This window comes from Podarcis tiliguerta (genome assembly GCF_965153285.1).
Source record: "Podarcis tiliguerta genome assembly, chromosome: 3".
Lineage (NCBI taxonomy): Eukaryota > Metazoa > Chordata > Lepidosauria > Squamata > Lacertidae > Podarcis > Podarcis tiliguerta.
The window spans coordinates 100,129,015-100,413,407 of record NC_139536.1 but is presented as its reverse complement, the minus strand read 5'-3'; the positions used below and the strand labels follow the sequence as shown (position 1 = coordinate 100,413,407).

Genomic DNA, 284,393 nt, shown 5'->3' with positions numbered 1-284,393 from the left:
GGAGGACAAAGCTTTTGAGAGTGGGGGGCGACTTACTACAGTGGCCTCCAAAAGTGCTAGTATCACTTCTGCATTCTAAATCTGTAAGGAGAAATGACGTACAGAGACAACACATATTTTGCCGACAGACTTAAATAACCTTTGAGCTGCTCACATGCTATTTATGTGAACATCTGCTTCTTGTTACTGTGGAAGAGAAACTCTTGTTAATATAAACTCGCTTTCTGGCTAATGCAAGTTTTATGTTTGCATTGCAAACTGATTGAAACAAGAGCTGCTCCAAGCAAGTCCCATATGTAAAAAACTGCCCTTTGATTAGTAGAAGCAACGTTCTCAAAGTTAAACGTGACTTCAGCATATGCATCTCTCTTTGCCACTACAAACAAAGCAGTCACTTCTCTAATGACTCAGCAGGTTATCTCACAAGTTACCATCTGTTACTAGTTGTGGATTTTTAACGCTCCCTTCTTCCAGTGAGCCATGCTCCTCGAATCTTTTCTGTAGCAAGAGCTATTTATATTTTGGATCTCCAACGGATCAGGGAAAAAATGCTTTTACCAGGCATTTGATCTTCAGAAAATAAGCAGCTAAATCTTTGCTCCCCATGGAGATGAATATTACCATGTGCACATCAACTTGCTACAGAAGACATAGTGGGAGGGGGGAAGAACTGTTAAAAAGATGTCAACCTTATTTAAATTAGGACTGTTGTGACTTTGGCTGTCTTTGATTACTGTGAATTGCCTCATCAAATTTATCAGGAAAACGCCGAGTGTTCAGGGATGTAACAAAAAGGAGTTAAGATTCCTTAATGGTCTAGAACAGGCATAGGCAAATTTGGCCCTCCAGATGTTTAGGGACTACAACTCCCATCACCCCTAGCTAACAGGACCAGTGGTCAGGGATGATGGGAACTGTAGTCTCAAAACATCTGGAGGGCTGAGTTTGCCTATGCCTGGTCTAGAATCTGCCTCCAACCTAGAAAATCTGCTACCCCTTTAAGTTCCGGGGAAAGACTGAAGGCAGTTCCCATTTGATTTTAGACAAGCCGGTAAATAGCTTTTAGAGAGAGGAAGAGTGGAGCTCCTGCGCCTTTAGTTGTGAAGAAGAAGGCATTTTAGAAAGTTTAGCTTCCTTCCCTCGCTACAACTAAAGATGCAGAAGTCCAGTCTTCTTTTTCATCTGTCCACAGAGAGAGAGCTAGATTGAAAGCAGATGAGACCCATGATAGTTTTATCCTGTTGCCTGATGAGAATCTGAAGTGGAATCAAAATAAAAAAATTCTTTCCAGTAGCACCTTAGAGACCAACTAAGTTTGTCATTGGTATGAGCTTTTGTGTGCATGTACACTTCTTCAGATACATTGAAACAGAAGTCACCAGACCCTTATATATAGTGGGAGGGTGGGGAGGGGTATTACTCAGAAGGGTGGTTGGAATGGGTGATTGGCTGATAGGTGTGGTAAACCTGTTGACTGTTGAGGACTGAAATTGGTCTTACAGGAAAAAGCAAGGGGTGAGATGGCTAAAAATAGCTTTATCATGTATAATGGGAATCCAATGTCTCTATTCAGACCAGGTCGCTCCATGGTTTTAAGTTTGGTAATAAGTTGCAATTCAGCAACTTTAAAAAAAATATATTTTTTTTTATTTTGTTTCGACTACGGCAGACCAACACAGCTACCTACCTGTAACTGAAGTAGAATCGTTAGTTTTCCTGCCTGTTTTAACAGCCTGCTTGCTTCTAATTGGTTCTGTTAGTTTATGTGTAAATAAATCCGATTATAGAAAAAAATATTGTTAGACGAAGGGCTGTAGCTTAGTAGAAGAGCATCCATTTTGCAGTTTCAATCCTTGGCATCTCCAGATAGGGCTGGGAAAGATGTCTGCCGGAAACCCTAGAGAGCCATTGCCAGTCACTGTAGACAATAATTTTTGAATAAAAAAAAATATTTCAGTACAAAGATGGATACTTACATTGAGGAGGAGGAGAACAAATACATACCGAAAACAAGTGTTTTGTTTTGATACTGGTCATTGACCATAATAAAATGACTTGACTTGAAGTGGTTTAAAAAAGTTAACGGGGGGGGGGGGGACACCTAGCTATTATCTGCAATTAATGGAACAGGAATTGGGCAATGAAATACGTGCACAATAGAAAGGATGCTGGAAGGTGCCCTTAGCTGTCAGGGGAGCAGCAACGTACCACCCACTACTGTTTTAGATTAGTCCTAGCAAGCACCTTTCTCCTTGTGAACTTGATTAAGCCCTGCCTCCAGTTTACCCCTCCTAAGCATCAGTTGGTTGCTTGAAGAATGTAGATTCTTAAAGGGCCATTCCTGGTCTGAAGACAGATGCTTCTCCTGGTGCCTGGTCTCCTGTCTGGTAGGCCCCCTGCACTGTTGAGCAGTTGTGGAACTGCGGAACTGCAGGAGACATGATTCCTCAGGGGGAGAGACAGCTGAGGGCCCTCACCATCTCTGTTAGTTTATGTGGGCTCCAGTTTCTGACCACCAGCCTCAGACTCAGGTGAGGAGCTGGGTTCAGGCACATTCTCAACCTCAAATGCTCACCTTCGTCCTCTGGTTTGGAGGCCAGTTTCATGACAATCAGGTATGCAGACCAAAAAGTTTATCCTAATTAGTGATTTTTCTAAGCCCTCCCACTTAGTTCCCATTGCCATTGCTGAGGTCACAGATAAATTACTCCTACTGTAGGCTTATGCCCTTTACTTTGCCAGAGAATTGCTTACCCGCGTCCCCAGGACCGAGAAGAGAATAAAAAAATTCCAGGAAAGTTTCTTCTTTGGAGAAAAGAGTTTTATTGCAAATCTGTGCACAGAGACAGTCAGCAGAATATAGTTTCTGAAATCTGACTGTCCAGCAATACGCATCTGCAAGCCTTCTTATACTTTAGAGTATTTACCCACCTCCCAGACCTCCCCCCAAAACTTCCCCAATCAGCTGGCAAGTTTCCAACTTATTCCTTATATGGCACATCTATATTTGCTGGCTAAGGCTGCTAGCTAAGCACTTCTTCTGCTGGTTAAGCATTTTCTCTGCTCAGTAAGCACCCCCTCCCACCTCCTTGTACACGTGTATTCTTTTGCTAGCTAAGCATTCCCTTCGTATCTCTTCTTATCTTGCATTACTTAAAGCAGAAGCAAAGCAGGAAACATCTTGCTAGTGGTTTTTAGTTGACAGCAGTTTTTGGCTAGGCAGGAAACGACCTTCTGACCTGTAACTAACATCAGCAGTTTCAGATAGCTGGTTAGACAGGAAACGGCCTCCTGACCTGTCTGATTTAGACTTTGCAAATAACTGCATTTTTGGGTTTGAGCTTGTGTAACCATCCTAGCAGAGTGCCGGAATTTACTATGTGTAGATAATATTAATGATTAACCGTTCCCCTCTCCCTTCACTCCCTCCTCTTCTTCTGAACAACCTAATACTTAGGTTCGTTCTGGGGTATGGGCCTATACTCCCTCATCACAGCGATGACTGTGGGTCCTAGCTTCCGTGACAGGAGTCTTTGCATCATTTGCTGCAAGCATTGCAATAAAGCAGATAACAAAAAGAAAAGAGAAAGTCCCTATGGAAATATTAAATGTCCTGGTGAGCTTCCTGGGTTAGTCCTGGCACGGAGTTGGGGACGCTGCCCGCGGGCGCCCCTCCCATCCAATTCTTCAGCTGTGCGTTGAGATATCAGCTTCCGGTGTGATATCAGCAGAGCGGTCGTCTGCCAGGCGTCTGGAGATGGTCAGCCGAAGGGAGTTCTCTGGATCTGGTGTTACTGTCCAATCCGAGATGGCTTTCTTCACTCGAGTATGGTGGACCCACGGGGTGATGCCGGCAACCTTCACAGCAGTAGGAGTAGAGAGTAGCACGGTGTATGGTCCCCTCCAGCAGGGCTGTAGGGGGGCTCGCTGCCAGTCTTTCACCCACACTTCATCACCTGGCTCGAACTGATGGAACGGTTCAGTCAACACACATGGGGTGCGAGCCTGGGTCCACCTGTTGAGATAAGAAAGAACTCGGGAGAGTGACTGTACATAATTATTCAGTTGCACATCTTGGCTAACATACGGATTTAACATTCTAACATATGGGACTGGTCTCCCAAACAGAACTTCAAAAGATGACAAGTGGGTCCGTTTTGACGGAAGACTGCGGACCCTGAGTAATGCCAAGGGCAACATGGCCACCCAATTAGACCCGGTTTCCTGTGTCAGCTTGGACAGCTGATTCTTTAGAGTTCTGTTCATTCTCTCTACTTTTCCAGAACTCTGGGGTCTATAAGCAGTATGCAGCTTCCAGTTGATCTGGAGCGCTTTTGCCAGCCCCTGTAGGACTGCATGAACAAATGCTGGTCCATTATCAGATCCTATGGACCTTGGCAATCCATAGCGAGGGATGATTTCCCTAAGCAGGCACCTGGTTACTTCAAATGCCTTTTCAGTCTTTGTGGGCCATGCTTCGACCCATCCGGTGTAGGTGCACACTGCTACCAGCAGGTAGCGGTGCAGTCCACAACGGGGTAATTCAGTAAAGTCCACGACAAGATCTTCCATAGGTGCCGTTCCACTGTGCTGAATCCCTGGGGGAGCCAGTGGTCCGGCTCTGGGATTATTCTTCTGACACAGCAGGCATTTCCTGGAAATCTGGGCTGCCAGTTGGTAGAGGTGGGCTATATAGAAGCATTTTTCCAGCTGCTTGGTTGTAGCATCGGGTCCTATGTGGGTTGAATCATGGTACCTCTGAATTATTTGCCGCGAAAGAGACTCTGGAATCCATATCCTGTCATCAGGGGTAAGGTACCATCCTTCTTTGGTCAATGTCAGTTCCTGGGCGTCTGCAGTGTCCTTTTCCTGCTTGGTATAAGCTGGCTTGTCAGCGGTGCTTAAAATCTCTTCTGGGACTAGTGCTCCGATAACCGGGATGGGGGCTAGTTCCCGAGCTGCTTCCTTGGCCACTTTGTCTGCCAATCGATTTCCTCTGGCCACTTCCCCTGGTCCAGTTGTGTGTCCATAACAATGGATAACCGCTACCGCTTCAGGCTCCCATACAGCATCCAGAAGGTTCAACAAAGCTTGTGGGTGGGCCACCTGGTTTCCTCTGGAGGTAAGCAAACCTCTCTCTTTCCATAAGGCTCCGTGGGCGTGTAAGGTCAGGAATGCATACTTAGAATCAGTATAGATGTTTATCTTCTGTCCCTTTGCCAGGCTCAGGGCTCTGGTAAGCGCAGTTAGTTCTGCCAGCTGGGCCGATGTTCCAGGCGGGAGTGACTTTGCTTCGACCACCTGGTCGTCCAGGGCTACCACTGCATAGCCTGCTTTTCGCTGCCCAGCCTCGACAAAGCTGCTTCCATCCACAAACCATGAAAGCCAGTGGGGGTCTGCTTTGTCTTTGAGATCAGGCCTGCTGGAATATACTTCGTCCATTACTTCAATGCAGTCGTGCGTCTGCTCCTCACCTTCTCCTACCGGCAACAGGGTAGCTGGGTTGAGGGCGGTGGTGACCTGGAACTTCAAACGTGGGTGCAACAATAACATCTGACACTTCCTCATCTTCGCTTGGGAGAGGAAATAGGTACCCTTCATGTCAAGCAGTGCTGGGACTGCATGCGGAGTCACACAAACAGTGTCTTGGCCAAAAGTAAATTTGTCTGCTTTGTTCAGTAGGGTGGCTACTGCCACAACTGCTCTCATGCACGGCGGTAAGCCTTGTTCTGTAGGCGACAGGCGCTCAGATAGGTATGCCACGGGCTGCTGCCAGCTTCCCAATTTTTGGCATAGCACTCCCTTTGCTGTTCCCTGGTCTTCATCCACAAACAGGGAGAAAGGCTTCTCAGGATTTGGGATACCCAGCGCTGGTGCTTGCTGCAATGCCCTTTTCAGATCCTTGAAGGCCTGCCGTTGCTCCTCTCCCCACACAAAGGGGTCCTTTTCAGTTCCTCTGGTTGACTCGTGCAGAGGCTTGGCAATTGTGCTGAAGTCAGGGATCCATATTCTACAGAATCCTGCCGAGCCCAAGAAACCACGAAGTTCTCTGCGATTCTTTGGCTCTGGAATCTGGATAATGGCTTGCTTCCTTTCTTCTCTAAGGGTCCGTTGCTGATGGGATATATCAAATCCAAGGTAATTTACAGTGGGTAGGCATATTTGGGCCTTCTTCTTAGATACCCGGTATCCTGCTTCAGCCAAGTGATTCAACAAATCCTTGGTGGCTTTCATACACGTGTCCTCGTCTGAGCAGGCCAAAAGAAGGTCATCCACGTACTGTAACAAGACCCTGTGTGGGCTGGTGGGGAAGCTAGACAGGTCCGAGGCCAATGCTACCCCAAAAAGGGTTGGAGAATTCTTGAAACCTTGTGGAAGCCTCGTCCACGTATATTGCACCTTGGTGCCTGTTCCTGGATCCATCCATTGAAATGCAAACAGGGGCTGACTTTCCTCTGCCAGACGGCAGCAGAAGAATGCATCCTTCAAGTCCAGTACCGTGAAATAGCAGGCAGTAGGAGGTATTAAACTCAACAGTGTGTAAGGATTGGGCACATTGGGGTGGAGGGTTTCCACGGCTTGGTTGACCAATCGGAGGTCTTGGACCGGACGATACGAGTTATCTTCCTTCTTCACCGGCAAGAGTGGGGTGTTCCACTGAGATTGACACTGCCTCAGGATGCCATGGCGAAGTAACCGTTCCAAATGTACCCATACTCCTTCTGCAGCTCGCCGGGGGATAGGGTACTGGTTCACAGCCACAGGGTTGGCGAATGGTTTGGGCTTGACTATTATAGGTGGGATGTTTTTTGCCATTCCGGGCGGGTTGCCTTCTGCCCATACACCAGGGTTTACCTTTTGCAGGAGGTCTTCTGGAATAATCCCCTCCTCTTCTTTTACCATCATTAAGCGCCAGTGTTCCCTTAAGGGTACTTCTAAGGAAAGCTCTCCTGTTTGCCCTGTAGTCATTGTCACTTCTCCTGTCGGTTGAAAGGAAATCTGGGCTTGCAATTTTGATAGCAGGTCTCGGCCCAATAATGGGATGGGACACTCTGGTATATATAAAAACTTGTGTTGGACTACTTGGCCACCCAGGCGACAGACAACAGATTGCAGGAATGGGGCTCTTTGTGATTTGCCTGTAGCTCCTATTATGTTAATTGTTTGCTTGGTGGGCTTGGACACTGGTACTGGCAAAACAGAGTGGGCGGCTCCTGTGTCAACCATAAAGGGGATAGTTTGGTTCCCTGTTTGTATTTTGACCATGGGCTCACGGGAACCTAAAGCAGCTGGGCCCGGTCTGTCCTAGTATTCTTCCTCCTCTCTCAGGCTCATCATGCCGGGCTGCCTTTGGGCTGAGGGTACCAGGGAGGTCCCTGTCCACGTCCTCTACCCCTGCTGGCATTTGTCGATGACCAAGGTCTCAGTTCCTGTCCAGGTCCCCTGGGGGTTGGGCCTGGGGCTCGTTCTCCTCGTTCTCTCCCTCCTAAGTGGGCCTGTGGGCATTCTCCTTTCCAGTGCCCTTCCTGCCGGCAGATGGCGCATTGATTCCTCCCCAGGCGGCCTTGCCCTCCTCCCCGGGCACTTCCTCTTTTCTGAGGGATGGGTGCGGTGGCCTGTAATGCCATCAACTTCTTTGCTTGATACTTCTCCTTTTTCTTTTGTTCCTCTTCTTCCCTCTGATTGTAAGTGGTTTGAGCCAGTTCTAACATCCACTCAAGGGTGTGGCCCATGAACCCCTCGTGTTTTTGAATTTTTCGGCGGACATCGGGCGCTGCCTGAGCTACAAAAGCAGCCTTTACAATAAGGGCGTTGGCAGCCTCATCTGGGTCTACAGGAGTATACTGACGGTAGGCTTCCTTCAGGCGTTCCAGGTAAGCCCCTGGGGCCTCTTCATTCCCCTGCACTACCTCTCTGACCTTCACAAAGTTGGTGGGTTTCCTGGCTGCCCTTCTCATACCATTTAATACGTTCTGGCGGTAGGTAGTGAGGGTTTTCTGGCCATCAGCAGTCTGATAATTCCAATTCGGGGTACTATCAGGGTATCCTGTTATAATGTCTGGATCCGGTGTTCCCTGTGCTCTCATGTGTACTCGAGCTTCAACATGGATTCGCCTAGTTTCTTCTGTGGTTAGCAGCGCATCCATCAAATACTGCACATCATCAAAAGTGGGATTATAGGTTTTAAAAATCCCTTCAAACAATTTTATAATTTTAGCTGGATTCTCCTCAAAGGAAGGATTTTGATTTCTCCAATTACAAACATCTGCACTTGAAAAGGGTATATGCTGGACCGTGTAGGTCCGTGGTGCCTCCGCCCCACCAGGCCCTGGAGGTCCCGGTGGGTCATAAACCCTTCGGAGGGGCATTACTCCGACCCCACCCTTTTTCTGTGCCTCATGGGACTTATGGAAGGCTGCCCTGGTTGCTGCTTCTATCCATTCCTTCTGCCATTTCTTCCCTTGTGTTGAGGAGCATCCTGCTGCAGCCAACACGTGGGGGCTAACATCCACTTTTTCCGCATAGGGTTGTACATACTGTTGCAATCTCAAAGACTGATACTGAGTCCACTCTCTTCCCTTCTTTGCTAACTCAACCAATCCCTTTACAAATTCCTCATCATCCTCTTCTTCCTCTTCTGATTCATCAGCCTTGGGGGGTTCAGGCTGGGGGCTAGCTCCTCCCGGTGCTTGGGGACCTGGGCCTGGGGGAATTGCTAGAGGGGCAGTTGGTGGAGCATAGGGTGGTGGCGGTTTGATGATTCCCCCCTCCTCATCTTCTGGGTCTGGTATCACCGGGGGCTTTTCTGCCTTCCCTGCCGGTCGAACTGTACAAATTGTATTTCGTGGGGCGTCGCCTTGGCAGGCTTTCAACCACGGTGGATTCTTTTCTACATTGGTTTTCCAAGTAGAAATGTAAGGGATTTGGTCGGGGTGGACATTCAATATGTTCTGGTATAATGGGCTGATTAGTTGCAAATCAAAGCTTCCTCCTGACGGCCAATTAGTTTGTGCGGGCCAGTCAACTTCACATAATGTCCTCATTCTCTGTTTTCGCAATCTGATTCCCCAATCATCATGCTTTGTGGCCGCTTTCCAGTTCTTTAAAAAACATTCCAGAGGACTACATTGGCTTGCCCCAGACCCCATTTTTTTTTTTTTTTTTTTTTTTTTTTTTTTCTTTTCAGATACTCCGCACCTGACTGGGCTGTAAATTCTTTCACAGTTCACACGATACAGATTGTGGTCTGCACGAGGTCGCCCTGGCAGAAAACGCACAACCCTGCAATCGCTCGGCCAAGGGGAACGCTAGGCCCCGACCCACACTTGACAACAATTCAGTCACTGGAGTATCTGACATGCAACATATAACATACAAATCACACCATTATAATTTCAACATGCAACACACAAAACACACCAATACAACTTCCCCTCTGTTTCCCTTTTACCCAACCTTACTGGCGGCAAACTACTGCAATCGGCCAGTTCTCCCCTCTGTTTCCCTTGTACCCAACCTTACTGGCGGCAAACTACTGCAATCGGCCAGTTCTCCCCTCTGTTTCCCTTGTACCCAACCTTACTGGCGGCCCTCTGCACAACCAGGTGAGGCTTGATCAGACCTCGCCCCCCTTTTCCTTGGGGCCCACGCCCTGTCCCTTGGGCTTACCGTTTTCCGCTGCGGATTCCCTCCTGGCCAGTCCTCTTTCCTCCCTCGACCGAGGTCCCTACTCAGGAGCGGTGTGGCCGGTTTCCCCCACGAATCAGTAGGGTGCGCGCTGAAGCCTGCAAACTCCGGTCCGAGCTGTTCACCTGGTCGAGCCTGGCTCTTCCCGGCCCCCTTGGGGTGGGGCAATTCCCGGCCAATGCACCAAGCTGTAGGCTTATGCCCTTTACTTTGCCAGAGAATTGCTTACCCGCGTCCCCAGGACCGAGAAGAGAATAAAAAAATTCCAGGAAAGTTTCTTCTTTGGAGAAAAGAGTTTTATTGCAAATCTGTGCACAGAGACAGTCAGCAGAATATAGTTTCTGAAATCTGACTGTCCAGCAATACGCATCTGCAAGCCTTCTTATACTTTAGAGTATTTACCCACCTCCCAGACCTCCCCCCAAAACTTCCCCAATCAGCTGGCAAGTTTCCAACTTATTCCTTATATGGCACATCTATATTTGCTGGCTAAGGCTGCTAGCTAAGCACTTCTTCTGCTGGTTAAGCATTTTCTCTGCTCAGTAAGCACCCCCTCCCACCTCCTTGTACACGTGTATTCTTTTGCTAGCTAAGCATTCCCTTCGTATCTCTTCTTATCTTGCATTACTTAAAGCAGAAGCAAAGCAGGAAACATCTTGCTAGTGGTTTTTAGTTGACAGCAGTTTTTGGCTAGGCAGGAAACGACCTTCTGACCTGTAACTAACATCAGCAGTTTCAGATAGCTGGTTAGACAGGAAACGGCCTCCTGACCTGTCTGATTTAGACTTTGCAAATAACTGCATTTTTGGGTTTGAGCTTGTGTAACCATCCTAGCAGAGTGCCGGAATTTACTATGTGTAGATAATATTAATGATTAACCGTTCCCCTCTCCCTTCACTACGGCTCTCTCTTAATTGCATTTATAACCCTATTTTCTTTCCAATAACAACATAAATGCCAATTCTTCAATTACCTTATTGAACCAGTTGCTGTTGTTAACATAATCAAAGTATGATCTGCATAAATCCGAGGCTTAATAAGTATATCCAGTATTTCTGTCACCATGTCTGTTGATACCAAAGGAAAGTTTATACTGTAATAGGAGGTAGGTAGGTGAATAGAAAGCATAGCATAATGTCAATGGAAATGAAATATCTCTCTACACATCTATCAATTTAAGTTCATATAAACCTTTTAAAAATGTTGTTGGCAGAACCCCAGATATTGATTTGAGAGCAGATAAAATACATCTGCCCAGGAAATAGTGCATTTTTAAAAATTGATCTCATTCATCTACAATCCTACATTGACCAGTCTGCAGGAGGAGGACAAATTCTTAATCTGATTATAAATTACATGTGGAGTCTGCAGGCTGTAGCCCTATGCTCATTTACCAGGGAGCAGGCCCCACAGAACTCAATAGGACTTAATTCTGAGTAGACATATATAGGATTGCATTGTAAGGCTGCAGTTCTAAATGCACTAGGGGCAGTAAGCACCACTGAACATGGTGAGAATTGTGTCTGAGGGCACTTTGAGATGACCTGCTTATTGAACATTGATCCAGATTTGTTAGCAGGAAGCTCAGATGTTCTTGGCTATTTAATAAACATTCATTCTGTTTGTGGGGCGGTTAGTGGTCAGCAAACTTTTTCAGCAGAGGGCTGGTCCACTGTCCCTCAGACCTTGTGGGGGGCCGGACTAGATTTTTTGGGGAGAAATGAACGAATTCCTATGCCCCACAAAAAACCCAGAGATGCATTTTAAATAAAAGCACACATTCTGCACATGTAAAAACACCAGGCAGGCCCCACAAATAACCCAGAGATGCATGTTAAATAAAAGGACACATTCTACTCATGTAAAAACACGCTGATTCCCGGACAGTCCGCGGGCTGGATTTAGAAGGCGATTGGGCCAGATCCGGCCCCTGGGCCTTAGTTTGCCTACCCATGGTTAGAGAATATTGCAACCAAGCCAATGTTGTCCCACACTTTCCGGTAATGTCCCCCAGCATTTTCCCCACCACAAAAGTCCAATTTTGGTTTTTTAAATATATATTTTTTTGTTTTCTTTAAGTATTCTTTTTCCAACAATCCGTACCATCACAATATATTCCCTTTGACTCTGCCGAGTCTCGACTTCCCTCCCTCCCTTCAGTTGGTATATTTATCACATTCTTATCACGTATATTATCCTTATATCTCTACTATTTTACATTGAAGGTATTATTACAGGCCTGCTAGTGTCTTTAAGTTTTTATGCTTCTCCTTTAAGTATTCAATGAATTTACTCCAATTGTTCTTGTATGTCTGGTCCTCTTGGTCCCGGATCCTCCCTGTCAATTTGGCAAGTTCCGCAAAATCTGTCATCTTCACCTGCCACTCCTGGATGGTTGGTATATCTTGTATTTTCCATTTTGGGGCTAGTAGGGTTCTTGTGGCGGCTGTGGCATACATAAACAAAAGTCCACAAAAGTCCAATTTTGGGGAAAATTGGGCCCGATATGCAGCATCTCCTAATCCTCTATAATTGTGCACCCTGAATTTGCTGGTATGTAATTGGATCCCACCTGACTATAGCAGAGAAGTGCCCTGAGTAACTATGCACCAGAAATCCAGGAATTCAGTGGGAGTTGGATACATCTAACTTTCTCTGAATGAAGAGTTTACTGGTGTTGAAGCACTTGCTGTTAATGTGGCATTCTCTTTGAAGGCAGGAAAAAAATGTCATTAACTGCACAGTGTTATTCCTTTTGATGTTTTATATGTGCTTTAAAGTAAGTGCCAAGGTTTAGCTTCATATTTGGTTTGCACAAATGGAATAGCAAAAGTTACTGTTAAAGGCTCTCTCACTTTAACAAAAGTGGTACCCCTGCCTCAAATGAAAAGTGAGCAAAAACTTCCTGATTTTTGTGTGTGTGTGACAGTTACATTACTCTAATATTGACAATGTCTATTGTCACAATACTTAAATAAATTTTTAAAAAACTGTCGCAAAGAATCTGGTCTGTTTTTTTATGTGGAACAGCTAAATTCCTTTGACCTATCTTTGTGTGGACAGTGTAAAATTGTATAGCACTGGACTTAGGCTACATCCACACTAATACCTTAATTTTTTAATATTTTTTTTTTTATTTTCTGTTTTACAATTACAAATAAACATTTGACAAACTTTAAAATATCCAATGAATTCCCTTCTTCTCTTTCCATGGTTCATTTTACATATCATACATCCCTCCATATTTTACTATAGCTATTCAAATCAATTTTCCACTTTACATCCATCAAAAATTATTCACTGTTGAATTTATCTGAATGCTGCCAGCGTTTGCAGCTGTGTACAGTTATTTTCCATATATTTAATGAATGTTTTCCAATCTTCTTTAAACACACGTTCTTCTTGGTCTCTTATTCTATACGTTCAATTGGAAAGTACACACTTATACTTTTAAAGCACATTTGAAACACAGTCTTTACCTCAAAGAATTCTGGGCAGTGTAGTTTATAAAGGATTGCTTGGAGTTATTACTCTGTGATGGGTAAACCACAGTGCCCAGAATTCTTTGAAGGAAAGAGAACACTTTGAAATTGCTTTAAATGTATAGGGTGGAATTCCATAGGATCACCCCACTTTTGTGTGGCCCGCATTTTGATAGTACAGTCGTACCTCGGAAGTCGAACGCCTTGCGAGACAAACGTTTTGGCTCCCAAATGCCACAAACCCGGAAGTGTTCCAGTTTGCGAGCCTTCTTTGGAACCCAAACATCCGTCTTGGCTTCTGATTGGCTGCAGGACCTTCCTGCAGCCAATCGGAAGCCGGGCCTTGGTTCTCGAACATTTTGGAAGTCCGTTCGACTTCCGAGGTACGACTGTATTGCATACCAATTAATCCCCCTATGTCTGAGAGCTTATCACATTGTATGGGTGTATCACAGGTGCCATCTATGTGTGGCCGTGGGGGTCCAGGCACCCACAAATTTTCAATGAAGGAGCCCCCCCAAAAAAGTTTGATGTGGCTCCAAATGACTCTGCTGACCATTAATATGTGGCCCTGCAGATGCTTGATCCTTGGATGAAAAGCGTGTCTCCACTCTACAGTGGTACCTCGGGTTAAGTACTTAATTCGTTCTGGAGGTCTGTTCTTAACCTGAAACGGTTCTTAACCTGAAGCACCACTTTAGCTACTGGGGCCTCCCGATGCCACCGCACCGCCAGAGCACAATTTCTGTTCTCATCTTGAAGGAACGTTCTTGACCCGAGGCACTATTTCTGGGTTAGCAGAGTCTGTAACCTGAAGAGTCTGTAACCCGAGGTACCACTGTATAGAGATTAGGCAGCTTTCAGCAATGGCTGGTGCCTGTTGGGACCAGCCAGGGCTTTTCTTCTAGAGAAAAAAGGGTGCTGGTACTACATAGCCTTGAGTACCCACAGAAAAAAAGCACTAGGACCAGTAGGGCAGAAGGCAGTAGCAGTGGCGTAGCGTGGGTTGTCAGCACCCGGGGCAAGGCAAGTAATTTGCGCCCCCCCCCCGCTGCACTGTCCCTCCCCCAGATAGTCCCTCTCTCTCTCTCCGCACCGCACCGCACGCCTGGCACCCTCCCCTCCACAGTTGGCGGCGACCCGGCGGCTCGGATCGGATTCGTACATCCAGCACTGCAGTGAGAGAGAGTGAGTGAGCCAGGTAGGGGCAGAGAGCTGCGAGTGCGAGCGCCCCCCCCCCAGATGTTGCGCCCGGTGCGGCCGGCCCCCCCTGCACCCCCACGCTACGCCACTGGGCAGTAGAGCCCATGCCATCCCCTGGATTGGCTTTAAGTAAGAAAGTGAGGTGGGGGACAGCGGGAAGGCTGAGTTTGGTGGGACAGGGCCCCATATGCCCTAAGGGACTAGCTTTTGCTGGCAACATCTCAAGACCAGTTATTCAACCTTTAGATGACATCTGGAGGCAGCCCTGTATGTGGAAGTTTTTTTGGTTTTTTTAGTGTTTAATGATTTATTATGTTTTTTTATATACGTTGGAAGTTGCCCAGAGTCGCTGGGGGGTCAACCCAGTCAGATGTTGTTGTTATTGTTATTGAATAGGACATCCCTATTTTCATCAGAGAAATGTTGGAAGGTATGGACTCGCCTCCCCTCCTTTTTTTAAAAAAAAAAAATGTAAATGGCCAAGAGACTTGAAAGAGTTTTCTTGAAGAAGAAGAAGAAGAAGAAGAAGAAGAAGAAGAAGAAGAAGAAGGGTTCATGTTTACATTACTCTCTTTCCACCGTGCTTTATGTTCACTGCCCGCATCTGACATCTGTCTCCTCCTCCGCAAATCCTAGTGTTTCTTCTGTGTCTCCAACCCCACCTTTCCGCTCACTTGGGATTCTCCAAGTTCTGCCCTTTGCTTTGGATTCAGCCCTACTGCTTAGAAAGCCCCATTCTTACATATAATTAGCCCATTGCTATGTTGGTTCCATGCTGCCTTGTCAAGGCTTTTAGCTTGTTTTCCTTTCCAGTCATACAAACGGAATAAAAGATTATACAAGGGCTCTGTGCAGTGGTGAAGGTAGGAGGATGAAAATCTCCAGAAGGTATCAGGGTTTACAAAGACTTCTGGTGGGCAGGGAAGTTGGCACACACATACCTTTATTTTTTCTAATCCCAATAGATGTGCTATTTCTCTTACATATGCAGCAGATGGGCTGCAGAGAATCTCTCCTGCAATTGATCTCATTGTGTTGTGCAATCCTAGGCATGTTTTCTTAGAAGTCCCACTGTGTTGTTTTGTTAGGGGAAAACTCCCATTGGGCACTATGGAGCCGGCTTCTAAATAAACCTGGTTTCCCTTCCCATGACTAGATTTAATGGCTTGTTGTCACTCATCTGCTACTGGTCTGTTTCCAGGTACAAGTCAAAGTGCTGGTTGTGACATATAAAGCCCTACATGGTGTAAGTCCACGCTATATGAAAGGCCGTGGTGGAATCTACACACATATAAAAAACACTGTGAAAATGCTTTTTAAAAAATGTTTTGAAAAATACATTGAAATTTGCATAGCTCACTGTCGCCATCTAGTGTCACATTTGTTTGGCTCCTGTGCCACCTCTCCCTTTTCTTACATGGCCCTGAGAAGTTCAGAAGTTTTTGCCTCTGTTTTAGATTAATAGCAGCTACCAGGTTGTTAAAACTGTGGTTAGTGAAAACAAGACAGCTTCAAACCATATACAGTGGTACCTCAGGTTACATAGACTTCAGGTTACAGACTCCGCTAACCCAGAAATAGTGCTTCAGGTTAAGAACTTTGCTTCAGGATGAGAACAGAAATCATGCTCCGGCAGTGCGGCGACAGCGGGAGGCCCCATTAGCTAAAGTGGTGCTTCAGGTTAAGTACAGTTTCAGGTTAAGAACGGACCTCCGGAACGAATTAAGTACTTAACCCGAGGTACCACTGTACTGTATTATAAATCTGACTTGCTTTCTCTAAGCAAATTTGAGGGTTTGGATCCCGGCATTGCAGGGGGTTGGACTGGATCACCCTTGGGGTCACTTCCAACTTTACAATTCTATGATTCTATAATGGCACTCTAAACTGCACTTAATCTAAGTGGAAGCTTTTGATTTTCTCCTCATGGACATGCCAGGGCAGAGGCGATAAGTGCATAAGGCTAGGCGGGGGAGGGGGAGGCTAAAGCTGTTCATGTAATGCTAAATGTAAACGCAGTGAGTGTATTTTATACTGACAGCCCTTAAAAGATGGATCTATTTTGCTTTCTAAGCTTTGCATATCCTCTAATCCTTATATGTGCATACAGCATCTAACGGATTATTTTAAATGCACAGTCCACGGGACAAAAATCTAAAATGCCACAATACTAGCTGAGCTAAATATAAAGGCTCCATTATTTTCTTCCAACATCTAACCAAGGAAGCATTATGAAAATTAAGTGCAACATTAGAGAAAGAGAGAGAGAGAGGACTGCCTTCATTTCCTGTTGCAATTAAGCAGTTTCTGCAGAGATAACAGCAAGTCTATGAATGGACTGTTTCATTCAATCAAGATGTCAATGAAATGTAATGCTTCACCACTGGAACAGAACTGTTAACTTCCTGTCCAGCTGGAAATCAATGAAAGGGAACTACATTAATAGAAGAAACCAAAGGCATAGATTCTGCCATTTATTATTATTAATTGTACTAATACCACTGCTATGCTACAAGGTCAGGTCACATAATCACAGCAACTTGAAATTTACAAACCTCTAGGTCATTTTTCATTGCAAGGTTTTGCCATCAGCATGGCAAGCAAATGACAACAGTATCTGGGTTAGCCACACTTAACATGCAAAACCATGAGACATGTCTGATTTTCTAGAGCCTAAATTAGGGAGCTTTCAGATGGGAGTCTATTGTGGAATCGGTGCCACTCATGCACACAAGTTTTGTACTGTCATAATCAGCAATTTCATATGCATATGAATATATTTCAATCCAGATTTCTACTTTCTACAGAAAATCCAGTAAGCAAAAACAAGCCATTATCCATTTGCTGTCACTGCACCTACATTCCATCAAACTTTGCCCATGGGTGTGGATGAACATTAAGGCTGACAAAATGGGAATGTGCAAAAGCTAATGTGCCTGTTGTGCTCATAGAATCATTGGATCTGTTCAACTTGTTTGCAGTGTGTGACCCTCACCTGAAAGCAGACATGGGGTTCCCACCCCCACCCCCAGATTACAGTGGTACCTCGGGTTAAGAACTTAATTCGTTCTGGACATCTGTTGTTAACCTGAAACTGTTCTTAACCTGAGCACCACTTTAGCTAATGGGGCCTCCCGCTGCTGCTGTGCCAACGGAGCACAATTTCTGTTCTCATCCTGAAGCAAAGTTCTTAACCCAAGGTACTATTTCTGGGTTAGCAGAGTCTGTAACCTGAAGCGTATGGAAGAAGAAGAAGAAGAAGAAGAAGGAGGAGGAGGAGGAGGAGGAGGAGGAGGAGGAGGAGGAGGAGGGGGAGGAGGAGGAGGAGGAGGAGGAGTTTGGATTTGATATCCTGCTTTATCACTACCCTAAGGAGTCTCAAAGCGGCTAACATTCTCCTTTCCCTTCCTCCCCCACAGCAAACACTCTGTGAGGTGAGTGGGGCTGAGAGACTTCAGAGACGTATGACTAGCCCAAATTCACCCAGCAGCTGCATATGGAGGAGCGGGGATGCGAACCCGGTTCACCAGATTGTGAGACTACCGCTCTTAACCACTACACCACACTGGCTCTCAGGTACCACTGTAATGGCATCACAGATGCATGGAATGCTGAGCCAGGCAATCTGACATAAAATGCCTTTGCAAAAAAAATACTTTTGTACTTGCTTATGTGAACCAAGGTAGTAATGAACGTGGAGGGACATATGTGTGCTGATTCTGCTGAAGTGTTAAGCCTCTTAACTGCTGCCTCTGCTGTTGGAGAGGCAACCAGTGGTAGGCAACCTAAGGCTCGTGGGGGGGGGGGCGGATGCGGCCCAATCGCCTTCTCAATCCGGCCCATGGACGGTCTGGGAATCAGTGTGTTTTTACATGAGTAGAATGTGTCCTTTTATTTAAAATGCATCTCTGGGTTATTTGTGGGGCATAGAAATTTGTCCTCCCCCCCTTCAAAATATAGTCCGGCCCACCACATGTCCACCACGGTGGACCGGCCCATGGCTGAAAAAGGTTGCTGACCACGGTTCAGTCGTTGAACAATGACTTTCCTCTTCAGCAGAAGGGAGTCACTGCAGTAAAAATGGCAACCAAAGCTTTGACTTCAGTTCGCACATAATTCTTGGTGCTGTTTTTCTTCAGCTCCAGGCCTACATTTCCAAAAAAGACAAGCAATCTCAAAATCTAAACGTCTTCTTCCAATTCTGTGATGCACTGATGTTGTTCAGGAGCTATCTGAATGGCAGTTTGGAGCATCTTTCTAGGCAGGCAAGTACTCTTAGGCTTTGGATTGATCTCATCTACCCAGGAAGTGCTATAAAATGTCTTCCTGTTTGGACTGGGACCTCCTGACTCTGAATCCCCTTTGCTGCTTACAGCTCAGCCCTGAAGGATGGAGGTTAGTTTGCTGCCAGTAGACTCATGAAGTGTTTTGCCTGCTGATAAGCTACTGATAATCGAGAACATTGTTTCCGAACAGCTTTAGTCATATCTATTGCCTGCAATCTTTATTCCGAAGCACTTGGTTTCCAAGTATTTGTTTATTAATTTCATGCATTCAGGTTTGAAATTAAGGAAAGGATTCTAATAAGCAGATGATGTTTTTCAACATGACATCTGCAGCAAATAAAACCGAGCTCGCTGATCAAATCAACCGCACAGTGATGACAGCATTCCTACTGTGTTGACAGAGCATGTAATTTGTCAATGTAAAGGGAGCAAGAAACATCAAAGGCCAGCAAGATTGGAACAATCTTGGATTGGATCTGATGGTGCTGATTGTGCATACATTGCTGAGCGCATGTTGGAGTCCCACAGGCGTGGCGCTTTCAAGTAAACTTCAACAAACTTTAAATCTAGGGACTAGGGACCAAGGCAAATTTAGCATCACATTCAGCTTCATGTCATGCCTTGAGCGGCTGCATCTTACAAGAACAGAGTACAATAACAGGCAATTAAGCTCTTTGTTGTTGTTTAGTCGTTTAGTCCTAGACAGCATTTTAAAAAGTAGAGACATCACCTTGCCAACAAAGGTCCGTATAGTAAAAGCTATGGTTTTCCCAGTAGTGATGTATGGAAGTGAGAGCTGGACCATAAAGAAGGCCGATCGCCGAAGAATTGACGCTTTTGAATTATGGTGCTGGAGGAAACTCTTGAGAGTCCCATGGACTGCAAGAAGATCAAACCCATCCATTCTTAAGGAGGTCAGCCCTGAGTGTTCACTGGAGGGACAGATCATGAAGCTGAGGCTCCAGTACTTTGGCCACCTCATGAGAAGAGAAGACTCCCTGGAAAAGACCCTGATGTTGGGAAAGATGGAGGGCACAAGGAGAAGGGGACGACAGAGGACGAGATGGTTGGACAGTGTTCTCGAAGCTACAAACATGAATCTGACCAAACTGTGGGTGGCAGTGGAAGACAGGAGTGCCTGGCGTGCTCTGGTCCATGGGGTCACAAAGAGTCAGACACGACTAAATGACTTTGTTGTTGTTGTTTAGTCGTTCAGTCGTGTCCGACTCTTCGTGACCCCATGGACCAGAGCACGCCAGGCACTCCTGTCTTCCACTGCCACCCGCAGTTTGGTCAGATTCATGTTTGTAGCTTCGAGAACACTGTCCAACCATCTCGTCCTCCATCGTCCCCTTCTCCTTGTGCCCTGCATCTTTCCCAACATCAGGGTCTTTTCCAGGGAGTCTTCTCTTCTCATGAGGAGGGCAAAGTATTGGAGCCTCAGCTTCAGGATCTGTCCTTCCTGTGAGCACTCAGGGCTGATTTCCTTAAGGATGGATGGGTTTGATCTTCTTGCAGTCCATGGGACTCTTAAGAGTCTCCTCCAGCACCAGAATTCAAAAGCATCAATTCTTCGGCGATCAGCCTTCTTTATGGTCCAGCTCTCACTTCCATACATCACTACTGGGAACACTATAGCTTTAACTATACGGACCTTTGTCGGCAAGGTGATGTCTCTGCTTTTTAAGATGCTGTCTAGGTTTAAGCTCTAAATCCTGTTAAAAACCAGAATATGGGAAAGCTGCAATACAAATAGACAAGTCTCCATGCCTTTTTCTCTAAAATGCCAGAAAAGGGCAATCTGATTGGTTCAACCATATCAAGTAAGAAAGCGTATGATAGTGTTGGGGGACTTCCTATAACATTTTATTAATATCATTTACATCCCTCTTTCTTCCCTGTTTTATCTGCAAAACAACCCTGTGAGGTAAGTTAAGTAGAGAAACGGTGTGTCCTGATCTCCGGGCCTACCTGGCCACAAGTCAGTATGCCAAGTCCAAGTGCAAAATCCGAAGCAGAAGCAAAAGTCCAAAGGTGAGGAAATGAGGTTCAGGGTCAACCCAAGTAGCCAAGTTCTGCAGTCAAGATACAGTCCCGCTTCAAACCTGAAGCACAGTCCCATGGAGGTCTAGGTGTCTCAACATGAACAGCTGAGTAGATGCAGCACTGTATCTCTGCTGCCCTTTTATACTATATCTGTTGACTGCAGCATCTGGGCGTGATGAGGCATGGGACTCTCACCTGCTCCCAGCCTCCTCCAGCTGAGGAATCACATACCTCCTCCCAGAGCTAGTGAACCCCACCTGGCCAGCTAGGGAGCTGGGCTGTGGGCACTTGCTGTCAAGAGCTCGGCCTACACACGAGTAGGACCCTGGTAGAGACACATGTCCGACTGGCATGTTCCCTCCCTCCTGGTCAATCGTTCAGGAGCTTCAAAAGCTTTCTTCAGCCCGAACATCACAGTGACCGATGCCAACGGACACTGGCACACTTAGGGATCCGCAGAGTATGCGCAGTTGCGTAACAGACCTCAGCAACTCAGCATTTTGGCTAATCTACTTTATTTACATATAAACACACACGGAGCACTGCAACATGGCTCCCTCTCTCTCTAGCATCAGACAGCAAAGAGAAAAAGAACAAAGGACAATAGTCCCACTACATGGAACACAGTAACACAAACATCCTGTCTCTGTCACTTCCCACTCTGTGGAGTCAAAACACACATCGTCATGTGATAGACAAAAATCACATGACTGCAATCATGGAGCAGGAATTCTAACACTTGCTTGCCTCAGCCTCCTGGAGTCCCCCACCCGCTGCTTCCTACGCCTCAGGGCCCACTGTGTACGTGGAGACGGGCCTCCTCTGGCTCTGGTGATGGGGCCTGTTGCTCTGGTTCCTGTGCATTGACCCCACGTTCCCTCATCTTCCTCTATCACCCTCTGAGTACTTCCTACACCAACATCTCCTTCCCCATCCCCAGCTTGTCCTGGTGTTTCCCAGTGCCGGCTATACTCCTCTCCAGGAACTTCTTCCTACTCTTCCTTCTCCCTGTAGTCCTGCCAGTTCATGACACAGTGACTAGCTCAAGGTCATCCAATGAGCTTCGTGGCTGAATGGAGAATTGAACCCAGGCTTCTTAGGCCTTAGTTTGACATGCTAACTACTATACCACACTGGCTCTCTGGAGCGGTGTGTCATCTTGAAAGCCATGCAAAATCTACAGGCAGCCTCAAGGCCAAACTTGCTGAAAAGGAATGTAGTCCTAGCACGTTACGTTTTGCCCATTTCCTGTTGTACGTAGAACCGATAAAGAAGAATGCAGATAAATGTGCCTGTTTTCAGTTCAGGAAAATGTACACAGCTTGTCTCAGAGCGCTGGGTGCTGGATGCAATGAGCAAATCAGACGCAACAAAGCTCAAGGATAAAAAGCTTGTCTCCATTTCTGGTGTCAAGTTCTGTTTCAAGGACAGGCTGTGCTTTTGATTGTACAGTGGTACCTCGGGTTAAGTACTTAATTCGTCCCGGAGGTCCGTTCTTAACCTGAAACTGTTCTTAACCTGAAGCACCACTTTAGCTAATGGGGCCTCCTGCTGCCGCCGCACCGCAGGAACACGATTTCTGTTTTCATCCTCAAGCAAAGTTCTTAACCCGAGGTACTATTTCTGGGCTACCAGAGTCTGTAACCTGAAGCATATGTTACCTGAAGCGTATGTAACCTGAGGTACCACTGTATTGGAGAAGCAAGTAGACAGCATTTTCAACCCCGAAGCACCTCATCTTCCAGAAACATCTAGAACAGGAAGATGTGGGTCGTTACTTAGAGGCCAACCTGGGAGAAAACTCAACCTGGTTTGTCTTCAGTGTAGCCTTCAAATATTTAGCCAGCTTCCAAAGGAGCTATCCATCACCTATAGTCCTGAAATCACACCTAGAGGAGCCAGAAATGGAGATCATTATTCAAAAGCAAAACGTTCCATCATTTTTTTAGCTACATAAGACACGGGTGGCACTGTGGTTTAACCACTGAGCCTCTTGGGCTTGCCGATCAGAAGGTCAGCGGTTCGAATCCCTGCGATGGGGTGAGCTCCCATCACTCTGTCCCAGTTCCTACCAACCTAGCAGTTTGAAAGTATGCCAGTGCAAGTAGATAAACAGGTACTGCTGTGTTGCGAAGGTAACAGAGTTTCCGTGTGCTCTGGTTTTCATCACGTCGTTACATTGCGCCAGAAGTGGTTTAGTCATGCTGGCCACATGACCCAGAAAGCTGTCTATGGACAAACACCAGCTCTCTCATCCTGAAAGCAAAATGAGCGTCGCACCCCATAGTTGCCTTTGACTGGACTTAACCGTCCAGGGGTCCTTTACCTTTTTTAATATATATACCTTTTTCCAATTGTCAGGGAGGGACAACATTCAGCCCTCCATCTTGCAGCCCTGCTGCTGCTACTGAAAGTCTTTTATCTGGCATTAACAAAGGATGTGGCCATATCAAACTCTCCAAGTTTCCATCAAGAATCATCTTCCATATGATAACTGTCTGTGCTTGTTAGGATTCTGCACTGGAGTATTGTTATTTTTTGTGTGTAATGGTCACTGCCCTGAGCACATGCCAATGGAAATCTAAAAAATATCTACCACAAAAGTTATTTTGACTGCTGCAAACTCCATTTTTTCATGTCCCTGGTCATAGAGAGAGGGAAGGAGAACTTTAAGGATACTTACATGGATGTGATGAAGTGTTAACTGCCTCTTTTAAAGCCATCCAAGTTGGAAGCCATCGCTGTTGCTTAGCATTTCTATCTACAATTTCTAAACTACATGTTATCCACTTTTCAACTGCACACTTTTTTCCTAACAGCACATTTTGCATCCTGCTGCACACTAAAACCTTGATAATCTGCCTGATTGTCTCAAAGCGCTAGTAGATATTTTAAGTGGGGACGCACTGAATGTTTGCGTGTAAATATTTTCAGCCCCAAAATGGTAGATTGGACAGGGGGCATCCCCAACTCATTTATTTTGCTGTATACAAAATGTAGATGCTCATTGCTTAATCAACAGCTGCTTCTGGGAGTTGTAGTTTGCTAAGGGTCCTGGTAGTTGTTAAAGGTAAAGGGACCCCTGACCATTAGGTCCAGCCGTGACTGACTCTGGGGTTGCGGCGCTCATCTTGCTTTATTGGCCGAGGGAGCCGGCATACAGCTTCCGGGTCATGTGGCCAGCATGACAAAGCCACTTCTGGCAAACCAGAGCAGTGCACGGAAATGTCATTTACCTTCCCGCCGGAGTGGTACCTATTTATCTACTTGCACTTTGACGTGCTTTTGAACTGCTAGGTTGACAGGAGCAGGGACCGAGCAACATGAGCTCACCCCATTGCGGGGATTTGAACCGCCAACCTTCTGATCGGCAAGTCCTAGGCTCTGTGGTTTAACCCACATAGGAGGCCCCTATTTCCCACACAAAACTACAGTTGCCCACGTTCCCTGTGAAAACAGATTGAATGTGAAACCACTCTGGGAACTGTAGCTCTGGGAGGGAGACTGGGATGCTAACAACTGTCTTGCACCATTAACAAACTACAGCTCCCAGAATTTAAAGTGTTTGAAAAGTGGTACAAAAGCATATTGAATGTATGGTGTGAGTGTGGCCTTTCTTTCTTTCTTTCTTTCTTTCTTTCTTTCTTTCTTTCTTTCTTTCTTTCTTTTCAGATGTCCTTAAAGAAAATGACGACTGCATGTTCAGTGGTGAATGCTTCAAAGATTTTTCTCTCTGCAGAAGATGATCATAGGAAGGAAGCTTCATAAGAAGAAGGAAGCTAATGCTGCTCCCTCCTGACTTTGCGCATCAATATATTTCCATGCATGGTTTTACGCAAGCTAATAATGATGTCGGGTTTCATATCTGTGGTCACTTTTGTGGCCACCACTCCCATCTTTCCACATCCTCATCCTCTTAGAGGGCTCGTTTACCTTGTCATGTGCTTTCCTGTACTTCAGCTCTTGCCCTGCATACACTTTATTTCCACATCATTGCTTCGCTGCTCTCTCTTTCATTCATCTACTTCTGCTTTCTGAATCCAGCAGAGTCTGCTCTCACATGCTCAGCTTTATTTTCAGCAATCCTCCCCCCTCCCCTTCACAAGCACAAGATTTTTTTTTAATGTCTGTTTTTTTAAAAAAATAAAAATAAAATAAATGTTGCAAACTTTTCTGAGAATCCTAATGGGCAGGGAAGCAGGGCATACCCCATTTCCACTAACTAACTAACTAACTAACTAACTAGGTAACTATATGAATAAATAAGAAATCATACGTCTATGATCGTGTTTAGTTTTTGTTTAGATTTTCAATTTAGATCTTATAGGGCTGCCATACATCTGGGATTTCCTAGATGTATCTGGGATTCACCCATTGGAAATAGTGCATCATCAGGAACCATGCTGAGGAGCCACCCCCTCCCCCTGATCCTGAATCTTCCCAGGAGCAGGAGGATAGTATAGACTTGGAACAGTGGTTTGCGGAGAGGCATAGTTCAGAAGGCAGAAGCTGGGAAATACTGGATGGGGAACAGCTAGCAGAAGAAACACTTGAAGAGAGAATGCTGACAGATTCACAGTCTCTGGATAGTATTCACCCCCCCCCTTCCCCCAAAGTCCCGGAGAGCTCAGAAAGTGGCAGAACAGAAAGCGCAGAGGGTACAAGCTCAGATGAAAAGACATAGAAGTGATGTAGATTATTAGGGACGTAAGAGGGTGGAATCCTTAATTGGGAGCACCGCCATTTCTAGGAGAGGTGTTCTTTGTTCTCTTGCTGTGATTATTAATGTTTCTAACTGGTAAGAAGACTCATTTTCCTTCTTATGCTTATCTGCAGCTGGGGGAGAAGAAGCCAATCCCCTGAAGCCTGACACGTATGGGAGGAATTTCCAGAAATCGGTAGAGATTTCCCAGAAAACCCAGGCGTATGGCAACCCATATTGGAAGTGTTGATTTTTTTGGCAAATTGTCTTAAGAATAGCCCAAAAACTTTTGTGTCCCAATTTTCACTTATTGAAATATGGCAGCCCTAGATCTTATAGGTCCTTAGACAGTATTATGCATATGCTTACGACTACAAATGTATGTATTTGTAAGATAAATAGAATCATACCATTCAAGAGGGCCTTGTAGGATGCCTGATCTCTCGCCCCACTGCCACTACCACACCACATCCATGCCAACATTTCTCCAATGAAAATAAAAGGTAAAGGTAAAGGTACCCCTGCCCGTTCGGGCCAGTCTTGCCAGACTCTAGGGTTGTGCGCTCATCTCACTCCGGGAGCCAGCACTGTCTGCAGACACTTCCGGGTCACGTGGCCAGCGTGACAAGCTGCATCTGGCGAGCCAGCACAGCACACGGAACGCCGTTTACCTTCCCGCTGGTAAGTGGTCCCTATTTATCTACTTGCACCCGGGGGTGCTTTCGAACTGCTAGGTTGGCAGGCGCTGGGAGCGAATGACGGGAGTGCACCCCGCCGCGGGGATTCGAACCGCCGACCATGCGATCAGCAAGTCCTAGGCACTGAGGTTTTGCCCACAGCGCCACCCGCAATGAAAATAGGGACATCCTAAGGAAAAGTAGGATATTCCAGGATCAAATCAGAAGCCAGGACAGCTTCTGCAAATCAGGGACTAGCCCTGGAAAACAGGGACACTTGGAGGGTCTGCACACCACGTATCTCCTTTGTCACCCCTGCTTCCTTTGGGGCTGGACCCTTCTCTTGTTTGTGCCTTGGGCCTGAATCACACTCTGTGTCCCGTCTTCATCCAATGCAAAATTGCAGTACATGTACAGGCCCTTAAGAAAGCGTTGAGGCCTGACCTGTGATATTTTTCCAAAGTGTGAGATTGCTAAAAGGGGATTATAACTGCAAGAACTTAGCAGAACCAAGGTTGAAGGGCTGAGCAAGAAAGGAGGAGGAAAAATATAGGCAATCTTTGGAGTTCCTTGCTGATTAGGACACGCTCAAGCCAATGTCTGTTGCTGACACTATACAGGGATGTTCTGAGTCAGGAAGTAGTGATCCTGGTTTCTTTTTTATCCATATGTATGTTCCTTAGTCTTGAGCCCAAACACCCAAGGATAGTACCATGTGGTGCAGGCCCTATTGACTGCAGTGTAAAATGGACCAGTTTCCGCCACCAGCTGAGTTTTGCTTATCATGCGATCTTGGTGAAAACTAGAAAAGCCCAGGGTTTGAGAAGTACCAATTGCCACAGCACAAGTTTGATGATGCAGCAGGAATAGACAACTTTCAGGATGATCCAACAGCGGGTCACTGAATTGGGATTTACACTGCTACGATCCAATCATTATTGGATTGTCCTGTACATTTTTTTGTAATATGCAAGAACTGCTGTCTTCTATGCAGAAACCACCACTGATAGTAGGTATGTGAGCAAGGAGCAAAGCACGCATTGTGTTCATTTGTCCTCACTTTCTCTCCTTTTTTTGGGGGGGGGGTGGGATGTCTGCTGAGGAATTAATGTGTCTGGAAAATCTGCCTTGAAAAAAAAACTGGCAATTTCCTAAGAACGGAACAAAGCATGAAAACATACTTGATAAACGTTGTGACCCAAGGTCATCTCACATCTTAATGGACTCTGTACTATCTACTAAAGGGGTATAGCAAGGTTGTATTTGGGCTTCCGTCATGTTCAGTTTCTAAATAAATGAGAGCACTGAGTTTGTATCATCTCCAACTTCTGAAAGTTGGCCACAAGAATTATTTCTGTTTTACTGTATGCAGACAATACTATACTTCTATCCCAGACAAAATCAAGGTTGAAAAAATGGCTTTGGACTTTCTGAATCTTGTCAAAGAGTTACAAGTGGTGTTCTCTAAATGATACAGATTTCCCCCAAAATGGTATCTGGATAAGAAACTCATCAAACACAAACAATTTTTCCAATATTTGAGCAAAGCGTTTCAGTCCTCTGGAGCATGTTCAGCTCAACAAGAATATGTGGCAGCAAAAGCTGTAATAATATACTGCAAGTATATCATAATACAAGTATATTGGGAGTATATAAAAAGGTGCAGATATGTTTTAAAATAAATGCATTGTGTTATCCCACTAAGTCCTAGTTAGAATAAACCAAATGAAATCAATGGCTTAAGTTAGACACGTGAGTCGTTGATTTCAGTAGGTCTGCCTGGGACTTAGACATAACCCATGAAATATAAAATCAGTGGTACCTAGGGTTACATACGCTTCAGGTTACACACGCTTCAGGTTACAGACTCCGCTAACCCAGAAATAGTGCTTCAGGTTAAGAACTTTGCTTCAGGATGAGAACAGAAATTGGGCAGTGGCAGTGGCACAGCAGCAGCGGGTGGCCCCATTAGCTAAAGTGGTGCTTCAGGTTAAGAACGGATCTCCGGAACGAATCAAGTACTTAGCCCGAGGTACCACTGTATGGAAGTTTCTAAATCAGGGGTCAGCAACCTTTAAGACAAAAAGAGCCACTTGGACCCATTTCCGAAGGAAAAAAAACTGGGAGCCGCAAAACTCGTCATTATAAAAATAACTTTTTTGTCACTTTTTTTTTATTATTTCTTTGTTTGACCCTTCAGAATTACTCCTCCTCATAGAAATAAACATTAAATTAACAAGTTACCTTTTGTGTGTGTGTGTTCTTCACTCCCCTTCAAAACAGTGACCAGCGTACATGCCCCCTTTCAATGCAGTGACCAGCGTACATGCCCCTTACAATGTAGCGGGCGGGAAGGTGACGTCGGGACGGTGCGTGACTAATGCACGCATCGCGCCCATGCGATGTCACAGCCAGTACAGCGCCCGCCACAGTGGGGAGTGTCGGGGCGCACAATGTGCCTCCTCCCCTCGCTAGTATCCGCCCCGGAGCCGCGGCAAAGGTGTAAAAGAGCCACATGCGGCTCCGGAGCCGCAGGTTGCAGACCCCTGTTCTAAATCAAATGAAGACACTGCTATAAGAAAGGTACACAGTCTCCTCTCTGAAGCAGCTGCAAAGTGGAGGAGCTGATCGTTCCCTGGGTCTTAGAATATGAAGACAGTGACATTGTGCACAATATTGCTAGTTTTGGGGCACACCCTTTAAGACTGAACATTCCAGTCAGGATAAGGTTCGCTTGGGGATAGCTATAGTATAGTTAATAGCCATGTTTCAACTTGAATTAAGCGATTGCCAAACAATATGAGCAAACTTTATCACAAAAATGCATTCACAGGACCCAGGGATGTGTAGGTTTGCCCTCAGGGATATCTGTAGACTGGGAATAGGCTTTTAAGAAAAGTCAAACAAAACACTGGGAATCCTGAGTGCAGAGAACGTCATAAAGTGTGTCTCCGGGGGTCTAGTCAAACCACTGGAGAATCACACCACCTGCTGTGGCTGAAGAGACTGGTATCTTGTAACTGCTTCCTCCCACGTTGTTTTTGCTGTGTTAGCAGCACCAAAGTGACCTCTCCAGGGCGCAAGCCTGTGCAGTGTATATGGAGATCCTAGGCTTCCCAGAGGACAAGATCCTCCACTCTCAGCCTCGCCTCGCTGATGTGGTCCAAAGGAAAGCAGAGCAATGCCTTCGCCACCGGATGGGCTGCAGGAGTTGCCAGAAGGAGGTGTACAAGGCACCATCCAACCATCTGAGGGCCTCCACTCCAGAATTCTGTAGGGTTTGCTCCTTACCCTTTTCTTCTCCCAAAGATGTACCACAAGGCAACAGCTATGAATTTTTCCTTGGGGTTTGTTATGTACTGAGTTGAATAGGATCCAAACTGCAGCAGTCTGATTGGTCCTAGAACAGTAGGATCCAAAAGGCAGCGGTCTGATTGGTCCTAGAACAATAGGATTCAGAATGCAGCAGTCTGATTGGTCCTAGAACAATGCAGCAGTATGATTGGTTGGCAGGAACCACCCAATCATGCTCCAGATAGAAGTGAATCCACAACCTGATTGGCTTACAGTAGAATTCCGGAATTAGCCAATCGTGTGCAGCCCATTGTGTAAATTATGTATATAAAGCAGATACTTTGAGGGGACTTTCATTCATTCCTCCTCACCACTATGAGCTGAATAAAGAGCATGAAATCACTTTGCGACTCTGAGTATATTTCAGGGTTTAACTTCCAAAGCCTTTCTCGTAAATGAATATAGCCACAAGGCATGAGAGGTTAGGATCAAGTTTTCCTTCTCCTTGATGAGCTACCATCCCAGGTCCATGAGCCCCACCTGCTCCTCACTTCCCTCTGCAGCACGTGCAGAAACCACCTTCTTGATCTTTGGGCCCACTACTGGTCTATCTACCAGAGCCTGTCTTCAGATACAGGGGAAGTCCTTAACTCATGGAGGGTTTGAGACCCATCTGATTCCCTAACCTGGTTCATAAAATGATATAACAATTACTGGGACGTGGGTGGCACTGTGGTTTAAACCACTGAGCCTCTTGGGCTTGCTGATTGGAAGGTCAGCATTTCGAATCTCCAGAACGGGGTGAGCTCCCATCGCTCTGTCCCAGCTCCTGTCAACCTAGCAGTTTGAAAGCACACCAGTGCAAGTAGATAAATAGGTATTGCTGTTGTGGGAAGGTAAACGGCATTTCCGTGCGCTCTGGTTTCCATCACGGTGTTCCATTGCATCAGAAGCGGTTTAGTCATCCTGGCCACATGACCCGGAAAGCTGTCTGTGGACGAACACTGGCTCCCCCGGACTGAAAGCGAGATGTGCGCTGCAACCCCATAGTCCCCTTTGACTGGACTTAACCGTCCAGAGTCCTTTACCTTTAGCTATAACAATTACCTGGTCATGGCAAAGAACCAACTAGGCCAGTGCGCTCTCTCTCTCTCTCTCTCTCCCTCCCTCCCTCCCCCTGTGGGATCCATAGCACAATCCTATGTATGTCTACTCAGAGGTAAGCCTCATTGAGTTCCAAGTAAATGGGTACAGTGGTACCTCGGGTTACATATGCTTCAGGTTACATATGCTTCAGGTTACAGACTCTGCTAACCCAGAAATATTGCTTCAGGTTAAGAACTTTGCTTCAGGATGAGAACAGAAATTGTGCTCCGGTGGCGCGGCAGCAGCAGGAGACCCCATGAGCTAAAGTGACGCTTCAGGTTAAGAACAGTTTCAGGTTAAGTACGGACCTCTGGAACGAATTAAGTACTTAATCCAAGGTACCACTGTATAGGATTGCAGCCCTAATCAAACACAATATCTGCTGGGTCCAGGGCCTTTTTTCCAGCTGGAACTCCTCTCAGATGCGTACCATGACCATTATAAGAAAACAAGGGAAGCATTCATGGTGAGTTCCGGCAACTCTTTCTAGAAAAGTAGCTCTGCTGCTGACACAGGGTATGTTATGTGCATATGAGAGAGAGAAATCAAGTTCAGTACAGTTGCACCACATTTATGATTATCTTGCATTTTGTCCATGAAGAGGTCCTTTTCTAAGCCACCAAACCACAGGGGAATTTCAAGTGGTGTCAATTCAAGGTAAAACCTGCCAGAGTATTAATCTAGCCTGCGACTGTCTGGAGCCCTCTTCACTTTAGGGAAAACACTGAAGGAAAGGGTTCTAAAGTCAAGAGTGAAGGGAAGGCCTTTTGACAGAATTATTTTATTTGGAACACAATCAAACCCTGAGGCTTTCCCCCTTCCACACAAGTATCACCTTAATGTTTGTTTATCACCTCTTGCCTTTAATGTCTTTTAGTCAAGATGAATTGAGCCTGGGGGGAGTGGCAGCATTTTCTTTTAATGTCTTGCCAGTAAGTCTGAAGTATGTTTTATCAGATTAACATGAAATTTCATACACGGGTGATATTGAATCTCCTGGGCATTGATCCTCCACTCTTTTTTTAATCTTCTTGTGACCTGACAGATGAAATGCATCTCTTATGCAACCAGAAATGTTGTGGGGTTCTGGAAGTGAGACTGGTTGGCCAAGGGAAAATTGATTGCATATATCTCCTTGGCTGCAACATCCAGTGTGGATCTTTGTCCCTCATAAGCTGCTAGCTGATCAAGACCTTAGAGACAACACCAAACTCATTAGCGTCATGAGACAAAAGTTCTTAAGAGCAGAAGCTTTAGGGCAAGGCCTACACCATCATTTCAAGCCCGCTAGCTGTAACCGTTAGCAGTAAACTGCCACGTCACTGTGACTCGTGACTCATCTAGGGTTCCCTATACTGTACAGTAAATGTAACCAGCCATCTCTCTGGGCCTCATTCTGTCTTCAGAGTCTGAGTCAGTCTCAGCTCAGTGTGTGAGTGTCTTGTTGCAGACAGAGCGGCTCTAGGACTTCAGTTCATCAGTAACTAAGATGTGTGCCTCTATGAAGAATCAGATAGCTGCTATGAGCACTCTGTGTATGCTCTTTAACTATGCTGTTTCTGAACAAGTTTATTTTCTTCAGTAAAGTTTTTATTCTGTTTATGAAGAAGACTGCGTTGATTCATTTACCGCTGCGCGACAATTAGGTCACATTTGATTTCCACTGCCCTCGAATCATAGAATCATAGAGTTGGAAGAGACCACAAGGGCCATCAAGTCCAACCCCCTGCCAAGCAGGAAACACCATCAAAGCACTCCTGACATATGGTTGTCAAGCCTCTGCTTAAAGACCTCCAAAGAAGGAGACTCCACCACACTCCCTGGCAGCAAATTCCACTAGAGATTTCCTCCACTTCTACATTCTGACATAACTCCCTCTAGGTCACCGTGTAAAATTGGCACAGCCCAACTGGAAGTTGGTCATTCTTTTAAAGATCAACCAAATATTTTGAAGTGCCATTTCTAGTATTTCTAGCTTTTTTATTATATAATCTACTTGCTTTTCAAAACATAGACTCATAGAATCTAGAGTTGTAAGGGGTCCTGAGGATCATCTAGTCCAACCCCCTGCAATGCAGGAATATGCAGCTGTCCCTTACGGGGATCAAACCTGCTACCTTGGAGCTATCAGCACCACATTGTAACCAGCTGAGCTATCATGCATCTTTCTTGTGATTTTGTGGGATGTGAACCAAATTTGGACACCATGAAAGAAGTCCATAGAACTGCCTCAACATTAGAATGGCTTCTGAAATTTCCCCAACCAAATTTTCTCCCTGGATTTTGAACTCCAAATTATCTGGCCTTGATGCTGAAGTGGAACAGAAGCTTTGGCAATCAATCCATTGCTCAAGTTTTCTTTTATTTTCTAAATTTGTGCAAAGTGTTGACCATTCACATTTCCTCTTCCTATGAATGATACATATGTGCACATTGAGAAACGTATGTATCTATAACACACACACACACACACACACACACACACACACACACACACACACAGTATTATAGTTACATAAGTATCTATTACACACACACACACACACACATTGTTATTTTAAGTACAATATATTATTACATTGTGATTGTATACATTATATACAGTCTATGATTACTCCAATATTATTCTTGTGCAGTGAATTTCTTCTGATGTGTGTGTGTAATTTAGAACTGATAAAATTCTGCAAAAATACATAGCTCACTTTATGTAATTGTATGATCAGTTGTATCAGGAATCTTTTGTTCTTCTGCATGGTTGCTAAACAATGTGCAAGAGTGCATTGGCCTATTGGTAACACCCCCCCCCCAATAAACTTGTTGCAGTCATGGAAAGCTAAAGGGATGGAATAAGGAAAATCATCTTAGCTCCACAGAACATTGTTCTAGATCTTTCTTTTTTAAAGATCTTTCTTTGGGTTCTTATTATAAATTCTGGCTTTGTTTGGTTCTGATATGGTAGTTGACATTTCTCCATAAGAAATCTTGAAGGCTTTTCTTTTGATTTATATGGAGGTGAAGAAAAGTCCTAAACCTGTGTTTTGAAGGCAGAGGACCATGGTGGAATGAAAACCAATCTTTAAGCAGTGTGGGGTCTCTTTATCTGGGAACTGTAGTTCCGTAAGGGTGCTGACATAACATTCTCCTCAGAGAACTACAATTGCAGGAGTTCTCTGAGGCGAGGTATTGACTTTTGAACTTCTCTGAGGACTGTAGCTCTGTGCACATAGCAAAGCATGGTGTAACCTCCAGCCACTCTCTATTATTTGTAGAGAGGGCCTAATCAACATGTACTTTGCCCAGAAAATCCTGTTGGCACCTCATACCACAGAGTGCATCGCGAGAACTGCACGACTCTGAGCTTCCTCATATAAAAACCACCTATTTTTGCACATAGACACTTAACATTTAAGGTAGAAGGCTAGACTAGAACTCTTCCCTGAAATGCTAGACTTCCACATACAGGGAATTTTGACTTGGGAGGTGAGAGCATCGGATCTGTCAGGATCCCACCCTGTCACCTTCTCTTCAGTCGTACATACATACCGTATTTTTTGCTGTTTAAGACTCACTTTTTCCCTCCTAAAAAGTAAGGGGAAATGTGTGTGCGTCTTATGGAGCAAATGCAGGCTGCACAGCTATCCCAGATGCCAGAACAGCAAGAGGGATTGCTGCTTTCGCTGCACAGCGATCCCTCTTGTTGTTCTGGCTTCTGAGATTCAGAATTTTTTTTTTCTTGTTTTCCTCCTCCAAAAACTAGGTTCGTCTTGTGGTCTGGTGCGTTTTATAGAGCGAAAAATATGGGTACATACATACATTCATACATAATTTTAATTGTATGATGCTTTTCCACAGTTCCAGCTATGCTCAAGGCGGCTTACAGCATGGAAAAATACTTAACTGCTACGTAACAAAAGTAGTCATATACAATAAATTAAACATTAAAAAATACAAAACCCAACGGAAGGGTGTTAGCGTGTGCATTTTCCGAAGGTGAAAATTCTTCCTGGCTTAGAGCCAGAAGCAGTGGCAGCAAATCTCCTTGATAAGGAATCCACCACAATTTGAAAATTGCCAATTTGAGAACTTTTCCCCAGACTGGGCGGGTGGGGGGGGGTAATTACCTTTTGAAATTCACTATGTGAACTTTATCTGCAGACATTTGCACTTCAGGAGAAGCAGGTGTTTGGCTGTTGCGATGCACTGATACACCTGGATGCTGCAGGCAGAAATTATCAGCCCCCCCCCCCGTGTTAACCAGAGATGTGCTGATTTCATTTGAAACCTGTACAAGCCTGGTTTATTGCACGCTCTGAGTCCAAACATTTGATGTTTATTTATTAGGTGTGAAATATTTAACATTTCCCCCTTTATCTGTTGTTCTGCTAGACAACTTTATACCTAGCTAATGAAACACAAACTAACAGGGGTTGTTACTGTTTAGTCTCTTGCTATATTTTATGTTCATATTTGCACTTAAATACCCATGTCTCTGTGAGATATTTGACCGATAACACAGCACAAGTGGAGAACTCCTCAAACAAGTTGGAAGCAGCTGTGGTTTGACTATCGTTCTGAGTGATCATTATTTTTCATTTAATTAATCACATGAAATAATTTTACATTTACATCTTTTTATGTGTGAGAGATGCATATCCTTTATGTAATCTACTTGGGATCTATTTATGTAATCCAATGGGATCCTGTCACACATTTTACCTTGACCCCGGGTGAATGCAGATGACATACACGCCAGCATTTCTCCAATGAAAATAGGGACGTCCTATTCCATACCTTCCAACATGTCCCGGTAATTGACCTATCTCTTCCTACCATCTTAAGTATGAAGATTGTTTGCTTTCTAGCCACTTTTACAGATAGCTTATTTCATTTTAGGTTTGGATGCCTAGCGATTTTGGTTATGCTTATAGAAGATGATTCATCGCCTCCTGAAATTGTTTGGGTTATGCATCCTGCTTAAGGTAGGTATTGGGCAGGGATCTTGTAGCTTATTATTGGATTGTGCTTGTAGACATACAGTGTGATCTAGATCTAGATACAGATATTGATAACATGCACACACACATATATACCGGTACATACAGATTTGGGGAACCTCTGCCCATGGGTCAGAAGCCAGCACAGGTTCAAATTTAGTCTTCAGGGCTGTTTTCCCTAAACCTTGCCCACACCTGATGCCACATACGATGTGATAGGCAGAGATGCAGCTGCATTGGCTGCAGAATGAAGCCACCGCCCATCAGCTGATTGGTGGTGTCTTGCTGACCAATGGCCCTTTGAGGCACCATTCTGCACTCTTCATGAGCCCTGAATGGTGCTTTGAAGTCCCAACAAAAAATGCCTGACGTCAATGTGACATCAGGTGATTGACAGGTGGGCAAGCTCGCCCATCGAACAAAGTTAGACCTACTGGCCCAATTGGGTCCCCCACCTCAGTCATATATGTACATATCCACATACTTAAAGAATAAAATAACTTCTCCTCTGCTTTGTCTACCTGAGGAGGTCATCAAAGCAGATTGCAAATAAAGAAAATCATAACAATAAATAAGTAAAGAAACAGAGAGAGAGAGAGAGAGAGAGAGAGAGACTGAAAGACTGAAAGACTGAAACAGGAGGGCAAAACCACAAAATAAAATCAGCAGTGCCACAAAAACCACATTTTACACAAAGCCATTTCCCCCTGCTCTCTCAATTGTGCTCTGGCTTTCTTTCCTTCTGTTGCTCTTTCAAATGCCTTTCATTGTACATCAAGTCAGGGAGACATCATACATCTATGTTGGTCATTGGTTGTATGTTGCTTTGGGTTTCCCTGGACAAGATAATAAGACCAACAAATTCAGTAAATCATCATCATCATCATCATCATCATCACTTTGGCTATGACATGAAAGGCATATATGGAATAGCCAAGAGATCCTGCAAATGAGCTGAGGGGCTGCTACTGTGACCTGGTATTCTTACCATCAGCAAGTCCACTTCCAATGTCTTCTCCGCCTTTCTCTCTGGAGGAAAGAGCCTGGGTATGGGGACAGCCTCTCCTGGTATGCCCCGCAGAGGACCTTAAGGTCCACAAATGACAACACTTTGGAGATCCCAAGTCGCAAGGTGGTTAGATTGGTCTCAGCTAGGGCAAGGGCTTTTTCAGTACTGGCCCCGACTTGGTGGAACGCTCTGTCACAAGAGACTAGGGCCCTGCGGGACTTGACATCTTTCTGCAGGGCCTGCAAGACAGAGCTGTTCCGCCTGGCCTTTGGTTTGGACTCAGTCTGACCCTTATGTTTCCCCTCCCCTTACGGTTTTGATCCATGGGCTACTTTTAAAATGAGGCTGCATTTTAAATTGCATTTTAACCTGTATTTTAAATTGTTTTGTTGTGTCCCCCCCCATTATGTTTTTATTGTAATTTTACTGGTGTTAGCCACCCTGAGCCCGGCTTTGGCCGGGGAGGGAGGGGTATAAATAAAATTTATTATTATTTATTATTATTATTACTATGTCCTCAGGTGCTAGGAACCAAGATATTTTGCCACACATTCCTTTTATTATTGCATTTTAATAGCACATGTTAATTGTAAGCAACTTTGGGAGCCAATCCAGGCAGAAAAATTGTGGCACTTTTTAAAAAACTTTCTTTTTTTGCCCTCCTGAAATCCAGCTCCCCATTTGGGACGATCATCTTGGTACCTCAGATTAGAAAAAAAAAAATGGGCAGGAATCGCATTTCAGTAAAGGCCTAGTAAAAAATATCCCTGCAAGAAAACAACAACAAACACGCTGACACACCAGGGGAAATGTTTCCAGTTACGCTCATTCCTTGCTTTATTACTTTTCTGCTTGAACTGAGGGTTGTTTTTTTTTACCTCTAGGCAGGAGAGCATTAAAAAAAAATAGTACAACACTTCCCCCCTCCCCAAAGTCTGAGGTGGTGCAGTCCATTCTACCACCTCACACTTCTCTTATTCTGTTGCATGTGTAGACTAGTCCAGAATGAGACATTGCATGGTGAGATATCAAGAGATGTACACCTACGTGTGACTCAGCCCTTGGGGTTGGGTTGTTAAGACAGCAACAGTCCAGAGAAAACCGTTTTAAGATTCGTCCGAGCCATTTCCCTCATGCAACCTTGCCATCGTAAGCTTGCAAAATATCTGAAGCCAACTGCTTATCACAAAGATCATACTGTTGTGTTTTAAACCACAATGAAAACCCCTATAGGTAGCCTACAGCGAAGACATCACCACCGTGTTTTCTCCTCCCTGATGCAAACAAAATTCAACAAATGGGCTTTGAAAATTTGCTTGCAAAATTCAGGCCGTTTTGCAATTCTCAGAGACTCATCATGCTCCCATATGTTAGCCAATCCCTTCTGAGTCATAAACCTTGCCTGCACTTATTTGTACTGTGCAATTATGTGCTTTCCCTGCGCATGGTCAGAAGAGGATACAGTCACCCACATGTTAATTACATTTGCATCTCTCGCTTTATTCCTCTGTATCCAGTAATGGCTTTGAATGTCTCGCCTAAGTAAATACCCCTCCCACTAGAATAATGATGCATTTATTTATGCCTGTTGCTATTCCACCCCATCACAAAGGCTGAGGATTACCTGGTCTTGCGCATGGAAGGGTTTTGCATCTTGCCCTGTCATGCATACACCCAAGGCTGGCAAGCTGGCAGCCGAGCCACAGATATACATAATGTTACTCTTTATGGAAAATGCTGATTAAACGGTTCCATAGCAAACACCTTGCTGCTGTGTCTTCCTTATTTAAGTTATACAAGATGGCCGTGCAATTTATTGACACACGCCGGTGACTCCCTCCACAGCTCATAACTTTCCTAATATGAAAGGAAAATGGAATGCATTAGTCAATGCATTATATATGAAGGCCACGAGACAGAGAAGCGGGGAATACTGAGAGGTGCATACAAAGCTAGGACTTGTTGTTTTCCCAGAGCACTTCTCAATTCTAATAGCAGCTTTGGAGCAGGGGTGTGGAGTGACAATTTAGCTAAATAATGTCAGGTAATGCTAAATGCTGATGCCGATGATGATAGTGTTATTCGATATCCTTTTTAATGTTTTCTATGCAATTCTACGGGGCGCGGGTGGTGCTGTGGGTTAAACCACAGAGCCTAGGACTTGCCAATCAGAAGGTCGGCGGTTTGAATCATCACGACGGGGTGAGCTCCCATTGCTCGGTCCCTGCTCCTGCCAACCTAGCAGTTCGAACGCACATCAAAGTGCAAGTAGATAAATAGGTACTGCTCCGGCCGGAAGGTAAATGGCGTTTCCGTGCGCTGCTCTGGTTCGCCAGAAGCGGCTTAGTCATGCTGGCCACATGACCCGGAAGCTGTACGCTGGCTCCCGCGGCCAATAAAGCGAGATGTTGGCCTCCCTGGCTTCCACCCCACCAGTCCTTATGGGCACCAGCCACATGCCCTCCGAGATTTCTCTGATGGAAACAGGGTCATCCTATTCAACAACAACAACAATTTTATTATTTATACCACACCCATCTGACTGGGTGGCCATAGTCACTCTGGGCGGCTTCCAACATATATAAAAACATAATAAAAACTATACAGGGTTGCCTTCAGATGTCTTATCCGCTTGGCTCAGGGGGTCACATAATTCCAAACCCTTCAATATTTCTACAGTGAAAATAAAGGTAAAGGTAAAGGGACCCCTGACCATTAGGTCCAATTGTGGCTGACTTTGGGTTGCGGCACTCATCTCGCTTTATTGGCCGAGGAAGCCGGCGTACAGCTTCTGGGTCAGCATGACCAAGCCGCTTCTGGCGAACCAGAGTAGCGCACGGAAATGCTGTTTACCTTCCCGCTGGAGTGGTACCTACTTATCTACTTGCCCTTTGACGTGCTTCCGAACTGCTAGGTGGGCAGGAGCTGGGACCGAACAACGGAAGCTCACCCCGTCGCAGGGATTCGAACCGCCGACCTTCTGATCGGCAAGTCCTAGGCTCTGTGGTTTAACCCACAGCGCCACCCGCGTCCCACACAGTGAAAATAAGAGCATCCTAAAGAAAAGCGGGACATCCTGGGATGGAAACCAGGAAAGATTCTGTGATTCCAGGACTGTCCCTGGAAAACAGGGGTACCTGAATGCAAAATGGCCACTGCATTTTCCACTAGGACCTCCATTCTCCATTTTAAAGTCCACAATACATGCACATTCCATACAGCTCTGAAAGATCCCTCGTCCCCCACGATGTGTAGCATCGCTTTTCTTCCACATCAGGTGCTCATTTCGTTCCACGACTCTTGTGCTCAGTCTGGAAGGGATATGGCTCCACCTCTGCAGTTTCACAGCCCTCAGGCTCTGTGACTTGTGCCAACTTTCGTTGAGCGGCCTCTCCCAACTCACGGCACCAGAAATTGCTTTCCTTTCTCCATTCTATGCCTCCTCTTTGCTCTTCGTGTTCCCATGCTCAGCATTGTTTGTGTAAAGGTAAACTTTGAGATAAAACACAAAGGACTGCAGATTTACCTTTCAGGGAAGCAGTATCAGCTGTATGAGGCAGCTGGCTCCATCCGCTGACGTTGCCCGCGTGTTCTTATCGATAGAGGAAGGCTGAAAGAAAACACATGTTGAAATACTTATAACCAATTCCCAATATTCTCCTAGGCTGTGTACACACCATGGGCCAGACTCAATTAACCTGAGGTGCTAGCAGAAGCCAACTCAAGTTCTCCAACTAGTGGAATGGGGCTTTACCCCATTCTTCACCCCTCCATGCCTTCTCTAAATCCACTCTGGAGGGCTGGAAGACCCCCCCCCCAAAAAAAAAAACCCCAGCACATGGAGGAGAGTGGAGACCATTCTTTATGGCAAGCAGAAATTCTTGCTCTGATGCAACCTTAGTATTTGTGCAATGTTGAATTCCATCCCATACATTTTAAAAGCACACGACCCCCCCCCCCATAATCTTGCATACTGTCGTTTGTTGAGGCTACTGAGAATTGTCAACTCTGCAAGGGGTGAATTACAGTTTGCAGGACGTGAGTGGCGCTGTGGTCACACTCCATATTTGCCTTTGACTGGACTTAACTGCCCAGGGGTCCTTTACTTTACTTTTACCAGTGTGGTGTAGTGGTTAAGAGTGGTAGACTCGTAATCTGGTGAACCGGGTTCGATTCCCCGCTCCTCCACATGCAGCTGCTGGGTGACCTTGGGCTAGTCACACTTCTCTGAAGTCTCTCAGCTGCACTCACCTCACAGAGTGTTTGTTGTGGGGGAGGAAGGGAAAGGAGAATGTTAGCCGCTTTGAGACTCCTTCGGGTAGTGATAAAGCGGGATATCAAATCCAAACTCTTTTACTTTACAGTTCCCAGGATTCTTTGGAGAAAGCCATATGCTTTGAAATGTGCTTGAAATGTTTGGCATGTACGCATAGTTATGAAGTAAAAAGGAATGGGCCCAACATTCAGGAGAGCTGTCTACTGGGGAGAAACAGAGGGCTGTGGTGGAAACCACAGTGGTGATAAATGGTTTTGTATTCGTTTTGCCCTAGGAAACTCTTTTTCTAAGCCTCATTTTGGCTCTTAACCTACTGGAGGACAAACATAACTCATGTTCCAGTGCCTGATCTAGAAGCCATGCCAATACCACCTCGGTTGTGGTTTCCATCCCATGAGTGATGTTTATACATTACCTCCCCAGCAGTTACTGCCCACGGTGTGCTCCAGTTACACAGATGCAGAAATAAGCCAAACCCTGATATGGCGAGGCCCATTTATCTTGCCTTCCCCCAGCCCTCTGAAATGTGGCAGGATAGCATCATCGACTGTTGGCATGCTGCTGCGAGCCTGGGGAAGGCGGAAGAAAAAGGCAGTGCCTGCAAACTGCTGCAAATGTTAAAATGCTGCTCAGGTGGTCACGGGCCTTCTCACGAGCAAGTGATTTTGTGGTGGCCTGTTGAGCAAGTGACAAGGAAGGAAAGAGCCATAGGGTCCCCCTCCTTTTACCCTGTTTCTGTGGCAAAGGCCTGAGGAAACCTGGAGGGAGATTGGGGTCAGTTATTTGGCAAACTAGAACGCAAATCACAGAATCATAGAATTGCAGAGCTGGAAGGAACCCTGGGGGTCATCTAGTCCAACCCACTGCAATGCAGGAATATGCAGCTGTCCCATATGGGGTTCGAACCTGCAACCTTGCTGTTAACAAGTGAGCTGTCCTCTAACCAACTGAGCTATCCAGGCATTATGCTAGATTCTTGTTTGGAAGTCAAAGAGTACTCAAATGTGCAGAAGGGGAGGCACTCAATCAAGTTCTACTCAGAGTAGACTTATTGATGGGCTGAACTTAATTAAGCTTGTTAATTTAAAAGGGACCACTTTGAGTAAAACTTAGTTGAATGCCACCCAAGGCTCTTTGGTGATCAAAGATCCTCAAAAATTTCTGTGGGAGTGAGCCAATCAACATGTACAAACTGCTGGCTGCTGCAAGAGGCGTTGGATCAGCTCCCTGACTCCCTTAACAGCTCTTTTTAGGTGGAGCAACTCCATGCGTGAGAGAAAGCTGGCCATTGTAGTACTTATCACTAGGGAGAGCTCTGTACCTTGAAGATAACAATGCAGCCATTACAATAAGTTGCAATCCAGATTAATATCGTTGCTGTTACTTTCCATATCGGTATATCTCAAAGCTTGCATTTTTTAAATCCTTATTTACTCTGCTACGATTTAATTCGATGAATAATTAACCGATGGAGTGCCTGGTTACAAGATGTAGAGCTGGTGGACATTTACTTGAAGCACACCCAGACTCTCACTATTTTGTAGGATGGATTTAAACACACACTGGAACTTGAAGTTTGCACAACTAAAGTGAATAATAATAATAATAATAATAATAATCATAATAATTTATTACTTATACCCCACTCATCTGGCCAGGCCTCCCCAGCCACTCTGGGCAGCTTCCAACAGAATATTAAAAACACAATAAAACATCAAACATTAAAAACTTCCCTAATCAGGACTGCCTTCAGATGTCTTCTAAAAATCAGATAGTCGTTTATTTCCTTGACATCTGGTGGGAGGGTGTTCCACAGGGTGGGCGCCACTACCAAGAAGGCCCTCTACCTGGTTCCCTGTAACCTCACTTCTCACAGTGAGGGAACTGCCAGAAGCTGGATTAAGCCCCCTGTTCTCCAGCACAACCCACTTTAAAAACAACAATGGGACTTTTCATGGTTATTGAAAGTGATGAGGAAAGGTATTGAAGCACATGGAATGAACGAATGATTAACAGGTAGACGTATAAGCACCTCAAAAGCCAAGCAGAAGGAATATTCATGGTCATGTAAAGTCCCTGCAAAACATCTAAGTTAAACTCTGCATAAACTTTGTGCAAGCGAATCAGGATGCTCAATAAATAGGTCATCTGGAAGGTGGGTTAGATGGCTTTCAGCTTTACAGATTTATCCATCACTAGTAGCGATTATTGACTAATAACAGAAGACACATTTTTGCATGTAGAGTTCCCAGTTATCAATTCCTGGCATCTCCCTGTAGGGCTGGGAGAGACCCCCTGTCCAAACCCTAGAGAATCACGGCCAGTCAGGGTAGACAATACTGAGCTAGATGAACTAATGGACTTCTAAGGCAACTTCTATGTCCTTGGAATAGCTAGGTGAGGCAATAGCCTGGGTGATGGACCATTAGGAGAACAAAGGAAGGGGATGTATGAGAGATGGCAAATGGATGGGGGCCCCTCCCTCAGGACACAGGCAGAGTTGAGAACAGAGAATTGAGTGATGTGAGCTGGAAGCTGAAAGAAAAGCTTCAGACTGGGAAGCCAGGGAGAGTTAGAACGATGTTTGATTTCTGTTTGAATCCAAGTCTGTGGCTATGGACAAAGCAAAGCACTCTTGGGGTATTAATGCTGTGAACCCCTCTTTTCTGGTCATGCACCACTCCTGGCGCAACGGAACACTGTGATGGAAACCAGAGCGCACGGAAACGCCGTGTACTTTGCTGCCTCAACGGTACCTACTTATCTACTTGCACTGGTGTGCTTTCGAACTGCTAGGTTGGCAGGAGGTGGGACAGAGCAACAGGAGCTCACCCTGTCAGAGGGATTTGAACCACTGACCTCCTGATCAGCAAGCCCAAGAGGCTCAGTGGTTGTATATATGTGTCTCTGTTGTGCCTCATTCTGAAGGAAACACAAACCCTGCCTGGGTAAGTGCCTGGTACCCCAGAAACTTGAACTGCGTGGAGATTGGGGGGCATTCAACAATATCTTCTGTGTATGTTTTCCATCAGAAGGCAGTAAAATGGACATCCTTGCATCATGACAATGAAGACTAGAATCTAATCATGCTGTCAGATGGAAATAAATCATGCATAAGAGGAAAAAAAACCCTTTAAAATGGCATCTGGACAACTGACAGCTGACCGAGATGTAAAGAATATTACTTGTCAAAAGCAAAGATTATCCCATGAATTTAAATAAGTTGCCCTCAGATAACAAAGCAATATCTAGACATCTGTGTCCATTTGTGACATATTCCAAATGAACCATCGGGCATAACAGCTTCAAAATAAACAATGCCATAAAAAATGATTGTGTTAAAAATGAAATTGCAGCCAACTTCATTTCCTAAGCTGCAAATGGTCTGTTCTCTTAGACTGCAACTCAATTTTTACAGGAGGTTGCAGATATATGGACTTATACATCCAATTCAGATCAATAGGTTCTTACTTTGTACCTCTCCAAATGAAAGTAGCACGGAGATTCTCCCCCACCCCACAAAGAAGTGTGAAATGCTAACAGGCCTTGGGCAATATTTCCAAATGGAGCAATTCAAGGCCTGCTAGAGGATACTGAAAGCAGCAACTTAAAAGTCACAACATTCTAGCTTTACTCGCACAGAAGAGGTTGTACTGCATGTAAAGCCAAGTAGCGTGATATACGGAAGATCAGCTGATCTCCCTGGCCGAAAGGTAACCAAAGACAGGGTCAAAGGGGAAACACTGTTTACATTTCGCAGAGGGAAGGTCTGCGTGCATTTTTTATTTCTCACTTCTTCGGGAGATTAGTGCGGTACTTAACTGCATTTTTGGAGGAAAAGGTAATTGCAGAAGATTACATCAGAATCTGAATTTGTGTCTAATTTCAGAGTAATGCTGATACCCCCAGGAAAAAAAATGGAAAGGTGGAGCTGAGCAGCTTTGTTGCATGGGTAATATCCTTGGCATATAGCTATGCTGGTTGGGACAGTTGGAAGTAGTAATCTAAAATCCTAAGAGGACACCAGGTTAGAGAAGAAGAAGAGTAGAAGAGTTTGGGTTTGATATCCCGCCTTTCACTCGCTTTAAGGAGTCTCAAAGCGGCTAACATTCTCCTTTCCCTTCCTCCCCCACAACAAACACTCTGTGAGGTGAGTGAGGCTGAGAGACTTCAGAGAAGTGTGACTGGCCCAAGGTCACCCAGCAGCTGCATGTGGAGGAGCGGGGACGCGAACCCGGTTCCCCAGATTACGAGACTACCACTCTTAACCACTACACCACACTGGCTGAAGGCTGAAAAAGAAGAGCCACACTTCTCTCTATCACAGTTCTTTTTAAAAATAAGCAAACTAGGAAAGCACAGTGTTTGAGAGGTTTCCTACTACTGTCACGTCTTTTTTCAAATAAAAACACTATGCTATCAATGTTCACACGGTTTTTATTCCTTTATTTTTATTTCTTTTGCACATTGCAGGACCTTTGCAGCAGCTTACAATAAAACAGTTTTAAAAAACATGCAAGCCCAAATTGGACAAACGTGTAATAAAAACACGACCGGCTGAATCACAGGACCAGCAGTGAAATCAGTAAAAAAGTTTGGCAGAATTATTTGGGGAGCACTAAGTGTTGCTAGATAACAGTTCCCGTAACCTCTGACCATTGACCATGTTGGCTGGTTCCCATGTTTAATTTTCAAGCCTCAGATGTCAGTGAAGATACTGTACTGTAGTTTCTACACCCTGGCTTGATTGAAAGAAGTTGTCAGTGGTGGACCAAGGAAGGCTCAAACTGGAAAGGTTTGATAGAGTCCTGCATATACCCCTCCACCACCACCACTCACAATTTCTCTTCTGAAACTTGAAACTTGAAAACAGAACTTCTGAAACAGAACTTGAAAACACAGAATGGTGTCCTGAATGCATACACTAATTTTTACTCTGGTGTCGCCATTTTTAAGGAAAACATTTCACGACATTTCTGCACTTTCTCTCCTCCCCTTGAAACAAATTGTGCTCTGAACATGTGTGCCAAATTTCACCCTAATCCCTCAGGATCGGACAGTTATTTCATCGCAACCCAACCAACAAAGGAACAAGCTTAGAAATGGAATGAAGGGTCAAGTTAAATCAAAAGCCTCACTTTCTTCTTCTTCAGATAATTGCAATGAATTGCTCTCTGAGTGCTGTATAAATGTGACCTATGTATACAGAAGTATTACTTTGAGGAATTATGCCTTTCGTGGTTGCAAGTTTAGGCCCACTCACCAAATGCTGTGAGACTTGTTTCCAAGTGAACACGCACAGGAATGCAGCCTGCACATCTTCCACAATATAAGTTCAGTCACTGCGTAGCACTTCTAAGGACTCAATATATCGGGCACATCTGACCCCTGGACAAAGCCCAGAGTGCACCCCATTGGGCCCTGATCCCCCTGCAGAATACTTAAAATGGACTGGGGGGGGGATCATAGAATTGTAGAGTTGGAAGAGACCATAAGGGTCATGTATAAAGTCAGTAATAAATGTTGGAAATGTAAAGAAAAAGAGGGAACATTTTATCACATGTGGTGGGAATGTAAAAAGGTGAAATGCTTCTGGGAGATGATATATAATGAGTTGAAAAAAAATGTTGAAATATACATTTATAAAGAAACCAGAAGCATTTTTATTGGGCATTGTGGGGAGTGACATAAATAGAAAGGAATGTAAGCTCTTTTTATATGCAATAACAGCAGAAAATATTATTGGCCCAAAAATGGAAGCAAGAAGAGTTACCGACGATTGAAGAATGGAGGATGAAGTTGATGGACTTAGCAGGTAAACTAACAGGAAGGATTCGAAACCGGCGAGACCAGAAATTCACAGAAGACTGGAGTAAATTTACGGACTACCTGAAAAGTAATTGTGAAGAACAGATGGCGTTTGTAGGGTTGCAAGAAGTTTTGTGAGGAGTATTATTAGAAGTATTGTAAAAACGGACAAGGGGGAGGATGATTTGTTAAGAGATGTAAAGGCAATATAAAGTTAAGAAATGCATAAGAAGTGGTTAAAATGGTGGATCATCAGAGGTGCTGATGGAAGTCTAAAAAGATTGTATAAGTGATAAGTTTTGTGGTACATTTTATAATGTATATGTTAAAATTAATAAAAAATATTATTAAAAAAGGAAGGGACCATAAGGGTCATCTGCTCCTGCAATTCAGGAGTCTTTTGTCCACGGTGGGTCTCAAACCCACAACCCTGAGACTAGAAGTGTCATGCTTTACCGACTGAGCTATTCCAGTTGTCCTCACAAGGATGGCCCGATGGGGCAGGTGGTGGTAATGGTGAAATGATTATGTGTCATCCAATGTACATAATTTTTGGGATGCTGCAGTAGACCTTTTCCACCCCATCCCATCTTCCACACCGCCTGCCATTAGTTACGCCTATACATTTTAACTAGAAAACTTCCCAGGAGCTATCAAGGTTTCTTCCTCTTGTTATGGTCCTAAATTACCCAGCAAAATCTGGCGCATGTCTGTTCTCTCTCTCCACCTTTTGAATATAGGCTCACTGCCTGCAACTCCCCCTTATCCCATATAAAAGGGAACAAGCATGTTTCCCTACCTCAGAGGGATGCTGTAAAAAGTCAAAGCTCTTCATCTCTAGATATACCATGAGGATGGATGTTGTATTTTCCATCGCAATTCTTTTTTTTTAAAAAAGGTTAGCAATGTTTTCCATTGATGAGGCTCCCCTCCTCCTTTCTTTTTTTTTTGATGGGAACCAATTCAGGCCCTGTAATTTGTTTGTGAGGAATTATCCCATGGCTAAATTTTCCAGTTGTGCAGAGGTTGAAATTCAGCCTGAGCACATAATAGCTCAACAGCCAGGAAAACCTGTCGAAACGAGTGCGCACCCACTGACGTATCTTCCCTAGTCCCAGCAATGTTTTCTTACCAAGGAAAGAAGTGAAACCTGTCTTTTCAACAAAAGCCCTTTGTCTCATTAAAATCTTAGCGCTACTGAATATTTTAAGCCTGAGAGGCATAATGCACTATTTATTTGCGCTAGAAAAGAGTGTAATCTGAGGGTTGCACTGATGTTTTGAATCAAAGAGTGGATGAACAGAGTTGCAGCAGCTTATCTGCCGAATCGTTTGCCAAATCTGGAACGAAATTTTGAAATTTTGCATGCTTTTCAAACTTTGAAATTTGCATTCAGCGTATGGAGCGTTTGGGGTTTCCACCTTTCCAGAAGAGTATTTGTGGGTTAGTTAAAGGGAGGAATGAGGTTAATGTGAAATATGCCAAATGCTATGGAGAGTCAGTATTCAGACCTTGTCAGATGCTGTCAAATGTTGACTTTCTCTCCCTCCCAAATGAAAATATGGAAGCCAACTTGGAAGGGGAGTGAGGGAGAAGAAGAAGAAGAGTTTGGATTTGATATCCCGCTTTATCACTACCCGAATAAGTCTCAAAGCGGCTAACATACTCCTTTCCCTTCTTCCCCCACAACAAACACTCTGTGAGGTGAGTGGGGCTGAGAGACTTCAGAGAAGTGTGACTGGCCCAAGGTCACCCAGCAGCTGCATGTGGAGGAGCGGGGACGCGAACCCGGTTCCCCAGATTATGTCTCCACCGCTCTTAACCACTACACCACACTGGAAGAGTAAGGTGTTGGAGGTCTGAGGAGGATGCATCATATAGATTGCCCAACACTGGCTAAACTAGTCTATTGCCTTCAGGGGCAGCAGAGCATGCTTTCCTGTAACCAGTATTGAAGATTCAGCAAATGTCAGTACATTGAATTTTGCAGGGTGGGTGCTGTCTTGTCATTTGCCTCAGGCAGCAAAATGTCTTGGGTTGGCTCTGAGCAGGGAGGCACTAAGGGAAGGATAGGGAACCTCAGCCCAGGGACCAAATTTGGCCCTCTAGGTCTTTCTATCTGGCTCTTGGGATGCTTCCAAGCTACACTCCACCCTGGCCCTGCTTTTCACCCTGAGGTTTTGTGCCTGCCTGCATAGATGAAAGGGAGGAGTATGCAAATACCTCAAGAAGGTAGCCCACTGTACAAAGGTGAAATTTAAATTTCTTACTCCGCCCACTGTAGCCTCTCCATCCCTGCACTAATTCTATGGTCTGGTTCACATTGAATCCTTTACCCATTACCAGTGCTATTTTTCTAGAAAAAGGAGTGCCAGAAGCCACCACAAACACATCCCTCATTCTCCTAGAATGGCAATGGCCGCCCACCTGACAGGTGCCGGAACTGAGTTCCGGCTGAAAAAAAGCCCTGCCCATTACCAAACTATCAGAAGCTGTTGGGTAGGTGCTTACAACTTTAGTAGTTCCTACAACAGCAAGCACATGGATCAATGATATTGTCGGTGGTCACCCTCTTCAAAGTGAGGCCCACACTCACCCAGCCCTACCAAAGAGGCTCCTCATGAGGCAGGAGGAACATCGCCAAGCCGTGAGGCGTGGAGGCCGCTCCCCGCAAGGCTCTTTCCACCTGGCCTAGGGGGTGAGGCCCACACTCACCCATCCCTACAAAAGAGGCTCCTCATGAGGCCGGAGGAACATCGCCCAGCTATTGTTTTATTGTTTTGTTGATTTAATATGCTGTAAACTGCTTTGAGATTTTTTATTAAAAATATAAAGCGGTATAGGAAGGAAGGAAGGAAGGAAGGAAGGAAGGTCTCTTCGATCGCTCTTTTGAGGATTCCAACTTGCATTTTTCTTTCTTCAGCTGCTCCACTCATATTTTCATTCTATTCTCATTGCTGCAATGGTATGATTCATTAAGCCAAGTGACCCAAATGAGTCATTCGGAATTAAGCAACGTGCTAAAATTAACCCATGGGATGTGTCAAGCTTGGGTGGGACCAGAATTTGGGTGAACCCTTGCTCCTCTGACTGCAACCTGCAGATCCCATTGTTTATTTATTACATACAGTGGTACCTCGGGTTACAGACACTTCGGGTTATGCGTTTTCAGGTTGCGGACCGGAAAGGGTTACTTCCAGGTTTCGCCCCTTGTGCATGCGCAGAAACGCTAAATCGCGTCACGTGCATGCGTAGGAGCACTAAATTGCAGCGCTGCAGGTTACGAACTCTGCGGGTTGCAGACGTGCCTCCATCACAGATTACATCCACAACCTGAGGTTCCACTGTATTACATCCCCTTTTCCTCCAAATAACTCCATTTGCCCCATGTTATCTTCATAATAGCCCTATGTCAGGATGCTGTCCGCGGCTCCCGGCTGGTTGCCCAGGAAAGTATAACGACGAGGAAAAGTTTCTTATAGTCCTTTTTTATTTCAGTCTTTACAGAGAGAGGCTATAGAATCCAGCCTCTTGGATAATGGCATTGTCCTGAGTGAATCTCCACCCCTCCGTCTCTCCCACTTCCTCATTCATCATCGTCATCACCTCCTCCACAGGTGCCACTATGTGCCCTCTGTCTTTGAGCTCTTTGCTCTCCTACTTTCAAGGCTCACCGGGTTCTGGGAGATGAAGGGTCTGGAATGCTTTCTAATGACAACGTGTCAACTGGGTGTTGCTCTGAATCTCCCATAATTTCCCAACTTTCCCCCTCATCTGCCTCTGAGCTGCGACCTTCCTCAAACCCCTGTTGTAAATCTATGCTGTCTTCCTTTTCCTCCTCCTTGGAAGGGTCAGCATGGGGAGGCGGTCTCCACCACTCCTCCTCTGCCCAGTCCCTGACACCCCATGAGGTAGGTTTGGCTGAGAGTGTTGATCAGGCTAAAGTCTGAGGATGTGGGTTGAACCTCCAGTCCTAGTCCAACACTCAAATTGCTATACCCTGTTTCACATAACCTGCAGAGGACCACCAGCCATCACAGATGAGCTTAGTACAGGGAGTCTACCTGACTGCTCAGATAACTCATCAGTCTCATTTGCCAATGATTTCAACCCTTGATTGAAGTCAGCAACCCAGCTGAGTTTACACCAGGAAAATGGCAATGGTGAACTCAGGTGAAGTTGGCTCTGCGGAAGGAGCATGCAGTGAGCAGACTGGGTTTTAACGTTTATATTTCTGGCGGTGCTATATTTATTAGAAAATGTATTTTACCAGGAATAAAATGTACTGAGGGAAAAGAAAACCTGTGTCATGGGAATGCAAAATCTTGTGACTCCAGTTAAGGTCACGGAAATGCTGGATCGTTGCCTTGTTAATTTGTTAAATCCCTTTAAAAGTGTGTGTCATAGATAGAAAGGGTGGCAGCTGAAAGTTGGCTGGTTGTTAAGCCGTTGTTTTGCTGACTGTGGAAACTCCAAGCAGATGCTGTGTCCGCAGGAGTTTGTGAGGACAGACAAGATATGGGCTGATAATTTATGCACTGCTACGAAGGAGTTCTGGAAGCAAGAAGACCCTGTCTTGGGCTCAAGGGAGTGAAACACATTGCATTGGACTTAGTATATGGGTATGGTACTGCTCTAAGGGATGCAGGCGGCGATGTGGGCTAAACCACAGAGCCTAGGGCTTGCCGATCAGAAGGTCAGCGGTTTGAATCCCTGCGACGGGGTGAGCTCCTGTTGCTCGGTCCCTGCTCCTGCCAACCTAGCAGTTCGAAAGCACACAGTGCAAGTAGATAAATAGGTACCACTGCGGTGTGAAGGTAAACGGCGTTTCCGTGCGCTGCTCTGGTTCGCCAGAAGCGGCTTAGCCATGCTGGCCACATGACCTGGAAGCTGTACGCCGGCTCCCTCGGCCAATAAAGCGAGATGAGCGCCGCAACCCCAGAGTCAGTCATGACTGGACCAAATGGTCAGGGGTCCCTTTACCCTTTACCTTTATGATATTGCTTGTAATAGTTGCCATCCTGCAAGTAAAAGACTCATCTTCAAAGTCTTGTGTGTGGAGTTGACTTCATCACTAAGGCTTTGAGTACTGCATCACTCTGCATGACTCCAGGAAAAAAGCTAGATCATTTAACTCCTGTGAGCATTAAATTTCTATCCCTCCCAAAGGAGCATTGACATTTGCCAGGGTCTTAAGCCCAGAAGAGAAGCCCACCAGCCTAATCTTTCCATAGAGTGTACAAGAAGATAAGATGGAGCCTAAGATAATTTGCATGTACAAAACAGGGCTTTTGTACAGCTGGAACTCATTCGAACTTAGTTCCGGCACCTCTCAGGTAGGCACCATTGCAATTCTAAGACAACGAGGGAGATGTTCAGGGTGAGTTCCAGAACCTTCTAGAAGAATTGCATTGCCCAGCACCCGGCACCAGCAGTGTCCACCTGCCCCATAACAAAAATGGTGACGAAGTTGGCCTCTCAAGGAAGAGCATTTCATAGCTACTATAGAAAGGGCTTCTTCTTTCCATGACAACCTCTGGACCTCTGCAGGTGGCACATGGAGAAGGGCCTCAGGTGATGATCTCAGGGTCCAGGCAGGTTCATAGGGGGAAAGGTGATCCTAGGGTTGCCATATGGCCTCTTTTTCCAGGACATGGCCTCTTTTTCATGGGTATGTAAAATGAGAGCCATCACGGTGATCCACAGTGAAAAGGAGGAGTCGACAAATGTTTCCTCTTTTTTGCTCTTCAAAATATTGCAACCCTTAATTGCACGGGGTCCTGAGCTATATAAAGTTAAAAAAAATACCACTTTTAAAAATAAGCTCTGCCTCAAAGCATCTGTCTCTGGGTTTTTGAAAGCACACTGCAGTCTGCTTGCCAAGCAGCCGCCTTCCTTAAAAAAAAAAGGCACCGAATTATCTTTAACTCAGACAGGTGGCATTGTATAAAAAGAACGTGACCATATGAGAATGAGCTGAAACCGTGCAGTCAATAATACTCTTGGCATTACACACACTCCTATGCACTAACAGAATGATGCACAGGTAAACTGTGGGGTTTTCTGTCATTCTAAATATGCCTATCCAGGTGACAGGGGAAGAAGAAGAAGAAGAAGAAGAAGAAGAAGAGGAGGAGTTTGGATTTGATATCCCGCCTTTCACTCCCTTTAAGGAGTCTCAAAGCGGCTAACATTCTCCTTTCCCTTCCTCCCCCACAACAAACACTCTGTGAGGTGAGTGGGGCTGAGAGACTTCAGAGAAGTGTGACTGGCCCAAGGTTACCCAGCAGCTGCATGTGGAGGAGCGGAGACGCGAACCCGGTTCCCCAGATTACGAGACTACCGCTCTTAACCACTACACCACACTGGCTCTGTAAGAAGCTGGGTAGCTGTAAGAAGCAGATATGTTCACTTGTGGGAAAACCTGATTTAAGTTGTTCCCAGACATAGTAAAAGGGTGTTCTCTCTGTCTCTTTTTAACAACACACAGAGAGGTTGCACTATGCAAAATATTGCTCAAGGTTGTCCAACCTGGCGAAAGGCTAACTGTCTAACCTTGGGATACGAACATGAAGTTTGAAGAGCATTAGGAAACACTTCCCTTGTTTTGCTCTCATGAGTTATGATTGATTGCCATCAGGGCCCTTTGGGAGTATAGACAGGCATAATTCAAATATCATAGAAATCACAACATTGGTTCGTCTACTTCAACATCGTCTGCAGAGAATGGCAGTGGTTGCCCATGGTAACAGATGGGGGATTTTTCCATCACCTATCTGGTGATGCTGGAGGTTGAATCATCGAATCATAGAGTTGAAGAGACCACGAGTGTCATCTAGTCCAACCCCCTGCAATGCAGGAATCTTTGGCCCAACGTGGGGCTCATGACCCTGAGATTACAAGTCTCAAGCTCTACCAACTGAGCCTTCTGTATTGAATTATAGCTCTTACCCAACAGAAAACTCACAGTGGGTCCATTAGTCATGATCTGAATGAGGCTTCTTCCCAGCTTCGCCGTTTGAATGGCATTTGTTGTTGTTGCTGTTAAGTCATTTAGTCGTGTCTGACTCTGTGTGACCCCATGGACCAGAGCACGCCAGGCACTCCTGTCTACCACTGCCTCCCACAGTTTGGTCAAACTCATGCTGGTAGCTTCGAGAACACTGTCTAACCATCTGGTCCTCTGTCGTCGCCTTCTCCTTGCGCCCTCCATCTTTCCCAACATCAGGGTCTTTTCCAGGCAGTCTTCTCTTCTCATGAGGTGGCCAAAGTATTGGAGCCTCAGCTTCAGGATCTGTCCTTCCAGTGAGCACTCAGGGCTGAGTTCCTTCAGAATGGAGAGGTTTGATCTTCTTGCAGCCCATGGGACTCTCAAGAGTCTCCTCCAGCACCATAATTCAAAAGCATCAATTCTTCGGCGATCAGCCTTCTTTATGGTCCAGCTCTCACTTCCATACATCACTAATGGGAAAACCATGGCTTTAACTATACGGACCTTTGTCGGCAAGGTGATGTCTCTGCTTTTTAAGATGCTGTCTAGGTTGGTCATTGCTTTTCTCCCAAGAAGCAGGCGTCTTTTAATTTCGTGGATATCTGCAAACCCTGCTTCAGCCATAAATCTTGCCTTTCTTTCTATGTATCAGGTAAGCAGCCTTCTTTTAAAATAAAATAAAATAAAATGCTGGAAGTATGTCAGCTCTCTCTCCCCCCCCCACTTTAATAACTCCCCCCTTCCCCCGCCCAAAAAACCACCCTTCATATTTCCCCAAAAGAAAAAGTGCAAAACTGGGAAATGGGAGGAGATTTCCGAATGGCATCACCGCCAGCAGCCAATCAGTGCTCTCCTCGGGTGGCTTGTGCTGCAACCTTGGGGAACCCGTTTTTCCAGAGCTCCAGCGTGGAAGGAGAAAGTACTGCTGGACTGAACGCAGGGAGAACACGTTTTCCGTTTGCTTGCAGTGCTCTGGAAATCTCTTGTCTGCCTTCGCCTTTAGATGGCGCCACATGCTTCTCGCATACCTACCTCTCTGCAGGGCCCAGACAGGAAGGTTTGCTCTGCAAAGACCTGAGTCCACAACTCAAATCCATCAACAGGGCCAAGGCTGCACCAGGAAAAGCTTGTTTCTGAGACCTGTATTAACAACACTGCGTCGAAGTCCCCGCTGCCTCAGCCCTCATTCCCCCATGGTAACCAGTAGAAAGCCAGGTGAGCAATGCCACCCTCTGCCCTCAGACTTCTTTCCTGTTCATTTCTCAGTTCTCCTGCCTTTAAAAAAGGCGTTCCTCCTGCTGTCTGCCATGTGTGTGCATATGTCTGTGTATAGCACGCTGAAGTCAGAAAGGCGCTATTTTCATTTACTTTCCAAGACAGTAGCTGTATTTTTCTGTTGTCCCACCTCCCAAAAAACGTCCCTATGCAGGGGTCCCTTCAGATGTCTTCTAAAAGTTGTCCAGTTACTTATCTCCTTGGTTCGGGGGTCGGATAACTCCATACCCTCCAACATTTCTCTGATGAAAATAGGGACGTGGGTGGCACTGTGGGTTAAACCACAGAGCCTAGGACTTGCCAATCAGAAGGTCGGCGGTTCATATCCCCGCGATGGGGTGAACTCCTGTTGCTCGGTCCCTGCTCCTGCCAACCTAGCAGTTCGAAAGCACGTCAAAGTGCAAGTAGATAAATAGGTACCAGTCCAGCGGGAAGGTAAATGGCATTTCCGTGTGCTGCTCTGGTTCGCCAGAAGCAGCTTAGTCATGCTGGCCACATGACCTGGAAGCTGTACACCGGCTCCCTCGGCCAATAAAGCAAGATGAGCGCCGCAACCCCAGAGTCGGTCACGACTGGACCTAATGGTCAGGGGTCCCTTTACCTTTCCTTAAGGGAAAGTGGGACATTCCGGGATCAAATCAGAAACTGGGACGGCGTCTGTGAATCTGGAACTGTCCCTGTAAAATAGGGACACTTGGAGGGTCTGGGCCAGGGGTCGACAAACAAAGCCCACTGGCCGGATCAGGCCCCATTGCCCTCAGGATGGGGATTCTGTCCGTTTGGGCTGCGCCATTTCCCCCCACTGCATCTTTCCATTTCCGTCTCCCTTTCACACACTGCGGTGGTGCCTCTTTCCTCCCTCCTCCTGGCTTCTCCCTGCCCTGCCTAGAGGAGGAAGGGAGCTGGGCTGAGCTGGTTGAGCGCCATTTTAAGCAGCCCCTCTCTGGAGCCAGCCCTTTCGCACTGCTCATCTTCCCTCCGCCGCTGCCCTGGTGCTCCTGTGGGCCAGAGAGCGGAGCGGACAAGCATACCCAGATGCCTCTTCTTGTCTTTCGTGCCATGTAGTTCATCAGGAAAAGGAGGAGAGCGGCTCCTGTTGTCTGAGCGATCGTGTTTCAGGAAGCCACGGGGGAATTCCCCACTGCAGGGCTCTTCCCCAAAGCATGGGCCTGGGCTCACATGAATTAGGGTGACTCCTGCTTGCAATAGAATATGGGGCTCCTGCACACACCTTTCATTGTTGCTGCAGAGGAAATGTCAACAGGTGCAGTCTGCCTTCTCCGTAGTGCCCCTGGCACAAGAAAAGTGTCACCTTCTGGAAGCTCTTCTCAGCAGCCTTCTCACAAAGTCCTCCTTTGCCTCCGGTCATCCCACAAGTAGTCCATGCTCCCCAACTCTCTGCACATAGGGATGAGGAAATCTGCCCAGGTCAGTTTCTCTCAGTGTCTTGTTTTTCAGTTCTGCACATCAGTCTGTGATTAAAAAAAAAAAATCCCCAGGAAAAGTAATCAGCATTTAGTGCAAATTTCTTCTAATATATATATTTGGCATGGAATTTTACCTAACATAGTGCACTTTTTGGTATGTTATTTTCACTAATATATATATTTCTATGCACATTTTACTCCAATATATGCATTTTTTTTACACATTCTTTGGCTGGAGAATTGCACTGCAAACTATAGCATGCCCAATTCCCAGGTAGTGTGTAGCCTGAGGGCACTTTGCGTTTCAGAAATCACTTCTACTGTCCAGAATATTATCCTACTCTAACCTGGCAAAGATTAACTATGCAATGCCAACAATTTCATGATTTGAAGGTATTTTGAAGGTCATAGTTTGAGGAGGGAGGGAGTATGAGCACCTTTTAAGAACCTTAGCAAAATCTCAGAGACTTATGGAGCAAATGAATGAAAATTAGAAATCAGGCATTCTTTAAAAGCTACCCCTCTCCAGAAATATACACATAAGTTTAAAGTTTTCTTTAAAAAACTTGGTTTACTTGAAACTCCTTGTTATCAAAAATACATACCATCATATAACCTCAACAGGCGTTGTAAGCGCCTGTGCAAATAGGAAAATTAAATAGGGAAATATCAATAGCATTCTAATTGGATATTCAAATATCTAAGATTTTGCATTGGTAATTGCAAGATATAGGGTTGAAACTCAATACCTCCCAATCGGTTGAAGTGTATGTGTATATACATGTTCCAAATGTAAGGTATGGAAGAATACAGATTAATACCGTATGTTTCTCAGAAGTAAATCCTCATGCTTCCAGCTGAACTCCTACAGGTTAGTGTGCAAAGGACTATAACCCTATATTCATTTACTTGGGAGCAAACCCCATTCAGCTTAGTGCAACTTAATTCTGAATAGAAATGTACATTATAGGCTTGTGCTATAAGGCTACAATAATAAATAAGAAATCAATTATTATTAGTAGTAGTATTAATATTACGTGGGGCTACCTTTGAAGGTGACCCGGAAACTACAATTAATCCAGAATGCGGCAGCTAGACTTGTGACTGGGAGCGGCCGCCGAGACCATATAACACCAATCCTGAAAGACCTACATTGGCTTCCAGTACTTTCTGAGCGCAATTCAAAGTGTTGAAGCTGACCATTAAAGCCCTAAACGACCTCAGCCCAGTATACCTGAAGGCAGGGGCATCTTACCCATAGAGGCTAGTGGTGTGGGGCATGGGAGCGCCAAGTTCTGGAGGGCGCCAGGGAAGAGGTGGAGGCTGGACGTGGTGCCTCCCAGCATCAGCTCACCTGCCTGCCTCTGCCATGCCACGCCAAAGGAGCATCGCACCCGGAGCCTCCATCTGACATGGCCACCACAGCACGAATGGCCCTCCAGCGACTACCCACCTCCTCCAGCCCGGCCGGCAGTGCTGTCCTCCCTAAAAAAAGGTTGAGAACTCTGGGAAACGGTGGAGGGGGCGCCGGAGGGAGCTTTGTACCACGATGCTGGATATGCCTAAGGCGGCCTTGCCTGAAGGAGCGGCTCTACTCCCATCGTTCTGCCCAGACACTGAGGTCCAGCTCCAAGGGCTTCTGGCAGTTCCCTCACTGCGAGAAGCAAGGTTACAAGGAACCAGGCAGAGAGCCTTCTCAGTAGTGGCGCCCGCCCAGTGGAACGCCCTCCCATCAGATGTCAAAGAAATAAACAACTATCTGACTTTTAGAAGACATCTGAAGGCAGCCCTGTTTAGGGAAGTTTTTTATGTTTGATGTTCAATCGTGTTTTTAATATTCTGTTGGGAGCTGCCCAGAGTGGCTGGGGAAACCCAGCCGGATGGGCGGGGTATAAATAATAAATAATAATAATTAGTAGTAGTACAGTCGACCCTCCAGATACGAACCTAATTCGTCCCGGGGTCCGTACTTACCCTGAAAAGTCTGTATCCAGAGGCACCGCTTCTGCACACACACACGGTGCGATAGAGCGCTTCTGTGCATGCACAAAGAAACCTGGAAGTATACACTTCTGGGTTTGCTGCGTTTGCAACCTGAAATTTACGTAACACGAGGTACCGCTTGGACTACTGCAATGCGCTCTATGTGGGGCTACCTTTGAAGGTGACCCAGAAACTACAACTAAAACTAATTTAAATGTAGTTTTCATCTTTGTTGGAAGCCACCCAGAGTGGCTGGGGAAACCCAGCCAGATGGGCGGGCTACAAATAAATTATTATTATTATTATTATTATTATTATTATTATTATTATTATTATTATTTCTTCTTCTTCTTCTTCTTCTTCTTCTTCTTCTTCTTCTTCTTATTATTATTATTATTATTATTATTATTATTATTATATTACCACTGTATTATTAACCAACTTTTCAATGAGAGAACCTCACTGAGCGCGCTCAGCAGGACCTACCTGAGAATCACCATGTTTAGGATTGCACTATAAAGAGCGGCCATCATTCCTATTTTACGATAATTTCTCTTTGTAGCAGATAAAGATCAGCTCACACGAAACTGGCATAATTTTTTGGCTGGGAGCTGGAATTTGACACGCTGATCTCATACAAATGAAAGTCTCCTGTATGCATGCCTTTTCAATAAAACATTTGGAATCAATATTAGATTCCTCCATGCCGTTCAAAATGGATATTCCAGTGAATAAAGAACCGGGAAGATTTTCAAGCTGGTCTCTTGGGATGGGTGGGTGGGATGAGATCTATTTTTCTTTCTTTTCTTTTTTTGCTGCGGGAAGAGAGGTCTTCTGTTTTTTGACCCCCTATTGCTAGCCTCGCACGGTGCAGCCTCATATATTGGTAATATAATGAGGAAGATGCGCTTGGTTACACTTGCGGAAAGGCTATACGAACAAGCTGACAATACTGATTTTTTTCCCCCTGCCCAGGTCAGGGCTCCCAGGTACAATGAGCATACTTGCTTCTTCCTGTGCCAGGTTAGAGCAGTTCCTCCTCAGGAAAAGCCATTATTTAATTGGCCCACACAGCTGTTGACAGCTCCTCCTCGGGGAAAGCCATTATGCAGTAGACAGGATTCTTCCTGCTAATGGAACTGCGTTGCATGGAAGGCAGAGCACCTCGGCGACATAATTAGCTTACCTCAATTTCAGGGGAAGCAGGAGCAGCCACCTCTTTGACACCAAACCTCACATACCAGGGCTCTAGAATGAGGTACAAAACTCCCCTTCCTTGCTCTATCTTGACATTTTGCCATGGCTTTCAAGAGATATGGCTGACCTTTCTCTCACACGTGCCCCCAAATGGGCAAGGTGTCTACAGCATGAATAAACCTTGCCAATGTTCTTCTTGGCTCTCTTGCATCTATATAGCACCACGTTCCTTGAGGGGGAGAGGAAAGTGGCCCAAGGCTTCCTTTCAATTAACAATACAGAAAGCAGCATAAATAAATTGTAGGCTTTCCTCCTGTTACACAGGAAACATGGGAAACTTGAAAACATGGGAGGACAACTCATTGGCCTGGCCTTCACATGACACGAAACCATGGTTTATTATTATTTATTAAACCATGGCTTAGTGTTATGTGTGAACCCTGCCTAGTGGCTAAACAATGACATATTTACTGCCAACAAACCATGTTCTGGTTTGTTGTTGGGTTACGAACCTTGGTTGAAGAAGAAAATGGCTGTCAAGTGATTGGTCATTTTATTAATATCCTTGTTCTTTGATGTGGGACGGGAGAGGGAGCTAGACTGAGTTTAAAAGCAAAGAGAAATGGACCATGCAAATTAGATCTCTTTTTGCTAGTCTTCCAGTTTACCATTAGCACACGCCATCATGTACCTGTGGTTGACTCTGCAAACACGAAGACTCGTTTACCGAAAGCAAACATGAGAGCCAATGCAAGAGGCCTTCAGCTTTGCAGCACAATGTGCAATGAGTGCAATACATAAACCATGCATATTATTCTATGCCTGCTCCTTTTCCATCATCAAGCTATGGTTATCATGCACATATTGCTTATAATATGATATGACAGCTTGAAACAGACACCAGCATTTGGTCAACCCAATATTGGTTGAAAGCAATGTTTTTTTCCTGGGGGGGGGGGGATACAAAAAGGTATACATACCCCTAAACATTTTGTGAATCTAATGGGAGAAGAAACTATTTTTTTACATTTTTTTAGTTTCTTCTCCAGCATGGTGAATTGTCAGTTCTATTGCTACCCCCCGATGGCGGCCTCATTTCCTTTCCCAGTGTTTCCTGAGTCTCAGACAGAAGCGGACATTTAATGTGTGAAGTAGTGTGGAATGTGGATGTGTTGTGTTTTACTGATGAAAGTTTGGCCTCATTTGGGGGCAGTATTTTACTATGCGTAATGCATGTTCATTATACTTTTGTCCATTTACTGTATTTGTTTTTCCTAATTTGAACTATAAAATGGTGATTTTCTTGAGTCAAAATGAGAGTACCCCTAACATTATTATTTTTTAGAAAAAAAGCACTGGTTGAAAGGATATTGATGTCATGTGTCTGAGGACACTCTCACCTCCACATTCGCTAATCCCACACCTAGAATCTAGGGATACCATATAGAATGTCATCATTTTGTTTCTCACATCTGATATTTAATTTTCTACATGCTATAAGGAAGCAGGAAGGCAGATCTTAATATTCAGGCAGGGCTACATAGGCAGAGGCCCTCCTTCAAGCAGTTAGGTCCTACATCATTCAGAGCCCTATAAGTCATTGACAATAGCTTGAATTCAGACAGGAAACAGATTGGCAGGAGGGAAATTGCCTAAGAACCAGCTTTATGCCTCTGGCTAACTGCCCCACTCAAGAGCAGAGTTTCTTACTGAGTTGCACCAGCTGAACTTTCTGTATCAACTTCAAAACAAACCCCATGTAAAGTACCTTACAGCAATCGGTGTGTTCCTATCTAGGAGCAGCTGTAGCTGGCTTGAACAACTGAAGCTTGCGGAAGGTACTTCACAACACTGAAGATACCTGACCCTCCAGTGACAAAGCTGGATCCAGTCCTAACCTCCACCACCCCACTAAAAAACAAATTATGCTCCTCTTCCTTCAAGGGAAGTGCAACCCTGCAAGAACAAGGTCACCTACCTGATTCACAGATCTGAGAACCAGAACCACCAAGCCAAACCTCCTCTGTACTTTTTTTTATTGTAGCTTCTGTAACCAGTAAGAGTGAAACTAGAGTAACACAAAGAGTGGAACCACATTAGCACCAACTCTTTACTTCCAGCTTGACAGAGCTCACCCAGTGAGGATCTGAAACCAGACAGAAAAATCTCTCTCTCTCTCTCTCTCTCTCTCTCTCACACACACACACACACACACACACACAAACACACACACACTTCTCCTTGTACAAAAGCTTGGATCTCACACATGCTGTATGAAGGCGCCTTGCATTTCTCTCTAGGTATCTTATCAGTGGCAGAGCATATGCCAGCACTGCCCAGGGTGGGTGCATTCCCAAGGGAAGTGGGGACATGCTCCTGAAGGGTGCAGAGGGTGCCCTCCCAGGCATGGGATAGCCGCATGCGCACCCACCGATCCCACTTCCTTCCTCTCCCCTTCCCACTCGCCTGCTTCTTTCCCGTCCTCTCCCCTGCCGCCCTGCCTCCTCCAGCCAGGAGCATGGGGCAACAGCGCACTGCCTGCCTGTGACTCCCACGCCTACCGCCAGCCGTCAGGGGAAGGGCGGAGCTGCTGCGCCACGGTCCCGGCTGGAGGAGGCAGGCAGGCAGGGGGGAGGATGGGAAGAGGGCAGGTGAGCGGGAAGGGGAGAGGAAGGAACTGGCAAAGCAGCGCAGCAGCTCCTCCCGCCCCTTCCCCCAAAGGTTCACGGCAGGCATGGGAGTCTGAGTTGCAGGCGGGTGGCGCACCAAGTGTCACCCCCGCTTAGCAATGACACCTGGAGTGGCGACCCCCCCTCACCCACGTTCCTCCGCCAGTGTATCTAATGGTAAGTAGTTAAAGGTAAAGGTAAAGGGACCCCTGACCATTAGGTCCAGTCGTGGCCGACTCTGGGGTTGCAGCGCTCATCTTGCTTTATTGGCCGAGGGAGCCAGCATACAGCTTCTGGGTCATGTGGCCAGCATGACTAAGCCACTTCTGGCGAACCAGAGCAGCGCACAGAAACGCCGTTTACCTTCCCACCAGAGTGGTACTTATTTATCTACTTGCACTTTGACGTGCTTTCAAACTGCTAGGTTGGCAGTAGCAGGGACCAAGCGACGGAAGCTCACCCTGTTGCGGGGATTCGAATTGCCAACCTTCTGATCAGCAAGTCCTAGTCTCTGTGGTTTAACCCACAGCGCTACCCATGTCCCGGTAAGTAGTTAGGACTATCTAAAAATTGAGAATGCAGTAGGGGCCACAGGAAGTGGCATAAGAATGGGACAACAAATATGCCACTGTAAGTTGGCACCCATGCTGTTGGAAAGTTCTACCAGTGAAGCTATTCCACCAGTGAAATTCCACCAGAGAGCAGGGAACATCTCAAGTCAGTGTTCAGATGTGTGGGGATAAATCATGTCGGAACCCCCTTCACTCCCTGACATGGCCTCATAAACAGTGAAGCCTTGTGCATTGTAGCCAACGGGACAAAAGAGGAACTGGGACACAACTCCTGCTATGTTCACAGCATGCTATAAATGTATGGTAGGATCCACATCTCCCTCACTCTCACAGAATCTGGGTGGGACTGGAGGACATGATAAAAGTTTGGCAGGCCATTGGTTTCTCAAAGAAAGCTTAGCAAATTTGGTAAAGAATTCAAAGCAAGCAGGAAATAATTTGATGGCCATACATACTGTGCAGTGCTTGAAGTAATGTGCTGTATTATTAAGTTGGTTCCTGCGAAGATTGCAACACGGGAAGCCAGCATGTCCTCACCTTGCACACTGGATAGGCTAGCAAATAATATTAGGTCTTATTAGCTAGATCCTTACCCTTTTCATGTATGTTTCCTCTTTAGGCTAACTCTGCCTTTTACCTATTGGGTTTGCAAGATGAGTGCCACCAAGTCCTCGGAGGTATCATTTGCCCTGCTCCTTGAGAACCAAATCTCTCACGCTTCCGTCTGTTTAACGCAGGTGATCTGAGAAAAGTTACTACCATAATTGGCTATATGAAAATATACATGCTGTGATTGGTCCTTTAACTATGGGGAAACATGATGTCAGCATCATCAGATTTTCCAGGTAATCTTGGGAGCCCATCTGTTATCAGGAATGGAATATCTAGTGCTGTTTGAGTGTGGGTTGTATACAAGAAGGGGTGGCATCAGATACATGCTGCCAACTTGGCTCCTGAGTACACTGCCAGCATGCCTGCTTGGACCAAAAAGTGAACTGCGGAGTCTTATGGAGCAAATATGACTACAGAAACTTTGCAAACTATGACTGAAACAAGCTAAGTGTGTTGTAATGGCAGCTGTGTGGGACCATCAAATTTCTGCTTAACAACCCACCTTGCTCAGTGACCCTGGGCCTATGTCTGTCAGACTCGCCTACCTTGTAGAGTTGTTGTGAGAATAAAAAAAAGATGTGGGGGGGGACCAAGCATTCCACTGTGAGCTCCTTGAAGGAAACATGCCCTCTAGATGATAGAGAGAGGACGGGGAGCCTATGACTCTCCAGAAGCTGACCTTCAGTCCTTATCAGTCCCAACTGCCATGTCCCATAGTCAGGGAAATGGGAATTGTAATCCAACATAATCTGGAAGTCTGCGGGATCCCCAGCCCTGGTCTAGAGTTATTCAGCTACACTGACCATCAACCACAACTAGCATGGCCAAGGATCAGGGTTCATTGGAGTTGTGCACCTGGAGGAAGCCAGCTTGCAGAAGGCTGCTTTGGCATTACAGCTTACAGTGAGGCATTTTAGATTTCAGAGAGGGTGGAGTGTTCTCAGCAAGGTTTAAATGTGGTCACCACTGCTTGCTCCTATCTGGCCTCCTTTTTTCCTTTCCCCACTGCCTTCAGTGCATCAGGGTTCCCCGGGATGCTTCAGGTGACAGTGGCAGTGCAGTGTTTTGCTTTAAGTGGGAAAATGTCTTGGGACAGCCCTAGATGAGCTTGAGGAACTGATACCAGTTTCCCAATGTCTGGCTGAACGTCACGTAGCAGAAGTCTTAAATCACCATGTTTAGTTATCTGGAGTTGATACCTTTGCTTGGAGAGGAGTTGGGTGATCAGACTAAAACCACATCCCACCAAATACGATGTCGGAAATGCAACAAGGAGCTACGTAACCACTGTCTGCCGTGCAGGACAGTGAGTTCTCTAACCAAAACTCTTGGTATCATTTCTTAAACTTTGGCTTCAGCCCAATGTTATTTTGTAGCTCAATTAGTTCTTCTTCCACTACCCCAACTTTATCACCCAATCTGGAATTTCCTTCAGAAGAAGTTCCTCAAATCGTTCAGACATATCTTTATAATGGTTACAAAAAAAAACCTTGCAATCGTCATCTTGTATCCAAACTTCTTCAACTTCTAGCTCAGGCAGGCTTGGAAACTGGTATGGCTCGCGATAGCCTATATTGTATTTGAATAGAGTAAACTTTGAAATAAACATAGAAATGACCTATTTGGCCTTAATAAAATTGACCTCATTTCCTTGCAGTTGAAAATTCATTTCACTGAATAATAAGTGATTAATGTGCCTAGCAAGGCCCACCTCCAGTGTCCCCCTAAGAAAATCCAACTGTCCCCAGAAGGTGGTACTGCCCAGTGGGTTACAGCCAGTCATATTTTCATAGAAAAAGTTGATGTTTCTTAGATGAGTGTTAAAGTTTGTCTTTATCCTCCAACAATTCAAATAACCTTCCAGAGACATTGTGCAAACGAGTTAATAGCATGTGAAATGTTCGTGGAATGATGGTGAGTCATTCAGAACCTGATACCAGCTGCTTAATTTTTTATTATTATTGCATTAGCACACCTAGTGTAAAGATTTGGAAGCCATTTATTTCACATGAAAGGCCTTTCTCTTTAATGCCAGGTGCAGGAGAGCGCCATTTGAACCAGGCGAATATTCACAGGAGAATTTTGAACATTTTGCTTTCATCCAGGAGAAAGGACCACTGTGGATTTGGACACATGAATTCAATTCTTCTTTGCCTTCTTCTAATTTGCAGTCTCATCCCACTCTCCCTCTAGGCAGCTTAGAAAGGAGATTCCCTGCTATGGTGGCCACGTGTACAAATTTACAGAGGGCTGTACTTTATCTGAAAGGCTCTCAGAAGACAGCTCTCCATTTGAAGTGCTGTCTGCTCCAAGTCTGATTTAAAGATCAAGAACCATATGAAGGGAGATCAAACCCCTTGAAGTTGCATCAACAATGTGCAGTCCTGGACAGCACACTGAGCAAGGACCACAGGACACAGCCATCAATGCGGTACATCTTTTTCTGCAAGCGCCTCCTTGCTTGAAGAATGCTCTCCCTGGGGAAACTTGCCTGGCACCTTCATTGCATATCTTTAGGCACCTGGCAAAATCATTCCTCTTTTCCCAGGCCTTTAGCTCATTAAACAATCTATGGCCTTTTAAAGTGGGAGAGGGGGTTATTTTGTTTGTTATGTATTTTTCTGTTTTTATATTGAAAACTGCCCTGTGATCCTCAGATGAAGAATGGCATAGAAATATAATATATGATGATGATGATAATAATAATTATATACATAGATATAAAATCTGTACTGTATTTAAATTACAGTAATTATTTTCTAAACTTCCATATGCAATCTGGAGCCTCCTTTGTCATTGTTTTGGGAGATGAATTTCCTTTCCCCTTTTTCTTTTCTGTGATGTGTAAACAAACATGACTTTTAGAAGACATCTGAAGGCAGACCTATTTAGGGATTTTTTTAATGTTTGATGTTTTATCGTGTTTTTAATATTCTGTTGGGAGCAGCCCAGAGTGGCTGGGGAAACCCAGCCAGATGGACAGTGTATGAATAATAAATTATTATTATTATAAATGGCCACCCTACTCCCTGTTACTCAATGCCCATAAGAGCACCTCGCAACACTTTGATAACATTGGATGAAAGATGATGGTGAGTGACTTATCACTACCCAATGAGTTTCAGAGTCGGGAGGCGGGGCCAACATCTGAGGAAGTTCTGGGCAAATGTCCCCATCTGTAGTTGATGGAGCCTGGCAGGCTGGGCTTAATATAATGGCAGCATTCTCTTAGCATGATTGGGTAGCTGGGAGTAGTAGTAGTAGTAGTAGTAGTAGTAGTAGTAGTAGTAAGGTAAAGGACCCCTGCATGGGGTTATTAGGTTACCCAGCACTCTGGGCAGCTTCCAACATATACAAAAGCATCATAAAACAGCAGACTTTTTTTTAAAAAAAAATCTTCTCTCTACAGGATTGTCTTCAGATGGCTTGGGGGATGGATAACTCTGACATTTCTCCAGTGAAAATAGGGACATCCTAAGGAAAAGTGGGACATTCTGGGATCAAATCAGAAACTGGGACGGCTTCTCTGAATCAGGGATGTCCCTGGAAAATAGGGACACTTGGAAGGTCTGCTAGCATGCACTGACAAATGGTTTCTAACACATAGGAAAAGAACGATTCCTTATGCCTTGAGTAGCTTTGCTCAGAAACATATGGGAAGTGAAAAAAGCAAAGGGTTGCCTTGAAGGAGTCACATGAAAGAGAACTTCTGTAGTTTTAACTTTCTTCGCATTATGCAGCCCCAGGGGGTATGGAGTCTGAACATATTTATTGCTTAATCCACCAGTCACTGTTATTCAGGCTTATTTATTTAATTTTTGCAGACAAGGGAGAGGCCTCTTGCAATAATTTACACACACACAGTTATTCGCTGTGTAACCAACCAACCCCCTGACCCCAGCTGTGCATCATCTTAAAAGCATCTATAAAATGCACTGCTTATTTACTATTGGGGCCTGTTCTTAGTGAATGTCAGTAAGCAGCTCCTGAAATACGTGGACCAGGGATGGAAGAATCTGTCCGTTTCAGTTCTTTCTGTTTCTCATTTTTCCCAATCTTGAACTGAGTTCTTCACATTTATTCATTTGCTTTTTAAAAAAATCAAACTCTCACACATATTCCTCAGCATTTTATTATGAATTTCTCCTCATAAACACATTTTGTGTTTGCACTTTTGACTAATGTAACACATTTTTCCAAGCAATTTCTCATAATACAATGAACTTAGTATGATGTTTTCAGGAATATATTGAGGTTTGTTTGCTTTTTGGCCATCTTCTCTCTGATATACGAATTTTGTATGCATCCTTTGGTTTGGAAAACTGCATTGCAAAATTCACGTGTGAATTTCAAAGGATTGCTGCATCTCCCAGTTCTCATATTGTTGCAGAAGGTATGAATTTGATAGTTTCCAGTTTAAATGACTCTAATTTCTCCACTGTTCCCTAGTACGTGGGGAAATGTTCATTATTAGATTCAAAATGTGCCCAAGGATCATAATGCTATTAAGAATGAAGATTAATAATAATAATAATAATAATAATAATAATAATAGAATTTGGATTAAAAAAAATCCCTTTGCACGCTTTGCATTGCATATACTCACTCACCTGAAAAACCTAGGGTTTAAAGAAGGATCTCTCTTTGTTTCTGTAGTCCTCTTTGTGTAGAGTTTTAGTGTCAGGAGCCTAACTGCATCAAACAAGCTTATCTCCCGCTTGGACTATTGAAATGCACTCTACGTGGGGCTACCTTTGAAGGTGACCCGGAAACGTCAACTAATCCAGAATGTGGCAGCTAGACTGGTGACTGGGAGTGGCTGCCAAGACCATATAACACCAGTCCTGAAAGAGCTACACTGACTCCCAGTACATCTCTGAGCACAATTCAAAGTGTCGGTGTTGACCTTGAAAGCCTAAACAGCCTCAGCCCAGTATACCTGAAGGAGCGTCCCCACCTCCATTGTTCAGCCCAGACACTGAGGTCCAGCTCCGAGGGCCTCCTGGCTGTTCCCTCACTGTGAGAAGAGAAGCTACAGGCAACCAGGCAGAGGGCCTTCTCAGTAGTGGCACCTTCCCTGTGGAACGCCCTCCCATCAGATGTCAAGGAAATAAATAACTATCTGACTTTTAGAAGACATCCGAAGGCAGCCCTGTTTAGGGAAGTTTTTTATGTTTGATGTTTTATTGCTTGATGATGATGATGATGATGATGATGATGGGAGCCACCCAGAGTGGCTGTGGAAACCCAGCCAGATGGGCGGGGTATAAATAATAAATTACTAAATTATTATTATTATTAGGCTTCCCCTTCACCCTCCCATGCGTGGATAGTGGTGGGACCTGGCAGGAAGCAACAGAGAGGCTGGGGCCAATGTGTATACCCCAATCCATGCTATTCCAGAAGAAGGGCGGAAAAACAGTAGAAGAGCCTAACACTGCATACAGATAAGGGCAGAGGTGAAACACCACCTGAAGCTTACTAATTCCATACCTCGGACACATTTTGGGTGGCCCTTTCTTTGTCTTCCCCCATCTTTTAATATCCTTCAAATAAAGAAGAAGAAGAAGAGTTTGGATTTGATATCCCACCTTTCGCTCCCTTTAAGGAGTCTCAAAGCGGCTAACATTCTCCTTTCCCTTCCTCCCCCACAACAAACACTCTGTGAGGTGAGTGAGGCTGAGAGACTTCAAAGAAGTGTGACTGGCCCAAGGTCACCCAGCAGCTGCATGCGGAGGAGCGGAGACGCAAACCCGGTTCCCCAGATTATGAGACTACCGCTCTTAACCACTACACCACACTGGCTCACTGTGTTGTCTGTGATCACAGTGGGAGATGGTCGACAATAGGAAGCAGTCACAGATTCCCTTCTGCTGTTCTTGATCAAAATAATTCCAAATCTGGAATCCCACATCCAGCGACGGTGTACTTTTTTTTTTTTTCATTTTCTGTTTGTTTGCTTTGACTGAGGTGACACAACTCTACCGAGTGTGCTAAGGATTGAGTAGCGTGGAAAGGTGGAAAATGCCGGAGACTCGCACATAAGTTAGTCGTTCGCCGTAGAAAGCAGCTTCCGACTCATCTTTCACTCCCATACTAATGAAGCGAATTAACAATATTGACGAGATAAATCTTGTCTTAGTTCTCCATGAGTCTTCAAGGCATTGAAAGCTTTGCTTCGCTTGATACGTAGAGGCAAGCCCATGTTCCTTAAACCATTTGTTTTATTGCTTATTAAACTATGTAGTCATATTTCTAATCCATGCCAAAAGAAGACCTGAGCCGTGTGATTAAACTGCTACTTTCATCAGAAGCCTTGGAAGAAAACACACTGGCAGGAGCACTGCATGAGCTAAGAGCTACAAGAGCTGTCTATACCTGCCTGACAGCATGATTTTGTACAGAGCTATTCAGAAGGGTGTCCTGCTGAATGAAAGAGGTCTTGCTCCCAGGAAAGTGGCTTCAAATGGCTTCAAATGGCCTGATAGATAGAATTCCTCTTTAGACACTGAAGCACAAACTGAGGAGGTGTCAGGCACACCCGTTCCACGCAAACCTTCTCATGTTGAGCAGAAAGGTGCCAAGGGGAGCTCCTAAGTGCCGTTGACTGAAATTGCCCCGGGAAACCCTGATAATAAGGTGGATTTGGGGATAGGGGTGGGCCTGGTGTATATGCACGAGGGGGAAAATCTCTGAAATGGGTTGTACCTTTCTGACTGCTGTCTTTCCATCAGTAACTAAGCATCACATGCCAAGATATGATAGCCATCTTCAAATATCTAAAGGGCTGTCACATGGAAGATTGAGCAAGCTTGTTTTCCCCTGCCCCAGAGGGTGGTAATAATAATAATAATAATTTATTATTCATACCCCGCCCATCTGGCTGGGTTTCCCCAACCACTCTGGGCAGCCTCCAACAGAATATTTTAAAAAAACAATAAAACACCAAACATTAAAAACATCCCTAAATAGGGCTGCCTTCAAATGTCTTCTAAAAGTCAGATATTTATTTCCTTGACATCTGATGGGAGGGCATTCCACAGGGCGGGTGCCACTACCAAGAAGGCCCTCTGCCTGGTTCCCTGTAACCTTACTTCTCGCAGTGAGGGAACCGCCAGAAGGCCCTCGGAGCTGGACCTCAGTGTCTGGGCTGAATGATGGGGGTGGAGACACTCCTTCAGGTATACCAGAACCAATGGATTCAAGTTACAAGAAAGGTGATTCCATCTAAGGCTGAAAGAGTGTGCAGAGTTTGTGGCTTGGGGCCACAATTCGTTTGCCTCACTCATTTACCTTATGTAAAGTAGATGCTTTAGCAGCAAGTGTCGGACCGAAGGAGGGATGTTTGGGGGCTCAGATTCCATCTCTGTCTTGCATTTGTGCTTACTGCCCCCCAACCCCAAGCAAGGAATGTTTCTCCACCTGGTCCAGCTTTCTGTTTCCATCAGTGGCCAACCAAATGCCTCTCAGAGTGGGAATCTTATGGACAGGACACAAGCAGCCTTCTCACAAAGGAGCCAGTGTGGTGTAGTGGTTAAGAGCGGTAGACTCGTAATCTGGTGAACCAGGTCTTCGCTCCTCCACATGCAGCTGCTGGGTGACCTTGGGCCAGTCACACTTCTCTGAAGTTTCTCAGCCCCACTCACCTCACAGAGTGTTTGTTGTGGGGGAGGAAGGGAAAGGAGAATGTTAGCCGCTTTGAGACTCCTTCGGGTAGTGATAAAGTGGGATATCAAATCCAAACTCCTCCTCCTCCTCCTCCTCCTCCTCCTCCTCCTCCTCCTCCTCCTCCTCTTCTTCTTCTTCTTCTTCTTCTCCTCCTCCTCCTCCTCCTCCTCCTCCTCCTGCTCCTCCTGTTCATTGCCCCTACAGTCTGATTACCTTGGGGTAGAATGCTGCATAACATGGAAGTTCCATTGAGCTTCCATGGTCAGAAATGTGATACAACCAGCAAGAGGAGCTTGGGGTAGGACAGGAGCTAAGGGAAGGTGGGACAGGAGCAGTTTAGCAGGCTGGAGGGAAACCAGTGACCCCTCTGCTTTTGAGAGGCGCAAGCTGCCACAGCAAATCTCAGCGTTAATCCAGTTTATTGATGACATATGGCCTCACATCCTGCCCCTCCTTCAGCCTACGTGCATTGGAATGTCCCTTGCCTCACATAATACATGGCCCGGGGGCATGTGCAGTCACTGAGTGGAAATAAGCCTGGTTGACACCATAATTATCGCAGCACCTTCCTGCTGCTGAGTCACAGACCCTTGGCTCCTGTTTGCAGCCATCTAGAACACTGGGGCTCAGAAGGCCACACCTCCTCCCCCAGTTCTAATGAATGAGATCAAAGTCCTAGGCTATCCTTGGAGAGGTGTCCCCCCACCCTCTCTCTCTCTCGCACACACACAAACACACAGTGTCACGTTTCTTCACAAGACATGTCCCACTATGCCCTTAAGAGCTACATGAACTAAAGAAAATATTCAAGGTGATTCTTCCAGAACCCCCCCCCCCCCGAAGCATTTCTTTTAGGGATAACCAGGGCGGATGAACTTGTTTTTATATGCAACGACATATAAGAAGAGGCAGAATTTAAGGAGGTTTTTGTAGAGTATTTAAAGAGTTCTTGTAAACATGTAAAAAATGCAAGCAGGATTTGAATGAAAAACAGAAGTAAAATATGTATTTCGAAATAAGCTTAGGGTACAGAATAAATATAATATGCAGCAACAGTAGAAAATATGGGGAAACCATGGAAGAGCCGACAAGAAGTCCAATGGGAATTGAATATCAACGGGAAAGTATGCATTTGTATTAAATTTGTAAATTTTTGTAACTTATATACAGACCTAGCTCGGAAGTTGAATGGAATCAGTTCCAGAAGTCTGTTCGACTTCCGAAAAGTTCGGAAACCAAGGCGCAGCTTCAGATTGGTTCCCAATAGCGCAGGCGAGCCAGAAACAATAGCAGAAGCTGCGCTGGACGTTCGGCTTCCAAAAAATATTCAAAGACCGGAACACTCACTTCTGGTTTTCGATCATTCGGGAGCTGGAACGTTCGACTGCCAAGGTGTTTGGGAGTCAAGGTACAACTGTGTGTGTGTGTGTATACAATGGACACTCGGGTTGCGAACGTGATACTTGCAGGAAGCACGTCTGCAACCCGCAGCATCCACAACCCGCAGCATCTGCAACCCGCAGCGTCTGCAACCCACAGTGCCACATCTGCACATGCGCGGGTTGCGATTCAGTGCTTCTGTGCATGCGCCGAAACCCAGAAGTAACCAGTTCCAGTACTTTTAGGTTTAGCATGGTGCACAACCCGAAATCGCACAACCCGAAGCGTCTGTAACCCGAGGTATGACTGTATATATAGACCTGCATAACAAGCAGAAATGAGCTGACTTTTCAGCTTTCCCAGCCAGAGGATCCAGTGATGGAGAAAGCTGTTCTTGTGGTGCAAGAAGGGGTTTTGGGATTCTTACAGGAAGCTTCCTCTCTGGGTGGTTTCTTACTTCAAAATATGAAAAGCCAGCCCTGTTTCCTACTCATTCTGGTGGGAAAGGCAATCTGCACCAAAGTCCTATCCAAGCAGCACCCACTGCTGCAACTATGGCACAGTTCCAACCTGAGGGTTGATCACAGCGATCAAGGGATTTATGTCATTGGTGTAACTAAGGAGGCTCTCCCTTCCCTGGGTAAAAATGGACACCCCAAGGTAGTGTGATTTGGGAAAATGCTGTAGCTCAGTGGTAGAGCATCCCCGGCATCTTTAGGTACGGCAGCTTGGATAGCGCAGTTGGTGTGGTGCTGGTAATGCCAAGGTTTGATCCCCATATGGGGCAACTGCATATTCCTGCATTGCAGGGGGTTGGACTAGATGATCCTCAGGATCCCTTCCAACTCTACATTTCTATGATTAAGAGAGGCTCTCTGCCGAAACCCTGGAGAACAGCTGCTAGTCATCCAAAACAATACAGTGGTGCCTCGCAAGACGAAAAGAATCCGTTCCGCGAGTCTCTTCGTCTAGCGGTTTTTTCGTCTAGCGAAGCAAGCCCATTAGCGGATTAGTGGATTAGCGCTATTAGCGGTTTAGCGGCTATTAGCGGCTATTAAAGGCTTAAGGGATTAGCGGATTAGCTGCTAAAAGGCTATTAGCAGCTTAGTGCCTTAGAAAAAGGGGGTGGGGAGCGGAAAAAACCCCCCATGAATCGCAAGACATTTTCGTCTTGCGAAGCAAGCCCATAGAGAAATTCGTCCTGCAAAGCACCTCCAAAATGGAAAACCCTTTCGTCTAGTGGGTTTTCCGTCTTGCGAGGCATTCGTCTTGCGGGGCACCACTGTACTGAGTTGGATGAATCAATGGTCTGACTCAGTGTAAGGCAGATTTCTTTGTTCTATGACTAATGGTTTAATAATAATAATAATAATAATAATAGTAATAATACTTTTATAACTTATACCCCACCCATCTGGTTGGGTTTCCCCAGCCACTCTGGGTGGCTTCCAGCAAAATAAAAATGTCAAACATTAAAAAACTTCCCTATTATTATTATTATTATTATTATTATTATTCCCATGCACACTGACTTGAATGTAACAGCACAATCCGACAGTATGTCTACTGAATTCCTGTTAAATTCATTGGCACTTACTCCCAGCCAGGTAACTGGGGTTAGGATTGCAAATTGAAGTTATGTATACATTAGTGGCTAAAACACAGCAAGTATTTTTTTATCCCCTGCTGCGTTTCAAGGTGCATTTGCACACTGTGGTAAACCCCCGGGGGGGGGGGGGCAAGACACCCAATGTGTGTTACCTATTTGGTTTTCCTGCATGAAGCTGTTATCTGTGCATGTGCTGTTGCATATCAGCCAAGCGGCTCTGAAAAATTGGGACATCCCGTTTTTTCGCATGAGATCACGGTGGCCATTTTGGGTGCTGCAATCTCTCTCTCTCTCTCTCTCTCTCTCTGCATTCTCACACTACGCTTTTGCTCCAGAGAAAGCACTTTTGGGGGTGAGAGTGAGGCACGGGTCACATGACTTGCCTCAGGAGCACATGCTGGAAGATGCTCGTCCCAGTTTTGGCTCTCCAAATGTTGGACGGTCTGCTGTCACCCACGCTTTGCAATGCCTGCCTCAAATGTACACACCTCAGCTTAACTGTGATGTGAACGTGGCTTAAGTTTTCCTTGAGGATAGGAGCTGCTTTGAAGGGAAAATGCACCAAACAACAGCATCTTTCAAGAAGCTACAGCATGGCTCTTTATCGTGGGTAACATTGTGTACACATAGATTCAAAAGCCAGTGGTGGGAGCCATAATAAATGGGAATGTGTGCACAAGTGGAACTTACCTCTGAATAAACAAGCATAAGAACAGGCTACACCCATTTCAGTCAGCAGCTTGTGAGGAGATAAATTTCACAATTTCTTCCCAAAGACCATGTGCCCATGCAAGCCACCTCGTGCAAGTTGAAACAGAAAGTTAAAGTCTCCCTTTTTGGAAGCCTGCCAGAGAGGAGAATAAGCAACTTCACTGCATAATTTTCAGAAGCGTTTCTTCCCTGTTGTGTTGACAGGGACAAGATCCCTGAAGTGAGGACAGCTGTGCATTACCCCTTGGTCTCTTATATACAATTGCCTTTGTTTCACAGTATGCCGGTATTAATACCACTTGCATTGTCAAGCTAGTTTGGAAGCTTGCATACATGAGCAAGCTTGATGGTACTTGTGGTTTGCTTGTCATGCGCGTGTGCGTGCACACACACACATAAGAACTACCCATTAAGTGCACTCAACAGTAGCGTTAGTTATAATTAGCAGTAGTTATAACAGCAAGGGAGAAAGTCACTTTCTACAGTGCCAGATAGACATTGGTTTTAAGCCACATCTGCTATTCATTCCTTTAAGCCAACATCTATTATCAGGCAGTTACGGGCCCATGAAATTTCAATATTGGGGAGTGCTGAAGAAAGGGAGGGGAGGTGGCCCCAGCGGTGACTTCAATGGCAAGTGGGTGACCACAAAAGGAGGTGTTTTTGCTACCAAGAAAAGGGACAGAGACAGATTCTAAGACACAGGGGAGGTCCTGCTGGCCGTAGAAGCTGGGTGAGGGAGCGGGTGGCGCTGTGGTCTAAACCACTGAGCCTCTTGGGCTTGCCGATCGGAAGGTTGGCAGTTTGAGTCCCTGTGACGGGGTGAGCTCCCGTCGCTCTGTCCCAGCTTCTGCCAGCCTAGCAGTTTGAAAGCACACCAGTGCAAGTAGACAAATAGGTACCGCTGCGGCAGGAAGGTAAATGGCTTTTCCATGCGCTCTGGTTTCCGTCACTGTGTTCCATTGCACCAGAAGTGGTTTAGTCATGCTGGCCACATGACCCGGAAAGCTGTCTGTGGACAAACGCTAGCTCCTTCAGTCTGAAAGCAAGATGAGTGCTGCAAGCCGATAGTCACCTTTGACTGGACTTAACTGTCCAGGGGTCCTTTACCCCCCCCCTTTTTTTAGAAGCTGGGTGAAGAATGAGCAAGGCAACATCTGGAGAACCTATCAGCCCTGCCCGCTTTGTTCCTTAGCAGTGCAAGAGTTCTAGGTGTGTGTAAGAGAGGGAAGGGGGGGGGGAGAGAGAGAAATTGCCATGCTTGGTCTAAGACTATGGATGGTGAGAGAAGGAGGACGTGCACTACTCAACCTTCCAACTTTAGCCTTCCTGCTGCAAGGTACTTCCATGCATGGATGATTTAGAAGAACCCAATCATTTCTGCTTTACGACTTTCAGCACTCTGCACCCATGGATAGTCCAGTCCACCTTTCTCCAAAGGTTTGAGGGGGTGATTTTCACTGTGATCATGGTGTTAAATACTTCCAAGTGCTGCATCCAGGACCATGATTGCCACCACACACACACACACACACACACACACCACAAAGCCACGTGTGTTTGTATGCAATTAGTATAAAACATGCTATTTGTCAAGGGAAGAGTTAAAAAGTGATTGGGTTGATTCCTAGAGGGAAGAAACAGACCCCCAGAGGAGCTCTCTCGGAAATGACTAGAGCAATCTCACAGCCATCTACACCTGGGGAAACTGTGAAGCTATTACATTCTGTTAAAAAAAAAAAAAGGATTTCCCAAGCTGCGGAAAAGCAAAAAGCAAAACACAGAAACTGGGCAGAGAAAACATGACAAGGTGATGTTTTTGTTCATTGCTTTCTGCAGCAGCTGCGTCAAAAATCTGTATGCATGGCATACAGATATTTGACAGTAAATGCCCAGTGTGGAAATGGACCCATTTTGTCCTCCCCACATTTTCCCTTTCCTGAGACTTGTCTTCCCTGGCAATTCTTTTCTTTTTTCTTTTTTATTCAATGCACTTACGGTGAGTGTGACAGTCAGAGATAGATTGGGAAGCAGCTGCTCCTAATGTGTTATATGGCATGAGAGCACTTATTACAAACTACTACCAGCCAAACTTTGAGGCATATTTTCAAAAGAATGTGTTTTGAATGGATCACTATTTAGATAGCCATGGAACACAACCAGTGTGCTGTAGTGGTTAGGGTGTCAGATTAGGACCTGGGAGACCAGGGTTCAAATCTGTGCTTGGCCAGGATGCTCTCACTTGGTTACCTTGGGCCTGTCACTACCTCTCAGCCAAACCTACCTCACAGGGGTGTTATGTGAATTAATGGAGGAGATGGAAGAATCATGTACACCACCTTGAGCTCCTTTCAGAAAAAGGCTGGCTACAAATGTAATCGCGGGTGGTGCTGTGGGTAAAAGCCTCAGTGCCTAAGGCTTGCCGATCGAAAGGTCGGCGGTTCGAATCCCCGTGGCGGGGTGCGCTCCCGTTGCTCGGTCCCAGCGCCTGCCAACCTAGCAGTTCGAAAGCACCCCCGGGGGCAAGTAGATAAATAGGGACCGCTTACTAGCGGGAAGGTAAACGGCGTTCCGTGTGCGGCTCTGGCTCGCCAGAGCAGCGATGTCACACTGGCCATGTGACCCGGAAGTGTCTCCGGACAGCGCTGGCCCCCGGCCTCTTGAGTGAGATGGGCGGACAACCCTAGAGTCTGTCAAGACTGGCCCGTACGGGCAGGGGTACCTTTACCTTTACAAATGCAATGAACTGAATAATAAATACAGTGGTACCTCGGGTTACAGACGCTTCAGGTTACAGACTCAGCTAACCCAGAAATAGTGCTTCAGGTTAAGAACTTTGCTTCAGGATGAGAACAGAAATTGTGCCTTAGTGGCGCGGCGGCAGCAGGAGGCCCCATTAGCTAAAGTTTCAGTTTCAGGTTAAGAACGGACCTCCGGAAAGAATTAAGTATTTAACCCGAGGTACCACTGTAAGTGAATCAACGAGGAAGGAGGAAAACTAGATTATGAAGCTACTCAAAAACTGTGCAAAGAGTATATTACAAGAATAAACCACCTGCTGTGAAAGACAAGCAGCGCTTCTTCAACACATCCTAAAATAAATCAAAGCTAAAGGAGAAAAAGAGAGAGAAACATATAAAAGCCAAATTAAGAAGACAGCATTTGTTTTACAGACACTTTAAAAATAAGCATTCCAGACATTAACCCTCTCTGTGAGTTTTCCAAGCATACAGTGAAGTTGAGGGGAAAAGGACAGAACAAGCAATCTGGGGCCTACCTAAGTTTCAAATACCGCTTAGAGGTTTCAACAATTCAGAGGTGTACACATGTTAAAAATAAAAATGACGCCTGAGAAAAGGAAGTGGGGTAAAATATGAAATGGATATAAAAGAGGAGTGGAATAAAAAAGGAAATAAAAGATAAAACAGATCAGAGATGGCAAAAATTGGCAAAGCAGTTCATTCAGAACTGAATACAAAAGATTATGTGATGTGATCAGCAAAAAGGCAATGCTTGCTAATGTGAGGGTTCCCAAAACAAGCGAAGGTGAGGCATCTCCTTATCTTTGTGGGAAACTGAGTCGTTTCTTTATTAGACTTGTAGACAGAAGGGTGGATTCACTGTTTAGACTGAAATCCTGTTATACTGGTCCAGTTAAACATCCCAGAGAAAGGGGACTGTAACACTGATTTAAAGAGGTTGATACATTATATGATATAACAGAAGCAAGATTTGATGATTGGTGGATCCTTAGTTCAGAAACTATCAGACTTATGATCTAAAATATTAGGAAAGCTTAGGTTGAGAAAGGAGGCAATTTCTACACAGTTATCTGTGAGTCCCGCCCCCCTCACCATCCCAGGTTAGAAAATGCACTTTTCAACTAACACTGGCGGGTTTTTGTATGCTTAAAAGTCAGTGCCAGTCAAGTCAGTATAACTGAATAGTCACTTCTCTTTGCAGTGTGATGGATATTTCTAATGCCTTGTGATGTATGTGCTCTGGTTCTATGTACCGACTTATGTTCATATGGGCGTTCTGGTATGAATATTATGGGATGCCTAGGAGTTCTCCCTTTCTTAAAATTTCAAAATAGTAGCAAACAAATGGGGCCAAAGTCTGATGCCAACCTTGCCTTTGATCTCTTGATACATGAGATCTGTGCTCGGTTATGCATTCCCTGTTGATGAGTTGTGATTGGCTACACAGAGAAAAGGCATCCTATCCTCTGTGGTGGCTGTAGGGAAAACGTGGTGAGGCAGGTGACCAGACCTTTCCATTGATTGCAGGAGGATAATTGGCTCCTCAGTAAGTTAGTCATATTTTAGTCCTCTCTAGATGAATAGGGGGACGCGGGTGTCACTGTGGGTTAAACCACAGAGTCTAGGGCTTGCCGATCAGAAGGTTGGCGGTTCGAATCCCTGCGACAGGGTGAGCTCCCGTTGCTCGGTCCCTACTCCTGCCAACCTAGCAGTTCGAAAGCACAAGTAGATAAATGGGTACAACTCCGGCAGGAAGGTAAACAGCGTTTCCGTGTGCTGCTCTGGTTTGCCAGAAGTGGCTTATTCATGCTGGCCACATGACCCAGAAGCTGTACGCAGGCTCCCTTGGCCAATAAAGCGAGATGAGCGCCGCAACCCCAGAGTCGGTCACAACTGGACCTAATGGTCAGGGATCCCTTTACCTTTACTAGATCAATAGGATGTTATTCATTACTAACTGGAAGCTGCATTGATTTCAGTAGGACAGAGGTGTGGCTAACTTAGTTTGTATCCAACATTGCGTGTATTAACACCAGTTGTTTTCTTTTTTAATTTTTTTTAAAAATATATCTTTATTAATTTAAAATAAATACATTTATGAGAAAACAGACATACATACAACTAAACAAACATACAATCAAACAAACAAATAACAGAAAAATCAAACAAACCACCGCACTAAAGATACAAGAAGATTAATATAATTATCATCATATATACTCCTGATACTGAACACAATTATAAAACTTATAGGGAAGAAATTTAAAACTGACCTCCAGTTAATCTCACTGTACTTTATCTATCCATTACTTTATACCGCACAGTTACATATTTCTTATATAATTTCTTTTTACCTCCCTACGAACTTATATTTATAAAATACAGGGATCAGTCTAATTCTGCCAAGATGTTTCCTTTTATTCCATGGTTTCCTAAATATTCTTTAAAGATTCCCCAATCCTTATAGACCAGTTCTTTTGTGTGTAACATTGCATCACACAGGAGGCAACTGTTAGGGGCTGAGGTCCCTTTGCCCCTCCCCAATAAAATATTTGAGGGGGCCTGGGCCCCCCAAGTTGATGGGCATTGCCATTCAAATGGAGTGTGTGTGTGTGTTGCGTTGTGTGATCGATTATGCAGTTTGGGGCTTACCTGCCCCCAATATTTTCTTCAATTTGGCACCCCAGTTGCACCATCTTTGGGACTGGTTCTAGGGGCCTCAGGAGTGAGCCTATCCAGTCCAACAGAAACAAATCAATAGCACTTTTAGAAGGGAAGTAATAGTGCCACTGTATTCTGCTCTGGTCAGACCTCACCTGGAGTACTGTGTCCAGTTCTGGGCACCACAGTTCAAGAAGGACACTGACAAACTGGAACGTGCCCAGAGGAGGGCAACCAAAATGGTCAAAGGCCTGGAAATGATGCCTTATGAGGAACGGCTAAGGGAGCTGGGCATGTTTAGCCCGGAGAAGAGGAGGTTAAGGGGTGATATGATAGCCATGTTCAAATATATAAAAGGATGTCACATAGAGGAGGGAGAAAGGTTGTTTTCTGCTGCTCCAGAGAAGCGGACACGGAGCAATGGATCCAAACTACAAGAAAGAAGATTCCACCTAAACATTAGGAAGAACTTCCTGACAGTAAGAGCTGTTCGACAGTGGAATTTGCTGCCAAGGAGTGTGGTGGAGTCTCCTTCTTTGGAGGTCTTTAAGCAGAGGCTTGACAACCATATGTCAGGAGTGCTCTGATGGTGTTTCCTGCTTGGCAGGGGGTTGGACTCGATGGCCCTTGTGGTCTCTTCCAACTCTATGATTCTATGATTCTATTCTAAGGTTTGGGGCAGGAGTCCAGCAATATCTGGAGAACCACAAGTTCCCCATCCCTGCTGTAACATACAGGATTTGATTGTTGCAGAAACAGCGTGGCTTCTCATCAAAGCAAAATGTAGCCATAGCCCCATCCTATGCTAGCAAATGAATGCTTAGGTTGTGGAGCGTTAAAGCCTCTCCTCCTTCCGGAGGGGAGCTGGTTGTGAGCGGGACCAGATCCTCGCGTCATGCGGGGGGCGTTCTGCCCCCTGTCCTGCCATCATCGCTGGCACGCCACGCCTCCCAGCTGGGCACCCAATCAGGAGACACTGCGGGGGCGTGGTTTAGCTGCTCAAATGCAGCCGCGCCAGCTCTCCCTGCCATTGTGCTGCCAATTTTCACGAGTCACCCACCCACCACTCCCTTTAGTGCGTAGCTTCTTGCTTGACCTTGCTATGGATCCATGGTTGGTCACCCTGGTTGCCCAGGGGGCCTGGTAGGAGTTTTTTCCAATTGGCAAATTGGCAACGGCCTCTTGGTTTTTTTCGCCTACCTCTTAGCAATCGTCACAACTTTCCTGGTATTTGGCGGTTAGGCATTGGAATGTGTTGTTGGTTTATGGAAGGGCAAGGTGTGGTCATCGCCTACCCCTTCACTTATGGGTATTCCGTTAAAGGAATCCAGCGGTCATGGATCCTGTCCGATGCCCTGTGTGGCGGGGGGCCATGGCACGACTCCCGGTGACATCAGGGGAGAGCTTATAGTTGTATTGGCATCAACAGGCTCCCCCTACTGGTGGTTAACCCCTCTGCAGACTCACCCCTCTCCGAGTGGGTGGAGTCAAATTTGCTCTTGTCCAGTGCCTAAGCCAATACCTTCTCACATGCTGTAATCAATAAAGTTGTGGCCTTTTCTAGCCCATTAACCTAATATACTTTGTCCACATGTCTTTATTAACCCAAAGCGGGGGATGGGTACTCAAATCACAACTGGATAGTGCCTGGATAGCTCCATTAGTTACAGCGCGGTGCTGATAATGCCAAGGTTGCAGGTTCGATCCCTGCATGGGACAGCTGCATATTCCGACATGGCAGGGGGTTGGACTAGATGATCCTCAGGATCCCTTCCAACTCTACAATTCTATGCCTCTATGATTCAAACTGCAATGCCTTCAAGTTGTGCACACACACATCATGTTACTGGGACCCACATTAGGATGGCCTTGCAGATTCCAAGTTGGAGAAAGTTTGTCATAAAAATTTCAACAAAATAAAAAATCAAGAGAGAAATAAAGTTTTGGTTTTTATGGGGAGTGGCAGGCATGTATTGTATATTTTCCCATGCTTCCACCCCACTATAGTCAAACACAAGGAGGGACTTGTTACATATAAACTCAGGTTGCTCTGGCGCTTTCCCCTCCGTACAGATGGTAGCAGTTAAGATTCCTGCAGGAACTGGGAACTGCAAACTTGACACATCAGAAAGTTTCCTGTGGCCTGAAGTCAGGCTGCTGCAAACCGTGCTCGTGAGAGCTGGGAGCAGACTCCGCTAAGACACTTTTATTACACTTGGACTGGTTTCAATCTCTGCTCCATGATTAATTGCTCCTTTAAAATATATATAAAGTTCAAAACGTTACCCAGGAAGCTGTGTGAGGGAGAATTCCAGTGGCACACTAATAGCTTTGCTCTGGGGGCTGCTCCTTTCTCAGATCCAGGATTGTACCGCTTGATTGGTACATTCTGGAGAAGCACTTTATACTGAATAACACTGCAAAGAAAAACACACTACTTCACTACCATCTCTCTCTCTCTCTTTCCTTCTCTCTCTCTCTCTCTCTCTCACACACACACACACACACAGAGAGAGAGAGAGAGAGAGAGAGAGAGAGAGCTAAAAATCAACTGAGCTGACAGCTGATAGCCAACAACATCTGGAGAACCACAAGTTCCCCATCCCTGCCCTACTCACATGGTAAGAAATGCGTCATTTTAGCTTGAACAGTAGCTCCTGCCTCTTAAAGTGCAAACATCCTTAGGTCATGCTGGTTGACACCAGGAGCAACATCAGCCCAGATTCTCTGCCGCCATGTTGTCTCCAGTTGTTTTTGGACTACAACTCCCATCATCTCTTACTAGCAACACCTGTGGTCAGGGATGATGGGGATCATAGTCCAAGAAACAGCTGGAGACCCAAGTTTGGGAAACACCGGGTTAATATGAAAAACAAAAGTGTGATCAATCGGATAAAATGCTAAAGCAGAAGTACTGTAAGATCCACTGTCGAAGCATAATTTAGAGAGGTGACTTGTCCCAAAGCAGAACTGAATCCACAGATTTAGCAGGGACCCATAAGGCCAGTCAGTTGGCCTGTACATACTGCTCAGATTCCCAGGCGCAAGTTGCGAGGGACCTGTCTCTTAGCTGCTTTGTGTTATGTACTGAAGTTCTCACCCTGGGCCAGCAGGGGGATACTGTAGATAGTTATGCAAAGAAGGGATCGAAAGTGACATTCAGTGATTGGATAGTTTTAGAAAATTGTTACAGTTACATTGTACTGGAGCTCTATATAAGCAGGCTGACTGAACCCTTCGGTTCTGTTCTCTTCTGGCCTGTGAATAAACAAGAGCTGTTTGAAGAATCGCTGTGTCGTCTGATATGTTCACCCACAACTTTGGGGCAACTATTTGCCACACGTCTGGATTTTCCTGGCTCAACAACTTCCCCTCCAAAATACTTCTTGTGTCCAGATTTTTAGTACTTGAAATATCATACTCTTGGAACTGGACCAGCGCTAGACTAGATGGTCATTTGGTCAGATCCAGGAAAGCAGTTGTGACATCATTGCTAGAAGTCCCCCCCACACACAGACGCACGTCACAGAAGAAGTCACACTCCTATCTGGCCTCCTGGAGAACAGGAGTTTGCTTTGCCGCGGAAGAAAGAGTGCCTTGTTTGTCAAAAGAGAAAGATAAACATTATTGGAAATAATGGAAAATAACCGTAGATCATCAGCAGGCAAGATACAATTCACGGCTTATGTTCCCTTCCCTTGGCCGTTTCAAAGGAGAGCGTTTACAGGCTTTTGTTTCTTCACACCCTTCAGGGTTATTCTACATACGGGCTTGACGCATTGGAGCGGAGCTAAAGGTTGGGACATGTTGCAAGGAAAGTGACAGCTGTTCTGTCAGCAAGGGAAAGGCCTGTGTGTGTGTGTGTGTTTGCAGTATGTAGGCATTGCTGTAATCCTGGTCTTTATCTCATCTCTCCCTAGTGTTTATACTTTACTGTTAACCAAACCAGATACGTACTTGACTTTTCAGCAGCAGGGAACCTCTAGTTTATGTTAGACTATGTTTTTATTACCATTTCCTTTATCCTTTTGCCTCCTCCCATGGCTTGCTCTGCTTACTTGGCACCTTGTGATTTACATCTGGAATCCATGCCTGCCATGTTCCAGCTTCACAAAGTACTTTCATTTCATTCAGGGGGACGGTGGCCTTTCAGAGATCGCTGGGCCACAACTCTCATCTTCCTTGGCCATTGGCCATGCTGGCTGGGGCTGGTGGGAGTTGGAGTCTAATAATATCTGGCGATCCACAAGTTATGCATCCTTGACATAATTCTTTTGTCAATACACCTTGTCACGTTGAGGCTGTAGCCCTAAAAGCACCAGCCAGGGAGTAAATCCTACCCTAGGATGGGTGGGGCATAAATCATAAAATTATTATTTTTCAAGTAAAAATACAGAAGATTGCATTAAAAGGATTTAGTCAGTTACCTCCACACCATATCTTTAAGGCACATTGAAAGTTCATGACATTGTCCCAAAGAATTCTGGGAACTGTAGTTCCCCCCTCACAGAGCTATGATTCACAGCATCCTTAACAAACTAGTTCCCAGAATCTTGTTAATTATGCTGTTTTAAATGTGCATTTTGTATTTGATTTCACTTAGCAATGTTTTCTTTTGAAATGTTTTAAGATTTTTTTTTTTTGTTAACTTTATGTTAAATACGTATTCTGTAGTTGACCTGCTTTGTAATGTTTTATTTTGAAATCTTTAAGATAATATTTTAGTTTTCTGTTAATCATGTGGCTTTGACTGTATACTCTATATTTGACTTTCTGCAGATTGTTTTATTGATGCTTTGTTGATTTAATATGCTGTAAACCGCTTTGAGATTTTTCTTAAAAATATCAAGTGGTAAAGAAAATAAATAAATAAATGATTTCTACAGCACTTTTCTTTTCTTTATTGATTGATTGATTTTCACATATTACATTACAATACAGATGTACCAAAGCCAACACCATTTCCTCCCCATTCCCCCCATACATTTACATTTATATTTCCTCAATCCATTATATTATTCTTTTCTCCTTCCTCCCACTTCCCTCCGCCCCACTCAATTTCCTCCACATTATACAATTTACAATAATCTTTGCATTCTACAGTCTTCTCAAATCATCTATATGTTCTTATTATCTTTCCTTACTAATTTTTCTTCCATCCAGTACTTCACATTTTAATCTAGGCATATTAGCGTATCTTTTTCTGAGCAATATTTTGCCATATATTCATCAAAACATTTCCACTCCTTTTTTAATTTTTGATTTGACAGCACTTTTTTTTCAGCTGCAGCTCACCAAAACTCACCTATGTGCCACAGAGTTTCATTAGATTCATTCCCAGGTATGTAAGTATAGAATTTGCAATTGAAAGGGGCATTTTCCCCTTGACATTTTAAAGTAGCCTACTGTATTGCCAGGGACACGGGTGGCGCTGTGGGTTAAACCACAGAGCCTGGGACTTGCCGATCAGAAGGTCGGCGGTTCGAATCCCCGTGACGGGGTGAGCTCCTGTTGTTCGGTCCCTGCTCCTGCCAACCCAGCAGTTCGAAAGCACGTCAAAGTGCAAGTAGATAAATAGGTATCGCTCCAACGGGAAGGTAAATGGTGTTTCCGGTTCGCCAGAAGCGGCTTGGTCATGGTGGCCACATGACCCGGAAGCTGTACGCCGGCTCCCTCGGCCAATAAAGCGAGATGAGCGTGCAACCCCAGAGTCGGTCACAACTGGACCTAATGGTCAGGGGTCCCTTTACCTTTACTGTATGCCAACTCGGCACCCCCAGAATGTTTGGACTACATTACCCATCAGCTCCAGCTGCCACGATGGCCACCAGGTTGATGAAGGATGGCTTCATAGGGTTGCCATATTTTGAAGAGCAAAAAGAGGATACATTGGCCGGCGGCAAGGGGGGGAGGGGTTGCGGGGTTGCGTGTGTGTCGGGGCATGCCACAGGTTGCCCGCACACTGAAGTGACATGAGAGGGTGCCTGGGAGGGACGTGACAAAATTTGGTACCAAAGAAAACCCCCCGGACATTTTGGCAAATTAAAAAAATCCACCTGGACAAAAAATTTACCCCTGAAAAAGAGGACGTGTCCTGGAAAAAGAGTTTGTATGGCAACCCTAGCTTACAGTGAGAGTCTCTCACATTTCATGGTGGCAAACATGTGTTTACTGCCACACTGTGAGGTGAGGTGGCCACCTCATGTTCCTTGGTATGGGAACACACATATAACACGCTTCCATGAAACGCATCCTTGTTTCTCTCTCGCACTACATTTCAAACACATGCACATAAAACCTTTTATGTCTACATAATAAAAACGCAACATGGCAAGTGACCAGGATTTAGTCTACCAGTTATCATTATGAAAACATATACCAGTGAGTGGAAAAAACTACAGTGGTACCTTGGTACCTTGGGTTACATACGCTTCAGGTTACATACGCTTCAGGTTACAGACTCCACTAACCCAGAAATAGTACCTCGGGTTAACAACTTTGCTTCAGGATGAGAACAGAAATCGTGCTCCACGGCAGCAGCAGGAGGCCCCATTAGTGAAAGTAGTGCTTCAGGTTAAGAACAGACCTCCGGAACAAATTAAATACTTAACCCACGGTACCACTGTATAGCCATTGCTCACACTAATCTTTGCAAGGAAGTGGTAATTAAGGCTGCATCACTTTACTGCAAAGCTAAGGGTTTTTTTTAAGGGGGTATGGGGAGAGAGAGGAATAACCCTTTTTTTTTTTTTGAGAGAGAGAGAGAGAGAGGAGGAGGAGGAGGAGGAGGAGGAGGAGGAGGAACGTACTGGCAGCATTCCTGGAATTCTTTAAATCTCAATTTTTACTGAGTACTTTGTCTTGGATGGGTTTCATAACATGCTAGAATTGGGGAGAGGAAATGTTTTAGCTTTGTGGCCACTGCATCTCCTTCCTCCCGGTTACTGAAGCATGAAACATTCTCCTCCATTCATAAAAAAGGAACACAAAAAAAAGCCAGTACTGTGCCCTAGCCAGAGTGAGCATGAACAAGCTAGCAAGTTTCATGTTGTGGCTCGCAAGTGAATAAAGCTTGCTCAGATCTTTCCTCACCCCCACTTTCTGAGTCACCATCAGATGTGGACTGCTGCTGCTGCTGCTTTGCTCATAATACAGACCACACCACGGTTAGTCATGTCAGGGCTGCTAATTCATTATCTTTGAGGAAGAACAGGAACATTGATCAATTTAGGAGGCTCTCTGAAATCTTTATATCACACTGCATGCCGTAAGCAGGAACAGATGAAGGACTTAGAAAAGGGAGGGAGGGAGGGGAGACACCAATCCCTATAAAGTTTCTGTACTTTCTGAATGACCTTTCTGCCTCTGACATCTAAGCTTGCACTTTCAAGTGCAAATTCCCACAAGCTGACCGACACAGGAACCCACAGTCCCGTTGGAGATGAAATGTGCTGGCAAATTTAAATCCACGTCGCCTGCAAATCAGCTAGAGGGTCACTGAATAAGAATTAAACCCTTTCCTATAAACCTTGAGCATAGCATTCCAATAGGCAAGGTATTTTAAGAGGAAGGGCCTTTGAACTGTTGCCAACCTGTTCAGGCTATATGTCGCTGCTTTTAACAAGGGTCGTTTTGAAATCAGTTGTACCTTCTAGCAAGTGTGAGTATTGCATTTGAATTAAATGCAAAAATATTTGAACTGTTGGCTGTGAAAACCATCTGAGAAGCAGTGCACACATTATAATCCTTAATATAGTGGGTAATGGTATGGAAGCCTCCAACACCTGTAGTGGCTACTGCTGCGACAGCCACTACAGGCACATGCTACTCTTTTTCCCCTTGCTTTTCTATGTAGGAGGAGCAAGGGAGTCACTGCCTAGCTTTTTGCCCCCTTTGTTCTCTTTGGCATTATCTGGTTTTCCTGTCCCCCTTCCCCTCTTAACTGCAGAGGGCACTGCAAATGTAGCTCACTGATTAGATTTGGCTTGGGAGCTTCAGCTGGATCCATATGCTGGTATCAAGCAAGTCTTTTGTTTTATGAAATAAAATGCAAACATTGCATTAATCAGGATTGGAGATAAGAAACCTTGCACCTGTTTTTGCAGGAGTCCTGTCATGTTTCACAAACATTGTTGCTGCCACTATTACTGCTATAAGAAGCGCACCTCCCTACATCAGCCTGTCTGTGCTTTAAGATCAGTGAAGGGGCCTCTTCTTCATGTCCCACTGCTGGATAGGGCTTCTTCAGCGATGCTGCAGAAGGAAGCCTTCTCTTGGCTAGGATGCTGAAACCTAGGGCCTCCAGACTAGCATGAACAGAGCCAGCTGCACAGGCCAGCTTTGTAGTCTCAATGCATGGGTGAGATGAAGATGATGTTAAGAAAATCCTAGAGGAGGAGGTCCAACAAAGGTCCGTATAGTAAAAGCTATGGTTTTCCCAGTAGTGATGTATGGAAGTGAGAGCTGGACCATAAAGAAGGCTGATCGCCGAAGAATTGACGCTTTTGAATTATGGTGCTGGAGGAGACTCTTGAGAGTCCCATGGACTGCAAGAAGATCAAACGCATCCATTCTTAAGGAAATCAGCCCTGAGTGCTCACTGGAAGGACAGATCGTGAAGCTGAGGCTCCAATACTTTGGCCACCTCATGAGAAGAGAAGACTCACTGGAAAAGACCCTGATGTTGGGAAAGATGGAGGGCACAAGGAGAAGGGGACGACAGAGGACAAGATGGTTAGACAGTGTTCTCGAAGCTACAAACATGAATCTGACCAAACTGCGGGTGGCAGTGGAAGACAGAAGTGCCTGGCGTGCTCTGGTCCATGGGGTCACGAAGAGTCGGACACGACTGAACGACTAAACAACAACAACAACAAGAGGAGGAGGTTTGATTTGTTAGGCACTGAGGAACTTTCTGGGACAACCTTTGCACTTACTCTTATTCATGAGGAGTGGGTAGCCATCAGTCTCCACCTCACAGATTTATACAACAGCGGGGTAACTGTCAGGCTTCAGGAAATTGGCTTTCTCCCCGCTTTTGGCAGCAGATAAGCAGAACAAAGGAAAAGGAGTCTTCTTACAGGTTGTAAACCTTAATGATCACAGTGAGAGAGCAAATAATCCATTTCCAAGGAATGAAGGTGCTCCCAGTTAAGGGTACCACCCACTTCCTCCCTGGTCACCCACATCACTACCGTGTCTTGTAACCTGAACTCGTAACCACTGTGCTTTCTGTGCTGCTACCTTATCTGCTCTTCTTGACCTTGGGCTCAGCAGATGAATGTTTTCCAGAGACAGTGAATCTGTTAACTCTCTCTCTCTCTCTCTCTCTCTCTCTCTCTCTCTCTCTGTGCTTCTTCTCCATTCAGTATTTCCCAGCTTCTGCCTTCTGAACTATGCCCCTCTGCCAACCACTGTTCTAAATCTATATTGTCCTCCTGCTCCTGGGAAGATTCAGGATCCTGATCAGGAGCAGGGGGAGACTCCCACCATTCCTCCTCAGTGCAGCCCTCCTCAGGACAGGCCAGTGCCAGATTTACATATAAGCTAAACAAGCTATAACTTAGGGCCCCACTCTCTTGGGGGCCCCCCAAAAAAATTAAAGGAAAAAACCCCTGGATGTACATTTCCAAAATATAAAATAAAAAACAAATAAATTAAAATCTACATACAGTTAGAGCTTAATAATTATTTCACTATTAATATACTGCTTAATTGTATTTCAGTTCATCAATTACTTTGATAAAATACATATTTTCTTATGTGCAAATGGCTTTAGATACATTTTAGGTCCATCAATTGCCATACAGCATATATTCAACACACAAAAACAGTGACAATTTGTTGTTGACAAAGGACAGCTGGACATATAAAGGGCCCCATTACCTTCAGTAGCTTAGAGCCTCATCAAACCTAAATCTGGCCCTGGCACAGTCCCTGACAGTACCACAATGAACCAGGCAAGCAGTTGAGGGGGGCGGCAGAGGGCTGTGGTGGCAAGCCCAAGGGAAGGTGCTCATTCCAGTGAGCCTGCCAAGCCATGTGGACCTTCACAAATGTCCCAGTCTGCCATATTGCTGATGCTGGGCCTGCTAGTGACATTAGTTCCAGCTGGGCCATATGAATGTGCCCTTGAATCATTGAAATGGATTGTCCTGTTTTTCTATGAAATGGTGAACTCTAGCATCCAAAGATAACCCGTCTAGTGCTTACACAATTGCTTCTCCACAGATGAAAGGGAGGTGAGTCAAGAGCCTCTCCGATTGCCAAGAGTTGTTGACTCTCTTTCAGCAAACCTCTGAGTCACCCCCTTGACCATTACGACAAGGTATTTGGGGGGGGGGAGGGTTTCCTGGATGTGGAAAATGCACATCCCTAATGGGGCTAAATGGGGCTTGGGCACTCAGGTGGATGTGATGCTGTACAGTGGTACCTCAGGTTACAGCTGCTTCAGGTTACAGACTCCACTAACCCAAAAATAGTACAGTGGTACCTCGGGTTAAGTACTTAATTCGTTCCGGAGGTCTGTTCTTAACCTGAAACTGTTCTTAACCTGAAGCACCACTTTATCTAATGGGGCCTCCCGCTGCTGCTGTGCCGCCGGAGCCCGATTTCTGTTCTTATCCTGAAGCAAAGTTCTTAACCTGAAGCACTATTTCTGGGTTAGCAGAGTGTGTAACCTGAAGCGTATGCAACCTGAAGCGTATGTAACCTGAGGTACCACTGTACCTCTGGTTAAGAACTTTGCTTCAGGATGAGAACAGAAATCGCATGGTGGCAGTGGGAGGTCCCATTAGCTAAAGTGGTACCTCAGGTTAAGAACAGTTTCAGGTTAAGAACGGACCTCCGGAATGAATTAGGTTCTTAACTCAAGGTACCACTGTATAGGAAGCACAGGTATTTCCTGCTTCCTGTTCCCACGTACTTCCATCTCATTTGGAATAGAACTTCAAATATTGCCTTCTGACTTGTGCAGAAACACGAAGCTTATGCCATTTGCTGCTCTTCCTCTTTTCCCAACACAATTTTTCACATCACAACGAAAAGCCAGTGGCAGTCATCTCAGTCACAATATTGTATTTTATACTTAATCAAAGTCTCTTTGTTAGGAGCAGCAGAACAACAATATAACAGAGATTGGAGGGAGGAAGTGAAAAAATGTAGGGTACTGCTTCTCTCACAATAACAGCTGCTTTAAAACTCACTAATAACCCTTATAAGTATTTGATTGTAGGTTGTCCTTGTGAATCCACCATGTGTAGGGCTGACATTTTACGTTTATGCACTGTTCGTAATTGGCTGACATGTTCTTACTTTTGATCTCCCACAGAAATAACACTGCCAAAAGGCAATTTTGAAAAGAGAGGGTCAAAAAGCCATTTGTGCTTATTTTCTGACCTTATTCCGTGAAATAAGCAGGCGTTGTTTCTTTTGAATTTGTTCAGATTAAAACAGTGGTGGGGGGGAAAAAAGAGATGTCAGAAATAGTTGAGGCACAGTTGCATTATCTCATCCCCCAGATTTTCAAGGAGGACTAAATATTATTGGTGTGGCGGCTAAACAGCTATCTCCTCAGCTTGGTTTTCTTTTTCTTGTTCAAATTTCAGTAACACACGGTTGACCTTGCTGTGTTTATGGGTGCCTCTGTCTGACCTCCTGATAACTCGTGGCCTGGGAAAGATGCTTTTGTTTTAGCAAAGTCTGCAAATGACCAGCTCTGAGTCAAGCAAGCAATTCCCTCGTGTCGCTTCGAAATTCATCCCCACATGATTTAAGGAGTCCTAAGAAAGCAACTGACTGGCAACTCATTCTACTGGCAGACTACTTTGAAGTTGGCACACTGAGTCCCTCATCCCCCTCTCTCTACCAAAAGGCGTTTTGGCAAAAAAAGAAAACAGAGAGAAAAATGCCTCCTCACCTCTCTCTCTCTCTCTCTCTCTCTCTCTCTCTCTCTCTCTCATGCTCCCTTCTCACTTAGGAAGAAGGAAGGAAAGATAAACAGCAGACATGTCGAAGTTGTTGCCTAGTAACAGTCTGACTAGCCTTCCGAATTGCATGGAAGCAGTGAGAGCTCATCAGCTGATGTTTCTCCAACTCCAGCATTGTCGCATGTAGGCATGAGAACTCAAGTAATTGGTTTATGCTAAGGGTAAATCATTTTGCCCGCATTATATCCTGGCCCTGGGTGCGGGATCAAGTGCTACCATCAGGTAGTTGGTCCCATGTGCCTCAGAATGCCCAAGAGATCCTGCCACCATTGGCCAATTTGGTGGCAGACAGATGATCTGGCCTGCCATTTGCTGGTTCACGAGAGCGGCTCAGGGCCCACTCACAAAGCTGCCCACCCTAGAAGGCAAATAGACTTCCCCTGATTTGTTGTTGTTGTTCGAATTTTCAGGAAACTGCTGTTGACTAAACAATTTGGTGTTGACCAGGAGCCAGGGAGACTATTAGCCCAGTGAGGAGAAGCCTGTACCCACTTTGGATTCTAAAATCTTGTATTACCAGGGCCGTTGCTCTGTAGAAGGACCCCCTAAATATTCAGAGGACGTCCTATGCACAACATCAGGATGTCCTCTGGAGAAGTTGGTGCCACAAAATATATCCTGTGAAAGATAGATATAGATGATATAGATGATATAGATAGATATAGATATAGATGATATAGATATAGATATAGATATAGATGATATAGATATAGATGATATAGATATAGATGATATAGATATAGCTATAGCTATAGATATAGATATAGATATAGATATAGATATAGATATAGATGATATAGATATAGATATAGATATAGATATAGATATAGATATAGATATAGATATAGATATAGATATAGATATAGATAGACAGTGGTACCTCGGGTTACAAACACATTGGGTTATAAACACTTTGGGTTACAGGCTCCGCTAACCCGGAAGTAGTACCTCGGGTTAAGAACTTTACCTCAGGATGAGAACAGAAATCATGCGGTGGCGGCGCAGTGGCAGCGGGAGGCCCCATTAGCTAAAGTGGTACCTCAGGTTAAGAACGGTTTCAGGTTAAGAACGGACCTCCAGAATGAATTAAGTTCTTAACCCGAGGTACCACTGTATATATTCTCAACAAGTTTGTCTGGATTTTCACTTTCAAGAATATGGCAACCCTAGTCAAAAGTGTTTACAAAAAATATCCATATACAGTTCATGTTTACATCTGGAGTCACAGACACATCCCAGTGTCAGATATTGAGGCAGAGAGCTGAAGAAATTAGGGCAAAATCTTCAGTGAGTTCTGTTTTCTTCTTGGAAAGATCAGCACAATTTGGGGGTGGGGGTGGGGAGGTAAAACAACAATAAGTGGTTTAACTGCAAACATCCCAGTATATGTTGACCTTTACCAGTAAATTGTGTAAATCTACCTGTAAATACCATTGCAAAATTTGTGATCGGCTTACTCTATTTTGCCCTTCTGTGTTTGCAATAAGACTGGTGTGTGGTTCAATATGACCAAGCTGCTGCTATCCGTAAAAGTCAATATACCTATCCGCACATTTCCCATTCCACCTTACTAAATGCTGACATTTATCAAGTACATCATGAAAAGTTGGAAGAATTGAGGAATCTGGATCTTAGTCAAGAACACTTGACAATTCTCAGGATTTAACTGGTAGATAAACAAGATATTCAAACAATCCCCATTAGCCTCACAATAGCAGTAAATGCCAATGTTTTCCAGGTAAGAAAATCTCCTGTGATTTTACATAGGAATATAAAAAAGATGGCAAGTGCTATTTTTCTAGAAAAAGAGGTTCCGGAGGTCACCATGAACACCTCCCTCTTTCTCTTAGAATGACAATGGCACCCACCTGAGAGGTTCCGGAACCATGTGAGAAGTGCTGGAACTGAGTTCTGGTGAGTTCCCTGTCGGCAAAAAGCCCTGGGGGATAAGATGAGGATGGTCAGCTCTTTATAATAATTTGATGTACAGATTTCCCTTTATTTTGTCCTGTAAGTCCGTTACAGTTTGCTCAGGAACGTAAGAGGACAGAAAGGGAGAGAAGGAAAAGTGCAGAGAGAAACTGAATGGCAAAAAGAAGTGTGAAGGTTTCAAATACACTATTAATAACAAAACAAAAACCCAAAAGGAACAATGGCATGTTAAAAATGTGCAAAAGAACCACATGTCACAGATCATACAAGAAAAGCTTGTAGATCCCAAAAGAGATACAATACTTATAATTGAACTCAGTGGGGTAGTGTGGGTTGTCAGCACCCGGGGCAAGGCAAGTAATTTGCGCCCCCTAACCCGTGGATTTGTGCCCCCTAACCCTATCCCCCAGATGTTGCGCCCGGTGCGGCCGGCCCCCCCTGCACCCCCCACGCTACGCCACTGATTGAACTGAGCCTTCTTCTTCTTATCTGGTATGTATGTTAAGGTTTCCTCCTGAGACTTAAAGTCTTGTGCTTAGAGGAAGGGAATTTAATTTGTATTAGACACCAACCTTCTGCATTGTCCCAGAATGTGACCCCTCTGGGTTCTGAGGCAGGGAAAATGGAAGGAAAATGTCATTTGGCTTTACTCTTGTAAGTTTCAATAATGAAACCTGGGCAGCACAATCACCCTGCAGCCACTGCTTGCTGCTGACCAAATGAGAGGCAGTCATTAAAATGACAAGTTCAGCCAAGAGACTAGAGATCGTCCTAAAAAAATCAAAGCAAGCCTTGCCAGCTTCCTCTCCTCTCCCCAACCACATCCCTACTAATAAATATAAATGAGGTGATCAGAACTTACAGCAATTAAAAAACAACAACTCTTATTCAGATGAATGTCCTAATTTATTGAGAAATGGAGCATTTGAAATAATGTTTTGGGATTCAACTGTACTAGATTCTGTACAACTTTATGCGGTTGCGGGTATCTGATCATCTAATGCTGGGGAAGCCACTGTGGTGCCCCCCAGATGTCATTACACTACAATTTAAAGGTTCCCAGAATGGGCCTGCCTGAAATTTGACAGCCTTTGTCCACTCTGGAGGGTCTCCTTTGCCTGCAAATTTCATTTACTTATGTAAAAAGGGTGGGAAATGGTAGCCATTTTTAGATTCCAGATTACAGTTAACAGATGTGAGTTTTGGACTGAACAGTTCAGATTCAAAACCCAAATAACAAATTGAATCAAAGTTACACAGACCAGATCTGAAACGTATCGGGCTGCTTCCAAGCACAAGAGCAACAAGGTGAATCTTGTGCTTGCTGCACGTGTATATATCACATGCCATCTTGCCAATATTTGAAAACGATTGCCCGACAAACATACATTTGGAGAGAAACATTTAATTTGTTCCCGTATAGGTTCCTATATCTTATCCAGGCTATGTGAAGCACCCCTTAAACACCAGAGAAAAGTCATCCAAATTTGTCTGCCCTTATTGCAAGCCAAGAATTTGTCATACTCAGTACCCCATCCACCTCATACTATGTCTCTAAAATCCAGCACAAAGTTGGGGAACCTCCTGGTCCTCTTTGTAACTCCAAGCTTGGAGTTGGGAACGAGGGGAGCAAACAAGCTCCCTACCCCAATAGCTCAGAGCATGAAGGAGAGTGGATTTTGCTATCTATGCATCCAAGGCACCCTCAAGCATAGAGGCAAGCCAACACATATCTGCCTCCTGACTTCAGCTTGGGTGCTCCCAGCAATTCTGGGCTGCATCAATAGGAGTATAGCATCTAGATCAAGGGAAGTAATAGTGCCACTGTATTCTGCTCTGGTCAGACCTCACCTGGAGTACTGTGTCCAGTTCTGGGCACCACAGTTCAAGAAGGACACTGACAAACTGAAACGTGTCCAGAGGAGGGCAACCAAAATGGTCAAAGGCCTGGAAACGATGCCTTATGAGGAACGGCTAAGGGAGCTGGGCATGTTTAGCCCGGAGAAGAGGAGGTTAAGGGGTGATATGATAGCCATGTTCAAATATATAAAAGGATGTCACATAGAGGAGGGAGAAAGGTTGTTTTCTGCTGCTCCAGAGAAGCGGACACGGAGCAATGGATCCAAACTACAAGAAAGAAGATTCCACCTAAACATTAGGAAGAACTTCCTGACAGTAAGAGCTGTTCGACAGTGGAATTTGCTGCCAAGGAGTGTGGTGGAGTCTCCTTCTTTGGAGGTCTTTAAGCAGAGGCTTGACAACCATATGTCAGGAGTGCTCTGATGGTGTTTCCTGCTTGGCAGGGGGTTGGACTCGATGGCCCTTGTGGTCTCTTCCAACTCCAATTCTATTCCAATTCTATGATTCTATGATTCTAAACTTTAGGTGCAGGGCAAAAGTCTACCCACATCCTGTCTCTGGCTCTGGGATGGAGAGGGAAGGTTCACCTCCGCCTGTAGCTCGTGGCTATGGCTCATATCGCTCATCAGAGACCGGCTCCTCTCTTACCATGGTGAGGATGAGGGATGAATAACTCTGATTATTCAAGAGGCAGGAACTCAGTATAGCCCAACACTGACTCAAAATCCAGCACTGTTCAATGAAGGCAGCTCATCCATTCAGTTGCGAGTTGTCAAGACTCCACAGGTGATGATCAGGAACCGGCAGAAGGAGAACAGATTTCCTTGAAAGGGGAAATAACATAAATGAGCACTTTCAATGCACAATCCTATGCACAATCCTTGAGAGCAAATTCAGGATTTACTTCTCTGTTGACCTCTTTAAGGCTTGCCCTGCTCACTTCCAAATTATTTTGCAAACCCTGCTGTCCAATCCTATATATGCTTATTGAAAATCCCACTTTCCTCAATACGGCTTACCTTAAGTGAGCATAGCCTTGCGGCTCTGGGTAGTTTATTTCATCACTTTGTGTTAGATTTAGCAGCATTATATAGGAGACCAGGAGATCAATACCTGACCGAAAGGGTCATTATTTTCAAAATGGATTATAGCTTGGGGGTTCTTGGCATACAGTCTCATCCTTAGTTTATTACAGCATGCTGTTGACCATCTCTGTGGCCTTCTGACAGGAGGTAGCAGATTGAATCATGCATGCAGCCAACAGCACAGATATTTTGTGGCTGCCCATCAGCTGCCCATCAATCATCTGGCTGCTGAATATCTATGTTTTATCCCATGCATTGAAATTAGGTTAGGAATAAGCAAGTGAATCCCATCTTCCAGAAGGCAGCTGATATACCTGCTCAGCCACAGGGACTGTGCTGCCTTTCAGTAAAAGTTTCCAAGGTAGTAACAATCTTCTTTTTTTAAGAACAATAAAATTTAAACAATCAAATATTAAAGCCACAAAGCAAACAATAAAAAGAGCAGTGATACAAGCAGAGAAACAGTCATAATAATAACAATAATAATTTTAAAAAATGTCTGTGAAGAGATCAGGACAATAAAAGCATCTTCACTTGGTGCCAAAAAACCCTTGTAAAATAGACTTAAGCAAAACATCTGTAAGGTAAAAGGTAAAGGACCCCTGGGCGGTTAAGTCCAGTAAAAGGCAACTATGGGGTTGTGGCGCTCATCTCGCTTTCAGGCCAAGGGAGCCAGCATTTGTCCACAGACAGCTTTTTGGGTTATGTGGCCAGCATGACTAAACCGCTTCTGGCACAACAAAGCACCGTGATGGAGGCCAGAGCACACGGAAACACTGTTTACCTTTCCTCTGCAGTGGTACCTATTGATCTACTTGCACTGGTGTGCTTTCAAACTGCTAAGTTGGCAGGAGCTGGGACAGAGCAACAGGAGCTCACCCCATCGCAGGGATTCGAACTGGCGATCTTCTGATCGGCAAGCCCAAGAGGCTCAGTGGTTTAGACCACAGCGCCACCCACATCCCATGGATGTCTGTAACACAGCTGTGCTCACCAGCTCGTTGTTACGTGACCAGCAGCAGTTGGCGGTGTGGGGTGGCAGTGGTTACCTATCCCCCCATCACTCACCCATGTGGTTTACCAGGTGAGGAGAGGCAGCAAGGCAGTTCAGCGCAACCACACCAGTGGAATTCAAGCAACGTTCTTGTTGGTGTGCTTGCATGGTACTGACCTCACGACTGCCTCAGCCCTTCCCTTCTCTCTCCTGATAAGCCACAGCATTGACGATTGGTCAGGCTAGTGCCACTCCACAGCAATGGCTACTGCAATAGGACAGCAGGTTTATACAAGAGACAGGGACCTGGTGGGAACAAAATCACGGAGATGAAGATCTGCTGGGCTCCATCTACCTGTTGTTAAGAGTCTATTGAGGACCTTTTTATTTCAACAAGCTTTCAGTGTTTAATTATCTATTGTTTTATTAACAATAATGATGACGTCCTTCTTTGAACAGCCGAACGGACTGTCTTTGTAGAGAGAAAGATTGTATTCACACACACACACGCACAACATTTACCTACCCAAACCTTTTCCATAAAGGGATCAATCCACATTGTCAAGATAGCCTGTAATCCTACATGATTTGGTTCTTTAACCTTTAATAACAATATAAAAACCAGTGATTAACCATCAACTGAGGGAAGATAGTGTAGGCCACATGAGTGAAACTATTCTGTGATCTCACTCCATTACACAATCATTTTAACAGCTCTAAGACGGCAACTTTGAACAGAACAAGCTCCAAGGAGCTTAAAGGCTATAAAAGAGTCACATGGAATTGTTTTATTTTAAGAGGGGGGGGGAGAGACTCAGAGCGGATCTTTATTCTAAGTCCTTGTGTACGATAAATCTGACTCCATTCCAGCCCTACAGAACAACCTAGAATAGCAAGGAGACGTCACACTTGGCACACACATCCTCATCGCAGTCTCCAAAGTAGAAGACGTAGTTTCGGTTTCTTGCTTTATGGGCAATGATGACAGTGAATTAGATTACACAAAATGGCTCTGTCTCAGTGACCCACCAAGAGCCTGATTGCTACGATCGTCCCTGTGAAAGATTCGAGTTGTTACATTTGTGAGTTCTGTCTCTCTTTCCCCTTCTTTGAAGTCAACCATAAAAAATGCAAAGGGGCAGAAGCACCTTAAACTGGTGCTTGCTCCTGTTAATTCTGACAGAGCAGGTTCCATTGAGGGTGGGGCAGAAGGGCATTCTAGATTCATTATTATTATTATTATTATTATTATTATTATTATTATTATTATTAAAATAATTCAACATTAATACATATTACATATTAAGATCAAACACATCCATTCTTAAGGAAATCAGCCCTGAGTGCTCACTGGAAGGACAGATCCTGAAGCTGAGGCTCCAATACTTTGGCCAACTCATGAGAAGAGAAGACTCCCTGGAAAAGACCTTGATGTTGGGAAAGATGGAGGGCACAAGAAGAAGGGGACGACAGAGGACGAGATGGTTGGACAGTGTTCTCGAAGCTACCAGCATGAGTTTGACCAAACTACGGGAGGCAGTGGAAGACAGGAGTGCCTGGTGTGCTCTGGTCCATGGGGTCACGACTAAACACGGACATGACTAAATGACTAAACAACAACATTACGGATATACAAACATACAAATTGCAATTGAGTAGATTGGGAGTCTAGCACAAGGGTGGGGTGAGGGGTAAGGGGTGGTGGTGGAAAAAGGAAGTATGTGTGGGATTGAGTGCGGGTATGTATGAACATTTTAAAGGATTGTATGAAATGTATGTTTGAAGGGCATCCTAGATTCAGTTCCCACATAGCCCCAAATGCACAATCAAAGCTCTCCAAGCTAATGGCGCCATGCGTACAATTTTGATTCAGTACTGTAAACCACATGAGCTGCACACTTTTGCCTGCACTGGATCCAAACAAGAAGGCAGTGAAGCCAAGCAAGAATCTCTGGACTGCTTTGATAGATCAGGCTGGAACATTCTGTGTTACACCCATTTGTAACTGCTTCTGGAACTCTCTCCTCTGTATTGGTTGGGAATTTGGCTTTTTATTGATTCATTCATTTCACTGTTATATTCAGTGCTATTTTTTTTCTAGAAAAAGAGGTGTCGCAACTCACCACGAACATCTTGCTTGTTCTCTTAAAATGGCAATGGCAGCCTGAGAGGTGCCAGAAGTGAGTTCCCACTCAGAGAAAAGCCCTGGTTATATTGTAGTATATATTATCTATATTATAAGTGACCTCCAAGGCCTTTTTGGACTGAAAAATGGGTTACAAATGTATGTTTTAATATAGAAGAACAGATGGATGGATGGATGATAAGATGATGAAATATAATAAATAAAACATTCTATTCTAAACCCACCCAGTACCTACTTCCCCAAATCCTCCACTGTATTTTGTGCAATGTGCTATTAGCAAACAAATATTTGATGCCAAATTCTTTGGAAATGGCTTGCAAAGTCCATGCGATTGCTAAAGAAACCTTTCCCAGAGAGTCATTAAGTGATAGCCAAAACCTCACGTGGTTCAATTTCTCTTCTTCTTTCTCTGATCCTTGCGGGAAGCAAGCTCAAAAAATAAATAAATCCCCATGACAGTCCTTTAGCTTTTTGCAGACTTCGGCCAATTTAACATGTTGCAATGTTTCCTTTGGGCCCTGTTCGGGAAGCCTCTTAGCATACGGATGAATGGACTGGTCTAGTTATCTCCATCTCAGATAGCGTTTCACCTTCCTGATTGTACAAACAGCCCGTCATTCGGACATATTGAATTTTTTTCGCTGCCTCCAGAAATTGCCAAATCTCTTCCTTGTGGAATCTCTCCATCCCCCCCAACAATACACATTGGTGTATCTTGCATTCTTGGTCAATACCCTGATCCAGCTACAGCCACAGTTGCTAAAAGAACAGACCCTTCGAGTGTCCCTATTTTTCAGGGACAGTCCCAGATTTACAGAAGCCATCCCAGTTTCTGATTTGATCCCAGAATGTCCACTTTTCCTTAAGATGTCCCTATTTTCATTGGAGAAACGTTGGAGTGTATGTAATTATCTAACTCCCAAACCAAGGAGATAAGTAATGATACAGCATTTAGAAGACATCTGAAGGCAGCCCTGGATAGGGAAGTTTTTAAAAAATGTTTAATGTTTTGTTATATTTTTATATATGTTGGAAGCCACCCAGGGTGGCTGGGGCAACCCAGTCAGATGGGCGGGTGTATTAGTAGTAGTAGTAGTAGTAGTAGTAGTAGTATGTTTTTTCATCAGAGAAATGTTGGATGGTATGAACGAAGCATTACATCATATTCTGGGACTATATACAATACTGCCTAATTCAAACAAACCACAAGTGAAGTGATTAGTTAGCATACCAGTAGCCAATGGTGTGCCTGCCAGATGTGCTTTAATACTGATAATAATAACAGGAAAAGGAGATTGACTTTTTGGTGTTGGGAAACTGACTTTTGTTTATTCATTGTGAGTTTTTATTCCAACAATCACACTCACACACACACACACACACACACCAGGTTTTGTTGTGCTTTTGCCAACTTTGCTGAAGTTGTGCAGTGATGGCTGCCTTACAGTGTATTATAGGGTTGCTATACATCTGGTCATTCTCGGACACGTTCGGGATTCAGGCTGCAATATGGCGTCTGGGTGGATTTTTGCTGAATTGGCAAAATATCCAGGGAAACCTGGACGGATGGCAAGTAGGGCAATTTTAAAAAATAATAAAAGATTGAAAAGAAGCCCAAAATTAATTTTCATTTTGGGGGATATTGCAACTCTATTGTACATGCAAGCTTTGCTGACTCCCTAGTGCACTTCAACATTTCTCAGTAGCATCATGGTCTTCTGAGATGTTTAACAGAACATCAAAAGAAGCGCCCTGATTTACCTCTAACTCACTCAGCCTCATTTTGCCAAAACATGCTTTAATTGCTTTGATATCAAATTTTAAAGTGGGCACACAACACCGGTGTGTGTGGAATTTGATAGCAGCTGTACGTCATGGAATTAAGGTGTCACCTAGCAAGGTGGTCACTAAAAACACACAGTTTAGAGTTGGTATTGACTCTTTCTTAGCAAAAACACGATCTTCACAGATTTGGCTGAGTGTCAGGTCTAATGAGCACAGCAGCTCACTCCCTGTAGGCCTTACTCTATGAAATCAGTTGACGAAACGAAAGGTCCTCCCCTCCCCCCACCCCAGCTTTTCACCAAGCAATCAGAGACTGTGCCCACATGCCTATCTTTGCTTCTCTCGTTTCACGCCTCTTCTGGTTGAGGACGTCAGGGTGAAGGGGAGCCTGTCACAGCAGGAGGAGGTGACCCCAGTGACTCTTCACCAGTCTGACTCATCCTCATCCTCTTGACCTTCTCCCACCCTCTTGCTTCAGCTTCTGCCTGTCTTTCTGGGCTTCTCTCTCTTCCACAGACACTCGCAGCTCATTAAGCCCTTGTACCCCTTTCTCTTCCCCATGTTCTTCTTCTGACCATTCATCAATGTCCCATCACCACCCTCCAAGCTTTGAGCCTTCTTCCTGTGGTGGTTCCCCAGCTGGTTCCTTCCACCATTCCTCTGCTTCCAACCAGTCCATGGCATCAGGGGAATCTACTGAACCTTCTTTTTATAGTTCTGAGCAATTCATTCTTGCCATTGTTTGCTCTGCTTTAACCTCATGGTTTGTTTACAAGTGCCGGTCCTACTGCTACGGTTTTATGTCACTCATAAAGTGTTCCAGGTGTCTGGGTGAGAGAGAGAAAGGGTGGGGAGCTCAGCTCCCAAATAGGGTTTCATTGCCAGGAATATACAAAGTAAAAAATAAATAAACACTTAAAGCAGTGCTGCAGATCATGCAAAATGTATTTTCCTCTTACCACTGAAGGCACCCAGAGTTCGGAAAGTTCATTTTTAAAAAAGGAGATAGTTCAAATTTAGGGAATGTGCAAAGGAGGAGTGGGAGAAATCATCCCATTGTGCCAAGAAAAATCCTCGCACTGACAAAACAATCTGTTTGATAATATGCTGAATACAACTAATATTCCTGTAGAACTGATGACCACACACATTTCAAACATTCTGGTGTTCCTCTGTTGTAACTTTAGTAGAACCAATTTACCTAGGGATGGGAGGTGAATGCTACTATACTTTTCAATATATAGTATCACTAAGAAATCAGTGCTGTCTCCATTGAATGTTCAATAGACTACCTTTACCAAGAGCAAGGTGGCACTGTGGGTTAAACCACAGAGCCTAGGGCTTGCCAATCAGAAGGTCAGCAGTTCGAATCCCCGTGACAGGGTGAGCTCCTGTTGCTTGGTCCCAGCTCCTGCCAACCTAGCAGTTCAAAAGCATGTCAAAGTGCAAGTAGATAAATAGGTACCACTCCGGCTGGAAGGTTAACGGCGTTTCCGTGCGCTGCTCTGGTTTGCCAGAAGCAGCTTAGTCATGCTGGCCACATGACCCGGAAGCTGTACACTGGCTCCCTCGGCCAATAAAGCGAGATGAGCGTCGCAACCCTAGAGTCGTCCGCAACTGGACCTAACGGTCAGGGGTCCCTTTACCTTTACCAAGAGCAATTAAGAACAAAACATAGAGGCTTATTTATATATATATGCCAACATACCAATGACCTGTGCAAAGAAGAAGAAATACACCAAGGGCTTAGTCAAACTTACCCACACTTACCTTCTTTAAAGGAGCAAATGCAATTTGAGTTTCTGCAGAATACTTATTTGCTCTGGTTCAGCAGTGAAGAGTGGGTTTTCACAGGGAAAGCTGTGGAAAAGTGCAGAGGGAACAATAAGCAAATGTAAATTCACAAAAAAATCTATTTGACAGGCTATCAAAATGCTAACCTCCTAAACTTCCAACCAGGTGGTAGCTCTTTTCGGTAACCAGGCTCGCCTCAAGATGAAACAGGGGTTTAGGAGCAAAAGGATATGTAAACATGGGATTGAACACACAGGAGTAGAGTGAGACAATGCAGTGTCAATGGAGAAGTAAACTGCCTTGAGATCTTATGAAGAAGAGTGGTATATAAGAGTGGTATATAAATCAAATAAATAAACAAAATTAGAGTAGTGGCATCAGAGGGGATACCCTCCAACATTTCTCCAATGAAAATAGGGACATCCTATTCCATTATTATTATTATTATTATTATTATTATTATTATTATTATTCCATTATTCCATTATTCCATTATTCCATTATTCCATTATTCCATTATTCCATTATTCCATTATTATTATTATTATTATTATTAACCCTACCTATTTCACTGGGTTGCCCCAGCCACTCTGGGCAGTTTCCAACATATATAAAGACATAATAAAACATTAAACATTTTTTAATAAAACTTCCCTATGCAGAGCTGCCTTCAGATGTCTTCTAGAAGTCGTACAGTTACTTATCTCCTTGGCTTGGGAGGTGGCATAAATCCAAAGCCTTTCTGATGAAAATGTCCTAAGGAAAAACGGGACATTCTGGGATCAAATCAGAAACTGTAAATCTAGGGCTGTCCCTGGAAAATAAGAGCACTTCTGAGAGGCTGCATCCAGATCAACTGTCTATTGAACATTCATTCCGATTTGTTTGTAGGGAGATGAGACCATGTTGCCTCAGCCATTATTCTATGTTTTCCAGAGCATTTCCCCCTCATTTTCCTTGCAAAAAGTCTGATCTTCAGAGGAAGTGGATTCGTTGCACGAGGCCTCCCAATCAGCCATCACTGCACAACCTGACTTTGCCGTAACATGACTGAATCCCACCCAGAATCCACTGCTTTAAGACATTGGAACCAGAATGGGACAGGTGGCTGGTTTTGGCGGCTAGACTCTGCCAGCCACCCAACTCCTGCCTTAATTTCAAGACTGGCAACCCGATGGAAACTCTGTACTCACTTTCTCATTCGGTTGTGTGCTGAACGGCCTGTTCACAACCCCTCCTTTTCCTGAAAGCTGAGCTCCCCTGTTTACGCCAGTCAGTCCCACCACACTTCTCTGTTTGCACACCATTGTCTTCCCTCGACTCCTGTGTGTGCACTCCCATGTTTATAGATCCTTTCACTGCTAAGCCCCTGCTTCACCCTGAGGCTTATATCCTCCGAAATATATTGCCAAAAAAGCAGCTTAGCACATGTCTTCACTGTTTATTTTTCAAGCTTCGGATGACAACCTGAGAAAACAACCTCATCTCTCCTGGCCTTTATACCCTACCCTGAAAGCTTTGACATTGTCTTTTTGCACAACTTCTAAATCAGGGGTGGAGAAGCTCAGGTCTTTGGGCCAAATGGTGCCCATCAAGCTTCTTTAGCTGATTCTTAGGACTCTCTCTTAGGACTCTTAAGGAAATCAGCCCTGAGTGCTCACTGGAAGGACAGATCGTGAAGCTGAGGCTCCAATACTTTGGCCACCTCGTGAGAAGAGAAGACTCCCTGGAAAAGACCCTGATGTTGGGAAAGATGGAGGGCACAAGGAGAAGAGGACAACAGAGGACGAGATGGTTGGACAGTGTTCTCGAAGCTACCAGCACGAGTTTGACCAAACTGCAGGAGGCAGTGGAAGACAGGAGTGCCTGGCATGCTCCGGTCCATGGGGTCACAAAGAGTCGGACACGACTAAACAACAACAACAAGGACTCTCTCTGGCTACAGCCACTACTTATATTGCTTCACACCAGCCTTGAGTGATTTTGCCTGTCTGGAATATCTCCTTGCACTTTGATGTTGCATCTTACTTGCCTGGATAGAGAGTGAGGGATGGGGAGATGGTTGAGTGTGTTTAGAAACTGCACAAAGTTAAAAATTGCATTCATTTCTTCACTCACTTTTGTCTCTGGCCCTGCCCACCACTGGCATGTAACCTCTCAGGCTGAAAAAGTTTGTCCACCTCTACTCTGAATTGACAGGTGCTTATTGAAAGCAAATTATCCACAGCCATTTTCTTACAGTGCCACCAGTTCACAAGCTTACTTCCTGCTTCCAGGTGAGGCTTGGATTTCCCCTCTAGGAATTATCTGCTTCAATTATCTTCTCTAGGACATGAAGGGAGTGTTATAGTTTTTTGTGGGGGAGCTCCTAAGCACTATAAATTAATAAATGGTAGGATTTTGGTTATTTGGGATGTGAAGGAAGAAATAAAAGCTGCAGAGGAATTCCTGAGCTAGCCTATGTAAAACGACCTGGGCAAGCTAGGGTCATTAAGAAACAATATGGGGCCAACACATTTGTTGTAGCATAGGCAGGTTTTTCCCCCAGTCACCATCATTCTAAGAGAACGAGGGAGGTGTTCATGGTAAGTTCTGGCACCTCTTTTTCTAGAAAAATAGCACTGGGCATAAGTTTTCGTAAACTACAGTCCATGAAGTGGACTGCAGTCCACAAAAGCTTATGCATTTGTTAGACTTTGAGGTGCCACAAGACTCTTTGTCACTTAAAAAAACCCACAGTGATAAAACACCAGGGGCTTGTGGGGAAACTCATCAGAACTCAGCAGCCGTCAAAATCTACTCTGGACAGCTTACAAATTGCTTCAGCAGCCCAAAGCTGTCTGGAATAAATAGCTTTTACAGCTTCTCTGAAATGCCAGAAGTGAAGAGCTGTTTCTGACCTTGCTGAGGTCATTCCAACCCTCGGGGCAACTGTGGTAAAACACACACACACACCCACCCCAATCTGTAGTTGATGTTGCATACCTCACCCGATGAGGGTGTGCAGAGCATGAACTGCCTAGCCACAAACAGCATACTAGCTGAGGTGATCTCTCAAGGTACATCAGTCACAGATAGTGAAAGGCTAGCAAAGGCTAGCAAGGAACAACATCCTAAACTGGGCCTAAACAGGCCGTGCTGTTCTCACAGTAATGGTTGAATGTATTCATCAGGAGGCTAGCTGTAGAATTCTATGCTGGTCATTCTCCCCACACCCGAAATTGAAATCAGGGTGGGTGGGTGTGCATGCGTGTGCTAATTTACAGGTTGTGTAACACCATGCCAGACCCTTCGAGTGTCCCTGTTTTCCAGGGACAGCCCTGAATTTACAGAAGCTGTCTCAGTTTCTGATTTGATTCTAGAATGTCCATCTTTTCCTTATGATGCCCCTATTTTCATCAGAGAAATTATGCAACCCTCGAGCCAAGGACATATGTAACTATACAACATCTGAAGGCAGCTCCGCATAGGGAAGGTTTTTTTTAATGTTTTATTATGTTTTTATATGTGTTGGAAACTGCCCAGAGAGGCTGGGGCAACCCAATCAGATGGGTGGGGTAAAAATAACAAATTAATATTATTATTATGGAATAGAATGTCTCTATTTTCATCGGATAAATGTTGGAGGGTATGCCATGGGTTAAAGCAGGGTCAGGAGTTTCACAAGCACAACCATGTTATTAAATGTAACTTAAGCTTCAATCCAGATTTGCTACATTGAAGCGACGCTTCTTTTTGGTCCTCTTGTTGTTGTCAAAATGAGTTTCTTTCTCAGGTGCAGTATTTTCATTTTCAATCGTTTCTTCTAGCTGATCGTTCTGGTCCTTCATATGATGTACAGTGGTACCTTGGTTCCCAGACTTAATCCATTCCGGAAGTCTGTTCCAAAACCAAAGCGTTCTAAAATCAAGGCATGCTTTCCCATAGAAAGTAATGCAAAATAGATTAATCCATTCCAGACTTTTAAAAAGAACCGCTAAAACAGCAATTTAACATGAATTTTACTATCTAATGAGAACATTGATCAATAAAATGAAAGCAATAATCAATGTACTGTACTATAAAATAAATAAGACAGTATTGTAGATGATAAAGATTTTTAAAAAACCAAATTTCTTACGTGCACTGATGATAGTCATTGTTTGGACGGGGGACATTTATCCATTTCTGCAGTCACACAATCAATCAATCAATCAATCAATCAGACACTGAACTGGGTTCTACACAGCCACAAAACAAGTCACAAAAAGTCACAAGCCACAGTCACAAGTCAGTCCCATAAAATGAGGAACAAGTCTCAGTAAAAGAAAACAACAGAAAAGCCACACAAATAAAAACACAAAAATTAGCAAAAACAAAAGCTCCAAATATCCCTTCTGTGTTGCATGGGTGCTTGGGATTCAACAGCTGACAGACTCAACTGGAAGCCTCTGGTTAGCAGCGGGGGACTCAATTTACTAATGGAACACACTCAACAGGAAGCGGAACATGTTCTGCTTCCAATGCAAAGTTCACAAACCAAAATACCTACTTCTTGGTTTGCAGCATTCTATTTCCAAATTGTTCATAAACTAAGCTGTTCTAAAACCAAGGTACCACTGTAGTTGGTTCACTCGCAGGATCCGGCAGAAGGTGACGTCTTTCATAAAAGCAAACTTGTTATTTCAGTTCCAGGAAAGAACCCGTAACTGTTTCTGAGTTTGGACGCAACCAGAGATGAATCCCGATTTCATAGATTCCAGGAAATTCAGCACCAAGATTGCCTCAAAACGAAATATACGCACATATATATTAGAAAATGACAACATGTTGCTCTTGTGGGTGGTGCAGGGGAGGGTGGTTCAAATAGTTGGGGAAAATGTGCGGCAAATTTCCTGGTGCTAATTACAGCTTTTCAAGGGTATCCCTGCAATAGAAAAAGGCAATGATAATGGAATGTTCTATGGATTACATGCAGGAAGATGATTCATTCATTTGGTTAGAAAAATGCAGGCAACTTAGCTCTTGTCCAACCCATTTATGGTAGCAAAAGATCTTAGCGTTCTCTAAACTTGACAGCATATGGTCATCACTCCATCGCCCCATCACTCCTAATCAACCCCACCCCCGTTGCCCTGTTTACCATTTTCTTTGAGGAGGGACACGGGTGGCACTGTGCTCTAAACCACTGAGCTTCTTGGGCTTGCCGATCAGAAGGTCGGCGGTTCGAATCCCTGTGACGGAGTGAGCTCCCATTGCTCTGTCCCAGCTCCTGCCACCCTAGCAGTTTGAAAGCACGCCAGTGCAAGCAGATAAATAGGTATCATTGTGGCGGGAAGGTAAAAGGTGTTTCCATGCACTCTGGCACTCGTCATGGTCTTCTGTGTGCCAGAAGTGGTTTAGTCTTGCCGGCCACATGACCCGGAAAGCTGTCTGTGGACAAACGCCAGCTCCCTTGACCTGAAAAGTGAGATCAGCGCCACACCCCATAGTCACCTTTGACTGGACTTAACTGTCCAGTCTATGATGATAACTTTCTGTGGCTTTTTTCAACGTGGAGTTTCTTCCCATGTCCTGCATTTCCCTGCCTTTCCATCATGTTGTTCTTTTTAGTGGCTAGTTCATGCTCCTCTGGCATCCAAAAGAGGAGCCCTATTGGCACATTTTACAAATAATAATAATTGTGAATTCACCCAAGTCACTTCCGTAGAGGTCAGTGGCTCCAAACTTTATTCTCCACAGAACACTTGAAAATTGCCAAGGGCCTTGATGGATTTTTCTTGCCTGTTGCAGCAATTGCAATGCACTGTGCTGAAAAACGTATGATTTTTAATTGTCTTTTTATTGCTTCTTTTCTTTCTTATATATTGCATTTTCTTGTAATTCTATAGAATTGAAACTGCAGCACAATGTAAGCAATAGAAAACAATTAAAAATCCACATGAACATTTAATATGAAGGATCCGCAAATCCACAAACATGCCATGGACCATCTGAATGAAGTTTGTGGACCTTAGGTGGCCTGCAGACAACAGTTTTGGAACCCTTGATATAGATGCTGCTCTGATACATTTCTTTCAGACATCACCTTGCTGTATTATGGTGCGCAGGAACTTAGCTCTTGTTATTTGGCTCAAATTCGTGGCCACGTATGACCATAGAGCAGCATTAGCATCAGTTGCCTTATACACGCATACAGCTTTCTTGTGGTCCATAGACCCAAAATACACAGTACAACAATAGTACAGGGTGAGTCCTTTAAAAGAGGCCCCGTGGATACAGAGTACACATGTTCCACAGGGCCTCTTTTAAAAGACTCATCCTGTATATATCAACAGAATAAAATCGGCTTTGCTAGCCAACAGAGGAGCTTTAACCTGTATACAGTGGCACCTCAGGTTACATACACTTCAGGTTACATACGCTTCAGTTTACAGACTCCGCTAACCAGAAATCTTACCTCAGGTTAAGAACTTTGCTTCAGGATAAGAACAGAAATTGTGCTCTGGCGGCGCAACGGTAGCAGGAGGCCCCATTAGCTAAAGTGGTGCTTCAGGTTAAGAACAGTTTCAGGTTAAGAACGGACCTCCAGAACGAATTAAGTACTTAACCCGAAGTATCACTGTATACTGATTTCTGATTTTTACTGCCTCCGAGAGGAATTTTGCTACAGCCAGTGTAATAGTATCAAACTTATCCTCAAGGAGAACCTCAACATGAAATGAGTCAGCAATTCCAGGTTGTTCTGCTAGTATTGGATTGATTAGATGCTGACTAGCCTGTTTATAGGGGATGCAGGTGGCGCTGTGGGTTAAACCACAGAGCCTAGGACTTGCCGATCAGAAGGTCAGCGGTTCGAATCCTCGCGATGGAGTGAGCTCCCATTTTTCCCAGACAAAAGAAGTCTGGCCATCATAAGTGTTTGTTACAAATGAAGATAGCTCCTGTGGTGACAGCAAGTGACAGACTTAATAACACTCCTGACTTTAAAGTTCGGTCCCTGCTCCTGCCAACCTAGCAGTTTGAAAGCACATCAAAGTGCAAGTAGATAAATAGGTGGGAAGGTAAATGGCGTTTCCGTGCGCTGCTCTGGTTCACCAGAAGCGGCTTAGTCATGCTAGCCACATGACCCGGAAGCTGTACGCCAGCTCCCTCAGCCAGTAAAGCGAGATGAGCGCTGCAACGCCAAAGTCGGCCATGACTGGACCTAATGGTCAGGGGTCCCTTCACCTTTACCTTTTAGCCTGTTTATACAAACAATGGTGTATTAAAATGTGTTCCATACTTTCAACATCATGAGAAAATGGGCACAGCCTATCTTGGTATGGGACACCATTGCACTAGTAACACTGACAACTGGGAAACACTGGCCTGCAAGTGCTCCAATTGGAGAACAGCCTTTACCAATGGTGTCATGGGCTTTGAAGACTCTCAGACTCAGAGAGAAAGGGAGAAACATGCTAAGAGGAAGGCACACTTGGCAAACCCTCACTGTGATCAACTCCTGCCTGGGAACCTATGTCCCCACTGTGGAAGGACATATGTGGATCCAGAATTGGCCTCCACAGCCACTTACAGACTCACTGTTAAAACCATGTTTATGGAAGACAATCTTACTTAGCTACGAGTGATCGCCAAAGAAGAAATAGTAGTAATACCAATTTACAATTTCCCAAGAGAATAGCTTTCTTGACTGACTGCAAATTATTTTTATTTGTTTCTGGTCTCCTTTAAATTCATTCATTTTCAGAGGGGCCAAAACACAGGGTATAGATTTTAAAATGAATAAAACTTAAACAAATATGGTTAGTTTATTAACACAACCTACCTCACACACCAGTGCTGATCAGGCTACTGCAGAGTGAATTAATGGACAGCACACAATGGACAGAGATGAACCCTCAAGCAATGCACAATTTTCATTTTCATTGGGGGAGGCACACAAAGGCAGTGATTGTAGTTGTTCACCCGGGGGGGGGGGGACTTTACTGCTCTCTCAAAACAAACACTTTGAAAACTGCAAACTGAAGTTTAAGGAAGTCCAATGGATCAACCAACCCAAGTGCTTTTTACACTCAACCCACAGGTCCAAAGTTTGTTCAAGTTTGTTCCAGAATGCTCAGTATTTTGCTGCCTTTTTACCCCCTAGGAAAAGACTTATTCTCATCTTGATCTTGATAAGCATATTTTATACTCGTCACAGCCATCATGATTATATGAACCTTTGCAATCCACTAATTCTGAATCTATGCTAGATTTCATGTAGGCCACTTTTTATTTGTATGTTTGTTAAATTTGTATTCTGCTTTTCCACCAAATTGTGCTCATCAATACAACTACAATAAAAATTAAAAGACACAGAAAAGCAAGGCAGGTAGCACATCAATGAAAACAGCTGTGCCCCTGAAGGACCAGGTGCACAACCTGGGAGTCATTTTAGACTCACAGCTGTCCATGGAGGAGCAGGTCAATTCTGTGTGCAGGGCAGCTGTCTACCAGCTCCATCTGGTATGCCTGCTGAGACCCCACCTTCCCGCAGACTGTCTAGCCAGAGTGGTGCATGCTCTGGTTATCTCCTGCTTGGACTACTGCAACACGCTCTATGTGGAGCTACCTTTGAAGGTGACCCGGAAACTACAACTAATCCAGAATGCGGCACCTAGACTAGTGACTGGGAGTGGCCACTGAGACCATATAACGCTGGTCCTGAAAAACCTACATTGGCTCTCAGTATGTTTCCGAGCACAATTCAAAGTGTTGGTGCTGACCTTTAAAACCCTAAATGGCCTCAGCCCAGTATACCTGAAGAAGTATCTCCACCCCCATCATTCAGCCCAGACACTGAGGTCCAGTTCCGAAGGCCTTCTGGTGGTTCCCTCACTGTGAGAAGTGAGGTTACAGGGAACCAGGCAGAGGGCCTTCTCAGTAGGACCGCCCGCCCTGTGGAACCCCCTCCCAACAGATGTCAAGGAAATAAACAACTATCTGACTTTTAGAAGACATTTGAAGGCAGCCCTGTTTAGGGAAGTTTTTAATGTTTGATGTTTTATCATGTTTTTAATATTCTGTTGGGAACAGCCCAGAGTGGCTGGGGAAACCCAGCCAGATTGGAAGGGCATAAATAAATAAATAAATAAATAATGATGATGATGATGATGGTGATGATGATGATATCCTCCATGGCAGGGGAAAACAAGCTTGCTCCATCTTCCATGTGACAGCACTTATTATTATTATTATTATTATTATTATTATAGCTAAGTCCAAACAATTTCAACGTATGACTATAAGCCAGCTTATGTCCTATCATGCATTCTTATGAAGAAGCCTGCTTGTCTTTAGCTAAGAGGACTGAGCTATTACTTGGAAATGATCAACCAGGATATTCCTTAATGGGAAGCAGGAAATTCCTGAGAGTAATCACTCAGGCCGTTTGACTGAAGATACTGAAACAGTCCTTTGGGCATACCAAGAGATGATTAAGAGCAGACGTGGTCTAGAAAGATCAGTCACTGAAAAACAAACCTTTGTGTTTGTGGGGTCATTGGATTTGATGGCATCCATCCACGTCTCCATCTGCTTGAACTCGGAGCCGTCTTCTCTGCCACAGCCATGTGGCCACAAAGTCTTCAGATGTGTCATGTATGCGACCTGCATCTCCCATTCAGCCAGGAAGTTCTTAATCACTGTCTGTTTTTTTCCTCCCAACTCTGGTACAATTATTGAGTAAGTAATACCATCCCACATCCCTTCGCTTGGAAAACTACAGTTATTGTCCCAGACTTGAGTCAATTTGTATAATTTGTGTGTATATAGTGTAGCCGGCTTACTTGAGAACGGCAAACTATCTGTCCTCAGCAGCCTCTTCACAGCTTTGGATTTTAAGATAGGGATTCTTCTTCTTCTTCTTCTTCTTCTTCTTCTTCTTCTTCTTCTTCTTCTTCTTCTTCAGCGATCACTTGTAGCCGAGTAAGATTGTCTTCCGTAAACACAGTTTTATCAATGAGTCCGTAAGTAACTGTGGAGGCCAATTCTGGATCCACATATCCTTCCACAGTGGGGACATTGGATGGCAATGGTGGCTCCTAAACCAATCTTGGGGACACACACATCACAAAGGATATCATGTAAGCACCTAAGTGGAGAAGTGGTGCCTCAGACAATTAACGAATTTAATTTCCAAATGTATATACTGCTTTGCACCAATGAATTTAAAGTGGTTTACAATAAAATAAGCATAAAGCTAATGGCATAGTGTGCGGGGGGGGGTAGTGTGGATGGCACAGGGGCAATTGCCCTGGGCACAAAGAATTTCAGCACCCACTGCTGCCTTAATACAGCTGCATGCTTCCTTTTCTGGGCTCCATCGAAAATGGTTTCTCCATGAGAACCAGGAAGTGAGCTCTCCAGACAACGGAGCGATTCGACTCTTCTTATCTCTGTGGCTGTGATCTTCTGGGTGACACAGACACCATTAGGCAGTTGAATGTGCATGAATACCCTGTCTGTTTCCCTCCTCTGCGCGGCCCTGGGTGCTGGCAACCCATGTTATGCCACTGCATAAAGCAAGGATTTAAAAAGGTCAGCTGAACATGACATAAAGGAGGAGAAAGCGCAGCAGCAGAAAAGCCCGAAAGTAAGAATTAGAATCCAGAAGTACACCCAATAAGAAGCATCTGAATCTGCTTGGAAAATGACAGAAAGGATGGTGCCTGTGGAAGTGTGCTTCACAAGTCCAGAACAACAACTGAAAAGACCCAGCTTCATGTGGAGACCAACCTGGTTTCTAAAGGAGGGCCCTCTGTAGCTGATATGAAACTAGGTGGTCCACATGGGGTTAGGTTCTCATTGAGAAAACTAAGCCCCAGATCTAGACCCAAGAGAAGAGCCATAGAATCTGTTTTGTTTGCAAAAGATCCCTGGTACCTCCAGGTGATGTACATAGAAGACTCTCTGCTTTCTGACCCCTCATTTCTTCTCCTCCAATTGAAGATATGGTCTACCTCTTTGGGTGAAGGTGGTGGTGGGCAGTCAGCAGAAGATGCAATGCTGAATTAGGCTGCAAAAGTTCAGTTGGGGTAAGACTGCAAACAATGTAGGGCAGGGACCCAATTCAAGCTTCCTTCCGTTCCACTCTCTTTCTGTGGCTTTGGGTGTGGTCTTTAATTGTGTGGTGGTGGGGTTTGCCCATCACCTCACCTACAGAGGTTCTGGTGGGGGAGATCTGACATCATTTACTTAGCCTACAAAGGGGCGTTGTGAGAATGAGCAGAGGAATAATGTTCATGGAGCTCAGATACTGCAGCAATGAGGACCTTACAAGGGGATCTTAGAAAGATACAGATCTTAATGATGTGTATTATTCAAAATGTACTTGTCCTTCCTTAGGCACTTTCATTGCAGAGCACAAAGTCGTAACATGTTCTGAACACTCCCTAACAGCCCCATCATCTCTTCAAAGGAGGATACCGCACAGGGAAGAAACGCAATAACCTATATAGACACAGAATATGATATACATATCTTCCTTCAGGCCCAGTTAGAACCATCTTTTTTGACTTAAATTGAGAAGTCAACCCACCAGCTGCAACCCTTCTGGAAGACCTTTACCTGGTGCTCTTCTTTTTCCCTTAGTTTTTCGTCTTGTAGACAGTGAAAAACAGTCCTTGCCCTAAGCTAGTTTTAGTTAGGATGCTCTCCAAAGCATTTGTTTGTTACTGAGGCCTAGCCAGGTTTTTCTTGCAAATCTGGTTTAACCCACACTATTTCCCTTTGGAAACCAACCAAAACATGGTTTCCCATCAGACTTGTTTGTTTTTCAAACTTTCAAATCAGCTTTCGAATATGAGCAGCGACTTTAAGAGCGAGTGCTCAGAGTCATTCCTTTTCTGACCCAAAGGAGTAGCATTGGAGGGCAGGGGGCAGGCAGGGCATAAGTTTGACAAGAAAAACAGAATTCTCCCAGCTTACCCTAAGGCCCTATTTGTTGTTGTGATGGTTGACACCTTAGATCTCTTGTTTCCTTATATTTATTTCTTCTACCACCCTTTCCCCCACTTCCTGTTTGGTGCTATGGTTGGGTCACTGGACATCCAGGCAGAACCCTCACAGCAGAAGATGTGTGACATTAAGAGACAAACACCACATTCTGCTGGAGGTGGGTCTGCTGCTGGATAATAGCCTTCAAGTGCCAAGTCTGTCCTCTCTCACCTTGAATGTGTATAACCACTTCATTGGGTAGGTATTATAATCTGAAAAATGCCTAGAGTGAACCCTTAAATTGTGAGTCACCGGTGACATCTCCATAGGCTCATCCACACTTCCACTTGCTCCACTGCTTTCCCTTGGGATAACCCACCATTTGGTGCTGAATCGGAACAGATAGCAATTGGGTTTCCCCCGGATTGCCGTTGGTTCCAATTTAGTGCCAAAGAGTGGGGTTCGGGGGGGGGAATAGTGGGGCATAGGCAGAACTGTTTAGAGCTGTGTCTAGAAATCACAAAGAGCAGAAAATGGCCCAGTCCTGTGCTTTCTAGGCAAAGAGGCGTTTGAGAAATTCCACTAGGACTTCAGCGACTTCCACCCCACCATCACTAAATCCCAGCAGCCCCAGCCAGCATGGCCAATGATCAGGCAAAAACATCTGGAGGCCCATAGGTTCCCTACCCCTGGTTTATAGCCATGCTTTGTAATGCAACCACATCTGTTCTGAACCATCATATGGACTCACAACTTAAAGAATGAAGGAAAAGCAGATTTTTGAGACTTGATTGGTACTACTGAATAACCTGCTGTGGCAGGAAAGGGGAACCCGAGACTCTACAGAAATGCTTAGACTCCTTCAGTCCTAGCCAGCATGGTCTCTGATGATGGGAGCTGTGGTCTAGCAGCTTCCAAAGAGACACAGTCTTGCCCCCCCCCCGTACTACAGAATAGACTCTGAAGAGAAAGTGATGGACTAGCACTTCTTGCAAACTGAAACCACCATCAAGGTTTTACAACCCATCCTGGAGGAGGAGGAGGAGGAGGAGGAGGAGGAGGAGGAGGAGGAGGAGGAAGAGCTGCCCTTCTGAGTGGGGTGCCCCAGCTACTCTTGGCAGCTTCCAACAAAAAATAGAAAAAACACAATACAACACCACACACTGAAAACCTCCCTGAACAGGGCTGCCTTCAGATGCCTTTTAAAAACCACTTTGCTGATATTGCTATGAAACATTTTCCATAGCATTTGTATTCTGATCTTCTCCCTGCCCAGATGTTCCCCCATTGCCCCAGATCTAAGAGGGAGAAGAAGCCTCAAAGCATCTTCAGGGAGGAGAAGTAGAAGCAATAATGACAAGGTAAGAAGAACTATCTTTTTCTCAAGCTCAACCTACACATTATGTGTCCCTCCATAAATTGCTGGTCTACAACTCCCATCAGTCCCAGCCCAGCATGGCCAATGAGCAGGGATGATGGGATTCATAGTCTGACAACATCTGGAGGCCCACAGGCTCCCCATCTCTTATATGGAGCTTTCTGGGATTCTTTCCTCTACAGGGTGTTATCTGGAGCAGAGGACAGGCACTGCAAGATTGTATGCCTGATTCTTTCCCCTCCAATCCCTTTCCATCTCAAGATCACTCTTCCTCAACCTGCTTTTCCACCTGGCAGATGGGGAAGGTATGAGACTCTCATACCTTCCCCATATCTTTCCCCTTGTGGGTGAAAAAACGGGTTGGCAAGGAAGGGAGACTGTGAGCTGGAAAACAACTGGAGGGGGAAGTGTTGAGCAACCACTTCCTGACTGCCTGCTAATACACAGCCTCCCCAGGGAGGTTTGCTGTGGGTTAAAAAGAGAGAAAAAGTGAATAGTTTAAACATCCATGCAAATGTAAGACCTATGATGTCAAGGTGTCATCAGGTTAACTGTTTCTAAAAATATTTTTTCCCCACTTAGTGAGCTATTTTGAGTAAGAATCACCCAAATATGAATTCAAACTTTGGGGGAATTTGAATTGAGTGAATTATGCCACTTATGAAATGCTGTAGAATTACAGTCGTACCTTGATTGCCAAATGCCTTGAACCTTGTATGTTTTGGGTCCCGAACAATCGAAAGCCAGAAGTGAGGGTTCTGGTTTTCAAACGATTTTCAGAAGCCAAACACCCAGCGCGGCTTCCGCGGCTTCTGATTGGCTGCAGGATGTTCCTGCAGCCACTCAGAAGCCACGCCTTGGCATTCTGTTTAAGAACCAAGGTATGACTCTATTATTATAAATGTGATTTCTTACCTGCCCTTTGCCATAAGATTCCAGGGTGGGGTTTCAGCAATTAAAAAAAAATGTAATATTGAGCACTTGGGGGTAGGGGAGAGATTGCGACCCGAAATCACATGAGAACATAGCACCCAAAACGGCCACTTGTGCTGTTGCAGGATAAAACAGGATGTCCCGGTTTTTCCAGGACAGTTGTGGGGTATGGAACTGTTCTTACAAGAGAGTTGTATGTTACATATAGATACTGCCAAAAGACAACACACAAGGCCTTGTTCGGGTGTGGGTGTGTATCTGTGTGTGAAGATTTAACATTCTCTCTTTTTGCCTTCTACATGCTGATGATACTTTCTGCGTCAAATGTCCTGTGTCTGGGCAGGCATCTGGGAAATTGCAAGGCATAGAACTTTGGACTTTGGGAGACAGCTGGAAAGAAACACAAGAGGAAGAGAAATTATACACAAACACACTGAAAGGTAAGTATGGGTGAGACAAGATAGTCAGTCTTATTTTCAGCGGATTTTTGTGGGAAGGGCTTGCGGGGTGGGGGGAAAGAAGGACCCTCAAATGTTTGTTTTCTCAAGAGATTTCATACCTGGTCAGATAGAGTCATTTCTGGCTAAAATCTGCAAACGGAAACCAACTTTCATTGCATTCTGCTGTAGGAGCGCCCAACAAAAACCAGTGCACATTACAGTGGTACCTCGGGTTACATACGCTTCAGGTTACATACGCTTCAGGTTACAGACTCCACTAACCCAGAAATAATACCTCGGGTTAAGAACTTTGCTTCAGGATGAGAACAGAAATCGTGCTCCGGTAATGAGGCGGCAGCGGGAGCCCCCATTAGCTAAAGTGGTGCTTCAGGTTAAGAACAGTTTCAGGTTAACAACGGACCTCTGGAACGAATTAAGTACTTAATCCGAGGTACCACTGTATCTTTATTTGGAAGATAAACAGCGTGCAGAGGTGAGAGTGGGGGATGACCCATTCCCATAACTCCCCCCCCCCTCAGGTGGGCGCCATTGCCATTCCAAGAGAACAAGTGAGAAGCTCATGGCTATTTCTAGAAAAGTAGCACTGCCCATTCCCACTCCCCATTTTCCACACATTGATTATCTCTAGAATGAATGCCCTATTCAAAGGGCTAAAGAGGATCTACCTACCATCTTACCTGTACAAAATATGCTCCTATGAACCAATGCCTGACAAAAACAGTATTATAGATGTCAGCTCTGAAGTAAGTCCCACTGAGCTCAGAGTGGGTTTCTACCAGGTAAGTTGGGAAAGGGCTACAGCTCTTGGCATTTATAATTAGTAAAGTATATCAATTAATTCTCTATTTTAAAAAATTACCCAAAGCAGCCTGCAGCAAAGCTTTGCAGACTATGAGGTTCCTAACTAAGCCTGGCTAAGAACTGCTGCTTTATTAATGTATTATTATCATGTGCTGCAAGAGTAGAATACATGTTCTATTTGTTTTCTCTTTTTTAAATGGGAGAAAAGTTCCACTGATGCCTGGGGAAAGGTGATTCATTCACCTATTTTGCTCCAGATACTTTTATGGTGGCTCTCTTAATAGTCTTCTTCTTTGCGTCCATTAATTATTTTTCTACAGGTGTTCTCTGTTATAAACATAAGGTATTTAGGGTGTTGTTGTTTTTTAAAACCAGACAGAATATCTCTCCTCCTCAGCCTTGAAAGTGTTTTGTCAGCAATCATCCACCCCTACAAATAATTTGTGGGCCATTCCAGAATCAGCTATCCATGCCAAACAAAGGAGCAAAATTCTGGACAGTACCACTGTACAGGTGGGCCATTGCATTTCTGAATGCTTCCTCAAGGTAAAACTCACAAACTACTCCATCAAGGAAATGATTATACTATACATTTATCCCTGACATGCTAGACCACTACATGCTGAGAGTTTTTTTTAAGTAGGGGTCACATTAACACACACAATGACCTCCCTCTCTCATTTGCTATCTGAAGTAGCACAGCCTAGAATGCTCCCAATTTCATTTGTGAAATGCAAGGATGACGAGCTCATGGACTTTCAGATTTTGCCAGTCTCCCTACTTCATGACCTATTGAGGAAAGTCAGCTTCCCTAACCATGCAGAATGAAGCAGAGAATGAGAACGGTTTCTTCTCTCTCTTTCACTTTCTTTGCAAAGAGGTATCACTGAAGCAAAGCTCTTGACAAAGTCACAGTGAAAGTGAAGAACTTCCCCAGGGCTAAGCAGATGCGCCACCACTGAACTATAGATCCTCCCCATATCTATAGCAGAAACCTTCTATCAAATTCAATCAAAAAGACTTCCATGGCCATTCCTACCTAGCTTTTATTTAACACCTTCTCCCCTAAACCTGCCAGAGCAGCTCTCAAGGTGAAAGCAATTCCCGGCCTGTGAAGCAGCTATTTTTTTAGAACGCTTAATCAGAAAAGGTCAGAGCTACAATTTCAGTCATGAAAGCTTCGTCAAACCCAACATTAAAATACAAAGCCCAGACAAAGACAGGGTTAAATTTTGTTTCATCAGTGTGAACACGCAAGAGAAATGCACCAGCACTCCACTGGTGGGGAGCCAAGGCGGAAAAGGCTTGTTCTTGTGTTGCCACCTCTTGTGTAGGAGGCACATGAAGAAGGGCTTCAAATGATGATTACAGGGTCCAGGTTGGCTCATATGGGGGGAACCAGTCAGGTATTAGGAAGTTAACATGGCTGTACCTCTAATAGCCATGGTGACAAGGGTTTTTCATAAGGTGTAGGCTTTTTTTGTTCTTCCACGAGCAAAATTTAGCTCATTCAGCTTGGACTGGCTTCCTTAGTTCAGCGGTTCTCCACCTGTGGGTCCCCAGATGTTGTTGGACTACAACTCCTATCATCCCTGAGCTCTGGCCTTGCTAGCTTGGGGTGATGGGAGTTGTAGTCCAACAACATCTGGGGACCGACCCACAGGTTGAGAAAGGCTGCCTTAGTTTAACGCAGCACTTGGCTCCAACTGAAGATAAAGGCTGCTCCTAAAGACCCCGCCTTCTTCAAGATGTTGCCAATTCATATTGAAATACTCCAGCCTAACTGACAGACATGGCACACCTGGAGCACTTGTGAGCGTCATCAAGTTAAGAGAGGCAGAAGGAGAGAGGGAGCAGCCCGAGAGCCCAGATGCATTGGGGTTGAGGTTAGCAATTAGTGCCCTGCTAAATTGCAGGATGCTTTAAGGTATGCTCACTTGAGGGCAATGCCCTAGACTTTGCACTGTGTGGTCCTGGCAGAGAGAATTAAACAGTCATTTTCCCTGTGTACCTTGGCTCCAGTCACATAATTATCTCGGCGCAGCAACTGCTGTAGCAACGGCCCGAAACACCCACCCACTTGACTAATCCTTGCGGCAAGGAAGAGTCACGGCTGCTTACCTTCCTCTGCTGAATTACAAAAATCGAGACCGTCCTCTTAACTTTATGCGTGACGATCGTAAGTGAAACAACGCCAATTAAACAAATCTGCTTGCCAGCCCTCTAACCACCTTCCTGGTAAGCCATAGGGTGGATTGATCTATGGGAAGTAGGAGGCGCATTTGATAAATCTCGGTGCTCCTTTCTAATTCAGGTGCCAAGATGAGATCAATTGAATTCACTGAGGCTTCCACCTTCCACCTGATTTACCAGGAAAGCCATAAGCAGCAGGTATATCACAGCACAGAGGGTCCTATGTGTAGGTTATTTGAGTTGCATCCTTTACAAAAGGCAGAATGCTGCAGTCATTAGCTAGCCTGTGCTAGATAGGAAGAGCGTCTTTCCATGATCAAATGGGCTATCTGCTCATCAGTGTTTCTGCTCCCTCTGGTGTATGTCAGCCCTGCAGTGCTGAGCTAATTTGCCTTCCACATGGGAACATGCCAAGCATACCAACTCCCCTCCCTCTCAGTAAATCACTGATAACAATCTTCCATTTATTCTCAAGGGAAATCCGCAGCTATCTGAAGCAATCAGATCCCACAATCGTAGCTTTCCCCTGAAGAACCCACACATAAAGCAAGCTGGAGTCCCCAGATGGCTTTTAAAATCGGGGAAAGAAAGAAAGAAAGAAAGAAAGAGCAGGCATTGAAGTGACACCTCGCCACCAGACATTTCAAGAGAAGACGCCGGCTGCCGACTTCCACAATTCATCGCGAGAGTCTTGGGATTCGGAGGGAAAATGGTAGAATTTCATTGCAAGAAGAAGTGGCACTTCTAACCGGAATGCACATGGGAGATGAGATTTCCGTTCCAAGTTGGGGGCTGGGGTGGATTCCGTGCTCCCTGGCATGCTGGAAAATATGCACTGAAAGCCCGAGCTGTCCATTAAGGGTGGTAGACCCAGATTTCCAAATACAGTGGTATATTGGGTTACATACGCTTCAGGTTACAGACTCTGCTAACCCAGAAATAGTACCTCGGGTTAAGAACTTTGCTTCAGGATGAGAACAGAAATTGCGCGGCGGCAGCAGCAGGAGGCCCCATTAGCTAAAGTGGTGCTTCAGGTTAAGAACAGTTTCAGGTTAAGAACGGACCTCCGGAACGAATTAAGTACTTAACCCGAGGTACCACTGTACAGGTCTGCCCCACAGATGTAGGAAGCAAGGGGTGGGGTGCAAATGTCACGTTTTTTAAAAAAGGGAGTTTCAGCAGGTGCAACTGGTCATGCAAGGTGAAGGGAAGCTGCAGCTACTGAAATCTCCTGCTCGGCACGACTCTCCAAAAGTGCAGGATCCCTGCATCCTCCTTAGCCTCCAGCCAACCTCATGCTGTGTCAAGATGCAACCAGAATGAGCAGGCAGGTGGTTAGGTTTGCTTTGGCAGAAGTAGGAGTGAATTCTGCCACCTGTCCACCCCTCCCCCTTATAACTGTAGCTCACCACTTTTACAAGCCCTGACACACACACATATACCGGTGTGTGTGTGTGTGTGTGTGTGTGTGTGTGTGTATTGCAAAAGAAACAAACCAGGAAGAAAGTAGGGCAAGGATAATTCCCAGTAAACTGTCAAAGGAAAGTAGATGCTAAAAGGCCCTGAAGATCTGGAACAGCGCTATACCAGCCATCAACATGTTTTAGAGTACAGTTCCCATCAATCTCAGCCAGCATGGCAAATTGTAGTCCTCAACTACTAGAGGATGCCATGCTGTTGACTACCCCCGTGCTATACTAAGGCTTCACTAGAGTAATAGTAATAGAGTAATAGTCAGCCAGTCAGAACATTAACCACCCAAGCAAGCCATTGGTGAAAACTGGTCCTGGCCATTTAAAACCATGCCTATGAAGCTGATTCAAACCTAGACAGCATCTTAAAAAGCAGAGACATCACCTTGCCAACAAAGGTCCATATAGTTAAAGCTATGGATTTCCCAGTAGTGATGTATGGAAGTGAGAGTTGGACCATAAAGAAGGCTGATCGCCGAAGAATTGATGCTTTTGAATTATGGTGCTGGAGAAGACTCTTGGGAGTCCCATGGACTGCAAGAAGATCAAACGCATCCATTCTTAAGGAAATTAGCCCTGAGTGCTCACTGGAAGGACAGATCCTGAAGCTGAGACTCCAATACTTTGGCCACCTCATGAGAAGAGAAGACTCCCTGGAAAAGACCCAGATGTTGGGAAAGATGGAGGGCACAAGGAGAAGGGGACGACAGAAGACGAGAAGGTTGGATAGTGTTCTCGAAGCTACCAGCATGAGTTTGACCAAACTGCGGCAGGCAGTGGAAGACAGGAGTGCCTGGCATGCTCTGGTCCATGGGGTCACGAAGAGTCAGACACGACTAAATGACTAAACAACAACAACAAATGAAGCCAATTTCCACAGGACAGTTTTGTGGGTGTGGTTCTTACATTCACCTCCAAGATGCGCATAACACAAACAGCTTCCCATCTCTCCAGGGAGTCTGTATAGGGAGTCCTTCTCTGCTCAAATGACCCAGGAGATTGTAAACACACCAAAAAAACTGCTTACACCACTCTAAGCCGTCAACAATTGTTTTATGTCCAACTGCCTTCATCATACAATGATTTCTCAAATGACTTAAACCTCATCATTCCATTTTGGATAGGTTATATATATGAATGAGGATGGGTTTTTATGTCATTCGGGTCTTTTTAAATCAGATTTGTTGCACTGTGGGTGAATTCTGCAACATGCTCTTGACATGACAAATGTACAGGGGATGCGGGTGGCGCTGTGGTCTAAACCACTGAGCCTCTTGGGCTTGCCAATCGGTAGATCGGCAGTTCAAATCTCTGTGACAGTGTGAGCTCCCGTTGCTCTGTCCCAGCTTCTGCCAATCGAGCAGTTCGAAGAAAGCATGCCAGTGCAAGTAGATAAATAGGTACCACTGCAGCGGGAAGGTAAACGGTGTTTACATGCGCTCTGGTTTCTGTCACAGTGTTCCGTTCCACCAGAAGCAGTTTAGTCCTGCTGGCCACATGACTCAGAAGGTTGTCTGCGGACAAATGCTGGCTCCCACGGACTGAAAGCAAGATGAGCCCCGCAACCCCATAGTCACTTTTGGCTGGACTTAACCATCCAAGGGCCCTTTACCTTTACCTTTTATATTACATTATTCTGCTCTGTGATGCTTCTGCAATACAGTGGTACCTCGGGTTACATACTCTTCAGGTTACAGACTCCGCTAACCCAGAAATAGTACCTCAGGTTAAGAACTTTGCTTCAGGATGAGAACAGAAATCGTGCTCTGGCGGCGCAGTGGCAGCAGGAGGCCCCATTAGCTAAAGCGGTGCTTCAGGTTAAGAACAGTTTCAGGTTAAGAACGGACCTCCGGAACGAATTAAGTACTTAACCCGAGGTACCACTGCACTACCAGATTACTGCTGTCTGGAGGAGCTGTAGTGCAACAAAAGTGGGAAAAGGAAAAACAAAACAAAACAAAACCCAAAACCAGAATATTTGTGGTATGAAAAGCTACAGGATTTCAGCAGAAGTTACAGGAGATGGACTGGTTGGAAATGAAGCAGTATGGCTACCCCAAAGCCTTTGCAGTCAGAAACTGTATTGAAAGTGAGATCACTTATGACCACCCTGATAACATCAGGAGCACAAATCACTACGAATGGGCAATAAAAAGGACATCTGGACAGACACTAAAGATTAAAACCAGCATTCTGAACCCAAGAGAGAATGAAATTGGCAGCCGGTGGAGATGGAATAATATTGGAGTAATAGGCTCTGTAAATCTTGCTCCGGCTAATACTCAGGTGACCAGATCCCCCAAGTTTTAGCCAAGAGCTGTTCCTTCTTTCTGCATCTGTTCTTTCTTTTTACCATTAAAAACCAATATCAGATTTATTTCATCTACAATTGGGAATGTGAATTTGCTGGAAACCACGGGAGGGGAGAGTGCTCTTGCACTTGAATCCTGCTAGCAAGTTTCCTAAACATCTTGTTGCTCGCTGTGAGAACAGGATACTTGAACTAGATAGCTTGATCCAGCTCTTCTTATGTTCATACATTCTTAGTTTTTTCTATTTTTAGCAGGAATAGCCCATAGCGTAGTTGCGTCCCTTTGGTCGGAAACACCAGATATTGTACTAACAAGCTGCACCCTTTCAAAACATGTTTTGGAAGCCTTTGTTTTGATGAAGGTGGTTCCAAAATAACCATTATGACATAAATTTTAACAGCCTGCCATCACTTTTTAAAGGATAGATAATTAGACATTTGGCAGAACCCTTATGACACCAGGAGGGACTTCCACACCAGGCATTTACAGTAGTAACTTGGTTTTCGAACAGCTTAGTTCTCGAACATTTTGGCTCCCGAACATCAGAAACCCAGAAGTGACCGCTCTGGTTTGCGAACTAATTTTGGCAGCCGAACGTCCGGCAGGGCTTCCGTGGCTTCTGATTGGCCGCAGGAGCTTCCTGAAGCCAATCGGAAGCCGCGCTTTGGTTTTCGAACGTTTTGGAAGCCGAACGGACTTCCGGAACGGATTCTGTTCGACTTCCAAGGCACGACTGTACTGTGGAATAGCCATGATTTGATCACTCACTTTTTATGGAGGGTCTGTATGGCATCCTCGTCAACAAATCCTTGGCCTGCGTTTTTTCCATGGTTCTTCCATCATTTTTTAGGCCACTTAAAAAAAGAAGAAGATGATGACAGGAACATGATATCTGCAGGTATGGATCGCCTTAGCTCTAGTCTGTCATCTTCATTAAGAGATGTGGTTTTGACATGTGCCATGATGTGCTCTATTTACCATACTTTTCCGTGTATAAGGCTATGTTTTTTTACTCTAAAATATTTTTTAAAATATGGGCTCATCTTATACACGGATAGTATCTCCCCCCATTTTCTTAAATCGGAGTCCACCAAAATAGGGGGCATCTTATACATGGGGGCGTCTTATAGACAGAAAAACATGGTATCTATTTATGCTGAGGGTCTTCAACCACTTGGGCACACCTGAAAAGCAGAGAGACTGTTATGGGCCCCACACATGTCAACAGCTCTTCAATCCCCTACTGTAAGAAGGGAATTTTTCAACTTTCAAATTCCCAAACGGAGGGGTGCTTTAAAGATCTAACATAACTTGGGAATTCAAAACATGTTTTGGCTAAATCAACGTGATTCACTTTTGCATTGGTAAGTAAAAATGTGTGTAAAATTGCATAGAATTTTTTATTTTTTATTATGTATTTAGTTTTTAGTTTTATTATGTATTTTTATGTTTTGATTTTTTCTTGTGAACCACCCCGTGAGTATAGGACGGTATACAAATTTTAACAGCAACAACAATAATATGAATAAATCATTTAAAAAGGTTGAAAAGTACTTGCAGCTTTTGTGTTAACATTATTTATTTTCATTTAGCATTATCTGACATTTCCAGAAGGTAAAACTGACATTCTTTTGCTTTCCAAAAGCAGTTCATGTGCTTCTTCATCAAACGTAGACTTGCCAAGCTGTAAATGTTGTCCAATCACAAAAATAATAGCAGATTTGAATTTCTCACACCCAAAAACATAACTCTATGATTCTGTGATTCTAAATACAGGGACAGCTAATGAATATAGTAGACTGGGGGGCATGAGCAAAGCCAGGATTTATTTTAGTGGGGGGGCAGGACACCCACCGATGAGCATCCTTTGTATGGCTCAATCACTCAGTCGGGCTGCCAGCTGATTATTTCTATTATTAGTTGAGTATTTTTATTTATTGACTTGATTGGGGAGGAGGCAACTGCGCCCCCCCCGGCTTCGCCTATGCTGCAGCAGGCAAAAGAAGAGCCTCACACTTGAGATGCAATATGCAGATCATTTGCACCGTCTCAAGTCCCAAGACTCCTTTAAGGACACACAATTTCCGATGTAATCGTTTAGCTGTACCTCGAAACACAACCAGTGGCAGCCAATTCTTCCCATACACGGCATGCAAAGGGCCTTTGGCTGCCAAGTTACACACACATCCCCACAGAAGAAGTCGAGCACAGTGATAACGTTTCCATGGCAGCCAAACTTCGAAGCTTTTTCCGCCCGGCTCTCAGGAGGTGCTTGAGACAGCAGAAATGGATTGCTTGTTGACTCACAATTGATTTGTTCACTCCCAGCCTTGCATGCCACTGACAAATCACCATTGTTTGCTAATTCATTAATAAGCGCTTGAGAGCATGCCCGCATTTCAACCCGGGCTGTGTTGGCACAGATTCATTACTTCAGATTTAGCACAAACGCCTTCCCTCTTCACCACGGCATGCACAATTTCTCAAGATGGAATTCTGCTGTGGGAAATCCCTGCGCACCCAAGATATGTTCAAATCAGCTAGAAAGTAGTTTAACTGCCCAAGGACGCTGTGTGTTGTAATTTTCTGAGGGGGCTGATAGTCCTTTTTTAGAGACTAGCAGCCTCTTTTTTTTTTATTTGTTTGTTTGTTTATTATTACAGTTCTTTCCCACCTTTCCTTCAAGGTGGCATACAGGATTATCCCCCCCCCCCCATCTTCATTTCATTCTCACAACGACCCTGTGAGGTAGGTTTGCCTCAGGTAGGCCCAAAGTGGCCTTCGTGACTGAATGGGGATTGAAACAGCCAATGCTCAGTGATGATGGGAGTCCAACACTGTTATATGCGATATAGAAATTAATAAATGGTAGGCTTTTGAATTGAAGGGACATGGGTGGCGCTGTGGGTTAAACCACAGAGCCTAGGACTTTCCAGTCAGAAGGTCAGCGGTTTGAATCCCTGCGATGGGGTGAGCTCCCATTGCTCAGTCCCTGCTCCTGCCAAACTAGCAGTTCGAAAGCACGTCAAAGTGCAAGTAGATAAGTCTGGCAGGAAGGTAAACGGCGTTTCCATGCACTGCTCTGGTTTGCCAGAAGTGGCTTAGTCATTCTGGCCACATGACCCAGAAGCTGTACGCCGGCTCCCTCGGCCAATAAAGCGAGATGAGCACCGCAACCCCAGAGTCGGTCACGACTGGACCTAATGGTCAGGGGTCCCTTTGCCCTTTACCTTTAGGCTTTTGATTAATTGGGATATGGATGAAAGTACAAGCTGAAGAACTGTGCCAGACAAGGAATCCCTGGCTTATGCAAACCAGCCTGACTGGCCTAGCGAAGAAGACATCTGTTAATATTACAAAATGGGTTGATGGGACATCTGAGGGGAATCCTTTGGCCTGGGGAGACAGATGTTGCCAAGGTGATGGGGTGTGTGTTTGAAGTGATGGGGAAAGAGAATTTTTGAGCAAGGTGTTCTGGGAAGAAGAATGGAGAGAAAAGACTGGGATCCATCTTGGGCAGGTTGGCTGAAGGCTGGCTGGGAGAAATGCCTTGGACTCCAGGGCTGCACTGCTGTGAGGAACAAGCCCCTCTAGAAATGACCATGGTGTAAGATCTGAATTCCCTCTATGCAGACCGAAAGTGTAAATAGGTGAATAAACTCTATTTCTTAAAGCTACAACAGTCTCCACCGTGTCTCCAAAGGAACACAGATCCTGGGTGAGTGCTTGAAACCTCCCTGGAGTTTTGCTATCATTCGGCAGGGAGTGGCACCCAAGTTTTGTAGCAATATGGATGGTGCCCATCTGTCAGAGACCAGGCTGAGGAGTACAACTCTGGTGATGAATGGTGGGAGCCTACGCCTCCCCCTGCGCATGGCCAGGATCCTGAAACACCACAGGAGCAGTGGAGTAGTATTGATTTGGAACAGCAGTTCGCTGAGGGTCACAGCTCGGAAGACAATAGTTGGGCAGAACTGGGAGGTGAACAACAAGAAGGACAACAATGGGGAGAGAGTGAGCAAGCCTCTCAGTCCCGAGGCTAGGAGATTAGATAAGGTGGCTTCGCAAAAGGCTCAGTGGTAGAGAGATCAGGTGGCCAGGAGACGAGAGGACGGAAGTGACCAGAGGGAAGTGGGCAGAACCTTAATTGGGAGCATCTGCACTCTTGGAATGGTGGCTTGTTCTTTTGCCGCGTTCATTGAACATTTCTGTTACTGGTAAGAGACAGCTTTCTCTTTGTACTGCTTATCTATAGCCAAGGGGGCAGGAAGCCGGGACCCCGAAGCCTGACACCATCCCTGTTTTGGGGGGATCTTTCCCAGTCCTACCTGGAAATGTCACATAATAAACATGGCACCTTCTGCATGAACTGAGCTATAGCAAGGTGGGAAGACACATTCCACCCGACTGGCTCGGCCACATGAAGAGACTCAGCGTCTGCCTGGCCCTGAGGCAGGACAATTGAAGAGGCACCTGCCACACCAGAACCCATGTGCAGGTGGAGTCTCTCACGTCATTTCTGGCGGGGATGGCTCCTTGAGCATCCAGAATCCTCTGTCGCATTACAGAGAATTGGGCGTGGTGCTTAATACAGGTAAGAAAGCAGCCCATGTGTTTCTCGTTGCTTTTCATGCAGGAATGCCTCAACTTGGGCAGCTGAAATTCCTGAGCTAATTCTGCCATTCCCAGATTTCCCACCAGAGGTGGAAAGGCCCATGGGGGGCAGGGAACAAATGGGAAGATACATGCCCAAGCTAATGATGCAATAAATAAGGGAAGGTTTAATCTGTTTTCAGCAACTATTTCTATGTAACACAAATGGGTCCAATGTCTATATCTGAAGCAGAAGTCAAAGGAGGAGGGAGATGCAGCTGGGCTGTGGTTTGGAAGTTTCTCCACTTCTGTATCAAATAAATGTTGGAAATGCAAACAGTCCATAAGGTCATTTTTTTCATATGTGGTGGACTTGTAAAAAAAAAAGCAACAGGCTTTTGGGAAATGATACGTAATGAATTGAAGAAGATGTTTAGAATAATCATCTCCAAATGTCTGAAGCATTTCTTTTGGGATTAATAGGGGCAGGGGTCGCAAAAAAGTTGGTTAAATTGTGTGTGTATGCTACCACTGCAGTCAGAATATTGTATGCACAGAAATGGAAATAAGAAATTCCAACAAAAGAGGAGTGGACTTTAAAACTAAATGGAGAAGGTGAAATTGGAGGCAAAAATAAGACCAAAATATGAAATGTTTGTGAAAGGTTGGAGACCCTTTTTAGATTATCTGAGAAATTATTATAGCCAAATGAACTGGAAATATAAGCAATGGAATGAGAATGATAAAGGAATGCAATATAGGATATATGTTTTATAAATAAGTATTTGAGGCAGTAGATAAATGGATTTGAATAGAAACATCATGGAAATAAGGGTGGGAAGCCAAAAAGTTAAGGAAAGATAAGATGGGAACTGAATGGAATTTGTTAACTTGTATGAAAATCAATTTTAAAACTATGATAAAAAAGGAAGTTTCCCTGCTCCTTTGGACCCGGAAAAGCCTTCTGAATTAGCATGGAAGAATTACAAAGGTAAAAGATGTCCAGGTTGGGTATAATCACATATTCATCATGTTCCCCACAGTGGAGGAGAGGGGAGGCACTGCTCAGTTTCCCCCTTATGTCCTTGATGTACAAATATGTGCATGGCTCAGGCTCCTCATTCACAGCACTCTACGACTAGACAGAAATCCCCACTAAGTGATGCGTCTGCTGCTCTTACAGACACTGAATGCTGCTGGCAGCACCTCTGTGGTTGCATCAGACTTATTTTGGCTTTTACCACAAGTAAGCAAGCACAGGCTCCTCTCTCCCTCCCTCCCTCCCTCCCTTGAGAGCCAGTATGGTGTAGTGGTTAAGAACGGTAGTCTCGTAATCTGGGGAACCGGGTTCGCGTCTCTGCTCCTCCACATGCAGCTGCTGGGTGACGTTGGGCTAGTCACACTTCTTTGAAGTATCTCAGCCCCACTCACCTCACAGAGTGTTTGTTGTGGGGGAGGAAGGGAAAGGAGAATGTTAGCTGCTTTGAGACTCCTTAAAGGGAGTGAAAGGCGGGATATCAAATCCAAACTCTTCTCTTCTTCCTCCCTAGATATGAAGCATAGCAAAAGACTGCATGAGGTGCCTTTGAATATTCACCGTGAAACAACTAGGAAAGTGCTTTCAAACATGAAAGGTCAAAATCTTGGTCCAATGCAGAGAGAGACAGACAGAGAAAGAGAGAGAGATTAACTCCTAGGTCAGAGGTTTTCAACTTTTTTGAGTCCACAGCTTCCTTTCATTCTTTCTGCGGCACCCCTGTGGGGCTCACAAGCCCAGTTATGTCACCCCTTGCCTGCAGAGCCGGCAGCCTCTCACCCTTTTTTGAACACCCTCCCTTTGGGGTCCCCAAGAGAGTGGGGCCCTATGCTATAGCTTGTTTAGCTTATACGTAAATCCGGCACTGAGATGAGGGTAGAATCACCCCCTGAGAGTCTGTGCTGTAATCTTCAGCCAGTTCCTGATGGACCGAAGCTTGCAAGCTACATGCACCGTCTTCTTAATAAATAAATGAATGAATGATGGTGCCATCACCCAACCGGAGATTCAAGTTCTGCACAAGCCTCCTGGAGGTCCAGGCAGGGAAACTTGTGTACTCCAGGTCAGCCCTGGAGGTCTGGCAACCCTAGCTATGGGCAATCCCTCTCCATACTCTGCACCATGGAAAACACCACTATGGGAATCAATAGGTCAAGCAGGATATCAGCGTCACTTCATTTGGGATGCCGCCTTGCAATGAAAAAAAAGATGCTCAAAGTGGTCTTACAAGGAGAATACATTGCAAAAATCATCATCATCAACAACAACAATTTATTATTTATACCCTGCCCATCTGGCTGAGTTTCCCCAGCCACTCTGGGCGGCTTCCAATCGAGTGTTAAAAACAATACAGCATTAAATATTAAAACTTCCCTAAACAGGCTGCCTTCAGGTGTCTTTTAAACATAAGATAGCTACTTATTTCCTTCACATCTGAAAGGAGGGCGTTCCACAGGATGGGCTCCACTACCGAGAAGGCCCTCTGTCTGATTCCCTGTAACCTCACTTCTCGCAATGAGGGAACCACCAGAAGGCCCTCGGAGCTGGACCTCAGTGTCTGGGCTGAACGATGGGGGTGGAGACGCTCCTTCAGGTATACAGGACCAAGGCCGTTTAGGGCTTTAAAGGTCAGCACCAACACTTTGAATTGTGCTCGGAAACATACTGAGAGTCAATGCAGATCTCTCAGGACTGGTATTATGTGGTCCTGGCGGCCACTCCCAGTCACCAGTCTAGCTGCCGCATTCTGGATTAATTGCAGTTTCCAGGTCACCTTCAAAGGTAGCCCCACATAGAGCGCATTGCAGTAGTCCAAGTGGGAGATAACTAGAGCATGCACCACTCTGGCAAGACAGTCCGCAGGCAGGTAGGGTCTCAGCCTGCATACCAGGTGGAGCTGGTAGACAGCTGCCCTGGATACAGAATTGACCTGCGCCTCCATGGACAGCTGTGAGTCTAAAATGACTCCCAGGCTGCGCGCCTGGTCCTTCAGGGGCACAGTTACCCCATTCAGGACCAGGGAGTCCACAATAATAGTTTCATAATAACAGCCATGTTACGGGAAGTACCGTACTTCCTGGCTCTCCAATTAGCAGTCGGAATTCACTAGACACAACTCAGTCAAGAACACCATACTTGGCCCTCTTCAAATCCTCTTCCTGCATTGCAGGGACTAGATGCCCCTCAAGGTCTCTTCCAACTCATTTAGCATCTGTCTGTCTCCAGAGACAATGGAGTGCGCCTCCGGAGTAGAAGTCAAACCGCTTTGTTAGCAGCACTGAAGTCCCCTCCCTGCAGGACATAGGAGCCAACTACTAGGAGCCAAGGGTCTTCGCTCCCCCCCCCCATAAAATATTTGAGGTGTCCCCCCCCCCAAGTTACTGGACATTGCCATTCAAATGGTGTGGGTGGGTGCCACATCATGTGATTGGTTTTGTGGGGTGGCCCTTACCCGGCTCCTCCCGTCATATTTTATTCAAGTTGGCACCCTTGTTGTAGGGCAAGCCTGGGCAGTGTGTGTAGATGTCCTAGGCTGCCCAGACGGCAAGTCAAGACTGCCCCCCTCTCAATCTCTCTGATGTGGCCCAAATGAAAGCAGAACAACTGACCCCAGCTTGACTGCAGGGGTTGGCGGAAGGAGGTATATAAGTTGCCATCTAACCACCTCAGTCTATTCTGGTCCATGCTGGTTTTGCAATAATTTGTTTGTTTGTTTGTTTGTTTGTTTGTTTGTTTGTTCGTTCGTTCATTCAGTCATTCATCTGTTCTGTACCACAACTGCAGCATTTTACAATTTTTTAAACACAGAAATTTGCATTTCCCCCCAGCACATGTTCACCCAAAGATCGCCGAAGAATTGATGCTTTTGAATTATGGTGCTGGAGGAGACTCTTGAGAGTCCCATGGACTGCAAGAAGATCAAACCTCTCCATTCTGAAGGAAAGCAGCCCTGAGTGCTCACTGGAAGGACAGATCGTTAAGCTGAGGCTCCAATACTTTGGCCACCTCATGAGAAGAGAAGACTCCCTGGAAAAGACCCTGATGTTGGGAAAGATGGAGGGCACAAGGAGAAGGGGACGACAGAGGACGAGATGGTCGGACAGTGTTCTCGAAGCTACCAGCATGAGTTTGACCAAACTGCGGGAGGCAGTGGAAGACAGGAGTGCCTGGCGTGCTCTGGTCCATGGGGTCACGAAGAGTCAGACATGACTAAATGACTAAACAACAACAACATGCATTTAGCTGTGCAAATGCCAGAGATGTGCAAAGAACCAGTGGCGGAGCAAGCTGATCGGGCGCCTGGGGCGGTGTGCGTGCCCTGAGCTCAGGGGCAGGGCCAACTGCCTGCGGGGGTGGGGTCAGCTGCCCATGGGGGTGGTTCGAGCCGGGGCAGGACGCTCCATGGGGCCTCCAAAGAGCCTCCCTGCCTCCTCCCACTCAGCCGCCCTACAGCTGAAGGGGACACAGTGAGCGGGCTGTTTGGGACTGTGCGGAGGCTGCGGGTGCCCAAGCCTTTGCATCACTCCCGGGAGAGACACATGGCTTGGGTGCGCTGCAGGCCCTGCGGTGATTGCCGCCTGGTGTTTTGTCACCCCCTCAGTGGTGACACCCGGGGCGGCCCGCCCCCACTGCAGCCCCCTTCCTCTGCCCCTGCAAAGAACAAAGGTTTGCTGTATTCTAGCCCACGTATTAAGCCTGGAAAGAGTGAGTCAGGTTGCTTAAAAATGCAGACCAGTTGCAAGCTTCAAGCTGTTGCTGTGCCTCCCAGCTCATTCCTTCCTTCTATTCCATCGTTCATCCTTCTTCCCCTTCTCCTATAGAGCAGTTCGCTCACTTGTGGCACAGAATATCCTCTAAGAGGTTGGGGGTGGGGAGATGTGCATCAGTGACCTCTCCCACTTCCTGTGTATCAATGTTGTGACCTCTGAGTTGCAACCTGGCAAGGCAAAACTTTCGGATTAGTGCCGGGGATTCTCTGTTAATGCTGATGCCTCTCCCTCCGCCTTGGAATCCTGGTCACTTTCTGCCTATGAGAGCATTCAGTGAAAAGACTATTATGAAAATGAAATACAAACCAACTGCCTAAGGGTGCATGAGCACATTTCTGAATTACTGATTAATAATATTTTCTTTTATCTTTTTTTCTTCCTGCTTCAGATCAACTCCAGACTTGGCTTTCTTGAATAATCAGAGATTTCCCTACCTGATGCCTAAAAATAATTACTCCCCTAAGGCATCAGTCCTCTGACAGTGTCTCTTGAGTTTCTCTGTTAAAGCCAGTGGATTACTTGAGAATAAATGCAATAAGAGCTGAACTTGAAAGTGTTTCTCTCTGCTAGGGCCTCTGGAAAATAGAGAGGATCCCTTTGCTGCAGCTCTCTTTTTCAACATGCATCCTTACAGCCGTTCTCAACCTGTGGGTCCTCAGATGTTGTTGGACTACAACTCCCATCATCCCTGAGCTCTGGCCTTGCTAGCTAGGGGTGATGGGAGTTGTAGTTCAACAACATCTGGGGACCCACAGGTTGAGAAAGGCTGCTTTAGAACAACATATTTCAACTGAACTGTGGGTGAGCAGGGGCCTTCCATCCAGTGGCGTAGTGGGCACAGGGCTCAAAATTGTTAGAGGCGCAAAATTTCAACACCCAGCGCTGCCTTAATGCAGCTGTGCACTTCCATTGCTGAAAAGGACTTCTCCATGCAAACCCGGAAGTGACCTCTCCAGACAATGGAACGGCTCTTCTTTTCTTATCTCTACAGCTGCATTCTCCTGGCTGACATGGATGCCAGTTAGGCAGTTGAATGCGCACACGTACTCCATCCATTTCCCTCCTTCCCATCCCTTCGCCACATGGCCCCAGATGCTGGCAACACACGCTACACCACTGCCTCCATCTAAAGTAGGGTCGGGAAAACCTGTGTCTCTGCAGACATTGTTGAAAGCTGCTCACATGGGAGTGTGGCCTTTGGGCTAAAAGAATAGGTTCTCCATCTCTGCACTAAACTGAACTGGGGAAGCTGGGAATATTGACACAACACCTGCAACCTCTACTGTTAATATGTTAATAATAATAATAATTTATTATTTGTACCCTGCCCATCTGGCTGGGTTTCCCCAGCCACTCTGGGCGGCTTCCAACAAAGATGAAAAATACACTAAAATGTCACATATTAAAAACTTCCCTGAACAGGGCTGCCTTCAAATGTCTTCTGAATGTCAGGTAGTTGTTTATTGCTTTGACATCTGATAGGAGGGCGTTCCACAGGGAGGGCGCCACTACCGAGAAGGCCCTCTGCCTGGTTCCCTGTAACTTGGCCTCTCGCAGTGAGGGAACCGCCAGAAGGCCCTCGGAGCTGGACCTCAGTGTCTGGGCAGAACGATGGGGGTGGAGACGCTTCTTCGGATATACTGTTGTCTTCTTCTCCTTGCTTCTATTTAAAGTTGTGCCCAAGTAGTATAAGAGTGCCTCAAAATGTTTGGGGTTAACTGCCTTGAGATCTATGGGTATACCACTACTACTAACAGTAATAATGGTGCTTTGGATGGGACCACGGTTTTTCTCCAACTTGCCAGTGCATTGGCAGAAGGCTAGCCTGAGATGATCCCCAGCTGGTATCAACATCACCATGTGATCATGGAAATGACATCACATCAAGGGGAATGCAGTGACAGAGGAAAGGGAAGATCTTTGAGAGCAAGCGAGGCATGTGATAAATTGTCTGTGCTTGGGAAATTGTCTTAAAATAGCTAATATTTTCCCCCACAAAAACCTCAGTGTGTCATGCAAGCACAGAACTTATTTATCTTCTTCTGCTTCATCTCAGAGGCAGCTGGCACTGGACCATGGATCACTTGCTTTCTAAACACTGATTGGCTGAAAGCCACTGGGAATTCATTTAATTACTATTAGGGTTTTTTTAAAAAAAATCTCCCCCAAGCCGCTCTACGCATTAAGTTAGGGAGTCTATTTCCCCCTTGAAGGCTTAGGGCAGTGGAACAAAAGCAAACATCATCAAACAATTAGGAGCATAGGAATTTGCCTTCTGCTGAGTTGCAACATAGTTCTGTCTGCTTTGGAATTGTCTACACTGACTTGCAATGGATCTCAATGATATCAGACAAAAGCATACCTTCCAACATTTCTCTGATGAAAATAGGGACATCCTATTCAATTAATAATAATAATAATAATAATAATCCCCACCCATCTGGCTGGGTTACCCTGGCCATATATAAAAACATAATAAAACATCAAACATTAATAGTAACAATCTGATCCAATATAAAAAGTTACAATAACTTCAAAATAAACAACTTATACCAAACAAAGCAACATTCAACCATTCTTCAGAATCTAATAGAAAACAGTAAAATTAAACATCAGCAAATAATAATTGAACAGTTGGTGTTTGGCTGTTAATCAGGGAAGAGCCATAGCTTATTAGAACAGCTAAAAATGTGACAAAACATTTGTTCAATAAAAACAATCCAAAATGGAAAAATGAATTTACACCAAAACAGAGAGCAGGCCCCAATGACTTCATTGCAGAAGATGGAACAGATGTTGTACCAATCAAGGATGGTTTTTGAATTTGATGCTGAGTACCAGTTCACTGGGTCCAGAGAATGGTTTGTGAGCATGCAGCACTATAGCATTGGTGTTGTGGCTTGCTAGACCAGCATGGGTCTGACCCGTAAACGCTTCTGAGTTTTCAAAAAGAAAAGCCGCATGCAAGTGTGCGTTGCCTCTGTGATTGCTTCTTCTCCATAGCTAAGTGGATCCTATGTAACATCTTGGAATGCAATTCTTCTTTGGCTATCACTCGTAGCCAAGTAAGATTGTCTTCCATGAACACAGTCTTAACAGTGTGTCCGTAGGTGACTGTGGAGGCCAATTCTGGATCCACACGTCCTTTCACAGCGGGGACATAGGTTTCTGGGCAGGAGTTGATTGCAGTGAGGGTTTGCCAAGCGTGCCTTCCTCTTAGCACATTTCTCCATTTCCTGAGTTCAAGCGTCTTCAAAGCCCATGACACTTTTGGTAAAGGCTGTTCTCCAACTGGAGCGCTTGCAGGCCAGTGTTTCCCAGTTGTCTGTGTTTACATTTTTAAAGATTTGCTTTGAGAGAGTCTTTAAACCTCTTTTGTTGACCACCAGCATTATGCTTTCCATTTTTAAGTTTGGAATAGAATAGTTGCTTTGGAAGACGATAATCAGGCATCTGAACAACATGACCAGTCCAACGAAGTTGCTGTTGAAGAATCATTGCTTCGACGCTGGTAATCTTTGCTTCTTCCAGTACACTGGAGTTAGTTTGCCTGTCTTCCCAAGTGATTTGTAAACATTTTTGGAGACACCGTAAACCCTTCTGAGTTTTCAAAAAGGAAAGCTGCATGCAAGTGTGTGTTGCCTCTGTGATGTGGTCGCTTCCTCCATAGCTATGTGGATCCTATGACAACATCTTAGAATACAATTCTTCTTTGGCGATAACTCATACCCAAGTAACATTGTCTTCCATGAACACGGTCTTAACAGTATGTCCGTAGGTGACTGTGGAAGCCAATTCTGGATCCACACGTCCTTCCACAGTGGGGACATAGGTTTCCGGGTGGGAGTTGGTAACAGTGATCCTATGCTAAGTGGATCCTATGATGCTGCCATAACATCTAAAAACCATGGGATTTTTAGAACGCAATACACTATACTGGCCAGTTCTCACCACCACCAAAATTAACTAGCATGGCTTGATGGTGCCCCCAAATACATTCAAAGTGTGAAGGGATCAGATGTGCCTGATCTCTGAACATGGAGCTGTAAGACCAGGCTCCATAGGACAACCTAAGCCTGTTAGTTCTGCTCAGTGCAATGTGTGAGCAGCAGACTTTGGGCTTTAATATTTCAGCAGCATCCTGCGCAGTGGCAAAATTTGGCGCCCCCACCTCTCACTTTCCGTTGCTCATCATTGTTGCGGTGGCCCCTGGGGTGCCCTCTCGGCTTGGCACCCGGTGTGGGCAAACCAGTCATGCTCCCCGAAATCCGCCTCTGGTGTGAGGCTGTGGCGGAGCCAACCGTACATGTAAATTCTGCCTTTCCATGAGCTCATTCATTGCCCTGAACCATCCGCTGCCACACTGGATACATAATCTTCAATTACTCGAGATGGGAGACTGATAACTGTGCAAGCAGGGAAATAAAGGCATCCAGACTCCACACCCTTGCAAGGCAGACATGCTTCCCTGATCTACAGATTTTAACTTGGGGGCTCTAGAGCCTCAAGGCTTTCTCCGCAAGGGAGGTGGGAAGCCAGCAAAATGGTGTCAGGTGACTGTGGTTTATATGAGATTTAAACTTCACATCTCAACCTTTGAACTTCAAATCTCAAAAATGTACACTTTGGTTTTCTGGCCCCAAGTCTAGCTACTGAAAGAGTTGGATGGATCATTGATTCGCAAGTCCAAAAAGGGAACGAGGGGGAAAGAAATCCTTGCTAATAAACATCCTGACAAGTGAAACAAAGCCCTCTTTTCATGGAGGAATCCAGCTGAGACATGCTACTACTTCCTCTTGAAAGGAGTATCAAAGAAAAAATACACGGTAGATTAAAGGCAAGTACCTGCCTGCTTATGACAAACAGAGACTGAATGCTAATAAGCAGTTTCAGGAAAGGCAAAATTGAAGAACGTTTAGGGAGCGCACACACAAACACCTTTTTTCTCCAGGCCTCATGTGCAATTCTGTCTCTCTGCACCCAGATGCTTAGCACCTACTCCTGCCTTTCACAGGCATCCAGAAAAGATCTTTGGAAATCTCTCTGGAGTCCAACCCTCACTTGGCAAATAGTTTAGCATGCTTGGTGGGGGATGGGGGAGAACCTCTCTAGTGACATGATAATGCTTCAGCTCTATTGCATTTGGACGGGTGTTGAGGTCAATGCAACCTATTAACCAGAGAAAGCATTGATAGCTTTGGATTTCATCTGGCAACCTTGTTATGTCTGCTTGCTTTGGTTGTGATATCTGGTGGGTTAGGGAAAGCTGTACAAAGGTGACATGTCATTTAATTGAATTTTACATGTGTTGGCTTTCTTTCCAAAGTAGTTCTTGGAAATCTGGCTTTTCTCCCCATCTCTGAGGTATGAAATTTCTCCCCACACACTCCATTCTTCGTAGGGTTGCCATATGTCCTCTTTTTCATGATGGGAGTCGTCACAGAGATCCATAGTTAAAAGTGGAAGTTGGCAAATGTGTTCCCTTTTTACCTCTTCAAAATATGGCAACCCTACCAGGGGGACAAACAACAAAACAGAAAAAGCAGGACATTTTTTTGGTTAATGTTTTGTTTTCCTCACATAAGAACAAATCTCAACAAATGAAAATCTTATCAACAGGGTGCTTTGATGTCTTCCCGAAATTAAAGATTCCCAAAAATCGTTTGCTAAGGATAGATTTGTTGCACATGCTGTCCATATAGGTCTGAGATGAAATTTTAAAAATTTACAATAATATAAAACTATTTAACTTCAAAACATACATCATAGACTCTGGGGAGATTATAACATGTTTGCAGTTTTCTCCTTATTCCAATCTCCAGATGACCTTGGGCTAGTGCTGGGTTTCCCAGGCTTGGGTCTCCAGCTGTTTGGGACTACAACTCCCATCATCCTTAGCTAGCAGGACTAGTGGGCAGGGATGATAGGTGTTGTAGTCCAAAAACAGCTGGTGACCCAAGTCTGGGAAACACTGGCTCTCCCTCAGCTTTGTAACTAACCTCACTTGGCTGTTGTGAAGATAAAAGGGGAGGAGATGCAAGCATGCTGATTACAGTAATTTGGAAAAAGTACTGGCTGAAAAAGTGCTATCAAACTCCCTTTCATAGAAGGCTTTTTGTGGATCATCTTCTAACCTGAAGCAAAGGAGTTTCAGATTTCCTGATGGCTCTGGTCTTTCTCCAAAAGCAAGATTCTAGCACAAGTTCAACTTTCTCCTCATGTGGGTTGAAGTTCCTGTTGCTTAAAATATGATTTGTCTAATCCCCAATCCATCACAATGATCGTCAGTGATAAACGATAAACATGCATGTGAGCCTTACCTTGTTGACCTTCGTAAATCTCCTCTGAGAAAAGCCCTTCCTTTGTTAAGAAGTCAACAGATGCTAAGCCCTTTCAGCTGGATGTTGCCCAACCTCCCTTGTAACTTTCGCTAGTGCCTTGGTGCAAAATATTGCACCTTTCACTACCCGAACTTAGACATTTCTCTTCCGGTTGGTGGAGGGATAAGACCACTGGTCACACCTGCAAACAGCAGACCGTCTGCTTACTAACACTTTGAAGGAAGGAACCATGGCAGCTGTAGAAAGCTTTCACTGCCTTTTTGGTTATCCTGTAAATCAGTGGGTTGTATTCTTCACTCCTTATGGGTATGTTTAGCCTGGAAAAGAGGAGACTGAGAGGCGATGAGATAGCCATCTTCAAATATCTCAAGGGCTGTCACATGAAAGAGGGAACAAGCTTGTTTTCTCCTGCTCTAGAGGGCAGGACGTGAACCAGTGGCTTCAAGTTACAAGAAAGAAAATGACGACTAAACATCAGGAAGAACTTTCTGACAGTAAGAGCTGTTTGGCAGTAGAACAGTCTCCCTTGGGAGGTTCTCCTTCCTTGGAGGTTTCAAGCAGATGTTGGATGGCCATCTGTCATGGATGCATTAGCTGAGATTCTTGGATTGTGAGGGGTTGGACTAGACTTGTAATACATAGCAGAGGTAGAAAGTGGGGTGCCCACCCTAGGTTGTTGGACTACACTCCCCTTACCTTGGTGGTCAATGGGCAGGGATGATGGAAGTCGTAGCTCAACATCTGAATGGCACCACACTGGCTACCCTCCCTGGTGAGAAACACAGCCCTTCTTAAAGAAGTAGATTCCTACCAAACACCATCCAATTCCCAGGTGTTTACTTCTGCATGCCACCAAATATATACTCTTAAAAATAATAAGGTTGGCTCTAATTGGATAGGCTGGCCTCATAAAGTCTGCTGGGTTTGTGAAGAAGAAGAAGAAGAAGAAGAAGAGGAGGAGGAATTTGGATTTGATATCCTGCCTTTCACTCCCCTTCAGGAGTCTCAAAGCGGCTAACAATCTCCTTTCCCTTCCTCCCCCACAACAAACACTCTGTGAGGTGAGTGGGACTGAGAGACTTCAAAGAAGTGTGACTACCCCAAGATCACCCAGCAGCTGTGGAAGAGCGGAGATGCAAACCCGGTTTCCCAGATTATGAGTCCACCGTTCTCAACCACTACACCACACTGAAATTTGCTTACATGAAGTTGTGAAGTCTTTAAGATGCCGCAAGACTCTTTGTTGCACAAATTTGCTAAGTTTGTTTGCTACATCTCTGATATTTGTCAGTTTATTTTTTTAAGCACAAGACTCTTAATCTCAGGGTTGTGGGTGCAAGCCCCACGTTGGGCAAAAGATTCCTGCATTGCAGGGGGTTAGACCAGATGCACTCGTGGTCCCTTACAACTCTTCTACTTTATTTATTAAATTTGTATATGGCTCTTCATCCGAAGATCACAGTGCGATCAGAGTTCCAATGTCATTAAAAGGCAAGGGAGTCCTGATGATCTACTCCAAAATAAATAAAATAAATCGCCAATTGATTTGAAAGGGCCAGGAGTCCTTTCCGCACAGGTCGTGCAGAGCTGGGATGACTTGGGGTTCTTGTGTGACTCATCTCTATGAAAGTACAGTCATAGTCAAGACCTCACTGAGGATCAGACACAGTTCTGGCTGGGAACAGAGTCTGGGCTGGTGATCACTTCCCACAGCAAAACAGGCCACTGCAGAAAAAAGTTGCACAATTTTTCAAGAGACTAATCCAGAAAGCTGCATCTTAGGGTAATGAGCTTCAGCATTACAGCTTGGGTGCAATTTTCCCATAGACGTGTTTTTACAGCTGTGGTTAATGTGTGACTAATCCTTACTGTGGAGTAAACCACATTACCACTCCTTAAAAAACTGGGAAACTTCGTTAGTATGTTGCGGGGGCGGGGGCAGGGAGGGGATGGGAATAGACCGAAAGGGCAACTGCTGAAAATGTAAGATGATTCTCAATTATTTTTTACTGGTTTGAGCTGTGCATGTTTTATGATGAACTATTAGATCTGGCTACAGTTACTTTATGACTATATATATATATCTCATGGAAGTAAAAGCAAGGAGAAGCCTTTGACTTACATATAAGCAAATGCCGACAAATATTAATGGCAGTAATAAAGTCAGCTTGCTTCTTGAGCTGACATTCCTTCAAATAATTACTAAATATTCAAGCTCTCTGGCCCTGCAAGCAGACCACCCAAAATTACTTTCCAAAATTATATTCCAAAATTACTACAGTGGAGCCTCGGGTTAAGAACTTAAAATTCGTTCTGGAGGTCCGTTCTTAACCTGAAACTGTTCTTAACCTGAGTTACCACTTTAGCTAATGGGGCCTCCTGCTGCCACCGCACCACTGCCGTGAAATTTCTGTTCTCATTCTGAAGCAAAGTTCTTAATCTGAGGTTCTATTTCTGGGTTAGCGGAGTCTGTAACCTGAAGGTACCACTGTACTTTCTTTAGTGAAGCAAGGGGGCAGGGAGAGGGTTGGGGAACCCAACCTAGAACACATTCAATGCTATATCATCACTTTAGCATATAGGTATATAAATAAAAAAATCATTGAATTTGAATGGGACCACAAAGGTCATCTAGTCCAACTCCCTGCAATGCAGGAATCTTTTTACCCTATGTGGCTTTCAAACCCATGACCCTGAGATTAAGAGTCCTGTGCTCTACCCACTGAAGAAAGGTTCACATAAAATCCAGCACCAGAAGGACTACCAAAATTAAACAGAAAAGGCAGCACATACCACAGGACATTTCATCAATCTGGTGTCCTCCAGAAATTTTTGACTATGACTCTCATCAACCCCAACCAGTATGCTGAAAGGGACTGGTGGGAATTGTCGTCCAAAACTTCTGAAGGGCAGCAGGTTGGGAAAGGCTGTAACAAAAATGTTAACAGGGAACAAACAAAGAAGCACCGAAACATCAACTACCAACAATTATATATAAGGCCTGGATATACATTTGCATATGTATATGCAAATGTATATTTGAGCTCCCATTGCTCGGTCCCTGCTCCTGCCAACCTAGCAGTTCAAAAGCACGTCAAAGTGCAAGTAGCTAAATAGGTACCGCCCCAGTGGGAAGGTAATTGGTGTTTCCGTGTGCTGCTCTGGTTCGCCAGAAGCGGCTTAGTCATGCTGGCCACATGACCCGGAAGCTGTACGCCGTCTCCCTCGGCCAATAAAGCGAGATGAGCGCCGCAACCCCAGAGTCATCCGCGACTGGACCTAATGGTCAGGGGTCCCTTTACCTTTATACATTTGCATAAGTGTGGGTCCAGAATGCATGAGAGTGGAGGAGAACCAGACAGTTATGCTCTGGCTGCTACCACCACATATTCATGACCTAAGATGTTTCACCACTCAGTTTGAGGATAAACAGACCATAACTGGAGGCAATTTACACAGCAAAGCAACACACAAGGTTCAGGCAGTAGTTTTAAGCAGATACACAAATCCAGCTTGAACATTTGTGCAGCCCTGCAGTGTAGACTCAATCAGGAACATTTGTTCCACAGTACAGAGTTGCTTGGGAAAGTTAAGTCAGGGATGCATAACCTGCTGGATTCCATCGTCCCCGACTCAAGACTTCTCAATCTAATCACTTGTATGCTTCTGTAGAGTATTGCTTTCCTATTGCTTTCCTTGAGATGCCGCTAGGTATCTCATTATTCCATTAAGCTTATCCCTTCCAAGATATCTTGTAGACCCAGCAAACATTAAAATGAGGGTAGCCTTTACATAGGCAAGATTAAATGTCCTTCCACTAGCAGATTGGATGGGATGGCACAAAGGAATTTCTAAGAAGGACAGAGTCCGTGGTTGCAACTCTGTCAATAGAAGATACAACTCATGTGTTCCTTGAATGCCCTTTTTATAATAATCTTAGAAACGACTATATTTACACATTGTTAAGATCACAGAATGGGACGCGGGTGGCGCTGTGGGTTAAACCACAGAGCCTAGGACTTGCCGACCAGAAGGTTGGTGGTTCGAATCCCTGCAACAGGGTGAGCTCCCATTGCTCGGTCCCTGCTCCTGCCAACCTAGCAGTTCGAAAGCACATCAAAGTGCAAGTAGATAAATAGGTATCGCTCCAGCGGGAAGGTAATCGGCATTTCCGTGCGCTGCTCTGGTTCTCCAGAAGTGGCCTATTCATGCTGGCCACATGACCCAGAAGCTGTATGCCGGCTCCCTCGGCCAATAAATGAGATGAGCACCGCAACCCCAGTCAGCCACGACTGGACCTAATGGTCAGGGGTCCCTTTACCTTTATGATCACAGAAGGAAAGGTCATCCTTAGCAAAGACTTGTTTTTGATGTCTGGTGTAGAGAAGTATATATCCTTCAGAATATCTAAATTTCTTGCTAAGGCTCTACAAATCTGGATGTATAGGAAATGATTTATCCTTTAAGGGTTAAGGAGCAGAAATGTACAGTGGTACCTTGGGTTACAGACGCTTCAGGTTACAGACTCCGCTAAGCCAGATATAGTACCTCGGGTTAAGAACTTTGCTTCAGGATGAGAACAGAAATCATGCTCCAGTGGCACAGCAGCAGTGGGAAGCCCCATTAGCTAAAGTGGTACCTCAGGTTAAGAACAGTTTCAGGTTAAGAACAGCCCTCCAGAACGAATTAAGTTCTTAACCCGAGGTACCACTGTAAATCTCTATTATTACTTAGCATTTTCATGTGTATAACAGCTGTCTGCTAAAGTACAATAAACTGACTTGACTTGCTGGCTTGGACTGGTGGGTGCTGGAAGTCCAAAATGTCCGGAAGTCCCCAAGTCACCCACACCTGCAATGGGACAAGTGCAGTTTGGGCAGGAGTTCTTCAAGAGAGCAGTTATGTTGATAAAGTAATTGCAGGATTCCTTTCCTAGCTAGTGGCTCAATAAAACCTTCTACAGCACACCCAACTAACACCATCATACAGAAAGATATTTAAGAGCTCACACTGCTGGTCTTTGTTACCATAAATTTTGCCATAATTTTTTTGCCATAAATTGAAAGTCCCAATTGACCAATACTATGGACTCACAGTTTATTATCAAAGAGAAACGGACAATGAGTGGTATAAATGCAGTTACTCTTCAACTACTAGGGATCACTCTGGACCAGAAGGGAACCACCAGACAATCTTAATTAAGGAATGCAACCCAGCTAGCCTTGTTGCAGCAAAGAATTTTGTTTACTACCCAAGAACACACGTACCAATGAAGAAGTGGTGCTTAGCAAATAGTGCAAAGTTTTCCATGTGCAGAGGGAAAGTTGTTTTTCTGTAAAAAAATGCTTCCAAGTTCAACCCCATGTGTTGCAAGCTCATTTAAAGCTTAAAGTTAGCAACTGTCTACCACACAGTAGAAGGAAAAAAATGTTTCATTGCAACTGTAGTGCAATGAAACACTGGAGGAGCATGATTTTTTCTTGTTACCTGCCCTGAACATATTAGTACTTCCAGGTTGTAAATATATGCTCTTTTTGGTTGTTGTGTACTATTTTACTGTTTTTATTTCATTTTTAACTGTTATTATTTCATGCAATGCTTTTATTTTTATTTTACTGTTGTAAGCCAACCCAAGGTCTGGGAGGACTAAGAACAGCAAAGTGGATAATTTAAAATCTTACTCATCTAAGATGCAACATGAAGCAATTTTACCCTCATTTCACATATAGACATTTCCACTCCCCAAATCAAATATGCGGTAAGCAACCAAAATGGCCAATACAGCGAGTGGTACATTTTGTGTTTCCCCAACAGCACCACCGCATACTCTGCTTTTGTAAATCCCTTTCGTTTTTATTAGAAAGAAAATGTAGCAGAATTTTTGTAATTCAAGGCAGCAATTATAAAATTGTAAAGTTGGAAGGGATCTTGAGGATCATCTAGTCCAACCCCCCTACAATGCCACTGTCCAATATGGGGATTGAACCTGCAACCTTGGCATTATCAGAAGAGGAGGAGTTTGGATTTGATATCCCGCTTTATCACTACCCTAAGGAGTCTCAAAGTGGCTAACAATCTCCTTTCCCTTCCTCCCCCACAACAAACACTCTGTGAGGTGAGCGAGGCTGAGAAACTTTGATGTCACTGAACAGAGAAGTGTGACTAGCCCAAGGTCACCCAGCAGCTGCATGTGGAGGAGCAGGGAAGCAAACCCGGTTCACCACACTCTAACCAACTGAGCTACCCAGCAGATTCTAGGCATACTTACTGGTCTTATTGAACAGGTCAGCAGGTCTGTCTGTGCAGCAAAATATAGATAGGTCCAGGCTTCATGTGTTTCAGACCAGTTCTTCCATCTTCATGGCAGAGCAGTTGTCTGGATATAGACTGGTCGGGCAGTGTTTTGTGTGTCTCTCTGCCCCATTTCCCTGCCTTCATTGCCGCTGATATTCTGCATGTTCAGTAGCAGCCAAAGCATCGCATGGTCAGCCTCTGGGCCTCCAGAAATTGCCGGACTACGATTTGCACCAACCCTGACCATTGGCTGTGCTGGCTGGGCTTGAGGGGAGTTGGAGTCCAAACACAATATCTGTAGGGCCACACATTCCCAGCTCCAAATACTTTGCCAACACACTCTGAGGTTCAGGTGCCCAGGAGAATTAATAAGCTTTTGGTGAAGGGCAATAGAGACGTCTTAAAGATAAAAGTAAATGAAGTGGGCAAAACAAGACTGCATTCAGTACACAGAGCTGCAACTCTGTGTTTCTGGTGCATTTTTCTGAGGAAACAGTCTTGCAACTCAAAAGAAGAAGCTGAAAATAAAAAAATGGGTATGGACAGGTGGTTCAGGTAATGACACGAAACAGCTTATTTTGGCAGACCGCCTTTTTATTGCATGTGTTCTGTTTGAGAAGTACAAAAAGAACCAACTGAAGGACTTGCATTTCAAAATTAGCAGTTTGCAAGTTACAGACTTCCAGTTTTTGCTTGACCGTTAAAAACGCACACGCTAATTTTATCACTTAAGTCTTGCCCAAAAGAAGTGTGTTTCCTAGATCCGAGAAAGGCAGTGATATCTTTTTTGTACATAAAAAAGGGACACACAATCACTTAAAACCTCATTGTAAAAAGGTAGTTATGGGTAGCTGAGTTGTATTGAATGCAAGTCAGGAGTTGACAGCCTGGTTTCACACGCTGAAAAAGAAAAGTATTTAGCCTATCAAAGATAAAGAGCTTTGCGGCAGTGATATACAGAAGGCACCAATTGTTTGGTTGAAAACTCACAATTATGCTTTATTTGAAAGGTTCTTACTTTACTGTATGTATTTACAGTGCCCTAGTGTCAACTCATTCTTATGCCTACACTTTTTGCTAGAAACAGAAGCGTCTTGCAAGCTAACAAGTGTAAATGGTGAAATAAAGAAGAGCCTAAAACAGTGATGTATGTGGTTTTCCCCCCACCACTAAAAAAAACCCCCAAAGCCTTTACCAAAAAAAACACACACACAAAACTGTTCAGCAGAGAGATAATTCACATCCATGTCATCCTGTACATTACAGAAATCATATACTTATACTTATTCTACACCAGCTAGCTGTTTTTCAAGAGAGCTCCGCCTCCCTCCACACACAGTGTAACTTAACACACATTTAAATACTGCTTTGGAAGTGCTGACATTCACCGGTTTTGGTCCTATCGATACACCTTCCCAACAAGACCCCCAACTTCACACTTTGGGCATGCAAGGGAGTTGAAGGCACCCTACCCATCTTTGACCTCCTCTTCTACACAGAACAGCTTCTGAAGACATTTGCTCTCCAAACTCTCTTAACGCTCTGACACAAGTTGGACCGAGATAAAAGCCAGCCACGTACATTAATAGATGCTAACTCCCTTAGGCTCTGCATGTTGAGCCTGCGCTCCCAGAACCTCGACTACAAACGCCAGTCTAATATGATTCTAGTCCCTGGGACTTGGCAGCAACAGAAGCTCTCATCACCCCTTAACAGGCTCCGTCCTGTACGCTGAATGCCACACCCAGCGTTTTAGGTACCGGGTGGCAGAGGGAGTTTGGAAATCCAGTGGAGAAGTAGCCACTATCCCAAAAATGCAATGCAGAAGAGGTAGATAACAAACGGTGGCTCCGGGACTACTATGTGGACCTGGTACACAGTGAACAAGGACAACAGTACAGCCGGTAGGACCAGAAGTAACTGGGAAAGTGTGCACACCTCTATGCTTCCACCTCTATGTTCCCTCATATTACAAAGCACAGTGTATAAAATAGAATTCCAGAGGAGTTATATGCCTAACTTTTAAGAACTCCATCTCTTTGGACAGACCTTTTAATTTGAGGGATGTCTTCTTTCGCACACCATTCAGCTGCAATAGAGTGACCGAGTGTTACCGTTGAAAAGGGGGTGGGAACATTGAAAGCCACATAATAACCAGTTTTTTTATTATTATTATTATTTAAAAAAGAAAAGAACATTCTCTAATGCACACAGGGATGGCTATTAAGCGATGGGGCCCCAAAATGTCTTTAGCATACACAAACGCACATTATACCTTACTAATTTCTTGGTGCATGTTCCTAGGACGTCAAGACTATATACAATCGGTTCCTTATCTTTTCCCCAGGAGTCCTTAGACTAAGGCTAAGGTTCCGCTTTAAAGGTAATCTTTGTGCAAGAAAGCAGGTATGGTTTTAATTAATCCAGATTGACTTTGGAAAAACAGAGGCGTTCCCAATGGCAAGGAGGCAGAGGCTTAAGCTCAGTCCTATGGCTTTTAGTTTTCCCCACCCCTTTTTAAAACGCAGTGAGAACTCGTGATGTCCAGGAGACATCCAAATGTCTTTTAAACTTTCTTTGTTCATGCGTAGAATTCTTCTTGTTTCTGTGGTTTCTGATAGCCTCCATTTGACTGTTTTGGCTCATCCAGTGAGTAGCTTCCTTCATCTTTTTTCTTCATTCTGTACAGCATGAACCCAACTAGGAATCCAGCAAACAGCAGACCTACTAGTCCGCCAGCGATGACCCCTGTGGAAAAAGCAAGTGCCAAGTTAGATGTATTCAGATTAGGAATAAACAAAGTGATAAAGTATTTTTTTCACACAAAAAAACCCAGAAGCATTCCTGCTCGGTGTCATGTTCTTGGAAATCAAGAAAACGTGTAGACCACTCTTTATGTATGCCACCACAGTGGCATTTTTCATAGTGAAAAATTGGAAAAGCAACATAATCCCCATCAAATCTGACTGGTTAGCTAAAATGATTGAATATTTACGTCTTGCAAAACTAAGAGGGAGAGTAAAAAGAAACACTGTTCGAAAAGTTAATAAAGAATGGTTAATTCTTAAAGAATATCTTAAAAGCTATATGGACAATGCAAATCTCCTAGCAGATTCAGATTAAATCTTGTAAATAGAGGGAAGATATGGTTAAAAAAAAAAAGGGAAATGTAGGAGGAATTACTGCAACATGCATATTGAGTTAAGATTGAGAACATAGCATTAAGAGGAAAGTGGAAAGTCAAATGTGTGTGGTGTGATGTCCAATGTAAAGGTACGAGGGTAGGTATTGTACGAAATGTGTGTACTGTGTATTGTGTAATATCTGTTGAGTTTTATGTTATTAATGTGTGATAACAATAAAGATTATGTTTTTTAAAAAAGATAAAGTATTCCGCCCCCCCAGCAAACTTGGCCACCTCACTGCTCACCTAAATGACCTAATTCTAGATCATTTATGAACAGGTTAAAAGAAGCAGACCCCAATATCAATCATTGAGGGACTCCACTTTCTACATCTCTCCATTCAGAGCCAACTATCCATGGCTACAAGCCATGATGGCTATGGTCTGCAACTGGAGGCGCTAACACTTCCAAATACTAGGTGCTGGAGACAAGAGGAGGGGAGCACGTCCACGTATTCAGACCCTGCTTGAGAGTTTCCCACAGGCATCTGCTTGGCCCCACTGATGCTTCTTATGTTTCTCCAAGAGTGACCAACACTTCATAAAAAGAGCAGCCAGCCAGAGGCATGCTACAAAGAGTTGTTTCTGTGGAATCTACAATCTGGGTCAGGGCTAGACAACATGATGCTCTCTAGATATTGTTCTGTCTATAAATTCCCATCATCAGCCATGCTGGTTGGGAGTCGAGAACCCAACAAGGTCTGAGAGCCTACAGATTCCCCATTTCTGGTCCAGATGAAACAATCCAAGTGTCCACCTTTGGGGGCTAATCTTTTTCCTCCAAGCTGCTAAGAATGGGGCATGCGACAGTATTCTCCATTGAGCACAGCCTTCTGAACAGATATTTAAGGGCCTGATCATGTGCCCTCTACACAAAGGCCCTGCTCACCCTCCACATGCTGAGGAAGCAAGAGTGGGGATGCACTAGTTGTGCTTAGGCTTTGTTATCTGTTGTCACAAAGCTGTATAGTAACTTCAACCCATAAGATGCTTGCCATAGTACTGGGTTGCCCTGGGCATAATTAACCATACAGTGATGCCAATGTGAGCAGCTACTCTGCAGCAGCTGTTGAGGTTGTGACAAGTGTAGAGCTCCTCAAGTTCATACAGCAGCTTTGCTGTGTAGAAAACAGTATGGCAGCTCAGCAACAGCTGTCAACTGAGATAGTGCTAGAGGTTGCACAATAAGTAGTTTAAGCAGGGGAAGAGGGAGAGGGAGAGAGAGGGGTGGAGAGAGAGAGAGAGAGAGAGAGAGAGGAGATCATCTAGTTTCACATACCTCCTAGAACTTCTTTCCTGTCCATTATTCCTTGGGCGGTTCCTGCAGATTTTGCATTCTTTGTTTCTGTATCTACTGATTTATCACCGGGCTGAGATCCCACTCCTAGTACTGAATTTTCTCCATGTAGCTCAATTGAAAAGTCATCCTGCATAGAAGAACAATCACACCATTTTAAATTTCCCTTGCATAGATTCAGTGCATGTATGTTGTTCAAACAGCTACAAGAGTTTATGAGGCAGCGTTGCTACTCAAAGTTCTATCACGACATGTGCTCAAAGTCTGCATTTAAACAGTCTGCAAGCTATAGCACAGGTCAATGGCAAAGCTGAAGGTCAATTAATTGCATTTCAGCGTAAGAGTTTAATTTATGTAGCAGCATGGTGAACAGCGTCTCGTTCTTACCTTACTTCCAGAACCATCCTCAATTAGGATGCCTCCGTCCTCAGGCAGAGAAGGGATTTCATTCTGGTCACCAGAGGATATTGTAGTGGGACTTGCAGTATCCAGACTTCTCTCACTAGTCGGCACAAAGTCCAAAGCAGGTGTTGCATCATCAGTGCTTGATGCTTGATGGACATCTTGATAGACTTCTGCCTCAATGAAGTGTGTGCTAGAAATTTGCGACGTTGTAGTTCTGACTGTGGAAATGTGGTGAGTCGCTGGGATTCTAGTCGTTATGACTGGAGACCTTGTTGTTCCTTGTTCAGTAAATGAGTCCAGCTCATATTCTGTAGCTACTTCTGTCTTGTCGGTCACCAGATCCATCAACGGGACTAAAGGTATGGTTGTTTGGGATACAGGTCCTCCTGGATAGTCTTCTGTAGGGCTGTCTGTTTGCTGTACCTCAGGCTGCTTATATTCCGAGTCAGTTGAGGATTCGGGCAAGGACGACATATTTGTTCTTCCTTGTACTGAAACTTTTACGAAGGTTGCAGGATGGCCTGACAAAGAAACCAAAGCAACAGTATTCATTTTAGTCAGTACACAGGAGGCCTCTAAAAACACACTACATTGCGTAAGAAAAAGCTCACCCAAGTGGTTCAAGAAGTCTGAGGAATCCCTATCTCTTCAATAGCCAATTCTCACCCCGTGGCCAATTAATTATGATACAGTGGTACCTCGGGTTAAGTACTTAATTCGTTCCAGAGCTCTGTTCTTAACCTGAAACTGTTTTTAACCTGAAGCACCACTTTAGCTAATGGGGCCTCCTGCTCCCGCCGCGCCATCAGAGCATGATTTGTGTTCTCATCCTGAAGCAAAGTTCTTAACCCGAGGTACTATTTCTGGGTTAGCGGAGTCTGTAACCTGAAGTGTATGTAACCTGAAGTGTATGTAACCCAAGGTACCACTCCTCTCCAGTTGTAGAAAACAAACACACACACACACACACACACACACACATTGACTATATTGGTCTCTGTCAGGGTACTTTCTTTCATTATTAACGTTAATGTTCTTTCTAGAAAAATGAAATCCCTACTTACAGGGTCTTAAGATTTTAACATGCAGTCAATTTTAAATGAAATCTAAACTAGCCACCATTTAACTACCATAACCTTTATTATATTCTGGTTACAGCAGGCACTACCAAATTCTGGATGGCCCCATTTGATAGGTGTGGGGAGGGGCTTTGGCCATCCCAATGTTGCTGAACTACAGCTCCCATCAACCTCAGCAAGCATGGCTAATGGGCCAGGGATGATGGTTGTTGTAGTTCAGCAACATCTGGAAGGCCAGAAGTTCCCCAGACCTGCCATATGGCCTCTGTCAAACTCACTAGGCGGCCCTGAGTCCTGGCCTAACTTGATAGGCAATAAAGGCACAACAGAGTTACTCTAAGGAGGACTGAGAGGCAGGATGGATTGTGAAGCAGGAAAGACCCAGATTCAAATCTCAACTCAGCCTGAAGCTCACCAGAGTCTCTCTCTCTCTCTCTCTCTCTCTCTCTCTCTCTCTCTCTCTCTCTCCCTAACCTATCTCACAGAGTTGTTGTGAAAATAGTAGAGCCATAAACACTAAGCAGTGTCGCATTTGGCCTTTAGTTAATTACAGTGGTACCTCGGATTAAGTACTTAGTTCGTTCCAGAGGCCCGTTCTTAACCTGAAACTGTTCTTAACCTGAAGCACCATTTTAGCTAATGGGGCCTCCCGCCGTTGCTGCGCGATTTCTGTTCTCGTCCTGAAGCAAATTTCTTAACCCGAGGCAATATTTCTGGGTTAGTGGAGTCTGTAACCTGAAGCGTATGTAACCCGAGGTACCACTGTATAAGCTTAAAGAACTAGAGCTATTCAGAACTGAAGAGTTCAGGAACCGCTTTGTTCATAAGCTAACCAGCACAGAAACAAGCTTACCTGCTCCAGAACCAGAAAAAGAGTCGTAATCATCACCAGATGAGTCCATGTCTTCAGGTGGGAAACTGATGTCTGCTGGTTGCTACAGAACGGAAAACAAAGTACATTTAGAATATTCTCCATTGATTGTTTCCTGCACACATTACAAATCCTAGCAAAATGCCCACCGCTATGCTAGGTGGGATGCCATATAGAGGAATACTTTTTATTCTGCAAGGACTAAGGGTAGGGCAAGAGAATGTATGTATGTACCGTATTTTTCGCTCTATAAGACGCACCAGACCACAAGACGCACCTAATTTTTGGAGAAGGAAAACAAGAATAAAAAAATTCTGAATCTCAGAAGCCAGAACAGCAAGAGGGATCGCTGCGCAGTGAAAGCAGCAATCCCTCTTGCTGTTCTGGCTTCTGTGATAGCTGCGCAGCCTGCATTCGCTCCATAAGACGCACACACATTTCCCCTTGCTTTTTAGGAGGGAAAAAGTGAGTCTTATAGAGCAAAAAATACGGTATGTATGTATCTGCAATACCCTTACAAACAAAGACAAACACGTACTATACACATATAAACCCTGATAAATCCTTCTTGGCAAAGCTGGACCATTCAGTATTGAGAACAAAGTGCAGATAGTTGCACTGAAAGAACACTGCTTTATTCCACCTCCCTACTCCTTTCAGAATATACCCATACTGTAAGCTACAAAAATGAAGCTTACTGCACAGCCATAGTGAATAATAATTACATGCAGAACAAAGATTGGAAGAACCACAGAGGAACTTATTATTATGATGATTCATTTTTGCATAGAAATTAAGACACAAAGATTCAGAATCATGCAAGGCACACATGGAAGTTTGGGTTCCAATTTATACTCTTTTCTGCAATGTGTCTTTTAGACACTTACACAAGCAATACTGGAATCATTTCATTCCACTATTTGTTTAGAAAAGTATTGGCATGAGAGAAGAGATGCAATTAGTATAATTAAACAGATACACATGGTCAAATAAGAAAGTAAGTAAGAGCAGGGGAAAAGTAAGAATTGGAAAATTTAAAGAGCAACTTTCATTAGGAAAAAAATTGGTTTGCTATGTAAAATTTTCTGATGCCCTAGAGAGTGATCTAATTTAGCAGGTTTACTTTCTTTGAAACAGAGAAGCTTGGCCAATATCATACTTGCAACTGACATCTTTTCATGTTTATGAAATGTGGAGGGTAGGGGGAGTTGTGGAAAAATAAAAGAACTGGAAACTTTTCTGCTCCGCATCACTGCCTGTGGGCCATGAAAAAGGCACACAGAAACTCTACTCTGATACTAGAGCTTGTGGTGAACGTGTTCAGAATACCCCTGAAGCCATTAAATTCTTTGGCTGCATTATATCAAATGTAGAAATTTGATTCTACATTCTTTTCAAGCCATTTGGCCAGCTGAGAGCCCTCAACACAAACTTCCTTACCCAAAAACAAGCCTACAATCCTTGCTAAATGATGGTCTTTTTATTGGTGATGAGATTGAACAAGGGTTTTACTTGGGAGCATCAGATGAACTCCTTCCCCAAGTCCCTTTTCACAAAACACTGGACGCTACAGAAGCACAACATGCCCTCGTTTGGGCAGACAGGTAAGGTAGGTAATGACAGCTTTTCACATGTATTTTGGGCTCATCCTCTATCTAGAGTGCTGCAAGGCTGTTTTCTGCAAACCTTTAAGTTATATTCCCCTTTGTATGTGTGCCTATCTGCACTCTTTGCTACATCAAGATAAACACTCACAGAGAAAGAGACTTTCCCTGCAGGGCTATCTTATCTATATGGTTTGATTCCATTTCTCCATTGTGTTCCAGCTATGTCAGCATGCCTCTTAAGCATCCGTTCTACTGTTAAAGGAACAGCAGTTTTCCTGCCTTCAAGAGGATATCAAACTAGACTTAGAGCAGAGCCGGGGAACCTTTTCACTCTTGAGGGACGCATATCCTCCAGTCTATCCTGCCAGGGACTGCCGGAGCAAAAAGTGGGCAGAATTTGCAGCCCTGTGCTACTCTGTGCCATCGCTACATCCCTCCTTCCATCCGGCGCACAGTGAGAAAGAGGGTTCCCAGAGGGGTGGTCTGGGAAGCCAAAGTGGGCCTGCAAAATCTGGAGGGTCACATGAAATTAGGCTGGGTGGCAGTAGTGGAAAAAGGTTGCCCACTGGAGGGAAGGATCAGTTGGGATAAATGGTCACCAGCACCAAGACAGATGATCCTATCTGCATGAAGTTGCTTCCATACAAACACAGTTAACAGTCTTGGCGGTTCTGGATCTCATGTTTGGCTCTCCTCAAATAGGATTTCTGCATCACATCCCACATAGTTGTTCCACATCACAGACCCTGTGTGTCAATGCACAGCCTCTGAAATAGCACTTTGTCTCTTTCACATAACTCCACTGCCACATCACAATGCTGACATCTGAGGCAAGGATTAGGAGGCAACCGATTTTGTGCATTTTTATGTCCTTAACCCTACAGGATTTACAAGGCAACCTTTCACATCTGGGCTAGCAGCACCAAACGCTTAAGGCATACACAAACCATTCTGCTGGCATGGAAGAAAGCTAGTTACGGATCATTGCTTTGGAGGTCTAAATCTGCCCAGAAGATCAAGAGAAAGTTCCTCCAAGGATGAGAAACCAAAGACAGCCCTGGGATGTTGGGCAGCTTTCATTCCCAACGAGGTATTGGAAGCTGTCTTAGAACTTATCTCATGGATAAGTTCCCTCATCTCATAGATATCAAGTGAAAGGTTTCAAATACTAGACACTTTTCAGTGATACTAAAGCATGCAATGTGGATTCTGTTCTGAACACTTTCTTGTAGAAGCTTGTTCTATGCAGGTGTTCAGTTTGTTAAAATAAAAAAGCATCTCTATACTGGAGGTAGATAGCTACAGGGGAGGCTTCTGGTAGCCCTACACTCTTCTCATGAACTTGTGAGAAGCGCTTGTTACTTTTCACCTCCAGGCAATTTGACTGCACATGCATACCTTTAAAAGTAAAAAAATATATAGTGTTACAGGTTCTACGATTTTGGCTCTCAAGATATCAAACAGTGTTAGAAACTGGGATAGAAAACTAGGAGTCCAATGGCTAAGTTGTGGGCACCAAAACAGAATATCTAATCACCTCTTGTTTTGGTGGGCGGTCAACACTTTTTGTTATTTTGATAAGCATGAACTAATATGCAGTTCACATAAGAGACACACTGTTAATATCACATTTTTATCAGAAACTGTTAATACATTTTAATTCCCAAGTACGAATTCCAAAGGATCAGCACACCCCAACCCATGCATTATTGTAGGAGTTGCGGATCCAGCCTCTTTGAATTGAAATTTCCAGAGTTCTTTGAACGCTGTGGTCTAAACCACAGAGCCTAGGGCTTGCCGATGGGAAGATTGGAAGAGTGCTGGCCCTAGGAAGGTGTGTGTCACTACGGCTCTGCTTCAGGCACCAAAATATATTGGATTGGTGCCAACTCCATCACCAGAGTTCCAAGAATATATTCTGTTGAGTTCAAGCCAGACCCCTTGTGACATTCAGACCAATGCAACCAAAATTCTCTTCTCAATTTATTCTTTTTTTAAAACAGAAAACCCAGCAAATTATCTTGGAGGAATTAAGATTGTGGTCAGCTATCTCTGAGCTTCAATAAAGGAAAGCTGTATGTGTGGTGATGTTGGTCACCATCTGCTAATTTTAGCCGCTCCAAGTTTTCAAAAGATTCTGAAGTTCAAGAACAAGGAAGGCGATAAGAAAGCTTTGTAAGCTTCACCACTTTAACTCACCACTTTGCAAACTGTGCAGCTGCTCATTTTACTCAGTGTGCAAGTTCTTAATGAGCTATAGTGCCATGCACTTTGCTCAGCTACAGCCTGTTGGGCTTCAAGCAGAGCAGGTCCAACTGCTTAGACAAATCGATGGCTCTTAATGTGGGCTGCTTATTAAGCAGCAGCTGGCCTTCAAGGGGGAAAAACAACAACAAGCTCTCTTGTCATTTGGGGTTCTAACAAGATTGTCTCTAAATCCTAACCCTCCCTTAGCTGCCCGCTGATAATTCCACTCTGCAAAAAAAAACATGTTCTAGAAAGTTATTTGACTGAAGCAACAGCTGCCTTTGGGTGAAAGCAGCTGACACAGCGGTGCTTGGACTGTACCACTTCAAACTGCCTGAGGAAGATTGCATAGTTGGAAGCCATCCCATGGGGTAGGTGGAATTCTGTACTTGCACATCAGGAGGTAGAAGCTAGATGAAAACTCTTCACAGTATCTAATTTTCTAGCCTCAGCTGCTTTAATGCAGAGGAGCCTTCAACCATGAGATCTGGCAGCTGTAGTCTGATGTGGCATTATCCAGAAGCCGATCTTATCATCCCATCAACTATTACTGTAAGCTAGACCAAAGACATATTGTATTGTGTACAAACCATTCAGATCTTGTATGGAGACTAAACATGCTTGAGTGGCTTCTGTCAACTCAAGCTCGAGTTGGTAGATGAAGGAATACCAGAAACTCCATTAGCTGCCCTTGGAAGAGTGTGGAGAGCACCACACCCTTTTCATTTAACTATATCTAAAAGTGTTTAAATTTGCTTGAACTTTTTTAAAAAAAAAAAAAAGGTAAAGGGACCCCTGACCATTCGGTCCAGTTGTGGACGACTCTGAGGTTGTGGTGCTCATCTTGCTTTACTGGCCAAGGGAACCAGCGTACAGCTTCCAAGTCATGTGGCCAGCATGACTAAGCCGCTTCTGGCGAACCAGAGCAGCGCACGAAAACGCCGTTCACCTTCCCGCCGGACTGGTGCCTATTTATCTACTTGCACTTTGACATGCTTTCGAACTGCTAGGTTAGCAGGAGCAGGGACCGAACAGCGGGAGCTCACCCCGTCACGGGGATTTGAACCACCGACCACTTGATTGGCAAGCCCTAGGCTCTGTGGTTTAACCCACAGCACCACCCAAATCTTTTATTTTTATTTTTACTGCAACCAAATTTATGTTTCAGATTGCTACAGTGGTACATTGGTTCTCAAACACCTTGGTACTCAAACAACTTGTAACCCAAACACTGCAAACCTAGAAGTAAGTGTTCCAGTCTGTGAACTCTTTTCGGAAGCCAAACGTGCTCCATTTTGAGTGCCACACTTCTGTTTGTTTTTGCTTTTTGTTTTGCAGCTCTTTTTTGTTTTGTTTTTATGACTGTTTGGAACCCAGTTCAGCTACTGATTGATTGTGTGACTGCAGTACATTGTTTATTGCTTTCATTTTATGGTCTCATTAGAAAGTAAAAATCCATGTTAAATTGCTGTTTTAGGGGTTGTTTTTAAAAGTCTGGAATGGATTAATCCATTTTGCATTACTTTCTATGGGAAAGCACGTCCTGGTTTTGGAACAGACTTCCGGTACGGATTAAGTTTGAGAACCAAGGTACCACTGTACTGTGCTGTGCTGTCCTTACTTGCTTTGCTGTGACGCTGCTAGACTTGCCTCCCACATGAATAACATTTTAGCAGGTGTCTGATCCAGACAGTAGGTTGTCCTTGAGAGGGAGACACCAGGCAGTTTCCATGCTGACTCATTGCTCTCTCTCTCAGAAACAGCAAGGTAAGCCTGGACACTTGATATCAGGAGATCTATTGGCAGATACGGCATCTTGTGAACAAAGCCCATCAAGGTGACGGATTAGGATGTTCTGACAACACCCACATCCTCCTAGTCAAGCTCTGGCCATGACTTTAAATCTCTAGATTATTTCCCACCTGAAGGATTTACCTCACCACTTACTGCAAAAAACAGGAAGCATGGCCCAGGAGTAAGCAAAGACGATGCACTGAGGTTTTCCATTCATGGAATCATAAAATTATAGAGTTGGAAGGGACCACGAGCGCCATCGAGTCTTACAACACAGGAATCTTTTGCCGAACATGGGGCTTGAACCCACAGCCCTGAGATTAAGAGCTATCTCCATTCCTTTCATTCAAAGGTGAGAGGGAAACACTTTCAAAAGCAATTTCCTGGGATGATTCACCATTTCTCCCAACAATACATTAAAGCCATAGCTTATATGTACACCATTAAGATACTATATAGGTCAAGATGGCACAGCACAATTATAAAATGACAAAAAGTATGTCGGGAAGAGGCAGGTTAGCCCACACTTTGTCCACGAGAAACAAGAGAGCAGTCACCCTTTTCCTTGGGACATTTCCACATACTATAATTCTGGTGGTTGCACAGTCTGCATGGCTGGTGGCAAGATGGACTGTTGAGATCACAAGTGCCAAGAGTGTGCCAGGTCATCCAAAGTTAAAAGCCAAGTGGGAGCACTCCAACTATTTGCAAACATGGGGTTGTACACCAAGACATTGGTGTAGTTCATACTTGGAAGCTCACCATTTCCCAGGCACTGCACTCTTCATTTGAAAAATGAAAAATGTTTTCACTTATTTGAGTGCCCAGTTTGGTCCAACCAGGACCTATCCTTATGCTACTTGCACGTCAACAATATTTTATCCTGGGAACCTGAGAATAGTTTCCAGTGTTTGAAATTAGCCAGGCACCAGATCATTGGATCTGGACTGTTTTCACACACTAATACCCCACTCTGTAGAATTCTATCAGTGATATTTTATCTGAACTGTCCAAATGTTTAATTGAGAATCAATCACAGTCAGTCCGTCATTTGAAAAATAAGACTTTAGAGCCGTCTTGCCCCAAAATGGCAACTAGACATTCTGTTTTGGTGACTACCCTTGGTTTAAGGAGCCATTTGGCACCTAGCTTATATACAGTGGTACCTTGGGTTACATACGCTTCAGGTTACAGACTCTGCTAACCCAGAAATCGTACATCGGGTTAAGAACTTTGCTTCAGGATGAGAACAGAAATCATGCTCCGGCGGCGCAGCAGCAGCAGAAAGTGGTGCTTCAGGTTAAGAACAGTTTCAGGTTAAGAACAAATTAAGTACTTAACACAAGGTACCACTGTATCTTAAGATTCCAACACTGAGAGTTACAGTTCAGATCAGGTTAGAGATGGGTGTCATGGTGGACACATTATGACAGCTTTGTTAAGAAGTTTCAAGTTACTAGCTCCCAAGAATCTCAACTAGCCCACATGGCCACAGATACCAGCTTCAGTTGTATCTGATTCCAAGGACTTGGGGCGAGGTGAAGACATGCATTCCTCATAAAGCTTCCCTGTCTGGTCACCTGGACACAATTCTTACTCACCACAGGTGACCAGGAGTGTGCCTATTTTACAGGTCTCTGTTCTAAGTCCGCCAGCCAACCCTACAGTGCCAGTGCTCTACAGTGGGCATACAGTATTTCCCCCTTTTACAGACATCTGTTCCTACTTACAGTTATGGAAGCACCATATACTAGTCCTTGGCTTCAGCAGGATGGAGCTGTACATTTAAAAGGACAGTTTTAAAAGGTGCCATTTCCTTATGCAGACCTCCATCTGGGGGGTTCAAAAAGCTCAAAGAAAGGACTTGGCATATTATAACTCATTCCTCTGAAAGCTGTGGCATTTAAGGACCTCCCTGTCCCCCAACCCTCGCAAATGATCTTCTAAAATGAAGCAAAAGTCATTAATAGTTTTGCCTGTTTAGAAAGTTCCGCTCTTTGAGAAACATATACCAAGACATTGATGGACCTCCCAGTTTCTCCTGAACACAAGCCAAGAATGAATGGAATAATAGGTAGCATAGCCTATTCCACATAATGTGCAAAGTGATGGTAGAAATTGAATTTAACCCAATATAGTCATCAATAAAACATATTATGGTTTCTCGGGGGGGGGGGTTGTAACTTCGCAGCAAGTTCTGCTCTCTCCCGCTGAGCTTGTATGACCAGAAGGGAAAAGGCAGCTAAGCATTTCAAACAAGAGTTGAGTCATGATTTACAAAGGCTACAAAGTGGCACAAGAGAAGGTAGCATATCGCTTCAGACTGCAGGTGGGACGGTCGTGGTTTTCAAATGCGCCCTTGCATAAAAGATTCCATGCAAGTAGAAAACTGGCACAGCAAGAAGTGGGCTGGGAGAATCCTCCTCTTCTTGCTATGCTTGGTTTTGGGCAGGGTTGTGTTTACCATGTTTAACCATGTTTTAATTGCTGCAACCCACTCCGGGACCTTAGGCTGAAGGATGGGTGATAATTGTAATATTAGAATAATAATGGGGTACCATAATAAGCACAGGATTCCTGCCTGCAATCTGGAGCCCTTGTCTTCTACCACCTGCTTCTTGTGTAGGCCAGGTTTCAAAAGTATTACACACCCAAGAAATGAAGTCTTGCAGTTGTTTGGAGTTTTTTCGTCACCTGAATCAGAGACATCTATTTACTCTTTATCATTGCCTATTCGACCCAGGGGGTAGGGGCAGATCTACTGATGGATCTCTGCATGATTTCCAGTAGGTCAGCAAGGGGTTTTAACAGCAGCAACAAAAGTACTTTCCCCTAAAGTAGGCTTCCGATATGAAGGAGGCTAAGGAGGAACAGACTCTCATGTGAAATAGCTGGAAGCTCAACTCAGTGCTTTAAATGTACCGTATTTTTCGCTCTATAAGACGCACCAGACCACAAGACGCACCTAGTTTTTGGAGGAGGGAAACAAGAAAAAAAATATTCTGAATCTCAGAAGCCAGAAAAGCAAGAGGGATCGCTGTACAGTGAAAGCAGCAATCCCTCTTGCTGTTCTGGCTTCTGGGATAGCTGCGCAGCCTGCATTCGCTCCATAAGACGCACACACATTTCCCCTTACTTTTTAGGAGGGAAAAAGTGAGTCTTATAGAGCAAAAAATACGGTATGTTGTGAGTGTGACCTAACAGTCATCTCTTCTTCCCAAAGAATCCAGGGAACTGCACTTTGTTAAGGCTGTTGACTTCGCAGAGCTATACAGTGGTACCTCAGGTTACATATGCTTCAGGTTACAGACTCCGCTATCCCAGAAATATTACCTCAGGTTAAGAACTTTGCTTCAGGATGAGAACAGAAATCGAGCTCTGGCAGCGTGGTGGCAGCGGGAGGCCCCATTAGCTAAAGTGGTGCTTCAGGTTAAGAACAGTTTCAGGTTAAGAACAGACCTCTGGAACGAATTAAGTACTTAACCGGAGGTACCACTGTGATTCAGCATCCTTGCACTACAATCCCCTGGATTCTCAACTGCTGAAGCGGTAGAATAATGTTTTAAATGCATGATGTGGACGCTGACCTCAGTTAAGTTCTGGTACTGAAAGCAAAACTCTAGACTCAAGAATGTGTTCAGAGGCACCCTGATCTTTAAAGCCAAACTGCATTTCCTTTGCACTTGGCTCCCGAGGTTCTATTATGTGCATCTGCACGATTTAGCCTAGCATTTCCCCAGTAGTTGTTGGACCACAATTCCCATCATCCCTAGCTAGGCAGGACCAGTGGTCAGGGATGATGAGAGTTGTGGTCCAACAACAGCTGGGGACCCAGCTTTGAGAAACACTGAGCCTGCTTGTCCCCTTACTCCTTCAACCAACCAGATGCTTTTGCCTCCTGGACCCATGTCAGGCCCAAATATTTAATTCTGCTACCTCCCTCCCCTTTTTGTGCCTGGCACGCAAGTCCCATTATGCCAAGGACCAGACAGACTCTTTGGCTCACAGGAAGTGCATTAGTAATCGCCACAAAATTACCCCTCAGTGACCTGAGGATCAAGGCCGATAGTTAACACAAACTCAATTAGAGTAAAAGGATGGCAGAGACATCACTAGGGGCATAATCTTACAAAAAGTAGTATGTGAACACTCAGCCATCTCCACTTATTACGTAAGTAATCCCTTTCACCACCCCAGAGGTGATTAGGCTAGCATTAATTCAACTTTTAGAAAGCAAGGGCTGAAGACACCGAAACTGGCTAAGGGTTTGCAGCAAATTTTATGAGAGCTGAAAGGGTGATCGCAAGCTGCACTTATCCCCTGTGGTTGGAAAAGCACATTAAGCCCATCAAGCTAACCTATTATTTTTTTACTTAAGACTCCTCCCAGCAGAGGTGACGGCTGATTCCTTTCTACTTAACAAAGCATATACAGATGTCTTTCCCATCAGACCTCACAGATGAAGAAACAAACACACCCACATGCTCTTATCTTTCAGCTCTGTGAGGCCTGCTGAGCTGTGAAGGTTATCTCTGATCTGAGCACAGCAAAGCCAGCTGCATGGCACTGAGCAGTCTAGGGACCTGTTTACGTAGGCAAAGGACCTTCTGCTGCTGTATTCCACAAGCAACCTCCAAGGCTTACAACCAAGGCTCCGGAACTACTGTATTTTTCGCCCTATAGGACGCACCGGCACCGTATTTTTCGCCCTATAGGACGCACCGGCCCATAGGACGCACCTAGATTTGGGGGGGGGGAATAAAGGGGGGGAAATTATTCCCCCACCCCACCCAGGCGCAGGGCTGGAGCGGGGGAAGCCCAAGCTTCCCCCGACCCCAGAACGGGAGCCAGAGCAATGCCGAAGCTGAGCGCAGCTTTGGCATCGCTTTGGGAGCTTGCGCGGCTGGGGAAGCCCGAGCTTCCCCCGACCCCAGCCCCCAGAACGGGTCCCAGAGCGATGCCGAAGCTGTGCGGAGCTTCAGCATCGCTCTGGGAGCTTGGCAACCTTCGGGAGCCCGGTGCGGCTTCGCGCCGGGCTCCGGGGGGTTGCGCTGAGCTGTGCCAAGCCCGGGAGCGCAGGCAGCTCTGCGCAACCTTCGGGAGGCAGGGGAAGCCAGAGCGGAGCTGCGTGGAGCCCAGGAGTGCAGGCAGCTCTGCGCAACCTTCAGGAGCCCAGCGCGGCTTCCCGCCAGGCTCCCTAGGGCTGCGCAGAGCTTTCTGAAGCCTGGAGAGGGAGAGGGGTTGGTGCGCACCGACCCCTATCGCTCACCAGGCTTCAGCAAAAGCCTGTATTCGCCCCATAGGACGCACACACATTTCCCCTTTATTTTTGGAGGGGAAAAAGTGTGTCCTATAGGGCGAAAAATACGGTAACAATTTCACAAGGAGCCACCTTCTGCAAGCTTGATGTGGCACCATCACGCTTATGGTAGAAACAGATCTGACCCACAAAACAATGGATAAGCTGAGCACATCTGTATGTGGCCTGGAAACTAAAAACCCTCCTCCTATTGCACAATTCTACCTGTGTATTAAGATTATATTCTGAAGACCCTCCAAATCCCCTGCCATCAGAAGTAATGCGGGTGGCAACCAGAACAACCTTTTCCAGTCGTGGGCACCTTGTCTATGGAATTCCCTTACTAGGAGCTTTGTTCTGCACCATTCCAGGTTTGGGGGCATGAAGAGAACATTTGGTCAGGCATCAGACAACTCTCACACTGGAATTCCTAATCCTTCTGCTGCCTTTTTGCTTGAACCTGATTTCTGTTTTTATTTCGTTTGTGTGCTTGAATTTTCAACAAGCTTTTGACAAAGTCCTCATCAGAGACTCCTTAGTGAGCTTAGCAGTTATGGGAAGATAGGTCAGGTGATCTTATGGACCAGGTTAAGAAACAGGAAAAAGCTGGCAGTTCTCAAAATGGAGGGATGGAGAAATTGGAGCCCCCCAAAGGATCTGGATTTGGGATCCCCTTTAACTACCCCAGGGCCTCAATTAAGCCCTCCATGCCTCTGTCTGACCCTTGAGTCTCTCTCCAGGCCAGATTCCTCACTTGCCTTGCTTCACACACTTAAGCACTTTTTTTTTTTTTTGGCTCGAATATGTCCGTAACTCTGATAATTATTTTCAATTGCCTAGATAGAGGATAGAAGGGGGCATGTGAGTTTATGTGGAACCTGGTCAACTGCACAGAAGTAAAGCAGTTGCAAAAGGAACTCTCCAAACTGGATGAATTGGGAAATAAAAACGGCAAACACTGTTCAATGTAAGCAAGTGTGAAGCGATGCACATTGGGATGCAAAAATAAAAATCCCAACTTCACATATATGCTAGTGGCATCTGAACTGGCTATAAGAGAACCAGAGAGAGGAGGTTTGGGTCATATTTGCTAGCACAGTGAGGGACATAAGAAGAGTCTTGCCAAAGACCCATCAAGTCCAGCATCCTATTCTCACAGTGGCCAAACAGGTGCCTGAATAGGAAGACTCCAACCTAGGTCTTAGGTCTATATGCAGCACCACTTTTCCTCACTTGTTATTCCCAGGAACTGGTATTCAGAGGCATGCTCCCTCTGACACTGGAGGCAGAAAGAACATAACCTCATCCTCCATGAATTTGTTTAACCCCCCGTTTTACAGTCATAGTTATGGCAGCAAATTCCAGTTTTAACCATGCACAGTGAATAGGGCTGGGGTACAAAGCCTTGCAATACAAGGGTCCTAGGGAAGCACATCAAAATAAGAAGCTACTCCTTAGGCCATAGCTGTCAACCGTCCCTTATTTGGCGGAAAACTCCCTTATCCCAGCGCTGTGTCCCGCATTGATGATGTCCCTTAAATTTTCCGGGTTTCAAAGGAAGCAGCTCCTCTCCCTCCCTCCCTGCCGGTCAGGGAGGAGGGAGGCTCCAAATGGGTTGCTTGGCTGTGTTGCTCACCCAATAAGGAGTCTAAGAACAACTGGGGGGGGTGGAGCTTGCATGCCTTGTGCTGATCAAATCGGCCGCGTTGCCTGGGGGCTCGCCTTTGCTCAGTGTTTCCCAGCGGAGAGGTAACAGTGGTTTTCTTTGCTGCATCCCCTTTGCCGGGTTGCTGCGCTGTGAGAACCCCACCGCTTGAGGCTTCGTTTGGCTGCTGGCTGGGCTTTCTGCCTTTGGCTCAGAGGGGCTCAGAAGTTGAACATACCTGTGCCCTGAAAATACCTTATTTTGGCTGCTGGTCCCTTATTTTCGAGGCTGCTGGTCCCTTATTTTCAAATCTGTAAATTGATAGCTATGCCTTAGGCCCATCCTCAATAAGATACCATCTTGCTTTTATCCAGTCTACAAACATGTCAGGAGCTTCTGGCTGGTTTAGATTTCAGTGTCTAGCATGCAACTTAGCTTTCTGTAATGTTACTCAAATGCTAGAGGAGTGATTCAGATGATATACAAGATGTTGCCTTGTATCACTGATAGTACCTTCAGCATGCTGCATGCATAGGTTTCATGCTTGGCATCAATGCTTGTTCTGAGAGCTCGCGTAATTTTTTCCCCTTGTGATATTCTAATCAGTTAGTCCCACCAAGAAGCAGGTAATATACAAAGTGTTGCCAAGGTAAACTGTTATTACTTTTTGGACACTTGCAGACTGGCTGTCTGAAACAGATTCTCATCTACTCACTCACACACCCCTCCTGAATTTAATTAAACACGGTGCTGATTGAGTATGTAGGCCAATTTTCTCTCGAATTAGTTTTAACCTTGAGTCAAAAGACATTTTGATAGACTTAAGGTATATAAAAAATGAGTTCCATTGTGAAGGCCTATTGTGTATTTAGTCATGCCTCAGCATGCCATTTTAAGCCACAGTTCATTGAGTAAAGCCCTCAATTTAGTGCAGAGAAGAGTACAACATTCATTGTGCCTCTAAGCTTCTCAATTGAAGGGTGGGGTTGAGAATTGGGAATTTCAGATGCAACCAAAACACAAGAGGCCAATCTTGGCATTGAGGCAGCTACAATTGCAGGTACTGACAAAATACTAAAGGAGACAAACTTGAAATGACATTCAACACTCTCTGCCGTTGGTCAATTGGGACGTGAATCTAAATCTCAAATATAATCCCTCGTCCTCTTCTAGGTTACCCATAAAATGCAGCTTTCATGCAACTATGGAGCATTATTTATTTCATTTTTAAAAGACATCCATTATACCCAAGCACCGCATTGGTAAATATACCTGTTTCTGTTGTCTAAATTGATGGTGGGTTTTTCCAAATATGAATACTTCTGATATGCAGTATCTGCAGTTAGCACTGTGTGTCATTAAATTAATATGTAAGGATGGGGCTGTGTGTGTTGAGTGCTAATAATTCACCTCTCATGTTTTTCCTGGCTTAAAACTGTCCCCATTGGAAAACAGATGTGGGAGGTTGAAACTCTCCTCACAGTTCCAATGGGGGGGGAGCGTCGGGTGGAATCTGCAGCTGTTAAGAAATCAGGACAGATGATAAGAACTCTTATATCATCGCTAGTTTGGCCCAGTGCTTGGTATGAAATTGCAAACAAGGTTATTTCCTCTGAGATATCTGAAATTGCTGACACCACATCTATTCAGATAGTGGTTTTTAAAAAGGGGGAGGAATAACCACAGACCAAGTAAATCTAAAACACTACAAAAGTCGGGAACGAATGTGCATGTGAAGTTTCACTCCCCATCATTTCCATTCCCTTAACAGGACAACCCTATGCATGCTTGTTTATTCGTAGGAAAATACCATGGAGTTCAATGGAATTTACTTCTGGAGCATGCATGGCGTTTTGAGCAGGGATGTGTGTCAGCCTACAAATCACTTGAGGCAATCTACAAAAGGCAAGTTTTCAGTGCTACGTCCCCCCCCCCCCCGTCCCCTCTGCTTTTGTTATAATGCAACCTCCATGTATTACAGATATCTATGGTCAATATCTGAATTTTCAGGCAAACAAGAGGTCATGCACTCTCACCTGTGGAAACCAGTTAGGAGACTCTTATATCCTGTTAGCCACCATATATCCCATTACCCTTATGGAGCCAACAGTCTTTGAAGCTGTGTTGCAAAACTTAATAGCTCACCACTAGAACACTATGCTGCCCTTTTCAGCAAAGCTTACTTCTGCCTTTCAACACTATATATTCTTGCATTCACATTTCACAAGGTGCAATATTAGCAGAATAACCAGACATTAAATAATAATAAAAACCATGTTAAGCTTGAGATGGCAAGAGCTGTAGGGTAAGAAAGGATTGGGGGGGGGGTTGGTCTGCAAATCTGTGCATAGCTTACCTGGGAGCAAGTTCCATGGAATTCAGGGACACTTGCTTCCAAGAGGACATGTACAGGATTGCACTGTCATCCATCTTTGAGCAATGAGTCCTCCCCACTTTGCTGGAAACCCCACCCACCTTTGTATAGGGAAGAAAACCAGCTGAAAAAAGCTGGCTGCGAGGCTCTGCATAGAAAAACTATAAGGACCCTTCAAGTAGAACTTGGTAAATGTGGAAGGTCCTCTTGAGAGCTCCCTTATCATTTACCAACAGTTAAGATGGCATGGGAGAGCTGCACTTTTTGATATCTAATCAAGTAGCTTCCCCATTCTCATACCGTACATGTCTAGAACTTGTAATGGCATCAAGAGTTTTATACTGCGCAGGAGAACTTTCCAATAACAAGGAGTTGTTGTGTGTCACCTTAGACTCCTCTCTTGCAGATAGAATGCTCATGGCCTGCTTTGTCAGATGAATTTGTAGAGTGCAGGGCCTCTTATCAACCATTTTCCATCAAATGTGTTGAAAGCCTCTACGCCAAGTTAGCCAAAAGGTTCCTAGAAGCCAGAAGGTGCTTCACCATCGAGTCTAAACAGGCCTTAGATCAGAAAAGAACAAGCACTGCCTGCTAGACAATGTTTAGATCATCCAGTAGCACCTTAGGCGTTATCTCATGCCAAACTAGATCAGCTGAACTCCCACAATGCCTGGCAGTTCCAACTGTGGGAGTGTTGCAGCCTAGAGCTGATTTTCGGTTATTGGTAGAAACTGGTATTATCAGTTTGCTCAGTACAGTAGCCTAAACTTTGGACTAAAATGGTGCTTTCATGACCAATGTTTCGTTTGCAAGACTTCAACCCTGACAAATTCTCAAGATACCCCATATCAAATTTTAAAGACAACTACTAATTTATTTTTTGCTCCTGTAAGCATTTCATATTACTAAGGAAGCATGATAAAGGATGCTCTCTGAAGCTTTACTGATTGCATTTGAGTGCCCTCCCCCAATTTTATGTCTCAGTCTATATGCTTTGGCTGTGCAATATGCTAAAGAGTCACACTACCTTGTCACACAAAGGCAAATGCCAATGGAAGTGTCTAGACTAGGGTAGTCAGAAGTATATGCTTTACTTCTTGACGGTTCACACAATATTCCCAAGTATTTTCCCTCCTTATAAGAAAATAAGAACTGCATTGGCATTGTGCTCAGTCACAACAAGCAAAAAAGAGGTGGTTTCAGAAGTCACTGCTCTTGTGCTTTTCACTAATCAGACTCCATCTATTAGAAGCTATCAAACACTGTTTCCTGGAAAGGGGGGGGGAGAAACCATACCCCTAATCCTTTTTCTTTTTGCTTTCCTGTTTTGAGGAAGAACAGATGGAGATCACACTTTTTAATGGGAGACTATGTAGGTGCAAGTCCACATAGGAGTTCACTCCATCAAAACAGGATGGGGCAAACCCTTATAATGAGAGCCAGTGTGGCGTAGTGGTTAAGAGCGGTAGACTCGTAATCTGGTGAATCAGGTTCGCGTCTCCGTTCCTCCACATGCAGCTGCTGGGTGACCTTAGGCTAGTCACACTTCTTTGAAGTCTCTCAGCCCCACTCACCTCACAGAGTGTTTGTTGTGGGGGACGAAAGGAAAGGAGAATGTTAGCCGCTTTGAGACTCCTTAGGGTAGTGATAAAGCGGGATATCAAATCCAAACTCCTCTTCTTCTTCTAAGCAGCATGCATTGGTGTTAGCTGCACACAGTATTTTGGACAGACTCTTCATCTATATGGGACTATAAAGGAGTTAGAAGATTCATAAGCATTCAGGCAGAGTTGCTTTCTTCTCCTCCCTATGTATTAAAAATGGACAGGGAGTAGGATTAGCTAAGCCATGATTCATATAGCCACCACGTTTGAACCAGGAAGTTAGTTAGCTTTGATTGTAATTGACAGTGGCCTTTCTCTTCCCATGTTACCAAACCATCAAACTGTTTTAATAAAAGCCTTCGGGTGCAAGTCAGCATCCCCAGGGTGGCTTGTAAGATGGAAAAACAGAATGCAAACAAATGCATAAATATGGAGCAACATCCAGGCTGAAATAAATCTCAGGAGATGAAAAGTTTAGATACACTGCTGGATTTCCTTTCCCAAAAGCTCAAATTTTGAGCATTTGAGAAAATACAGTTTGGGCAATCGAAGTCTTGCAACCAGTTCACCCTAGGTGCAAATCCGAGCTAAACTTCATTCCTAGCCAACAGCCTACAACATTTGCTTTTAACTATGAGGTATGTTTGGAGAACATGGAGCTCTGCGACTCCAACTACTAAAATAAGGCTCCTTATGATAGTACTAAAAACATTTTGTACCTCAAGACAAGCCTGCATGAAGGCCATCTACACAGGACAGGAAACTCCCATTCTCTGCTTACCATACTGAGATTTCTCAAGAGTTTTAGTCTTGCACAGTCTCAAGGTAACAGAAAGGCTAATCCAATCCACAAATTACACAACTTTACAGGGGAACACAAAAGCTAGCACCATCTCTTCCCTTGTTAGATTGGTACGTTTCTACCACACTGTCATATGAAGAGATGTAATTATTTTATGATGCCATTTTGTTTGTTTGGAAGACACCAAGTACATGCTGGTGTTTGTGTTTCAAGCTCCAAGTAACCCTTTATCTATCGTTCTGAGGCATTTGGGTTACGCTATGCAAAACCACACACGCTTCAGAAAATTTGGGCCTGCTTGCCAGGCAGACAGTGATATTATTAAGAGAATCATTAAATTAAAAGTGTGCATTCATCAATTGAACTGTTCCTTTCACCAACTTCTGTTTAGGTCACCTGCCAGCAGTGTCCTTTTGTGTTCTGCACAGGACAACAGGTTAGTCTCTATACAAAAGAATCCATGAACACAAATCAGAAATAACATATCATATAGACTAGGAGAGAATTTCTGCTACTGATCTTAAGGGGGACCATATCTGAACAAAGTAATTTATTTCAAAGGGAGACACCAGCACAAAATTGCAAAGTTGAATTGTATTTATTTGAGTCTGTATAAAGGCAACTGTTTCACCTCCCACCAAAGACAATCCCAAGCTGACTGATTTGCTAGTTAGCCACTGCTGTAGCAAAAGGACACTGACCTTTTTTCCCAGGAGCACATTCTAGTTCTGATTGAATTATCATTATCTGTACTTCATGCCTTTCAGCTCCCTCTGGTCCTACTGCTTACAACTTAAATCTCCACTCATCCCTTACAGTTCTGGGCCTGCAACTGAAGACGACACTTCACACATGCACATCTGATGAAGCAGACTCTAGTTCATGAAGCTTTTATGCCACAATACAATCAGCTAGTCTTTAAGATGCCACGGTTTCCCAAACTGGGGTCTCCAGCTGTTTTTGGACTACAGTTCCCATCATCCCTGACCACTGGTCCTGCTAGCTCAGGATGGTAGGAGTTGTAGTCCCAAAATAGCTAGAGATGCAAGTTTGGGAAACCCTGGGCTACACAACAGCATGAGTGTGCTACCATTTAATCAGCCAGGCATGTTGCTAACCACACAAATACAATATAATACACTGACAGGTGCAAATATGAAGGCTCAGAATTATGTCAAGTGTGCAGAACTCCCTAAACTACTATTTTCCCAATTAAGTTAAGCAGCTTCGATCTCTTCTCTAATTAACTGTTGACCGAGTTAGGCTCCGTCTGTAACCCTTGGGAAATTAACCTTTAAACGAGCATGAAAGTTGCAGAAGTGCAAACCCACTGCCATTTCTACAACTGCTAAAAAGGTTTTATGCTGTTATAAGTTTGCAATTGCACTGTGGCAAAATAAGGAGGAAGGTTTGAAGAACTTGGAGTTGTAAGGTTTGAAGAATTAAGGAAGAGTTCATTTCTTGAGAGTGCAGAGAATTGGGGTAATTTTGAGGAGGCATGAAGACAGGGGAATAGCCAATCTGGTCATTTATCGAACCCACATTCCACACAGGAACCTTTAGAAAGAAAGAAAGAAAGAAAGAAAGAAAGAAAGAAAGAGAAGATGCTGGGGTGTTTTCAAGTTCTCCCCTTCCTGCTTCTGAATCACTGTGGACTGGAGTACTGTTTACTAGAGATACCTTTAATATCCTACTGAAGCTGGTGGACAAGCCTTGCAGTATGTTCTCCAATGCACTATTACATTCATGCAGATTTTCAGAAATCCTGTTTATTATGCAGTGATCTCCCCTAAATCAAAGGTAACTCATACTGGCTTCAATCAAACGGCCTCGGTCCTGTATACATGAAGGAGCGTCTCCACCCCCATCGTTCAGCCCGGACACTGAGATCCAGCACTGAGGGCCTTCTGGCGGTTCCCAAGTGAGGTTACAGGGAACCAGACATAGGGCCTTCTCAGTAGTGGCACCTGCCCTGTGGAATGCCCTCCCATCAGATGTCAAGGAAATAAGCAGCTATCCTATTTTTAAAAGACATCTGAAGGCAGCCCTGTTTAGGGAAGTTTTTAATATTTAATGCTGTATTGTTTTTAACACTCAATTGGGAGCCGCCCAGAGTGATTGGGGAAACTCAGCCAGATGGGCGGGGTGTAGATAATAAATTTATTATTATTATTCAACTCAATTTCTCAGGTGCACCCACAGATTATACGTACTTGCAGTATTTAAAAGAAACTAAAGTTGAATAAGGCCAGCAAGTAAGTTATCAGTTACAGATACAGAATTGTGCAGCCAGGGTCAAGGGTTCAAGCGTTCAGTTTTCTTTCCCACCCCCAATATGGATTTGACACATTCTTCCAAGGAGGGGCCGTTAATTCATAATTTATACGCACTGCAATCAGAGTTGTGGTGGCCGCTGGTGACAAGAGGCAACCTCTGAACATAAACAATGAGTTAAATGTCAGAATGAAAAGTCTTAGAAATCTATAAAATATTCACCCCCCGTCATTTCTCAGCACCAATCCTCAGAATGAAGAGGTTGCAGCAGAGCAATGCTATGCAAACTCTTTTGAGTTGCCTTTCTGTCCGTTCGTATCCATCTTCCAAGCTAAGCAGCAGACTGAGCAACCACAGCTTTGTCCTCTAGATGCAACATTTGTCCTCTGGGTGCAAATGTTACTGGCAACACTTATAAGTGGACAAAGAGTTCCATGTTGGGTGAAAGCTATTGAGACAGGAGTCATTACTGACTGCTTGGATGCCAGAGAGCTCTCTCTACCCTCAGAGCTCCTAAGAACTTCCCAAGTAAGACGCAACTCAGAGTCAGCAGCTGTACATGATGCAGCTGACACTGGGCTGAACCATTTCAGTGAGTGGATGGAGGGGAGATTAAATGTCTCTCCATAAATTCTCTGCCCATTCAGAGCTAGCATTTCCCAGAAAAACGCCCACCACCTGAAATCTCAAGAGGCTAAGGTAAAGTCTTGCGAGTTACTGGCTACAATTGCTTGCTGAAATTTTCTAGTTGGATTTTAGAGCACATCAACTACTTCTAAAATCTAAAATTCGCCTCCTGCTGCTTGAGACTAGCTAGCCCCATTGCTTTAAAGCAATGGAATCGTTAAGAGCTCATCCAGTTCCTCTAGACAAGCCTTCTGAAATGTAGCAAGATCCATAGGTTTTGGGCTACCACTGCCATCAGCCTCAGTAAAGGTAAAGGTAAAGGTACCCCTGCCCGTACGGGCCAGTCTTGACAGACTCTAGGGTTGTGCGCCCATCTCACTCAAGAGGCCGGGGGCCAGCGCTGTCCGGAGATACTTCCAGGTCACGTGGCCAGCGTGACATCGCTGCTCTGGCGAGACAGAGCCGCACACGGAAACGCCGTTTACCTTCCCGCTAGTAAGCGGTCCCTATTTTTCTACTTGCACCAGGAGTGCTTTCGAACTGCTAGGTTGGCAGGCGCTGGGACCGAGCAACGGGAGCGCACCCCGCCGCGGGGATTCGAACAGCCGACCTTTCGATCGGCAAGCCCTAGGCACTGAGGCTTTTACCCACAGCTCCACCCGCGTCCCTCATCAGCCTCAGACAGCAGGGTAAATGGTCAGGAACAGGGTGGATAAAATTCAATGATTATTATTATTAAAATATATTTTTTATTTAAATCAGATTTATTTTAAAAATTGGATTATTATTTTTATTTAAATCAGATTTTTAAAATAAAATGCTTTTGGAGGAAAAATCTTTCTAAAGATCGTTTTCTATTTAAGTTACATTATAATCCAAAGGCTATTCATCAAGAAATAAGGATTTGTTTTAAGTTTTTCATGTGTGCCAAAACTCAATCTAAGGTTAGTTTTGTTTTGTTTTTAAAAAATCATTTAACCACATCAGTTAACAAACATGGATACACATGCTATGTTATTGTTTTAGTTAAATAAATTGTTTACATTGTTATTAAGGAAATGATTATTTTTCTCCTTTCAATAAAGTACAGCAGAAAAGTTGTCCAAATATAAACAATTAACTTATTAAACCTCATAATAATTTCCTAATTATCTATGTATTTCTAATAGTATAACCAAATCAGTATTTTTTTTTATATAACTGTAAAAACTACTCTGAAAATTTATTATTCCAAAAATGAAACCTTCATCTGGTTGTAAATATTAAGATTATGCCAGCAAGAATGAGTCTTTCTGTAAAAATAAATAAATAAATCAAGTCTTTCTGACTAGTGATTTAAATCGATTTGATTTAAATCAAATCCACCCTGGTCAGGAATAGTAGAAGCTGTCATTCTGCATCTGGATAGCACCAGGACAGTATCCGTGTATTTTTCATCTTTGTTGGAAGCCACCCAGAGTGGCTGGGGAAACCCAGCCAGATGGGCAGGGTACAAATAATAAATTATTATTATTATTATTATTATTATTATTATTATTATTATTATTTCCCTCTCTACCAAAATGGTAGAGCTTTACTGCTTTGTCTCTTCTGTCCATAAGGAAGCAATACTATACTGGATTTCTTGGTTGACCCCCAGGTAAAACAGATCTAACCATTTCAGATGAGAAGAATCATTCAGGTTGCATCAGTAAGGAGTCTTTCAGTTTCAAATAACAGTAAACTACTCAGTCTGTATACAGTCATACCTCAGGTTACAGATGGTTCAGGTTGCGTTTTTTTTGGGGTTACGGACCGCTGAAACCCGGAAGTAACGGAAAGGGTTACATCCGGGTTTCGGCGGTCGCACATGCGCAGAAGCGCTAAATCGCGCTTTGCATATAAGTGCCGAATCGCAACCCGTGGGTGCACAGACGCACTGGTGTGGGTTGTGAACATGCATGCCACAGGGATCACGTTCACAACCCGAGCGTCCACTGTAGTTGGGTCATAAAATGTCGAGTCACCACTACAGTTGAAATTATGTGTTAAAGTGAAATAGGAGGAAAGGCTATATAGGCCTGCGTAAGGGTAGAAGCTCTGGTTCGCCAGAAGCGGCTTAGTCATGCTGGCCACATGACCCGGAAGCTGTACGCCGGCTCCCTTGGCCAATAAACGAGATGAGCGCCGCAACCCCAGAGTCGGTCACGACTGGACCTAAGGGTAGAAGAGATGGCTCAAAGTCTATAGAGGCCTCCTCCACACCCAATACCCAGGTAATGGTGCCACTAAAAAAATATCACCTTTCCTTACTAAGGTCCTCTGCTGTTTAAATTCACCTTTACTGAAACCACCACAAAGCTCAGAATGCAGGCAAAAAGGGGGAGAAAGAATCACAGCCAATTCCCATTTTATTTTTTTTACAACCCAACTCTTAACAAGGTCACTCTACAGGAAAGGAACTTCGCTGGAGAAATCAATGGACTTGCTTGGCAGCAAGTAAGGATTTTAGTGTGGGAATGTTTAAATGCAAATATAAATGAGAGAGAGATTGATTGATCCCAGGAAAGATCATTCAGAGCCCAAAATCCTGGCATGCTTCTATTTTAAAGATATGCCATTTTACATATAAACAATATACAAGGAAGAACAGACTGGTGGATTATCTCCCTCAGTAAATAAATGAGGTAAGTTTGTTGCCCAACACTGAGTGAGTCTGAAGTGCCTGCAGCAACTAAACCTCCAGTACTTTTATCAAGACCTTTTGCCAGGTATGTCTCCACTTGTATAAGCAGGAGAAAGTCAACTTTCTGTGGGCGTGACTCTTCCTGTGAGAAGTAGGATCAGATTCAAGGAGCCTCCATAGGTTTTCAGCAAATCATACCCTGCTCTTTGATAAAGCACGTATAAAGCCTAACCAGAGTTGAAACTAGTCGACTTACAGTGGGGATGATTTGTAAGTGAGTCAAGTCTAGCTAAAAGGTTGCTAAGTAATTATTCACTTGCCACGTGCAGCACACACAAGCAGAGCTCCGACAGATGAACTTGTTCCAGATGTGCATTCTACAATCCAAGAGTTTAACCCTTGAAGCAGTTTGGGGACACTGTCCCCTAATATGTACAGCAAGACTCCAGATTTATTACTTCTAACTTGAAGTAAATAGTACTGGCACCAATGGGCCTTAGAGATAGTTAACATATGTGTGTTCTTATCACGATGGCCTACTTCGCTGAGTCATGAGTTGCATGCGTGAATGAACCCTGCTCTGCCAGATCAGCAGAGAGAAATTTCATGCAACCTGCCAAGATGGCAATTAACACAACCAGCCCTGTTGCCTTCCAGGTGGTGTTATTATAATCATAATTATTATTTATTAAATTTGTATACTGCCCATCACCCCAAGATCCCAGGGTTATTCACAACAGAAAGATGCAAAATGAGAATGCAAAATACGTAACAAAAATAAACCAATAACCTCCCTCCCACAACACATTTTAAAAGCCATAGAATGTTAATCAGCTGAACGCCTGGCTGAAGAGAAACATTTTTGCCTGGTGTCTAAAGAAGATGCCAGGTAGGCCTCCCTGGGGACAGCATGGCACAAACAAGGAGCCACTGCAGAAAAGGCACTTTCTCCTGTTGCCACCTTCTGGACCTCTCATGGAGGAAGCACACAAAGAAGGGCCTCAGATGGTGATTGCTAAGTCTGCGTAGTTTGCATGGGAGAGGTGGTCTTTGGGCTACTGCGGTTCCTGAGCTTTACAGGTCAAAAGCAGCACTGTGAATTGGGCCCAGAAACTAATTGGCAGCCAGTGCAGTTGGGTCAGGATCGATGTACAGGAATATGCTCAAACCATCTTTCCCTGACTGCTTAATTTCCCACCAGCTGAAGTTTCTGCTGAAGTTTTCAGAGGTAGCCCTATGTATAATGCATTGCAAGATGATATTTGATTCCAACTCCCTTCAGCCCCAGCCAGCATAGCAAACAGTCCGGGATGACCGGACTTGCAGTTCAACAACATCTGGCTAATGGGTTACAACACATCGTCGTCGTCATCATTATTATTGCAAACTGTTTTAACTGATTTCAACAGAATGCATCTTATATATATTTATCTCAGGTGTTGAAACATCAAGGTAGGAAGGTGATTTTTCAGATATTTGGGACACAAGTCATTCAAGGCTCTAAATGTCAACATATTGAATTTATGCTCTCAACAATGTAAACCACTTGAATTAGGCCCAGAAACAAAGTAGCAACCAACCAGTGCAGCTGGTTATAGGAGCTGTAAATGGGATTGTGGTCAGTTAACTGGCTGCCATGTTTGGAAACAATTGAAGTTTCTGCATCGTCCTCAAGGGCCGACCAATGTAGAGCATTATTGCAATAATCTCGCAGGAAGTTCAAAAGAAGTCGAAGCTGATGAACCAGCTATAGATTGACATGGCAAATCTGATGCCAGCTCCCATGGGGAACATGTGGGCATGTTATGTAGCATAGAGGGTAACATGGAGGCCTGCAGTATGTCACAAGACAATCCCGATTGCCCTCAACAACAGGTCTCCCCATAACTACTTTCTCAAAAGAGCCCTGAAGGCAGGAGCTGAACCACTTTAATGCAGCTTCACCCACCTCTCAGTACCATTCAAGAAGGTCAAGAACAAGGAGGGAGGTCACACTCCTCCATCTCCGTTCCAACAAATATTATCAACCAAGGCAGTTTCAGTGCCATGACCAGGTCAGAAATTAAATTGAAATGGGCCAAGATAATCAGTTTCCTCAAAGCATACCCAAAGGTGGGCTGCCACCACAAAGGGGACAGTCGCCACTGTGTGACACGTGTGGTAGCTGATAAGAGAACCTCATGGGGTAAGGAACAGCTCAAGGAAAAGACCCACTATCTCTACCCACTCTACCCTACCATTCCTGCAATGATGCATTAATCACCCTCTAGACCCAAATGCGGGTGGCGCTGTGGGTTAAACCACTGAGCCTCGGACTTGCCGATCAGAAGGTCAGTGGTTCGAATCCCTGAGATGGGGTGAGCTCCCGTTGCTCAGTCCCTACTCCTGCCAACCTAGCAGTTCGAAAGCATGTCAAAGTGCAAGTAGATAAATAGGTACCGCTCCGGCGGGAAGGTAAATGGCGTTTCCGTGCGCTGCTCTGATTCGCCAGAAGTGGCTTAGTCATGCTGGCCACATGACCCGGAAGCTGTATGCCGGCTCCCTCGGCCAATAAAGTGAGATGAGCGCCACAACCCCAGAGTCGGTCACGACTGGACCTAATGGTCAGGGGTCCCTTTACATTTACCTAGACCCAAACAGTCAATCTCCATCAGCTAGCTCTAAGATGACAAGAACGCAGGGTCAAGGGTGCTTGACCACACTTCTCCAAGCAGCTTGCTCACATCCTCAGTCAAAAGTGACACAGCACAGATGGAAAAGACAGTGCTCCAGATTCCTCATTACGATGCCTAATTCTGCCTGAACCCTGCAAAACTGACGCAGCAGACTTCCAAGACTGTTGAAGCGACACTTTCTTAGCTAGGTAATTAAAAGCCCATTCACCACATCAAAAAAGGCCTGCTAGACAGGCACTTTCCTTGCCACTGCCACCACCCATGGCAGAAGCAGAAATGTGCTCTCACCTACACTGAGTCATGTTCAGACGGAAATTTGCACCACCAGTGCTCAACCGTTGGCTCTGTTTTATTGCATGTAGGTCAGTAGAGTACACACACCAAACTCTCTCTCTTTCTCTCTCTCTCTCTTTACAGTACGTACTGCCTTGGTTGAGAAATGGTACAGATCAATTTTAAGATTGTACAAGTGAAACAAATTAAATTTTGCACGGGACACAGACATGCTGTAAAAGTACGAACATGTGAATTTCCAGATTTGTTAAGGTAGACGCTATGGGAGTGGCAGATTCGCCAGAAGGGCATTGTTTATTCAGTGGCGACATCTGCTGGTGCAGTGCTCAGAGGGGAGAAAAAGATAGTATTGAGATTTATTATAGGTTCTAGAGTTTGAATACGGTCTGTTTTCACTTACAGACTAATGTTCTGTGGTTGTAATTTTCAAAGCAGACAACTCATTATTTTGCTTCAAATGTATAACAACAAAAAAAATTCTGTCTTTAGTTTTGCTGCAACTGTACAAGTATCCAGAGTGATTGCCTGGAACTTTATGCTTGCTGAAATCAAAGTACATACTGCCATTTTAAAACTTTTTAATGATGCAATTCTCTGTGCAAGGTAAATAGGCAAAGGGGGTGCCAAGTGGCACATGATAGGGAACATCAATCAACAGGTATTATGAAGACAGGGATGTCTGTTTAAGCTTTTAAACCCAGGTTTCAGGCTTTAACTGCACAAGCCATAGAAATAGATTTTTAAAGTCACATGAGGCAAAGAAAGAAGCTAACAGATTCTAAAATCATACATTATTACATCTGCTGAGAGGCGCCAGTGCAGAAAGTTGCAGGTGCCCAACAAACTACCTATGCCCTCTTTTGATTATAACTACTGGGACCAAGTTAATTATTAATTTTCATCCTGTCCAACACTAGGAAAAAGAAGTGTTCTTGAGAACTATCCTGTCTGCAATCTAGTTTTAAGTGTCATTTTTTCAGCTGGTACCTGAACTGTTTGATTAAACCATCTTAGAAAGGAGGGGGGAAGAGGAAAATTGCTTCATTTAAGCATAAAAGAGAAGATTCTTGCTTGTGCAAGCAAAAGGTGGGGAGAGAGAGAGAAAGAGTCTCTTTGAAGACCTATTAGTGTTCTGCCTTCAAGCCTGGGTGTTGAGCAGTTCCGCTGTTTCAGGCGTTTTGAAAACCAGAGCCCTGCCCCTTGTTATTTGGACCCTTGAAACAAAATTCAAGATCCGTCTTAAGGATCCAGGCATCTCAATAAGAATGTGAGCAGCTCTTCCTTTTCCCCACGAGGACAAACGTAAAATTGTACAGTTGGAAGGGACCCCTGAGGAACCTCTAGTCCAACCCCCTACCATACAGGGATCAAACCTGCAACTTGGCATCTGCACCTCTTGGGAACAAAGCCAGCGGTAGCTCAGGCCAAATGGCTGGGGAAATGCAGGAAAGTTGTGTGGGTGACTTTGGTCAGCAAAGCATCTCCCAAGATCTACTTGGCAAGACTAAGTAATTGTGGTGGCTCTGTCAGCGCTCTTTTCCCCAGGCCGTCACAAGTTTATAGGAAGAAGTCTGCTTACTCCAGAAGCAACCTCATCTTTTCAGGTCTCACAGGGGCATGAATTAGCAAAAGTGCATTTGCACCCATCTGCCTTAGTTCCAGAAACCCTTGATTCCCCCCCCCCTCCAATGTGAAAAAATCCAAGTCCTTCACACATCATCTGTAGGATTACCATATGTCGCAACTTCCCCACCCATGATGGTACATCAGCGCCTCCAGAGTCACCTCCCACAGAGAAGCTTTGTAACGTGTGAACCGGCACAGCCCGCCGTGCCTGTTTGCTACTTCTCCACCTGGAAGCCCCTTTATGAGAACCCGGGACTTCTGCACACCAAAGTATGATTGAACAACTATTTTGGGGAGGGGGAGGAGGAGAGAGGGAGAGCCGCCCTTAAGGGGGACAAGGCGTGCCAACTCCTGGCTTAGGTAGCCGAGTTGCAACCTGCCCTTCGAAGTTAAAAAAAACACAACCACAAAAAACCAGGGAGCAAAGCGGGCAGGCCGCTTCCCAGAGCAAGGCAAATATCCGGCTAAGAACAGGGAGGTGGAGAGGGACGAGGAGGAGGGGGAAAGAAGGAGCAGGGCGGCACAGAGAGAGAGAGAGGCGCTTTGAGGTGGAGGGGAGAAAAATTCCAATCAGGTTATGAGGCTCCATGGTCTGGTTTGAATTAAACCCTTCAGGCTCTGGAATCCCCCCGCCGACACAATAGGCTGTTCTTGAAGCCCGCTAAGCTGGGCTTTTCGAGAGGGCTCTGCGCCCCAGAACCTGTTGAAAGGGAAGGGCGCACCGGGAGGCGGGGGGGGGGGAAGGCGCTTGGGGGTTTCCACCGTTCCCAAGACACCAGCTGGAACCGCTTTCCAAGCGCGGGAGCGCAGCAGGGCAGAGGAAGGAAAAGGCGCGCGCGCGGGGCGGGGGGAGGTCCTGCGTTTCCCTCCAGTTCAAGCCAAGAGAGGAGGACGGGGCAGCCGCGAAAAAGAAAGTAGCCCCGAGTCCCCCCCGGAGCTCTGGGCTTTCTCTCCGCCGACCACGTGGAGCCAACCATCCCTGCCTCCCTGCCGGGGAGCCCAGGCGGCGCTCCAGCTCGCCTCCCGCGCTGCCTACTCACCGCCGAGAGCGCCTGCGAGCAAAAGACCAAAGCGCACAGCAGCCGCGCCACGCTGACCGCCTTTGCCATCGCCAAGGTAGGTAAGTAGGTAGGTAGGTAGGTAAGGCAGGTAAACCCTCGGCGGCTGCTGCTGCTGCTTCTTCGCTGCCTTCTCGTCACCGGCGGCTGCGGAACCAAAGCGCACCGAGACGGAGCAGGACCAGCTTCTTCTGCTTCTGATATAAATCTAACCTTCACCTAGAGCCCAGGCGCCGCCCCCGGGCCGGCTGAGGCGCCGCCCCTCGGCCCGCCCGCCACGCCCCCTCCTGCCTGCCGCTCGGACCATAAGGAGAGCTTCCTTCGCCCCGCCGAGGTTCCCCCCCCCGCTCCGCCCTTGTCTCTCTCTCTCATTCTCCCGCGTGGCTGACGAAATCCTCCCGCCTCGCGCTCGCCTTCAGCCGGGTCACGTGGGTCGCCGGACCTTGGCTTCGAACCCCGACGGCTCCGTGCATTTTGGGGGAAGAAGAGCTTGGAAGCGTGTGTGGAAAGTCTCTCTCTCCCCCCCCCCCGCCCCTCTAGGTCCCTGTGTGTGTGTTCAATTAATTGCAAAAAAAGCGCGTTAAAGATAAAAGAGCGGGTCTCCAGCACCTGGGAACGATAAGGCGAAGCGAACAAAAGAGCAGGGCGGGAGGGAAAGCCAGGGAGACTCGACGCCTCAGAGGCTGCAGCCGCCTCAGGTTTGCGGCGCGCGACTGGGGCTGCCCCTCGTTTGCTCCCTGCGCTTAGGAGGACTTTGAAGTGAGTCCAAGCTGGGAGGCTTTGTTGCCATGCGCGACTTGAGAGTTCGGTTTCCTTAATGGCCCCACAAGACGGGCCGGTTTCTGAGGGCTTGGAAAGCTGGCGAAGTCAGGTCTGGCTGAAGAGGCGGCTCCTTCCTCAGCTCCTGCGTCCTTTGCTTGTGGATTTTGCAAACATTCCCCTTTGTTTGGGTCCTGGATGACTTGCAGGATTTTCTGGTTTTTTAAAAAATATATATATTTATTACATTTTTCCATTTTAACAATCCAATAAAAACCGCATTAAAACATTCCAAGTTATGATACAATCAAAAAAGCCAAATTATATATCTTTGGGTGCCTTTCCATGCTCTGCAGAGCGGATTTTCTAGAGGTGCAGAAGCTCCAGGCCTGCCTAGAGGAGAAGAAATCTCCTGGTAACACAGTCTCTTACTAGGTTGCCATGTTGTGGTGGTTGTTGCCTGCCAAGCTTGGGAAAAGATGCCTCTTTGGATAGGAGGTTAAATTGTGAGGAAAGCTTTGCCAGCTGTCAGGTAGCTGTTAAATGCGCACAGTGGCGTAGCGTGGGGGGTGCAGGGGGGCCGGCCGCACTGGGCGCAACATCTGGGGGTTAGGTTTAGGGGGCGCAAATCCATGGGTTAGGGGGCGCATATTACTTGCCTTGCCCCGGGTGCTGACAACCCACGCTACGCCACTGAATGCGCAAGAGAGAAATAACTGGAGCTAAGAGATGGGTGTAAGGTTATTGGCAGCAACAGTGCATGTTCAGTGCTCCCAAATAGTCGGTGTGTCTCACATGAGCTGCTTATTTACGAAAGTTGGGAATCTGATGCTGTACAATTCTATGATTCTTCAACAGTGTTTGAAATTGGCACATTTTGCACCTGGGTTTTGACCACTTGCGCCCAAGTGAAGATGCCTAGGTGCCAGGATGTGGAGGTGCATGCCTGGGGAACATTGGATCTGGGCTGTTTTCACACATGAATGCCCCAGCCTGTAGAATTCTATCAGTTATATTTTATATGCACAGTCAGTATGAATTTATGGAACCGAAATGCTTCTTCTGTGCAGTCTGATTAGGAGCAGTCACCGTTAAGAAGAGGTCGAAATTGGCCAATATATATGTGGACTGTCCCTGGATCAAGTGACTTTTCTTCTTTAAATTCGCACAGCTCTTAACCTAGCTCAGTTTTGTCATCTGAACTCGCCAGTTGTTTAACTGAGAATCAATCGCAGGCGGTCCATCATTTGGAAAATAAGGCTAGAGATATCTTGCCCCAAAATGGCAACTAGTCATTCCATTTTGGTGACTGCAGCCTTGGTTTAAGGAGCCATTTAAGGAGCCTTACTTATATATCTGAGTTTCTAACACTCTTTCAAGGAGTACTGCATCTTCTTCAGGGGAAAAACATAAGGAATGTTGATATTATTGGTGCTATGTATTGTTCACTGAACTCTTGGCATGTTTTGTGATTAAACTTCTGAAATGCAAATAAACTTTTTAATGTTGTATTTGTTAGTTGCCTTTTTTTATACAAAACTAAATAAAAACGCAGTTAAACGAAAAGGCAGGATTACAAGTAATTACTGGGATGGGGGATTCTGTGGCCCTCCATTTGTTGCCGGACTACAACTCCCATCATTCCTTGCCATTTGGCCATGCTGGGTGTGGGCCGGTGAGAGTTGCAAATCAACAATCCCTGCTCACTTTAATGCCTTGCTGAATTCCCAGTATTTATATTGAAATTCTTTAGAGCTTTCATTGTGTATTTATGGTTATTGCGCTGTCAAAAGCACTTAAATTGCCACCTCTTTTCCGTGCAGGCTTTGAGCGCAGTATATTTGTGTAAAATGTAGCATAAAAATAAACTGACAATGGCAAAGGGGTGTGTGTGTGGAGATACTTTCTCAGAAACTGAGCTGAAAACCTATGGGAGTTTCACTTACACCAAATTTATTAGGCAGAAATTCCAGGTGCAGTTTTACTGCTTTCAGATAAGAACATAAGACGTGGCCCATCTAGTCCAGCATTCTGTTCTCACAGGGGCTGACCAGATCCCTGTGGGAAACCAGTAAGCAGAACATAAGCACAAAAGCACTCTTGCCCTCCTGTGGAATCCAGCAACTGGTATTCAGAGGCATTACTGCCCACAAGCCCTCTCCTCCATTAATTTGTCTAATGATCCTCTTTTAAAGTTGTTGGCCATCACTGCCTCCTAGTGGATCACTTTCCATAGTTTGGTGGCGCTCTGCACATCCTGCATGGTGAGACATCCTACGTAGGCTTAGAGAATCTGTTGCTTTCTTCCCAAGTTGACTATGGATAGCTACCATGTTAGAGAATAAGAGAGATTGGGAATGTTGCACAGCTGTGCATCATGAATGTATTGGTTGGGAACCTATGAACTTCCAGATGTTACTGATGGGCTCCAACTCCCATCAGCCCCAACCTGTATGTCCAGTAGTTGAGGATGATGGGAGTTGTAGTCCAGCAACATCTGAAGGGCCGCAGGTTCCCCATCCCAGGGAATCCTGGTTTCAGTAGAACCTACTCCCTAAGAAGTGTAAGATAGGTTTACAGCATTAGGTTCACACGTTTGAAGCTTGTGATCTGTATTGAAATAGTTCAACAAGTGTAGCAAACAAGCTACAAAACCCAAGGCTTGGGCATTCCTAGGGAGATTTAAAAAAAAAATTAAATAAAATATTACTGTACTTTGAACAACAGATTTTAATCCAAACTGTCCCCCAGTTGTTTATGGACCTGGCATGTTGCATGGCTATCTACTAGAGCTTCTTTAGCTGTGGTTCCTTCATTGCAAGGAGTTGGACTAGAGGATCCCTTGGGATCCCTTTCAACTCTACAGTTCTATGATTTATGATTACTCAAGAGGGCTGCAAATCTGAGGTTTTGTATTTTTCCCCAGCATACCTTTACTCGGCCCCATTGATCCCAGTGTAAATTACTTCAAAGAGATATGCTCAGGGAGGGCTACCAGTTGCTGCAATCCTTTACCTGGAGCAATTAGTATGCTGATACAAGGCTCTTTGAGGAGATAATCACCCTTGTGGTTCAGGCTGCAGATGCGGCAGTGGGGGTGGCAGGGAGGAAACCCAACAAATTTGACAGATTTGGGGAGATGGGAAAGTGGAGATGCCCTCCAACAAGTGATCAAAATATCCGCTTCGCAATGCAGCCTGCTCCTTCTTCTGAGGAAGGCTCTCTGGCTAAGTAATGGCTTTGGTTTCTGCAAGATTTTGTGCTAGTTGACATTTTAGGAATATGCCTAAATACAATCCACTGGTGTGAAGATGTGAAAAAAGAAAGAAAAGAAAAGAAAAGAAAGATAGGCAGCGGACTTTGACATTTTGAATGAAAAGTTTTGCATTTGAAATCAAAATCCCAAATAAGACATTCCTGTGTGTACTGTTGGCATCCCATGAATACTTTAATTGTGGACAGTGGCGTATACGAAACCTTGTAAGTTGTCAAACTGAGTAAATGAATACTGATGCTGCCATCAAAAACCGTTCATTCACAGCATAAGAAGTCTGTTGGACTGAACCAAGGACGGGCATCTGGTCCTGTAGCAGCTAGCAAAATGCATCTTGGCAGCTGATAAGCTGGGCATAAAAAGGAACAGCATTCCTCCACAATTTGTCACAGGTAGCATGATAGTTAGTATTTTGACAATATTTTGGATGCTAACATTCCACATTCCTTTCTTGTTGACGCTTATGATGACTAGCAAATCTAACTAAAATATAAGGGATGGCCCAAGCCATGTAAGTGTATGGCCAACATTTTTTCCGCAGTGCATTAAAAATGTGTCATTATCATTATGTTTTAAGGCCTGCTTCTTAATTATAGCTACTCATCCTTCTTTCCAGACTTTAACACCAGTGGAGGTTTCGCTTCTTTGCAATTAGACAGCAGCTGGAGCAACCTACCTTTCTGCATTATTGAGCTACTGGGCTCTGTTTCTTGGCCAAACTACGGTAATAGGAAGTGTGATGGCTCTTCCCCCCTCACCCCAGGAACCCTGGAATAAGAATCCTACAAAAGATAAGCATGGTTTTGCATCTTAATAGTCAATTTTATGAGATGGTCAAATTTACCTAGAAATACCTCTGCATCATGCAAACTGGGACCACAAACAGTATTTGTTTTCATTTATACATCTCAGTCTGTTTCAAGGGCACATTGATGTGAAACAGTGATTCTACATAAATAAATGTGAGCCTCTCAGTTACTTATTTTGCATTAAAAAAAGTAAGCCCTAGAATCCTGATTCTGAATTACTAACAAACCCAAGAACTGCTTTTTACAGTTTGTACTTACAATATCAACAACCAGCTACAAAAGGCAGAGGCTGTGCACTTGTCACTTTTCATTTAAAATACATGCAAATTTCTGACTCATTATTCAAACTTATTTGAAAGATCCACCTGTGCACTCTTCAGAAATGAGATACTGTATATCTTTTGTACTTGTGATATCGGAACCCGAGTACAAAATTATAAGCAGCAAGCAGTCATAAGTTAGTCTGGGTCCAGCATGAAAGAGGAACTGGCTTCATTAGGTAAGCACTCCTTGACTCAAGCCATTCTGGTGGCAGAAGAAGAGGAGAGTTTTGCATATTCCCCTCCTCTATCCCAAACTGTTCCCCAAAAGTTTAGGGAACTTTCTGGAACGGCATGGGAGGTGTTGCTGGAGGCGGCAGTGAGAAGGGCAAATTGGCGGACATCATGTTCTCTCCCGCTGCCAGATCCACTGGACAGAATATACCTTTCCCGCCATGGAAGGCAAAGTCTGGATTCAACTCAGAAAGAAAGACATGTTTCAGAGTACTACTCCATTCTTCCTTTCACCCCAGTGTCCAATAGACACAAAAAGGGTCTTGCAGGACCAGACCACCTATCTCAGCATCTGGTTTCCAAGAGCAGTCAACCAGATTATTCCCAGAAAACTGGGGAGGAAGGCAATGGCCCTTTCACATTGCAGGCATTTCCGCAACTGGTATATTTAAACATGGTGACAGATGGGTTTGTGGCTGCCTGCATGCGCACTACTAGCGCAGTCCATTGCAAAACTGTATTTTTCCATCTTTCCTTGGCTTATCAAATTATGCAACCTGTTAGGATTTCTCACCTTCAGTCTGCCTAGCAGCAGTCTCCCATCTGGTAGGCGAATGTGCATTTTGTGTTTCCTGTTGAAACAATGCAGCTTAATCACCATGCAGGCAGTCTGCCCACTGTCCTGTTGCTAGTGAGTCATCTGTCTAATGCCCTTTCTGTAAGGCTGAGTGGAAGTGGGGTGAAAAGGACGAGGAAGGCAAATACCCCTGTGCATCTCTCTTGGTATTGTCTCGAGTTGAGTTAGGTAAGGCAGGAGATGGAGACAATGGAAAGTGTGTGGGCAGGACTATGGTCTTGTAAGAGGCTGGATGGAGGTGGCAGAAGGCTAAAGAATAGGGAGGCAGAGAAGGAAGAGGAGACAGGGCAAAAGATGGTGTTGATGGACTAGGAAGGAGAAGGTGTAAACCAGAGTCTGAGATGGGAGTAAGTCTACTTTTTTGGGGGGGGGGGTATAATAATTTTGAGTGTTCAGAGCACTGGGTGACCTTGGGCTAGTCACACTTCTCTCTGAAGTCTTTCAGCCTCACTCACCTCACAGAGTGTTTGTTGTGGGTGTGGAAGGGAAAAGGAGATTGTTAGCTACTTTGAGATTTCTTAGGGTAGTGACAAAGTGGGCTATCAAATCCAAATTCTTCTTCATGTGCATACACTGCGGTACGCCTTACATACAACAACCCCTAGCAGTGCAAACCCACCAAGACCTAACTTCCGAGGAGGCTTGTGCTCTTAAGTCATCATCGTAATTCCTCCTACCAATTTTCATACTGCAGGATTGGATAACACAGGCCATTGAGTAAGATTTTGGAAGAATCATAGAGGTGGAAGAGAGGCAAGGTTTAAGTCAGGAAGGCTTCTCAGCTGACCCTTTTGGCCACTGCACAGCAGCCCCAGGATCTTGTCATTTCACACACACACACACCTTAAACAAAAAAATTTAACATGTGAAGAAATAAATTGCTAGTATGTCAAGACAGCCCACAACCATAGGCATGCAAGGATACTGGGTGGTCCAGGAGGGTTAGCATGACTGAGGACCTTCCTTAGCTAAATTACCAACTGGCCCCTGTCTATTTTCACTTTCAACATACAGGGGTGGACTTTGGTCATGTGGTGCCTTGAGCAAAGACAAAATTTGGCAATCCCACCCATCCCATATTTCTTATTTCCACAGCAATTCCTTTTGGTACCCATATAATTTACCTGCTGCTTTGTGCTTTTCTTTTCTTTTTTCCTACAAGGCATCTGTTTTTGAAAATTGAAGTTAGCATTTATTTATTTTTGAAGAAGATGGTTCTCAAGCCTTCCCTAGGGCACAAAATAGACTGGTGCTGAGTATGAGTTTCTGCTTTTCCCTCCAGATGATGACTCTTTGGACGGGTTCCTTGGCTCTTGTGTCCATTGAGGCATCTGCAGAATTGAAGTTCTTGTTCATGTATCCATGTGGTGAGATCCATATCGGAAACCTGAGATGTCAATCGTGCTGTGCTTTTTTTTGTGTTCACGTGTGTTCGTTCTGAACTTGAGCTTGTAGCATGTGTGCAAGTGCTATCCTTGATATCGCTTTCAACAATCTTATCTGTCACCATTCATTTACCCATCCTGTCGCTCCTATATAGACTCATCTTGTGCCACCCAGTGGCAGCACTCTTGCATGACTTTTTCCGTTTGGCAGTGGATCCGTGCGTTCTCTGCCGGCAAGTCCTGCCAAACATCCCATGTTCAATTTCCAGCAACTTCCTAAAACGAAAAGCAAAAAAGCACCCAATACATCGGCTTCCCCTGCCTTGTCAGCTGTGCATGTGAAAATGTTGATTCTTCCGGATTATGGCCAAAAACATAAAGAGAACAACACAAATAATCCTTCTGGTCTTCTACTCTTTGTTAAGACTTCTCCCAAGATCTTGGAGAGCCACTGCTGCCAGGCAGAGCCTCGATAGACTAAGGAAGCTTCCTATTTATGGTCAGTTCTAATATCACCTCTTATTTTATTACTGGCTTCCCCAACCTGGTGCCCTCCACTGCACTGCAGCTCCCATCAGTCCTGGCTGGCTGTTGTAATCCAAAACTGATGGAAGGCACCCAGTTGAGGAAGCCTGTTTCCTTAAGACAGTCCTCCCAACGGGGCATCTGCACCAAACAGGTTTTTGCTCTGGTTCCTTCCCTGTTGCTTAGTGCTTTGCCTCTTGCCACGGGGCATGTATGTGTCTGCTTCCATGCCCAAATCTTCTCTGCGCTGGGGAACTGAGCACGTAGGTGGAGGCTTGTAGGTCTGCCTGTGGAAATGATCCGTATGACAGGTTTGTTGTCTTGTGTTCTGTGTGTGTGGGTTTACCTTGGATACTGTTTGCAGGACTTGCTTATGTTGACATCTACCCTGCATAAAGTCTAGGTGGAGCGGGGGGAAGTAGGAAGGTTTATCTTCTGTGAGGAAATATTTTCCTTTCTTTGTATATTACACCACCTGTTATAGACTTAAACTCTTACTGTCATTTGGAGAAAGGGGGGGGGTATTCAGAAAGTGCTCTGAGAAAGATACAGCTACTGTTCCTTTCTTCCCTTGGGGGAGCCTGATGGAGATGAAAATATGGATGCAGCTTAATTCTCCCGAAGAGGATCTCTCAAGATCTGGAACCTAATGATCCTTTGACACTGCAAGACTTCTTCTTTCGCTTTCTATTTCTTGGGTTTTCCTGCCTCAGCCACAAGCCAATTTCAGAGGCCACAAGTGATGTGGAGTGGGGGCGGGAAAGCCCATTGCACAAGTGAAAGTGCATGTGCAAGGCTTCTGCTGAGAGGGCTGGTTTGGTGAATCCCATTTGTGTGTGTGTGTGTGTGTGTGCGCACACACACGAATGAGAGATACTGTTAGAATGAAAAACAGTAGTAGTTGTTAGTGGTAATAACAGTAGTGTTTTGATTGCTTATCTGCCAGGGTGGGTTATAGCAATTTAAATGTACAATTACAAAAGGAGTTTAATACAAATAAGAGGAAGAGGGGATCAAACGCTGCTGCCGTGTTACATGGTCCACAAACTCAGTGGTCAAGGTGCAGGAGTCTCTGTTCCGCCAGGGACAGCCATCTCACACAGAAAAAAGACCTGCCACAAACATTCATGCTCCGAGAGCAGTAATATTGGAAGGGAAATACCAGCAATCACACAACTGCAGGCCTTCTGCTGCTGCAGCACATTTTAAAATAGTGTTTTTGCTCTTTAATCTTCCATGACAATGTTGCCTTTTTTTTTTTTTTAACAACTTTATCAGGTTTCCTGACGAAAAGGTCTATCTTCTTGCAATTTTTGGTAGTTTTAATTGTAACAGGGTTGGAGTTGGGGGGCTCGCGGGGCTTAAGCATGTACAGCTGAATATCCCTGGGCACATGGTTTTATTAAGCACATTTTAAGAGATGTGCATACTTTGCTACTATTATTTTGTAACTGTTATTTCGCTTGTGGTGATTTTCTGAACCACAAAGGAGTAAGTCGGCAAATATGACTTGCACTCACCACCCCTCCCCACTTCCCAGCACAAATCAAAGCCACATTGTTAAGTGAATTTAACTTTTTTATTATTATTAAAAAAAACAACAACAGCCTACCCTTAATAGCAGGGTTGGGGTGGGGGGTTCAGCCAGAGACTCGGCAAGCCCTCTCCTATCTGCAATATAATTGCCAACCTACTTTAAAGTGTCATCATAAGATTGCTGAGAATAAAGCACAGATGTACACAGATGGTGCTGGATACATAAATAAGTACGTGGAACACTTTGTCATTCATTATAGCAGGCGTGTTGTTAATAGCAGGTTATGTCAATGAGACAAAATGCTGGCCACATGCGGGGTTTTATAACACATTTATGAATTTATGAGGTGCCCCCTTAAGCAAGGGGAGAGGGCATGGCAAGTACCCCCGGCCAAGCCCCATTGCTGCACCCCTGTGGAAATTATAACTGGATCGTAAACTTGAAATTAAAACAATGATGCAACCCTAAGCATACTTCCTTACAAGTTAAAACCACTTAAAAACAAAAACACCAATAGGCTCTGCTTCCGAGAAATTGTGCCTAGGAGAATATTATTATTCTGAAATAAGTAATTCCTTTTTCAAAAATTCAGTGGGCAGAACAAAAACTCCTATACATCCATTCTACTTTGGTCTTTCTGTCCCAGCCCCTTCTCTCCCCCCCCCCCTTATTATTATTATTATTATTTGTTAGAATAATTTTTATTGAAGATTTAAACAAAAGATATTATCCAAAAACATATCATCCTTAATTTCCCTCCCATTTTCCCTCCCTCCCACACAAACCTCCCACCCCACCCCCACCTCCCGACTTCCCTCAGTTCCAGTCTTTGGTTTCTCTGTGAATGCTGTTCTCTGCGTGTTACAAAGCTGTATAAATCCTTAAATTATTTAACCGATTATTGTCAATAAAAAGTTTGTGAATGTTTATTCAAAACCTGCAAAGGAGGCCAATTCACTTTGTTGCGTCTTCAAATACTTTGTAAAGGGTTCCCATTCATCTTTAAAGTCACAGTTATCCTTGTCCCGTAGCTTATGGGTCTCCCCCGCATTATTCTTGCTTTTGTTTCTGCCACTCTCAAAGTGCTCCGCGGATATTATTCAAGCTATTCTGTCTTTTGGGCAGGGATGGGGGCAATGGGCGAGGGCAAGAGAGATAACCCAACTCAGCAGTCTTCAGGCGTACTGACTTAATTCGCGCATGAATTATGGTGAAGACGACACCAAGTAATGATTTGCATGTAGGAAATACTCACCTGAGACAGAACTTCCCCGTCACCTGATACATCAAACGCAGCATGTTGCAAGAGAGGCTGTGCATGTATCCGGCTGTGAGTCATACTGATTGATGAATCAGCACAACTTCACAAGTCTTCACAGGTATCCACAGGGAGACCTGACTAGCTCTCCAGCTGAGCCTTTAATTGATGGCTGCTTTCGTAATCCAGGCTTCCTGTGGTGAGTCAGCAGCTTCTTGCCAGCAAAAGCCATCCTTAGTTTGGGACAGGGATTCTCTGACTTCACACACACACAAACACAAGCATTTTAGCAAAGCATCGCATGGTCTCTCTTGAAACTGCAAATGCAGGAAAGCCCAGAGCTATTAAATACTTTGATCCAAGAGAGGATTCTACATCTTTAAAGAAGATATTCAAGAAAGTGCTTTGGCAGCAGTAGTGACTGGGCCATGTCACATTCTGGCATGAGAGGTAGCTGTTCTTAGCATTCCCCACTTCTGAGCAGAAGATGTTCTGGAGTCAGTTGTACAGTGGTACCCCGCAGGACGAATGCCTCGGAAGACGAAAAACCCGCTAGACGAAAGGGTTTTTCGTTTTCTGAGGTGCTTCGCAAGACGGATTTTTCTAAGGGCTTGCTTCGCTAGATGAAACAGCCCTGCCTCTCCTGTCATGGCGACGGTCGCACACTCGCTTCCCCGCTCCTCCGGCTCCCTCCCACCTTCCTGCTGACGGCTCCTCCGGCTCCCTCCCACCTTCCGGCCGACCTTCCGACCTTCCGGCTGCCTCGCGCCGCTGCCCACCACCCTCACGTGCTCCCCTCAGGAGCCGTTGCCGCCAGCAGCCAGCGTTGCAGCCGGAGTCGCACTCCTGAGCCCCGCCACCCTCCGGCAGCCGCGTCGCGCAGTGTCCACAAGGCGCGGGTGAGTCCAAGGACCGGCTGCGGCAGCTGCCCTGGTTCTCCCTACCCCTCACCACTGTGGTGCTTCGCAAGATGAAAAAACTTGCTCTACGAAAAAACTCGCAGAACGAATTAATTTCGTCTTGCGAGGCACCACTGTACTGAGACTAGTGTCATTTGGATGTACTGGAGACTTCTAGTGCATTTGCAGGCTTTGCTCTATGTATAAATATACCCACAAAGTTCACACTGGAAGCAAATATACACTGCTTCATAAGGCAGCCAATTTTGGGAGAGCAGCACACCTCTGTTGTGCTTAACTCAGGCTAGAAACTCACCTCCAGTACGTTTCCAAGCACAATTCAAAGTGTTGGTGCTGAACTTTAAAGCCCTAAATGGCCTCGGTCCAGTATACCTGAAGGAGCGTCTCTACCCCCATCATTCAGCCGGGACACAGAGATCCAGCACCGAGGGCCTTCTGGTGGTTCCCTCACTGCGAGAAGCCGCTACAGGGAACCAGGCAGAGGGCCTTCTCGATAGTTGCACCCGCCTTGTGGAACGCCCTCCCACCAGATGTCAAAGAAAACAACAACGACCAGACTTTTAGAAGACATTTGAAGGCAGCCCTGTGTAGGGAAGATTTTAATGTTTGATGCATTACTGTATTTTAATATTTTGTTGGAAGCTGCCCAGAGTGGCTGGGGAAGCCCAGCCAGATGGGCGGGGTATAAATATCATCATCATCATCATCTCGCTCTGCTGTAAATTCATCTCCCTCCTCCTCTGCCTAATTTTGTTCCCTTTGTTGTATCTTCTGCTCCTCCACTCAGCTGGAGGTGTGTCATCTCTGATAGGAATCCTATTCCAAAATATGAAGGGAAATAACAACAACAATAATTGTATACTACTCTTCATCTGAAGATCTCAGGGTGGTTCACGGCATAAAAATACAAGATACATAATAAAAACAACAAAACAGTAACACCCTTCACCCCTTCCTACAAACACATTTAAAAGTACAGTATATATAGGATCCTCAGAAAGCACCTACTGCAATAGCTCCAGCACTGATGAAACATCAGCAAATTGCCACGGGGTATCAGGCAGCTGAATGAAGGAATGAGCAGCCAGCAGCTGCCACAGTGCAAAGCTCACAATTTAAGCAAAGCAATCAAGCAGGGGCATTTACCACTCAATCTTACCCACACTCAGAAATCAGTCCCACTGACTTCAGTTGTCTTTTCCCACAGATGACATGCTTTGGATTGCATCTTTAAGAGTTTGTTTCATTTACTCCATCTTCCTAACTGAGGGGTCTGGTATTCTGCATCTGTATCACTCCACTCCCACCTCCAAAATTATCTGGTTAGAGCTCCTCTCCCTACAAAATAAATCTCCCGGTACAGATCAGATTTAGAGCACCTGCTGCCTGCTGGCATCCCCAGGTAAGGCTGGGGTTGCCAGCCTAAAGTCCTGGAGAGCTGTTGCCAATCAGTGTAGACAATACTGAAGTAGACCATCGGTCTGACTCCATAATCTTGCGCTCCGGTGACTGTGAGCACTAATTGTGCCACTACTTCTATGTGCTGATGAAGCTTTGATTTTGGAACTTTCAGCCTTTCCACTGGCCACATGGGATGCTTCTGAAATAGAGGGGTACTTCAAAACTGAATGGGAGGATTTGCAATTCAAGGAAAAGGAGAAGGGGGAGAGAGAAAGCCCTGTTGGGGGGCAACCATACCCTTTGCCATGTCTCTAGTTGTTTTTTCAGTCACAGCCTGTGTAGTGATTGGTATGAGCATTGTTTAACGGTCTGTCCCTCTAGCCGAGCAAATTTTTGGATTCACTGGAGAATTTAGATGCAACACATACCTGATCAGTTCCCCTGGGTACCATTAAGCAGGGCTGAGGAAGACCTCTCTCATGGAACACTAGCAAGCTGATGCCAGTCAGTCCTAAGCTAGATGGATGCAACATATAGGCAAATGCCCAAGTTCCTAGTTAACAGATTAATGTTTAGCTATTAGGATGCATTTGCCAGCTCCCCTTGCGTTCAGTTCTCAAGATGTACCTTTGAATTTAAAAAAAAATTACAGCAGGCACTAATTCCAGTGTCCAGCTGCCACAAATCTTAAGCAACGTAGCCACTCTGCTGGAATCTGAACAGCAAAAATCATCACAGAATTATGACTATGCATGAAGAGTCCACAGTCTTAATAGAAACCACAGAGCCAGCATAAAATCACTAGCAAAGTCTCTGGGAAAAGGGATGGCCCATGGGATAGCTGTAGGACGTTTGGCTACGAGAAACCTCATTCATTAGGTTTCCCTGTTCCCTTGCAGGAGCGGTAATGGAAAGAAACAAGCACGCTCTGAATCAATGCGGAGACCTTAAAAGAAAACAAAATAGGTGTGGCTCTGGAGGTGTAACCTGTGACTCAACATTACAGTCCAGAAAAGGGTGGAAAGCCTTGCAGCAAAATGCAAGCAAGAAACTTGCCAGCACACTGTATATGGTCATAAGGAAGTGTGTTGGTGGTTTTCCCATTACTGAGTTAAAGCAACTACTATAAGGTCACAGTTAGGAAATCAGAAGGTGGACCTGCTTATCTTACGTCTGCTAAAACTCTGAGCTCCACTACACTTTGCTGAAGAGACAGAATGAATGTGTCATCTAAATAAATAAATCAGCCAACCAAACCAGCCTAGGATGCAATATGACCACCTAGGCTTGGATCCAAAGGACTAGTTCCACAGGGAGCCCATTTCTCAAACTGCAGCCATCTGGTGAACTTTGTTTCAATAGCAGCTTGACGCAAAATCGGGCCAATGCTTCTCAAATGGGAAAATTCCCCTGGGGGTCATCAAGTTGATGTATGTTTAACAGTCTGGCTGAAGATTCTGCTTCTATAAAGCCTGGCTGACCAGTGGCCTCCTACAACTTGCTTAAGTACCACTCTCGTACATTTGACCATTAGCTATCCTTGTTGAGCCCAACAGCAAGTGCAGTTCAACATTTTGAGGTCCACAGGTTAGTTGCCCTGTTCTATTACTGTAACATACCGTATTTTTCGCTCTATAAGATGCACCAGACCATAAGACGCACCTAGTTTTTGCAGGAGGAAAACAAGAAAAAAAATTATTCTGAATCTCAGAAGCCAGAAGAGCAAGAGGGATTGCTGCACAGTGAAAGCAGCAATCCCTCTTGCTGTTCTGGCTTCTGGGATAGCTGCACAGCCTGCATCCGCTCCATAAGACGCACACACATTTCCCCTTACTTTTTAGGAAGGAAAAAGTGAGTCTTATAGAGCAAAAAATACAGTATTTGACCATTTCTACCAAGTCTTATACAATAGGGTAGCGACCTAAGGATGTCTCTCTGCTCTGGCTTGCAACTAGGGCTCCATTGCTAGAGTTACCGTTTGACGCTACCAAGATAAAACACCTGAAACATCAGAGTCTCTGGAAATGCTGTGGTGTGGATTTAATGGTGAAAATGCTGGCAGACACTTCAGGGAAGGGGAACCTGTAGCTCTTGAGATGTGGTTGGCCTCCAACTCCCGTTAGAGCCAGCCAGGCAGTTGGAATATGAGTCACAGGTTCTTTGGTATTTATCTAGAGCAGCCTTACATGACGTGGTGCCCCTCTGGTGCCTGGGACTAAAATCCCAGCAACTCTAACCATTAGCCACACTGAGTGAGGCTGATGGGATTCTAACCATGTCTGTAGGGCCAAAGGCTGAGTGGTGGAGAAGACCCAGAAGCTCCTCTGAGCAGGACTGCACGCATGGAACGCTCTCCCTGAACAGTGGGCTGGGGACGACATCCCATCTTGCTCCTCTGCTGAAAAGCTGCTATGGAATTTCAAAGGTGGTAGTACTGAGCATTACAGTGGTACCTCGGGTTATATACGCTTCAGGTTACAGGCTCCGCTAACCCAGAAATAGTACCTCGGGTTAAGAACTTTGCTTCAGGATGAGAACAGAAATCGTGCTCCGGCGGCGGGGCAGCAGCAGCAGGCCCCATTAGCTAAAGTGGTGCTTCAGGTTAAGAACAGTTTCAGGTTAAGAACGGACCTCCGGAACGAATTAAGTACTTAACCTGAGGTACCACTGTATAAGAGAAAGGGGAAATTGACAAAAATCACCTTCCACACTCTTCCTCTCAGGGGTGCCAACTTGAAGAAAATATTGGAGGGACCCAGATAATTCCCGCCCCACATAATCAGTCACATGACACGGCACACACACACCTTTGGAATGGCAATGCCCATCAACTTTGGGGGCCCCCAGCCCCCGCAAATATAGATGAAGCCTCTAATATAGATGAAGACCCACTTTTACTGTGACTTCTACAAAGATTTGCTCAGTTTTACCAAGTAATTAGGGTCCATCAGACAGTTAAGATACTGTTAAGTGGCTCTTCTAGCAAATGGAAAACTGTAGAGATGATGAAAAATTCCACAATTTCAACCAATTAAATCCAGGAAGAAAATACTGATAGAAACCTCCTTTGGAGACCTGCTAAACCCAGAAATGAAAGTAGCAATTTTAGTCGAGGGTGTAACCCAAGGCTTTTTGATAAGAATCAAAACATAAGACCAAGCATGTTGCATAAAGTTATTCACACATTTTCATTTTGTTGTTTTCTTTACAGCATATTACAAGTGAACATTACATTATTCAATATGAACTAAGAGCAGCCTAGAGGCAGAACAGACCTAAACAGACTAGGAAAAAATGTTCCATAACCAAATCTACATTGGGAAGAGACTGTAGTGGGACAAACATCCTCAAACCAAGAAAGCTTATTATGTGGGAAAGTATTCTTGGTTTCCTACACTACTTCTGCAGAAATATACAACTGATTAGAGAAAGTATTGGTCAGATTAACAGAAGATAAAATATTATTAGAGTATAACTATGCCACTTAGGCCAGCCAACAGGTTACAGAACAGACTTGAAATGTACCAAAAAATACTGAATTATTGTTTGAAGACTGTTTGAGACAAATGGAAGAAATTTTAACTTGATAGACTAGAGGTATTACACACCTCCCCTCTCATGAACCACCATATCCAATGGCAAACTCCCTGGAAAGATTAGTAGTTTCCTGTATCTACTGGGAAAATGTTCTATAACTGTCATTAAACTTAAATTCAAAAGTTAAATATAGGGAAAGGAGGAAACTACTATATAAATTCAAATTGTGAGAGATACTTGAGTTATTTTAAGGTGTAAGTAACTGTTGAGCAGTTGTGTTAAATTATCAACAAACTAAATTTTGTTGTAAGCAAATGTCTGTATGCTGCGATTATATTTTTAATAAAAATGAGCATTTTGTAAATGAGATGACATGTTGCTCTCCTATCTTCTCTCTAGGCCTCTCCACAAAAGGTTTCAATGCAATCTATAGTCAAATCACTACTTCCAGCAGCTTTGAGACAAAGCACCTATGTTATGACATCAAAATGAAGTGTTTACACAAAATACTGACTTGAACAAAATACAAAGCACTTTATCTTTCCGAAACTGAATATACAAAGTAAGCTTCTTTCCAAAATATTTTCATAGGCAAAGGATTAAAAAGGATTTTAATTATACACATATGGTCACAATTCTGCCTTAAAAAGGAAACTGGGAAATGTACATAAGGCCGCTTGTAAATGTACAGCTTTTATCTTACTGTTACAGTGTCTTGTTCAGAGAAAAATTGACAGTATCATACATATTTGCTTTAGGATGAAGTAAGCTGTCCAAAAATACAGTACTCTTCTGTACAAAAACAAATCGTGCCACATTTAAGATGGAAGAAGCACTGGTTTGTGTGGTCAGTATTTCAGTCCATTAATTTGCCTTTATTCTCATTAATGTTTAAACTGATTAAGTTCCCCAAATATCCATATTAACAGAACAACTATGTTAAACAAAAACATTTCCTCATAATAGATAAAAGAAAGCTGGTTCGTAGTTCTGAAACCATATAAAGATAGAATCTTTTAAAAAATCAGTCTTGATTTGCTGAAATAAATTTACATTATACAACACTATGTCAAGGCAAAAAAGGGACAGGGGTATGAATATACACTAAAATGCAAATTTTCTTCCCAAAAGGGGTAAAACAAATTACATTTACAGCATGGAGGTTTACAAATGTACATCTGTACAACCAAAGTAAGCGTCACTACTCAATTAGCAAGGCTTGTAAAACATTGAAAACAAGAAATCTGCTTACAAACGGTAAACTTACATCTATTAACTATACTTATATAATGCTTATATTTATAAGGAAGCAAAAAGTTATTTGAATATTTAATCATGCTTTAGATGTTGAGCTATCAAAGTCTCAGTAGGCCTTTCCTCCACCATTACCTGCCTACCGTTTGCAGCTACCTGTGAGAACACAAAGCCTATCAACACTTTCAAATCCTGTCTTACAATTGTATATGCAAAGCAAAGCACACACCTTATGCCCACTGACTGCCTATTATTTTAATGCAGGTTTACTCTTTTCCCAGACAGTACGTTGCTGGACCAAAGTACCACCTTGATTTTTATTCCCCTATCTTGCACATCAATTAAATATTTAAGTATATACATGGCTTTTATACACTGCTAGAGAAAAGGGCACATTACATTAAAAGAAAAAGAAAAATTGTTTCCAAAGTAAAAAGGTAGAAACTATTCCTCAATGTTCACATTTTATCATTCCTTACTGATATTCTTCAGTGCCCTGATTGCTATTTGGATTATAAAATTGTGAACCACCAAAATACAGAACTTAACTTTCTGTAACATGTTAAATAATAATTATGCAATCATCTATTTTCATCTGTTATAAAAAAAGGATTCCGCACAAAGGGGTGGGGGGAGAAATTAAACTAATTTCTATATACAACTATATAAACACGTGCTGTGATGTTGGGGAGACCTACCAGATTGTGAGCCAGTATATTAAAAGAATACTGTACTTTTTTTTCCCTTTAAAAACTATTTTATTCAATGACTTTACAAGGTAAAAATTTACAAAATGTGAGAGCTATTCGGATAGTTACATCATTTACAGGCATTCTGTGCTTTGTGAGCCACACAATCTGATAGGTCTCTGATAAGAAATGGCAATATGTTGCAATTCATTCCCCAAAAATATACACAAGAATAAAATTTTTTACAAATGCATGAAGAGTCAATAAATAGGGGGTTTTTTTATATAAAAAAAATCACAACGTTTTGAGTTAAGTTGTATGTTTTGATAATTCACAATAAAATTCATCTTCAAGATTTTCTGAATGTGTCCTTAAAGCATTCCATTAGGTGGCCCTCCAACTGGGCCCAGGTCAGCACTGTTCTTCAGGTAATACTTTTCCAGCTTGGCAAGGATATGTTTGCCGTAGGTGTATTTGCGCAGGGTGGTAATATGGGGGCGAATCTGCAATAAGAAAATCCAGCTTTTAGTCAAAACATTCCTATCACGAAGAGAGCAGATGATAAACTGAAGCAGAATATTCAAGACATCTTTGTTAGTTTTACGTTAATGTTTATGAACTCCGAGATCAATGATAAAATCTTCAGAGACAAATAATATTTAAGATGAACCCAAGTGAGGACCAGGCGTAAGAAAAATTACAGTGGTACCTTGGTTCCCAAACGGCTTATTTGTCAAACAAATCGGCTCCTGAACACCACAAACCCAGATATAAGCGTTCCGGTTTGCGAACGTTTTTCGGAAGCCGAACATCTGATGCAGGAAGCTCCTGCAGACAATCGGAAGCCTCGCCTTGGTTGTCGAATGGACTCCCAGAATGGATTAAGTTTGAGAACCAAGGTACCACTGTACTACATTTTGATCCACTGCTTCCTAGCAAGGAACTCTTCTACTGGGGCAGATATGTCTTCCTTTAAGCCTTCCCTTCACAAGAGTTCACAGACAATAATGTTCACATCCAAGCTAGTGGTTTGCTTCTCCGAACAAACAAGAGGTAAGCCAAGAACAACAAGAAGAAGAAGAGTTTGGATTTGATATCCCGCCTTTCACTCCCCTTCAGGAGTCTCAAAGCGGCTAACATTCTCCTTTCCCTTCCTTTCCCTTCCTCCCCCACAACAAACACTCTGTGAGGTGAGTGGGGCTGAGAGACTTCACAGAAGTGTGACTGGCCCAAGGTCACCCAGCAGCTACATGTGGAGGAGCGGGACTACCGCTCTTAACCACTACACCACACTGGCTCTCAAATTTGGCTTCTGAACATGGTTTGTTTGGAGAGGAGGCATGAACCCAGTTCAGGCATCACAACAAGCCACATTGTGGAATGTTTCTGGGCAGTGCAAGAGCAGCACCTTGGAAACCAGGATTCAAATCCCCACTCGGCACTGAAGCTCAATGGTTTGGGTCAGCCACTCACTCTCTGCCTAACCGACCTCACTGTGAGGCTAAACTGGGAGAATCATGTATTACATATAACCAGTGGTTTTTTTCTTTAAGAAATGTTTAGGGGTACTCTCATTTTCCTACTCATATTGAAATAATGCCCCTCAATGAGGCCAAACTTAGATTCACAAAATGTTTAGGGGTATGCGTACCCCCAGAAAAAAAGCACTGCATATAAGTAATAAAGCATGGAAAGAGTGAAGCAGGCATTACACACAAGCATGCTGCTTGTTCACATTTAGCTATAGTTCAACATTATTTGCAACCAGGTGTGTATCTACAGTCTAGTAAAAAAGCATGGTTACTGTTGAATCATAGAGATGGAAGAACACCTGAGGATCTTCTCATTCCTGCAATGCAGGAATATGCAGCTGCCCCATACGGGGATTGAACCTGCAATCTTGGCATTATCAGCACCACGCTCCAACCAACAGAGCTATCCAGGTTGAATAAATTATCATTCCCATCCATATTTATATGAACCTGAGCCTCTTGGGCTTGCTTATCAGAAGGGTGGTGGTTCAAAACCACACGACGGGGCGAGCTCGCGTTGCCCTGTCCCAGCTCCTGCCAGCCTAGCAGTTCAAAATCATACCAATGCAAATAGATAAATAGGTACCGCAGCAGCGGGAAGGTAAACAGCATTTCCGTGCGCTCTGGTTTCCATCACGGTGCCCCGTTGAACCAGAAGTGGTTTAGTCATGCTGGCCACATGACCCGGAAAGCTGTCTGTGGACAAATGCTGTCTCAGCCTGAAGTGAGATGAGTGCCACACCCCATAGTTATGTTTGACTGGATTTAACCATCCAGGGGTCCTTAACCTTTACCTTTTTCATATGAACAACACAGAAATTTTAAAGAACCTATTTGAAATCAGTATCATTAACTTTCATCCTATTTTCAATTATGCCACTTACAAAATGAGGAATTAAAACATGGAGTTATTGGGTTGTGGGGGAGAGAGAGAAACTGTCAGACACAAAAGCATGCAAGAGTTACCCAAAGTTTGCAAAAGCTGGGAAATGATTTTTAAATTAAGAGTTCTTTCAAAGTCTGGAGCAGATATGCACAATTACCTTGTGCATTATAATCTTTCGCTGAGCAGGTTCAGCCATGTCAATCATCTTCTGAACAACATAGTTTGCATATTGGTCCTTCATCATGGTGTATAAGGCACTGTGAGGACCGTCATTCTGGCAACACACTTCATCAATAAGTAAAGCTCTTTCCGCACGAGATGCGTGAGTGACACATTTTTCTACCACATTGCTGAAAAAGATTACGGAACAGAATGCAGGAAAGATTACAGAATGGAATGGAATAAAGAATAGATAAAGAGACAAATTAGATCCAGCTAAATACATTACTAAGCAGATTAAACGCTACACATTAAAATGAAATACATTGCACTTAAACTATGAGACAATACAACATTACTGTATTGTGCTAATCTATCCCTGTGGCCTCTCATGTACATTAACCTCTGAGGCGCAGATTCTGCTGAAATGACTCCTCGTGTCAGAAGAGGTAGCATCACATGCTCATTTCCATCAGAGAGAAGCACAACCGCTCCCCATGGCAGTGTTGCCCACTTTTTAGGAAAGGCGATGCTTGCAAAGGGAGGAATCCCAGCTTGGGTTCCTATCACGTGGCCCAAGTCTTTTGAGTTATCCTGTGGAGCACTTAGGAGTAGCAATGGCTAAACTGACCCTATTATATTTCAGGTCTGGGTTTGGTCGGTGCCTTAAAGGGGTGACTGCCTTGGGTTCCAAGATGAAAGAAAGGCAGATATAAAGGCACAGAAAGGAATAATAAAGCAGTCCTTCACTGCCCAATATTAAACAGCAATTAGTAATTCACTGTTTACGATACCTGGCAAATTTATGCTGACTCAGAGTTAGAACCTTCCCTCTGATTTCAGACACAATTTTACTCTTGTCTTCAGGACGTCCATGTTCCAGCACATGTTGAATAACATAGTTCCCATATTGATCCTGAAAGTAACACACTTAAGTTGTCTCAAGCATATACATTAGTTTAGCATTTTTTAAAGCGCCCAAAAAACCTCAGTTGAAGAGGAGACCACTCTTACATACCCATGTTTTGGAACTGTAGCATTTAAAGTTATATAGGGAAACCGATAATGCCCAACAGAAACTACACCAAAAATCTAATAACTGAAAAGGTTGACACAATCTTTTTTAAATAATTTACTTCCAATATACCCAAACTCTGATTAATATTTGCTAATAAAAATACAGCTACACAATGTATTTTGTGCTCCCCATAATATTTCAGTGTACACCAACCTGCACAAGTTGTTCTGTGTGCTGATGCAGTTCTTCTAAAATGGGAAGTGTCTGTTCAGCAGTGCAGTGCTCCAGAATACGTTGAATTACTCTGCAGCCATAAGGATGAGTTGAAAGCACAAACACCTTAAAACGACAGGATTGTAATTATTAACACACACTGCATTAAATTTGCTCTATTCCAGATGAAGATGCCTCGGGTGCTCAAAAGGAGATTTTCCTATCTTTAATTACACCACATTATTGAAAAACATTCAATGTAAACATGGTTTTTGGAAGGAGGGAGAACAAGTGACTTTTACTTTTTAATATATTGTGTAACATTGAACACAGATATTCATGCATTTTCCCTTTGGCAAGAAATTACACCGCACCTATAGGAAAATTTTGATCCCCTGTTGCACAAGACAGGAACCTTTTCTTCACGTCCCATTACAGAGTTTAATATGTGAAGGGGTCTGTATTCTGAAGACCAATGCAGTGGGGTAGGACAGCTGAAAAAAATTCACATCTGGGAACTAATGTGCCCTTTGGTTTCAGGTAGTACAAGGGTAGACGAGTCTAAAAAGCCAGGGACACAAATTTTCATGGCCCTCTAGCAGCTATGGTGGCTCATTTACCAGAAGTAAACTATTTAGTGTTAACTCTGGAAGTGTAGTAGTAGTAGTAGTAACAACAACAACAAGTAGTAGTATTCATGCATTCATTCATTCATTCATTCATTCATTCCCCAGCCACTCTGGGCAGCTCCCAACAGATTATTATTATTATTATTATTATTATTATTATTATTCATGTGTACACTCAGTTCTGACCAAACTAAGCCTCCTAGAGCACAACATACACCAGGAGGCTTAGTTTGGTTAGAATCGAGTGTACACTTCCCAAGTTAACGCCAAATACATTACTTCTGTATTTAGGCTAGGCTAAATACTTCTGTAGGGGACGCGGGTGGCGCTGTGGGTTAAACCACAGAGCCTAGGACTTGCCGATCAGAAGATTGGCGGTTCGAATCCCCACGACGGGATGAGCTCCCGTTGCTTGGTCCCTGCTCCTGCCCACCTAGCAGTTCAAAAGCACATCAAAGTGCAAATAGATAAATAGGTACCGCTCTGGCGGGAAGGTAAATGGCGTGTCCGTGCGCTGCTCTGGTTCACCAGAAGTGGCTTAGTCATGCTGGCCACATGACCCAGAAGCTGTACCCCGGCTCCCTCGGCCAATAAAGCAAGATGAGCGCCGCAACCCGAGAGTCGGTCACGACTGGACCTAATGGTCAGAGGTCCCTTTACCTTTAAATATTTCTGTATTTAGGCTAGACGGTTGTGTCCCAGGCTTTTTATACTTCTCTACCCATGTACCATCGGAAACCGAAGGCGTGCAATGGTTGCCAGATGCCAAATATATTGGCATTATTTAAAGCTCTCCGACCCTAATACTGCAAAATAACCAGGAGTCTTCATGAAGCAAAGCCACTTATCTAAACTGAGATTCTGTATGACAGGGAAGCTCTTCCCTGTTCAGAACCAACCTGGCAGGGCAGAGCAATGCATGCAGAGACTCCAAAGCACATGCCACTCTCATCATACATAGGTAAGCAAACTTTTCTTTCTTTGGTGACTTGCTACAGAGAAAAAAGGGGGGGGGGCGACTAGCAAGCTTTTCTTATGGAGAACAGTATACTGCAACCCCAAGAAGCAGCATACATCCCAGGCTGTGTGTGCTTCCTGATGCCAGTAACCAAAGACCCAAAGGCAGCAAAGCGACATAGTGAGTTTCTCGCCCTCATCTGCCTGCCACCCCGCTCATTTGCACTGCCGTGCTAAGCACAGAGCCTGCCAGTGGATGCATGAAACCATATCCCTGTAGCTGATGAAGTTGGTGACCAACCAGAACTTCTGAATATAGGTGGGCCATGCTCCCTCTGAGCAGAGAGGCCTGTGCAGGGCTGGCCCACCTATGAGGCCAGGTAAAGCAACTGCCTCCGGCGGCATGATGCACAGGGCAACGGACCCCGATAATAGATCTCTATTCCCCCCTTTATTCCTGATGTCAGTCTTCACTCCCCGTTTCTTCCCTGGCAGAGAGGGGGAAGCCATTTTGCGGTTCGCCTCAGGTGGCAAAATGTCTTGGCTTGGCCCTGCGTGGCAAATTAAAGGTTGCATCCGACCCTGTGTGCACAGAGTTCTGCTCACATGATGGAGCTTCCCTTCCTTGGCCTGCTGCAGAGGGTCTTTCAACCCCCTGGATCAGATTTTGAGGGTTCGGAGGGGAGGGTTTCAGGGGAAATAATGTTCCATTGCACCAGCAGAACAGCAGCACTGGATAGGACCCTAAACAAATGAAACACACGTAGGAAGACTATATTTGCAACAGCGTGCTAACCAATGTTATCTGAAAAGCTGTGATTATGGATAGTAACCATTCAGTTAAAGAAAGTAAATATAAAAAAAAACTAATTACCTGTCCTTTGAAAGCATCAATAATAAATTGGAGTGACTGGGGCTGGACACATTCTATACATTTTTGTACCACGTGGTTTCCATTTTGATCCTTCACGCATTTCAGGACGTGCCCATCGAGCTCCTTCACCATTTCATTCTACAGAGAAATAATTTGGCATTGCCAGGTTACACAGGTCCGTAACAGGTTACTTTCCCCGCAAGTGTGCATTTCCCAATTATGATTTAACAAGAATCGTGCCTTCTATAAAGAATCAGACTACTATATTGTTACAAGCACGTTTCCCAGCAAAGCAAAACAGGAAACATTTTACATTTGTGGGTTTTTTTGTAATGGAATACAAAAATATTGTTCTAACTTACAATTACCTGCTGGTCAGGTGAGATAGACTCGAGGGCTTTCTGAATTACACGGCAACCGTACATCTGCAGAGCTAATGGGAGAACATGCCCACGAATGCGCGTAGCAAGGGCTAACTTCTGGTCTATGCTTCCAAACTACGAGAGAAGGGAAGGCACTGTTAACAAAAACCAAGCACACCTCTCTGCGTGTTACTATGAAAGTCATCTCACGCCACTATAAGAAATTTAAATCGCCTATCAGTGGATTATTCAAACCTGTGGAAAGCTGGAAAGAAAAGCATGTGAGCAGCCTTCAACACCACAAACAGGGGAGTCGGAATATAGTCTAGGTTCCCCCCCCCCCATCAGAACAAACTCAGAGGTTAAAAACCTTTGAACAGCTTCCTTTAGGCACTTACCTCAAAGAATTTCTGTATGACATAGTTGCCAAACACATCCGTCATCAGCTGATATGCTGCTTGCAGAATCTCACTAAATACCATTTGACGTTCAGCTGGAGTGGCTCTTTCTAATTTCTGCTGTATAAATCTGTAAGCAGCAGAATTGTACATAAGTAAAAACCTCAAGTTGAATAGAAGTCGAATAACTAGAGCAAAGTAGTAAAAAAACAACAACTGAAAATAACATAAGAATAAGAGTAAGAATTTTATTATTTATACCCCGCTCATCTGGCTGAGTTGCCCCAGCCACTCTGGGCGGCTCCCAATCAAGTGTTAAGAACAATACAGCATTAACTATTAAAAACTTCCCTAAACAGGGCTGCCTTCAGATTTCTTTTAAAAATAGGATAGCTGCTTGTTTCCTTGACATCTGATGGGAGGGCGTTCCACAGGGCAGGTGCCACTACCGAGAAGGCCCTCTGTCTGGTTCCCTGCAAGCTCACTTCTCGCAGTGAGGGAACAGTCAGAAGGCCCTCGGCGTTGGGTCTCAGTGTCCGGGCTGAATGATGGGGTGGAGATGCTCCTTCAGGTATACAGGACAGAGGCCATTTAGGGCTTTAAAGGTCAGCACCAACACTTTGAATTGTGCTTGGAAGCGTACTGGGAGCCAATGAAGATCTCTCAGGACCGGTGTTATATGGTCCCGGCGGCCACTCCCAGTCACCAGTTTAGCTGCTGCATTCTGGATTAATTGCAGTTTCTGGGTCACCTTCAAAGGTAGCCCCACGTAGAGTGCATTGCAGTAGTGCAAGCGGGAGATAACTAGAGCATGCACTACTCTGGCGAGACAGTCCGCGGGCAGGTAGGGTCTCAGCCTGCAAGCCAGATGGAGCTGATAGACAGCCACCCTGGACACAGAATTAACCTGCACCTCCATGGACAGCTGTGAGTCAAAAATGACTCCCAGGATGTGCACCTGGTCCTTCAGGGGCACAGTTACCCCATTCAGGACCAGGGAGTATAAGTTACAACAAATACTAACCTAGAGCCATGCTGGTCCCGTGAAAACTCAACTATGTGTCCAACTAGGTCTCTTAGTTGAAGATTAGGGAAGCGATTGTTTCGGAAATCTTCCAGTAACCTACTACGTCCAGAAGGCATAATGTCAGACCGACTGTAACGGAGGCGCGAAGGAGGAAACAATTGGCTGCTGGAGCTAAAAAGACTGGAGGTGTTTGCTGCACTGCGATACTTTGCTTCTGCTCCAGGGGCTGCAGAGATATAGCGACCACTACCGTTGGTCAGTCCTCCTACAATGAAGCAGCCGTGTTAGTAAGAAGTCTTAATCATGCCGTAAATACTAAGAATATAAATTGTACCAGCAATCAGGAAGACTAAAATAATGAGCGTCTTCTCGCACTTCATTTTCATTAAATTTCGAGTAAAGTAGTTTCTACCACTAGAAAGGAACGGGCAAATCTTTTTATTAAAGAAATATAGTAATAATAATAAAGGTGAAGCAGCAATAAAATTGAGACAGCTCCAACATAAAACAAAAACCCCACAACTAGCTTTCGGACACCAGTGCACTTTGCACAAAAGAAAACTTGAACTTTCAACAATGGGCAACTAGTATACATGCTATGCCAACCACAGGAACTAAAGCGAATCATCAGCTACTCTTTCCGGACTCTCACACTTGGCAGGCTAAATTGTATCAATTGAAGTCATACTCTTGATTTAAATCATACACTGATTTAAATGAGAATGACTAATCTAACTTCAGTGATTTCAGTGGGTCCGTTCTATGATATAAATCGAAGCAACCTGCTATGTAAATAGCGGAAGACCTTCACACTTCCTCTCTTAAGGATTAATGTGAAAGTTCAGTAGGACAGCTTCTTAATATGCTATCAATGTTTGTATAGAAAAAGAATCTGGAAGTCTGATTTTCAGAGGTTTTCAGAAGACATACTCAAAGCCCTGCCTTGACTGCTTTGTTATGGCTTCTCCCAAAACAGCCACATAGCTCCCGCCTCTACAAAGCACAAGGTCAACTGCTACTAAGACAACATCAAAATTGGAAGCTTTTGCAAAGAAGACATCTTAAGCCACATTGAATTAGCCAGCACTCACCATGCCAATTTGGTTCATGTTATTTAAGCACTAGTCTAGAGACTTACAGATAGTCTACAGCAAACATTTGCTGATGTTACTAGCATGGAACCAGCCATGTGAGGTAACAGAGGGGAGGCCAATCCAGCATTCACTGTGTGGGATGTGAAAGTAAAGTATGGAAAACTTGTCATCCACACATAAATTATTTTGGTTTGGAATCTTTGGTGCAAATATGGGGGGGTGGTGTGAGCAATTAATTTAAATAAAATACGGATCATATTAAACATACAAGTCTAACCAGCACAGCTTAATTTAGCTGATCACTTAGGAAAGGTGGTAGAACATTTTCAAGCTGACACTGGGATAGAGCCACAGTCTGTATATGAGTTGAAGACCACTCATGCAACTGGTATTTCCTCTTAGCCTGCGTCTCCACAAAGTCTCTCTGGAGGGCTGGGAGTCCTCCTGAACAGCATGAGCTGCGGCTACAATAAAAAGATTGGCTGCATGAGCTGTCTTCTGCTTGTGCAACCTTTGGATTCAATCAACTGCTTTTTTTTAAAAAAAAAACCAAACCTATAGTTACATTATCAATACATCAAACTTACTGCACGCTTACTAGACCCAAGTAATGGCGGTGATTTAGCAAAAGACCCCCCCCCCCCAATTGCTCAATTTAAGAAAATAGCTCATGCTGAATTATTTCCCCCCAGGAATAGGAGTGAGGAACCTGGATGCGGTCTCCCAGACCTCTACTTGACACTCAGAACTTTCTCCAGACCATTTTTCGTCACTGGTCCCTGATTCACACCCTCCTTGGGAGTTTTTGCCTGTCTGGAACGTGCCCTGGATGACACCTCTGGCTTGCCCAGGTGGAGGTCAGAGGTCGGTGCTAGGGCTGGGCGATATATATCAATATATCATCCAAAACTGGATTAAAGTCCATAGCACGATATCGGTTTTTAGCAAATCTGAAGAAAGCCAGTGAGATAGACACAACAGCTTAGAATGTACATATTGAACAAGTACTGCTCACAGCGAAAGGCCAGCACAAAGATTTAGTAGCTTGACTGCTATGTTAGTTACAAGATGGGGGTAGGGTCCAGAGAGCCCATTGTGGAAAGAGATTGCCCCTTTTTGCTATGTCCCATGTACTGCAGAGGGTCCAGCAAATTCCCTGGCACAGTTCATAGGAAGAAACACAGGCTGCAGTAGCAAAGAGGCAGTGGGGGGGAAGTCTCTTCTGTAAGCAATAGTTTCTTGGATCCCACTCATTGGACTTCACTTATATGAGCTACTCAAATGACCAGATCTCTTTAACCATTGCTTTTATATAGATTTTACGAACAGTTCCTGTTTTCAGAGATATAGCGACAGGTAAGTTATGCACAGGTAAAACACAGACACATCAGTTTTGCATTTCTTAAACATCCACAGAAGAGGAAAGGACAGAATAGTAGTGAAGCAGCTTGGTGTGTTAAGAAGAGAACCTGACGTTTCCTTCTGCCCTCTTTTCTGAAGGTACAGAGAAATAAAAATGACCAGTCCTTGTTCTGGAAGTCAGCCTGCATGAAGAGGAAACTTACTTTGCAGTGTTATTAATATGGACACCTGAAGACTAAATGTTGATTTAAATCTGGGAATACAGGCACTAGGTTCAATGCAGTAACAAGGTGAAAGCCACCAGGTGGCAGCAAAGTTAGTTTAATAATCAAGTGAAAAGAATTAGGTACCATTTCCTGTAATTTAAGTGCACAGACTCCAAAGTCTGTATTATTGATCTGCATAAAAATTCTTATTCATAAGAAGAATTTAGTTTGCACCCACTTTGTGGTGTTATTAGCGCACACAATCAAGGCATAACAAATGAGGAATATCTTGCACACGATTTGTTTTTGTTTGTTTTTTAAACAAAAGCCCATGAATTTAAATCATAACATTTTTCCATTTTAATTTACTTGATAGCCAAAGTTACTAAATATAAATGTGTGATCAGATTTGCATTTAGCATGTGATCCTTCAGGCTATGAACAAGTTGACCTACTAATCTTATTTGGAAAATAGTCCCTGGAAACAATTTTTTCTTTTAGTTATTTAGCAAGTAGTGGCAAATACAAAAGGGGAATAATCTTGTTTTGTTCTCCATCTTCTACAGAAAATCTTGCCCCAGTCATTTTATAAAATGTGACATGAAATAATCTGTTGATGTTTTTACCACCAACGCTGTAAGAAATCAAACTAGCTAGATCAAGACTTCTGTATATATTCAGGTATGTGGAAGGAAGGCAGTGACAGAACGATGGCAGAAATAATAAACACAGCAGAGGTGAAAACAGCATCTCTATATCATGGTGAAGATGAGGGCAGGTAAGGTAAAGAAATAGAGCAAACACACTGGGAAAAACAATTCATAAAAAGGGGTCAAGAAAGGAGCAATGAACAAAAGATAAAATGGGATTTCTATTCTAAGACCCTGCTCACTAGTTTGGGCCTCTGAATTTTCTCAAAGACAGAAAATAATACAATATAAACAGGCTAAGAAATCCTTTTTGTGATATTGAAAAAAGGAGATACTCAATGTTCCACCATCTTAAGAGACTTCTGCTTGTAGAACAGAACTTTTCCTTCCTGTCCCCTTTCCTGAAGCCATCCTTCAAAATCAGATCCACAGGGTTGGGGAATCAAACCACGGCAGATTTTTGAGAAATGCAGGGGAGAGGAAGGGAAAAGCCTTGTTGCATGAGTGGAGTTCTGCTCACAAAGCACTGAGTACAACCCAGACACATTCTGATATTCTTCTTTGTAGAGCTAACCAAGAACTAGAGAGGTGACAGACCTGATTCATAAGCAATTCAAATCTGAATTTTTATGTTTGAAATGTTTGAAAGCTGGAACAATAAGTACAAATACAGATTCTCATGCAGCATAAATTTTGCAAAGATGAAATAATGGAGCCTATTCTTTTTTTCCTCTCTCTCTCTCTCTCTCTCTCTCTCTCTCTCTCTCTCTCTGACTAACCCATTTCGGTACAACTCCAAAAGCTAGCACTTATTCTTGAGAGAGAAACTCTCCATAAATCTTGATGATGTATACCATTTTAGGTACTGAGAATTTTGGGGTGATAAACCCTCATCTACTTTAACTGTAGGTTTGACTTTTCTCTTAACCTGAGCTTTTGGCTTTTAATCTAAAGCGTGCCATTACGGCCTCTTTTAGTGGGATGCAATCCCTAAGTCTGCATCTTTTATCTGTATAACTGTGCTTTTAGATGTTTATAGGACGTTTTCAATTGCTTTTATTATAGCTATCTTCAAATATCTTAAGGGCTGTCACATGGAAGAGGGAACTAGCTTGTTTTCTCCTGCTCTGGAGGGTAGGACTCGGAACCAATGGCTTCAAGTTACAAGAAAGGAGATTCCAACTAAACATTTGAAAAAACTTTCTGACAGTAAGAACTGTTTGGCAGTGGAACAGATTCCCACAAGGTTTTTAAACAGAGGTTGGATAGCCATCTGTCATGGATGCTTTCGCTGAGATTCCTGCATTGCAGGGGGTTCGACTAGATGAACTCTTGGGTCCCTTCCAACTCTATGGCTCTATTATTCTATTGTAAGTTACTCTGAGCCACTATGGGAAAAGTGACTCATATACTGTATATAACAAAGAAAGAAAACAATCTGCAGATAATTCAACACGTTAGTAGAACTACCAGCTACTTTTTCATCCACTTGCAAGGAATTCTCAGTTTGAAACCTTATTAGCTCAATAATGATAACAGGGCATATTAATTCTACACCTCCTGGCAGTGTGCAGAGGTTCCTTAAGCAAAGCATTTTTTGTCTATCCGGATACTATGGGTGAAATTCAACACTATGGGTTATTTCCGCTCATAAAACAGGGCATCCCCTTTCTCTCCTCTGCTTTGCAGCCCCAAATCTGCTCCATGGGGTGTCCCGCAATCTCCCCCTCCCACAGCAAATTGAGGGGGTGCGTGTCAGGAAAAAAAGAGGAAGAGGAAGTTTTGTTGCATGAGCAGGTGTCTGTTCTGCAGAGGTATGAACACTCCTGGGTACAGGGCACTCTTCTGCATCAAAGACCTGTAAAATTTGTTCAACTAGCTATTTAGAAGCAAAATGTGCATGCTTCAAATTGTCACTGATATTCTGCACAAAGTTATGCTTTAGGAAATTCTATCATCATCTGAAAAGCTAACATTTTAATTTCCTAGATGATGTTTTAAAATTTAATTTTTAATGTAAAAAGCGTCCACACAAAAGCATCCTTCAGAGCACACGGCTAGACAGTCGTAAAGGCATATTAAGAGGTTTTTGTTACTGTACAAAAAGACACAGTGTAATTTGGAAGTTGAAATTATTGTAATTAAAAATGCAACAGCTTTTACAGCCTGCTTGGATTGAGGGCCTCTATATTAGATTGCCTCCATTTTGAGTCTTTTTGTGTCTGTGCTTTATGTAGCCCACACTGTACCATCAATGCACAAGATGGAAGTCTCGGCAGGCTTGAGACTAACCTCAAGGTGTACAAAAGCATTAAAAAATCCAATGGAAAACTCTCCTTAAAACCTCAATACAGCACTATAACTCCTCAATGGAACTGACAAGTGGGTGGGAGGAGGGAATTGACTGAACAGGAGAACAGTGAAACAGACGTCTCTAGTATTTTCTGGAAAGCTCTTTGTTTGCCACACATTTGAACAACTTTTAAGAGATGATAACCAAATTTTGCATGATCATTACATGTTTTTAGGTGCCAGGCAAGAACATTCCTCTTTACCCAGGCATTTCACCATCAAATAATATATGGCTTGTGAAAACTTTGGGGCGGGGAGGGAGAGACACTATGATTATTTTATTATGATCCTGTCTATTATGTTTTTATTTTTATGCTCCATAAAATGTGTTCTTAATGTTGCACACCAACCTGAGATCTTTTGATAAAGGGTGGTATATAGTTCCCATTATTATTATTATTATTATTATTATTATTATTATTATTTCCTGATAAGCAGGTTGCCTTCTATGTTTGGATTTAACTGGCTGTTGTTTGGGATCCAGATGGCGGATTGGACCTTTCAAAACTACTGATTTTAGCCACTGATGTCAAACTTCATTACAGCGAGGTCTGAAGTTGCAGGTATATGTATAGAGTAGAAAGAGCCATCTTATTGGCTGGATAGATCACTTACTGGTTCACACTGAGAAGCTATTTCTGAATATCCTCAAAGGCTGGAAGACAGAGCTGCCCATAGACAACCATGGAGAAAATAATAATTTAATATAGCTGGGAATGGGCATGAGCATCCAGATGACTCCATCTCTTCCCTCCCCACTACATACATCTATATATGTATCTATGTATGTAACTATCTATCTATCTATCTATCTATGGAGGGGAAACTCCAAGAAGCAGCCCACCACGGGCTTTGTAGGCTCAGTGAGCATGGAATGCTGCCTACCAGGATGAGGTTGGAGATGGACCTTCAGGACAGGGAGGAATGGCATTGAACATCTAATCCTAAACAACAGTACTCCACACTGTGACCTTTGGGTACAGGTTTGAACAAATGGTCATGATCATAGCACAGTGTGTGCCTGCTTTATTTCTGATCAAGCAGAAAAAGCCACAGAAGGTGTACTGGGTGCAGATTTCAAAGTGTTATGAATCTCACCTTTCATTTTTAGACATTTCAGAATTAAATGAAGTGTCTAATGTATGGTAAAATATCAAAAGGCTGAGGAGTTGCTAAGTTCCAGGCTTCCGGCAGGCATGGAATAATAATAATAATAAATGGATACATATTTTGTGTCTTCCATGAATATTCAGAAGCAGAATAAAACAATGCAGCACAAACTATGCAAATTAAGAACAACTTAATTAATAACTTTCAGAGCTATAGGACAGCTTTTGTTGAACTTGGGATTATCCCAATGCAGAATTTTAAAGTTTTAGCCAGAGTACAGCCGGCCTAATCATATGTCATGTACAGGAGAGTAATGTCAAACCAAGAAGCGCCTCAGGTCACCTTTGCTCTCAACTACAGAGAACAAAATAAGGTCTGATTCTGGATGGAATCTAAAGAGTGGTGTGCTATTAAGGCAGGTGCTTCTTTTGCAAAAAAATAAAAAATATCACACTGAATTCCACTCAGGAATACAGAGTCGTACCTTGGTTTTCGAACAGCTTAGTTTTCAAACGTTTTGGTTCCGGATGCCGCAAACCCGGAAGTAACTGTTCCGGTCGGGGAACTATTTTTGGAAGCCGAATATCCGACAAGGCTTTGAATTGGCTGCAGGAAGCTCCTGCAGCCAATCAGAAGCCGCGCTTTGGTTTCCGAACGTTTGGAAGTTGAACAGACTTCCGGAACAGATTCTGTTTGACTTCCGAGGTATGACTGTATTTAGTAACAGCTTTTCTGGGTGTGCCAAGCATTTTGGTAGGAGATGGGGTTGGAAAATCCTGGGTATATGCACATAAGTCTCTTGTCAACCACTGTGCTTACAGGAAGCTGGTATTTTTCCTTGCATTGTGACGGAAAACCTCAGTTCTTCCTGGGGACAGATCAAGAGGCAAGATGCAAACCCTACTCAAATGCAGAGGTGCAAGAGAACCTGAAACACATTCCAAGTAAAAATGTCTCCAAGGAGAGACAATATTCAAGTACTAGGCTAGACAACCTTGAATACTGTTTTACATCTGGTAATCTTAGTTTCAATGCAGTTAGAACCAACTTAACTTCATGAGAATGGGTTAAGTGCTACCTTCATCTTCTAGCTAACTTATTTTAGGAAAAAATAAACAAAGAAAAAACATAGTTTGGATAATAAAATCTATCTTTTTATTTGGGGCCTATTAGTCCAGCCTCCTGTGCTCACAATGGCTGCCTACTGTAAGCTTACAATCAGGACCTGCTTTATAATATAATTTATTATAAAGAAAATGACAATATTTTAGACTGAAGCCTCATTTTAATAAGGATACTTTGCACATTATAATCTACACATCTTACATAGGTTTCTTTAGTACTACTTCTACATGCAGCACTTTTTAAAGTACTTTATTTTCTATATACAGGGCCAATAAATATATGCCTAAACTGCCTGTTTTTACAAGTCAATGGGAAAGACCAAAGAGTATTTATTTAGGTACTGTGCCATTATAGCACAAGTAGATTTATAATATGTATGACATTTTAAAACATGTCTGGTAGTCATGTTTTCAGATCTGTGTGGTAGAGAAACCCTTCTCTAGCAAAATTCCCAGTGTCTCTACAGTTCACAAGCGTAAAGCATACAACCTTCAGTTACACAGCTTATACTAACCTTAAGTAACATAGCTCACAGCATTACTAACAGGAAAGTTCAGAATTGCAAATTGCACAAAAGCCCCCCCAAATGTATGTAATTCAATCTTTTAAAAATAAGCCTAATACCATGCTAAATAAAACATTTATCAGCATAAACAAAATTTGATGAAAATATTACTAATGCAGTAGGTGTGATGGAGAGGATGTATTATAAACTACATATCACTGCTGTTCCCCCCTCCAGCTGTTTTGAAGGCAAGTTTCTAAAAGACTTCCTGCAAAATCATTCTAACCTGTTGGTTCAAAAAGCAGGATTTTTCAGTACTGCAAACTTTGCATGTGCTTTTCTTTAACAAAGATATAATAATTCCTGTCACTACCACGCACCAAACATTAGCCTAAAGCCGACTCCATAAATAGCAGACATATGTTTAACACAGAAACAAGAGGAATATATATACCTTTTCCTGTCGTACAACAACAACAACAAAACAACCCAATCTTGGTTTGTTTTTTCTCTCTAGAAATCGGGCTTTCGTTTTGATGCGGCAAGGGTGGTTATGGAAAAACATGTTGCTCCAGGGGGCTGATTTAACTTTCGGTAACTGCTTCCATTAAAAGATTTGACTGTGCTGAGCAACACACTGGGACCCGGCCCGTTATGCAACATTTGTTTCCTTTACTGAAGAGGCAAATTGACATTTAACCCAACAGAAAAATATTTAATATACATAGAAAAATACATATACACACATACATACACAAACAAAAAAGGGCTTTTGTTTTTTTTACCTAAATGCAAACTGGATGAGGATCCATGTGATGAAAGTGAAGGCGGAGGCGTAAGTGAATGTCCAGGAGTTTGGCTTGGCAGAGGCATGCCTATTGGGCTTGGAGAGGAGGAAAATCCCAGACTATTGTAAAATGGCTGCCCTATGGGTGCTAGGCTGCTACTAGATCTTTTGTACAAGTCAGAGCTAGTAGATAGAGACTCTCTCCTTGTGGCACTACTACTTGCAGAACTGCCAACTGAAGGAAGAAATAAAAAGACCCTATTACATACAGCGTCAACCAAGGAAAACCTAGCCCCAACCTACAGCTGGGTCATAACAGATGTGATCACAATCATTATAACAATCAAAATCATTCCAAAGACAAATTAACTGTGATAACCACACATGATTTAATATAAATCACAAAATGAGCACAAGCATCGTCCCTCAAATCAGGAAGGATTTTTAAGCAATCGCCAAGTCTCGACACACTCAAGACTTAGTAACATTTCTGAGGTTATTTGGATACACTGGAGTCGGGCTTTGGGACCAATAGTCAGGTATGTCGTACTGTGTTAAAATGAACCAATGAAGCGGAGTATTAATTTGAAATAATTTCCGTAAATGGTGTCCCCTCCCCCCTCCAGCTGAATTACTATACTGACAGGAGCTCCCCCCGCAACAACCCCCAGCTCAGTAGTGCTATGGGATTTGGTTCTACAGGAGAATCCCTAAGAGACATTTTGTTCCATGCTACTTCACAATTGCTACTAAAAATTTTTTCCTGAGATTCCACACTTCTCAGAAGCATTCAAATTGATCACACTCTCTAAGTAAGCACTCTTTTAAAAAAGAAAAGGTCCAATGACATTTTGAAGGCAGATCATAAAAGGGATTTGAACTGCAATATGTGGTCACGTTTAAACAAAGAACTGGGATATGTACTTAAAAAGTATGGACTAATAGTTCAATGGCATACTTGAATTTTGTAGGATAAATGTCATACCATTTAAAAAACCTTAATCTGTAACTTTATGTGAAAGTAAAGGCAATGGGCAGATGTTGAGATTACCTAAACATATTTGAAGACACTAGGTAAAACTTTGCTTCCCTGTTTAGCAAATGCGAATAAATATCTTGAACTGCTTCACCTGTTTGTTAAGAAGCAGTCAAAATTATTCTGCTTTTAATTCAGAAATGCAGTGTATGTCCAGATTAACTGCCACTCATCATTATGTCAAATTAAATACAGAAGCAGGCTGGTGTCTATCAATCATCTAGGACTCAAGCAACATATAACATTTGCCTGAGAGGATTAATATACTACCCACCCACAACCTGGAGATGTGTGACACACATTTTTGCTATATCCCTACTCTGCTTTGTAGAACCTGATTTTAGCACGCTACAAAGGACTAGTCAAATAACAAGAAGAAATAAGTTGCAGCTAATATTTTAATTCTAATTTAGGCTAGCATTATTAACAAAAAATAATAACTGGGGAAACGATTTATCAATATGAAGAGCTCTTTTAAAAATAGTATATGCATAGCACTCTCAAACATAATTGGGGACTTGAATGGACATATGTTTATATAATCAAGCCAAGATTACAGGATTAAACTTGGAAATAACAAATGGCTGCAATTAACTAGTGCCAGGGTACAAGGAGCACAAAACTACAATAAGGTTGTTTTTATAAATGGGTACATCTGTATCATACTCAGCTAAGGGAGTGAAAAACAAAACAAAACAAAACTTTGGAAGTCTTAAGGGTACTCTGTGTAAAAATGACATGGACATAATTCTTCATTTTGCCATTCATAGCTTTCTGTTGAAAGCATTTTAAGATTTGTACAAAGGGCATCTTTTTTTACACTACATTATATCTACTCATTTATAAAATGGTATTTACTGGCTAAGATAAAAACAGTCCTACAAGACTAAAAAGGGAAACTGCTTATAATTGTCAAAAGTGAAGAGTTTTATTAAATTCTATAATACATTAAAAAAATTGTTTCACATGGGACATTTTCCACTGTCAGGGTGTGCAAGCGCACTTATATTTTGTAATGTGCGCAGAATTGTGTGTGCTTCACACAGACCTTCTTCTATGCAATGCAAACAACAAACTACTCATGTGTGCTTCACCATACATTCAACACTTCCTTCAATAATAAACCAATTTCCACAATCTTAACAGGCTGACAAATTCTAGAAAGGTGTTGAGGTACTTGTGTTACCAAAGCTGTGAATGAAACAGTAAAGATCATTGTCCAATGAAAATAAAAGAAAATGGCTATTCCTAAACATTTATAAACTTAAGCAGGTCCAATAGGAATGGGAGGGCGGGAATTTCGCTTGCCCACTGCTCAGCCATAGTTGCATTTAAGGGACATAAACTTTGAAAAGCACAAGACAAATCAACCACAATAGAGAATTGGTTTGAAAAGCTCCAAATGTGAGCTGTCTGTCAAAGGCATCAACACCCTCAACCCCGTTTCTTGTGTACAAGGCCTAGCAGGCTAAACTGCCTTCCGTTGAACTCCAGATGTACCATTTTGATGCATGTAGGAAATAAATATGCAAAAACAGGATTTTCTTTCATCCACAGCAATTCATACAACCTGTTCAGTTTTCCTTCTTTAAAAATGTAACTTACTAGATGCGCCAAATCCACCGAGTGCAGAGCCAATGGCAGCTCCTAAGGAGCTGCTGCTTCCAAAGCCAAGGGATGTGCTTCCTGGTTGGCCAGGACCATGCGAAAAGAGTGAACTGCTCTGGGAGTTATTGGTCAAAGTACTGTTGCCATAAAATGAATTGGACTGTAGGCTACTGTTTGTTTGCTGCTGCTGCGGCTGCGGCTGGGCACCAAGGGGCCGGAAAAGCCCGTTTGTGGCTGCTGTGAGGTTGTTTGCTGTTCCTCCAGCTGAAGCTGCTGCTGCTGTAAAGAGACATGGTTTTCAGTCATCAGATTCTAGAACATTTCGACTTTAGAAAAATGAGACTACTATTTTCATTACTCTCTCCTATAAAGGCAAGTCATCAGCAAACAAAAGAAATATCCAACGTAAAAACGATGCCAGTTGCATAAGGTGTTAAGTAGATGAAATGAATTTTCAATGAAAATACAAGAGAAAATTGTTGGGAAAATGAAAAAGCGGTCTACAAATTCAACAGCCTTTCCCACTGTGGAAAGCTGTCCTGCCTTGGATGCTATCTCCACAAACTGTAAAGCGCTTGGAGAAGGAGAGGGATCTCCCACTTGTATGCTGGTCTTTCACAGAAAGCTGAAGGATTAAGAGTAGTTATTGCTTTCTGCAAAAGACAAGCAGCAAGGCATTAAAAAGACCTTTCCTCTTTTCCAAGTCTTCTACTGCACATGCAGCAAAGGGGTGTTATCTCTTTGCCTCAGGTGCTGTGATCTTTCTCACTGCTTTCCCCCTTTCTATGTTTGCTGTTAGGGTGAATCTGATGGGCCGTCACTTCACTTCCCTGCTCACTGTTGAGGGAAAACAGGATCTGAAACCCAGGCACTATCATAAACTCTTTTCCCAGTATGGCTATTCAATTTCCCCCACTTCTACTTCATGGGTTTATAGCAAGCACAGGACTAGGATCCAGGTACCCTTATGCCTCATTCAAATAAATCTCTTGAAAACTAAAGTCACCCTTAACCTTATGCTGGATTTTTTTTTTTTGGGGGGGGGGTGATGCCAAAATTTTCTGAATGCAAAAATAAAACAAAAAGAATCAAATCATCAAGCCCGGCATTAGAAACCACTCCTTTTAGTTTCTTTCTTATTATTCACTCTATAGCTACACCAAGCTTACCTGCAAGGCTTTGAAGCAACCCCCACATTAGGAGAGCAGAACAAAGCAAAACGCTCCTTTAACATTCAGCGATTCCTCTTCCTCTCCCCAAACTACTTCCTGGGCATGGCTTCCTATGTTATGGTAGAATGTCTGTGTGTTTTAGACTGAGCATAGAATCCTATCAAGGTGGAAGGAACCACAAGGGTCATCTAGTCCAACCCCCTGCAATGCAGGAATCTTTTTGCCTAACATGGGCGTATCTACAATTTAGCAATGGCAGGAGGTCCCTTCTGTAACTGCGGCATGCTGCCATCTCAGAAATTACTACCAACATGTATAGCGGCTGGGGTGGGGGGTGGTAATAGAAACATGCTAGGTTGCCTTATATAGAGCCCAACTATTGTTACATCTTGCTCATTACTGTTGACACAGATGGAAAGCAGTTCCTCAGGGTTTCAAATCAGAAGACCTTCGCATCCCTACCTAGAGATGCCAGGGAACGAGCCTTGGAACTTATGCATGCAAAGCATGCAAGTTACAGCACTGAAGTACGGCAGATTTAATTTTGGGATTTCTACTTAGGTTTTTAAATACAGGAAAAAACCAAGGTGCCTCTGAGCACATTCTGAGCCTCAGCATTTCATTTCCGTGTCAGAATTGAACCGGGCTAAGCTCCCAGACCATTCACACAATGGCTTCCTTTATTTCAGCAGCTTAATTCAAGGTAAGTCATTTTGTGCCTGATATTTTTTTAAGAACTGAGATTCAAAAACCCTTGCAGGTCTACTGCAAATCTCCCAGAGCGTTATCAGCAGATCTCAATCTTCTTTCTGTTCACCTGTGTACAACCTGGTTCATACAATCATTTCTCCACATGTCCAATATCTAAAGAGAGCTGCATTTGGTGGTGGTGGTAAAAGGGAATTTCTGAAACAATCCAGGAAATAGTCCTTCAGTAATTTAGCTTTTTATGCTTGGGAAGGGACAGGAGATGCAAATCTTGAGAGAAACAACCCGAACACAAACTTTCTTGCATATATGCGGGAGCTGTGAGCAAATAATGATAGCTATAAAGCAACACTATTTGAAAGAGAGCAAGCAGGGGGAGAGAACTGATTACTGTTAGAATGTTTCCCTATCAAATTGTGATAGTGCTGCGAAAGATCTACCTACCTGCTTGTGCAGCTGCAGAACTGATGATGACAGGTGTTGAAGCCACCAATCTGACAGGTCCTCCAAGTCCAGTTCTGGCCCCAGGACCCACTACCAATGCACCAGTCTGATCGTAATAGGCAGTAGGGGCTAAGACTTGATAGCCTAATCAATACAAAACAAACACTAGTAAAATTTATTTATTTTGGGATAAGCGTTTTATTTTGCATCTATATGACAGATCGCTTTTTAAACAGTGAGCAAGCTGACAGCTTTTTATCTCCTAGAAAAGATGAACCAATTCTATTCCAAATCTAGTGGCAAAGGTTTGGCTCAGAGGTACAATTTGCCACGCACCTGCTTGTCTAAAGACTAGACAGAGCAACTGTCTCTGAGCCACTCCCCCATCTGCCTTCATCTATTTGCTCTCCTAACTGTCTGCCCCAACCTTTCCAAGTAAGGAAAAGAAAGACAAAATAATGGCTTTTCTGAGACAGTGGGAACGGATGTAACAAATGCTGCATGAGCCACCTAACATGACCTGAAAGAGTGCTGCTTGTATACAGCCAAGGCAGAGGCATCTGTTTTTAGAGAACTGGTGACACCCCCCCACACCCCAGAGCAACACTACAGAACCACAGTGGAGGACACCTCAGCATAACAGTTTCATTTTAAAATTATTATTTTTTATTAAAAAGCACTTTTTTGGAAGGGGGAACAAAAAAACCCCAAAACTTAGGGGAGTGGGGCTGATCCATCCTGCAAACCTGTCACCTCTACAGAGATGTAAAAAGCCAATGCACTGCTGTGTATTTGTCACAACGTGTGTGGAAACCCAGGGCCAATCAAGGAGATGGGGAAAAAGGTCAATGGTTTCTTCTGAAGTCCCTCTTCCATGCATGTAAGGGCTGCATGCAAGTGGCAGATTATGCCCAGGAGGCTCTGTGTTTCGTTTTGTTGTAAATACAAGCAAATAGTGCACATTAAATGGGGAGAAAAGGATACTGGAGATCACATGCATGTTCATAGGCATGTGACTCTATACCATTTGAAATCAACAAAGAACTATATATAGTTACAGGGATACTGAAACCTTCTGAGGAACAGGAGAATTGTAGTTTCATATTACAAATGCATATTCAAAACTAGACTGTGCTGTTCTTTTCTACTACCTTCACTACCATTTTCACATGCTAGCAAATGGGTCAGGCTTTCACTGCACTCTGCTTTACTGCTCCTCTGTAAAGAATGCAGAATAGGCCGTTAGAGAATAAATGTTACAAGTAATATAACAAAAACTCTTTCACAGATAAAAACCGCTCTTTATCAAATAGATGGCCCTTCTCTAGAACAAACAGAGCCAAGAACTGTTTTTCTTTGTTTGTTTTTTTTTGCATAAAGAACACTCCTTGGGAAATGTACCTGCTTTTTGAGGTCAAGCATATCACACAATAGTGCAATATATCATTATAAATATGCATGATACTGGAGGCTCAAATTTTTAAATGTATGAGTGCCAATATAAAGGTTGAGAGCAATGTAGATGTGGTGCAAGTTCCTTTGTATGGTACAAAATAGCATTTGCATTTTGTTTTGTGAAATTTTAATTACTGTACTGCAGCCTGCCAAAAACTTAGGTCATTTTGCCTAGTGAAATATTTATTGAAAATACAGTGGTACCTCGGTTTTCGAACACAATCCATTCTGGAAGATCGTTCGGCTTCCAAAACGTTTGAAAACCGAGGCACAAAGGGCAACCTGCAATTTCAATGGAGAAAATTGGGGGGGGGGGACGACTCAGCGGAAGCCGTTCAACTTCCTAGGCGCGTTCGAAAACGGAAGCATTTACTTCCGGGTTTTTGGCGTTCAAAAACTGAAATGTTCAGCTTCCAAGACGCTCAAAAACCGAGGTACCGCTATAGTTAAAAGATTTAACTTTGGTCATAGAGAAGCTACTAAACTCTAGGACAGTGTTCTTCAGTCTTGGGCTCCCATCTGTTTTCGGACTCCAACTCCCATCATTCCCAGCCAGTTAGACACTGATCTGGGATGCTGTGAGTTGTAGACTTGCAACATCCAAGTTTGAAGGTGGCCACTAGAAGACCCCAGGAGTTTTATAGAACACTGTGTATGATCATCCAGCAGCCTACTCTCCTCACAGCAACTACAATGGATGCTTTAACACCTGTGCTCTGTGCACCCTCTGATGATGGATGTATGGAATTTCTCCACGTTTCTTGTAAACTGCAATTCTGAACAAAGCAGCAGCCAATTACAGCATCCAGCCGATGAAAGCTATGACATGTGGGTTGAGAGGGCAGTGGCTACTCCTAGATAAGGGGTGTGCAGGAGTGCAATCCTGATTCCTCTAATTGCTGCCATTAAAGAAAAAGAAAGAAAGAGTACTGACAGAGTCAAGAAGGAAATTCTTGACTTCACTGAATTATTTGTTTAGTCAATTGACTGACTTTCTGGCCCTAACAAAAAGGTGACCTAATAATCATGTACATCATGAAAGTAAGACTTTAATACCAATCATTGCTACATTAATGACAGCAAATTCAAAGGAACACTTGTGCTATGGGTTAAAAATGTTATTTTGTTTAAAAACTTTATGAATCATGACAGCAGAACAAGCACTGCAGTGATCTTGCACAAAACAAATGTTATTTTCATTGATCTGATCTATCACCTCCAATCTTCTGAGCTAAAGGACCTTTACCTTTCTATGTGTAAGAAGTTCTCTCAAACTCTGGTCTGCAGACAGCTGGTGGTATGTAAGTTTCATTTAAGAAAGGTTACAGAACACTCAAGACTATCTGGCCTTGATTTTTTTCTTCTTCTGACAAATAGAGGCCATTTTAACCCAACCCAGAATTACCAAACAGGCTAATGAGGCCCTGACCTAGGGCCTATGATTTTCATAATATGTCACTTGTGTAGCCAAATTTATTCTAAACATCTACCAGTTAGTTGAAGGTCCCTAGTTGGCCAGGGCTCCGTGATTTTCCTATCACAGCACTGATGTTGACAAAGCTGGTACTGAAGGAAATAGAAGTTTATTGTGGTCCATCAAGACCTCCAGTAATGTTTAAGCGGAAATTTCCTTGGAAAAAAAGGGTGAGAATTGCTGCTTTATATGAAACAGAGAAGTTGTTACTATTTCTGTACCATTTATTCTTTTAAGGTATTTACAAACTGCCCTTCCGGAAACTTTCCAAGGCAGCCTGTGAATCTTTCATAAATAATTTGGTATATTTTGCTAATATTAATTCATTAGTAAATTACTGTGTCGGTGTTCATTTCATTTACCAAGGGAGTAATTCAACAAAGCGCAATGGCAACTGTTCCATCAGCACAAATATTTCAGCTTACCAGACAAAATAATTCCCCTTCCCAACCGCTATGTGCTATTTAGGGGGTTCTCCCGATGCCCCGAACCAATTTTGGGGGGACACAAAAGTGGAAAGCCCCACTGTGCTAGCAGAGGTCCTTATGTGGGCTTCTGGTAGCAGGAATCATAAGCTGACTCCTGCCCCATATCCTGAGTTAGGTACAACACTTAGACAGTAAATACTGAGCTAGTTTCTGTAATCCTTGACTACAGCATTGTCATTTGTTGCATTGGTTTCTGCTTTTCCCTAGTACAAAACCTAAGCATTGCCTCCCTAAGACAAATCAGCAACCTCACTCCTATCAATTTTATTAGTCTGGCCTCAGCAGTTACATTGATTCTTGTCCTTGCCCACCATGTTGAGCGGAAATCTGTTCCACTTGTGCAGGAAAACCACTGAACAGAATCCTACACAAATTAGATGTTACATATGTAGGATAACAAATGGAACAAAAAACAAACCACCTCTACTCCTCTCCAGCTACAGGTGTTTAGTGATTAAGGCTGCGGTCCTATACCCAAATACACAGAAGTAAGTCCCATTGAGAACAGTAGGATATAGAACTATGCTAAGCCAGAGCCTTCCAAGCTGTGTGTCACAACATGTTAGTGTGTCGGCTGCACTGTGCAGGTGTGTCACACAAACGCTCCCTGCGCTCCTCCTGGGGCTAGAAGGGGTTAGTTTAACCTCAGGTTTGCTAGTAAAATTGAATTACTGTCACGAAATGCAAAACTGAGTTACCGTATTGTGAAATGATGCATGTCCTAAGAGTGTGTCACCAACACGAAAAGTTTGGAAAGCTCTGTGCTAAGCAGTGCAATCCTATGCCTCTTAACTTGAATTGTCCAATGGGGGCTACTCCCAAACTACCTTCATGTATGCCAAAAGATGGAAGTTGCAACACAACAGAACCAGAGAATGTTCCTATCTTTGAATGCCAATCAGTTCTTTAGATGTTCAATAATGATATAGAATAGAGTCAAAGAAACACTCCAGAACAAATGATACCAAAACTGTGTTATAATTACACAGTGGCTTAAGTTCAGCAAACTTATGCCAGAAAAAAATAGTTAAGCCTGATACTTCAACAATCCAACTTGTAGTGGCCGCTTTTTTTCTTCGGTCGTTTAAAGATCATCTACCACATTCACCACCAGCACAAGGTGCCATTTCCACATGACACTAAACCCCTAACAAGGTAAGTAAGATCACACAAATATCCAAGTTACAGCTTCAGCTCTGGACCAATTCAGATGACCCATTCACCAGAGAGCCAAAATGTTTAGAAGATGCTTTGCATACAAAGTCAAAGCAGCTACAGTAAAGCTCTAAAAGCATCTGTATATACTTAGCCCTTCTGAGCTGTCTTAGAAATATTACTGTTGTGCTATTAACCAATCTATAAGTATTAAATATTCTGGACTGCTTGGTGACCAATGACACTTTGTAGCTTGCATAAAAGCAGACAATAGAGAAAAATCAGTGTAACTATCCTTAAATGTCAGGCATGCAAGTCTAAGTTCTTAATGTAAAAATGCATGTGACAAATTTAAGACATCCATTAGTCAAAGGTGAAGCCCTTCGAAGTGCATAATCTAACACGCACCAATGAAAGGGATGTGGTTTTAAATCTGTTTTTCTGAAATTCAAATTTTCCAGAATCAACACCGAAAAACTGCTGACAAAGCACTAAGCTGTGTGTTGCATGTTGTCACAAATAGTAAATATTACATAGTAAGATACACACAAAAATTACAATGCTTTAGATCCAAACAGCTCATTGCACAAAAGGAAAGCATTTCTGCTTGTACAAGGAGATTGTCTCCGATAGCTGGCTTACCTTCCCATCTGCAGCTCCCTCAACTCAGCAGATCCCATCCCATAACTCTCTCATAACTCTCAGCAGTAAATTTTTGGCAGCTGCGAGGGGCTGAAGCATGAAGGAGGGATGGGAAAGTGCCACTGCACAACTGGAATGCCACTCATGTTTCTTAAAATACAAGTCATTATCACTCCTAATAATCTGAAGGTTTGATAATTAAGAGATTAACACTGGGCAGTTGATTTAATTCTCCCATGGAGAGGGCACAGACAAACCACTTCATGTTAAAGGGGCTGGAAGCAGCCTACATTATTCTCCTCCATCTTGTACATACATTTATTCAGCCAGCTGTAAACATGCGTTAATGAAAGTCACATTTCAATTTTTTACCGAAGCTTTAAAAAACACGTTACAAAGAAATTGCATCTCAGCAGTCTACTACTGTGAACACAGCAGGATTTTTAGGATATTTAGCTTAAACTCATTCTTAGTTTCCTTAACTCATCATTAGATACCTGGCATGCCTGTGGCAAGACCCTGACCAAAAGCCAAAGTTGGATTTGCTGCCGCAGCTGCTGCAAGTGACTCTGCCTGCTGCCCTTGCTGACCCTGATTGGGAGTTAGAGGACGTTGACTTCCTCCAGTACGAAGAACCTACAAAAGACCAATGGCGACACTAATTGCTTAAAATGTGAAGTATAGAAAGGTAATATAGTATAAAAACGCTGGAACATGTTGTGCGTACTTTGGAGTTGTGATTTTTTAAAAAACACACACACACACACCCAACAACAATGTATAAATAAGGTAAAGTAAGCAGGTATAGACTACTTCAATGGAAGCACTATGACACAAGAAAACACAAGTTTAAGGTGCTAGGCCTTTTTAATTCAATAACACTGAAAAGTAGTTTAAAAATAGCAAGGAACCGAAAGTGGAGACATTTAGTAGGTTAAGCATGGTGAGCAGGTTAACCTTTTAACAGTTTTTCTACCCACTTTCAGCCTGCAAATTTTAAATACTGAACATTTAAAAATGCAATTACTGTTAAACTGTAATTATGGAGTTTAGCGATATATTTAGAATTCAAACCTTTGCAGACAGCACTTGCTGGCCCTAAAATGTATTTAAGGACTGCTAGCCGACCGTGCAATGACATACTCCATTCACCAGTGCCTTTCTGCGTATGAAAATTCTTACTACCGCCTTTCACCATGGCTCCTTACTTTATTACCAGTATCAAGCATACTCAATATGAACCAGGCTGTGCGCCTAACCTTCAATTTGAACCTTGTAGTGAGCAAAGTACAGTGGAACCTCAGTTTTTGAACTTAATCCATTGCAAAAGACCATTCCGACTTCTGAAACGTTTGAAAACCAAAAGCGGAAGCCTCAATAAAATAGGGAAACTCAAAATGGAAGCCACGTGGGACGTTCAGCTTCCGAAATTCATTCAAAATCTGAAGCAGTTACTTCCAGGCTTTCGGCGTTAGAAAGCCAAAGCATTTGACTTCTGAGATGCTCGTAAACAGAGGTTCCACATTCTGGTACTGATTTTGCTATCAAAAGAACACACCCTGCAATTGCCCGTGTTTTGTTCTAAATATCCAAGTCAAATGCAAATTTCACTGGAGTGTATATCTAAGGTTTTTTTTTAAAAAAAATTCATTTCAAATATCCTTAATGAATTTAAATAAGGACAATTTTGCTCATAAGCAAAGCATAGCACTAGTCTCACTATGTTGTAAGTTGAGATAATTTTACTATTATACTATTACTGAACATATTGCAACTCATTGTCCAGAAAGTCATCCAACTCTTATCTCTGCTCACTGAAGCTTCATATGTGCTTCATGAGATATGGGATGGTATGCAACTGAAGTAACCACTGAACTTAATAAACATGACTAAGGTATTTAATTTTACTCGGTTAACTCTTAGCTTAGTAAAACTTAGCCGAATTCTGCCCCAAGAATGCTTTCAGCTAGAAATCCACTGTTGTTCAATATGGCAGCTTTCCCACAATCTGGATGGCCCTGCCAAAATAGATACTTGTTATATTTTGTTCTGAAGTTCCTAAACATGGTGCCCCTTCTCAAGGCGTACATGGCTGGCTTAACAAAGCCTTTCTCAACCTGTGGGTCTCCAGATGTTGTTGAACTACAACTCCCATCACCCCTAGCTAGCAAGGCCAGAGCTCAGGGATGATGGGAGTTGTAGTCCAACAACATCTGGGGACCCAGAAGTTGAGAACCGCTGGTTTAGCAGATTCTTTTTAGCGTAGTGGCTCTTGCAACTACTCCATATCACACCTTTCTTGTTACCCAAGGAACCAGGCAACACTGTATATTACTCAAAACTAGGAGACAAGCTAGACTCCATGCCACCTTGTAAAGATAGGCCTGTTTTCATGTTCCAGCCACCCCAATTGCACCTAGCAACTGCATACTCTGGGAATGTAGTTTATCCAAGATAAAGGAAATGGTCTTTCCCTTATGCGGCTTGTGGGTGGAGGAGTGTATTTCTTCACAGGAAATTAATAGTGGTGGCCATCTTGGGTTCCAGATGTGCCTCCCTCTAGGGAACCCAAGCTTTGTCCTCAGAATTCCTTGAAGCTGTGACCTAGGATATCTGCATTGCATTATGCCACTGCATTGCTGACACAGACTGCTTTGTGGTCCTTGCTAGGTGGAGAAGCAAGAGTTGCAGTGGCGAAGCACATACAGTTTCTGGTCCACAAAGGACATGAAAAAGAGGTGGTGGTACTCAGCTGTCCTGAGGGCAACGCTCCTCAACTACATTTCCTTCCGACACATGTGGGTAGAGGCAAAGTGGGGATGGGGTCAACAGGAGGAGGCTTTCCCTTCAGAGCCAGCACTAACGTTTTAAGCAGGTGGGAGGTTTAAGTAGGAGACATCCTGTCAGCTTGTTTCATACTGGCCTCTCTGTTCCCTTCTCAATTCGGGGTTTGCTGATTTGTTGCTGTTATTTTGGCAGGCAAACTCGCAACACTTAACTCAGCTGAAGCCTGCCTACCACAATAAAAAAGCCAACTAAAAAGCAAAAGGAGAGGCCTGCCTTTCTAGTTATAAACTTTAAACTGACCTTTGTAGTTCAGAAGGCAAACTAAAATTTTAACCTGAATAGAGGCTTTCCCGCATCTCTGGGGGATGAGCTGCCCTCATCTGCTGATTTGATAATGAAATACACTGACAAAATTAAGCTTATGGACTGAATAGGCTGCTGTCCAGCATGACAAGCACATAAACTGTGCACTGTTAGATATACCATTATTTTTTATTAAACAATACGCATTGCATTCAATAAAACTGCATGAGCAGACAGATATATTAACTCCTCAGGTGTGTCCACCCAGCTTACCTGTTGCTGCCCTTGTTGTGCCTGTGATGCAGCCTGTTGATTGGCTGTGTTGTTTGCTGCAGCTGCTGCTTGCTGCTGAAACAAGTTGGCTGGATACACTCCCCAAGGAACTCCGTAATACTGAGGAGGGACCACTGCTGGCCCTAACAAAATGGGAAAAAATGGCCTTACACGCAAATATTTACAATCTCTCCTCAAAAGCCTCGAGATCAGTGCTAACTCGGTTGTGTGAAAACCACACGCATAAACAAACCCAGTATCCTATGCCAAAAAGGGAATCTCTGCACACATACCTGAAAGCAGAACTCCTCCCCCAGGACAGATTTTTCCCCTCCCTCCCTGTAAATGTTCCAAGAGGACCGTTCTCACCCTCTGATCAGAAGAGGGAGGAAAAGAATTACCCTCCCACAGAGAAATAAGCAAGCACAGCAAAGAGACAAATAAGAAGGGATATACCAACTGTGGAAGAGCTACCTTTCTTCCTATATATATAAAACTACCTACACCACTGAATATATTGGAAACAATCCTCTTCTGCACAGGGGCAGGAGCCCTAAAGAGCCATCCCTGTAAGAACTAATGAACATGTTACTTCACTCATCTTCAGTACAGTGGTACCTCTGGTTGTGGACAGGATCCGTTCCAGAGCTCTGATCAGATCTAGGTTTCCGCAACTGGAGGAACCGCTTCTGCACATGCATGCAGCGTGGTAGAGTGCTTCTGAGCATGAACTGGCGGCGAAACACTTCCGGGGCTGCCGCTTTAGCAATCCAAAGTTTACGTTACCTGAGAGTAACGTAAGCCAAGGTGCTACTGTATATCTGAATTGGAAGTACAACACAGAACCCCAACAATTCAGATAGCGGCAAGCGTCCCATGATTCTCTCGTCTCAGAGTTACACAAGGTCCAGAACTCATGTAACGTGAGTGAGGAAAGGAAGAGAACTGGATGTGGGATATAGGAGACATGCAAAAACCGCTAACAAGGACAACCTGTGGTCCAAAGTCGGTGGTAGTGTACAAACAGAGCTCTGCTAAATCCCACAGAACCTCTCATATCATTTATGATTATCAGCACAATTTTTTAAAAAAATCACTCCTAAACAAGAGCATTTTAAAAATGTTCTCACATGCTCTCTCATGGCTGTGGCACTATGAAAATTAGCTATTTTATATATCTTCTAAACTGTTCGGATCATGCATGCATGGACTCAAAGTGCTAGGAAGTACAATCAGCCTTGCAATCTGTAACAATGCTTTATTCGCGCCCAAGGTGAACAGCATGCCAATTCCCCCAGGCATCAAAACCATGCCTTAAGGTAGCTATTTAAGCCTCTAAGAAGGAGCAGATTTGCACATCCATGAGAGACTGTTGCCATCACAGTTTGCCATCTCCTCAGCCTTTAAAGGCTACTAGCTAGTCAAGCCAGAATAAAGTCAGAGCCAAGTGTATAGTATACAGTGGTACCTTGGTTTTCAAACTGAATCCATTCCAGGAGTCTGTTCAACTCCCAAAACAGTTCAAAAACCAAGGTGTGGCTGCAAGAGCTTCCTGCACTCAATCGGAAGCCACGTCGGACGTTCGGCTTCCGAAAAACACTCACAAACCAGAACACTTACTTCCAGGTTTGCGGCATTCAGGAGCCAATTTGTTTGACAACTAAGCTATTTGAGAACCAAGGCACCACTGTATACCGTATTTTTCGCTCTATAGGACGCACTTTTTCCCCTCCAAAAATTAAGGGGAAATGTGTGTGCGTCCTATAGAGCGAATGCAGGCTGCGCCGCTAAGCCGAAAGGCAGAACAGGGAGACGGAGCCTGCGGAGGGCTCCGTCTCGCTGTTCTGGCTTGGGGACGGCTGCGCGCAAACCTCTCCAGGACAGCGGGGTGCGTTCACCCCGCTCTCCTGCAGAGGCTAGCAAGGCTGTCCCCAAGCCAGAACAGCGAGACGGAGGGCTCCTTCTCGCTGCTCTGGCTTGGGAAGGCTGCGCGCAAACCTCTCCAGGACAGCGGGGTGCGTTCACCCCGCTCTCCTGCAGAGGCTAGTAAGGCTGTTCCCAAGCCAGAACAGCGAGACGGAGGGCTCCTTCTCGCTGCTCTGGCTTGGGGACAGCTGCGCGCACCGTCTCGCTCTTCTAGCTTGGGGACGGCTGCGTCCAAAGCCTCTGCAGGGCAGCAGGGCGCTGCGCTCCAAAGGCTTCAGGGATCTTTGAGGCTGGGGGTGGGGGGAAGCAGCGCTTCCCCCCACCGCCAGCTCCACACGCTCGGGTGAATGCACCTTGTTTTACAGGGGGAGAACAAGGAAAAAATATTTTTTCCCTGTTCTCCCCCTCCTATGGTCCGGTGCGTCCTATGGTCCGGTGCGTCCAATAGTGCGAAAAATATGGTATCTACTCCCACTTCTCTCAGACTCCCAATTCCTCTGCTCCTCTTCACTCAGCTGCAAAAAACCCAAGCTGAACATAGGAATTAATACCCTATGCTTCTCTTCAATCTGCAAGACCCACTGGTGACAAGGTGAACTCAAGAGGGATGCATGACCATCCTTGGTTATTAGTTAAAAGGCTGTAGACCATAAGAAAGGCAATTTCCTTTAAAATGTTTCAGTAAATAGACGTTTGAATCCCTAGTGTCTGACAGCCCCTCCAGGTAAAGTAGGAATAATTCTTGATCCAACATCTTTGTTCCTCACATTTAACATGAAATCCAAGTCTCAGGCAACAGGAGCAAATGGGAAAAGAGTACTGTGTCTTATATCTAAACTAGTTCTCAGTCGTACCTCGGAAGTCAAACAGAATCCGTTCCGGAAGTCTGTTCGACTTCCGAAACTTTTGAAAACCAAAGCACGGCTTCTGACTGGCTGCAGAAAGCTCCTGCAGCCAATCGGAAGCCACGGAAGCCCAGTCGGATGTTCAGCTTCCAAAAGAACGTTCGAAAATTGGAACGACTCCAAAGGTGTTCAGGAGCCGAGGTATGACTGTATTTCAACCTTCTTGTGCGTTTTTGATGGTTTATGCCCAAACACTAAAGTTTTCAAATTTCTAGAGAAAAAGAGATTGTAATTAACTTGAGCGATGGTAGTTTCTTACCTGCTAATGTAGCTGCTGCAGCTAAGCCTGCTGCTGTGTATGGGTCAGCACCCGGTGGAGCAGCACTGATAATGTATGGGTTTGGCACAAAAGCAGCTGGAGCCAAGCCTGCCGAAAATACACCTGTTACAGTAACAAAAAGTTCAATTTCACCAAAAACAAGACACCACACAGACACACACACACCCCATTACATCATTCAAATTGTAAACACATTAGGTTTAGAAATTTATGTCACCTGTTCTTGAAGAGGCTTCAAAAGGTAATTAAGACTAAAGTATCTCTCACTTCTCTCATTAACTATCAGGTTCATGCTCTACTTTAAGAAACGTTCATACCGTAGTCCCAAGTTATTTCTGCCATTTCTATAAAACTAAATTTATAAAACCAAATACATTTTAAAAATGTATCACACTGCTAGAACAGCAGCTTTTTAAATTATTATTACTATACCTTTAGAACTTCACTTTTAAGCAATGAAAATTCCAAGTTTGTCAAAAAGTCTGCCCAAATTAGCAAGCTTTTAATTAAAAGAAATGGGACACGGGTGGCGCTGTGGGTAAAAGCCTCAGCACCTAGGGCTTGCCGATCGAAAGGTCGGCGGTTCAAATCCCCGCGGCGGGGTGCGCTCCCGTTGTTCGGTCCCAGCGCCTGCCAACCTAGCAGTTCGAAAGCACTCCCGGGTGCAAGTAGATAAATAGGGACCGCTTACTAGCAGGAAGGTAAACGGCGTTTCCGTGTGCGGCTCTGGCTCGCCAGAGCAGCGATGTCACGCTGGCCACATGACCCGGAAGTGTCTCTGGACAGCGCTGGCCCCCAGCCTCTTGAGTGAGATGGGCGCACAACCCTAGAGTCTGTCGAGACTGGCCCGTACGGGCAGGAGTACCTTTACCTTTACCTTTACTAATTAAAAGAAAAGCAGCAATCATACACTGCCACTTTTTTAAGCTTGAAATTTAAGTAAATAAACTTGGGAAAATGTCTCACCTATGTGTGGTTGTTGTGCCGCTGCCAATGCGTATTGTTGCTGCTGAGCTGCTGTTAACTGCTGGACAGTGAGAGGGTTAGTCCTCTGAAAAAGCTAAGAACAACAATTTAAACCTTTTAATTTTAGCAACAATCCCACATCAGAATTTAAAAACCAACTGTGTGTAGATGCATTCACAGGACTGTCCAAGATCCATAGCACTATGTATGAAGTTTAAATTCAGGTGTAATTCATTCTTAAGCAATATCACGGCAGAATTACACATTATAATAAGGATGGGACTAAAGTAAAAAAATAAAAAAGGCAGCTCTGTGTTGCAAGCTTCTGATCTGTTAACATGCAGTCAAATATAGCCATATCCTAAGGTTATCACATTTTTAGCTTCCCTACCAGTCAATGATGCAGAGCTGATGTTGGGAACTAACCATGACTCCAGGACATAGGTAAGAACGTGGGAATAAATCTCTACGAAGCCTGTGATTGCCAAAATGTTGTAGTTCCACTTTTTAATGTGGCTGTATAAAAACACTAACCTGCTGCTGTGAATTGTAATCAAAGAGTCCCACAGTAGCTCCTGAAGAGTCCATTTGTACCTGATTTCCAGGATAATCAAACTGCAGAGAATCAAGACCCACTTGTTCCATAGCATCCAAATTCTGAGATTCAGAGTTAGAAAATTCTTCCACCAGTGGCTTGTGGGTTGCAGGATTAGGAAGGGAAGCCAATCCTTCAGCAGCGCTTGGGTTCGGCCCCAGACGCTCAGTTACTTCAGTTGGGGAGGCTTGCCGACTTCCAGGAGTACGACTGCTTAGGAAAAGAATGCAAAATAGATGTCAGCTTCATTGCTTAAACAACAGCATTAGTGAAAATGCTTCTTTAATTAGTATCAGCTGTAGTTGCCTGATCTAGGGAAAACAGCATACAGCTGTGCTGAATGGCGTTAACAGAACAGTTTGAAATGCTGGGATTGTGTTTGGAAACTAGAAGAATTAGTCTCTATAACAGCAAGCTCAGGTGGTTAACTACAGAAACAGCCCAATGAGGACTGATGGCCTTCAGGAGCCAGAGAATGTTAAAAGTCAGCCAGAAAAGAAAGCTGGGAATAGGAGAGAAAGAGTGAATTGAGCCCGTATTGTAGCACTCCTGTCAGAAAGGATACTCTGCAACATTTTGTTGCAGGATGCTCTTGTCACTAACCGTAGCTGAAGTGAATGGACAAATCTTGTGGACAGAACAGTGTGGTCTAATGGGGCGGGACACCATTTAACAAGTGCGGATGGTAGAGAGAATGTAGAGAGGGAGATTAAGAAGAGCTATTCTATCAGCTCTGCTGAAAAGTCAACTCCACCCTATTTTTCTTGCTCTTCAACTGTCATCCACCAACAAACACTCCACCAGACTGAAGTATATATAGAGAGAGACTGTAATAAAGACCTCTTCATCTGTTCACCTGGAAGACCACTGGCAAGTTTATTATTCTAGTTGTCATCAGCCACCCACCCAAAAGAGCTTCCTGCATAGCCCCTTCTTGCCCTTTTCAACATACAGAGGCCAAGAAGACCCTGGCAAAAGCTGTCCCTACTCCAATAGGCGTCTAGCTTAAAGGAACAGAACTCAAACCGCCTCTATGTCGCTCCAGATGTGCCTAAACCTCTTACTCATTTCCCCACTGGAGATCAAGAATGTGCTCACCTTGGAGCTAGGGTTCTTTTAGATCCTTACATTGCCCCAGATATATTGCAAAGTTTTTGACACTGCTGGTAAAGCTGCCTCACCCGCCTAGAAATTTCCTTCAGCCAGTGAACACACACACAAGGCAACTGAGGCTCTTGGGATATGGTAAAGAATCCTGTCAATTACATATGAGTGAAGATCTAAGCACATCAAATGCGTGAAGAGGGGGAAAGAGAGGCAGGCCAGCAGCACGAGTGATCCTGGCTGGGGAGCATTAAATAGATAGATCTGGACAGTCAACTTGTGTGCACAAACCAAAGCAAAGCAGACAGGGGACCAGTCAAGCATATGCCACAGAGTAGACATGCTGGTGGGGCCCATATAGAAGGATAATTGAACAGGGAGCAGCCAAAATCATACCCACAAACTTCTAATACGGTAGTCAAACAAGCCAAAGTGAAATATGGAGACAGACTCTCCTATGTCCCCCAGCCATTTATTTGGATCGGCAAGCATCTATGATGGCTTTAAAACAACCTTAGAACAGCAAAGCCTTTCGACTTGTTTTATAGCCTACACAAATAGAACTTTAAACTATTTAAAGATGACCTGTCTATTTAAGGTGAATTTAGAGAGAGAGAGAGCATGCAAGAGGCTGAGTATTATGCAAAATAGGAAGGTAGGACATGAATCATTAATACTAAAATGAAAAAGAGGTAAAACCTACTGAACTCAGAATTGTTATTTCTTTAAAAATATACTTTGTATCTTTAGAAAAATGTAAATGCCTACTTAAAATCTTTGCAGTCAGCATCCATTCCATTTGGCAAACCTCTGCCATTTATTTTAGTAACATCATCATCATCATCTCCTTGTTTAAGATCTCTGTTTTTGTCCTCCTCAAATGGAGAAGCCTTGCCTTTCTGGTCTCCTTTCTCAGGTCCATCTGTTTCAGCTTCTCTAGTGCCCTGAAGAAAAGAATGTTTGATTCTGAATTTGACAAAATGCAAGAGCACCACCACAAAACAATCTAATTCTATGTTATACTGCACAATGAATCATATAACACTCAGTAATATACCTTGATTGAGGAAGTTTCAGTCTAATACAAAACAAGCTGATGCATGAAAGCAAACTGCTAGGATAAACAGAAGGAACCGCTGGGCTTACCTGCAAAAGGTATTTTCCTTTGAATGAATTTTTTTTTTAATCTCAGGTGGGATGTGAGCTCCCTCTAGCATCTGAGGACAGGATTACAGTTGAAACAGAGTTTTGCTCCCAATTGGCTAGGCCCCACAAGTTTACACAACTGTCCAAGTTGCATCCACCCAACATAAAAACAAGTAACACCAAAAAGAAACAAACTATTTTTCTCTGGTTGTATTAGGAAATATTTTCAACTATTTCCTAATGATCCCTGGGGTGGAACTTGCCTCTTTCAAGCTGCCACATAATGAATCAACTCTTTCATCAAGCTATCCACACATTCCTGGTCAGTTACTGCCAGTCTAGAGTCCAGACCCCATGAGTGCATAGGTGAGATTCTTTGCTCTGGCAAAATGTTCTATTCAGCTGCAATCCTGCCTCCAAGCATTAGAGGAAGCTCAAATCCAACCTGAGAGCATCTTCACTCAAAGGAAAAAGTCCAACCTTTGCTAAAGCTGTGTAGCCCTTTTCATCTGTGGAAGAGCTGGTGATCTAAAAGAATCCCGTACACACAGAGGAAAGGAAATTTTTGCTGATTCACCTTCTGCCTTCTCCCACCTGTAGCCTCCTCCCACAAGGTTCAATAAGGTCTTCTGCCAACCTTTCAAAACTGATTTGGGAGAGGGGGACAAGCAGGAGAAAATTGGTAAAAATCAACTCCCCTCATGGAATCTCTGTGTCTAACCCACTGTCATGAAGCTGTAGGATGTAACTTATTTTCACACCTATTATTTTTTCATTACTGACTGTTCTCCGTAAATATGGAAGTGTTAAATAAAATACAACTTTCAGCTGAATACTAATAAAAATGTCAAATAGTTTATACCCTGGTGAACACATAGAATCTTACAGTTGGAAAGGACCCAAGAGTTCATCTAGTCCAACCCCCTACAATGCAGGAATCTCAGATAAACATCCATAACAGATGGCCATCCAACCTCTGCTTAAAAACCTCCAGGGAAGGAGAGTCCACCACCTCCCAAGGGAGTCTGTTCCACATGTGTAAAGTGTCCTATATGGAGTTTCTAAACACAGCTATTATTTGGAAGTAAAGATTTCATAAAGATTTCAATGAAACTGAGTTTCATACAAGCAGAGACTCATGCAGTTATGCATGCACAATTCTTGTCTACATATATGCTCAAATGCCCTACAGGAAATAATCATGTTAACAGAAAACACTGCTTCCCACAGGTCAGAATGGGAACCAAAATTTGCTAGTCCAACTCTTATTAATACTGATTTGGAACCAGTGCAGTCTAATGGGGGATCCAGCTTAGGATGGTCTAATATTTTGTTGACGTAACCAAGTTACTTACAAAAGCTCCTTTTCTAAATCGGGAGTCCAATTTATCCGCTGGAGAAGAACTTAACACATATTCTACCATGCTCACGCCAAGGCCACCACTCTCTGATCGAGGAGATAAGACAGCATTCACTTCACTGTTTCCATGAAAAACATGTCCAGGCTTTCTCTGAACCATAATAGGCTGAGACATAGAGTGGTCTGTTTAAAAAAACAAAAACTGAAATGTAACTTGCATGAATATATATATATAGTTTTTAAATACTTAAGTTAATGACACTTCGTTCAGTGAGCTTGTTTAGATCACTAAAGCATAATGAGTGTGATTCCTTCCCCCAGTAATTCCTTTCCCAAGTGATTTCTGACCATAAGTTCCTTAAATGCACATCACTTACGAGGTGCTCCCCAGGCAGTTTCTCTCCATTCATCACCAAGGAATATGCCTTTTTGTCCATCCTTTGCTGGATCATCTGGTTCCCAAAATTTTTTGGCAGGTAGCAGCTATTTAAAAAGGATATACCACAGTTAAAACTGGTTAGTTTTCAGTTTATTTGTTATCTGGTGCTGACACAAAGCTGCGGAACAGGCATGCTAAACAGGAGGTGTTTAGGAGAGTGAAGCAGTGGTATAGCCCATTATAAGTGAACCTTGCTAAATTTAGTACTAGCATACATTAGTACATAAAACTTTAGAAAAAGGATGGGAAACCTGTGGCCCTCCAGATGTAGTTCAGCTACAACTCCCATTATCTCTGACCTAGTGGCCTAGTCTGATGAAAGTCAAACAGGGTCATAGATTCCGGCTTTACATAGTTTGTAATTAAGACTTCAACCCTATCTTCAGGTACCTGATTTAATAACATCTAAATTAAACAAGACAAAATGCACAGAACTGTGCACAGAACTGCCACATTACAGGTTGGTTCCTTACCTATCCAAACTGAAATACATTTTAATGAAAATCAAACCAGAAACATGTCTAATAAGTATTACACTTCAGCACCAGTATACATGCCTGATACCTGCTACTTTAGGGCCATGGAGAATGTAACACCTATTAAAAGTTCCAAAAAAATAAAGATGCACTGGTCCCTTCAGCCAAGGCTGCTTCCGAAGGATCATTTTCCATTCAGACATAAAACTTGTTTGTACAAAGTGATCTATGCTACTCTTTGTCAGGTGCAATTCTTATAAAAATCTTGCTACTCTCAGTCTTAAAAACTGGTATACACAAATGGCTGCAATTCTCAGCATTCACTCATTAAAAGTATGTAAACTGATTTGGCTTTCAGGCAACATTTGAAATTCAGTTAGCATCTTTTTCTATATAGACCTGGGGTTTCCAAGTAACTAATTCAAAAAGGGTGGGGTGGGATGATTTGATCACCCTGGATGAATCTAAACTGCTAGCACTCAACATGCAGCCCTTTCCAAGCAAGTCTCTAAAATCAAGTTAGAGATTTGGGCAGCAGTAAACTAATGAGTCATGTCAGCAGAAACTGTGCGACAGGACGTTTACACAATAGGGTTTTCTCTCCTCCTTCCCCAAACGTGGCTGGGCGGAGGGCATGTCAAAACAATCACTTTAGCACAACACTGAATTTCTCCCACTGAGCTTTATTTAGTATTATCATTCTGTATAGACATGAGGTTTCCAAGTTACTAATTCTAAATCCAGGAAAATATGTCAGCTATTTCAATACATTAAAATGTTCCGGTTTAAAGAAAAAATACTTGCTGGAACCCTGTGCATGTGTCCAACTGAAACAGATGCCATTCTCCTTAATATAAGTGATGTTTGCTTTCTCTGAGTGCTTGCCAATATTAACAGTGCCTCATTTAAAACTGATATACCTCTACCCAATAATTTTCACATAAGCATTCCAATGAACCGAGGAAGAGCTCTAAGTTCATTTAAAAATGTAGAACAGGAAGCAAAAGGTGAAGATATTAGTGCACTTTAGTACTTCACCTTTGCCACAAGCACCAGAATATTTGGAGACATGGTACTATGGTTTCGGATCTTGAAAACTGTGGCTTGAAGAACTCGAGCTACTGATAGCTTTGAACACTAGCTTGACACACAGAATCAATCCTTCATCAGATGATGAGTTTTCTAGAAAAACTCAGTCTTGCCAACACATTCTCTCCCACAATGTATGTGTTATTTGTGTTAAGGCTTTCGTGCCGAAAGTACAATGCAAGACTCAAAGTGTACTTGCATAAAAGGTGACTTGAAAATTCCTCCAACAACAGAAGATACATATCCTAAATTGTGGTTCTTTTAAGTGGTGCCAAGTTTAACAGAGCGGTGATTTATAAATTCTTGCGACAATCCATTCCATACATTTCAATTAAAGTTATTTACCTCTCCCATTCCCCGAGATTCTAGTGCAAGAGCTTGAAACTCATGATTCATTTCATCCACAGAGCGAACCTGGAGAAAATAAAAATAAAAATTAGATTTCACTTGAAAGCTATGTGTTATATTTTTAAAATTTAGAAGTAGCTTCCAAATTGTTATGCCCCTGTTCACTATGCCCCATTTTTTATTAATTGAACTTCCTTGGTTGAAGAGCAGCAGACAATTCTCTTGAATATTCACTTGGTGAATGAAAAGAACTATGAAAAATATTTGAAAGTACATTATTTAGTCACCATGAACGGCTGCTGTAATACCCAAATAAGTAAAACTGATGTGATAAACTTCCTAAGTAATTTATTTCAGGCAGTTACTAAGCACTCTTAAAAAGGAAAAGCTTACAAAACAAATAAGAAAGATGAACCTTACAACAATAAGAAATGCCTTGATAAAAACAAAAAGCACCGAAAACATGATTTATCATCTCTCCCACAACCCAAGCATACCTTGAATATATTAACTAATATAAATCACCATAGTACATTTTAAATCCCTTGTTTGCATCCATTTGTATCCTTCTACAACCAAAAGCAACCATTCAATTTTCAGAAGTGTCTTTGAAACCATACCTAGCTTTGCAATTATGCTAACAGTTTTACTACTGCACCACTAGAGTGCAAGAGGAGGGGCAGCAAATTTGCCTGTCCTATTTCCAGCAGCCTTTCGCAACCTGTGGGTCCCCAGATGTTGTTGAACTACAACTCCCATCACCCCTAGCTAGCAAGGCCAGAGCTCAGGGATGATGGGAGTTGTAGTCCAACAACATCTGGGGACCCACAGGTTGAGAACCGCTGCTTACAGCCTTCCCCAATCCCCAGCACAACCTTCCAGGCTGTTCTGAACAGTTCTCCCAACACTCTGACACCCTGGAGCAGATTTTCAGAGGGAAAGTAGGGAAAGCTGCTGTAAATTGCCTCCTTCCTATTCCATTAGTACAGGCGTCCACTGGATCAAAAGCTCTTCCACTAACCAAACAGCACAACTGGATTCAACTTACTGGCTATCTCTGTGACATTCAAATGTTAAGGAACATCAGTGAGCAGATATATATTTTTTTTAAAGCAAGGACCCAAGACTCAACGCTCTGCTGATTACGTAAATTTACTACTGGGTTTAAATGTTACGCAAATCAAATCAATGTTTTATAATCAAATTGTTGCATTATTAGTTTATTTTCAAAACACCAAATTAAATTCAGAGTTAACAGTAATCAACAACAACAACAAAATAAGACTATAACCTGAATGCCTACAATTGCATGTATAATGAAAATTAAAACCTGAATACATTGATTCTCATTAACAAGCATTTTAGTAAAGTAGTCATCTTCTATTCTATCATTATAGCAAACCTGCTGCCCAGTCATGCAAAAAATACTGGTTATTGTTGCTGTTGCTATTATAACACAACATAGAGTTAATGTCATCATTTTGAACTTTGAGCTCCAGGTGAAAATGCTGAAATATTCAAGGTGCAAAATGAGACAGTGCCCCCACTACTAGCTTGGAGAACAATGGACACAGAGAAAAATCTGAAGGAGATGTGGGCTCTATTGTCCATTTCCAGAGCAGCAACTCAACCTCTTGAGATAAGGAACTGGATCTCTAGTTGATGTCTCTGGTGGAGCCCCAAAATATGGTGAAGGAGGAGACTGATTTATATTGCTCGACCGGCAAACACCAAGACATGTAAGGGATTTGCTACAATGCTGAAGGAATCAGAACTGAGCTAAAGAAAGGAAAGCATGTGTTCAAAGGACAACCCTATATGAGGTGCAAGAGAACAGATCATAAAGTTAGCTCCTGCAACAAAGAAGCTGGAAGGAGGATGACATGACACAAGTAACATTAGGAGAAGTCTTAAAAAGATAATCAACACAGAGTGCTGCCTTTTCTCTTCATAAAGAGCAAATCTGAACTGCTAAGATCCACTAGCTGTTTGATCTACCCATCTCTGAACAAGTGCAGGTTGCTGGTTGTGGTTTGTTGATGAATACCATAACACCCTGTTTGCAAGGCATTGAAAGCACCCTTTTCAATATTTACAACTGGAAAATGTAATTTACACGTTGACCTAACACAAGCTGCACAGCAGTATGCTCTTGTTCAACGTTCCAGGCAGCCAGCCATGCCTTCCCCGAGATACTCCATTCCACTCTCCCTCCTCCATTGTTTTTCCCTTCTCAGGCAGAAAGATTTAGCATTCTGTGCCAGCCATGCATGCTCCATCCCACTGTGTTAAGGCTTTCTGTACTTCTGCAAAGTTCAGAGTTCGCCCGAGCATGCCAATACCTCTCTTAGTCACTATTGGTGCTGTCTTGGCTACATAGGCAACAGAACTTGATGAATGAGTTCGCTATTAGTATACAGAAACAGGGTTACATACAAAAATATTGCAGTGCAACTGCTGTAACCCACCTCATGGGCAAGCGTGGATATCTAATCATCATCATCATCATCTACTGGAAGAAACAATTACAGCACCCTAGTTTGTAACTAAGTAACTTTACTCTAATGAGGAACATAATCCCAACTTTCTAGCTGTGCAACCTACATGGTTTCCCTAGAGTTTGCATAGACTTAGACACTTGGGAGCAAATTTTGAGATTCAGGATTACTGTTTAGAGCCATGCATGGACACTTCATTTGAAGACTTTACGGAAGCACTGGCTATATTACTGGGCAGAATTTTTGATGATTTTTTTTTTTTTACTTGTGAAGCGTGGTCAACACTGTCCATACATTCTAATTTTTACTTGATGATGTGTCATTAACACAACTTTCAAAATCAGATTTTTGATCCTAGTTTTACATAAAAGCATGTTTTAACATAGGGGTTAGATAGAGGTTCATAATTTGCTTTATGGGTGACAGCCAACATTATTCACCCTCACAAAAGACCCCCTTAAATCACAAAACTAATGTTGACTTATCACTCGATGTCTACTGTATCCAAGACAGACATGAACGCTGAAAACTAGGATATGTTATTAACGTAAGGCAATATTAAATAGGGAATGTGTAAGAAGTGATTAAAACGGAGGATTCTCAGAGGAGCTGAGGGAAGTCCAAAAAAGTCTGAATTGGTGATAAAGTGGATGTTTATTTTTTATAATTTTGTATTGTAAAAATTAATATATATATATATATATATATATATATATATATATATATATATATTTAAAAGACATGAACGCTGAAAACTAACTACAGTGGTACCTTGGTTTGCAACCGCTTTGGATTACAACCTATTTGGATTACAACCACATCAAACCCAGAAGTGTGTGTCCCTTTTTTTGGATTACAACCCATTTTTTTATTATTACAGTGGTACCTCGGGTTAAGTACTTAATTCGTTCCAGAGGTCCGTTCTTAACCTGAAACTGTTCTTAACCTGAAGAACCACTTTAGCTAATGGGGCCTCCCACTGCTGCCGCGCTGCACCGCCGGAGCATGTTTTCTGTTCTTAACCCGAGGTACTATTTCTGGGTTAGCGGAGTCTGTAACCTGAAGCGTATGTAACCTGAAGTACCACTGTACAACCAGTTTTTGGGGGGGAGGGGAGGCCCCATTGGCGAAAGCACGCCTTAGGTTACAACCTGCTTTGGTTTACAAAATGGATTATGGATGTAAACCAAGGTACCACTGTACAATGCTAGGACCTAGTTCAATAAAAAAAATTAAGAGCACTAAACAGATCCATGCAAGAAAGTAAGTTTTACCGCAGACTACAATCACCTTTATATAGTAAAAACAACAAATGAATATTAAAAATAATGAACTTTTCTTAACTTTGTTAGGAAAAATCAGAGCAAGACAGAACCTTTTAAAACCAAGGATTCTTAGAAAGACTGTATTCCAAAGGTATGCATCAGTATGCAGAAAAAAATTCTTTGACAAGTCAATTATTTCCCTCTTTGTCTTCTCTTGAAACACTAAATTCAGAATCAACTTTGTGTCCTTGGTTACCATGTCATGTTCCAGAAAGCATGGTGCCTTTTGCACTCTCTTTATTCTAAGTATTTCCAGCACTCTGCAAGATACAAACAATTTGCATACCAAAGGAAAAGCCAAAAGCAGGTTACAGTAATGAGAATAAATAGGAAGTGTGATCTGCAGGACTACAGAACAGTAATTCATCCTATCTGCTAAGTTTACTTAAGTAACCAGAGAGCTGGTGAGGAACCTTAGAGCCAAGGCTGGAATGTGTCCCCTCTACCTGACCCTTGGAGATCTCCCCAGGAAACCTCACCAGTTCCACTTCACACCAAACATTTCTGCCTAGCTGGAATGTGTCCTTGAACTCCAATACTGCCTTTTGCTTCTCTGGATGGAGGACAGAGCAGTGTGTGAAGCATCTTGCCTCCTGTGCAAGGGCAAATGTACATTTATTGCTCTACATACTTTTGCCTCAAGACATGCCCACCACTGAAAAATGGCCCTCGGAAGTTTGTCTAGAAGGGAATGTGATCCTAGAGAACATTCCATTCTGATCTATATAAAGCTCTTCATAGGAAATAATTTATATAAGTTGTCCTATCCGGAAGTATAGTTGTTCATGCGGTCACAGATGTTTCTGCAGGAACCACACAATTACAATGGAAAAAAACTATTTCCTCTACAGCAAGAAAGTTGAAGATGAGTACCCCTGAGTTATCCAGCCGGTACAGACCTATCAGGTATTAGCAAAGAAACTCTTTTAGGAGTATAATCCTGAATTTAAAGAAAAAATTATTCAAATCTTGAGTAGATAAACTCAAAGCAGCAGCAGCAAGCTGTGCTTGAACTGTTCCAGAGACTAAAAGAATCTTTCTAAAATGCCAACTACAATAAACATGGCATGCTGAAACAAAGTACGAGAAAGGGTGGCATTCAACTAAGTTTTATGCAGGTACAGCCACTGAATTTAATGAACACGACTAAAGGTAAATCCAGAGTTCAGTGTACAGATCATGTGGCTGTAGTCTACATGTTATGCTGTACCACAGGGGTGGTGGGCCTGGGGCTCTCCAGACTACATTTCCAACAGCCTCGGTCAGTATAACCAATGGTCAGGGATGACAGAAGTAGGCCCAACAATATGTGGAGGGTTCCCTATGCCTGCTGTACACATAGAACTCTAAATAAAAACGTCAGTCCAACTTACAGACATCAGGGTAGGCAGATGCAACCCCAGATGTGGCATCGCGAGTCTCCAAAGCATTAGAAAAATAACATTCAACAGGATGCAAGATTGTGTACAATAAGCTTATAATGTAGGTGTTATTACTGAGATTCGGTGAATCAGCAACAGTTAGCCATGGCTAAGTATCATGCAATGGAAATTAATCATGATCAATTTATTCTGTACTGAATGTAGGGTATAAGTGTAACAGGCAAGATTACATGCAAAATTCATTTTTAATTTCATCCTGTCACTTTTCTTTGATTTCTCAAGATGAACCACTTGGTGCCACCTACCCACCTGCCATGAAATCTAATACTTTAAAAACTACTAAAAGTATCCCTGAGGGGGGAAATACTAGGTACTTTCATATTAATGTGTATCACGCCTTAAGCCAGTTACACTGAGAAGTTTAACTTCCAACAGCCATGATTAAATGCTGTGCTTATGATAAATTAACCTATACATATCTTTCCAAAAGATATGAGTTAAAGGGGGGGGGGGGAACTATAAGCAAAACACAAATAAGCTACCTACCGAATGATCTACATGAATGCTATCTCCTGTGGGCCGACGGTGCTTACTGAAGTAGCCACTCAGTTGCTCACCAGCCTGCCTCTGGAAGACATATCCAACTGTGGCATCGTCCTGAGACCATCCACTGAAGGGTACCTGGACACTGGAAGCACCTGACACTGCAGATGTAGGGATGGAGTGAGGATTGGTTCCACCTGAATTGGGCCCTGAAGTTGTTCCACCTACTGTTCCAGCTGAGGTAACCCCTTGTTCAACCCCTCTGGTTTCCTGACCAATGTTCACATGCATCATTCCTTTGGTCTCCTGCCAGGACACTTCATTCATACCTAGGAGGACACATGTAATTTCATACCATGTGGAAACCTAAAAAGAAAAAGGATTGATAACGTAAAAGGCTTTCCACAGAAGGAGCGTAAAATATGCAGTTCTTATAATTAGGATTTCAAAACTAAAAATCCAAACTATAAGGAACAGGGAGTTTGCTCTGAAACACTGGCTTCTCTTTGGAAGCCCAGCACAAAAGTCCGACGTTACCCTAGAAACAGGTATAGGCAAACTCGGCCCTCCATATGTTTTGGGACTACAACTCCCATCATCCCTAGCTAACAGGACCAGTGGTCAGGAATGATGGGAATTGTAGTCTCAAAACATATGGAGGGCCAACTTTGTCTATGCCTGCCCTAGAATATGTAAGGTAATATACTAAAAATCTTCTAATCCAGCTGCCTGTCAATCTTCTAACCAATGCTTTTTGGTGGGGGGTACTTAAAGGTATGTAGTACCAACCTTTTTTTCCTAGAAGAAAAGCACTAATTAAAAGTACGGCACTTACTGTAACAACTTTGTGGTGAGTACCAGTACCTTTTTTCTAGAAGAAAAGCAGTGCTTTTAACTATTCTTCCAACAAGCCATACCTTTCAAATCAGGAACTCAAAGTAGTTACTCATACACCATGTATCAATAAATGAAAATTAAACCTCGCTCTCCTCTCTGCATAGGAGCCTAAGAGCACTAAAGGGTTGGCATGCCAGTCAACTACAGTGGTACCTCAGGTTAAGAACTTAATTCGTTCTGGAGGTCCGTTTTTAACCTGAAACTGTTCTTAACCTGAAGCACCATTTTAGCTAATGGGGGCCTCCCGCTGCTGCTGTGCCACCGCTGTGCGATTTCTGTTCTTATCCTGAAGCAAAGTTCTTAACCCGAGGTACTATTTCTGGGTTAGCAGAGTCTGTAAGCTGAAGCGTATGTAACCTGAAGAACCACTGTACTGACCTTGGTTACATAGTTCATAAAGCCGTAACACTGATGAATTGGTCTGCTGCCTACTTAGTGCAACAACAAAACAGGCTTCTGCAACAGATGCTGTTGCTTTATTTGTTTCAAATTATTTTCTTTTTAATTTTGTAACTATAGTCTGTTCAAAGATAAAAGTCAAGAAGTGGGCTGTATTCAAAGCTGCAGAGTTTCATTGATGCAGTGGCACTTCTATTTCCACTCCCCACACCACGCTACAAAAAAACTACTTTGAAGAGTCCCCAAATCCCCCTAAGCCAATTCTGAGTGTGGGGCGGGGGGGGGGGGGTGTCTGCAGAGGAGATGTGTATGTGCAATGGGAGCCTTGGATACCGCCCATTGTTCAGCAAAGCACTCACCTTTATACAAATCTTTATTTCAAAGGGTCTAAAATTTTCAGAAATGACTGAAATTTTTTAAAGGAGTAATAAAATTAGCTTTTTTATTGTATTTTATCTCACACAAAACAAATGTGAAAGTAAGAGCATAGGGAACATGTAAATCTCCTCTTCCTGGAATTACTAAAAGGGAACCATGATAGACCAGAATTAATAAAAAGGCACCTATAGAAAAATCCTAGAAATCCATGCTTAGTGATTTAGACGGAGGGTAGGAAACTAGCAGCCTGCAGGTCAAATCTGACCTATGGTATACAGTGGAACCTCAGAAGCCAAACGCCTGTAAACTCAAATGTTTCGGCTCCCGAAAGATCAAAAAATGGAAGTGATTGTTCCGTTTTTTGAATGATTTTAGGAAGCTGAAAGTCCGGTGTGGCTTCCGATTGGCTGCAGGATGCTCCTGCAGCCAATCGGAAGGCACACCTTGGAAGTCAAATATTTTGGAAGTCGAACGGACTTCCGGAACAGATTCCGTTTGACTTCCAAGGTACGTCTGTATATGGATCTGGCCCAGTCTTTTCTGCCAAGTAACCATTAGGACTAACAAAAGCTGTGGAAACTACCAATTTATGACTAATCCCATTGCATGCAAATTATTTCACCACTAAAAGTTTCATCCTATTTCGGCAGACCTCTTGCCGAGTTGTTCCTACCATCAAGAAATTTCTACTCATGTTAAATTGAAATCTACCCTCCTGTAACTTGACCATTATAGTTAGATCTGTACTATAGGACAGCAGAAAACAAGTCTTTGCCTCTTGTGCTATCATCATGTTCTCTTCCAAATAAACATACCCTGTTATTTCAACTTTTCTTCAAAGGACATTTTCTGATCTTCCTAACCACCTCTAAGCCCATTACAATTTGCTTACATCCATCTTCAAATGCAGTGCCCAAGACTGGAGGATTACAAATGAGGTCAGAATAAAGTGCAGCCACTTTAAGACTTGGAAATTATAGTTCTATTAAAACAGCCTAAAAATAGCATCAGCCTTTTTTGCAGCCCCACATGTTGACTTGTGTTTAGCTTGTGATCAAATACAATCCTGAAATCCATTTCACATGCATTATCCTCAAGTCTGGGACTTGCTTATTTGATCTTCTTTTGTATAATAGCAAAATTTTGCATTGGTTTCTGTTGATTTTCCTGGAAAGTCTCAGTCCAGATTCACATTAATTCTGAATTTTATTCCTTTCCTCTGTGATGTCACCTATCCCTACCAGTAGGGTCACCTGCTGCAAATATGATCAGAATCCTTCTACCGGTTCATCTAAGTCACTGCTGTTTAAGTTTCATAAGTTTCATAAAATGTTGACGAGTTTTGATTTCATAAAATGTTTAGGTTTCATTAAAATGTTGACGAGTACCAGGACCGAGCTCTCACTCAAAATTCTCTCTCCAGTTTTTTCTGGCATGGAGTACTCAAGAGAGTAGTTTTCCAACAATATCATTATCTAACTCACATTTACCCAATTTCCTAACTAAAATGTAACGAGAAAAATATACATTACATCCAGTTTTCCAACACCCTTTAAGCTAATAAAGAGAAAAATGCAGTTTGTGTGGCAGAATTTATTATTGTTAAACCTATGCCACCTTCTACAAACCACTACATTATTAACAAGGCACTTACTAGTTAATGGCTTTATAATTTACTCTAATATCTTCCCTGATATCAAATTCAGACTTGTTTGTGGTTTCCTAGATTATCCAACCACCCCTTTCTTAAACTGTCTCAATCTCCAGGATTTTGGCAACTCACGTTATTAGAATTTATCAAATGTGGCAGAAAGAAGTTCTAAGAGTGCATCAACAAATTATTTTATTAGTCCATGATGCAATTATCTTACCCAGATCAAGGGTTCAACTGGCCCAACATTTTGTCCCCAACAGTGGCCATCACATGCTCCTGGAAAACTCACAAGCTGGGCATGACAACAAGCAGCTCCTGCAAGCTCAACCCAGCCACTAGCCCCTATTGTTTGTCTCCTAACACCTAGAACTTAAATATTGGTAGTTATTTTGGACTAAACCATGTCTTTTCATGCTACATTAACAAACCTACCCTGCTTCCACTTCCCCATCCTCCTAACGCAAAGCCAAGGGGCGTTGGGAAGCTTTCGCTTCCATTTTTAGCACATTTCAACTGTCAACTACAGTGTCATTCTAACTAGGAACTGTAGTTACCATTATCTATTGTCGTAGTTTAAACAATTCAGCTTCACAAACTACAGTGTAAAGTTGGCTTATTTTAACCTAACTCCACATTGTTAAGAGTTTGAAGAAAGGAAGAGGAAATGCACACGTGTGAAGGGGGCTCAGCTTGTTCACATAGCACTGAACAAGGGCTAGTGCTAAATCCATTATTAGGATCAGCTTACCTGTTGAGTTTCTATCACAAATATTGTACTTTCCAGTCAAGTGTTGAAGACTACTTGTTTCTGTTTGCATTGTCTCAAGTTCTTTTCCAGAAGGGAGCAGTATCACCTACTCAAGGAAAACACTCATTCCCAAATGCAGGCAAATCTCTCCATTGGCAAAGCCCAGGCACTAGAATCCAACCACTGTTACTGCCAGCCAAAGACTCAAGCACTTTTGCCTTATCAGATCACAGCACAGATAAATGAAGCTGACTGAACTGTCATTGCACACAAGAGTTCCACTACAATCCAAAGGGGTTTATTGCCAGAGTCACTGAAATATCTCACCTTCATAGAGAGTTGGAAGGCCAGGAAAGAGTACTGGCAGAACACTGAACTGGCACCGCTCAGCTTTCTTGTTTCCTCAAAACACCTACTACTTGTGTGCCCAGGTCAGGGTGTTCCAGCTACAGGCTGCTTGCCTATTATTATCTCCACAGGTCCTCTCCCAATGGAACAAGACCTACCAACACACAGAACCACAAAGGAGATCCATGTCATTATGGTCAACAGTAAGCAGGATGCTCCCAGCTGTTCCTCTATGATATGTTTTCCAAGCAGGCTCCTCACAGGTTATGTGTGAAAGTTATGTCAAAAGTGAATATATTCCTAAATGGAGTGTCTTAAAGGTGCTAGTGCTATGACTTTCCCATGTGCATTGTTCCTTTCTTGTTCGGGATTGGTAGCTAGGGACACCTTTTCCATCCCCAGATGCAATCTAGCTTCAGCTGGTCTCAGGGTGGGACACGTAGCTTGTTACTACCAGTGGCCAGAGCCAGAGACCCTCTACTCTCCCAGGACTGCAAGAGGACATGCCACTCAGGGTGCACTGTGGGGTAAGTGCTGATACAAAGGTGTATAGAGGCACCCAGTTTAGAGGGGGAAAGCATCAGTCAAAAGGTGTACGGGACTATTCAATGCTCATGCATATTGGTTCAGATGTTCCTGAATGTCAAAGTCCCTTTCCTTTTCTAGTGATAACTGGATTTGAATACAATATATCCTGCATGTAAAATTTCAGCTGCTTTACCAGGGCTCCTCTTGCAACCTACAGGAACCTGGTGTTCATAACTGGGTCTTGACATTGGCAGCCCAATAATATCTGTTTCCTGCCTGCTGGTTGACCAGGCAGGCACTGTTCTGTAATTTTTGAAGAATTGCTTCAAATTGAAGGAGCTTCCTCTTGTGTCTGTAACATGACTATTGCTAGACAAAGCATGTAAACAGTGAGGGAGCCATTTTCTCCCTTATCCCCACTGCTCCAATCTCCTGTTTCCCAACCCCATGTGGCAGGAGTGAAAAACCTGTGGCCTTCAAGATGATGTTGGACTGCAACTCCAAATAATCCCTGACCACTGGTTGCACTGACTGGGTCCAATGGAAGTTGCAGTCCAACAACATCTGGAAAGCCAGATTTCCCACCACTGCCCAATGCAGTGAATTGCTGCAGATGTCTGCTATCAGTGTGTGGTTGTGGCATACCATGGTTTCTGTCTTGGTTCCTCCTGTTCTCCCTTTGACATATATTTATTTTCTCCCACAGTGTGTCTTGAATCCTGGGAGCGAGGAGGGACATGAGTCCTCTCTGCAGATCTCCTGCCAATGGGACAATGCAGGTACTATACTCAGCAGCCTGTCCTTCATTCCCCTTGTGTGTGATCAAATGCAATTATTTTGAGCAGTATGCAACATAATGAGACCCAAACACCTGCCTGAGGAGGAATGGTGACATCAGTGTGTATGGATTGGTAGAAGAGTGTCCTGAGGCATGTATCACCATCAGTGCACTGACTCCCTCAATCATAAGAGTGGTATGGGGGTCAGTACTACAACAACCCATGATTAGTGGATACTGGCAATATTGCCATAGACAAAATATTGTTCAATTGTATGTTATTCCATGGTGCATTTTCCAGAGCAGTTTTTTCCTCTCTCATGTATGGGGCTGACCCCATATAAGATGCAACGGTAGCTGCACCAACATAACAATGGCTGCTCACTCTCACCTCCCAGCATGAGAGGCATACAGGATCACACCCTGAAAATAGTTTTTCAATGTGGACTAGAGAATATGCCATGTTTCCTATAAAGCTTAATCCAGAAAACAGCAAGCATGAGGATGTTTCCGCAAGAGGCCTTTCCCACTCTATTCCAAAAAGCCATTTCCCAGACTGAGAACAGTATGCAACAATACAAGTGGACACTGGTACAATGTGGCAATTCCATGCTATTGTGGATGGTTCCTAATGAGGCTTTCTGAGGGGCTCATGAGGTTTCAAAGGAAGATGGAAGGGAAGTCCTCTTGCTTGAGCATCCTTATACTTAAGCTTCTCCACATATATTGGTGTTAAGTTTAGGAAACATCTACAGAGACATTAAGTGCCACCCATCTAGTTTAGATGTTTATGGAACAAACTAGAGAACCTTTGGGCTATGGGCCAATCTTGGCCAGTGAGGCCATTTTGCCCAAACCAAACATACCAATTTACATTATTTATGATATCACATAATGGGCAAAGATAATTTCTAAATCAAGAAGGCGTTTGCTAAAACAAAGAAAACAAACATCCGTTTTAGCAGAGGATTTCACTGCAAACATGTTCCCTGCTAAAACAAAGGCTCCTCCACTCTCCATTTTTGCAGGAAATTCCTCCCCCGCTGAGACGGGAGAAAATAGTCCATTGTAGGCATGGCCTGCTCATTTCAAAGTTGCTGCAGCAACAGTAAAATTTTGGGCTCTTGGTGCTGTTTGCTTTGCCCCTGGATGGGCTGCTCCTCAAGTGTGTAGTATCAACTGTTCCCTTTCTTGCTGCTCATTTCTGAATAGTTGCTTTTGCCTTCTGCATACTGTGCATTCCTTGGGGCAGCCAGTCAGTTGGCACTCTCTCACTCTTGCCTCTCGGTGTGCACCAGCAACAGCAGGAAGGACTCAAAAAGTATGCATATGCATTTGGGAAGGAAATTAGAAAAGCACCCAGGTAAGCTCCTTTCAGTCTCTTCCATTGTTTCCTGTGGCAAAGTAATGGGCAGAATGCACAGAGGTTCCTTCATTCCAGGAGCTGAAATGTTAGAGGCCTTCTGAGAAAGCCTCCTCACTGTCTCCAGAAGAATTTTTTTATTTTATTTTTTTTTGCATATAGGTCATAAACCCCTTCCTGATTCAGCAGCACCTTGCAAGTTGTTTTGAAGTTTGTACTTCAAAGCACCTTGAACGTGACCTCATCATGACATTTGATTGAGAGGTGGGTGGCCCCACCCATCTGTCAAATTTGTCTCACAGGGTTGATTCTGATAAGGATCTGTCCCATGGAGCCAAAAAGATTCACCACCTGACAGAGAATCAAGCTATTTATTTATTTTAAAATATTTCTTTTACACTCTGGAATTTTACATTCCTATATCACTGATCTGGAATTGGGAGGAAAAGTATTCTCAAAACTCATTACAGTGTTAAATACATTAGAACATATGCTTGTTTATCATGCTTAATAAAAATGTACAAGCTGTCAATTAGCCCTCCTCAATATACAACAGAAATGCATAATGCACTGATAGGTCTGAAAAGTTGCATGCTCCAATATAATTTGCTGCAGAGGAAGTCAACACTTAAACTCACATACCCTACCTAAAAAACTGTTTCCTTAAAGACTAAAAGGGGGGAAACGCTGTGTGTGAAACCACATTTACCAGAATGTATAATCAAATGTCAGTTACTCATTTCATGCAAACTGCTTCCTCACACAGATACTATATTTACATTTTTTTCCTAAGGCACATTATTCAAACCTTCTACTGAACAAGAGAAAATCTGCCTGTATGACCACCACGTGTCTTGCATATCCGACTCTTTCCCTTTTTTCTACTCAGCATCTTACCATACCTCCAATAACCAAACTTGTTCATAGTTCCCCCACACTAGTTCCTGTTTTGCTGACTTCTCTTGCGGCCTTTACCACACTTCTTGCTGATCCTCCCACAAAGACGTGCTAAGTTTTTCTTCCCCAGACACCAAAATAAGTTCACCTCACAAATTCTTCCTAACTAGACTAATTTCCAAGTCACCATGTTCCAGATTCCCTGTGGCATCTCTTTGGCTGGCCTTTCAACAAATCCCAAGGACTCGCACTTTAAGCCACATGGATGCTTCCAGCAGACCCAAACACCTTCTCAAGTGTCTTCCAATCAAGAGAATCCCATCAATTTGTAACCTATTTCCTCACCTGGAATCATGTGTACACTATACAAGGGGCATCCAGACTCTTTCTTCTACAGGGGGAACTGACAATAGGAATCAAACCAACAACCCACAGAACCAGGATTACTATGTCAATGAATGTTTTAAGACATACTGTGCAATAAGTCTACAATAAGTCTTTGCACACCCTCCCCTAGAGCCAGTGTAACAGAAGAATGTTACTTCTTTAGTTGCCATTTCCCTTCTGTGCACCCTTTTGTTACATCTCTCTCCTTTCTCGGGTTACCAATCCATCAAATACAGTCCCCTGGCTGGAAGGGACCAACACCACAACAAGCACCCATCCACGATACCCACTTTCCGTAAAACACCCCACGGTTCAGAGCCTCCTCGCTACGACCTTAGTCCCACAGCAGAAGGCTCACCAAATTAGGCTGAGCGTGTCAGACCAGTTTCTGCAGGCAAAGATTTAACCTTTTTGCTTCGTGCTCTTTGCTGTGGTTAACAGTCCTTTGGCTGGCACCTCCAAAAAAACCCTCTCGCCTCTTTGCAGCCCCACAATAGCAGGCCTTCAAACACGATTGGGGGGGGGGGGCAAACCTACACAAACCCTATTCATTCCCCTAACCCTCTCTGTTAAAGAGGAGAAACTGAAATCTTTCTCCCCCACCCCAATACCAAAAACAGGGGGGGGGGGGAATCTCTCTTACAATCCCCCTTCTTTCACAACACACTGCCCCACCCACTTCCAAAATTATCTTTCTCGGCTCTTCCCTCGCCTGTCCCGAGCTCCCCGCTTGGCAGAGACGAAGCAAAACGAGACGTTTTAAAACGGACAGGGCGAAACAAAACAAGCAGGAGACGGAGCTGCCCGGATCAGGACACAGCAGCCCGCCCGCCGTGCAGACGTCGCCCTCAGCACCATATTGACTCCTTCCTCTCTTTGCTTCCAAGCAAGCAAGCACCACACCCACACAGGCGCCCTCCTTTCTTCTCTTCATCCTCCTCCTCCTCTCTCCCCACCCCGCTTTTCCCTATGGCTTCCCCGCCGCCTCCAGCAGCGAGGGGCCTGCCCGACGGGCCTAGTGCTCGCCAACACAAAGGGAGGGCCGGAGAAAGAGGTTGGTGTGGGGGGGGGTGGAGACAGAGGGCACCGAAGACGTGCGCTCAGGCCCGGAGCAGCTGCAGCAGCAGCGGCCTCTTCTCCTTGTCTGTCTGTCTGTCTTTCTCCCCCCCCCCCCCAAAAAAATACTCCAATCCCCGGGTCTGAAACAATAGGACGTGGGTGAGCGACCGTGCGGCGGGCGAGGATAATAATGGACTCGCCCTCCTGCTCCTCCCTCAATCGCGCTCCCCCCCCTCCCGCCGTTCCATCCCCTCCCCCACCCACCTCATCCCATCGCCTCAGCAGCCGAATACTCACGGGCTAGTGTGCCTGTAACGGACACACGGGGGGGGCGGGCTCCCTCCTCCTCCTCCTCTTCCTCCTCCTCCTTCCTCCGGGTACACCTTCACCTATAATTACCCAGCCACCCCGTCGCCTTCCCGCCTCCCCCTCCTCCTCCTCCTCCCCCCGCCGCCGCCGTCGTGGTCCCTCCCCCTCCTCCACCCTCGCCGCCGTGAGGGAGACTCACAACAACATGGCGAGCGACTGAGAGAAAGAGAGGGACGGGCATACACAGCAGCGGCAGCAACGGCGGCGGCAACGGCAACGCGCTACGGCGCATGCGCGCCGCCGGCCCGTCCGTCCGTCGACGCCGGGAGGGAGGGAGGGAAAGGAGGAAAGGGAGCGTATCGGGAGCCGCGTGCGTCGCCGCCCAACGTGCGCGGCGCGCGCTTTGCGCCTGCGCACAAGGTGCGAGAGAGGAGGAGGAGGAACGGCCTCCCAAGCACAAAGACATTGTAAAAGCAAAGAGGTGGTGAAAACGAGCCGGTGCTCAATACTTCCGGTTCTCTGTGGGCACGTCCAGCGGGCATTCGCGTTCCCAGGACCCGTTGCAAATCCTAGAGTTTGGAGGAACTCCCCCTAGGGTCATCTAGTCCAGCCCCCTGAAATGCAGGAATCTCTGCTAAAGCATCCATGACAGGTGGCCATCCACCCTCTGCTTAAAAGCCTCCGAGGAAGGAGAGCCCGCCACCTCGCAATGGCAACCGTTCAAATGCGTGGGAACGATTTGGAGGGCAGGGGGGGGCGGGGACTCCAGCAAATGCAATGCACCTTCTCAGTTGCGGTTCTTTGAAACCGTCATGCTCAAAACCAGCACCGAAACCGCTCGTGGGGACTGGCCCATTCATCAGGCAAGGTGAGGCGACTGCTTCGGGCGGCAGCGTCCCTAGAGACGGCAGATCCAATGCTGCCTCTACAGCTGGCCTCCTCCGTCCGTTGTTCCCATTGTGCAGCAAGCCCACAACTGGTGTTCAGAGATATGCTTCCTCTGAACATTTAACTCTCACGGCTCTTAGGAGAAGTTTCCATGGATGGAGCTAGTGTAGACAGAATGACTTTAGCAGGGCAGGGGTGTGTGGCCTGCAGTACACACACACTTTCCAGAGGCAACAGACGCCACTGTTTCCATAAAGCTATGATATTTAGCTCACAGTCAAGGTCACAACCCACCTCTGTTTCCTTGATGATGAGATCTGAAATATACTCAGAGTCGAGAGTGGATTTCATGCTCTTTATTTTCAACTCAGTACATAAGATCTGTACAGCCACTTCCGTTTCATTAACTAATGAAGTCAAGGTTTGTGGTTGGTGCAAATGGTAAACTGCTGACAATATATAAGTGTACTACAAACATCGTAGCAAATGGATTCTTTCTCATCTGGTTGTCTTCAGCAAGTGACAAAGTTTGTGATACAAATCATATTGGTCTGGCTGGCCTATCCTCTCTAGATTGAATGAGTCAGTGGCGTAGCGTGGGGAGTGCAGGGGGCCCCGGCCGCACCGGGCGCAACATCTGGGGGGGGGGGCGCGCTCGCACTCGCAGCTCTCTGCCCCTACCTGGCTCACTCACTCTCTCTCACTGCAGTGCTGGCTGTGCGAATCCGATCCGAGCCGCCGGGTCGCTGCCCACTGTGGAGGGGAGGGTGCCAGCCGTGCGGTGTGGTGCAGAGAGAGAGCGAGGGACTATTTGGGGGAGGGACAGTGCAGCGGGGGGGGGGGCGCAAATTACTTGCCTTGCCCCGGGTACTGACAACCCACGCTACGCCACTGGAATGAGTCAATGCTGTTCCGATCCCATAAAAAAATCATTGCATATTACAGCCAGCTCTTTATCAGATGGATAGCGCAACAGCTTCTGGGGTCTGTAATAAATTCTTAAAGAGAGCTCATGTGCCTTTTCTAGAGAAGCTCCTCAGTGCTGCTTCAAGCAAGCAAGAGGGATTGTTGGTAAGCTAGGCAAAAAATTGCTGCAATGGTTGCTGCAGCAACTCCACAGAGGTTTTCCTCTGAGGTGCGATCTCAGGCACAGGAACTACGTACCTTAATTCATAGTATCATACAGTTGGAAGGGACCATGAGGATCATCTAGCCCAGGGGTCTGCAACCCGCGGCTCCGGAGCCGCATGTGGCTCTTTTACACCTTTGCTGCGGCTCCGGGGCGGATACTAACGAGGGGAGGAGGCGCATTGTGGGCCCAGACACTCCCCACTGTGGTGGACGCTGTACTGGCTGTGACGTCGCATGGGGGCGGTGCGTGCGTTAGTCATGCACCGTCCCGACGTCACCTTCCCGCCCGCCCGCTACATTGTAAGGGGCATGTACGCTGGTCACTGCATTGAAAGGGGGCATGTACGCTGGTCACTGTTTTGAAGGGGAGTGAAGAACACACACACAAAAAAAGGTAACTTGTTAATTTAACATTTATTTCTATGAGGAGGAGTAATTCTGAGGGGTCAAAGAAATAATACAAAAGTGACAAAAAAGTTATTTTTATAATGACGAGTTTTGCGGCTCCCGGGTTTTTTTTCTTCAGAAACGGGTCCAAGTGGCTCTTTTTGTCTTAAAGGTTGCAGACCCCTGATCTAGCCCAACCCCGCACAATATAGGAATATGCAGCTTTCCGATACGGCGATCAAACCTGCAACCTTGGCATTATCAGCATGTAACCAACTGAGCTTGCTTTTATTTTGTACATCACAGGGTGTAATCCATGTGCCTCTGCTATATATTCCCAGAATGTCATTTCTGGTAGGAAAAAAGAGAGCACTTATTCAAGCCCTGGACTTGCCAGGTAGGGATGGCAAAAGATTCTATGTCTGAAACTCAAGAGAGCTGCTACCAATGAATACTGAGCTAGACAAACTGTTCCTTGGTGTCCCTCCAGCATTGCTTTACTCCAGGGGTCAGCAACCTAAGGCCTATGGGCCAGAAGCAGCCCGCGGAGGTTGTTTGACCGGCCCATGAGCCGCCCCCGAACCAAGCCGCCCACTCGCGCACTGCACTAAACCAGAGCAGCATGGTTCAGGGACTTGTTTCCACAGTGCCGGAAATCACGTCTGCGCAGACGCCGGAAATGATGGGCAAGCAGGATCCAGCCACAAAGGGATCTCCGCGGGACCAATCTGGCCCACGCAAGATAAACCTTGCCGACCCCTGCATTACTCAAACATCTGATTTGTTTAAAGCAGACATTCCCCCCCCCCTTCAGTGTCTTCTTTTCTTACTTTACTCAAAGTTCTCAATCTTCCATCTCTCAGCTGCATCATCTGAGAGAGATAAAGGATGCTGAGCACTCTTACATTCCATAGTGCTTTACTCAAACCTCTGCCATTGTTTAAATCTGTCATTTACCTCCCTCCCTGCAGATATTTTAAAACTTGTCTTTCCCCCTCTTAGTATCCCACCCTCCTCACTCTCATGTCATTGTGCAACCTGCCTTCTCTTTTCCTCCCCTCTCTCCAGCCCCTCTCTGGGGAGCGTTGTGATGCAGCACCAAGGGGAGCTGCGTGGTGACAGCCTTGCATTTTTATGTATGTAGGAAAATAAGTCATATCATTATCTATGAAATAGTGAGTCAGCATTTGACAGAACAAATTGCCAGATGTGGTGGTGTTGTTGATTAAATGGTGGAAGAGTTCCTAACGTGGCTGGCGTTATCGCGAAGCAGCTGTCTTTATCTTGGTCACAGCGAGAACAAACGTGCATTCCTATTCCAGGACTCTACAGAAGAAACGCAAGAGGACAAAATTTAAAAATGTGAAAGCAAACCTTATGTCATATGATGTTGTAAACAAAATCTGCCCTTCTTTCCTTATGGGGTATCCAAGAGCCCCTATAGAGTCCTTAAGTGGCTTCCCTATCAGTAGGAGAAAATAACAGAGGCCAACCAGAGAATATTGAGAAGCAAAGCAGCTAGCAAGCCTGATCTTTATTAAAGCTGTTGCAACAGGGTGTTCCCCTTACACGCAGGAGAAAGGAGGAGGACCCAGAACAAGGGTGTGCCTGATCTTATATAGACATTTTAAATTCCCTGCCCTGGAGCTCAAGACCACTCCTCCATACATCATACATACATCACAGAAGGGGTGTAACCCAAGACCACCCCCCACAAACATCATACCTACCGTACTTCACAGAAAAGGTGATCTACAACAGAAATTTGAGTGTTGTTGTTTTTCCTGGCTGCCAGGTTATCTGATACAGTAATGCCTTATCTGATTGCCTTTCCTGGTAGTCTGCCCATTCCTTTGAGATGGTGATTACCCAATTCCTGAGACAATGGGAAGGTTCTCTCACCCCCTCCCTCCTTGCAGAGAAAACATTTGGTCAGTTTGGGAGTCAAAATGGTTTCAGGATGGTCTTCCTATGCTGCTCCAGAATTGTGGTCCACATATCTATGTACGCGCTTGGTTGGTACATTTATGAACGTTTATTATATATAAGGTAAAGGTACCCCTGCCCGTACGGGCCAGTCTTGACAGACTCTAGGGTTGTGCGCCCATCTCACTCAAAGAGGCCGGGGGCCAGCGCTGTCCGGAGACACTTCCGGGTCACATGGCCAGCGTGACATCGCTGCTCTGGCAAGCCAGAGCCGCACACGGAAACGCCGTTTACCTTCCCGCTAGTAAGCGGTCCCTATTTATCTACTTGCACCCAGGGGTGCTTTCAAACTGCTAGGTTGGCAGGCGCTGGGACCGAGCAACGGGAGCGCACCCCACCGCGGGCATTCGAACCGCCGACCTTTCGATCGGCAAGTCCTAGGCGCTGAGGCTTTTACCCACAGCGCCACCCACGTCTTATTATATATATAAGAACTTAATTTTTTTTATTACAATGAGAATAGAAGGAAAGTCATAGAGCTGCAGGAGCACAAGGTGGGTGACAGCAGATGAACTTGTGCAGAATAGGCATGGTGGAATGAACAAGGAAAGTTAGAAAGCCTTACATGTAAGGGGAAAGCATTGGAGCCAATACAGAAGCCAACATTGGGCCAATAAAAAGTTATAAATAAAAGCAGACCTATATTCCCACTCAGGTATGAAACTTACTGGGTAAAGGGGGAATCCCTTTTTCAGCCTAACCTACCTCGCAGGCTGTTCCAAATATAAAAATCATGTATTATACACTATTTATTTAGTATTACCTTTATATCCCACCTTGCCTCCAAGGAGCTCAAAGAGGTGCACATGGTTCTCCACCAAATATATCCTTACAACAACCCTGTGAAAGACTGTAACTGGCCCAGTAAACTTCAGGGCTGACTGGGAATTTGAACTCTGGTCTCCCAGGTCTTAATCCAGTGCCCTTACCACTACACCACAGTGGCTCTTTTGGAAAATATTTTTTGGTGAGAAAATACTGCTGAGCAACAGGCCAAACGGGCCCAGAAGAGGTTGTCTCCCTCTCATCGGAGTCTACGGCTGCTTGGGAGGAGCCCAGAAGGAGAGGGCTAGAGAGGGGTGGAGGGCCCAGGTGCTACTCCCAACAACATCTAGGGCAGATTAGCCTAGATGAACTTTGTTGTGTTTTGACTTTTGTGAGTAAATTGTGAGTGATTGCACTTCACGCCTCAAGTCCGTTTCCTGACCTATGGATAAAACTGCATTCCTGACAGCCCCTTGACACTGATAGCGGAGATAGCACATAAGCAACACGGCTAAGAGTCATTGATAGCCTTATCCTCCAGGAATTTGTCTAACCCTATTTGGACGCCTTCCAAGCTGGTGGCCATCATTACTTATTGTAGAAGCCATCTAAGTTGGTGACCATCATCCCTGACCTCTGGCTAGGGCTGATGGGCATTGGGAGTCCAGTAATGTCTGAAAGGCCATGAGTTCTGTTTTAACTAAATAGGCATGCATGTGCGCCTTTAATTTGAAGCTATATGTGACACACACATAGTACAGTGGTACCTCGGGTTACGTACGCTTCAGGTTACATACGCTTCAGGTTACAGACTCCGCTAACCCAGAAATAGTACCTCGGGTTAAGAACTTTGCTTCACGATGAGAACAGAAATCGTGCTCCAGCGGCCCGGCGGCAGCAGGAGGCCCCATTAGCTAAAGTGGTGCTTCAGGTTAAGAACAGTTTCAGGTTAAGAACGGACCTCCAGAATGAATTAAGTACTTAACCCGAGGGACCACTGTATATGACACACACATAGTAGTCACGTTTTGTAAAATCTGGTTGCTTTACTGGTTAAAGACCAGTAGATGGCAACAGGTGGTTGGTACAAAGGGAGTTTAGCTGCAACCACAGAATCTCTATGGGATGTACTGATGCCTTTTTAAAAACTACTACAACAAAACCTGAAATAGCTGTTTTTAAAATGCGGGGTGCCCATCCTTTTAGGTTTTGGCCATGCCCTCATTAAAAGGTACAAAAGGTCATACAGATAAAGATCACATGCAAGTCACTGACTTCATTCAGAGCCATAATGATGTTCAAATAATCCCCATGCAAAATGATAAGCTCACATTCTTCCCATGGTACATCCCCTCTCCAGAAACATGAAAATAGGATAGGTCAGAGATGTCCAAATGGTTGACCGCGATTGATAGATAGATCCCGGTGAGATCGTGGTCGATCGCAGTCAATCTCAGGATCGTTATCAATTGCTGGATAAAAAAGCTGTGGAATAAAAGTCTCCCCCCCCCCCCGTCCCTCCGTTGCGTGAAGTGGACGGTCATTTGCTGTCTGCTGCTGGCAGTTGGTGAGACGATAGTTTGCTTTAGCCCCGGATGTGTTTTTTAGCGGCGGAGTTATAGGTTAGCGAATTATATCATTACCCCTAAGAAAAGTAGGGTAGTATCTGTTATGTACTGAAGTTCTCACCCTGGGCCAGCAGGCGGATACTGTAGATAGTTTTCACTCAGGTCCACATATGCAAATAAGGGATTGAAAGTGACGTTCAGTGCTTGGATAGTTACAGAAAGTTGTTACAGTTGCGTTGTAGTGGAGTTCTATATAAGCAGGTTGGCTGAACCCTTCAGTTCAGTTCTGGCCTAGCCTGTGAATAAACAAGAGCTGTTTGAAGAATCGCTGTGTTGTCTGATATGTTCACCCACAACTTAATAGTAACAACAACAACAACAACAACAGGGTATGAGGTTGTACAACTCTGTTCAACATAAATAAACAAACCTCTTGAATGTGTTGTGCTCGTTTTTTGGTTGCTTCTTATTTGTCCAGTTGATAAGCTTGTTTCATTCACATGATCAGACATAAAATGGTGTTTGAAAACATAGTCAAAAATGTTCTTTTATTTTAATGTTATTTATTTTATGAAGTATTTTAGATTTTTTAATGTATGCTTTTCTAACTGAAAGTTTCTTTGAGACATTTTTGTAGTAAGTGACAAATAAAGGCAATTAATACTAACAGAATAACAATAATCTATATTGTTATTCTGTTAGTATCACATCCACACAACACATTTAAAGCATTTTGAAAGCACAAAGTTTTTCCCCAAAGCAGGGGTAGGCAACCTAAGGCCTGTGGGCTGGATCCGGCCCAATCACCTTCTCAATCCGGCCGTGGACGGTCCGGGAATCAGCGTGTTTTTACGTGAGTAGAATGTGTCCTTTTATTTAAGAAGCATCTCTGGGTTATTTGTGGGGCATAGGAATTCATTCATCCCCCCCCCCAAAAAAAAATTAATAATTCATCCCACCACATGGTCTGAGGGACAGTGGACCGGCCCACTGCTGAAAAAGGTTGCTGCCCCCTGCCCCAATGCAACCTAGGAACTGCCATTTGTTAAGGGTGCTGGGAACTCTAGCACAGCAAGGGATAAACATCTCCTTCCCAGAATTCTTTGCAGGAAGCAATGTGCTTTGATGTATGGTGTGTAGTGAACACAACCAACGACAGAGCTGGCTGTGAACTATCCTCAAGTGGCTTTTATTAATCAGTCACAAAGAATAAAGTACAGGGAAGGTGGCAGCTTATCTGTCGCCAATCTCACCAGAAGCAGGAAGCACAAAACTCACCAGCCTGTGAGACCCAAGAGAGAAAGAGAAAAACCCGCTTGCATTTATTTTTGCTTGCACGGAAGGTCTCAAGATGAAGACATCAGCAGGGCCTGCGTCAGAACGAAACAAACACTCTTGTCTCCCGCCTCCTTGTAATTCTCAACATTTCTCAAAACAAGCCAATACGAGGAAATACTTCAAGGAACTCAATTGCCAGAGTCGCACATGGCAAGACACTTTCTTTTTTTTCCTGGCTGCATATAATCATTAACTTAGAAGGGAAAGCTCTCTTTTTATTATTTCACTGCTGTCATGTGCTGATTTCTCAAGAAGCAAGTTCTGCTAGTTTTATCATGGGAAAGGGAAGACCAAGCCGACCGGGCTCAGCCAACCCTCAGCCAAGCACAGCAACGGAGATGTTGAAATTGAAGCGAGAGATTGGGCTGGCCAGCGCAGTGTCATTAATTGCTGGCACTATGATTGGTTCGGGGATTTTCATGTCCCCAGAGTGGGTGCTGCGTAACATAGGCAGCCTGGCCGGTAGCCTAATCATTTGGGCATCCTGTGGCATATTGTCCACTTTTGGGGCCCTGTCCTATGCTGAACTGGGAACTTTAATTAAAGAATCGGGAGGCGAATATATCTACATCCTGCGGACCTTTGGCTCCCTCCCCGCTTTCCTCTTTGCCTTTACCTCTGTCATTGTTGTGAGACCCGCCGGCGTGGCGGCCATCTCCCTGAGCTTTGCTGAATACACTGTGGCCGCATTTCATCCTGGGTGCCCTTCGCCCCAGGTAGCGGTCAAGTGCGCAGCTGTGGCCTGCATCCTGCTTTTAACTCTCATCAACTGCCTCAGCGTCAGGCTGGCCACCTCTGTCATGAACGTCTTCACGGTGGCTAAGCTGTTGGCATTGCTGGTCATCGTGGTGGGAGGTGTGGTGCTGCTTGTTCAGGGAGAAACGCACCGTTTCCAGAATGCATTTCAAAACACAAGGTTGGAAGCCGGGGTTATCGGGATTGCATTCTATCAAGGGCTTTGGTCTTTCGATGGATGGAACAACCTGAATTATGTGACTGAGGAGATTAAGAAGCCGGAGGTGAGTGGAGAATAGATAATTGATGATAGATAGATAGATGATAGACAGACAGACAGACAGACAGACAGACAGACAGATGATAGATAGATGATAGATAGATAGATGATAGATAGATAGATAGATAGATAGATAGATAGATAGATAGATAGATAGATAGATAGAGATAGATGATAGATAGATAGATATAGAACACTGAATTGTTTATATTTTATGTATGTGTGTATTTGTACAGTGGACACGGGTTGCGAATGTGATCCATGCAGGAGGCACGTTCGCAACCTGCAGCCTTCGCAACCCACAGCACCGCGTCTGTGCATGTGCGGGTTGTGATTCGGCACTTCTGCGCATGCGCAAAGCGCGATTTAGCGCTTCTGCGCATGTGCGACCACCGAAACCCGGAAGTAACCAGTTCTGGTACTTCCAGGTTTCGGTGGGTCCATAACCCAAAAAAAGCAACCTGAAGCGTCTGTAACCCAAGATATGGCTGTACTTAGATTGGCAGATTTCACACCTAGAGTTGCCATATAGCCCATGTGTCTGAGTTTTGCTTGCATTCTGGACATGCCAGTCGATAGCTGGTTGGCCTATTTAAAAACAAAACAGCAAGTAACTAGCCCTTATGAAGCCAGATCAAGGAGCAGGCATGTCCCTTTGCATCTCCAACTTAACCCTTTACTATCTAAGCATGTATTTCCTATAATAAACTTAGCCTTCTTATTTTTTATATCCAGAGATTCGGTGTGTTTGCTTTAGAGTTGATGAGGGTCAGCATAGACAAAGGACTGAGACACTTTTGGAAGTTTGGAGGTTCCTCTCTCGGTCTCCTCTTTCCTCATGCAAATCAATACAATCTGAGCTGCATCCCAGCACTTCCAACAATGAGAGAGAAAGAGAACCATTAAAAAAAAATTATCTATAATATTGAAGACAAAGGGGAGGAATGGTGCTTCATTTTTCCAAATCAGGATTCAGGCACAGACCAAACGCAAAATGGACAACCTTCTGACTGAATCAGGTTGCTTCCAGAGTGCCAGATTGGGATTCTGGGCCACAGAAGGTGCACAGTTCTAGTATATATACCGATTGTTGTGAAATTATGAATATATAAGAGCCATGCATACCTAGGCTAGGAAAGCATCTTAGGCGGTGGGTTTCTACACATACACATGGCAAAATGCTCACCAGTAATCTTGCATAATGTTGTACTCTGGCATCCTGTATTTGACATTTCACTGACACCCAATGTGCCTGTAGAACTAAAGTGTGAAGTTACTCTAGCTAAAACTCTTTTATCCATTCAATTCAGTCGGAATTCTCACTTACCTGGGTGGATTCTCTGAGCTATAGATTACTGTACTTGTTTTCAGACAAGTGTGGTAGCATTTGATTCAATTATGTTACCTTGATGGCTTTAATTTGTAGTGCATCACTTGTGTATCTCTGTGCTGGGCACATTCTCATGAGTGGTTATTTTTGGGTTGTATTATTCGACTTGTGCAGCAGACTTCCACTTTTGCCAGGCAACTTTCCACTCCCCCCTTTTTCCCTACAGCTCCCTGTACCCACAAAAATCAGCTCCAGAGGGTTGGGGAAGATGAGCAAATATTGGAGTCATGTGGGGAGAAGACAGTGAATCTGCAGGAGTGGAAATCTGTTCCCACAGAGCTGACTACAGCTCTTAATTTTTTTACATGCCATCATTTTCAAACATTGCAAATTGTTTACTTTTAGCCCTGGGCGGATAACTTTGCTCCCTTGTTATCTTGTTTTTGCGACGGGAGCCTCCTTAAATGAGAAAAATGGTTGGCAAACTATGGGTTTCCTGAAATTTTGCATTTATGACGTGAGATGGCAGCACTCAGTCGCAAGGCATACAAATATCGTAACAAAAATTCTGAGTTCACAAATCGTGAATCTATGAATTGCGGCTTTCCAAATGGTGTACAATAGCAGGGGTCAACAATCCAAGGTCTCAGCTGAGATTTAAAGTTCAAACTTGTAAAGTGCACCTTACAGCTCTGATACGTGTGCAAACTGAACATTGATACTTTTTACCACTTATAGCTTAAATAGCAAGCAAAGTCTAAGGTTATAGAATGCCTAGTTTTTAGTCAATCAGTGTCAGCTTTCACTATTTATTTCCTAAAGATGTGCAGATTATACCATCAGTTAAGTAAGTGACGATGAAGATGCATTTGCGCTAAAGGAGAGAGTGGAGGAGTGAGGAAATAACTATGATTTGTTCAGGAAAACAGATACTAGTCCTACGAATCCAAAACTGGACAATACAATAAAAATGTCCCAAAATAGTGAGCAAGCTTTTGAATTATCCTGAGCTCTTAACTGGGTTAGATTTGAAGCCAAGTGGGTACATCTGCATGGTACCTTTAAACCAGTATGATACTACTTTAAACAGATGTGCTTTCCCCAGATAATCATGGAAACTGTGGCTTGATAAGGGTGCTGAGAGTTGCTGGGAGATCCCTATTCCCTTCACAGCCCTACAGTTCCCAGAATTGACTGCTAGAAGTAAGTCCTCCTGTCGTCAATGAGATTTACATTAATCCAAGTGTGCCTAGGCATGTCTGGTCAAAAGTAAGTCCAACTGAATGCATTAAGACTTACTCCCAGGTAAGTGTATATGGGACTGCAGCCTTAATTATGCAGTCTACCTAATCTCTCTCTAACATTATAAAAGTATGATCTCCAGCTAGTGTAAATGAGCAGCGTAGAAAGGACTGAACTGTTGGAAGCTTTCTAGTATCATCACTAGTTTGATTATGATCCCACAATCCCCTGGCTTGTATCAAACGCCTACCATGCTCAGAGTTGACCCATTTAAATTAATGAACACAATTTACTGACGCTCACTAATTTCAATGGGTTTACTCTGAGTTTAAAACTTGTTGGATGCGGCTCTTTGTTTGGGGGCCTTTGGGGGAAACAACTCGTGTGTGTGTGTGTGTGTTCAGTAAAAAGTTCAAATATAGAGGTGCATATCAGGCCTTGTTTGCTTTTCTTTACTCTTTCTCCAGGTGAACCTTCCACGGGCCATGATGATTGCTATTCCTCTAGTTACCTGCTTCTATTTGCTGGTAAATGTGAGCTATTTTGCAGCCATGACTCCTGCCGAACTTCTGTCTTCAGGTGCTGTGGCCATTACGTGGGGGTGAGTGACGCTCCAGAGCTCTGAAGACTTACCTACATATTCACCCCAAGCAACCCAATGTTATTCATTCTGCAGTTCCTGCAAATCGACGTTCAGCTGCAGGCTGGATGAAAGTGGCTGTTCTGTTACTGCTGCACATCACCCCACATTGTTGCAACTGATCAGGAAATAGTATTTTTCCTGAGTGTGTCAAGTATCTACTCTCTGGTATAGAATCCTGGAAGAAATGCAGACATGGGTACAAGAGTGATAGAACTACCACACTTGATTCCCAGCAGATGAGATGCTGTTGCTTGCCAAGAGGAGCAGCAGCAAGCTGGTGGGGATGCTGGCATGGTGCGAACACGCCAGCAGGAACCCTCCGATTGTCTCTGCTATTGTGTTTGCAATGCATCAACCTCTCCTCCACTTTATGCTTCTCCCTCAGGATTAGTGACCCACTTGCTAGGAACCTAGCCTAAGGCTCTGTCCCACCAGGCAAGCTGCAGCGGATGGCTGCGGTTTGGAGAAAAGGAGGAAGGGAAAGCCAAAACCACACTGCCTATGGGGATCTTGTCATTGGAATACTATAATCCACTTGTCACAGGAATACCATAATCCACCGTGTCAGCCCTCCAGCTTAGAAAAACTGGGATGTGGAACTGAGGAAAATAGAATGGTGAGAACAGATTGTGAAAGCCAAACTCAAATAAGACACAGCGATGTCTGTCTTGGTTATGGGTTGTATCCAATCAAGTCATCCCTTTACTGCAAGGAATTCCACCTGTGAAATAAAACTCCCTCTCCTTGTTCTCCCCCATTTCCCTCTGCTTCCCCTAAAGCTTCTCCAGAGGATTGGGGGGGGGGGAGAAAACAGATTTTTTGGGGGGTGTCACAATACTTAGGGGTGAAAGGGAGAGGAAGTCCTGTTCCACAGGCAGAAGTCCTTGTGCTAACAGGATGACTTGGTTGGATACAACCAATAGTTAAGGCTATTTCAGGCTTTCAAGTTTCCCTGAACTCTCAGTCAGTCGAAATAAAATAAGTTTGCACAACCTAGTTGCATCAGTTATTACATGCCTGTGTTAGTATGCATGTGTACACACACACACAAACACACCCCTTTAGATGCTGCTGTCTGGAAAAAGCATCCTGTGTCACCCTGAAGATGATTTTGTGTGTGTGTGTTATGAGTTTTCCTGGGGATGATCCCTCCTACACGAAGTGGGCAGTGAAGGTGTTGGGTTTTTACACAAGCCTGGGGTCTGAGTGTGCACGAGATGCTATTGTTCTGTAAAGACAAAAGAAGTGAAATTGTCAATTGCAAAGCATCAACCTGCCTATACATAGTGATCATCTCAGAAACGTTCAAGCCTTTACCAGCTGTTCAGTCTGTGCATTATCCAACTTGCTTATGATGCATCTTTTTATAGAGTTTATGTTCATACCCATTCACATGATGAATATATACTGAGACAAGTGACAAAGCTCATTTCACTGTGTCAAGACAACTTTTCCATGCACCGCCTTCCCTATTACTCCAGATTAACAAGTTATTTGTTACTGTTCTTCTCTGTTACAGTTCTCTGCCCCACCCCTTTAAAGTCCTACACCCTCTTCTGCCCGATTAACCTTTTCATTCCAGGGAGAAGGCAACAAGGGGGTAGAAGAACTAAATGGTGCTTTCAACAGAACTGTGTATCTTCTAGAGCAGATTAGGGTGACCATTTACACATTATCAAAAAGAGAGGAAACTCGTCACCCAAAGAGAAAACAAAAGAGGACACAAGATTTGCACATAATTTGTCTTTGCTAATTTATAAGCGTAGATGAAAACTCATAACCATAATTTCAGCAGAATAAAATGCATCTAACTTCATCAAGGGAGACAGATCAGGTGAGTTATGTGACTGTGTTAGTTTTATGATGTTAGCCACCCTGAGGCCGGCTCCGGATGGGGAGGGCAGGGTACAAATAAAAATGTATTATTATTTATTATTTGAAGGCTGCTGTCTTGGTGCTGCTAATGAAAGACAACCTCCAAGGCCTCCTTAAGGTTCTTAATTGGAGCTGGACCAGACAGCTCTCCAAACAGGAGACTCATTATTTATGAATTTTGCACTAATATGTGCATTTTCATTCTCATCTTATCCTAATATATGTATGCATTATTTGTTTGCAAAATTGCGCTGTGAAATGCAGGGATGTGCAGGTCTTGAAGGCTATCTATTATTTGCTGATTGTTCCAGGAAGTGCAAACTAGGGAGCTTCACATTAAAATTGCCCCCACTCCTACTGGCTTGCCTTTCAAGTAATACCTAATGATGCATTCGTTGAGTGTGTGATTTAACAAAACAAGGCTGCTGCTTTCCCTTCTTAGCCACACTGTCATAATCCTTTCTCCATCCCCCTCTTTAGGAACAAGGTCCTTGGTAGCTGGGTCTGGCTGATGTCATTGTCCGTTGCAATGTCTTCGTTTGGATCAGCGAACGGAACGTTTTTCAGCGGAGGCCGCATGTGTTATATTGCAGCAAGAGAAGGCCATATGGTAAGAGCTGTGAACCCACTGATATTCCTTTGTGTGTGTGAAACAATGGTTTAGTCTCTTACATTCATTGCAACGCAAGCCAAGCGAAACCCATCTCTTACTATTACATGTATGTTTGACTCTTCTGTGTAATGTTCTGGTCTGATGCCAGACCCTACAGAGAAGGCAGGTCAGGAGTAGCAGCACCATGGAGAGCTCAGAGTGAACAGACGTGAGCCCTTGTAAGCCTCTGCCTCCAGACAGCTCTTCCAGGCTTTGCCCTCTTGTGACTAACTTTATATTCTTAAAGGGGCAACTGTCTGGCCTAAAGATGGACACTCCTCCTCCATTCTCTAGCCTCCTGTGTGGTGTACTTTCTGTTTTGCTGGACTGGTGAGATTCTGTGGGGAGGCATTCTGGTCTATAGGCTCAGGCGAAAGTACCTGTAAGGGTCCAAGATCTGCTCTGCAAAAATAGGAGGTTCTTCTGATGGCTCATGTTTGTCAGCCTCTGGCTCAGGCAGGCTCAAAGCCCTGCACCTGGTCTTACGACAGTGGTACCTTGGGTTACAAATGCTTTGGGTTACAAACGCTTCAGGTTACAAACTCCCCTAACCCAGAAGTAGTATCTCGGGTTAAGAACTTTACTTCAGGATGAGAAAATAAATCACACGACGACGGCACAGCGGCAGCAGGAGGCCGCATTAGCTAAAGTGGTACCTCAGGTTAAGAACAGGTTAAGAGCAGACCACCAGAACGAATTAAGTTCTTAACCAGAGGTACCACTGTATTTAGCTGGAGCTTCTGCAGCCTCTGACTCCTAGTCTTGATAGTTGCTGGACACCTGGGTCATGACTCTGTGGACTAATGTGGCTGCCTACCAGCCAGCTAGGGCAGCAGTTGCAATTCTTTTTGCGGGGAAGGGACCTATATAAAAGGCTAAAAATATGAGACATTTATGAGGTGAGGAATTCTATACTGTACTCTGATTTTCCTTCCCTTTTTATGTAATTGCTCACATCTTTTCTCTTTTGTAAGAGAATTATCACTGTGGTAGACAACCTGTGCCAATAGTCAAGTATAGTAGTAGCAGTAATAATAATAATAATAATAATAATAATAATAATAATATCCCCCATCTGACTGACTGCACCAGCCACTCTAGGCAACTTCCAACAAATATAAAAGCAAAATAACATATAACATTGTGGTTCTCTTATGCACACATATGACATCCCTGGTGCCTTGATGTGGTTTCTCTTCTGATCTGACTAGATGGCCTTCAGGATCTCTTCCAACTCTATGATTCAATGGGCTCCCATTCAAGTTAAGTTTCCAGAGAACCAGGATTTTTTTATATTAGGCCTGACTTCAAGTTTGCAGGCTGTTGGGTAAAACAGTGACATTCAAAATGAAACAAATGTATTGCAACAGAAATCATCTGGTGGCGATTTCTGTTTATTTCTCAAAGTTCAACAGCCATGCTCTTTTCCTAATCAGAGTCTTGTGTTTGATCTTTGGAGAAAGCTCCGCTGAAGTGAAGGAGAAAAAAATGACGTTTCCAACATGTTGACGGTTGTCTTGTACTTTGTGTCTTCATTTTCAGCCAGACATTCTATCCATGGCTCACATAAGATACCTTACACCTTCTCCTGCTCTCATATTTACTTCTGCTGTGTCGGTAATTATGGTTATAGCCGGAAGCTTCAGTCAGATTGTGAACCTTTTCAGGTATGTATGTTTAGTATTCTCATCACTCCATGGGTTTCTCAGTATCATATTAATTCTATTTTTGCTTCCACAGCCTTCCCTCCCCCCCCCCTTTGTTTTAAAAGCAATGAAAGAATGGATAGCAACTTTTTAGCCATTCATTAATTTCATTAAGCATGCCAATGCAGTATAACCATAAAAGCAACACCAGTAAAAAGAAGAGAAGTGAAAGTGAAAACAATTTCAAAAAATCTCCTCTTCAAAGCCTTGTGGGAAAAGGACGGTCTTCAAAAGGTAGCAAAAAAGATAACAGAGGCAGGGCCTGTCTGAGATATGATGTGAGCATGTTCCAAAGACTCAATTCCTACATTACATGGAACAGACTGCCTGATGAGATAATCTTTGCAAGATGGAGAGCAATGATTGACTGGGTAGATCACTCTCACCCATTCAAGCTGTGTGCCTGAGAGAAGGAAATAAAAGTGTAATTGTGTGGTGTGTGTGTGTGTGTGTGTGTGTGTTACTGGACTATAGCCCCACTTGACTCTGACTGTTGGCCATACTGGCTAGGGCTGAACTGCATCGGAGCCCTACAATGTCAGAAAGGCTCACGTCTAGAGTAAATGCTACTAACATTATTTCTGCACAGTTTTACAGCTTGGCTTTTTTACGGGACAACTGTCGCTGGTCTCCTGTACTTAAAGATTAAGAAACCAGAATTGCCAAGATCTTACAAGGTGAGACTTTAAAAAGAAGACAGCTTAAACACACTATGTTCTTGATTAAAGAGAAAAATGGCCCTCCAGATTTTGTTGGACTACAACCTGTGATTAAAAAAAAAAAAAATATTACCTGGGGGGGAGGAATCCTTCTAAAATATATGATTATATATTTTTTTACATTTTTTTTTTTTTACGCAGGTACCAATCATCATACCAGTAGTTTTCCTGATGGCGTCTATATACCTTGTGTTGGCCCCCATCATTGACCAGCCCCAAATGGAGTTCCTTTACGTCATCCTATTCATTTCCAGTGGGATCATCTTTTATTTCCCCCTGATTCACTACAAGTACCACCCCACCTTCTTAAGAAAATTTACTATGCATTTTCAGCTGTTTCTGGAGGTTGCCCCAACTGAAAAGAATGCAGACTGATTCAATAATCACATGCCCTCTTTGAGAGACTCATGGCAAAGTCTGTATACCTGGTCTGAACATTTGGGATCAAACCACCACAAGCTACCACTGTTTCCAAAACTGGAGAGCAATTACCGTATTTTTTGCACCATAACACTCACTTTTTTCCTCCTAGAAAGTAAGGGGAAATGTCTGTGCGTGTTATGGAGCGAATGCCTGCAGGTGGCGGGGGGGATCTGCTGCAGTCGTGAGCAGAGGATCCATGGTCCCCCTTCCTTCCCTCCTCCGTGGTTACAAAGCATGGATCCACATGGATCCTCAGGATTTTTGCATTGGGCTACTCCAAACTCACTGTCAGATCACATGTCTGTGGCCACAGCATGAACCACAAAAATCATATAGCCACTATTTCGTTTAGAATATTTTTTTTCTTGTTTTCCTCCTCTAAAAACTACGTGCGTGTTATGGTCTGGTGCATGTTATAGAGCGAAAAATATGGTAATTAAGTGACCTGGATGTTTCTGAAACAAGCTTTGTAAATTGTGGTGTGTATGTGTGTTTTTTTGGGAGTGCGTATGCATACACGCATACACACACACACACTTCCCCCCATCCACTATAGTCACTGATATTTAATACAGTGGTTAGGGACGTGGGTGGCGCTGTGGGTTAAACCACAGAGCCTAGGACTTGCCGATCAGAAGGTCAGCGGTTCGAATCCCCGCGACGGGGTGAGCTCCCGTTGCTCGGTCCCTGCTCCTGCCAAACTAGCAGTTTGAAAGAACGTCAAAGTGCAAGTAGATAAATAGGTAGCGCTCCGGCGGGAAGGTAAACGGCGTTTCCGTGTGCTGCTCTGGTTCGCCAGAAGCGGCTTCATCATGCTGGCCACATGACCCGGAAGCTGTTCGCCGGCTCCCTTGGCCAATAAAGCGAGATAAGCGCCGCAACCCCATAGTTGGTCACGACTGGGCCTAATGGTCAGGGGTCCCTTTACCTTGGGTTAAGAACTTAATTCGTTCTGGAGGTCCGTTCTTAACCTGAAACTGTTCTTAACCTGAGGTACCACTTTAGCTAATGGGGCCTGCTGCTGCCGCCGCGCCACCACCACGCGATTTCTGTTCTCATCCTGAAGCAAAGTTCTTAACCCGAAGTACTACTTCTGAGTTAGCGGAGTCTGTAACCTGAAACGTCTGTAACCCGAGGTACCACTGTACAGTTAAAAGCACATAGAAATCAAGGGGAAGTTTCGTATGTAATGGCTTGATAGTTTTCTGCTGGGGAAGATGCAGATCTTACCATAGAAACGTACCATTTGTAAATAATTGAAGAAAAACTTTCTAAGCATATGCTGGCTGTTCTTGAATCTGTGAACGGGAATTGATGAGGTTGACCTCCATAGAGGGTGTTTGTAACAGCTCCCATTTCACACTTTTGTACAAATTTTGGCCTAACTCCTGCCACTACCTACACACATGCATCTGTCACTCTGAAAAGCTTCTTCATGTGAGTTTTCTTCTGCAAACTGGCATGGCACAAGTGCTTGTGGGTAGCTTAGGCTTATGCCAAGGCTATGGTGGCAGCATTTCTGCTCCTTGCTAAACATATGGTCCCAGAAGAACAGCCAGGAGACGCATTAGCTACAGCAGAGAAGGTAGGCAGATGTGTAGGAGGGTGAAGTTGCAGTGTGTTGGGAAATGTCCTGGGAATCAGAAAATGAGGGCTGAGGAGCAAGCCAAGGAGACGTAAGCTGGGGGCGGCGGAGAAGAACAACAAGGGCATAAGATTAATTGTGTAGCCATGTTTGGGATTTTGCAAAGGCATGGAGGAACACATTGGGACAAAGAGGATTACAGTGGTACCTCGGGTTACATGCGCTTCAGGTTACATACTGTCAGGGGTTCAGGAGCAGAGTCACAGGAGAGGGAGGAAACGGAGAGCGAGGGGGAGGAGTCTGAAGGAAATGTCAGCGACGACAGTAGTCCGAGGTCTCTGAGTCTCTCCAGTGACTCGGAGGATTCACAGAAAGGGGCCCCCATGGTCAGGGCAAGGGGAGTGCCCAGGGGGACACCTCGGGAAGAAGGGGCCGGAGGGGACTCAGAGAGTAGCAGCTGGAGATCCGGACCAGCGTCCCCCCCAGAGTGCAGTAGGGGGGAGGAGTCCAAGGCATCGGGATCAGGGAGCGCGCAGGCAGAGGGAGAACGTGAGGCAGGAGTGACCACGCCCTCGTCAGGGAGCGAGGAAACGGTCATCCGGAAAGTTAAACGCGCGCGCGCGCCAAGTTCAAATGTGCAGGAGGGCGGCAAGGTGGGCAGCCCGGGTAAGGAGCCAGGTCCTAAAGCCCGCCGAAGAGAGGGGGAGGAGTCAGAGGGGTCAAGCTCTGCGTCAGAAGAGTCCAGGAGGAATGAGACCCCGGGGGGTAGTAAGACCCAGAGGAAGAGAGAGAGAAGGAAGAGGTGGAGTAAGATTAGAGTCTTGAGCTGGTGCACAGGGGGCGGAGACCCAGACAGAGCTTCGCCGGTCTAAAGTCCAGACGTAGAGCTGGGACGCTGAGACTTGTAAATGGAGACTATTCTTCAATAAAGACTTTGATACTGTACTATCGGCTAGCGTTGGTCCTTGGTGAGCTGGGACCCGGAGCCAGCTCTGACAGTAAGCTCTGTCTCCTTTTTAAAGTTTTGGCACCAAGAACCTCGCCACGTGAGTCGACGCAGCGAGGGCAGAGGAGGGGTGCTTACAGAGCTCACAAAACTCAGGCAAGATGACGACGGAAGAGCAGATAAAAGCCCTGCAAGAAGCGGTGACACAACTCAGCACGGAGGTAATTGCATCCAGGAAGAGAGAGGAGGAAATGGTTACCTCCTGCCGGGATCTCCAGGTCAGGTTGGACGTGCTTTCTAAACAGGGGCAAACGGGATCCAAGGCAGAAGGCATTGGCTTGGGGAGAAGGGGAGGCAGCCTTGTATCGCATTTCGACGGGAGTTTGCAGCAGTACCCCAACTTCAGAGCAGACCTGCTGTTTGCGCTGGATCTACTTGACAAAGACTTTAGAGATGAGAGAGAGAAAGTGGGGTTTATCTTGTCCCATTTGCATGGGGAAGCCAAAACGTGGCTGAGGAATCTATGGAGGGACAATGATCCAGCGCTCCAAGATGCGAAGGCTTTTATTAAAGCAATGGACTCATGTTTTTTATCAAAGGTAGACGTCGATATTGCCAGGAGGGACATACATGGACTTAAACAAGGCAAAGCCAGCGTGAGGCAGTACCATACACGCTTTTTCGGATTGGTTCATGCCCTGGGGTGGGAAAAAGATTCTGCGCCAGTCAGAGACCTCTTTTGGGAGGGGCTAAATGCAGATGTAAAAGCAGAGATCGGAAGGGGGGAGAGACCAAGGAGCACCCAGCAAGTAGTCCAGAGGGCTCTGGAAATCGGGGTGCATCTGGAAGAACGTCCTTGGAACAGGGAAGAAGGGCGTTGGGGAAGGGCACCAGCCAGAGCACCTCCCTTCTTTCCCAGAGAAGCAGCGCGTGCGCACTCCACACCCTCGCAGGGAGGGGGAGAAGAGCCGATGGAGATCGGAGGTGCCAGGGCTCAGTCAGCTAACAGAGCCCTAACACCGGGAGCAGCCAAAACGAAGCCTCCTAGAGGGAACAGGAAGTGCTACATCTGCGACAGTGCTCAACACATGGCGAAAGAGTGTCCCCAGAGGCTCCACAAGCACACTGCAGCCTCGGCAACAGTCGCAGAAGCAGCTCAATTGAAAACGCAGCAACAGTTAAACGACGGAGTCTGGCTGGAGGAAGAGGCACTGGGGTCCAGCCAGACAAGTCAATGAAACAATCCCCAGCACTTTTGCAACCCACAGACCCCCTCCCACCCAAACCAGTGGTGCAGCTTACAGCGTCTCTCCAATTGCCCAATGGACGCACTGTGGAGGTGCCGATCACCATTGACTCCGGCAGTAACGCTGACTTTATAGGACTGGAATTCATTCAGCAGCACAATATACCACTGCTACCAGCCACACTGCCCCTGAACGTTGTCACGGTGGATGGCAGAGACTTGTTAGGGGGGCAGGTGGTACAACAAACGCAACCAATGGTGATGCGGATTGGAAATCACCGAGAAGTCATCAGCTTTAATGTCACCCACCTGTCGGACACGCCTGTAGTCCTGGGCATGAGTTGGCTGCACAGGCACAGCCCAGCATTGGCGTGGTACCAGCGCCAACTGACCTTCGGCTCCTCCTATTGCGCGGAACATTGCATCCTTCCTAGCCCGGAAGAAGGAGGGGACGACCCGCAGCTACAATTAGGCACGCTGCAAGCAGTGCCGCGCAAGTACGCAGCGTTTTTGGAGGTTTTCTGCGAGAAGGAAGCGGACAAGCTGCCTCCCCACAGGCCCTATGACTGCAAGATTGACCTCCTGCCAGGAGCGACGCTGCCAGCCGGGAAACTGTATTCCATGTCTGAGGACGAGCTGCAGGAGCTCAAGGAGTTCATAGACCTCAACTTGAAGCGCGGTTTCATCCGGGAGTCGAAGGCAGCGGGGGGCAGTCCTGTATTCTTTGTGAAGAAAAGGGACACGCCCCAAAAGAGGCTTGTAGTTGATTTCAGGCTCTTAAATGCCAAGACCAAGCCCACGGCCTTTCCCATGCCCAAGATAGATGACCTGCTGGCAACGGTGAGGAAAGGACGCGTTTTTACAAAATTGGATCTGCGAGGGGCGTACAACCTGATTCGCATACGGGAAGGAGACGAGTGGAAGACTGCCATGTTCACGCCCCTGGGCACATATGAATACAGAGTTATGCCCTTCGGTTTACAAAATGGCGCCCACTGTTTTCAAGCCTTCATGCATCACGTACTGGCGGGTCTCCTCTACAAGACATGCGTCTGCTTCCTGGACGACATCCTGATATTCTCAGAATCAGAGGAGACCCACGAAGGTGACGTCAAGGAAGTTCTGCAGAGACTGCAGGAGCATCGGCTGTATGCCAAGCTGGAGAAGTGCCAGTTCGACAGGAAGGAGGTAGATTTCCTGGGCTACAAGCTGTCGGACAAGGGGCTTGCCATGGACAGCGCCAAGGTTCGTGCAGTGTTGGACTGGAAGAGCCCGCGCAATCGGAAGGAGGTCCAGCGGTTTGTGGGGTTCGCCAACTTTTACCGCAAGTTCATCAAGGGGTTCGCGATGCAGACGGCGGCCATTACCGACACGCTCAGCTCTAAGAAGAAGAAGTTCATCTGGACGGAGCAAGCGGAGCAGTCCTTTCAGGACCTTAAGCGTCTCTTCTCGTCCGAAGGGCAGCTACTGCATGTGAATCCCAGCAAACCGATGAGGGTTGAAACAGACGCCTCAGACAGAGCCGTGGGCGCCGTACTGTTGCAGGAGGACCCGCATGGGGACTGGAGACCGTGTGCCTTCTACTCCAGGAAGCTCAGCAAGTCGGAGCAGAACTACACCATCTGGGACAGGGAGTTGCTGGCCATTCATGCAGCATTCAAGGCGTGGCGGCACTTCCTCGTCGGGGCCAAACACACAGTGCAGGTTCGCACGGATCATAAGAACCTGGAGTACTGGCGCACGGCAAGGTTCCTGAACCAGCGGCACATCAGATGGGCGGAATTTTTTGCGGATTTCGACTTCAGGATAGAATACATCCCAGGCGACAACAACATCATGGCGGATGCACTGTCCAGAAAGCCGCAATACCTCGAAGAGGCGGCACCAGCAGCGGCCAAGCACATTTTCGCTCCGAAAGCGTGGGTGTGCGCTTCAGCAACCGTGGACTTGGAGGCGGTCCGTCGAGCACTGCGGGAGGACCCCTTCGCACAAGCCAAGATGGAGGAGGTGCACAAGGGCACGGTGAAGGACGACGAGTTCCAAGTACGAGACGGATTGCTCATCCGGAGAGGAGCACTCTATGTACCGGGAGACGACCTCCGGGCGAAAGTACTGCAGCAGTTACACGACGCACCCACCGCCGGGCACTTTGGCAAGGAGAAGACGGCAGAACTAGTTGCCAGAGATTTTTGGTGGCCCAAGATGCGGGGGGAAGTAGCGGAGTACGTCTCGAGGTGCGACACCTGCCAAAGGGCCAAGTCAGTGCACAAACCTCCGGCGGGACTGCTCGAACCGCTGCAGACCCCGAGCGAACCGTGGGAGAGGGTGGCCCTGGACTTTGTCACGGATTTACCCAGCTCAAGGGGTAAAACGGCAGTGCTAGTGGTGGTGGACATGTTCACTAAAATGGCCCACTTCATTCCGTGCGCGAAGGTGGCCACGGCAGAACAGACCGCCAAACTGTTCATAGACCACGTCTTCAGGGTGCACGGACTGCCACGGTCTATCTTGTCCGACAGGGGGCGCCAGTTCATTTCGAGCTTCTGGCAGAAGCTGATGGGTTTCCTGAACGTCAAGATCAACCTAGCGTCGGCGAGACACCCGCAGACCAACAGACAAGCGGAGCGCGTCAACGCCATCATGCAGCAGTACCTGAGATGCTATGCAAATCAACAGCCGACGACATGGGTGGACTACCTGCCGCTCGCTGAGTTCGCTTACAACAACACGAAGCACGTGTCCACAGGGGTGACGCCGTTCTTCGCCAACAACGGGAGGCATCCCAGAACCTTCCCGGGATTAGAGAGACTGGGGGAGGGGGAGCCACAGGCAGCGGAAGTCTTGGCGGCGGAATTGCAGGAAGTCCACGAGCAGCTTAGGAGGCAGTTAGAGCTTGCAAAGCACGCATACAAACTGCAGGCTGACAAGCACAGGAGGGTTGGTGAAGACATACAGGTGGGAGACTGGGTGTGGTTAGCGGCCCACGCAGTGCCGACCAGATCCTTAGCTAAGAAGAAACTCGGACATAAGCAGCTAGGACCTTACCTAGTTGAGGCACAGATCAATCCGGTGGCCTTCCGGTTGACACTTCCGGAAGGATCCAGAATGCACCCAGTATTCCATAGGTCGGTGCTCACGCCCTACAAAGCACCTCACCGATTTCAGGCGCAGGGCACAGCACCAGACCAGTATAGGGAGATTCCCCCAAGGAGGGAGTCGCCAAGAAGGGAACCCATCAACCAGGTCACAGAGATTTTGGACTCGAGATGGGGGGCAGAGGGAGTAGAATATTTTCTCGCAAGGGAAGGTACCCCGGCCAGCGCCAACAGTTGGGTGCCGGACTATGCCCTGGACGAGCCTCTCCTCAAAGAGGAGTTTCATGCCTTGTTCCCACACAGGCCCATGCCAGCCGAGTATTTCGACGACTGGCTTTTCACACCCACGCTTTCTACCAGCACGTTCCAGGGATTCACCTCGGACGAAGAACCAGCATTAGAAACACGTTCACCGGAGGGCTCGCCCTCGGGGTTCGCCTCAGACCGCTCGTTTTGGTGGGACAATCGAGGAGAGGAGAGGTGGCTGAGGGGCCCTTGGCACGCAACGGACCCAGAGGGGAACGAGGGTGAGAGGGACATGGACGTGATGGGGGAGGACGTTGGGTTCGAGCATGGCGGCACGGAGATGGAAGCAGAGGAGAACGAGGTCGGCGAAGACACGGAGGACGAGCCGGATTTCTCTAACTGGATGCACGCCACGGGGGACGAACTGTATCCACCATTCACCCCCACAACGACGGAGCACCCAGCACCCCCGCCGGAGGAAGGGGAGGGGGGAAGGGGGGGCTTCGAGGGGGGGATGGATGTCAGGGGTTCAGGAGCAGAGTCACAGGAGAGGGAGGAAACGGAGAGCGAGGGGGAGGAGTCTGAAGGAAATGTCAGCGACGACAGTAGTCCGAGGTCTCTGAGTCTCTCCAGTGACTCGGAGGATTCACAGAAAGGGGCCCCCATGGTCAGGGCAAGGGGAGTGCCCAGGGGGACACCTCGGGAAGAAGGGGCCGGAGGGGACTCAGAGAGTAGCAGCTGGAGATCCGGACCAGCGTCCCCCCCAGAGTGCAGTAGGGGGGAGGAGTCCAAGGCATCGGGATCAGGGAGCGCGCAGGCAGAGGGAGAACGTGAGGCAGGAGTGACCACGCCCTCGTCAGGGAGCGAGGAAACGGTCATCCGGAAAGTTAAACGCGCGCGCGCGCCAAGTTCAAATGTGCAGGAGGGCGGCAAGGTGGGCAGCCCGGGTAAGGAGCCAGGTCCTAAAGCCCGCCGAAGAGAGGGGGAGGAGTCAGAGGGGTCAAGCTCTGCGTCAGAAGAGTCCAGGAGGAATGAGACCCCGGGGGGTAGTAAGACCCAGAGGAAGAGAGAGAGAAGGAAGAGGTGGAGTAAGATTAGAGTCTTGAGCTGGTGCACAGGGGGCGGAGACCCAGACAGAGCTTCGCCGGTCTAAAGTCCAGACGTAGAGCTGGGACGCTGAGACTTGTAAATGGAGACTATTCTTCAATAAAGACTTTGATACTGTACTATCGGCTAGCGTTGGTCCTTGGTGAGCTGGGACCCGGAGCCAGCTCTGACACATACGCTTCAGGTTACAGACTCTGCTAACCCAGAAATAGTGCTTCAGGTTAAGAACTTTGCTTCAGAGTAAGAACAGAAATCATGCTCCGGCAGCAGCAGGAGGCCCCATTAGCTAAAGTGCTGCTTCAGGTTAAGAACAGTTTCAGGTTAAGAACGGACCTCTGGAACGAATTACGTACTTAACCTGAGGTACCACTGTAGAGATGCCAAGATGGTTACAGTCAAATAAAAACAAAATGAATTTGGGAGG

General features: G+C 44.4%; 3 protein-coding genes and 2 long non-coding RNA genes across 47 annotated transcripts; 2 read left to right on the top strand and 3 right to left on the bottom strand.

Moving 5' to 3' along the window:
• The first annotated feature begins 60,563 nt into the window (after window positions 1-60,563).
• LOC310673491 lies at window positions 60,564-163,398 on the top strand. The gene is made up of 3 exons (XR_014509072.1): window positions 60,564-60,657; window positions 123,506-123,790; window positions 163,004-163,398. It is a non-coding gene; the product is annotated as an uncharacterized lncRNA (long non-coding RNA).
• SDC1 (syndecan 1) lies at window positions 147,826-182,967 on the bottom strand. The gene is made up of 5 exons (XM_083431787.1): window positions 182,662-182,967; window positions 154,071-154,152; window positions 152,121-152,659; window positions 151,716-151,863; window positions 147,826-150,000 (listed from the first exon to the last, which is right to left on the bottom strand). Exons 1-5 carry the CDS (start codon window positions 182,728-182,730, stop codon window positions 149,834-149,836), a joined length of 1,005 nt encoding a protein of 334 aa, XP_083287913.1. The 5' UTR covers window positions 182,731-182,967; the 3' UTR covers window positions 147,826-149,833.
• A 15,875-nt stretch (window positions 182,968-198,842) lies between these two features.
• PUM2 (pumilio RNA binding family member 2) lies at window positions 198,843-258,395 on the bottom strand. 43 transcript variants are annotated; one of them, XM_083431508.1, is made up of 23 exons: window positions 258,065-258,193; window positions 248,335-248,697; window positions 242,581-242,649; window positions 240,609-240,714; window positions 240,227-240,414; window positions 238,494-238,669; window positions 236,561-236,834; window positions 236,027-236,120; window positions 235,040-235,162; window positions 231,950-232,092; window positions 229,084-229,222; window positions 225,032-225,109; window positions 223,373-223,516; window positions 221,046-221,327; window positions 218,403-218,639; window positions 209,211-209,478; window positions 208,187-208,316; window positions 207,789-207,923; window positions 207,427-207,564; window positions 204,967-205,092; window positions 204,530-204,651; window positions 203,734-203,926; window positions 198,843-201,661 (listed from the first exon to the last, which is right to left on the bottom strand). In XM_083431508.1, exons 2-23 carry the CDS (start codon window positions 248,656-248,658, stop codon window positions 201,530-201,532), a joined length of 3,621 nt encoding a protein of 1,206 aa, XP_083287634.1. In that variant the 5' UTR covers window positions 248,659-248,697; window positions 258,065-258,193; the 3' UTR covers window positions 198,843-201,529. The 43 variants fall into 43 exon arrangements, with proteins under 43 accessions (XP_083287634.1, XP_083287615.1, XP_083287608.1 ...); XM_083431489.1 differs by lacking the exon at window positions 248,335-248,697 and having other exon boundaries at window positions 258,065-258,359; XM_083431482.1 differs by lacking the exons at window positions 248,335-248,697; window positions 258,065-258,193 and adding an exon at window positions 258,276-258,294.
• Window positions 258,396-262,890: 4,495 nt separating this feature from the next.
• On the bottom strand, window positions 262,891-266,871 carry LOC310673469. Its single transcript, XR_014509047.1, has 3 exons — window positions 266,756-266,871; window positions 266,080-266,171; window positions 262,891-265,092 (listed from the first exon to the last, which is right to left on the bottom strand). It is a non-coding gene; the product is annotated as an uncharacterized lncRNA (long non-coding RNA).
• On the top strand, window positions 266,209-275,806 carry LOC310673320 (b(0,+)-type amino acid transporter 1-like). The gene is made up of 6 exons (XM_083431698.1): window positions 266,209-267,158; window positions 270,194-270,327; window positions 272,725-272,854; window positions 274,439-274,563; window positions 275,192-275,279; window positions 275,463-275,806. The coding sequence occupies exons 1-6, from the start codon at window positions 266,415-266,417 to the stop codon at window positions 275,694-275,696; spliced, it is 1,455 nt and encodes a 484-aa protein (XP_083287824.1). The 5' UTR covers window positions 266,209-266,414; the 3' UTR covers window positions 275,697-275,806.
• The last annotated feature ends 8,587 nt before the right edge of the window (window positions 275,807-284,393 follow it).

Coding starts and splice junctions, on each gene's coding strand:
- SDC1 (XM_083431787.1), bottom strand. CDS start 182,730: ATGGCAAAGGCGGTCAGCGTGGCGCGGCTGCTGTGCGCTTTGGTCTTT. Junction 151,864..152,120: donor AGGATGGTTCTGGAAGTAAG/GTAAGAACGAGA, acceptor TCTTCTATGCAG/GATGACTTTTCAATTGAGCT. Junction 150,001..151,715: donor CAGGAAAGAAGTTCTAGGAG/GTATGTGAAACT, acceptor CTTTTTCCACAG/GGGTCATCGCTGGCGGACTA.
- PUM2 (XM_083431508.1), bottom strand. CDS start 248,658: ATGAATGAAGTGTCCTGGCAGGAGACCAAAGGAATGATGCATGTGAAC. Junction 236,121..236,560: donor ATTACAATTCACAGCAGCAG/GTTAGTGTTTTT, acceptor TGTTGTTCTTAG/CTTTTTCAGAGGACTAACCC. Junction 203,927..204,529: donor AGTCAGCATAAATTTGCCAG/GTATCGTAAACA, acceptor AATCTTTTTCAG/CAATGTGGTAGAAAAATGTG.
- LOC310673320 (XM_083431698.1), top strand. CDS start 266,415: ATGGGAAAGGGAAGACCAAGCCGACCGGGCTCAGCCAACCCTCAGCCA. Junction 270,328..272,724: donor GCTGTGGCCATTACGTGGGG/GTGAGTGACGCT, acceptor CCCCCTCTTTAG/GAACAAGGTCCTTGGTAGCT. Junction 272,855..274,438: donor CAGCAAGAGAAGGCCATATG/GTAAGAGCTGTG, acceptor CTTCATTTTCAG/CCAGACATTCTATCCATGGC.